The 270,708-nt window shown below is 39.9% G+C and overlaps 5 protein-coding genes and 1 long non-coding RNA gene across 10 annotated transcripts; 3 read left to right on the top strand and 3 right to left on the bottom strand.

The window, feature by feature from the left end:
- Positions 1-10,302: 10,302 nt before the first annotated feature.
- LOC131567871 (uncharacterized) lies at positions 10,303-32,463 on the bottom strand. The gene is made up of 3 exons (XR_009275671.1): positions 32,275-32,463; positions 12,211-12,371; positions 10,303-10,435 (listed from the first exon to the last, which is right to left on the bottom strand). It is a non-coding gene; the product is annotated as an uncharacterized LOC131567871 (long non-coding RNA).
- A 36,530-nt stretch (positions 32,464-68,993) lies between these two features.
- On the top strand, positions 68,994-84,114 carry DAZL (deleted in azoospermia like). Of its 2 annotated transcripts, XM_058813965.1 has the most exons (12): positions 68,994-69,128; positions 71,293-71,467; positions 71,682-71,816; positions 72,141-72,232; positions 73,546-73,597; positions 77,767-77,833; positions 78,162-78,295; positions 79,570-79,650; positions 80,414-80,470; positions 81,533-81,634; positions 82,383-82,481; positions 83,205-84,114. In XM_058813965.1, the coding sequence occupies exons 2-12, from the start codon at positions 71,423-71,425 to the stop codon at positions 83,256-83,258; spliced, it is 918 nt and encodes a 305-aa protein (XP_058669948.1). In that variant the 5' UTR covers positions 68,994-69,128; positions 71,293-71,422; the 3' UTR covers positions 83,259-84,114. The 2 variants fall into 2 exon arrangements, with proteins under 2 accessions (XP_058669948.1, XP_058669955.1); XM_058813972.1 differs by lacking the exon at positions 71,293-71,467.
- A 20,592-nt stretch (positions 84,115-104,706) lies between these two features.
- On the top strand, positions 104,707-200,183 carry RFTN1 (raftlin, lipid raft linker 1). The gene is made up of 10 exons (XM_058807336.1): positions 104,707-104,899; positions 114,954-115,109; positions 144,837-145,023; positions 155,044-155,152; positions 168,474-168,897; positions 173,133-173,336; positions 181,722-181,837; positions 192,379-192,482; positions 193,896-193,977; positions 197,782-200,183. The coding sequence occupies exons 2-10, from the start codon at positions 114,965-114,967 to the stop codon at positions 198,217-198,219; spliced, it is 1,809 nt and encodes a 602-aa protein (XP_058663319.1). The 5' UTR covers positions 104,707-104,899; positions 114,954-114,964; the 3' UTR covers positions 198,220-200,183.
- Positions 200,184-204,773: 4,590 nt separating this feature from the next.
- OXNAD1 (oxidoreductase NAD binding domain containing 1) lies at positions 204,774-224,325 on the bottom strand. 4 transcript variants are annotated; one of them, XM_058801747.1, is made up of 9 exons: positions 224,128-224,325; positions 218,913-219,078; positions 218,590-218,653; positions 215,345-215,451; positions 211,114-211,255; positions 208,333-208,369; positions 208,127-208,227; positions 205,734-205,842; positions 204,774-205,108 (listed from the first exon to the last, which is right to left on the bottom strand). In XM_058801747.1, the coding sequence occupies exons 2-9, from the start codon at positions 219,047-219,049 to the stop codon at positions 204,954-204,956; spliced, it is 852 nt and encodes a 283-aa protein (XP_058657730.1). In that variant the 5' UTR covers positions 219,050-219,078; positions 224,128-224,325; the 3' UTR covers positions 204,774-204,953. The 4 variants fall into 4 exon arrangements, with proteins under 4 accessions (XP_058657730.1, XP_058657738.1, XP_058657711.1 ...); XM_058801755.1 differs by having other exon boundaries at positions 208,127-208,224; XM_058801728.1 differs by having other exon boundaries at positions 208,127-208,369.
- On the top strand, positions 224,124-227,158 carry DPH3 (diphthamide biosynthesis 3). Its single transcript, XM_058801768.1, has 3 exons — positions 224,124-224,334; positions 224,434-224,508; positions 224,941-227,158. Exons 1-3 carry the CDS (start codon positions 224,227-224,229, stop codon positions 225,004-225,006), a joined length of 249 nt encoding a protein of 82 aa, XP_058657751.1. The 5' UTR covers positions 224,124-224,226; the 3' UTR covers positions 225,007-227,158.
- Positions 227,159-237,647: 10,489 nt separating this feature from the next.
- On the bottom strand, positions 237,648-269,456 carry GALNT15 (polypeptide N-acetylgalactosaminyltransferase 15). Its single transcript, XM_058812026.1, has 12 exons — positions 269,425-269,456; positions 267,940-268,485; positions 262,281-262,447; positions 261,363-261,567; positions 253,000-253,167; positions 252,271-252,388; positions 251,315-251,509; positions 246,452-246,583; positions 245,327-245,428; positions 244,422-244,559; positions 243,389-243,493; positions 237,648-238,053 (listed from the first exon to the last, which is right to left on the bottom strand). Exons 1-12 carry the CDS (start codon positions 269,448-269,450, stop codon positions 237,967-237,969), a joined length of 1,989 nt encoding a protein of 662 aa, XP_058668009.1. The 5' UTR covers positions 269,451-269,456; the 3' UTR covers positions 237,648-237,966.
- Positions 269,457-270,708: the final 1,252 nt, after the last annotated feature.

The following is a 270,708-nucleotide window of genomic DNA, read 5'->3' as shown; positions in this document are numbered from 1 at the left end:
AAGGAACGGAGCTTTTGGGGCTGCTCAGCCGGGAAAAACGAGAGGCGTTGATGGCGGTATTTTCTCACCCTGATACAGCGACACCCACAATCGCTGAAGCAACGAAGCGGGAGCGAAAAGAGAACTTGCAGAACAACACGCCCCAAAGCCTCCGGCCCCGGCCCGGGGGAAATCCCGTCCCAAGCACGGCGGGGACCATCCGCCGCAGCCCCTCTCCGGCCACGACCGGCGGCCAGAAGCGGAACACGAGCAGGCTCGCCGCCGCCGCCCCGCGGGGCAGCTCCGGGCGCCCTCGGCAACTTTTCTCCCTTCCCGCTGCCTGCCGACATCTAGCCGCTCCAGAGCGGAGACAGCCCGGCCGGGGCAGCGGCGGCACCCCCAGCCCCGCGGCAGCTTCGCCCGCAGCCGCCCCCCGCCCTCACGCTGCGGCCCCGCTACCCACCTCGGCGGCGAGCGGAGCCCCGGCTGCCGCTGCTGCAGGAGCCGCTTTTCCCCTCTCCCCTCCTCCCCGCTATGGTCGCCGCCTCTGCCCGAAGCCGGATACAGAGAGAAACTGATTCATGTGGCTGCTTCCCTCGCTGCTGCTGCTGCTGCCGCCGCCTTCCCCGGCCCAATGCTCGGCAGCAGCCCCGTGGGGGGAAACGCCGGCAGCGCCGAAGAGAAAGGCAGCCCCGGCCGCCCCCGCGAGGAAACTCTCGGGGGAAGGCTGAGCGAGCGATCGGGCTCGCCCCCCTGGCGCCGCCGCCGCCAGTCACAGGGCCGGCCCCGCGCGGATTGGCGGCCCCGCCGCCAGCACCCCCTCCGGCAGCGCGGGGGCGCTCCGCCCGAGGGCAGACCCGCCCGCCCCTTCCCGCGCCCCGCGCTCACCGGAGCATTCCTCCGCACCTCCCGCCCCGCGCCTCTCGGCCGGGCTCCGGGCCCACACAAAAGAGCCCGTGCCCGGCCCCTCGCTCCCGGCCGCATCATCTGCTCCCCTCCGCCCGGACGGCGGCTCCTCCCGCCCCTACCGTCGGCGCCCCGGGCCCCTTCACCCGCCCGGCCCACCCGAGGGGCTGCGGCCGCCCGGGCGCGCAGGAAGGGCGGGGGGCCGCGGTGGAATGGCTGGAACGGCCCTACTGGGCGCTGACAGCCCAATTAGTCCAATTAGAGCCGTTAATTATTAAAGGAACGAATGTGATGGAGTGCTGGAATATTAAAAGCTTAACGGAAACTGCAACTTGATGGTTGCCTTCAAGCGTGTCCACAATACAGCATGCTCGCCGGCGTGCCCTCGCATACCCCATACACGCTGGTTTAGGTTTGCTATGAGACAAACAGGAGGCACTTGGTGGAAGAGCAGTAATTCAGAGAGCCGCATATTTATTTTTACCTCTTAACACAGCTGCATGTTGCAAGAGCTTGATATTTCACGATTAAGTTGAATAAAGGGAAATGAAATACCATAGTTGAAGCACTTGGCCCTTTGCTTGAAATTCAGAAATTGAGTCAGTTTGGGAGACAATACATTGAGAACATGAGCAAAATTGGAAATCGCAGAAATAAGAGTGCAAAGAGCCGCACAGAGCAAACAGACACCTAAGACGGCCCACACCATCTGACCTTCGGCATTTGGCTGAAGTGCTTAATGCAGGAGCTTGACTCAGATTATAGTCGAAGGAAAGCACTACACTTTTAATTTAGGTTCCCTCAGTTGCCCTCGGGAGATCACTGGCTGTGCCTGGAACCGCTGGCACAGAGATCAGATACCTATCCTAAATAGCTTGAATAAGGCAGCACAAATATCCCCCTTCAGCATACTGGTGCTGAAAACACTGGATTGAAGGGTGCATTTTCAGTCCTGTTCCCCAGCTGCAGGACTTTGCCATATGTGCAGTGGCTCTGCAGTGCCATTGTACCTTTGTGGTGGCCCAATGCTCTGAGCAGTCTCCAAAAGGAAGGCACCTCCACCTTTTTCTTCAGAACACCAAGGGACATCTCACTCCTCCAAAACATAGAACCACAGGGATGATATCTTCTGTGTGTTTTTACTGTTTAGATCACTTGGAGCGTGAGAGCCCTCATTTCAATCTCCTCTTCCTGAAGAGATTGACGTCTGTGTCCCCACGGTCATTAAGCAGCCACCAACTTACAGGCTGGTGGTAGTGAGAATGTTTTCTTCAATATTCTGTCTGCAATCTGGACAATGCTGCTTGTCACTGCAGCAGAAAAGGAACCATAAGGTGTGATGCAGATTGGAGGAAAGTATGAAGATCTCTGGAGAATATTACTTACTCAGTATCATTTCTAGTGGGTCAAGGAAGTTCAGAACCTGACACTGCTACGTGACTCATATATGGTCCCAATTTAATCAAACTATTAACAAAGCTTAAGGTTAAATGAAAACGTGCACATTTGCAGGATTTAGACTGTAAACACTAGGGACATTAATATTAAACTTAAGATCTGAAATAGCCAAAGTTTGTGGTTTTCATTAGCGGTAATACAGTCATTTTACCATTTGCCCTTATGCGAACATCTCCTGCCTGAACATCTTGCCTCACCATTTAACTAGGAAAAGTCAGCCTTGAATATTAAATATTATCCAGTATTGTATCTACAGATATGGACATCACAAACCATCCCTACAGGAGACACTTTGTCATTAGGAGCATCACTGTTTCTTCTGAAGGATGAAATTTATACAAAACAGGTACAAAATGTTATTAGAACAATTTGTCACAGAGCCTTGCCAGTAAACTGGTGAGGAAGATGTGTGCTTTCTGTCGTCTTGCTGCTTAAGATGCACATAGCAGAATACCAGTTTTAAGGCCTTTAGCAGAATTTGATCAGTCCTATATCAGAGAAAAAAGGATTAAAAAAACCCTTTTCAACTCTGCTTATCTGTCCAACCTGTATAGAAACAAGATAACAACACTGAAAAAGAAATCATTTAACTTTAGCCTTGGCAGTTCTGTAATGAATGATATCAAGACCTGCAGACATTGCCAGACTTTTGACTGTGAAGGTGATGATTCAATACAAAGGAAAGAGTAAAACTTCTGAATCTAGTCTTAAGGATGCATGCACACAAATCAATACAATAGTATCTGTATTATGTTTATTCTAAATATTGAAATTGAATTACTGATAAAAACATTGTATCAGACACTAAACTAGAGAGGTTGTTCTAGCAAGATGGAGGTAGAAAATCCTCCAAATCTGAGATTTCTTCTGACGACCATTAGCTGATTTTTCTTGTTGTGCCATTCTGTTTTACAGGACTTCTTTAAATTAGTCCAGTGTTTATTCAGATGCATTTTGAACGCTTAAAGTTTAAAAATACTTCCATATACAAAAGGAGGCATTTCTGATAAACCAAATCCCAGAAATGGTCACCAAGACTGAGCTACTCATAGAGACCTTGTTTATCCCTGTGAGCTCAGGTTTCCAAAGTAGTTCATGTGATACCAATGTGAACTATATACTTTCTTTGCCAGAACTTTTTGAAGATCAAGGGGTGAAGAAACGTTATTCAACAGTGGCCTCAGCAGGCTCTATTTGTTTAATTGTCAAATGAAATAAGGATTATAATGGAATCAAAAGACCCTTTATGACAATATTTAACTCTGAGAAGTTGCTGCCATGTGCACATATTAGTATTTTCATAAAATCCTATTAAATATCAGAGTTCTACAGCTAAGCTAACATTACCCATTGAACTTTTCTAACTCAAATAGTGTGGCATCAGAAACATGCCAAGAAACAGGATATGTTTAAACCCCTAACCAGTGACTAAATCACTAGTGTTTAAAGAAACCAAATACCAGATTATTGCTAATGCACTAAATACTTTTTATTCCAAACATGAAAAATTTTAATTAGCAATTATGTTGTTTAAATGTTGCTTTTCTGACACCTCTGCTTAAAATATGTTTTTTCATTATTGTAAGTATCTCTGCAATTCCAGTGATAATTTAAATTGCTTGACTTGATTGTTCAGGTCACAGTCTAGCACATACTTGTTTGTTGTACTTGTATAATTAAGTATACATGTTTAAGCAGTCCCATTACAGTCAGAATCTGATTCATAATTAATCCAAAGCAAAGTTTATCCATAAATAATGCATTATTGTATAAAACATCTGTAAAGTGCAGGTGTGTTACATGCACATAAAATGTGCCAACAGTACAATGTGTACTAAAGGTGGCAAAAAGAGGTAGAAAAACATAAATTGACAGATTTGTCTACTGCAGAGCATTTATTAACATTGTGTACATGAAAATATTTTTTTTGCAATTTTAGAAAGTTCATTATACTAACAGTGACTATAAGAGTCAGCTGGGAGTTGGGCTTTGCTGATCTTTGTTGGCCCTTTCCAACTTAGGATAGGCTGTGATTCTATAACTCTAAGTATTTGGATTTTTTTTAAATCAAGCAGCTCAACCACTTTAGCCTATTAAATACAGCTTAAGGAATGTTTGCTCTCTATCCTATCTATAATGCCTTTTAGTTTGGCTACCAGCCTATTCAATGTGATGGTTCAGAATTAACAAGAGCTTAACAGTAAATCTACTATTCCCCTATAGACTCTTGAATCCAGGAGGAGTGCTTTTCGAAATCAACATAATTCAACAGTTCTTCTCTAAACTGTCTGTTTTTAAGACTATCACGCTGCAGTGGTTAGTTGGTGGCAGCATAGCTTTAAATCACATTGCCATGAAAATGAGACTCTTTGTATATATGTTTTAAAAAAGGTCAAGGTTTTTAAAAACTGAAAGAGAGTATTCCCTTCCTGACCATCAAAAGAGATGTCTTAGAGGGAAAGTTAAAGAGCAGACAGGAAGGACTTTCTGGATATCAGAGGCCTCCCTTAAAGCCTCAGTTTGCAAACGAGAAATTAAGTATTTTTTAAAAGTCTTGACCTAGGCACTAAATTTGAGTAATTCTTTTGGGAATCCTGGAGTTACCGTAACAGGAAATTACAGCTTATCTTATTCTAATATCATGTTGTTAGTTTGCCATTCCTGAAAAGGCTGAAAATCAAATCTTTGTTTGTCTTTAATATCACCATTTGGAAAACTTATTTTGCAGCAATACTATTTGAGGTATTTTTGGATAAAGTTTCAGTGGAGCAAAATTTGCATTTTCTTCTACTAGGAAAGGCAGGCACCCTGGAAAAGACTTGTGTAGTGCCTATTTCAGCAGAGGCACATGCATTTTATCAGAGAGACCAGGACAACAAACCTGTTCTTGAAGTGTTTCTGGTGCATCATTCAAAAGAACATACACACATAGTTTCCCAACTCCTGGCATTGTACTCTGCTCTCTAAGGAGAAGTTACAGTTACAAAAACCAGACAAAAGCCAGGATTCTGCAGAGGATTGGATTTCATTTTTTGCCTCCTCATGTTTGTAAGTACTGGGTATATACAGAAGTGAGATGTAAGACATTTGACTTGTGAGATGTAAGACATTTCATAAGTCATCTGTTTTTGTCATTTGAAGCATCTGACTCTATTTTTACAGGACCATGCCAATAAAATAGCCCACAAAAATGTTAATAGTGATAAAAAGCTTTCATTAAATTTGCACAAAGAGAAAGACATAAAACTTTTAATTTGTAATTTCAGCATTATATGCTTTGTGAATTCTCATCATAGCAGAATATTAAACGCTTTCACTCCTTTGAGAAAAACTGCATCTTTTCCATCATGGGTGAGTAGGTAAATAAAATCAGTAGGATTTTTTTGACAGCCTGAGTTCCTTCTATAATTGTCTTCATTTTATCATGTCCATGAGGGTAAACACTGGATCTACATGTGCTAAGTAGGAGTTGCAGTGTGTTTTGTCTTCACCTTTGAGGGTTTAATGGGAGAGTTAACACATACACACTTCTGCTGATAAACAATTAACCGTGTGCTGGTGTCAGCTTGTCTTGTTAGAAATATTGCAACACAATACCACAGAAAGAGGAATATATATGTATAAAAGGGGAATTAAGTGCTTTTATTGAATGGCAGTCAAAATTCACATAATTTCCTTTAGTCTAGCAAGTTTTCTGAATTATAAGAAATCACATTTTATTCTTAGTATAGTTGAAAGAGGAGTTGATTAAACTTGTTATACTCCAAGACATAAATGCATTTCTTTTCAGTCATGTGAGAAAAATCACACAACACAAATTATTTGAAGCAGGTTTTAAAAAGGTCTGGTAACACATGGGGAACATAGTTTTCATGCTGTTTGACATGGATACTGGTAGACTGCAAGACAACAGCCAGTGAGATTGTATCCTGTCCTAAAGCTTGTAATGGAGTTCCTTAATCCCATTAATTTTTCTGTTTCTCACATTAGCAATTAACATCAGTTCCTGTCCCTTACAGATGGTAGATTTGGGGATGTTGCACTAACCAGCACAGTTCTTAACAGAAGTCAATTCCACCATTTAATTTTTTATCCAGTATTCCAACTTCTGAATACTGAAGCATAAGTCAACAGTCATATTTGTTTTCTTTATTTTTAGTTCTAAAAAAATTCCAGTATTTATAGATGGTTTCACATGCATATTCAAACCTTTTTTACTAGAAATAGGTTTATGGTTGAAACTTCAGGTCAGAAGACCTTAACAAAATATCTATTGTACAACTCTCACAAACTGACAAGAGTCAGTAGACAGGTAATAGACTTTCTAATTTATTTGAAACATCTATATTTTGCATAAACCAGACATGAAATTCAGGGTCCTGATCACTAATGTAACTTTTCCTATACTCTCTGAATTTTCAGAAAAATATATTTATGTGCAAGACCTCTCTGTTAATATATAGCCTTAATACAGTTAAATATACTCACTTTCTGAGTAAACAGCAGCTGAAGTAAAGGGAAAGTACCACTTTTCTTCTGCCAAAAGCCAGAAGGAAATTCCCAGCTTCTGTTCTGTTCTTTGCTATGGCAACCTACTCCTGAAAGAAGAGTCACCAGGAGTGAGAATCTCTGTTGGGATAACATAAAACTAAGCAGTATTTGAAGATTTGCTGGTTCTCTCACATTTTGACTTCATGTATCAGGAGTCTGTGAAAACAAAGTTGCTGCAGCTGGCACTCCTCTAACTCCTTTTTGTACGGAAAAAGCCCTTCCATCCTTCCTTTTCTCATCCGAGTTCCCCTTTCTGTAGGGATCTATACATTTTTCCTGAATTCATTGTACAAATTGCTTTTTCCTCCTCCATCTAAGATAAGAAGTTGCAATGAACTTCACTCCTCTGAGCATTCCTAAGTCACTGCTCAAGGACAGGAGAAACTCCAGAAAAGTTAGGAAAATAGTAGGCGAAGAGCATGAATGAAGATAATTTATGAAAAGGGACAGCAGAGAAGGACAATAGGACATAATGGTAAAAATATTAACCTTTACTTATAGTAAGTTTCAGGATTACTATTATCATATTCCATAGCACTAATATAGACACAGGAAAAAAAGAAAAGAGTGAACACTGAGTGAAAGAGAAAGTCAAAATTAGAGGGAGACAAAGCCAAGGAACCATGGTAGCAGAAAGAGAGTAAGATCTGTTAGTCATTAGAATTGAAAAACAAATTTAAAGACAGAAGAAGACAGAAGGAAATTAAATAAGATTGATAAGATGGACAAAAAATATATTATTGCAAAGAAAGTCTTAAAATATAATATTAAAATAAAATTCAAATAACTTAGCTGCCAAGGGTTATGACTGTAGAGGGGAAGAAGGAAACTTGACTGATCACATGGAATGATTATGAATGCAAGAGCTCCTCACGTTCAGATGCAATGAGGAAGCAACAGACACAAGCTGAAGAAGGGATTTTCTCTTGCAGATTACATTGCCAACACTGATATGTTCCATATGTCTTTTGTCCAGCAGAAGCAACTGAGGCCTAAATGCATGCTTGACTATTTGACATTGCTCATTTCAGTACTTAATAAACTCACTTTCTGTGGAAAGAGATGCTGCTTTTTTTGCTTTATTTAAAATTCTTTCTTTTTTCCCCTGAAGTTCCTAAGTTCTTCCTAACCAAGAAACAAGACATTAATTCAACTGACGATGAAGAATAAGACCAAATTACTGATTTTAATATTTTTTAATTAATTACATTTGTACTGTGTTACAGAAAAGCCTAAAAGCCCCAGCCAACATGGGCTTGCTGCTTGCTGCTGTTGACACCATATAAATGTATGGATCCAGTTCAGAGCTGGCACGTAGCCATCCAGTTTGGAACACAAACTGTGTGATCTTGCATCTCCTCCCAAAAGACCACACAGGCATTCTCTGGGAAATTTAGAAATCGGGACTTCCAAAATTTCTGGCCATCTTCCTGAGCACTTGGTCATCTTTCACTAGAAAAGTGTTTTCTGCATCCTATGTGTGTAGCTAGAAGGAATTTAGGATAAAGAGCAGTGAAGAGGGCACTGTGTATGCCAAAAGGATTCACCAGTGTATACCCACTGATTTCTACATCTTTATTTTTTCATTTGTTTAAATTATTTTAAGGCACATCATGCACTTAAATCTTATTTGAAGTCTCAACCAAAAGGCACTATAATAAGGGTGCAAAGGGTGATGGTGTCAAAGAAAGGGAAATTATCTCGATTAATCTTTGTTAAGTACAGCATTTTTACATAAGATAGGCAGTGAAATTCAGACATTGAATTAATAGACACTGTCTATTACTTAAGTAATAAGTTACTTCCTATCTTTTAAAGCCTCACAAAGGTTCCCTGGGCATTTAGAAGTGCAGGTGTGTTTAACCCAACTCCTCAAAACTATGTCCAGCTCTTTTTCTCACCAGTTATCTCAGAACTCTCAATTCTGCTGATTTCAGTAATTTCTTCTGACTGAAGAGGCACCACCTAAATTCCTTAAATTTTGTTTGTCTGGGAGAAAAAAACAATTTCTTTGACTTTTTTTTCCTGCTGCCTAGCCTCTTGAATTATTAATAATTCTTTGTTTCATGTTGTTTATCAGCAGGATTTCTGGATTATGACTATGTGCGCACAGACACACACACACACACACACACACATGTACACAACTATTTTCTTTCTTTTCACATTCTGAGTATTCTTGCTTTTCCCAATAAAATACAAAGCTGGGCTCTTGGGAAAAAGAATATAGGTGAAGTTACGTGAAGCAGATTAAATGGATGTTTCCAGTGAGACAAGCTATGTGAAAGGAGCAGATGAAGCTAAAGAACAATGTACTGCACTGTTCCCCAGTACCAAGTATGGAAACCACCTCACAAATACTGGTTGTAAATGTAAACATGAGTTGTCCAAGGAAAATAGAAAAATTGGCCAGAAAAACAGTAGGTACTTTAAATAGGTGCTTTATTTGAATTTCTGAGTTTTGAAATCAACTTAAGATTTTTGATATGTGAATGACTTATAAATCCAGTGGGAGTCTGAAATTTATTCAGTGGAAGAAAAATCTTTACCCTAAGGCATTACAATTGTTTCACTATATGTGAACTAGTTTTCCTGAAATTGTCTAGTATATTTTTAAATTTAGATAGCGCTAGTATAAGATATACAGATATACTCCATAGTAATTCTTCCTTTTCCTTGTAGCTGAAGACTGACCTTTCAGTTCCCTAGCACAAATTTTCTTGAAATACCTGACAGGCAAAGCAAAGCATCAATCTTGGATTGTACATTTTGAAACAACAGTTTGACCATTACAAATCCACCAAGTATTAAAACATTCCACTCTACATACAGAGCTGCTTTCCTTTCAAATGCAGACTATAATTAGCTAAAGGCTCCCCTCTGCTCTCCTGAGTATAAAGAGTCATGCTAGTTGTGTGTAGAAGTACATATAGTCAGGCATAGATGGTATACTCATTTCTTGGTTCTCACACTGGCAAAAAGCTATTATTACACAAACAAGACAGTTATCCCCAGAGAGGCAAAAAGTGCTGGGCAGCAGCTTGACGTTACATATTTTACATCTTGTAAGCAGCGATTTAATTAAAACTGCCAAGATAATCTGAATATCTGTATAAGATATTCAGAAGAATATCTTATAATAATAAGAAGAATTACATACAGCACATTTTATTTTTTCTTGTACAAAGGCAGTAGTTGAGAAATTTGCCACACTCTCAATTATTTATGTGAGCATGAAGTTAGGTTGGCCACACCAACTGAGAGTATGACCTGCAAAACCACAGCTACATTAGCTACCCTGAGGGAATTCTATTTCATTCACAGTGACATGCTTGGGCTTACCTTATATTCACTTTCATCAAGGAAGAGGCAATCACTGATATTTAGATTTTTTAATTTTTTAATGGGGTTGAGAGAAATCCTCTACAATGAACCTTCATGGACAGCAGTCCATGAATTTCGGACTCTCCAGGGAGATGAGAATCCAGACGGAGAGTACTCCTTCCTCAGGCAAGCTGGTTTTGAAGCTCCACTGCTGGAACTGCAGAATCAGTAATGCACAAGTTAGTCCACTACTATTGATGGAAATAATGATGCAAAATTATTTCCAGAGAACCCCATAACTCTGAGTCACTGATAAGGTAGTCACTATCTCTGTCACACTCCCTTTGCTTTTCAGGCCTATTCCATGTTTCAAATACCTGATCATATTTCTTACTATTACTGCCTTTAAATAGCAATAATGCTGTCTGCAATAATGCCAATCATTAATGATAAAGTACATCCCTTAAATAAATGAACAGCTAAGTTATCATGTGATACTGCCCTTTTTTATTTTGCTTCTCCTTTCCAGGCCTCTGCAGGCTACAGCCATTTGCAACAGGTCTTCTCAGGACCTTGTCTTACAAAAGACAAAACGTTCTGGCCCTAATCCAGGAAAGCACTTAGATACATATTGACATTTAAGTAGATGAGTGGCCTTAGTGAGGTCAATTGGACTGCTTACTTGTGTAAAGCTAAACCTGTCCTGAAATATTTTGTTCAATGGACACGCACTATTCAACACTTTAAATGATTGAACCCTTTGCAAGATCATATGCAATTACTATTATTATACAAATATTTTATGTGATAATAATTGCCTTCCAGATTATTTGAAATATGCAATTTTATATTCAGTGAATAATTAATGTCTCAAATTTTAATCCAACCCCATGTAAAAGGTACACAATTACTTCCAGTAAATATAAGGTGTTTCTAATTTGATTTGTTTTCTAGTTGATGTGTTTCCATGCAGTTTTCATCTGTTGAGATTGCAAGGATAGGTCACACTGGGGTCTGAGTGTGACCCCAAACCTGGCCCACAGAGCATGGCTAAGTCTCTGTCACCCCTCATTTGCTCTCTGGCAAACACCTGCAGCAGTGTACTTTGTAAAGCAGGGCAAATGAGCAGACCACAAACTTGCTAGAACTTTTGAAGGAAAAATGACACCAAGATACTTTGGCACTATGTTGCCTCTCTAGTCATAAACTAGTAGTGCAGCATGGAAGCTGAATGTTGCTTTTTGCCCTATAATCCAGCAGGTCCATTTTTTAATGACGTAAGACATAACTCAGACTTTGTTTTTATTCTTCCTCTGTAGAGACTGAATGGCTGTGTGCCCTCATGACATTTCTTAAGTAGTGTCATTAACAGCAATTCACAAAATAGGAGGTTTTGTCATCACTTACAGGTTCTTTCTTGGAGGTACAAAGCATGGAGAAGTAAGAGAATACACCTTTTATGATGTTTCACAGGAAAGGTCAGCTCTGTGTGGCACTTTCAGACCTCTCCCAAATGGGGAGGGGTCTGTAAATGGTTTCTACTGGGACATACTGACACCAAGGCTTTGAGGTCTCAGTGAAACACTCTGCTAGGAGAAAATAATTTTTTTTTAAAAGGAGTATGATCACAGAGTCACAACAACAGGGTTTATCTTGTAGTTTCCTCCAGATATCTGTCAAACAACTTAGATTAATTTTAGAAAAAAATTCCAAGCCTTTCTATTAGAGCTAAATTTCTTCTTGGTTCTGATATGTATGCAATACCCATATAAGTAAACAGGAAATAATAATTGGTGAGATACTAATTAGAATTTTCTACTGCTTGTCTACTTGTATTTTTATGATCTTCAAATTGTTCTAGAAGAGGAAATGTGAAAAACTAACACAACAATATGAAGGGTATCTTCTTCATGCTTTCATCATACTGTCCATGAGCTCTCTGCCTCCAGCAGAATGCCACAGAAGGTTATAATGGAGGAGTTAACCTCTGACCTTAATTTTTCCAGTCGCTGGTAATCAGTGAAGTGATCAATATCCAGAGTGTGCACCTCCTCTTTCTCAGAATTCTGATGTTCACATGAAGTAAAGCACAAGTAAAGCACTACTCCACAGGTAAAGCCAACGAGGTTTACAACGCTTCTGAGTTTAACTGGCTGCCAGAAAAAAAATAAAAATTACATTCAGTTCTATTCAAATGAACACCTTGAAATTTGAAGGCTATCTCCAATCACACTTGGGCTACCCAGCCCTTTTCGCTTCTCAAACCTCTGTTGTAAATCTTGCAGCAGTGAAGGGCCCTGCAGCACTTCCTGCTCTCCCTGCGGCGAGGAAGGGCCACGCAGAGACCGTCTGCCCTGACACTGGTCAGAGGCAGGAAGCCAGGGAGGCATCAAAGAACAGCACAATAACCCACACTCTTGAAACCCACACCAGCACTTTGTCTGAGCTTGGCCAAAGGTTAAACTGGCTCCTGTGAGCTCATCTCTTCTGCCTCGATTTTATGCTGACTTTCTATTGCTTGTTAAACAGGAAGCAATGGCCAGACTGAACTCCAGTGAAGATATTTTCTGGGTGTGTTTTGTGATTATTTGTTGGACTCAGCAAATCTACTGTCTGTTAGTCGTTTGTATTATGATGCCTAGGAGCTCCCTAATTCAGAAACTGTCAGAGCACCCTGGCTTTGAAAATATGTCCATGATCATTCACAGTTCATAACATATCAGTTCAAAACAGTTCTGCATGTTTGTTTTGTTAGAACACTATCAATGTGCTATTCTAAGCAGAACACACCTTCAAAAAGTATTCAAGAATGCATGTGAAGGAAAAAGGAACACTTCTCTTTCTGAAGTACACAAATTGTAAACATGGCTTGAAAAAATAAGCCTGGCCATTAAATTCCAGTGCAAGAAAATGTCCTGCTGGGCTTTTTGATGTCAAAAAAATTTACAAAACCCTATGAGAACCTTGACCCAAACTCCTCTTCAAATCTACCTGGAACAAATACCAGTTTTATAAGTCTTCTACTCAAGTGTGTACAGTTGAGCTTTCTCTTTCTCTTTTCCTATCAGTGTTTCCAAAGTGCCTCCCTCTCACTGGTTACCAGGCAACAGAACAATATTGCTCTGCATGCACAACCAGCAATAAATGACATTATACTGTATTTTTGCAGAGTTTCTCAAAGAAAATAAAGATGTCGTGAAATACTGTCTTGTGAGATAAATAGCTGCTGCCCAGAAGTCATTTAAATGCTTAAAATGCTGGGGTTTTTCTTCATAGGCACAGACTGAAAAAAACCAAACCACTTCTCTAATAGAGGAGCTCCCATCCAAAATGAATTTATAATGCTAAAATAGACCACACTCTGAAAGAAAGCTGCTTCAGTTGACATTTCAAACAATTAACAGCCTTTTAGGTCCTACAGACACTTGCATAAACCTTTATCTTACAATCAAGGCAAGACTAATGAAGCAGCAAGAGACATCAAGTTAAAGTACTTTCAGTGTCCTAAATACTAAAATGCTGCCTGTATGACAAAGCTCTTTTTTCCTGTTTTGTTTGATGTCAATAAAACTCAAGAAAGTTTGGCAATTTTTCCAAAAAATCTTTGGTTTTGATAGCAGTTATTAAACATGGGCCCAGATCAAATCAAACCCCACACTTTCTGTTAACCTAAATAATCACTGAGAGGGAGGGGTGGTTTGCAGCCCTTCATCTGCAATCAAAATGCATTTAAGAAAGGTCTGACTCTAGATCCTGACCAAAAACAATCCTAACTTTAGATTGTTTTATGTAGTTTTGATTCAGTTTCAGATTTCACATTGTAGGTCAAATTCACCTTTATGTAACACTAAGATAAGAAACTGAAGGCTTCTGCAGTTTTTTCACTCCAAAACAAGGTGGAAATCTTTAATTATAAACAAATATCCCATGTAGTCCTACCAGAACATGAAATATTAATCCCTAATTCTTAAATACAAAGGTATGCTCTAGAACCAGAGAATAGCCCCAAAATATATTTGTGTAATACACAAAATATATTTGTGTACTACACAAATATATTTTACAACAATGTCAAGACTGAAATCTCAGAATATTCATCGGCCTATTTCTTTGATTCTGCAGTGGTCAAATTACATTATTTTCTAGGACAGTTTTTATTTAAATTTATATGGAAAACTTTCAATTTGTTACACTTCTGTTAGACTGAGTTTTGTTTGCTTGGCTTAGAAGTTGAATTGTAAGTGATTAATGTTTTTAGACTAGATAAAAATCTGTTCCCAGAATTATTTGACACATGACCTTCAGGACAGACAGAGCACTGGGATATATATGACACCTGAAAAATAGTTCCATTCCCTGCTGTTGTTGATTTAGTAGCAGTATAGAGTTACTTGCTAGATAACAGCAGAAAGATTTGTGGTTTGCTTTCTTGGATCTGAGAAAATGCAGTACAGCAAAATGATGCATTCTCAGCTTGTCTAGATAACATAAATAGCATTGCTCTATGCATACATTTGACTCTTTATTTACTCTGAAAGTCAGCAGAGATGAGCATCAAGTCTGTACTATAAACGCCTCAGTTCTGTTTCTAGCTCCTGCAGGAGGAACCAAATGCAAACATAGGATTAACTTATTTACAGGGTGGCTGGAGCATTAGCTGGCAATTGCCTGTAGTGGGAATATTATGCCTTGGTCAAAAGAAAGACTCCAGTCTGCACTGAAATATAAATAGCCATCACAAGAACTAACACCTCAAGGCATGACCTGGCTCATAGTTTACTGACATTTCTTGTATGCCAGTCCTTCCCCACACAGAGCTTGTTTTAACTGAGCAAAAAATATTATCAGCTTATTTTTACAGTTCATAAAATCCTGTACACTCAAGAGTACTTGGTGAGACTTCTGTAAAGTCCCCAAGCAGTAGGCAACAGCATATTTTCTCTGCAGAAGAAAGCAAACAATTGTATCAGTTGGGATGAGAAGTGAGCGATAACATGACATGTCTAGAGAAATCAGTTAGATCCCTTATGTGTTCGTTCTAACAGTTGACTTTATTAATAGAATTTTTTTGATCAAAATGTTCTAGTCACACAGCAAAAGGGAGATGGTGGCCTCTGCACTCTTCTGAAGCCAAATTAATTTTTCATCTTATTAAAATTATATTTGAGTAGTCCTACTACACAACAGGGAAGAAGAACACTTAAAAGTGAGTATTTTTTATATGTTGTCAATGATGAGAGAATATTTGCATATTGAATCCCTTTCCACATATAAAGGCACACAACTTGCAATCCAATTATTTTAAGCTAAGCTAAATGAAAAACTAGACTGCTATCTCCTAAAAACCAGTCAATAGCCACTGTAGGGATCAATAATCTAAAAAACTATTGATTGCTCATGTAACAACCTGTACTTTCCATTACACACTAAATACTATTGTAGATCAATGTTTGCCAGATGTCCATTTATAAATGAAACATTCTGGCTATGGTGTCTGTCCTTAACCTTGCAAAAAGGGCTGGTCCTTACATTTAATTTTAACATCTCCTGGTGTGCTGCAGTGTTCCACCAACAGCATCTCCCAGAAGCCTCATTATCTTCCTTTTCCAAACTTAGTGAGAGAGTTACTTTCCATGGCTTTTATCACTCTGGTGGTAACATTGTACAAATCAGTCTTCATAATTTTGACAGTAGAGTTATGTATATTTGGAAAAGGGTGAGAGGAAAATGCCTGATCTAGTAATGGGGGGAATTCCTTATCTTTGGAGATAGCTGATTATCCAGACTAACACACGGACAAGCAAGAAAAATTCTCATTTGCACCTGTTTTATTAATAGATCTCCTAAAAACAATCACCCTTTTTTTTTTTTTCCAAACGAAAGGCTGAACAATAGAAAAAAACCAGCTGTTATAATCCCACTGCTACTCCCCCAAACAGCTTTGAGGCACTGAATTTGCTGAAATATTCCCACCTCTTGGTTGTGGGTGGCATGGGCACAGGGCACTGAGAGCTGCAGCACTGACCAAGGCTCCAGTGGTGGGGCAGAGGGGCAGTGGTGGATTTCTGTCCTGAGAAATCACCGGATTTCTCTCCTGAGTCCTGCAATGAGAACTCAGAAAGCACTGGGGCACTTTGCATCTGAAAGAGGAGCTGGATTTTGTGTTGTCAGGGAGGGAGAGAAGGTTTAAATAGGTAATTTTCAGAGACTGTCAAAACTGAAAAGTGTAAACATTGTTAACATCTCTTTAAAATTCTGGCAGGGACTGAAAGCCACCTGGATGTGTGCCATCCCCCAGTTGCAAAACCGTTTAGCAAACCATATGCTGCCCTAGAAGACAGGTCCTAGACAGATCTCTGCTGATGGCTTTGGGAGCAGCAGCCAGTGGCCATTGCCCAATCCATGCAGCACCACTGCATTTCCTCTTTCTGCAACAGTCTTTGCAAGATGGGTACTAGAGACAGCAGGCACTGCTGGGGAAAGTGTGCATGCATTTCTTTTCAGCCTTGTACAGTGCCCCTTTCCATTTGCATTCATGTAGAAAGGATTCAAACATCCTTCTGATTTACCTCTACTAAACAGAGCCTAAACCTCCTTTGGATTTGATTTTGCACTCTATGGTTCTCAATAAAATAGTTCTCCTTTATCAATATCATTCTGCAGTAATTTTATGGGTGTCTGTAGTTCTTCATCAGTGAGAATGGATATAAGTGATTTCAGGCAGACATTTGATTTTTCGCGAGTTTTCTCTCACTTAGAAAAAAAGTCTGATTTAATAACTGCAATGTAGATGTTTTCAACATGCTTTCAATTGCTGATTGCTATGCAATAAGACTCTGAAAATTAAAAAGTCAATTGCTTTCATTTCACTGTCTTGTCTGAGCAGTCCTGGTGAGTTGTCAGCACACCAATGTATCTGAAGTAGAATTTGGCCCAGTGATGCAAGATGTCATTAGCATTTCAAAATAGGCAATGTTTTGCAATGTGACAAATAGCCTGTAACTCACATAAATTACATACACTCGCACAGACCTGTTTGGTCACACAAAAGACTCATTTTTTTCCCTCAGTTCCAAGTGGCTAAATCTGGATGCCTTATCCTCAATCCTGCATGCCTACCATCTCAACATTAATTAATAGTATGCTTCTCAACCCTGTATCTTCTCAGTCTTATAAATTATTCTGACCCTTTCAGCCTGACATTAATTACAGTGCCTCACAATTCACACTGACACACTTTATCTTGGACTCAAACTGTCTCTTAGGGTGATAGCTCCAACCATACATACCAGACCAGTTCATACTGGTCTCTCCCAGCTTTAGTTCCTGTAGCCTATCAGCTTCATCATCCTCTTGTCCACTGCCCATCACTGCTCCTTCTGCACTTAACTGGGTTCTCCACTGTTTTTCAGGCTCTGGGAGAAAACTTCAGACGTCATTCACCCCATCCACAGCCCTGAACACAAGGCAAAAGGACAAACAGGCTGTTTTAGCATTTTAGGGGCATAGAGAAAGCTTAAAAACATTGAGAGCTCTTGTTATAGATTAATGTCTTTTCCAAGTGGATTAATACAGAAGTTGGTTTGAGCACTGTACTCATACAAAGATTGGTAATTTTTTTTGTCTGCTGGCTATAATCTAGATTTCTCTATATTGGGGAAAATGCAAAGTTTCCAAAGGGGACTAATTTAGACATCCTGGGCAGGCTTGCCTAGTCGGTTAAAAGAGCAGCAGTGTGGTCAGCTCCTGTGGGAAATTTCCAGCCCGGTGGCTGTGCAGCATCTGTATTTTGGCACTTTCACCAAAGCTCCCGGGAGCGCACAGCTGCCAGCTGGAGGCTGGCACAGCCCGCGGGGGGATCGCTGCCAGCAAACGCCCTGGAGGCCCCGCTGCTTTCCCAAAGGCTTCTCCCCAGCCCTTGATGCTGGTGCCGAGCAGGGAAGCCGCAGCACCGGAGGCAAAACAGCGGGGAGACGGAGAGAGGTGTCGGGAAGGCTGCAGCAGCAGGAGGGCTGCCGAGCATCGCGCTGCGAGGAAGGAAATGATGAGGTGAAGGCAAGGAAAATACCCAACCTCCTTCTAGCTAAGTACAGTGTCCTTCCTCTGTTCGCCCCATCCCCTTTTTAGGATTTTCAGGAAGAAGCAGACCCCTGCCACCCTCTCAAAACCTCCCTCTTCATGGTGAGCACACTCCCAGCACGCCTGGAACTCTGGCTGTGCATTTCAGGCACAGCCATGGCAAGGCTGTCCCAGCCACAGCCAGACCACTCCAAGGGTAGCAAAGCCTATCCTGCTGTCTCAGGACATGTTTCTGTTCCCTGCAGCTGCAGCAAGAGGTTTGAAGTGGATGTGCTACATCTGTAAGGGAGCCTGGCACCACGCACTGCCACACTGTAGCGAGCAGCAGGACCGGAGGTAGAGAAATGGAGCAATATACTCTATACAAGAGCTGTTTTCCCCTAAATGTCACAACTGCTGGGCTCTTGTGACAAGAAAAGAAGCAGAGAGTGGAACAGCACAGCAGACACAGAAAGAATCCAGGCTTGAGTATAAAAACAAGGGAAGGATTATTTCCAGTCAGGGAGCAAAATCACAGCTTAGCAGAAGGCTCTTGCAAGGGACAGAGTCCCTTTGGGAAGGAAGCCTGCTCAGAATTTTCATTTTAGTCGGGAAATCTAATATGATTTTTACAAACATATATGCCAGATCTTTTCTTACTTTAGCAGGTTATTATTCTCCCTCTCAACTTTAAAATCAGAAACCTAAACTCCAGCAGCGAGTCCCAAACCTTATTAAAAATAACCTATTTAAACTCTTCTTTATTTGATTATAAGACCATGAAAATTTCCAGGTGCATTTTCTGAAATTATGCTGCCAAGAACCTGAGAATCTTTGCTGTCACAGTCAGCTAATGCAGTCACTCAGGACATCTGTATTTCAAGGAAAACTACCAGCATCCCAATTCAAACAAAAATGGCCTGGAGAAGCCTGAGAAAACCAGCAAGAACGTGATGCAGAAGGCTGTAGAAATCATCAACGTGTTTTACTAATTAGATTAGAATTAGCTGAGTTTTAGTAAAGACACATGAACATTTACTGTGTCATGTACTCTGCTGACGTTAACATGATGTTAAATTACAGCTACATGCAAATAAAAGCTTTTTCCATGAGTAATGAAACCAATTTTTTCCTAGTGAACTTTTGAACCTCTATTATTTCAAAACGTGTTAACATTGCTGGTAAAGGAAGAGAGAGAGATTTATGTCTGATGGTTTGGAAATTCTTGCTTTGTGAGGCATTCTGAGGACAAAACAGTCATGAGAAATCTACCCCCTATCTGCCCAAGCAGTTTGTGTTCCAAAGCCAACCAGGAAACCATCCCAGCCAGTATTCAAACAGATGCCAAGAACAAATATAATTTGTTCAAGAAAATATGTTAATAATTCTTTAATCCTCAATGGATGTATCCATATATAAACGGGCCAACAAACTTATGGCTGGAGATGTCACCATTAAAGACTAGGAAAAAATCAAGCTATCAAAAGCTACCCTGATGGTAATCAAGGGACACCTTGGGCTTCTGTAACTTGCTGAAGAATGTCCCTGATATCACTGGATATGATATTAGCCAGTAATGTATAACATATTGAAGTACTAAGCATAGTTTTCCCATTTGTAAAGGGAATAATGAAAGTTACTTTAAATATATTAATGAGAATCTGTTTTTTAACAAATAAGTACTAGTATCAGTTTTCATCTTTGTTACTCTCTTTCTTGTATCCTAGTTCTCACTGATAGCTTTTCATCTTCCATGTTATCTTCTACTGAATATGTTGGTAGAGACTGTCTGGTCTGACCACATGCATGACAGGCCAGAGAGCACAACACAACCCTCTATGCACCAGGCCCATAAAGTCTGCTTGGGTTGGGGCCAGCGAAGATGCCTGGGTTTCACTCTTTAGTTTTACTGCTCTTTCCCTACTCTTTTCTTCTTCTCCAGCAGGCTGAAATAATTCATACCACTGGAGACATGGGAGCCGTGTGACGCATTTCGTCGCCTGTGGGGTCCATCAGCTGAGGGATTGTGTTTGATTCCTTTTTCTTCATTATATAATTTTAAAATATAGTAATAAATTGTAGCATAACTTTGAAATTTACCACAGGCCACAAAGAGATGTAGTTCATTTTCTCAGAGTGGAGTCTCTCTGCACAGATATTTCAACAAAATATTGTACCTCACAAAATCCATAAACTGGGATTTGACTTAATACATTGGGAATATTGTTTAAATAGGGAATTTATCGACCACCTTTCTAAGACACATTATGCAGAGAATTCAAATCCTATTTATTCTAGCTTTGCAAAGAGTTTAGGGACTATCTGATAAAAGATGTAAAGAACTGTATATAGTATTGTATATTGATAATATATTTGTTTTGGGTTATTTTAGATAAATCTTTTTTTGCAGTGGATTCATACTTACAGATTATAGTAAAATTTCTCCTTGCCTCTCTTCTTACTGTCCTTATTTGCCTCTCCGACTCCTTCACTTATTTTTAAATACCTCCCACATTTCCTGGCCCTCATGCTCCCCCTCCCTCCCACTTCCATCTTTTCCACCTTTTTGCAGTATTTTTGTTTTCTTCATTCTTTCTTTGGACAGCCCATCCAGGATCTATGAAATAATTCCTTCTGTATTATTCCCTGCCTTCATACAGTATCTGAAATACCATAAATGTCTGCCTGCGTCTCTGCTCCCTTCTCAGAGCCTCTCCCTGTCCCCTGTGCCTCGGAATGCTTTCTGTACATGCTGCATACCCTGCAATCTTCTGCTATTATCCCTCCCGCTATTCATTCAAGCTCTTGAAGCCCATCCAGTTTCTGCTCTGTACTCTGGCTCTTTTTGCTGCCAGAAAATGGTTTAGTTCTCATATTTCTGGGCAAGGAAACAATCTCCATTTCCTATCTCACTTCCTAGATACTGTTTCACCATCAAATGCCTCTGTCTTTTATATTCAATCCCTCTTTCTCCCCAGTCCTAGCAGATCTTAAATTTCTGGCTTACTTTCTGCCATTTAGAAGTTCAAGTATCAAAGCATTGTTTATCCTCAGTGTGTCTCTGCCTCGTTTATTTGTAACTAATCCAATGTCAAATATAGATAACCAACCTATCCCAAACTCCTCCAGGAGTACACAGTTACTGATAGACAGTTCTTTCTAGAGAAAATATTTACAGGTCCACTTTCATTGTAGAATAAGGAATGACATTTCCTCCTGCCTAGAAATCACTACCTCTCAAAGGTACACTTGAAAATCCTATTCAGTACGGTTTCATGTTCTACAGTGTTTTGAATTTAAGCCACAATAGACATTTTAATTAGTGTGTGGACCAGGTTAAAATCCTAAGAGAACTAGAATATATATTCTCTGAATATCTTGGTTTTCCCCCATTTCCTCATTCATCTGTCAATTTTGTTTCTGTAAATATCAAAGATCTTTTTGGTGGTCAGTTCTGCTTAGAAATTTGTACAAAATTTTGATCATAATTTATTTCCAGTGTTCCAGGTCTCTAAACCCCAAGGTCAAGATTCTCTTTTTTCCTCCTAAGAATGCCCACTTTACAGGTGACATATTTAACCTTTGGCTTAGAGGCTTAATTCTCTGCTAGATCTTTCTGAGATGGCAGAAGTCATATATGGCCTAGCTCTCTGCTGCTTCTTTGAAAGAATTAATTACAGCAGTGCTTGCTTCAATTCTCCAATAAAGTAGTAGGATCCCTAGATATAGAATAAAGTTTCATATTCAAGGAAAAAAAAGAAAAAAAGTGAGCATTTCACTTGGGCTTACAGTTAACTCCTCTAGTCTAGACTTCAAAGTGAGACTGTATTTATGAGATTCAGTAAGTCCTGAGGGCTCTTAGTCTGAAAGTCACTGAAAAAGTCTCTGAAAAGCAAAAAAGTGTGGGATCTTCTCTTCCTCTTGGAACAAAGTTATGATTCATGATCAGCAAGCAGGCTAAAACCAACTTTGAAAAAAAAATCAAAAAGAAAAACAGTGATTATAGAGCCCAGTTATATCATATTAAGGTTCAAGTTGTTAATTCTCAGTCAAAGTAAATTCTGAATTTTTTCCTAACAATTGCTGAAGGAGTCTTATTCAAACTGCCTTCATTTTGGAGAGGTATTAAGCTCAGCTTCTTAGGAATATGTCTGTAAGAGTAACCAGGGAGAAACCCTCTGCTATTTTTCAGTGCTTCTAAATCAGTACTAGGATAGACCCTGAAGATGAAACCTGCCCATCACCTGTACTTGTGACTGCCACAGCTGCTGGTTGCTCAGTCCTGCCCCCTTTAACAAGAAGTTTCTTGTAGGTTACAGAAACTGGAAAACTCTTTAAATAAACCCTGTCAGAGAATTCCTGTCCTTGAGCCCTTTTCTTTTGGTTTGATGTACCAACCACCAGGAGAGGGGAGTAAGAATGTTACTAGATGGTCTCTAGAGCACACAAAATGAAGAAATCCTCCCCATTGATTTGCCACTTACTTGGTCAGGGGGGCCTCTGTTTTATAGCAGAAAGTGGCTGTACAGCATTAAAGAACGTGACCAATTATTTTCATTACTGTCTATATGGCTCATAGCAGGCTGCTGCCAGCTTGTAAATTCTAGATGTGAAACAGTAGTTTTGATTTTATTTTATTAATGGAAGAACAGTCTGCTCTTCTTGGAAATAGTTCCTCCTTCCCTCTCCTCCAAGACATACATAAATGATTTCAGTTCTTTTCAGCACAGGGATTTCAAAGTGCCCTTTCAATTAAAAACTGCTTTTACTAGCTTGCATGGTTCTCTGGTTACGGTTTGATTTTTATAGTTCTAATTTTAGGAATATGGTAATCTAAAACTACAAGGGATGGAATACCACTGGTTCTTCCAGCAGCTGAAGATGAAGCACATTCCAGGGTTAAATGGCTCTTGGTTAATACTTGAACTAATTTCATCTATAATTATTCTCAATGCCTGAGAAATGTCTGCATAAGTGGGAAGATTATGGTTTTGTGGTTGTTTGGCATGTCTGAAATCCTTCTCGTTCTATTGTGTTGCATCTGTGTGTCTGCTAAAAAAGATAAAATATAGCTGAAATTCAAAACATAGCTGAAATTCAAAATATATGGCTGGTGCATACTTTGAGGAGTAAAATTTGTGTGGTGTGATTCAAGAGAAAAAAGGTAGCTGAAATTCTTCCAGATGTGCCATCCTTGAGCACATTGCCATAGATATTCAAGATCAAACATTTCTCAGTTAGCAACAGCTTTAGGATGGATGTACACATACCCTGCCTGCTCCCACACTGAGCACAGGTATTTGGCATTCTGCCTGCTCACTTACACAACCCCAAGAGATTAAAGAGACCCTGGAAGAGAGGAAGGAGAGCAAATGATGAAAGTGCACATGGACGATGCATCTTGAAGGTCGCTGTTTACAGAGTGGGTCCATGCACAGACTGCCATGCTCACTACAAGTTACAGGCATGGGCAAAAGAAGAAAACATTTAATGCTTTTGAAACAGAATGACATGGCTTGTTTGACATGCCAGGTGTGACATGATCTTTTATCCCTAGAAATGAAAAGTCTTTGAAAAAACATAAACAGGTTAATATTCTGGTTTTGATGGAAATCTGCTTTAGCATAGGTAGAAAGTTTCTGGGAGGAAAAAAAACCACATCAGTTTCACTTGTTTTATAAAAAGTCTATACCCAGCTTTCTATTTGCTTTAAAAAAGAACAAAATTACCCAAATAACAACAAAAAAACTGTAAGGAGGAATAAGGCTGAGAAAGAACTAAGCTAAACTCAGGCTGAGGAAGGCAGAATAGAATAATAATTTTTGAAAAGTTTTGAAACTCTTCATGGGACAAATCAAAGCCCATAGCTCCAATTAAACCTCTGAGCAGTGCAAGATAAATTACAACCCCTGCTATCAAATCCCAACCTGATCTACTGCAGAATTTCCCTCAACTCATTTCAGTCAGTATCAATAAGCAAGATAACTGAGTCTATGATCTCTATTTCTCCACCTTCCTACTGTTTGTTTTTTTTATTAGGTAATTTGGGCAAGCTTTTACCTTAAATGCTCCAAGAGAAGAGGGCAAACAATAGTTCAGGAATGTTTTCTGGGCATATATATACACACACACATATATACTGAGCAGACATAGAGGGTGGATGACCCTGAAACTGTGCCAGAAGGGATGAGATGAGGTAGGTGTGACAGGTAAAACTGGAGCCTACCTGGCTGCCTATGAACAAGGTCTGCTGTCCCTGTTTTAAAGATGAATATATATCCTTACCTAGGTGAGAGGAGGAAGATCAAAACAAGACTCCCCAAAACCTGATTCAGAAATTTAATGAAAACTTTCCCCCTCTAGGGCAGTCAATTGTATTCACTACCAGTTGTATTCTATTTTTTAATTGTTTTTTTATTGTTTTTACATCATATTACATAGTACTGTAGGCATTAACAGAGATCATAAGACAGCCTAACTTTATGCTAGAGACTGTACAAATTCATCTAAGGAAATGCTTTTTGCTTCAAAGAACTTGAATCTACTGTTGGTTATAAATAATACTATAAAGAAAAAAAGGTGAGGAAGAAAAAATAATGAACAGAAGTATAACAATCACACAGCAAATGAGCAGTGAGGTCTGACTTTGATGTTGCTTATGCTGGAATGAATCTGGAGAGGGCTGACTTCAGCCAGAAGCCCTAAACTAGTTTAGGAAAAGACACAAATGTATTTTTCATCATAAACAGAGAAAAAGAGAAGTTTAAAAATAACACAGCATTGAGAAATAAGATGTTGCCACTTGTTCAGGAAGCGTTTGACAGCAGATAACTGTCACACCAATGCCCTTTCTCTGAAGTGAACCTGGATGAGCCCAGGAGGGACTTCATATAAGCAAAACCATTGGAAAACCAATAATTTGGTGGAAAAGCAGCATGTTGAGAGTGCTTCAGGCAGGGATGAAAAGGGGAAAACAAATATATTAGTACAACAACATACAACAGAAATTATTACAGTGAGCCACTAAAGACAGCTCAGCAGGGTTAGAGTCTTCCCATTTTCCTTCCCACACTTCCTGTATGGTGCTCCTCAGCAAGCATTCCCACAGGTCTGCCTGCTGCTGGAGAGACCTGAAAGATGCTGGAAGGACACACAGGAGGGTAAGCCAAGCAAGGGCCTCACAGCCCCTCCTCCCTGGCAGCCACTGCTCAGTCAGCAGCTCTTGTCCACAAGGACCTTCCCAGGAGAGGACAGAAAAACACAATTTCTTGTAGGCGTCCCCTACAGCCAGGAGCTGGGATTGTCAGTGTGAGTGACTGACTGCAGGAAAAGCTCTTCTCTGGACTAGGTTGTTATTTCTTAGGGTCCTACAGAGAACCACACAAGCCACAAAAATATCTTTCAGCTGCTACAGGGAAAGAAGTTACTTGGTGGACTAAGTAAAGACCACATAGAAATGCAAGGCACCTCTTTCTGTCTGAGTTTCCCTTTTGGGGTTTGGTTTGCTTCACTTTTAATGTGATGACAATATCATAGGAGAAACATAGAGAGTCTTTACACAACAACCATCCAAGTGCAGACCTGATCAGCAAGATAAAGCTGAAATAATGGACTGTATGAAAAAAGTTTTTAAGAGGAATGATATTTCCACCCCCATATTGCCCAGAGATAAAATGAATACACAGCAAAATGAAAGTGAAAGGCTTTAGGACAGGTACAAAGGGTAATTCTAAAATTTAATCATCCCTCTTGAAACAGAGGAATATTAATTCCCATTTTTGTATGCTGCTTAAGTGAGAATCAACAAATTAGGCATATTGTTTCTGTCATTTTAATTTTTTGTGCTGCAGCTAGAAGAAGAAATCAATAGACACTAAAAAGGTACATCTCCAGAGAAGGCTAATCAACCTATTATTGATTTCCCTACAGTTGTTTTTTGAACAGAAAATATCAAGAGAGTTTTCAATACTCTGATATCTTGATTGAACACAAAGCCTTGGCAACATGTAGAAGAGCCATCACAGTGGCAGAAAGACAACAGGAAACAGATTTCACTGAGCAGAGGTCACAGCTAGAATACAATACTTCACTGCTAAGGACTCTCTAGGCATTTCGAAAAAATGTAGAATTTGCATTATATTTGCATTTTATTTTTCCTTTAAACATAACCAAAACAATATGCAAATTTACTTTGGAATACATAAATGCATATTTACATGTTTGCTTTCAGTAATATAAATGCTTGAACAAAGTTAGATATTCAGTCACATCAACTTTTTGCATCTAAATCTTTCTAGTAGGAAACTATTCATCAGTGTCTACATCCAGAGTGGACAAGCCCTGAAAAGGTGCAAGTAATGCAAGAGCCCCCTCACACTCTACAAGTCCCAGGACAATGTGTTACCTATCACATAACATTCCTTAGTTTTTCTGCAGGGCAATGATTTCATCTGCAGTGCATCTGCTCTCTGTCTGCTGCAATAGCTCACCTCATTCACTCAGAGGATATTTTCTAACACAGAGCTGGTCTCACGTCTCAGTTTAAGAACAAATAGCCCTTTTCAAAACAAACATCTGGCCAAACTCTTATCATAATTGCAAATGTTATCCCGTAATTTAAAGGAAATATCTTTACTGAAAAAGGTTGTTCCTATTCATATGCCAAGAAGGTTTTTGGTTATTTTCCTGCTACTGAAATAAATTCACATTTTGTACTCACTTATATTTCAATTAAAGAATTATTGGAACATGTAAAATTGCTTCCTAAATTAAATAGGGTTTTTTTGCCAGCAGTGTAACCTAACAGATTAAAAGCTTTAAAAACCTCAGGTCAAACTTGATTTTCTGACGCACTCAAGTTTATTGCTCAGGGAGGAACATATCTTAATACAGCATTTGAGTTTCCTTTTTCTCTACAGATCAGAACAGTAAGCTGGCTTACAGAATTAATCCTCAGAATCAGATAATTCAAGTCACTGCTTATTGATTTAATAGATGAGGGTTTTATTTGATTTTGGAAATGTTATTTGTAATTGCTAATCATATTTTTATCTGCATCCATTAGTATTTTTATAGTGCAAAAGACATTGCATGGAAGTCATCTTTAACACAATAAAGAACTGCATCATCTACCGCCTATACCTCTAATCTCTCATCATGCACAGCACTGAAATTCCAAGTAATCCAGTATTTCCAACTGCATTCATGAACTGAAATGGTAAAAATTCTTTCATGGCATATTAAGTGTAGCAGCCTAGTTATCTGGAGGAAAGCCTGTTTTAAAAACCATTGAAAGTTGGAAATTGGTACCTATTCTCAGCCTGCAGACAGGTGTCAATCTTCCACAAACATTCATGTACATCTACAGTGGAAGAGAGTGGATGCAGGAATGTGACCTTCCACTGCTGTGCAGGCTGTCACCGCAGCAAAGTTGTTCCCTCTCTCTCAACAGATATCTCCTACTGTGCAAAACACAAGTTAATGAGATATTCCCCAAAGCTGTTATTTTAAGGTCTGTTCATTTTATGAAGCTTTCTGATACACATTAACAAATAAATTTTAAAATAAGCAGGGTTTTCAAAATCATTTAAATTACATAGGGTGTATAAGACTCTAAATCCAATTTTGCCTAGACTTTTCTTCATACAGAATCAGTTATGATGCTTTAAAGAAAGAGCAAATGAAAGAAATCTGTTCTTTCATAGTTTAAGTTCCAGTCCTCCATGTGAAATTCAGAATAAAATGTGCTCCCAAGGGGCTCACAGAAAAGGAGTTTATAGCAAACCCCAGGGGTTTATAGGAAAACCCCTTTGGGAGGCAATTACTTATAACTTCCTTTCCCTAACAAAGCCATGCTAGCCGACAACATAAACATAATTCAGAATTTCACATCCTGGTGGATATATTAGCTGATGGTATTTGAGTTGCTTTGAAATGCTGCCTGAGTATACAGATGCTGCCTTGAAGCATCAACACCAGCTTTGTCAGGTGGCAATAATTCCACTGCTGCTGCATTCAAGAGTAGTTATCTTGCTGTTAAGGCTGCTCCATTCTGTGCTCGATGCCTGAGATTTCCTCATTCAAAATACTTGAATCAAAGCCCTTATCTCCCTCCTTCCTCGTATTCAAATAAAGCACTATTCCTGCACAATCTGCATGCTTCTGATGTAAAAAGAAAAAATAATCATGACTAATTGACTAATTCTTATGGTAGTACAGCTTTTTCAAACATAATTTTCTACAGTAGTTAGGGACAGTATCATTTTCACAAGGAAATGGGATGCTCCAAGAGCTAAATCTAGTGGTTGGCTCCATTTACCCATGTAATCACTTTAGTGGTTTGCTTCATCTTTCTGTGATTCACCTGCATTTCTGACATCAGTTTCAAAGAATATGATTGTATTTGCCTTATGAATCCAAAGGTTGAATGAATTTGAAGTACAGAAAATGCTGGTTTCACATGTTCTTTTCTTTAACTTGGCAACCCTAAATATGATTCAGAGTTTAAGTTTACAAATCATTAATAGTTTGCTTCTTATTTTGACAATCCCAGTAATCTGTAAGATTGACAGTCAGGGTATTCAACATTTGTACAGCTCAGTTGTACACCTCTGCAAGCTACCTAAATTCATGTCCAATAAAGTGTAGCCTGTGGCAAACCAGAATGTGCTTAATTTGCAGCCAGAATTTCCTCAAAGAGTTATCAGCAATCTAAGCTGTAAATACACATTATAATTTCAGCAGAAAGCATTGTTATTCATGTAGTACTGGAAACTCAAAGAACCACCTGCCCAAATAAGTTGGCAAGCAGAGGACTAGGGAAAAGCGGACCTTGTAGCCAAAAAAGTGCTTATTGCCTTGATCTGGATCTGTTTATTGCCTGGCCATGGACCATTTATCTGGGCCACAATCCTGATCCTGTGGGTTGAGGCTGTCCCTGTGTCCCAGCAAAGATATGGCTGGTGATGGGGACTGCAGGCTGACTGCAGCCTGTACTGCTGGCTCCACAAGGAGACCAGGGCGTCACTCCTGGTGCTTCAATCCCCAAGGAACAGCCTCCCCAACAGGTGTGAAGAGTGACTGACAGGTTTGAAATGGAGAAGAGAAAATGGAAAAGAAGGTCCTGGCCCTGATGTAACCCAGACTGTGCTGACAGGATGCAAAGAACAGAAGAATCCAGATGCAGAAGAAGAGGGGCTGATCAAATCTCACTTACCCACAGTTTTCTAATCTGGAGTAGGCAGAGGTTAATTTGATGTACCATTGAGCTGCTGACAATCAGTTTGCAATTCAGGTGACACAGTAGATCACTCCATCCCTGTTTTTGCTTTCAAGTGGTGCAGCAAGGTGGAACTGCTATTCATCCTTATGGAGGAGTACCTATATCAAGCTTCACAAGAGATTCCCTTGCCGTCTTCCTTTTAAAAACCAGCTGGTGGGTGGACTGAAAATCTTCCTTTAATTTTCTAGACAGACTGCTGAACAGCAGCAGCAGATTGTTTTTGCAGCCTGTCTTAACAAATCCATACCTGTTTTGCTTTAGGAGCCCAGCAATTTCCCTGCTACCAGCTTGGACTCATTTGCTTGTCCCTGCTTCATGTATTTACTTGCCTGTATTTTAATGTACCACCTTATGAATCTCTGTCTTTTTCCTTTCAAAATGCAGATAAAATTGCAGCCTGACTCTTTCATTGTCAAGTTGGAGCTGGGTAACAGTCTTCTAGTCATTCTACGATAATATCTTTAGGACTTCTCAAATAATTTAATCAAACTCCATATTTCATCTATGTCCAGCCAGGTTTACTTGGTTGGTTTTTCTTTGCAGGTTAATATATGCATAAAGCAGTTTATTGCATTGATATGCAGTGCTGAAGACAGCATGTTTGCCACCACTGAAATTCATTCTGGAGGTGCAATCTGCTTGTAAATGTTTACTTGTGGATGAAAATACTCCTTAAGGTATCCTTAGGGAGGTTTTTGGCAATAACTTTTTGACATGAGCAGCTTATGACCAGCTCTGCCCAATGCTAACATCTCATACAGAAAAACCAAAGGCCTTTTCTGCCTACAGATGTCTGCCAAAGCCTGTGACCCTGCTGTGCCTACAGGCTTCCACTTTTTAGTATCGACTACTACGATTCACAAGTGCTGCACTCCAGATTTCACACTTCTGGGAGATAAGGTAAACACACGCCCTCTTCACCTTTGCCTAGTCTCACCTTCAAAAATAAGGCTCAAATTTCTCCCATTTACCCTCTGCCGATCCTGACTTTTCTTTCCAAGATAAGGCGGCTGTTGCAGCTGCAGCAGCACTGGTGCACTCGACTCCTACTATAATTAACAAAGCACTTTCTATTTGCTTGGAGAAGGGCAGTCTGCTCGGGTTATGCTGCCCTGCTCTCAAGAGTTCTGGGAAGGGTTATTCTCTGCTGGATCATCCAGACTGTGCATGGTTTGCAACTGCCTACAAGATTCATTTTCTTGTCTGATGGAAATGTCTCTCTCTGTGGCATCCCAGTCGCAATCTGGGCTTTTTAATAGGATCTCTGTCCCCCTCCCTAGCTGCAAAATGGGTCTTCTGCCTTAGATCAGTCACAAGAATTGTTCTCTCTCATACTGATTTATATCCATTCATTAGTATTATTTCTTAATATATGTTGTTTTTCTGTCTCAGAGTTCAATTAAAACCATGGAATAAATAGAAATATATTTCACTCAGTGTGTGGTTTTTTTAATTGATTTTTGCCTTTTTTTTCTGAAACAAATTATTAAAACGACTCTTTCAAGGAACACCATCTGCGGAAATACTACTGCTTTCAGTAAAAGACAAGCAGCAGGATGCAAGGCTTGGCAGCCTGATAATTGACTGTGTTACTTAGATGTAGTCAAATATTTTCTTGCCCAAAGCAGAAGGTGTTCTATAGAGCAATAGAGCTGATTTTGGACACGCAACTTTAGCTTTTGGGTGTAGCATACTTGACAAAAATCAAGATCACCTCTGAGTATATATATTGGCTGATATTATTTTGTACAAAAAAAACTCAACAAACATCCCAGAAATTCTGTAGTGAAAATCTAGTTAGTCGTACATCACATTCAAAATTTTACTATGAGAATTACACAAGCGTCATGTCTTTACTCTAGGTTACTTACCACTCCTTTTGAATGCCTTTTCTGCTATTCTCCCATTTTCTTTTGTCTTTAACCATATTTTACTGCCAAATCATGAACATTTAGTCTGTGTAAGTGCATAATAAGGACACTAAGTATAATTAAAATCCTTCTAAGCAAAATTATTATTAGTCAATTAATAGAAACATACAAAAAATTGTTCCTTTATTTTAATCTGTTGACAGTGCAACTGCTGCTTCCAGTGGTCTTTCTGTATGCATTGACTCCTCTAGTCAGCAGTATTACATCAATAAATGCATATACCTGTCATGCCCAGATTGAATAACAAAACTAAACACCTGATTATTATCCAAAACCTTCTATCTCACTTAATCTAAATTTTAGTTTTCAACAGTTTGAACTTCAGATAGCTACAGTTAAAGCAAGAGACTTTTGAAATTATAGGAAATATTAAATATTGAATACTTAGGGAAAAGAATATGTTATTTCTATGTTGCAACAACTCCCCCAAATCAAGGTATAATTTGTTCAGTAAGTTGTAAATGCTTTTAGAGGGAGTATACGAAATAGTTAAAGTAGATAGTACACTGCAAGATAAAACCATCTGATTTTACTTTGTCTAGTAATTAGCATAATGAAGACAGAAACTCAGCTGGGATTTCCATTTACTGCCATCAGAGAAATCATCATATAAATAACTGAAACAATGTTGTTTTTAAAAGATACATAAAACAATGGTTGAAAATACTGAAAAATAACTTGCAATATGAAAAAAAACCATTACTATACAATAGTGAAATACAAGAAAGAACAGACATTGCTTTCAATAAAAAGAGGAATGGGAAGTATATAGTTTCCAGAATTTACCATGTCAGGTTTACTTGCTTTCATTCCAGTTAACTCTTCTCACAAAGATTTTCCGATTAAAAAAATCTTCATAAATAGCACAACAAATTGTATATAAAATTAAAACAGAAACTATGGTTTATGTTTTGAGGCAAAAAAAAGAAAAAGCAGTAGCCCCCAGAATGCTCTTCAGTACTTCAAAAAGCACTGGTATGTGGTCAGCGCAGTGTCTGCTCTTCAGCGTTGATCATCTATTCACGTTGAAAACAAGGATTACTTTTTTCAGACTTTTAAGCACATGGAAACACCACCTGGAGTAAAACAGAATTTATGAGCAAAGCTTACGAAACCTTTGAAGTCTTTGGGCTCTCTCTTGTATTTGAAAATATTGGTGCTATGCATGCATTGCAAGTGTGTTGCCAGCTGTCAGAGACACCCGATACGCGGCATGCTGCGATCTGCGCACTTTGTACACGTGGCCTGAGAGAGGGGTGAAGGAAAGCAGGGCAGAAACACAATGAGACACGATCAGGTTTTAAGCTCTTGGCTCAGGGCAACGTGTTTACACACCAAAACTACACAATATTATGTCAGGAAATTATGAGTAGCTTGAGCTACCTCTGGTCCTCACCTTCTAAGGGTTTATTCCCTCACAGAACAGCAGGATAAGCTGCAGCAGTCAGTCTGTCTGTAAAGGGTGCATGTGAGGGACTGATAACATAGCTCCACTGGAAAAGAAATTGCAACCCAACCACCTCACATTCTTCTCATGTTGATAGAACTACATGTTGATCAAGCCTCAACAGGGGCAGCAATTTGCCAGGGCTGAGTGTGTCCCTGTGGATATCAGAGAAAGGAAAAAAAAACTCATGGGAGAAAGGACTGAAAATATATCAAAAAGCATCAAAACTGACAAAAGTCTTAATAGCTAAGCCAGTAGTTTAAATGAAGGCAGATAATAGTTGAGAAATGAAACATGAAGTGTTTTTTAATTCAGGAAGTGCTCAAAACTGATTGGGGAATTGGAGTGTGTATTTTTTATGGTTTAGTGACTGAAAATGATGATATAAATGAAACCACTGAGCAAGAAAGTTCATTTCAGGCTAATGCACAGAGCTAGAAAAACTCAGGGTTCTATTATCTTATAAAAGTAATAATGGCATTCATCTCCACCTGATGTAGCATGCTTTTCTGGTTAAACAGCCTTACAGTTTATGAGCATAGCCATAGTTTTTCAATAGGGGAGGCATTATTCACAAATTTAAACATAATTGAATAAAATCATTTTGCCAAAGCCTTACTTTTCAAAGCTTACAAGAAGAAGAATGTCATTAATTAGAAACAGAGAACTGTCCATGCTGCCTCCAGAGATCAATGTTTGTCACTCAAGGTATGTCCCTGTCACACTTCTGTTCACTCACCAGGGAGAAGGAATTATAGACAGGAAAACGCAATTACCTTTTTTAAAAGAACTCTTTGTTCACTGCTAACCACAACTAAGTGAAAGATAGAGTGTAAAACTTCATTTTTGCTGATCCAAACAGCATTATAAAAAGGCAGCCGGAGAGAAGGTCGGGGCAAGATCTGTCTTCACCTGCACAGCCCTCATTGCCCTGTGCATGTCTCAGCTCACTGTGACAGCATAACTGCAAAAATCCCTTTCCTTCTCTGACTACATTGTGGCCACATCAATCTCCAAATGCCTTTAAAGCAGACCATTCACGTCAGTAGAAATGCTTGGTTGTCACCGAAGGAAATTTGTCTCAAAGGCAACATGCACTCCTCCAAGAGTGTGGTGCCCGGGCAGCCTCCCAGCCACCCACATACAGGCTCCAAGAAACAGAGGTGGCTGTGCTCATGCACACAGATCCCATTTCAGGCGTCCCCTGTTGTCCTTGCCATCCTAAAACATTTTTTTAACCCCTGTCTTTTTCCATTCCAAGTGACCAAAAAAAAAAAAAGTGAAGACAGTGTTGTTGTAACATGATGCTGAGGGCATGTGCTGCGCGCCGTGAGGGCACGTAGGGGTTCAGATGGGACAGCAATGGAGGGCTGAGGAGAGGGCAAAGAGCCAAATTTAGTGCAGTCTCTACTGCCACCTAGGACAGCAACTGAGGTGGAGCCTCCAGGCACACCCCAGTTTTCCCCCACAGGGAACCAACAACTCCTTTCGTCCAAAAGAGAAGCTGGGTAGGAAGCAACGTGTGAGCGCTGTGCACAAGGGACAGAGAGCCAGGAATAAAGCAGAAAACTACAGCAGATACACCCTACTGTAGCCCCCCACAAATCCACAGTGCAGGGACAAGCTTGGTATCATCCCATCCCATCTGTCATCTAGCAGAAATAGACAGTAAACTAATGGAAAATGTAGTTGGAAAAACTCAAATCAAAGCGAAATAAATACGGCAAAGGCAGAATTAATTACTCATGCAAAATTATATATTCATTGTAACCGTATCTGGTTTGACATTATTGAGCTCCTTCTAAGGGTAATGTGGAGTGATGGGCACTGGATAACACTTTGTGACAGAATGAAGATAAACACCCACCACTGAAGCAGTCCTGGAAGACAAATACCTAACTATGTAGGTTTGCATCTGTCTTCTATAAAATATTATTAGCTATGTATGACACTAAATAAGCTAAGAATCCCACCACAGTCTAAGAAAACTTCTAATCTATCACTATCTAAAACAAGGACATGCTGTTTTTCTCTGAAAATTCCCTCTGCTGATATGCTAATCATATTATTGCTGATACAGAGAGGTGAGAGGGTGGAGTAACCTAATACAGTGAGAGAAGCATGAACCAGGGAGTATAAAACAAGGCACAGACATGCATTCTCATGAACCTTGCTTCACATTCAATATAACTGCTCCATTTTACTGACAGCTTAAATCACAATGACAATGAAACTGAGGATTCCTATTGACTTTAATATAACTATCCAGCACTTTCTTAATTTCTTCCAGCAGCTTGAATATACTCAGAGTAATGAATAAAAATGCGTGTTACACATTGCAGATAAGGGGTTTTTTTTAAAAAATAAGGCTTTTTTCCAACCTTCAAACAAATTTTCAATTAGGTTGGATTGGAAGAGGTCAGAAAAGACAAACATTTTGTAATATCTTTTAAATATCTAATCCTTTTCCAAAACAATTCAAAGAATTGTTCAGAAGATATCTGCTTGTGTGTCTTCTAGTCTTCACTTGAGCAGTAATAGCCTCTTATCAAGGATGGAATGCAACAAGATGTCCCCTATTGCCAAGATATTCCTTCCCTACAGCATTGCATAAAGCATAAAGTTCAGGAGAAAAATATTTCGGTAGTAAACTAGTTCTCTTTCAAATGAAAATGTGTTACAACTCCATTTTTTACATAATGACCCTTCTCTCCAGGAACGTTCAATGATGAACTCGCAGCTTGTTGCACATCAAGGGTTCTCATACACCCCTGCTTCTGTCCAAGCATCTGCACCTGGTACCACATTTACTCCAAAAATCTCCCCCCACTAGCTTGCTTTTGGTGAAAGCAGCCCATTCTGTTTTTCCTGGTGTGGCTTTAGCTAGATTGGCTGATAACCAGATGGTCTTTGTCTTGCAAACAGCGGGCCATCAATTCGGGAGCTACAGACTCTAGGCTAGGTATGGCGGTGATTGCTAAGCATCCTGAAAGTCTTACTAGGATATGAGCCAGCTTTATCTGCATGTGTGAAACCACAGACGATCACTCATTGCTGGATAAGAGAATTCAGCCTTTTGTAAATCTCTTCTCCAAAAACATCAGATTTAGGAGTGCGAGTCCAATGTTAAAAAAAAAAAAAATCCCAAACCAAGAACCCTGTGTCTTTAAAGCTACTCCCTGTATAATGTCAGGCTCCAAGTGCACATCCACACTGCAATCTCTTTCCCATTCATCCCCTACCCAGGAGTTTGACTACCACTCTTCGATGTCAGCTTCCATACAGTGGAGTTGTGTAACTTTGAATCAGACTGCTTCTAAAAGTATAGTGTGAGAAAGAGCTGTAAGATATGTTATCTGGGGCCTCTGCCCTTGACTCAGAGGCTGCATTTGAGCTCAGGGCCCTGCTATCAGTCCTTTCCTGTGCTGCATTATGAATATGGCTGTGCCTGGCTATTTTCTTTGCTAATCCTGTGATTGCTTTCTGATTTGAATTTGCGGCTTGGCCTCAGACCTGTCTCGTCATTACGACTGCCTCTGTGTAATTTGGTACTTTGTCATTCAACAAGCAGTGGAATCAGTGAATCCTGGTCTATTATGGATCCCCATTTGCTACAATTACTCTTCTCCACCTAGTCCATCTTTCACTCACAAAGCAGCAGAGCTGCCCTTGCTGTGTCTACACGAAGTCACTTGTAGTAAAAGTCTGAGCTCCCAACACACATTACTTCCCCATCCCCACCATGCCTCCAAATCTCTGATGGTGTGCAATTTTCTGAGCTTCTTTCTCTGCTGAAATGAGTAAATGGAAAGTCGTGACCAAAGCAGATGGACCTGTGATAGAGGCCGTTTAAACTCTGGATATTTACTGAAGAAATCCATTATTAGAAGAATATAACTTGTCAGTGGTAAATGAGCACCAAATCTATAGGGTAGACTGTCAGCTTCTCAAGTAAGAACCTAGATGGCATCAGCTGGTACCAACTCATGCTTGTTTTGTCAAGCAAAAAAAAACTATTGGAGCAGTTGGAACATCCAGCCCTCACTACTGATGGAGAATTTATAATCAGTGTTATGAAAACTCACTGGTGTTCATCATTAGCAAAGTATATTGATTTTGTCTCTAATTCCTCCAGAATGATACATTTATGAGTTATTTGTTTGTCTTACAGGAAACTTCAGTCCAGCTCAAAGCATAGCAGAGATAAATTAAATTTGTTATGATTATTGTCTGTTTTGCTGTCAGGATGCCATGTAATTTCTGCTCAAAAAACACAGACTAAACAAGCACCTTTATATTACTCTTCTGAAACAGCAACAAAGACTTACCCAACTTGTTCGAATGCTTCTGTAGTAGAAGACAGTACCTCTGTGTGTTCAGAGTATTCAGGGAAGATAAAAATTAGCAAAACAAGAAGTCAAACATCACATTTTTGATCTCTTGATTTGTATTCTATGACATATATAAAGAAAATAGTACTACTTCACATTTCTTAACTGTACAATAACAGGCAAAGGAACATGATCCAATGGAATCTGAATTTATGGCCGAAAGATGGGGTGTCACTTTTAGTGACAAGTCAGTATTTCCTCTCATGGATGAAACACTTTTTCCTTGGCTTCTATAACTCTTCTTGAAGAACCCATAATGATTGACCACAAGTATTTGGGTAAATGTGACTACTATCTCCTGCTATTTCTACCTCATTCAGAAAAGGTAAAGTAGCACATAATTTTAAACTCTGGTCACTTATAGCTATGATTTTCATCAATGCAAAATGAAGCTGCACTATGTTTGTTCAGGACATTTTAGATTTCATGCTTTCAACAGTTTTACTGATGGAACATAGTTTGGAATGTTTTCATATTATGATGGAAGAATTAAGGAAGACTGAAATACTTGTAATGAGCTTAGTGATGAGGCTTGCATAATTATAGCAGTCTATGCTGAACCTGGTCCAGTTCTAGTGGAGAAAGTATGCTCCCCTGAAAGGACAATTTTATCTGAAGCGGCATTTGAAAAAGTGAAATTTCAATTCTACTAAGCTGATATATTGCAATGTCCTGTAAATGTTCTCCTTGTTTCACAACTCATCAGCTAACACTGGATTTCAGGCTGCTTACTAAAACCATTAATCATTACTTCATTTAAAAATATTCAAATGTATGGCATATACTTTAAACACCAAAGTGATCCAATGAGCAGTATTTCAGGGCTGTAAGGGCTTTGTTAATTTTGAAAAACACAATGCAAATCAAGATTTTAAAACAACTTTCCACCTTGAACACTTCCATTAAGCCTGTGTAGACATGGTTGTCTTGCAATCATCACAACTTTATTTAGCGTCTCTAGATCTAAGTAAGGACAACATTTTCTTTATTCCTTGTAAAAAATTGTGAAAATACCGACTAAAAAGATATTATTTGTTTGATAGAAACGTTTCAGAACAGATCTTTAAGTGCTGACAGCGCCTCATTCCTACAGGCGTTGACAGCTGACTGAGAGTATATTGCCTGGTTATCACATGAAGTCAAATTCTAACTCTGAATAATGCTTTACACAGCTGTAACTGCTCTCTGAACTACCTCACATAATTGATTAAACCTGAATCACTGTTATGGGAGTGTTTTACAATGTGGAAGCATTTCTGCTTGTTCAGTGTAGCCAACAAACTTACCCCCTGCAGGAGTGAGCATACAGGTCAGGGATGCCAGCAGCATGAGTCAAAAATCACATTTGCAAAGAGGCAGCCCCGCACAGGATTTGTTTCCTCAGTTGATTTATGAGATTCAGTCTCGATAAAGTGACAACCTCCAAAAAGATTGATTTGAATAGAATGCAGACTCCAGCACACATCTCCAACATCAAATCTATAAACTCACAGCCACTTTCTGAACGCAGCAGAAGTAAAACCAGCATCACTCGTTCATAGCACGCCGTACTCAGTCCAGGACAAGTAACTTCCCACTTCTGCTCTTCATGCAGCCTTAATGAAAGTGTCCAAAGAGCTTTAGGAGGGTGTGAGCGAGGGCTGCTCCAGGCGAACAGCGCAGGCCGCCTGGGCTTCCACAGCCTCGCTGCGCTGGAACCTTTCCGCGCACTGGGACCCTGCCGCCCTCCGGCTGTTCCCAGTGCCCGCCGCCAGCCAAGGTCTTGTGTTTTTCTGTCTCAGGCTATCTGAAGGGCACCCTCTTCTGTCCAGCACCCAAACTGCAGCAGCCCAGTGATTTCCCCAGCTGTTTCTTGGTTCTACGAAGGAAAATTGCAGTGCTGAGGTTTTTCTGTAAGATTAGGAAATGCCATGACCCAGCCTGCTCCGTTATGGATGGAAGACTGTTCTGCATATGTTAATGAAGACAACGGATGTAAAGGAAAATGAAAATATTACAGGAAAAGCAGGAAAATTTACAAAGGGTAGGATTGATGGATAGAACTAATTTTCCAGTGGAAATACAGACAGCTGAATTATAAGGACTATAATGAATGTTATTTGAATTCTCTGATGAGCTATCCTTGTGGACTAAATGCAAGAAGTTTACTGGGGTTTGGGTGGAGCAGGAGGAGGGGTGTGTTTCAAACTCCAAGCTTTCAATAGAGAAGTCCAGGACCAGGAATTGCCAGGTCTACTTCCATACCAGGTTATTTTGGTTAGCTTTGTCAACATTTCGGAGAGGAATTGTCTGTCCCAGTTCACACCCATTCCCGCAGGTATGTATTTATTTAATTGAAACAAACAAAATGTTTAATTTAAGTTACTTTATTTTCAGGTGATTTTTAAGTGGCTATCCTAAGGAAATAAGGCTTTTGTGGCCACCCTGTATCTCCACTGACTCCTGATAATGATGGAAACCATTGGTCCATTTCAGACCAATCTGGCAGATGGACAGAGATCTCAGACATAGTAAATTCTGGCAAATTTTCTGATAATCAGCAGCTGGATAGAAGAGCCTAATAAAAAGGGGCACCTTAATTAGTGCCCCCACTCAACATGAGTCTGAGTCCAGAGACTGGTTAGATCACAATCAGCCAAGCCATGTGTCATCCCACATCCCCAGGGACTGCAAAGGAAGAGGAGAGAGAATAGAGGGGAGGGGAGAGGAGATGAGGAGGAGGAGGAGGTGGTGCATGACCAAACGGATGTGAAATACAAATCACCAGGAAAGGAGATTCCATTTGGTCAGCTAACAGATGAACTTATTTTCTCACTCCCTTATGCCTCATAGTGGTTTAGAGTAATGTTGTTTGGATTGACTTTGGCAGCAGGTAACTAGAAGATCAAACTGCTGTCTGTCCATCTGTTGTGTTAATTACTGTAATTTCTTCCCCTATGTGTTGTTTATGTCATGTTTAGATGTTATTTAGAGATTTTTTTATCAATAAACATGGCAATAACTACCAGGGCATATAGATCTTTGACAATGTGAAGGGGGGAAATAAAGCTAAAATGATGTGTTTGGCAATGCTTAGTGATTTAAGAGATGGCTCTTCTAAACATAGGGGTTTTAGGAATTGCTTGAGTGCTGTATAACACCTGCTAGGAGAAAAAATATTTGGTTTTTATCAGCTTTGGTATTTTTCAGCTTTTAGGAGAGAATAAACCTAGAGAGCATTAGTTAAATATTTTTCACTGGTCAGGTTCTGCCAGTTTCAAATTTTTTCTTGGAAAACAAGGTGACCTTTAACTTCATGTTACATATAGTGCACCAAGGCAGGCATGGTCATAGAAAAAAAATTTTACAGACTTTACAATTTCAAGATTTCATAATGTACTTCCAGATAATAAGAAACAAGCTGCCTGTATTAAAAGAGATGCACTGACATGCAAATGCATAACCAAGCACTGACCTGATTGAATTTTTATCATACTTCATTGCTACATCCTTTGTTATTTTAGATCAGATCTAAAATATCATACTTCTTTCATGGGGTAGGAAACAGGCTATATCTCTTTTGATCCTGCAGTTTTTCATTTCATTACAGACACCTAATCATATGGCTAAATTCAGATTTCTTGGGACGATAAAAAAAGTTCCCTATGTTTTCCACAATTACAGGAATTGTTTTCTTCAGAGTTAGTAGTTAAAAATAGTTTTTCTTCAGACTAGTAGTTGAAAATAAATATTTTTAAATAGTTTCAGAACCAGTAACTCTACCTTTAAGGTTATAAAGAAAATTTGTACAATGAGGAAATGTTCTTTCTAAATTTAAAGACGGGAATTGGTAAAAATGTGTCTTACAGCTAAAGAAGTAGCAAAGATAAAATCTCCTCGCTGCCAGAGCTTATACACACCTACCAGCCTTGGCTGAATGTAAATGATGCACTAAACTGTGCGTTTAGCACCTGAGGGGTGCTAAACAAGGTGAATAAATAAGGTGAATGTTCCTCTCTTTGTGCTGCTGCATACACGGGGTACTGAACCCAGAAACACACCAGGAGACAGACTTGGAAAATTTGGCTGCCGTTTATGAACAGAATAATAAAATGGAATGAAATGTTGCAGTGCAAATGCTGTCATGCTGCTGGGAAGCAACAAGAAGAATCTTCACAAGGAGCTGGAAATAAAAAAAAAAAAAAAAAAGTCACAGGAAACTGTTAGCCACTCAAACTATGAGACAAGATGTGCATAGCTGTGAAAAAGGCAAATATCACAAAGAATGTAAAGGAGAAGTGTTTCTGGTAAATACCTGAATACTGCCATTTTAAAAATTATTAATTCTTATTTAAAATGCTGTGTTCCTTCTGTGCACTCTTCAGGAGAGATTAATTCACATTGGACCACAACTATTTGGATGACAAAAGAGAGCACAGAGCCTCCCTTTGAAATGTAACTGAAAGAGTGCTGTTTACCTTAGTCTGCAAAAATAAGGGAAAATGACGATACAAAAACCAGCTGGTAAATGACGTTTTGGAGAAAGAGACCAAACCTAAAGGACAGTTGTTTTTATGTGAAATCTAAGATGGTATAAATGGATTATGAGCACATTTAACCTAGCAGTCAGAAAAATACTTTTAATCTTTGGAGGCTCTGAACAGCTTTTCATTGGGAGTAATGGCAACAAAAAACTCAATAATTTCAAGATAAGACAAATAAATCTGCAAATCACAAGATAATATATGTGGTGTGACCTGCATTAGGCTTAGACTAATGTCAGGTACATATTGTGTGGGAAATCACTCTATGAAAAGCCAGTGTCTGCAAAGGAGGAGTCCTGCAACTTTATTCAAATAAAGGGAGAGTGTCCACTGGGGCATACCCCCATGGGGATTCTTTGGTTTTGGAGGTTTTGGAGGACCCAGTAGCTTCATTTTATCCTGAACTCCTGCTCACATGTTGCACTTTACTTTCCCTATTGGCTGAGGTACTAGAAAGGTAAAACTTTTCCGAACCACCTGCCATATATTGCCCCCTTGAAGATGTCATTTTCCTCTGAAATTTGGAAATTCAGACTATGTGGGTCCTGCAATAGACTTTGTGCTGACCCATTTGACTATTACCCTAAAGTTCAGGAGTCAAACTAGTTGGGCTCTGTAACAAACTTGTGTGGCTTGAGGTTCATAGAGGCAATTAACATCCATTTCTCCTAAAGACCTTTACTCATTAAATTGTTTGTAAAGACATTAGCACCCATCTTGCCTATCAATATCAGCATCCTCAGAAAACCAGAAGCTGTGACTGGTACAAGAGTGCTGTAAAAAGCTCTGAAACATATTTTGGAAACCCAGATATCACCACAACATTTCAATTATTATACTGCTGCTAATTCTAGTCGAAATCTTTGGGCAAGTCAGTCTTATGTCACAGTGATGTATTTACTTCCAAACTGAAAGACTGAGTTACATACCAGTTACCTTTCTGTTAAGAAAAAGTTCCTATTTTCTTAACACTCCTCCTGTCTTGCATTTTTTAAATTTTCATTTACTTAGATTCTAGATGTGCCATCTTCAGTTTTAAGTATTCTTGTGAAAGGGCAGTGTTTCTCTGTGATCTTATTTTACCTCTAGAATTTTTTTACTTCAGAAATTTTCAGAATAATTCCTCAAAGCTTTTCGTAATTGTCACTATCAGTGTGGTTTAGTGGAGCCATATAGTCTCTTCTGTGTAAAATTATGGACTATATTTGTGAAGAATTATAAAGCAGAGATTCAAAGGTTTTTCCTTTAGTGCCACTGCTCTAATTGCTCCAAGGACAACTTTATAATATCTGCAGTCCCAGTAGGCAATAGCACAGAAAGAAAAGCCATAGCAGCTTTGTTTTTCAAAACCTGCCATGTACTGTAAGCAGTGATGACTTCAGATACAGAATATCAAAAGACACACACAGTGTGTTTCCCTTCATTAAACAAGCATTTGGTTTTAAAGAATGTATTGGCTGCCAACTACAAATATACTGTTTTCTAGATCAAAGAGTCCCTGTGAGCTACAAAATCATTGAGGGTGGTTGTCTTCACAGTACTGGACACACATATTCTTTCAGGATACTTTAAACAGATGCAGCCAAATGTATAACCAGGCAGCAGAAGCAGACCAGCTTGGTAAGACAAATTAAGCTATCTGAGCTCCATGCTGCTGCCACTGAGATATTTGCAATACCTGTGCATATACACCTACATATAAGTAGGTGATTTATGAAACCACTGCACTGCAGCGTGCAGCACAAATATATCTGCAGATTTGGAACAAGAAAAGGGAGTAGATGGTGATGCTGAAAATGACTCATTGGATTTCAGACAAGCAGCTGGGATGCTGACTTAGCACAACAGTTGAAGAACAGAATGGAAGTTATCCACCCTGCACCATCCCTGCAGGAGGACAGGCAGTGTGGCCTGGGACTCAGGAAGAAAAACATAAGGAAAATCCGGGAAGGCAAGACAAAAGTGCTGAGGTCTCTGTTACCCTGTGGTTATCAACTCTCTTTGAAACAAGGCTAGAAATGGCCAGTTTAGTGGATGACCAGGAGTGCCAACAAGGACATTGAGTTCAGGATTGTCAGCTGCACTTGGCAGAAGTTTCAACAATTAGCATAGAATTTACCACTTTGCTGATGGCCTCTGTAGATGTCAGCAATGACATTTCTTTTTATTCAATATGAATGGATAAAACCACAGACAATGGAACATTTAGAAAAAGTAAAATGCCTTCAATACAAAAAAAAAGGTATTGTACAATGTTTAAAATGCCAGGATAAGGAGCGTCTATGATGTCTTATTTCCACTTGTTGTGTGTATCCTTTTAATTGTTAATTTGTGTATCAGTCAACATCATGGCTGGTTGTTCTTTGACACTTGGCATCTGGAAGGTTTCTACTTGCAAACCTGAGGTGACCCAGCTGAGGTTTCTGAAAGGTGTAAGATTGTGTTCATAGTTAAATTACAAACTGATCCTCAAAAGCAAACTGACAAATTGATGTACACTCAGTAAAAACAGAGGGCTGAATAAACAACCAAAATATTAAAAATTATATCATATTGCACACACATAAGATGGCTAAAGGCAATTGCTCTGTTGCAAGATAAGCAAAGCTTCGTGTAATTTTTTTGTGCACAACTTTGCATTGCTTGTAATGTTCTTTCAACAATATTTGCAAGCTTTATAAGCTTAAGACAATGAAAAGTACTAAAGAATCACAAAATAATGTTATAATATTAGGCTGAAGTACACAGCAACAGAATTCAATCTCTTTCAGGACACACCCATTAGGATGAGAAACAGATTATAGAATTTTAGGTTATCCAGTTATGGCAAGTGCTATAGTTATACAAATTACATTTCCTTGAAGAAAGCAGATATCAATCTTTGATTGCCCAAGCAAAAGAGAGCAACAAGTCAGTTGGGATATAGAACAACTATCTATTTGTGGTATCACTAACATTAGGAATTTTCAGTACTATAGGAGATTGGTAAGGATTATTTACAGTTTCAGGTGTGCTGCAGTTTGGCTATATTGTCTGATATTGCCGTCTTTAGGCCAGATGCTACAGATTTATTCTCATACTGTATTTTAAAATTTTTATGCTTTGACAGCCATAGCTGGAACTCTGAACTGATGCTGAGATTTTGATCTATTTTTTGCAAAAGACCATAGTTTTACTGTATATTTGTACGATGAAACAGTGGTGCTTTCCTGATACTACAGGAATATAAGCAAACTAGTAGATACCACCAGAAAAGGCAAAAACCAGTAAATCTCTATTAATCTTAATCACTTACTAAACCTTAATGAATTTATTCTGTTGGATTTTCTAAGGATTACAGAAATAGGTTTTTTTTTCAAGGAATTAAAAAATTATCAATTATTGGGACTAGTAATTTTCAATGGAATTCTATTGGTATAAATTAGATGATTATCAGACCAATAGATGAACATTTATCCTTGGTTTACTAGCATAAATACTTACAGTATTTTAATTAGAAATTATATCTATATTTTACAAGTGAAGGGAGAAAGAGCAAGCAATTTGCCCCAGCAATCAAACAAATTCTACATCAGAAGCTCAGCTGCTGCAAAGAATATGCAAAATGCAAGCATGGAGATATATATATATATATATGAACATTCTGCTCTACGTAGGAGCATATTATCTATATTCATTCAGAGCATTTGAATAATTTTTAATCTTAGTTTGAATCCTTGCAGTAAATCATTGCTGAAATATGAATTAAATTTCTGTTTTAATTTATGTCAAAGAAATTGCTTGAAAGGGGACTCACTGTTTTTCAGATTATAATTATACATACACCATGCTTAAAACTTTGGTTTGTGAAGATTTTTTTTGCTTCTTTTTTTGCTTTGAAACAAATTTTTAAGCAAACCACATGGGAGTTGGTGTCAAGAGTGAAGAGAAGAGTTTTGGTTTTGAATACATGAGCCAATTAAGAAATACATATAATTCTTTCAAATGAAGTGACTTGCTAACATCCATAAATTTAAGGAAGTCAAAACATGAGTGTCAGTATGAATAGCCAGGAAAGATATTGGAAGGGCTGAAAGAACTAAGGAGCAAATTAAAATTAGCACAGATGTGGAAAGCTAAGAGGAGTTGGCTGGATCAAGTCAAGAGAAATAAAACTGGGGATCAAAAGGTATAATAAAAGCCATTTAGAAAAATAAGTAATAGCCATTGTGATAATGTGATAAAGGTCCCAGGAAAGAAAGCAATTAAATTCTGCATTTTCTTATGTACTTTTTAATGGCACCCAAGAGGCAAAACATAATTCCATGTTAATAGAGAATATATTTTGGATTTGTCAAAATAAATCATTGTCAAAATGATTTATGAGACAAAGATCAGATATTAAGGGTGAATAAATAGTAAAGCAAGGTCTTATGGCATTGGAGGTAGAAAGGGATATGTGGAGCTGCACAAGAAAATATTGCAGTGATGAATGAATGCAGATACATTCTGGTCTATTTTAGTATGCATTCAGTTCTATGATAAATATGAGCTTCAAAATGCAGCAAATTGCACACATAAAGGATAAGCAAAGAAGCATCACCATATGAAGATTTTACATTTATCTGAAGAAGTGAACCTGCAAATTCAACATTAAAATTCTATGTATTTCACTAATATATCTCCATCAGCTATAGAAAAAAACATTTATTATGCTGCACATTAAAATGCATACTTTAATGCTATTTTTATATCATATATAAACTAACTTCATTCTACTGCTTCCTCATTTTATGATATCCCAGTTAACAGACAAATCCTTCAGAACGTGGACATGCCCAACTGTCGGCAGTTATTTAGGAAATGGAAAATACCAAATAGCCACATTTTCCAAATACTTAATTATTTTAAGCACCTCTTTTTTAGGTGGAGAGATTTGATTTACAGTGTGGTTAACAACATATGCACAAAAGACAGGTGTGCACAGCAGCTAGGAAATGTGACTGTCATGTTTACCTGTAGCCTGGGCTTTGAATTACCCATAGCAGTGCAGTTGCAGCAGCACAGACTTTTCCCTCATGGAGCAGAAGACATCTATTGCCCTGGTTTAACCCCATCCTGTCCCTAAGTACCTTGCAGTTGGTTGCTCACTTCCTGCTTCCCTCCCCTGGTGTGACAGAGTGGAGAATCAGAAGAAAAAGACAAAAACTGTGGGTTGAGATAAGAACAATTTAATAATTGAAATTAAATATAACGAGGAGGATGGTGATGAGGATGATGATGATACTGATTAAAAGATAAATGAAAAAAAGAGAGGAACAAAACACAAGACAGAAAAGTGATGCACAGTTCAATTGCTCACCACCTGTTGACTGATGCCCAGCCTGTCCCTGAGTAGTGATCAGCCTCTCACAGCCAGCTCCCCCCCAGTTTATGTACTGGCCATGATGTTCTGTGGTATAGAATGTCCCTTTGGCCAGCTTGGATCAGCTGTTGTGACTGTGCTGCCTTCCAGCTTCTTGTGCACCTCCAGGCCAGCAGGGCACAAGACATTGGAGAGCCCTTTGTCTTGGACTAAGCACTGCTTAACAACAACTTAACACTATCAGTTGTTAACATCATTATTATCATCCTAAATCCAAAATACAGCTCTGTACTGGAGAGCAATGGGCGACTAATCTAGGATGCTGACATCTGCTGCACTCACAAGTTTCTATGATCTCTAGACATGCCTTCAGAAAAAAACCAAGGGTCTCTAAGGGACCTCTCTTAGAGGAGAAGACCTGAAAAGACCAAGAAGAACTTGTGAGTGGCATGAGTGAGAATGATAAAAGGCTAATTTTCAGTTCATGTTCTAAATGCTCCACTTATTCTAACCTCTGATGTTACCCATCAGACTTAACACAACTTTTACATTTACAGTTTGCTTTTCAGGTGTGTAAATTCTGCTTGGAGCAAAGCTTGTAACATTAAAGCTCTACTAAGTGATCCCTTAAGGACAACTTTGAAAAGAAGAGTCTGTAAAGAAGCAGAAAGGATAAATTTACTCTGAGCTAAAAATACAAACTCACTATGTAGGCTGGTGTACAATGTTAACTTCAAGTGGTAGAAGAGGGAAAATAAAATCTCCAGGACAACTGTTTTATGGACTGGGACTTCTATTCAGAAGAACACAGAGTAAAACAGTTTTAAGCCTTGAAGAATTGTCTACCTTTGAATTTCTAAGTAGAAAACCTTACAAAGACATAGAAAAGCCTCCAATAGTAGGAGGATGAAGTAGTGTAGACACCTCCCTAATCAAAACTTTATATCGGTTAAACTGTTCACAATTAACAATAATTTAAAAAAAAATCTTCGGCACATGTTAAAAGAGGGCAGGTATTCTAATGGAATTAATAGTTTGCTTATAGTCAACACTACATATGACAAAAAAATCTATAACCAACCTTATTCCATGATACATCAGCTACAAAGGTGGACATACCCTCTTATTTTTAGGAGACCTATTATCAAATTAAACAAAAACCTTTTTTAAAGAAGTTTGGCAAAGAAAATAGAGAGAAATAACTAAGTATTTAATCTTTCCAAATATAGTACAGCATGAAGACTCATTATGAAAAGGACACAATTAGTTCCTTTCTTTAAATTTGAATATAAAGAAAGGTATTATATTTGGAAAGGAACAGTATAAATTTCAGGGAAAAAAAAGACAAGTGATTCAAGTGGATGCTATGTAAAAGAAGCAAGGACAGTAATGTCATCCAGGAGATGAAAACATTACTAGACATGTCCCAACAAAATTACTGATAAGATGAATATTCTTATGAGGTAATAAGTTCACTCAGGATTCCTTGTTCACAGAAGTACAAAAAATTGCTTTTCTTTTTGTTACATGGGTCTTGCTATTTTACACTCTTTGGCTCTGCAGTGTCCTATTCTCTCAACCAGTGTTTAGATGAAGTTTACTTCTATTTCCAATGTATTCACATAAACACAGACTCACAGAATGGTTGAAGTTGGAGAGTATGGCTGGAGGTCACCTGGTCAGTCCTCCATGCTCAAACAGGGCCACCTAGAAGAAGTCACCCTGGGCCATGTCCAGATGGTTTTTGAATATGTATCTCCAAGAATGAAGACTCCACAATTTCTCAGGGCAACCTGTGGCAGCACTCAGTCACCCACACTGTAAAAAGTGTTTCCTGATATTCAGAAAGAAAAGACTTTTCTCCCCAAGCAGAAGCAGGAATAACAGGAATAACTGACCATAACCATAGGTCAAAAGGGACACGGTTGGTCTCAGCAAGCGTAGAGATGTATCATATTATAGCGAGCGGCCAGCAGGAGAAAATAAGGTACAGAGGTTCCTGGGTGATTGCAAGAGTGCTGAGGGTGTAGTTACCACTGAGAAGGACAATGGAGAGGAGGATTATTGCTAGGGTGACCTCATAGGAGATTGTTTGAGCTACTGCCTGTAGTGCCCCAATCAGGGCGTATTTTGAATTAGAAGCTCAGCCTGATCATAGGATGGAGTATACTGCCAAGCTTGACATGCCTAATAGGAAGAGCAGGCCTAGGTTAAGGTCTGCTAAGGAAAATGGAAGGGGCAAAGGAGTTCAGACTGAGATTGCTAGACATAAGGCTAGTATTGGGGTTGCAATAAATAAGATTGGGGAGGATGTTGATGGTCGAATAGGTTCTTTGATAAATAGTTTTACTCCATCTGCAAGAGGCTGCAGGAGTCCGAATGGGCCAACAATGTTTAGGCCCTTTCAGCCTTGTATATAGCTTAGGATTTTGCACTCTACTAGTGTGAGGAAGGCTACTGCGATTAAGATCAGAAGGGCATAGCAGAGGGCTATGATGAGGTTGATTAAGAGAGGGTAGTTATTCATGGGAGATTATTTGAGTTAAGCCAGGGAGAGGATTTGAACCTCTGAGTTAGAGGACTTAAACCTTTTGCATTTTCCAAGCTCTGCCACGCTAGCTGGTCCTTTTTGGGCACGTGGTGTGGTGTGATAGCCTGCTGTACTGCTGATGGGGAAGGATGTAGAGCTGGGAAGGAGGGAGAGGGGGGCAAGGTGTTTTTAAAATTTATTTTACTCCTTATTCTCCTGCTCTGATTTTGTTAGTAATAAGTTAAATTAACATCCCTAAGTTGAATCTGTTTTGCCAGTGATGATACTTACTGAGTGATCTCTCCCCATCCATAACTCATGAACTTTTATTATATTTTCTGTTCCATGTCCACTTGTGGAGGAGAGTGATAGAGAGGCTTTGGTGGGTGCCTGACATCCAGCCAGCATCAATCCACTATGGGGGTGCCTGGAGTTGTTTCTCTCCAGGTGCAGAACTTTGCAGTTCCCCTCACTGTGCTTCATGAGGCTTCTATCAATTTCTTCAATCATATAAATCCATTTCTTCAATCATATAAATCACCACATTAGAATTCCTTGATAGCTGTAATCTACCAGATGCTGTTGAACAGCTGAGTGCACAGCTAATCTCAGAAGTTGACTACACCTTCTAAAGCATTTGAAAAAATAAAGAATGGTTGGTTATAAAAATGCAACAAATGACACAATCATAAAAAATGCTTAGCATAATTCTTCTTCGAATCCATGCAAACCAGAATTAATCCTCAAAAACTAACCATGAATCATTGTTTCTTAAATAGATGAAATTTAGGGCTCAGAAAACATGGCTAGGGCAAAAAGGCAATCATACTGAAACTATAAAGAAAGAATCTGCTAAATTTCAGCCCTACATTTATTTACCAAGACCCAATTACTCCTTCATGCTGATAACAATAATAACATTCATGCACAGCTAATATTTACCATAAATGTAATAATAAAATACAAGATAAAACAAAACTGAAAAGTCGGTGTTATATTTTGACAAACATTTCAGGCTAAACCCTAGTCTAGTGAATTCATTATTAAAACTTAACACAGACTTCTACTAAATCAGGACTTCTGGTTTCATGCACCTGCAATGGACAAATGGGGTCTTAAATCATGCAATCGTGGTGAAAATTGTAAAGTTATAAAAGTACAATATGCAAAGTGCATTTGGCAAACAGAAGATAAAACTTTCAGCTATTTCACAGACATGTAGGGGTAGATGAGGCCTTGGGAAACTACCCAGACTGAACCTGTCCATTAGTTCTGTACCTCTTACATTTGTCTACCTGTTTTAGAGTAATGCAAAATGCAAACATGGCATTCCAGCTGAGATCTCACCACTTTTGAGCATACCAGAATAATTTGTTTCATTATCCTGTTCCTGACTGTCGGTTTCTCGGCTGTTTTAATGACCTGGAAAGGCCCGGGGTGGCCTTGGGACAGCCCGCGCTCCAAAGGACGAGAAGAGGCTTCAGGTTTTTTCTTGGTCTTCAGTGTTTATTAGATTTTTATCTAAAAGATTTTCTCTCGGCCCGACAGAGGTCTGCACAGCAGCCAGCCATGAGCACACTGCGAGCCCCCGGGGCGGTCACATATCTTTATACTCAAAACTACGTATACAATATTTACCTATTTCCCCCAATACCTTTTACCCTTATTGACCAGTGCACATTTAGTAATAACCAATCCCAAAGTACCAACATCACCAGAGAAGATGGAGGCTAAGAAGAAGAAGAAGGACAGGACACGCCCCAATTCCTCCATCTTACTTCTTTAGACCCCCCTGTAAATCTTAAACCCTGTGTTTCACACTCTAATTAACTTATCCCTTCACCATTTACCCCAGTGAAATCCTCCCATCCTCATACAGGTGTCGTCTCCCGTGTAGGATCAAAGTCCAGCCACCAGACACTTCTGGCAAAGTTCCAGGACCTCCGAGCCCCCCAAGGGTGGTCTCGGTCACTCTGCACATCAGACCTGAGGTGCTGAGATCCCACACCTGACGTCCCTGCAAGTATTTCCCAAAACAGCATTGTTTCACTCTTTTGTACCACTACTATATCACTGTCTTATATTTACCTTGCTATCCAGCATAAGGTCTGCTGTATAACTGACATATGGTCATTCCTTGTTTTGTTTCTGTGTATCTGAGCTCTGATTTCTTAAGCCTTGATTTTCCAGATCTATTATGTGAATTTATCCTGGTGATTGTAGACCATGATTCCAATTTGTTAAGATAGTCCTGTCCTTCACAGTACTTGCCCTCTCTCTCAGATTCGTCTTATCCATAAATTTTGTAAGCACATTCTTCTCTCCACTATCCAAATGTTTAATTATAATATGAAATAGAAATGACCTTAGGACAGACTCTGCTGGAACCTAACTTAAAATTCCCTCTCAGTCTGAAGCAAAACACTGGTTACTGAACTTTAAGAGCCATTTTTTGCTCTGTCTCTACACTCTACTCCACTGTTTGCTTGCAGTATAGAACAATGTCAAATCCATTTCTAGGAGCAAGGTTGCCAACAACCCCTTTGGCCATGAAGCCAATTATTTCTTTACAGTGCAGCTCTTGATGCCTCTTTTAGTCTCTTCTAATGAAAGTACCCTGGAGGTTCAGAGGCTGAGAGCAGAAGGCAGTGCTGGATCTCTGACTCCTCCTACCCATCACTGAGGCTCTCAGCACTGTTTTCTCCTCCCAGACAGTAGTAAAGTGTGCCTAGAGAGCTTGGAGGAGAAACCCTGCTCTATACTCTACACTTCTGCCTCTTCCCTGTCCCATCACCCAGATCTGCAGCATGGAAGATGTCCAGAGAAGAGAGAAGGCATTGCAGATGGAGGACATTGCAAACAAAAGCTGCCTGGAAGGGTTGGGAACTAATCTAGGAAAATTGGATTATATTCTCCAATTTTGACCATCTCCCACTCTAAATTTCCTTTAATCTGTTCTGCTTCCCATTGGGATAAATTTTAAAATAGAGAAAAAAAAAAAGAAAACAGCTAGAGCAGCTTTTAAAATTTGTTGTAAAAACCCATATGTGCATATCAAAATGACATTGTTTAGTCCCTAAAATGCAATATAAATTTTTTACAAATATATCAATAATACATTGCAGGAAATGTTAATAGTTTAATGTCAATCTCAATAGTAAGAATAATCAAATGAGTCAATTATGCCTATTATCTATTTTTCTTCCTTTCAGATGAACACAAAGTGAGGAAAAAGTAGCAGAGATGAGAAAAAGTAATAGCCTACAGCATCCAGGTTTGAACATGACATTTTTGTCAAGATGGTGAAAGTCCTGGTTTTACTTTCCTTCTCCTTTTCTTCCTTGCTGCTAAATTATATGGTGGATTTGGGGCATTTGGGCATTTACAAAAGTTGGATATTTAAAGGCATTCCAGGGGAAAAAAAAGGGTTTTTTCCAGGATTGGGGCTGGTAAGAAGCTGTGAGATTTCATGAAGTAGCAGAGCTAAAAGGGGTGAGATCTGCATAACAACTGCTATATAAACACTGACATCAGCTAGCGCTCTCAGAGCTGAGCGTTAAAAATAATTTCGGCCCATTGACACAAACAATACTTTTTAAACAAAGATTTTGACATCTGAATTACTGCTTTAAAGGTGATCTGCAACCAACACAATAGTAGAATTTCTTTTTAAAAAATCCCTAAAGGCACGCACACTACAAAATTATAAAACACATATTTTGGGGGAATGGAATGTTTACTTTTAAAACAACACTTGCCCTCTTAAGAATAATACAAAAGAACAGAAAGAAGTCTATAATCTTTTCCTTCAGGGATTTCTTAGACATTGTTTTACTCAGGGCCAAGTAAAAAGCATTCTGTATATTCCTGGCCCCTATGAAAAAAAGTATGTTGTGTAATTCCTAAGCTCCAAAGGATTTCTCCAAGACAGCAGACAAAGAACATGTGTTTCACCCATCTTTTCCTTTTGATGTACAGAAGAAAATATTCAAAACCCAAATCCACCAAAGCTGTTGGTATAAATTTGTTATATGAGTTATAATCCCTTGTGAATTCCCTTCAGTTATAAGACTTGAAGTTTACACTTATATGTATGTATATGGTATGAATTTGTGTAAATTTTTCTTTTTTAAAACAAATGTTTAAATATAACAGATGTTCACTTTGTTTGCCTCTATAGTGCTGGGTAAAAACACTAAAGTTGTTCCAATATATGGTCATAATATTTTCCCTTTTTTTTTGGCAGACATCAGATGTCTTGAACTTCATTCAAACTCAAATGAGCAGTGCTGTAGTGACAGTGAAGGTCTGATCTCATCTTCTGTCTAAAGTGATGTAAATTAGATGTCCAGCACAGAAGTTGACCCATCTTGTGTTACTGTCCTCTTCCCCCTGGGCTTAACAACCCTTGTTGTTCAGCCCAGGAAAGGATCCCGCATCATTCTGCTGGATTTAGTAATTAGGAGGTCAAGAAATGCCTTTCTGTGTCCAGCCAATGGTTCATGTTATCCCCAAACTGACAATTGCAGTAGCGGATGCTGCAGAGTGAGAACGGTCTCTGTTCAGAATGAATGGTGACACAAATTTTAACAACAGAGTATAAGATCTAGGACAATGCCAGATACACATTTCTTTTTAAAATGATCAATTTTATGATACTTTTTAGAAAAGAAAACCATTTTAACATTCTCTCATGATTCTCAGCAGAAATAGCCTGTTGACTGTAAAAGTAGACAAGATAAAGATCTCGCTCCTGTTTGCTCCACTGCTCTACATTACTCTGCATTTTTTGCTTTCTGGTAATGTGTCCCTAATTCTGTGACCTTTCCTGTTGAAAGTGCTTGGACACACATTAACCATTATAACATCATTCAGCTCTTCTAATTTGAAAGATGCAATTTCAGATGTGGACCAGTATTCATTTCCTGAGCACAATCTCTTGGTTTCAAATACCTCTGTGGGCATCCTGTTGGTTTTCATCATTTGATCTTTCTTATTCATTTTGCTAACTAATGCAACTAAATAATATATACAAATATCAGCTATAATAACTGTGGGGGAAAAAAACAAGCAGGAAATAAAATTAATTATTACAGAATCTCACTGGTATGACAAATGTTCATGTTTAATCTTCAATTCTATTGCTAAATACCTTTTATCTGTACCACTTTTTCTTTCAATGTTAATACCTGAAATTGCTTATTCCTAATCCTTAATCCAGCTTGAAAATTATTTAATAATGACTATAGTTTATTACACCATTATGAAATCACAAAGCTTTGCTTATATTTTTATTACTAATTTTGGCCCCTTCCATGTGTTCTTGACAACTATACAGTTGCATTCACTACTTCAATGACAAACTCTCTGCCCCACCAGAAAACTGAATCGGACAGTTGATTTTAGAAAAACTTTACTTTTTCCCAATCCCCACCATAAGTAATCAAAGATTATTTGCTGCTTCAGGCATAGTCATTCACACAGACTGCCAGCTTTCATTCATATCACTTCAGCTTTGCTAAAGATTGTGGTTTTTAGATCTTTTTCTGCCAGCACTTAAACGATAGGGATGCTCAGAAACATTCTGTATCAGTGGAGTTTGAGTGGGTGGATTGCCTTCATCAACAAAGTACTTTGTTATGGGCAAACAACACTAAATTTTGGCATTAATAGCCACAACATTATTAGCACAATCACAGAGATAAGGAATTAATTTCTACAAGAGCCTTCAACAGTGAAAACAGATTGATGGTTTACTACATTAAGTTCTATGCCTACTGCTTGCTCCATTTCTTAGATACTTGTCTAACTTTGGAAGCCCACAAGCAGTTCAGCCAACCACTGTGCATCATGGTAGTAATTTGTTAGAGCTTTTAAAGATGTAAGGGACAGCTGCATTTGCATCTTTTGCAAGGGAAGTTGCAAAAGGATGATTGCAGAGCTTGTATTTCACAAAGTCACTAAAACATAAAGTCATTAATTTTGTGGACAGTGGCAGCATTTGCAAATATACTGTCTTGGTTTAAGACAATTATATGGGTGGACAGTCCAAAATTAGTTAGCTCCCATTTTAATCACTCCCTTTTCACCAATAAGGAGAATGCCGGAAGATATAGGTGAAAAAATATCAGTTTACTAAAAGCAAACCAGCAACAATTAACGCAACATCAACAAGCACTAAATACAATGTAGCTGAATCCCATGGACTGCCGGGAAGAAATTAAAACAGGAAGGAGGAGAAGCCCCTCCTCAGTATGGTGGCCTCCATAGCTGACCACAGATCAGAAGATGAAGATAATATGGCAGAGAAGCCTCACATAGCTGAACCTTTGCCCTGGAACAAAACACAGGAAGTTAGGAGCTTACAAAGCAGTTCTGGGAGCAGGTGAGGGGTGCCAGCTCCATCTGGGGTAGCTCTGAACCTGCAGTCAGTCCCTTTGCTTTTTTTGGGCCAGCTGGACCTAGTTGGTGTTGGTGCTGCAGTTCTGGGTTGCTTCTGCATTGCAGCAGAAAGAAAAATGGATTTGCTGGGCACTGAAACTCACAGGCCTGGCCCTGACAGCTCTGGATCCAGAGATGAGGGTTGCCCCCTGCAACTCTGGCCAAAAAGTTTTTGCCAAATTTGCTCCAAAACAGTTTAGGATTGTGGAATGCCGTTTCTTGGAGATCTGTGCCAGGCAACTTCTCATGGAGAAAAAGAAAAGGCATCTGCCTCTCTTTGCCCTCGCCCCAGGCAATTCTCTTGGCAGCGCAGTGAGAAATAAGAACTCCATGTTTCTGTTGCCTGTCTCTTACCTGGGCCAAACTCCTTCACAAACCTGGGAAAAACACCCTGATTCTGCTCCAGGTTCCCAGGTCTTAAAGTGAGAATTTTAAGTAGGTTGGCATAGAAAAAATATGGAATACAATATGCTTGATTTTGGTTACTCAGAACATACACAGATATTTCTACACTGGAAAATGATGATCTCTAGGAAAAAGGGCTGGGAAGGTTCTTTACAAGGAAGCTGAGAGAAGTAGAGAAACTGGCTTGAAGTTGCCCACCTGAGAATCTGAATAACTGAAATATGATAGCTATTTCTTTTGAAAATAAATGATGAAGCATCACTGGCTTGGACTATTACAACAGTCTGAGAGAGACTTTAAAGAATTTGTGCACATAACATTACATTTTAATCTCTTTGAGAGCTGAGGGGAAGCAAAATACAGAAAAATAAAATTAAATCTTGCAATGATTTGTCAATGTGTTCAGGATTACAAATTTGTGTCTGCTCTATATGCTTTCACAGGTTTGCAAAGATACCACCTTAAATATTGTAGCATTGAAAATATGCTACTTTGTAACTGGAAAATTTGGTTTGTATTTGATTAATGTTTTAATATTTTCTGTGATGACACTTTGACATTTACTTTGCGTACTGCTTAGCTCTTGATCTGCAAGGCATTTTGTAAAGAGCTTTCTATGGGAACTTTTAAAAATCAGGTATGTCAAATGTCACAGTGCCTCAGCAGGAAGTGGAATCAGTCTCACTGCCACAAGAGTTGGAGTCAGTGAAGTAAACTATTAATTTGTTGATATTGTGAAAAGTTCAAACTGGGCCTCTAACAGTCCTTATTTTTGCCATGCCGGAATCATATTCAAAGGAATAATTGACTCACATCCATGCAACATAATCATGTCAACTTGAGCCTGACAAAAGCAACTCAGCTGTAGGTGTAAGTATGCAAATTGATTAATCACAATTAAGTCAAATGCAATTAAAAAAATATTTACCAATTATGGAGTCTCCTGAAAGGTTGATAGGTTGAGGACTTTCAGTACTAGGAAGTCAATTGAAGACAAGATTGTAAGGCTGAGTGCTTATTTCAAGTCCATGATTTATTAAGCCTTTGGAATCCAGACAGTCTTTTTTTTCCTGAGAAGAGCTCTTGCCTTTTAACAAGTTCTTGTATCAAAAGCCTTATTGATCTCTAAGTCATCAGCTTACCAGAAGTGACAGTTTATGACAAAGATATGGGCAGCTCCTCAATTAACAAGAAATTGGAATCACAATTAGATTATTATTTTTCTTGTAAAAGCATTTCATACTCTTACTATTAATCTGCCACGAGGCACTGGCTGAAATCACAGCATAATTGCTTAGTTCAGAACTCCTTTGATGTCTTGCAAAAGCCTAAAAATATTATTATTGAAATATTTCATCACCAGAACTTTTAAAATATTTTCATAATTCCCAAGTTGATAAGGTCATTGCAATGTAAAGACATTGACAACAATATGAATAAAAATCTCCTATATAGACAAAGTCCCACATAAAACTATCCAGTGACTTCTAGTCATTTTTATTTTATGAGACAGAACAAAGAAGACAAATTAGCTGAATCACACTTTGATTGCAAATGAAAACACCACTTAACACTCTAACAATTGAAAGAGCACAAATATTGAGTACGTGGTAGAACAGATTAAGAGTCTTCATCTCTCCCATGAGGTACACATGAGCTAGAAAAAAATAAATGTTTCTATTATTATACTGCACAATACTTCTCTCCCCAACTCTTCATGTTCATGCATTTTGTTAAAAAAATTGATGAAACACAAAAAGGGGGATTTGTTTATTCAATGTTCTTCTGTTTTGATTCCTGTAGTATCGCATGGTGAAACACAGACGGACACAGATCTCTTTCTCAGCTACACTATTACTGGTCAAAGCAATGTACTTTCACTGAAGTTGGTGAAATTATAATGGTTTAAGTGTTGAACTACTGACAGGAGTAACTCCAGTACCCAGTTGCCTAACTTCTAACTTGGGTAATTCTCGCATTCAATTAAGGGAAAGAACAGCCCAGCTAAAGTGTAGAAAATCAGGCCCATAGTCATGATGCCAGAGAAAAGGTTGACATTCATATTTTGTGCCATGAAATAACCTTATATGAAGGATAAATGCTTTAATACCATGATGGGCCATAATTGGTCTCTTACACTAACGTAAGAGACAGCTGCAACACCTTAGAAGGTGTCAAAGACTCATGAAATGTCCCACGATCCACTGTTTCATCAGCTAGGGGAGGTACAGGAGGTGTTTCCACCTAGCTCAGCATAACACAAATCCCAGGGACCAGATGTTTCCTGGATTCTTTCCCCCACTACTCAAGGGATACCATCAGCAACCACCACTTCAACAAGACTCCAACCACTGAGAAGGCCAGAAAAAAGAGAACAAATGGCATGTCATTGAAATCTCTGTAGTGTTGATATTTTTTCTACTTAATCTGTTTGTCTGTCATTCTCTTCCTCTCCCCCTCCCTCTCTCTACCTCACATTTACTGTTAAATAACACTCTATACTATTGACTTCAGTATATTGTGTCATTTGTGCCTTTACTACAAAAGAGGCATCTCTCTAGTAATTGTAATAATCAGATCTTAGCATTATTTTCACTCACACACAGTCTATTCCTGTGTTCTTAGCAGGCACTACGTTGTAAACAATCCCTGAGCTTGTCTTGCATATGTTAATGGAGCTACTTTAAAATTAGAACTTGACCATCAATTTTCTTCTTGAATACTTTCTGAGAATAGCATCTGATTTGAGAGCTCTCATTTGTCACAGATTTGATTTGCAGTTAGAAAAGTAGCTCATATACAGTGTCACAGGAGTGAATTTAAGTCAGTTGGAAATGTGTGGAAAGACAGCTTCAATATATTTGGAAAAGCTGACAAAAACTACATCTAACAAATAAACCATGTCTGTAGACACAAAGAGAAAACCACTGTCACGTTTTTTTAATCTTCCTTAATTATGAAGAACAAAAAGCAGGCATGGCATCTGTGCAAGAGAGAATTGTTGTAGTTCAACTCAGATTTATAAGTAAAGTTTCAGTTTCACAGAACCCACCAGGGAAAATACTCAACAAAGTTGAACATGAAATTGGGACAAAAATCTACTTCCCCTTATTTGAGGAAAGCTGTGATTATTCAGGTAATATCAGAGAGTCACAGCATTGTTATATTGGAAGGGAATTTTGGAGATCATCAAACCTTAGTCAAGGCAGAGTCAGCTAGAGCAGGAAAGCATCCAGATGAGATTTGAATATCTCCAGAGAAGGAGGCTCCACAACCTCTCTGGGCAGTGTGTTCCAGTGCTCTGCCACCCTCAAAGCAAAGACATTTTTCCTCATGTTGAGGTGGAACTGTTTCTGTTTAGGCCCATATCCACATCAGAACTTTTAGCAGTGCATATATTTGAGCAAGCCTCCATTTAAAGAAAAAAACCTGGAAGTGTTAAAGAAAATTTTGTAATTAGCACCATTTTTCTGGTGTTTCAACAGGTGTTGAAATAGATAAACCATCTATGTTGCTGATTTGCATATTTCAGAATCAAATAAAGTGAAATAGTATGGGTTTCATTCAACTGCAAGAGTTGTTCCAAATACAACATGGCATTTGTATTTTCTTCACAGTGTTAAATTAACTTCACAGTGTTAAATAAAGAGCTATCCTGTAATATAAGAATTCTACCACTCCGGTAATTTGGCATAGCAGCACTCCTTATGACAACGCAGGACACTAACACTTTCTTTCTGGACACCACCTGCATAAACAACACTGACAGACTAACCATATCTAGGGGTTGTCAAAACATTGAGACAGCAAGTTTTAGTAATCTAGAATTGGCATCATAATTAAGATGGGCTCAAGTTCTACTGAAGACATAAAATTCACTTTTTTCATAAAGTGAAATATGAAAAATTTGAAATTAAATATGAGTTACTTTGCTCATAAAGTGAGCAAAGCAGAAATTAGATTCCCTGCCAGTTTTCAACTTGTTAGCCAATTAGACTGGAGCTCTGAAAAATCATTCTTCCTCCACTTAGATGATGCAGGTTAAAACATACTTTTAATTTAATGAAGATGAAGAAATTTACTCAGCCTAATGGTTTAAATATGAACTACTCTAGACAGAAAATTAATTCAAAGTGGAATTACTATTCTATTTACAGTTAATCAGTATTAGAGTATCAGTCAATGAAATCGAAGCACTCCCAGCGTAGACACACTGGGTTTGTACCACTCCAATAAAAACTATCATTCCCAGAAGGAATGAAGGAATGTAACAATAAGAACAGCTTTTTTTTTTTTTTTTTTTTTTTTTTTAATGAGAGGAACAGATGTTATGACAGATATCTCCAGAGTAGACACCTGTTATAAAAATGAGGTGCTTCAGCTCAATCATTTAAAAACAGTAGTAAAACATCTAGCAGTTTAAAATCAGCTCAATATATCTGAATGAGAACACAAATAAAAATTTATTGTGTTTCTGTAAATCACAAATAGAGGAAAGTCTTTGACTAAAGAACTATGGGTAGGTTAAATTCTTGTAGTTCTACTTTAATTAAAGCCAAAGAAACTTCATTTTTCCATGGACTACATACCTTGCAAGGGTCAACAATACTTAATGCTGAGCATCTGCCAGCTATTCCTTTGCTTTCCATTTGACATTAAAATCAAGTGCAACTGTTTATTACAGACAGCTCTAGAACATTCATCATCACAGTAAGTATAGAAACTACATGTCGATACTAATTTCTGCCACAGAAACTTTCAACATACAAAAAGGACATAATTCACTGTGCAAACATTATTCTCTAAAGCTAATTTCATCTCACTAGGTTTTTGTATGGATATTTGCAGATTCTCTTGCTCTACTGTAGAGTGCATAATCTAGATATTAAGTAGACACACTAAGGCAATGCAGAAAAGTAAGTAACAGATGCAGATTTTATCACAAGTGGTACATTTATTGTTATTCAAGTTGAGTCATGTGAACCTATATTTCTTGTTTTAACTTTCCATTATTAGCCATTTAAGTCCCCAAAATATAAAGTACATGCACAGTAAAAGCTTGACACACACCCAGAAATCTATGCCAAAGTATTTTTATTGTCATACTTGTAATATCAATTATTTTTTGATGCTTTATTTAGAACACTTGGTTTTCACAGAAAACTTTTCTAATTTTTGGTTGCTAAAAAAAGCTTAAAAATGCAGATCCAAAGCACTGGAAGACAAGAAAGCAGACTACACCAGCTAGAAATGTGTATCTTTCTCAAGTGTCCAATTTTTAAGCCATACAATGATTTTTTTGACCTAAACTATGATTTTGGAATGCTTGAGATGAAAACATTATAAAAAATGTGACATAGGATCACTACTACGACATCAGGAATTGCTTCTAACGCCCAGTCACAGGCAAGAATCAACTCTCTGGATGACAAGAAGTCAGTATGCAGCAGTAAATGCATGTGACATCTCCCAGGGTACTTACTGCAAGTCCCATAGTAGGGCAGAAGTTACCAAGCTAACTGTAAGCAGCTTGGTTTGGAACTAGAGGCAATTTAGCTTCAGCAAGAATAACTATTTAGATGTATGGAAACCATATGCATGCAGAAATGTTTACTGGGGCTGTCAGAGCCATGACTGATGGAATGGGAGAGTCCCCACTTCTACAGGCTCATGTATAATCTTGCCAAACAGTGGGAAATACCAGAGAGCTGTGAGCATTGCCAAATCACTAAACTTTCCCCTTGAATTTTATAGAGTTTGGCCTCTTTTTAACAGTCTCCTTTGAACTTAAATCATTGTCCTTAACTTCACCATTTCTCTCTTCCAAGTGCAGCAGTAATGATTTAAAGCTCTGCATCAACTCGGTTAGACCATTTCTCCTGCAAATAAGGTGATTCAAACTAACTCAGCCATCTCTGTACAGCTGTGTTATGTAGGGGTGCAGAATGAAACAAAATTGGATCCATGATTCAAGGATCATTCAACAGGGTCTTTAGCTATGGTCTTTAGAACTGTTACAGGTTTCCATAAAATACATAGAAAAATAATTAAAATTGACAGGAGAGATTCTACTGTAAGTGAATGAAAAGGAGCAAGAAAAAGCTAACCTCCCAAAATCTTGCTTCCACTTAATATTCTGTTACTTCCTTTCCCATCTTCCTTTAACCAAGATTGAAAAACTACCTCATTAATAAGCAAATTTAAGCATGTCAGCCCTGTTTTCAAAGAAATAAACAGAACATTTGTGAGGATGGACAACAGCATGTGTGGGCATCCTTGTTACAGAGGTAAGAGGTGGAGTTTAGCTTTAGGGGTGACGGACAATCATGTATTCCATATCTTCTCTACATCAACCCACGCAAGTTAGTTTAGTGTCTCTTTAAGGTCCGGAGTTAGGATCAGAACTCCTGTGTTTTACCCCAGCTCATGGCAGGGCAGGCCAATCCCTTGACTGCCGCCCCTGCCACTCGGGAGAGGGCGCAGTGCGCTGCTGACCACGGGCGCGCCGTGGAGAGAGCCTGCTGAGCTGCACCAGCGCCCAGGCAGCACCGAGTCCTCTGGGACAAAACCAGTTTTCCCAGGTTTTGCTTTTCTGCTGCTTCCCACAGTTTCGTCAGTTCTCGGGGGAGGGAGTTTGTTTTCTTGGAAGCGAGTTGTTGCCGTGTGGTTTCGTTTGTTCTCTCACTCAGCCGCATGGCCAGAGAGTGGACGGTCCCTCACTGTGTCCGCGTTACCCAGGACAATTCGCAGGATCTCCTGCGGCATCGTGGGTGGGGTTGAACCGTTTGCCTTTGTATTTCTTGGTTATTGCTGTTTTCTCTTAGTAAGAACTGTTATTCTTTCACTTATATCTCTGCGCATTTGTCTCTCCTCATTGGTAGAGGGGAGAGGTTAAAATACGCACTTGCACAAAGACACACGAGCCTAAATTTCTGAAGAATGGCTTTTACATATCAAGCCATGTAAATGTATCCTTCCTCTCACTTCATAAACAATTTGATCCTCCATGAGGGTCAGAACCGTTTCACAGTCCACAGTTGCATGGCAAGGACCCATCAGAAAAGGAAACACAGATCTTTACTATTCCTCCTCTTTGCTTCCTTTGATTCAAACACTTTTGAATACTTGAGAAGTTTTTTTGGCTGCCTTTTCAAATGAGGGACCACCAAATGATACCGTAATGGACGGAACTGCAGTTTTATTTTTATAACCCCTTACCCATTAGCTTTGTGAGAAATACCTCACAATGATAATCTTTATGGAGTCAATACCCTGTGTATTTCTTACATTATTTAAATTTATTACTTTCACTTGGAGGGAAGACTGAGAAGGATTTGGAAAATGACTCTCAAGTCAAGTGCATTGTGGAATGCGGGCGGTTACTCCCAGCTGAGTGAGTACAAACGCTGCGATGGACAAACCGTCCTCCTGAATGCACCAGGGCGGTTGGAGCACTCGTGCTGCACTGAGATGCAAATGCAGCAGTTAGCGCTGATGTGAGGCACTGATAGCTGGGGACTCGTACTGAGCAGTTCCTCGGAGGAACAAAGACGGCAAACATCCACTGCTGGTTTTCTTTCTTCATGCTGCCAGCACATAGTATGGATCAAGCAATACCAAGATAGAGAAGAAGGTGGTGACTTTTAGCCATATATGAAAAAAGTCCTAATAAGACAAGGATTTGTTCAAGGTTCAAAAAACAAGCAGACATCTGCAGACTATATGTTTTCTTTTTAGGGTTTCCCCATTTTATACAGTAGTGTTAGGAGTCTGGATATAGGATTGTAGGTCATTATTTCAATGTTAAATGCCTATGTGATTTTTTATCTGTGGTCAGGAATAATCTTAAAAATATCAGACCATTTAAAACATATACTGTAAATATAATTTTGATTTAGGACTTTGTCTCTCAGTTCTATCCTTTTCAGAGAAAAATTTTTATAAAAATGGAAAATGAGAAAAACCAGATACTTGGGGTATATTTAATCAAATATAAAATGGAGACTGTGAAAAGTTGTTGCTTTTTCAGAAGAGAACAACTGAGTGAAAGATGGGCTAAATCAGGGGCAAAGCAGAGAGCTTAGAGTCTTCTCTAAGCCATGTTTCTGTAGAGGCTGGCAACCCGCTCAAGAGTATACAGAAAAGCAATAAAGGATCCTGCTTTTACTCCTTTTTTCTATAGCAGATGGAAGGATAATTGTCAGAAATAGGTTAGAAATCTCACAAAACTGTTGTAAAATAGTTGATAATTGTTAAGCATGTACTGTTAGTTTGGTTATTATACTGCAAAGGGGGTTAAAAGGGTAGTTATAAGAAATACGGTACTCCACGTACCGTATTACACCGAAGTAAAGTGCATCACGCCCCCGCCCCGCTCCAAGCAAAACGAGCCAGCCTGGACAGAACTGTAATGGGCCAATCAAGCGCCTTAAACCTTCACGTAAATGAAGAATCCCAACAGAAACCAATCCAAAGGGACATAAAACAGGATAAAAAGGGGCATCTGACCCAGTGAATCCGTGCGGCTCCACCTGGGACATCGGGGACATCGCTGCTGGGACAACCCAGCGCCGGCGCTGCAGCATTCTCGACGGGACCGCTCCTGCTCGGCCCGCGGGCCCCCTTGCTTTAAGCCTTTATTTTTTTTATAATAAAAGCTGAAATCACTTAGTACCGGGCGTGTGCTCCCGTTTTTAACCACAACGCTCCGCAAGGAAGTGACCAATAACAGACAGTATTTGTTCTATTTGTTCTGCCTTCTACATTCTGTTTTTTCAACACAAGACACTAAGGTGAAACACCCGGAAGGAAGGGACAGGGACGTGGCTCCTGTCACTGCAAGTAATTTGAACTTGTAGCATGGTGAGGGAAGAAAAGTTTTCAGGGTCTCTAAGGTTAGAGAAAAGGTAGAAGAATTGCTAACAAATTAATTGTAAAGCAGGCAGATATTAAAACTCCCAGTACAGTGAAAAATCTCTTTTCAGAAACCAGAGATGCATACAGTTTGTTGTAATTCAGAGCAGTCCTGGAAGCATAGGATAGCAAGGAGAAATTGTTCATAAACATATTCTACTTTTGTTCTTAGTGTTGAACGAATGACATGGCTCTAGTTATAATGAGAAAAGCTTAAGCAACCAAGTACTTTTTCCATACAGTACCTTTTTGTCCTCTGTCCCTCAGTGTTAAATGCTCTTGTGCATGTGTTAACCCCAAGTTCAAAAAGAGACCAGAGAACTTTACAGGAAAAAATCACTGTGTATCATTTAATACACTGAGTATCATCAAATACAGTCATGAAAGGGGCTCAGGACGTGCTTTGGAGGCTGGCAAGCACAGGGAAAAGCTAAAAGTAAGAAAAATCACTCTACACCTGCCCTGTCTTCACATCCTTTCTCTAGGCACTCCTGGCTACTCTGAACAAAGACACTGAGCTGGAGGTACTTGTGATCAGAATCATGCACAGCTGTCTTTACACATTCCTATGTATTTGTAGGAGCCATTCTCGTAGAATGTTTGGATGAAGAATGTTACATACCTGTGCAATACACTGAAATTTTTCAGTCATGCCATAGTACAAACTGAAGTGCGGACCAGCTTTGCTATAGTAGTTAAAGTTTTCCAGGTTAAATTTAAAGAACTTGTCTGAATTTAAATGCCTAAAGGCTAATCATAATTATTGATAGTGCTAAACATAGCCTTGACAACCTCATGCAATAATTTCAACAGTGTCCTGACTTAGGTTACAGATAAGTTATGTATGGTTTAGCTCTTAAGTTTTTACTTAGATATGGACTGTATGAGTTAAATTTATTATCAGATGAATTAAAGTGTTCTAAAATAATGTAGCTTCTAGAAAAAATAAGCTCCCAAATTCCACTAGTGAAAATTAAATAATTAATGTTGAAAATAATATTTCAGTTTTCATCCAAATCAAGGGGGGGGGGAGAAGTAATTTTATTGGTAAATTATACATTCAGAAATTAATTTTTTTTTTTTAAAGAGGTTACTTGTATTGCACTACTTCTTAGAGTTGGGGGGAATATAAGGAAAACCATTCAGCAAATATTCACTACATTTTGAAGGATTTTATTGTACTAGTGAAAATATAGATTGTGTTTTGATTATGGATACTCCAGTGGTTTCAGTGCAAATTATAACAGTGTATATTTTTTTAAAAAAAGTTAGATGTTCATCAGAACATTATGATGCATCCTCTTAAAGAGCAGCAAAGGAAACATCCAAAGTTTAACCGGATATAGAATGACCCTTTTAGCTTTAAAGCCTGCTGTGAAATGTATGTGGCACTCTCTTCAGTATGAAGTAGGAAACTCAGATATTCAAATCCTCTTTGGTTACCCAGCATCTTTTTCTTAGGCAAGCTTGCTGTCTAAAAATTGGGACCTTCTCTTGTTCTTAATCTAATAGCTTGAATATCTCCTTCATATTCTCCTTTTTATACTTATGAATCTCTTAAGAGTAGTAAGCTGCTTTAACTTTACAGAAAGAGTCAATATTATTCACAAGAAAAGATCACAAAATTGCAGAAGAGTTACGAGAAATGCTACAAAAATTCAAATGCTATATGATACCCTTGCTATCCAATTTTAGGTCTACTTCTAGGAAGACTAAATCTAACCTGACTTTTAAAGCATGTAGTCCTGTACTTAGGAGTATTAAATTTCAAGATGCAACTTCATCTGTCTGTAATCAGACTGGTAATTTTTCAGGACATTTTTTTGTAGAATTCTCACCCACTGCAGCCTTCAGAACCCAAGCCAGAGGCTCTTCCTGAATTACTCTGATTTACTAAATTAATTGATTTATCAATGTCCTAATTAAAGAGAAAAAATGAAACAAAAAAAAAGGTGTATTAAAGTGGCAAGTACTACATGGTGCAGCAGAATATAAAATCTGTTTCTTCTTCTGCTACTTAGTGCATTTAACAAATAAATCTACTGATCAATAACCATTCTAATAGCAGTATTGATAAAACAAGCTAAGACAATAATTTCCTACTCCATTTCCTCCACTCCTTTTGAAGTTTGTGTACTGGCAGCAGAAAATAAATTACTTTTTCCTTTGTTTTAAGCAACAGATCTCCGGTTTTAGAAGCTAATACCTAGATAAGGAAAATAGGGCACAAGCCTGCCCCAAACCCAGTACAAAAAGCTTGGAACAGCCTCACTTGTTTCCACACTTAAGGTCAAATCTGAATACATTACACCAAAGTAAATACTATGTATTATTTTCCCCTAATTGTTGGGGCCCATTTTCAAAGTCTCAGCCATTTCAAATAAGATCTGATAAAGTATTGTACAGCATACCTTTCACTGAAGTAAGTGTGCATTAGCTGCACGAAAGCCCAGGCATATGCTTACCTTTAGATAATATTACAACCCCACCAGATTTAACAAAATCTCTTCTATAGGTAACATAAACATATCTACGTGATCAGGTCTTTGTTATTGCTATTACCTAAACCAGCTCTGGGTCCCATGTAAACCCAGTGTAGCAGTCTACTGGAAAAGGTAAACACTTGGTCAATGGATTAAAAAATTTAATCATTAGAAGTCATAAAATTTGATTGGAAAAACCATCTTACGTGTTAAAAACACTCCATCAGTTTTACTTTCTACTTCAATTTTTCATCCTTAACAAGGATCACTTGCATGCCTTTGCTATAAGAATAACCAAAACAAACAAAAACCAAAACAAAAACAAATTAAAACCATAAAACAAAACCCTAAAACTCAAACAAACAGAAAAGCAAAAAACCCAAACCATAAATTAAACATCTTATTAACCTAGCCCAGTCAGACGTTAATTTTGGTGAGATGTCCATAAGATTCTACTTTCTAAAATCAGTATCTGTTCTATAAATTTGATTCTAGTGGTAAACAGCCATTTAAAACTAATTTCCAAATCCCATCTTATTCCTGTAGAATCAGGAGGAGTTCCAGAGAGGTTTCCTTCTAGAAAGGCCTTGGCCACTGGTGATCAGACAGAAAGCTGGAATTCAGCCCGGGTGGTCACAGGATGGAGACCGAGCTTTTGCCTCAAAGCGTGTGAAAGCCTCTTCAACAACACACCATTCTCAAAACCTCCACAAGGGAAGCACAAGCTCATCAAAACGGCAGGAACTACTGCTGCTGGGCCATGCACTCAACAGCAACTTCCTGTGCAACAATGCCGCAAATGATAGTCGCAACTTAATTCGCTCCCCCCCGGAAAAAAACCCAGAAAAGCCACGGCATTCTCGATCCTTTTTCTTCTAAAACTCAGTCACGAAGGGACCGGCGCCATGTGGCGGGCGGTGGGGGGGCACGACGAGTGCGAAGAGAGGAGGGAGGGTGTGGCCTCGTCTGTGCCATCCCCCAATGGGGCTATTTAAGGAGAACGGAATTCCCATTGTCCGGCTTTTTTCGGGAATTCAGCTTCGCGAACACGGAATACTGACGGCCTGCGCTTAGTTTTCTCAAAAAAGTTCATACGGGTTTTGCTTGAAAGTCCTTATTTTTTTTTAAGTGGGTGAGCGCAGCCTCGGCTCCAGTGAGTGATGGTGAGTGAACGCCGAAGGGGAGGCACGCTGCGGCGGTGAAATAGGGGGTGTTTGAACGCCCAGCCGACGGGCGGGCTTCTGCTGGGGGATGTAGTGCCTTGAGGGGGGACCCCAGCGGGCAGCGGAGGGGAGAGTGGAGCAGTAACTTCTTCGGGTTATTCTTAGGGTGAGAAACGGGAATGCCCTCAGCTGGAGCACTGTTCGCTTGTAACGCGGTGGCGGGGCTGAACCCCTGATGGCTACTAGCATTATAATTATCTTAAAGGTTTTAGCACCTTACGAGGTGAGCGGTTAAGGTGGAGGGAGTACCGCCATTAAAAGGCCGGGGGCTTCTGCAGGGGAACGTCTGGCTCGTACCTGTCTGCTATACGGGGTGTGTGTGTGGGTGCTTGGCGTCGGAACACGCTTCACACCCTCGAGCGGCCATTTTGTGACGGCGCTAAAGTAGCGCCGTCCCGCAAGGCTGGGCGGGTGCCCCGCTACCTGCCCGTGGCGGTGTACCCGCTGCGCGTAGGCTCCGGCAGGGCCATTTGTCTGGGGCTTGCGAATAGCTTTCAATGTCCTGAGGCGCCAAACCGTCCTGCCCACGCCCCGTCGGCGCTGAGCAGCCGAAGTGTGAGGTAAAATGGCGGCGGCACCACGAGCGGCGCCTCGCCTGCCCGAGGTCCTACGTCCCCCCCTGCTGGAGCAAAGGCCCGGCGTGCCGCGGGCTCCTCGGCCCGCACCGGCATGCTGCTTGCTGTTTGTTCTTTCTATGTGAGAAACGTGCTTTGCGACTGTAGCGCTGACGCTTCAAACACTATACGAGTAAGGTGGTGGGGCTTTTTTTGGTTTTTGGTTTTTTTTTTTATTTTTTTTTTTTTTTTTATTTTTTTATACAGGAGAGGTTGTGCCTAGCGTGCAGTGCTGGGCCGAGGGCTCCGCTTAGTGCCCAGCGGGAAGGCTGCGGCGCCAGCCGCGTTCTTCCCTCAGGCGCCCGCGCTGTCATGGAGACTGCTCAGTGTCCGCACAGCGGGACGGGGTCACGGGGTTTAAATGCTTCAATTAAAAAAAAAAAAACAAAAAAAAACCAACAAAAAACTACTGCTTACTTTTAACTGAGAATGTGCTGAGGATAGGGAGAAGCCTGAAAAATCAGGGGCTTGTGTGGCCAAAAAAAGTGAACGTTTTTCTCTCCTGGATGAGCATAAAATTGAGTTATGTTTGTAACACACGTGGGTGGGTAGGTAGGTATTTCCTCCACGTAGCCCAGCAAACGTCCTTTTCCACCTTTTCTTTTGCCAAAATTCTTAACTAGTCTCCCGACTACTGTTGCACCAGTTTTCCCTCATCAATTTAAACTTTATGAATTTAAACTTGAATAGTTAAGAGCAAACAGATTAATTTGATCTTTTGATGAGAGAAGCAAAAAAACACCTGTTAATTCTGTTAAGCTGAAAAACTGAATAAACCCCAATATTCGTGGCGTCTGGAAGTTTGATATCAGAGCTACTTCATGGGATAGACAAAGTAGACTTCTTTTAGAGTAATTCTAAAGGGGTGAGTCACTTCAGCTGATGCTGTAGTTCCAGTATCATAGGCAGTGTTTCTCACTTCAGAACTTGAGGTGGTTTAGGCTTTGGACACAGATTCAGCAGCAGTGTGAGATCTTTGTGCATCATGTATATAGAACAGTCATTTGTGTAGTGCTATGTTGACAAAATTATTTGGGTTTAGATAAAATAGTAATCTTTTTGCATTGGCAAGCGTTTTCCATCATCGTACTGAGGACTTGAAAAGTGGCCTCGGAGGGAGATTTTCTTTCTTTTTGTTTTAGGAGAATTTTACCACTGTGCGGTTTTGATCTCCTTTTCAAGTCCTAGGAAATGCATGTATTAATAAATCTTATTTCTCATGTTTCCCAGCTTGCTGGAATGCCTAAGTAGTCTGTTTATTCTTTCTTTCTTTCAGGTACATAATGTGTGAGAGTGTTAAATAAGTTATTTTCTTTGAAATTCTGCATCATTAGTGTGAGACACGAGCACTGCACTTCCATGGTGGCCAAGGCTGTGACAGGTGTACCAGCAGCATCTGTGGTTACCAGCAGTGTCTGTGGTTACCAGCTTCCTTCAGCTGGTTCAGGCACTTGCTGGGCTCCTCCCCTGAGAGCCGTTTCCTGTTTTAGGGCTGCCAGAGAACTTGCACAGCAAAGTGAATACCACTTCTAGCTTGGTTCACTGACACATCCAGAAAGAAAGAAGTAGAAGCAGCAGTTAGGTCAGCTTGAGGAGTTGCCATCTCAGATTTCAGTTCAAATGCCCTTTAGCTGGGTATGCAGCCAAACAAAAGCAGAATACCAGGTGGGTGAAAAACTGATTGCTTTGTGTTAATCTTCCTGCCAGATTTTGTAGAGCCAGTTTCATTTGAACTGAGAGGTGTTAGAGCCAATGATGGTCCATTTGTGCAATTGAAATTCCTTGTCACCTGTTATATCTATAGGAAGGTGCAGGCATTCTGGTGTGTTAAAATGTAATCTAATTGACTAAAATAAATATTTGTGTTTAAATTTTTTAGGCAGCACATGTGGAGACCCAACGTTCAAGTGCCACGGAGGGCAGTGCCTATTCAGCAACAGTCAGTCAGGGCTATGTTTTACCAGAAGGAAAAGTCATGCCCAACACAGTCTTTGTTGGTGGAATTGACATAAGGGTATGTGTACACTTTAAATTGTTTAAGATAGGGTATAGGGTACATCAGTGGAGAATAAGTGGAAATTTTGCTCCTGTTTTAGTGTGGATTTTTAAATTTTTTTTGTGGTGGAGTTCTTTTTTTTTTTTCCTTTGTGTGTGCATTTGCCAATCTAGAAGATATTGACATGACATCATGGGAGAATTCTGGAACATGTCTTCCAAAACGAACTTTTAGTTCTTATGGTAGTGGAAAATGGGTTTAAAAAGTGGTACTTGCCTGCTTTCAATCAGTTCTAAGCAGTTGAATGTTTTTGAAGATGTTTAAGACCTTGTTTTCTTTTAGATGAATGAAGCAGAAATTCGGAGTGTCTTTGAACAATATGGTACTGTGAAGGAGGTGAAGGTCATCACTGACAGAACTGGTGTTTCAAAGGGGTGGGTAGAATAAGAGTTGTTGTTTTAAGTTGCTGCTTATGTGGACAGCGTTCTGTAATAGGTGATATGAGCAGATGCTTAGCAACACACTTGACATGCTGAAGCCTTAATACTAACTGCAGTCTGCTGTTATTGTGAGTTAAGACTGAAACCAGTTAATCTTATACTGCCCCAAACTAAATCTGTATAATCTTACAAAGAATAGCATTAATTTTTTTTTACTTCAACCTCTCTGTTCAGGGAAAAGAAGCTCACTGTCACTCAATCATTGAAAACAAAGCCTGACGTGTGATGCTTACGCAGCCAATTCTTATGTAGGACTCTTCCGCTGGCTAGAGTAGCTAAAAATCAGGTGACAGTTCAGGATGATTAAGAGAATTAAATGGCTTATTCAGGGCAGTGACTCTGCCCTCTCCTGACACTTGTGAATAAGTTCTAGAGGCAAACAGCCCGAACTTCTTTGGGTGAAGACTAAGTATATGAACAAAGTTGAAACAAGGAAATTCCCTTTGAATATATTGAGGAGTTCTGGATAACCGTGGTGAAACCCTTAAATAAGAAGATGAAGGACCTTACCCTGCTGAGTTCTGGGGAGGCCATCCCAGTTTTGAGGTTATCCCTCCTGATGAGGAGGGACTTCTCCCTCTTGAAGTTCCTTCCAGTGAGAATTTTTCTTACATTCTATGCTTAGCTCCTACAGTGTCATATCTTTTTCTTCAGCATATATAGCAATGGAAGAGCTGGAAATAAATGCATTTTCTCATATCCCTTCCTAGTCTGTGAAGTGAACCCTGCTGTGCTGTTAGTGTATGTTACAAGTATTGATAATCATTTGACTTATTCCATTAATGGGACACAATTGTTACTATAATGCTCTGAAATTATCTTAATTATGTAGACCAGATAAACTAGGAATGCAGTGAAATAAACTGAAAAACCTCTTCAAGAATTGCTTCCCTCCCACTGACTGGTGTTACTGTTCCTATAATGCCTGCTTCCATCCAGACCTCTGTAGTAAATATAAAATTTAAAGATAAGTCAGATCTTACTTAAAAATTTAACTTTAAGTTGCTAATATTAACAGCAGTCCTCATTCTGAGTAGTTAAAATGGAAAAATAGGCCTTATTTCATGTTATTCTAAAATCTGGCGTTTAGTTTCTTGCATCTGGCCTGAGTCCTAAATTAATGTCCTAGTTGATAATTTTGATGCGCAATATAATGTACCTGGCACGTTGTTAACTGGTCTTGTTTCAAACATTTGGCTTATAATCAAATGATACTGATTACTGAGTAGTCTGTTCTTCCTTTTTAGGTATGGATTTGTGTCTTTCCTGGACAATGTGGATGTTCAAAAGATAGTTGAGGTAAGCTCAGCTTTGTCCAAATGACTAAGAAGTTAGAGGTATGAAGAGGTACAAAGGTTAGAGACAAGTTTGTGGAAGCCAAGTTACGTACCCTGTAGAGAGAGTAAGTTAGGACACACAAAGTCTAGGGCTGCCCAAAAAGTGAACTTTCCTAAAATGTGTGCTGGTGGTAAAATCTTTGTGTATTTGCTTAAATAAGAAGCAAGATTAGTCTTCAGCATATTAGTTTTTAGCCTGGTGTGGTCAAACATCTCATGTAATTTTGTTTGATTGCTCTCATTTATTTAGTGCTTGAAAGCCTTATGGTGTTTTGCTGCTTGCTTTTGGTAGTGGATGATTGTCATAGAACCCTTTTGCTTATGGCAGAAATGTAGACATTTAGTTATTGAGATGTCTTGGATTAAGATAACTAAAGTGGGACACTCTGAAATGAGTCATCTCTCCTTTAGGTTGACCAATCCCTTTCCACGAATAAGTAGAAACAAATATGGATAGATATAAGTGAAAAAATAACAGTTTACTAATAAAGAAGGAAATAGCAACAGGCAAAAAAATAACAGTAATAGTCACTAGTTACAAAGTTGCTGGAATCTCCTGGATTCCCAGGGAACAAAGAGGAACTTGAAATGGTGGGGTGACACCTCCCCAAAATAGTGGCCTCTGCCACTGACCAACCTTGTAGTTCCAAAGACAAGGGGGAAATGGTGACAGCCTCCCCCTTCTTGCCTCTTCATTGCTGAATGCAGCTGGCACTCTTCAGCAGCTGGTACTTGGTCAAGGGCTAGAACTCACAGAGGGATTTGCCTTCCTTGGCAGCAGCTGGCCAGGCAGCTGGGCTGGGGTGGCTGTGCCTTCACTTCTGCAGGGCTGCTCCATGCTGGTGCAGACAGGCAGTGGTGGGATTCACCCTGAGCCTGTCCAGGATGCAAGAGAGAAAAGAGGGGTAAAAAACCTCAGAGCAGAGTCTCTGCCTTGAGCAAATACCATGAGGCAAGAGTGCTGTCTCTGCTTTGACCTTTCAGAAGGCTGGGGCACTTGCCCCATGGTTGTGTTTTCTGACTCCAAGGTCTTCAGAGACAGTAACAATTTTGGGCACAGACAGATAAAATACAATAACATTTTGGGTTACCTAGGGCATAGGAGTAACAGTATCATGGAAGACAGGATTAATTTTTTTATTTATGTCTCAGTAATTGAAATATGTTTCTCTAGCAGTATTTTGTGCATTTGGATGCTGCCTGGGGTGCAAGTATTTTTTAAGCCTCCTAGATTGTGCTGTGGCTGTTCATGTGTGTAGTGGGTCTAAGTACTGGCCAAACACCACTGCATCCACTAGAATCATTTACTCATTTTCTGCTGTGAGATAAGGATTAGGAGGAGAGCAAAGCAGGCTCAAAACTTTAAAGGGTATAAAGAAAACTTTATTAACAGGACTAGAAGAAAAATAATAAGAAATCAGAATAAACCTTCAGAGCACTTCCTACTCTCAAGTCTTCTGTCTTTTCCTACTGACAACTTGAAAAGACAAATGTGGTATTTTCAGTCAGCTTACCACTTTTAAAATAATCTTTTCTTCAGTTCATTTAGGGAGAGGAGCCTCTCCTGCCGTGTAAAGGAGACCAGGCCTGCAGGTGGTCATGTGATCTCTGCTACTTGCCGGCCGCTCTGGCCGCGTGCGTGGCTGCTTGCCGGCCCCTGCTGCAGTCAGTTCCAGCTGCAGGGCTGCCTGTGTCCTTAGCCGTGTGATTTTCCCACAGTGCCAGCGGATAGCTCACAGCTAGAGCGAGGCCAGGCTCGGTGGTGGCAGAATCTCCACCAACCTGGCTGTGAGGCGGAGCAGGGCCTGGCCAGTGTTCAAAGGCTGGAAGCAAGAGCGTTTTTCCTGGGCTTTGTTCATTTTTAAGTGTGGTTTCACAGAGATGTGTTCAGCTTTTTTTAAGTCATTTAATAGGGTGTCAGTATTGAAAAGTAGCCAGCTGGTTGGTTTTGTCAGTCTGAAGAAAGGTCCTGCCAAGGCTGTTATAGGGAATCACTTAGGTAGCTGGTGGATTTCTTCCTTAACTAAAAACCAAATGATGTTAAACCACAACACTGTCACCATATAGTTTTTGTGTAGCAAACACAGGAGATGAAGGGGTAGAACTGTTACAGACCTTCTGATCTTGGGAGTTTGGTATCAGAGAAATTTTAGATTACAGCGCTTAAAACCAGATCAGTTACTTGGTTCTGATAGACTTGGGCAGGTCACAAACCACTGACAAAGCTTTTTATTTTCCCTCTTTCTCCCCAGCCTGAATACAGTAACTGTGAAAATAATGTGTATTGAAATCCTTGCCTCTTTCAAGTATTTGCCTCAGAAAACTGCTGTGTCTCTGGAGGATGAACAGTCTCTCATTTGCTTCTGAAGCTCTTAGATAGGGAAGTAGATCAGAAAGACAAATCCAGATAGATGTGCCAGGCACAAATGTAGTGTTCTGTGATGTGCAGATGTGTTTACTGGCCATCCAGCTCTGTAAGTGGGAAGAGAACATGTTTGAATAAAGTGGAGAGTAATGAAACCCCAGCAGGAGATCCTTGATACTCACCAAAAGATTTTAAAAGCTTACTGTTACTTGATGTGGTATGATGACAAAAATATACAGTGACTGCTGTACTGAGCAACAGACTTCATCTGAGAACACCTTTTCCTTTTAACTATGTATTACATTTATTATGCTGCATCAGTGTGGCATGCTTGCTCTGAGGTAACAATTTCTGTGGAGACCTCTTGAGTAGCATTGACATTTGAGTCATGCAGAGTACTGATTTTCTGTGTGTGCTTCAAAACTGGAGCCTGCAGTGTTCCTCTGTTAATATAGTACTTACTGATCTGAGTTTGTGTACCAGAGGTCTTGGAAGACCCAGAGGCATATTGTGGATTTTCTTTTCAGTGCACATTTCAGGTCTGCAGGCAGTACAAATACTTGCCATCTCAGGAAGAAGCATGTTCAGATAGAGCATGTTGTCTTTTGGAGGGGATTGAAGAAAGGAAGACATTAACATGGGGGTTGTAGAGCTCAAATTATATACAAGGGTTAATGCACTAAATCACTTGAGGCCCTATCTGCACTGAGTGGTCACAGTGTTTTCTGTAAATAAGCATAATAGAGCCTCTCTAACTAAAATTACTCTCAGTGCCTGTGTTCATCTGCCTGTTCGACAAGGCCTTGTAGCCTTGTTCAGCCCTGGCAGTGTTTTTCTTCTGCTTTAGTTATGTAACTGCACTCTGGTCCAGCATGAATCTGTTCGCAGTTCAGATTGGAAAGTTGTCTTTCATTTAGAGAGGAGGCCTGTCTCCTAGGACCTCCCATTGTTGAGGTGGAGAAAGTAGTTGCATGATTTTGGGCACAGCAGGATTCCAGAATTAATTTTAAAATGCTCAAAATCAACCAAGACACTTACATCTGAAAAAAAAAACCCAAACAAGTCCACCTGTCAAACTAGTCAGGTTATTGCACCTTTTTTCACCCCCCATATCTGTTGAATCATCTTCTTGTACTAATAGAAATTAGAATGAGCAAGTTTTTTTGTAATTATGATATTCTTATTTTGCAGGCAATAATACAGTTGCTGTTGCCTGTTCAAAGCACTTCCCTTTAGCAGAAATTGGAGAAAATTGCAAAACCATGTATTTTCTTGTGAAGCAGGCACTGCTGTAGAGTTGCATGTGATAGAGAATCTAGACAGACTGTCTGCATCCAATACTGACTTTAATGCTTGGTACTAGAATTGTGCTAATAGGGCTAAACCAAAAATCTTACACTCAAGACCTGAGACTGTGGTCACTTTGCAGTAGTACTGTCACTGAGACAGGAATAGTTAACACCCGTCTGTGTAAAGCAGCAGGGCTGACGGTCACTGATACATAGTTGCAAATTGGAGCAGTGCATGTTACTATTGGGGCCAGTGATACATAATTTTGGAAGGTTGGTGAGTAGGCTGCTGAGCTGAGGGCACTGCAGGAAATCTGAGGTAAAAGGCATGTGGTGTAGAGAGAGGAGACTGGAGGTTGTTGAGCCTTTATGAGAGTTGCTGTACTGTGATGTAGAAGCAGAGTCCAGTCTCTTTAAAATCATACGAACTTCTCACCTTGCTGATTCCCAGCTTACAGAGAATAACCTGTCTTTCAGTCACAAATCAACTTCCACGGTAAAAAGCTGAAACTGGGGCCAGCAATCAGAAAACAACAAAATTTAAGTAAGTATATCTAAGTAAATTTTTTCATATTGCAGGTATTATAATATAACAGGGTTTTTTTCTTAATTATACATCATTATCGTTGCAAGTACTTTTTATCTGATGCAGTATGTATATTTCAGTTACACCTGGGTTCTGACTTCTGTGACCTCACTTGTATGATGTTGTTTTAATAAGAGTGAGGTTGGTAGCACAATACAATATAGTTAATATTGAGGTAAATTTGTGATTCAGAACCCTTAAGGTTTTTTCCAGCTTGAATTCAGATTCCTTATGAAATAGATGTGGTAATGTCTTTAATACTATTTTTTATCTGTTTTAAAACAAGATTCCTGCGTGCATCCCAGACAAATAGTTCTTGGTCCTCCTCCACCACAGTTCCAGAGTGTGTGGGGTAATCAGAGTATGGAGACATATGTGCAGCCTCCAGCTGTCATGAACCCAGTAACACCCTATGTTCAGGTAGGACTGCTCCTGACACTGGTTTTGAATCATAAATAAATATTTTGGAAGGTGCAAGCACGTACAACTTTTGGATTCCAATCTGATTTTACCTGCCTGTCATCATATAGCTTTCCCCAGTAAGAAGCACCCAACTTCAAACCATTTCAAAGGAATGCCAGCAACCTTGAAAATTTGATTCAGTGACGTTAACTCATTCTAAAACAAAAAGGAGATACCCTTTAAGAATGAGAGCTGTTGAGAGTGGAGGGAAGATTGAGTTATTACTGCCTACCACAGATGCAGTTCACAAATGAAATGTATCCAGATATTTAATGTGTTGCTGTCCTGCTTCAGAATAAACTACGAAATATAAAATGTATTTTTGTAGACTAAGAGTGGGATAAGAAGTTATCTCAGGTACTTTTCTCCTAGCCAAACACATCCTTGGTTTTAATATGCTGTTGTGTTACAAGAGCACTGTGTTCCAGCATCTGCTGTTAATAGCTGTGCCCAGCACAGTATTGCTGATGAGCGTTCCTTCTGAGGTGTGGGTACAGTGCTTCTGGCCTGGATATGAGTCCTGTGCTGTGGGAGTGAACCAGATCAGGCTCTCTTACTGCATTACTGTATGATGGAGCAGTACTGACTACAATCTGACCCTGTTTTGTATATCTTAAGCAAGGAGGAAGAGCAGTCTTGCAGAAATACTTTCTTGCAAGGCAGAGAGCTTGATAATAGTATTCTTGCTGATTCTCTTTAGTTTATTAATTTAAGAGCATTAATTCTCTTAAAGGTTGGAATTTGCCTTTCAGTATTCCCTGAAGAATCTGGGAAAGTTCCATGTTCACAGTGTCAGAATACTTTCAGGAAAGAAATACTAGGAAATGTCTTAATTTGAGCACTTAGCTTCCTTTTCCTCCTAGAAACTGATCCTTCAGATTGTACTCTGTTATTTCGGAGATGTCAGTCTGCTTCAGATCTACCTCTCTAAAGTTTATGGCATGACTTGCACTTCTGAAATTACATAAAAGATCGGTTACAAGCAGAAATGGGATTTTTAGATATATGAGTTGGAATCTCACTTTATAGATGTTATTAGTGCCTGAAGTGCTGAAGCAAGCCCTGTGGGAAGTCTAAAAGTTGCTTTTAAATAGTGAGTCTAGTCTGCACAGGAATTGAAATAACAGTGTGACTTCTAAAAATGTGCTCCTGGCTAATACCTCTACAAATATCATACTTGTATCTTGCTTCAAACTTGCAGGGTTTTCTTTAAAAAAAAGCTTTCTTTCCAGCCTTATCCATACAGTTCATCACCAGCTGTACTGCTAAAGCAGCAAGTTCCCATAGGATATCAACCTGCTTACAACTATCAGGTATGTCAAGTTTTACTAGAAGCAGAAAGGCTGTTGGATACCTGACTAAGCTGGAATGAAGTGTTAACTGGAGTCTGATCTCTGTGCTTCTCATTTTTTGGAATCAGTCTTCCTTCACTTCTTCACAGCTACTAAAGCAAAAACAAAATAGTGATGAAAACTGTTGAGTAAATTAGCATACTCTTTTCTTTTTATAGTTTCATTACTATTTTCTTAAATATACTGGGATAAACAACTTTGAAATTAGAAGAATGTATGTGAATTAGTAGTACTTCTGGGAGGGAGTTTTGCATTTGTACATGCTGTAGTGTAGGATGTTAGGTACCTGGAATCAGTCTTATCAGCTGATACCATGTTAGCTGTGTATGGGGAGGATGTGCTCTTGCACTATGAAAATGTCAGAAGGTGCTAGGCTGATAGTGGGGTTTCAACTCACAAGTGAAGTGCATGGCTAAGTCCTGTTACTGATGCTAAACTGGGAGTAACTGGAAGCAGCTAGAGGCTTGAGATCTGTTTTCAATGTAGGTGTTTGGTTGCTCTTATTTTCTTAATATTTAGGAATATTTTTAATTTTTTCTTTAACTTGGAGTGAGAAGGTGGTTGTTGAATAAAGAAAGGTATCTTGCTGGATGTAAGACTCAATTAATTGTTTTGTGAAAAATCCAGATATAAAATGCTATAACCAGTGGCTCCTACAGAGCAGTTACTTGTCTGTGTTGGACATAAATGAGTAAAAGTGTTTCTTGTCCAATTTTTGTTTAAGGCTCAACCACAGTGGCTTGCTGGGGAGCCAAGAAATTATGTAATACCTCCAACTCCGGTAAGTCTACAAAGTTAGACTTCTGAAATTGTCTTCTTGATTAGCACATTGTTTTTACAGCTTGATACTTCACAAAAAAGTCTGTTGTCTGGATCTGTAATCTGGTCTGCAAATCTGTAATTGCTGATAAGATTGTATGTTGTCGTTCAGAATTTCTACTGATGTAAGTGCTTTTTTGAGTTACCTGGTGGAAGAGATCTGCCTGGTGTTGGCACTAGAACTACATGTTCTAGTTACAGAACTCTGGAATTCTAAGTAAAATAGAGTTGGTTTTTCAGGAAAAGTTAAAGGAAAAGTAAGCTCACCTGATGTACAATTTTTTTTAAGTTAAAAAAGTCTCCATGTTCTTTGCAAATACTGATGAATTTTTTGGCTCCTTCCAATAGACATTAACAATTTTCTCAGGCTACTACAAACTGTAGATGGTGCTGCTGGCCTCTGAAAAAATTCCTTGTGTTCTGTGACTTCATGCGAGTAACGCCTGTGAGAAGGGGGAAAAATATTCTATTTGTTTACAATGTCAGAATTTAAACTTGTCCTCTGGGTATTTTTGTATTTTTAGGTGTATTTATTGACTACAGTTTTGATTAGGTGTTTAAAAGCTGTAGTAAGTAATTTTCTCATGAGTGGTATTCTCTTCCTGAAGGCTGCCAGAAGTCATTGAAATATTGATTACACTATTGGCTTGAAATAGTTGTTTTAATAACATCCGTGAATGTGGATACATTATACAGCCATAATGTATCACTTCACAATTCAATGGTAGCAGGCCAAAATGTTTTTAGAGTAGGTGTGCATGGGGGTTTCACTGTTAAATGTTACAAGTTTGATTGTAGGAGCAGACAAGTGTTCTAGAACTATCTCAGCTAAGCAACTTAAGGTATCATTCTTAACTGTCATAGTAAAACGGGTCATGGCACAGCATTTCCCTACTCATGAAACTTACCAAAACTGCAAAGATGAACTTGGCACATCTTGTGGATAGATGAGGATCAGTGACACCATAAGTGTGCATGTTATTCCAGTGTTACTGAAACATTCTAATACTTTAAAACACTATAGGTGTATACTTCAGTGAACTATCATGGCTCTGAGGATCCAGGATTTATACAGATGGAATGTGCTGTTCCAGAGCCCACGCAGTTGCCTAGCAGCCCACAAAAGGTAAGTGCTTTCTCAAAACTTTAATATTCTTTATCATAATTGCCATTCCCAGAAATTTGCCCATGAGGGTTATATAGCTTTGTCAGGGGCCTTGGACAGATATCCTAGAAGTCAGGGTTATAGTTGCTCCTTTCAGCCTCTTGTTAAGTCCCACGTATCTGATTTCTGTGTACAACTTCAGAAGTCTCAAATTTCCTTGAAACTGTTAGTGCTTGTTTGCAGTGCTGAGGGCTGGATAAAGTGTATGTACTACCTGATTAAGTCTACTGACAAGACTTTGCCTAATCTGTGGAAATTCCAGGGAAAATCAGAGGTACTAAAAAAGCAGATTCAATAGCACTGCCTGCTGTCTTAGGTAGATTTATTTTAAACTTCAAATATCTGAGTTGGTAACTTTCACCCTTTCTTACTCTTTTGTGGAAGGTGGCCCCAATTTAGTGAAAAATTTGCTCTGAATTCAGTTTTCTAAGGGAGAAATTCCATTTCTCTGCTGTCAGCCTCATCCACAAGAGAACTGGCATGTCACTGATTAGAATTGTTATGCTGTAATGCTGAAGGGGGGATAATGACTTAGTAATTTTAGAAGATTGGGAGGGACAAAAAAATTACAAGTATCTCAGGAAACACAAGGCAGTTGAGGAATCCTGATTTCCAAGTAAACCCTGTGACACCCTGGCATTGCTAGCTAGTAATGTCCTAACTAAGAAAATAACCTATTACTATATATGCACCTCTTACTGTATTTCAGAAGTCTGTGGACAGGGGCATGCAAACAGTACTATCCTGTCTGTCTAATCCCGAGAACCAGCTGACAAATGACTTTGTATCACAAGACAGCAATGTAAAGGTATGTAGTCAAAGTAAAAAGATATCCCTGAAACATAGATGCCCTTCAGTGTGTTCGCCTACAGGATACCATAAAAATGAAGCAATTCATATCTGTGGATGCCACTTGAATTTTTTCTTCCTTGTACACACTCTGAGATGTGTGCTTAATGATGGAAAGAAGTGCTGAAATTGGATTCAGTGGGTTTAATCAGGACAGCATAAAAATTGCTGAGCAGTCAACTAATGAACAATTAGAGCATAAGTCTGGCTAGTCATTTCTCAGTGACATGGCTGAAAGCAGTAGATTACTCCCTAGCTTGGACAGAGGATATGTTGACTTTATACCTTGATAGTCTGTACAGTGAAATAGCTACTGTGGATGGTGCCTTGTTATGCTTTGTCTCTGCTTTAACCAATAAATCATAGTCCAGGTTGGTAAGCTGGTTGTTCTTTTTTTGCTCATGTATTCCATCTTTGTAGTTTTGCAATTTCTGATTACATTCCAAGTCATGTGTAATTTCAGGTTATTAATTTCTAAGACCTTGCTTCCTTTTTGTAAAACAACAGATATGTGAACACGACAGGCGTACTCTGAAATGGGACTGGAGAAGCTGTGTTTTGTCAGTTTTGGAGAGGGATGAATAGAGTACAGGGTGCCGGGAGATAGTTTTCATGAGACTTTGGTTCCTTTATTCTGATTAATGGAATTTTTTTTCTTGTCCTCTCTTCTATCCCATCCCAGGAGGGTAAGACATACCACTTCAGAAAAGGAAAGACAGTACACAAAGCCATTTGATCAACAAAGACTTCAAAGTATCTAAATTAATTAACTAGATGGTACTACAGTTCAATTTAGCAACACAGAATGTAACATTCCTCAAAGTTACTTCAGGTTATGTTTGTACTCCTGTTCTACATGTTTTGATACTGTTGTTGTTACTTGAGTAGTTTGAGGTTCGAAGTTGTAAGAGTTGAAAAAACTTCAGTGTTACTGTTTGTGTGCTTCCCCTGATAACTGACTGGAATGTTAGAGAGTTTATATGTTTCCTTTATGTGGATTTTTCTCTGAGCTTTAAGGTACAGTTTGCATATTACACGTTGTTTTTCGTTAACACATGGTTTTTCGTTAACTACCACTTGACTCATTGACCAGTTAACTCCTGCAGTTTAAAAATGGAAGTAATTATTTGCCCAAGAGAATGTATTTTAAGACTGAGCTTTTAAATCAGTGCAAAGGAAGATGAGAGGTGTAACTGAGCTGAAGCCCTGTAAGTCCTGCTTGCCTTTAGACGACATAATCAATGTGATTATGTTCATTGATGGCAGTCTATGTACCTACAGTCTTGAGCATCACTATTATTTTTGGGTAAGTAATGAAGAGAATCCTAAAATTCCTGTCTGTAACTTAAAATGCGAGAATGTTATCTGTATTGGACGCTCAGTCAGCCAATACAAGGTTTTTTACTTGAAAAATCTTAACAATACCTGTATTTTAAACTTCTGAGAAAATACTGCACTTATATAAACCTTTGTTATGTGATGCAAACTGTTAATCAAAGAATATGTGTATGACTGTTTTAATAATCATGTAGATTTTAGGTGTGTATTGTGAAACAGTGAAATAAATTTTTACTTTGCCTTGGTTTCCTAAATTTCTGGTGTGACAAATCTAAATAATAACTTGTTAAAGCTGTTAAAAACTTACTGCTCTGTGTGAAATTTCCAGTTACTATAAATCTATAGTAACAAACCTTCATTTTGTGTAGATACTAGCTGAAGCTTCCAAAGAGTAGAACTGAGAAAAGAGAACAGTCTTTTTATATGTCAGGTCCTAGCTTGCTTTTCTTCTCCTACTCAAACACCTCAATGTCTCCAGACAATAAAAGAAAAATATGCCTCTCTTGTTAAGGATGTATATACAAGGCTGTTTAGGACTGCCTGTTCAGCTTCAAATTTCCAGAAGGTTTAGAGATGCAAATGGCTAGGCAAAGACTTAGCCAGACATACATGTTAGTGAAATATGTAGAAGGGGAGTGGATGTGTGAGGGAATATGGCTACAGCAAATGTCCCAGGACTTCTCAGGAGTGTTGTGGATAAAACTTTATTAAAGGAGGGTGAGGGAGAATGATGATAAAATTTTGAGCTACTTTATGCAGCTTTGTACTGATGTTCTGATAGCATAAATTAACCTGGAAAAAGCAAAGCCCATACCAGTTTCCCTACTCACTGTTTCATGTTACTGAAGATAGTATTAAGTGTTCCCATGATACTGATTTGCCATGTTTTTTTCAGACTGTGCTTTTAAAGATAGTGGCTTGATTTTACTTAACTTCTGTGTTAGCAGCTTTTTTGCAAAGGTTTTTCTAGTATTGAATGAGGATCCTGTCCTTTCCAACTTCCAGTATCTAAACAAGCCTGCCTGTGGTTTCAAAGCTGTGATGTCAGTTTATTGATAAAAGGTAGTTGTTTCTTTGCAAATGCAGATTTCTTTTTGCCTTGATTTATGTTGGCTTGGTTGCCCCAGACCTTACATGAGGCTTTCTGCTGTAGCCCTTAGAAAATGCAAACGGCCCTGTGCGTAGCTGTCTCATTGAAGAGTCTCACCACCAAAAGAGGAGTTTGAACCAGAAGATGCCTACATAGAGTACACATCTTCTGTTTATTTGACTGAGTGTTATGCACAGGACCATCTGGTGAGCAAGTTAATTGTGCAGTGCACTTAAAGTGGTACTAGATTCTTACAGGCCTGCTGAGAGATTCTATCACAAGGGAATTGCCAAGGCCTTATGAATATAATTTATTTTTTCTACCATTAGATCACGTTGTGCTGATTCTGCTGCCTGCTTACCTGTAGAGCAGCCCATGCGTTTTTATTGTTCTTTTGACATACCCTATAACATGTAACATAAAGCATAACACAAAACCAATAAGTACATCTCTTTCCTGTTGCATTCAGAATGTTAATATTGCTGTGATTAAAGGCATTTCCAAAACCAGTGCATGGTTCTCCTTGTATGCTCAAATCAAGTGGACCATGTTAATTGTAAGCTAGCAGGCTTGTCAGTCCTTGTGCATCTGCATTTGCTTGCACACAGTATGTACATTCTGTGAGAAACTCAAAAGCTTTGGATGTACTTTAAATATTAAGACAGCTCTTTGTCAAAAGAAACAATTGCTTAGACAAGATAGAAAAATACAATGCTTACATTTAATTGCTATTCTAGAGCTATGACACTTGGTTTGTTTTACTTCCTGCCTGAAGTACCCCAGTTTGCTGCTTGATGGCCTTTTCATATCTTTTTACACATTTTGCCACCTGACAGAATTATTCTTGGAATCAGACAGCCAGACAGATGGTATTCTTGGATCTCCATTAGAATGATTGTCTGGCACAGATGCTAATTCCCTGTCAAAATGGAAATATTTTTTTCCTTTTAGGTATTTGTGTGCTAAACTATCTTTATCTGAAGGTGATGTGATTCTTTATTGCTATAAAGAAACAAAAGTGTTTTCTATTTTGTATTTCACAGGGTTTTCTTTTGTATGCCTTACTGAGAGAGATTTAAGTCCTCTAACAAATCTACACTCTATATTCCTTCTAGGAATTAGTTTCTAGAATTAGTTTCTAGTATTTTAGAAGAGATAAAAACTTTAGGAGCTTTAATGTCTGCCACTTCTAATATTGCTGGGAAAGTTTAAAAAAAAGTGATTCCAAGCTACTAAAAAAATTGAGGTTTCTTCAGGTAGACTATGCATCTTAAAAATCACTTAACTAGCTTTACAACTCAGATTCTTCCTTTCTGCTTCGTTTCTGCTCTAAAATTTGGGCTGAAGCTTGGGAGACAAATTCATACTGTAAGTTCTTTCAAAGAAAAAGTTCCCAGCTGAGTTTAAAAAGGCCTCTGTATTGTCCCAGTGACTGTTCAAGCTTCAACTTAAGGACTTGTTTGTTTGTGGGGATTTTGTATTATGTGGGGGTTTCTGTTCTGTTTTGGGTATTTGGGCGTTTCTTTTTTCTGAGTAGTGTGAACTTGTGTAGTGAGTGCTCAAGACAAGCATGAAAAGGGTTTCCTACTCCTTCACCTTAAGGTTGGAGACTGTAGAAAGTATAGAAATGAGGGCAGGATTTATATTTTAAAATGTTGCTGTAGAATATTGATGCTGCTAGTCCAAAAGCAATTACTGTATGGATATTTAAAATCAGAAAAACTATCTCAAAATTTCTAAATATGTAGTCAAATAAAGGTCTGTGCTGTACTTAATACGTTGCTGATGCAGTGGGATATTAGAAGTACTGCTTATAAGACAATACTGATGTTTCAGCAGTACTTCTCCTCTTGGGATGTGTGTATCATGCCCTTTAAGCTTCTGTTCAACTTTTCCTCTAAGTAGGTGTCCAAATTTCAGGCTATTGTTTAAACTACTTGGTGTTTATACTAGATGACCTTGAAAGATCCTTTCCAACCCAAACTGCTCTATGATCCTGTCAAGGAGTCTGCTTTCCCCTATCCCATCCAAGATCACTCTGGATTTAATCTTTGTAGGCTGTCTTAAATTTAAAAGAATGTTTTGATGTGTGATGCTCTTTTTGTCTGGAACAAACCTAACCAAATCTCTTTTCCCTAATTATTTTTGCTCCTCTATGAAAGACTCTTCAGTGAACTTCTAAACTTGTTGTAAAGTCTTTCTAGAACAATTTAGGATTAAACTCACCAATTTAAATAGAGGTGGTCTCTTTTCCTGGGAAAGAATTTGTGCTTAGAACTGCAAATTAATTTGTGGATCATTTCACAGGATGGCTTGGGTTGGACAGGACCTCTAAAGGTCATCTAGTGAACCCTCCTGCAATGAGCAGGGATAGATCCAACCTAGGTCAAGTAATTCAGAGCCCTCTCCACTCTCACCATAAATGTTCCCAGGGGTGGGACATCACCACTCCTGGACAACCTGTTCTGGTGTCTCACAGACCTCATGGAAGACAATATCTTCATTCTGTCTGATATAAATCTGCTGTCCTAGTTTAAAGCCATTACTCCTTCTATCACAACTTGCCCTACTAAAATGTCTTAGTCTTTCTTACAGGTTCCCTTTAGTGTTGGAAGGCCCCAATAATGTCTCCCTGGAGCATGCTCTGCCTGTCTTCATAATAGAGCTGCTCCAGCCCTCTGACCATCTTCATGGCCCTTCTCTGGACCTGCTCCAACAGGTCCATGTCTTTCCTGTGGTCAGTACTCCAGGTGGAGTTTCACCAGAGGGACAGAATTACTTCCCTTGGGAGGAAAGGAGACAAACAACCCAGTGTTTTGGCCTGTAGCAGTTCATAGTGTCATGCTGATGAGTTGTGCAGCCATTCAATTCTTAGCATAAGCTGGTTTTATTATTCCTGAGTGTAAGGAAGCAGTTAAATTTTTAAAATGGGTTTTGTGGGTCCTGTATATCACAATAAAATAATGATGCCTTCTAGAAGACCTGTAAAGAGGATCCTACATACATGTGGTAAAGTAACCATGTGGAAATGTGTTCTGAGCACAAACACTTCCATTTCTAGCTTTTACGAGGACAGTGAGGCAGGGAGTAGAATATGAATTGGTCAGAGGCCATACATGAAATCAGAATCATTTAGATGGGAAAGGATGTTTGAGATCATTGAGTTCAGTCTGTTAACACTGCTGAGCTGAACAAGTCTCCCCAAGTGCCACACCTTCTCAGTATCTCTAGGAGTAGTGACTGCACCACTTTTTTGGGCAGCCTGCTCCAACACTTGACAGCTCTTTTTTGTGAAGAAATTTTTACTGAACATTAAAGGTGAACCTCCCTTGGCAAAATCTGAGGCCCATTTCTTGTCCTGTAACCTGTTGCTTGGGAGAAGAGGTGGACCCCCAACCTCCTGTGCTGAGTGACAAGGTCTGCTCCAAGCCCCATCTTCGTCAGATGTTCCTCATCACACTGGTGCTTCAGACTCCTCACCAACTTTGTTGCCCTTCTTTCTCTGGACATGCTCTGGTGTCTCATTTTTCCTCCAGTGAGGGGTCCAAAAGAACACAGTATTCAAGATGTGGCCTTACCAGAGGAGGGAGTTACAATTGCTTCCTGGGAGGAGAGTACAGGGAGACAATTGCTTCCTGGATCTGGCTGTCATATTTTGTGACACAAGACAGGCTGCAGTTTGCCACCTGGGAACACTGCAGGCTCATGTTCAGGCAGTCCTGTCTCACTCAGGGCCTAGCAGCTATTTTGGGACTGCTGTGGACCAGGGAAATCTGACTGCTTAATTAAAGCATTGCAAAGGTCTGTGGTGGGTGTTGATGCAATGTGATTTCATCCCAGTGCCCAGAAAGTCAAAGTGAAGAAATCAAATGCAGTGCAGTACACGGTGGGAATGACTTAAGATTTTCTTAAGAAGAGATTGTGGTTGCTAATGGGACTCAGCTGCAGAGGTTGCAGCTCCCTGTGGTCCCACCTGATGCCCTTAAGCGTAATCCAACTGGCCTGTTGGTGTGTCTTGTTCAGCATGGTGTCCAGCTGTAGGCTCTGTGGCTCTGAACCCAAGGGGCATCTTGGGGTAGAGGTGACCAGCACTGGGGTTGCCCAAGTGCTCCCTTTCTGCCAGCACAGTTTTCCAGACACTCTTCACCAAGCCTGTAGTGTTTCATGCAGTTGTGACTCAAGTGCAGGACCTGGCACTTGGTCTTGAGGCTCATCAATCCAGCCTGTCCAGGTCCCTCTGCAGACCTCCTTCTTGCCCTCCTGCAGATTAACACTCCTGCTCAAATTTGTGTTCCACAACCTGGGGAGTGTGCACTTGATCTTGTCCAAAAGAGTGATAAAGACACTAAACAGAATTGGTCAAATACTGAGCCCTTGGGAGCCCCATTAGTGACCATCCAGATTCAACCTCTGTTTGCCAGTATTCTCTGGGCCTGGTAATCTTGAAGATTTTTACCTAGCAAAGCATCCACTTCTCCAAGCTGTGAGCAGCTGGTTTGCCCAGGAGAATGCAGGGGAGAACTATCAAAAGCTCTGCTAAAGTTTACTGAAGTCAGGGTGCTGAGTACCCCAAGAGCAACTGTTGGAAATCTGAAGGTAGATTCTTAATTTACTGGGGAAAACCAGCTTGTTTTGCAGTGCCTCATGCAACTGAGCAGCTCACATGAGATTTTCAGGTAGGTTTCAAGTCTGCTGCAGGTGATGTTTTCATTACAGCCATCAGAGGGCTCTCACATCCAGGCCTACATAACAGACTCTGGCTGTAGCTATGAAATGCCAAAGAGCAATTGCACTGATGAAGGCATGTGCTCACTGCATATAGATGAAAAGCCTACAGTGTGGATAAGATTTCCCTTAGTGTTGTTTATTAAATTTATTTTGAGCAATTGTGCAGAATTGATATCCCTAAGAATATTGAGGGAGAAGGAGAGGTGTGAAAGGGCACCTCCCAAAGTAGGTATTTTCCTTTCAGTTAAATGTTTCAATTGTGCAGATAAAAATTACCAATACAGCACTAAATGTTAGGAACATTAACTGAGGTTGCTTGCTTGCTACTCCTGATTTTACTAGAGAGAAAACTTGGTACTCCTTACTTTCACTAGAGTAGAGATCTTTATACATAATTAAGCAACCTACTTACTGAATCTCTTCTAAAGAAAAGTGTTGGAATGATGAGTTGTGGCTTAACCCCAGCTAGCAACCAAGTACCACACTGCTGCTTGCTCTCCAGTGGGATCAGGGAGGTAATTATTAGAATGGTAGCTAGAAAAACTGTGGGTTGAGGTAAAGGCCTTTGTAATAGAAAAAGTAGAAGCTTCACACACAGGCAAAGCAGAACAAGGAATTAACTCACTTCTTCACATAAACAGGCAGGTGTTCAGCAATTTCCAGGCCAACGGGGGCCCATCAGTGTATCAGTGACTAGTGAAGACAAATGCCACACTCGAAATGTCCCCCACTTCTCCTTCACCCCACTTAATAAACTCAGCATGAAGTCCTGTGGTCTGAACCATCCCTTTGGTCAGTTGGGATCACATGTTCCCACTGTGTCTCCTTCCAGTTTCCCATGCACACTCAGTCTCTTTGCTAGCATGGCAGTACAGGAAGCAGACAAGGCTTTGGCTCAGTGTAAGCACTGCTCAGCAATAACATCTCTATTACCAGCACACTATTCAGCACAAAACCAAAACATCCTCATGGTAGCCAGTGTGAAGAAAACTAACTGCACACAGATCTTTATTGGTAAGGCACTTCCTGAAAAGGCTGGATTCCATGTGGTTTTGACAGTGAAGTAAGTGTGTGGTCTTTACAGTATTCATAAAACCGAAATTGCCAGTTGTGATTATCTGAGTGTTGCATTGGTTATTCCTGACTTAGGAGAAAGACAGTGAAATTACTTATTTTCTTAGGGCATCTGTGGTAGTTTCATTAATTAAAAGTGCCGTTTTGTTAACAGGTTTTAAATGTAGATTTTTCAAAGTAAGATAAAAATGATCAATAATGGTGAAGTTTCCAAAATGGTATTTTAGTGCTGTTGTTGCCCATTAGTAGGTTGTGAATGTAGGGCTGATGAGCTTTGTTCTGCTGTGGTGTCATGGACTCAGAAAGGTGCCCAGCAAACCTCAGAATGCCAGGCTCTAGAAGATGGGCAGCTTCTGTGCTGTGTGACAGCTCACACCAAAGCCTGCTTTTTGCACTGAGGCAGTACTAAATGTGGCAGCTGGGCTGAAGGAAGCCTGGAAAGGGATTTTTATTTTTACTTCCCATGCTATATGTAACTTGATTGTATCTCTTCAGCTTTTAAAAACAGCCTTTTAGGCAGTTGATTCCATGAAGATATACCTGTAAGACTTCAGGAGCCTTGAGCTCCCGGTGAGTCAGTAGATTGAAGTAAAAATAATCCTGGAACTCACACTTCAGCAAGTCCTTCTGTATCCAGGGAAAGAATATCTTCTATGTTCCTGTGTAAATTCAGGACCACTGCAGAAATATTTCATGTTCATTTCAGTTTCCCTTAGCTTGGTGGGGAATTTAAGCACATCCAGTTCTGAAAGGGCTCTTATTCATGCTTTTTCAAACTCATAAGCAGGCCTTAAAGTCAGGCCGGCACTAACTGCAAGCAAGAACTCTTCCAGGCAAGTGAGGTTTGTTTAAAAAGTGAGCAGTAGACTGTACCCATTCTCTAAAATAAGCTTTAAAACTCTCTTTCAAAGAGCATTCTCAGAGAAATGAGACTGAAATATTTTTTACATTTTAAGCCTTGACTTCAGCCTCTGGTCCTAGACTATTTGATCCATTTTTGAGAAACTATGCCTGAATATAACATAGATCAGTATGGTGACTGAGCTGGGTACAGATGAAGGTGTAGGAATTCTTAGAAGCTGAAGATACATGAGGAGTTCACTGTTTTTATATTATTTCTTGTTCACATTCTGCTTTGTAATACTTCAGTGTGATCTGTCTGGCTTATGTCTGGTTTATAACCATCTCGGTTCTATTTCTGCCTGCTAATCTTCACACTGTGGTGGACCCAGCTGTGCGGTCCATCTCGTACGCAGAATGGTAGCAGTTGCCATGACAGCATATAGCTACCTACTGGTGGCAGAATAATAGCCGTGTGACTTCTTTGGGAAGTGTCACCAATGTCATTTAGTCGTCAGCCAGCAGGTGGGGCATTAAGCTAACAGAAACCTGCCAAATACTGTCATTTATAAAACCTTTCTCTTGGGGAACACTGCAGTTCGTCCTTTTGATAATAAAAGCTGTCCATTGCAAAATGTTACGATTCTTATTATGGGCTAATTCATTTTTTGTTAAAAATATAGCTGTAAGAAATGCCATGAGAAGGCTTTGTAGATTGCCAAAAAACATGTTATGAGTTGTAGTGGATTTGGAAGAATGGTGGGGTTTGTGAGCTGGTTTGACACTAGTTCCAAGTATGTCATCAGGACAGAGCTGGGCATTCCATAGGAAAGTTTGAAAGCCTGATGTGTTCCCTACCTAAAAAAATCCCACAGCTTATTTGTAACTCTTTTCACTTCTGTTTATTGTACAGTGCTTACAAATTAAATCCTTAAATGAACACAACAATATTTCAAAGGATTATAAGTCCAAAAGGGTTTTGGTTTTCCTTTCTGCTTTCAGGTAAGTCTAGTTTATTCTCCAATCTCAAGAATTTGACAAATACAAAACAACAAAAAGAAAAGCCTGTAGAGCTACCCAAACTCAGTATATTTTGAATCTACTTATTTATTCACCTTCATTGTTTCCTTTTTTACAGAGGTAGTGTTGAAATGAGTAAGAACATTGACCACTTCTTTAAACTAGATACTCAATCTCTCTGTTCTTGTGAATGGCACACAGTAATTGCCAGTGGGTGGGAACTCAGATATGTGGTTTACCCTTCCTACCAGGTGCTTGGTGTTACCTGCTGTTTTCAGTGTTTCCTAGAACCAGATCCCTCTAGGTTGGTTGGGAAAAGGGAAGCAGTTATCTGGCAGAAATTGTGGATAACTTAATTTTCAGTTGCTATGTCTGCTTCCCCCAGGGAACTATGCACTCTATGAAATGTTTGCTTTCTTGGATGACATTTTCCAATATAAATGACACTTTATGATTGGGTATTATGAAGCCAACAGTGAACAGAGTAAGAAAAAAAGAGTTAGGGTTCACTTACATATTTGCTTACCTTATTACAGAAACACCACTAAAGAAGAGAAAAAATAATAAAATATTATTCTGCTGAGTTCCTACATTTTAAAGAGACTCCTAAATAGTCTTACTTAAGAGCTACTCTGTGTGTCCAGATCAATGTTTTTCTAGTTCAGTATTGTATGTAGTTTTCATTATTGGAAACCTGTCTGTAAATGGAAGGGTAAAAAGGAAAAAAATAGATCCTTGAGAACATGGCTCAGCTTCTAGTAGCTTGTGTCTGAGGTTTTCATATTGTCTTTTATTCTTCCTTTTGCTATATATTGAAGAGAGTAGCAAGGCAGGCTGTACTAAAGTATTTTGCCACAATGTCATAAAATGCATTTATAAATAAAAAGAATAATATTTGCTGCATGAGTGCAGTGTGTTTTCATCATTGCCTTTAAGACTTCGTAGTGTTTTAACCTAAATAAAAATCCATTAAATTGTAACAAGCCTGTTACTTAAAAAAATTCAAAAGATGAAGCCAACTTCTTTCATAGAACATTAGGATTCTTTAACAGATTTTTTGCCATACTCAGTATTCTGAAAAGGGCTTGAATTCTGTACAGAAAAACCCAATCCTGTGATGGAACTGCCTAAATAAAAGGAAGTCATTAGTAAGAATATGTATTTATACCTGCAGGTCTCCAGAAATATTCTTTCTTTGTTGTGAATATGGTAGTTTCATGTATGTTGTGTTATGGTAGTTGTTGTATGTTTTGTTGTGAATATGGTAGTGCATGCACCCAAAAAAATCCTCTATGCAGAATTAGAAGAAGCTCCTTAGGCCACAGGACAAGTTAAGTCAGAAAGGTTCTGGTATATCTGGTGAAGTATTGCCTGAATAAGGTTTTTGTAACAAATGTAGGGGACATTTGTATCTAATGATGACTCTGATTGTGTCCTGAAGCTTTGAGTTTTGGTGACAGATCCTGTTACAAGCTACCAGAGTGTTCTCAATCCAAGTGGCAGGGGTCTGTGTTTTGGTAGGAGGTATTACCTCAAACCAGCCTGCCTGGCTTTTAATGTGCAGCTTCAGAAACTATGAAATTCATGTTTCTAGTTTGTTCCCTGACATATGTATAAGCTAAGGATGAAACAGAACTATGTTATAGTACTGTTAGTTATTCTGGAAAGAATGCTTTTCAGTTGCAAAGCAGATGTCTCATACTTAATTGGAAACAGAATTCTATCTTAGGTTAAGGACAAGGGCAGTTAAGGGAATTGGTCAGTTAAGTGCCCCTGGCAAAGCTGTGTGGGGGAAAAAGACAGAATCTGTCTTTCCTCATACAACAGCAAGGTTATTTTTACTTTTGTCTGAATTAAGTAACATGGAGAATTAAACTTCCATTTCTTTGACCTGTTAGGAAATTAAAGTTTCCTAACTTGATGTTTTGATATTACATTTAAGAAATTTTATTAACTACTCTTTCAACCTGTTTGCTGCACTTCATACCTAGTGACAAAGAGATGATGGAGCTGGTGGGGAAAATGTGTTTCTCTGACATGCCACTAGTGTTTTCTTACTGTATTTTTTACCTGTCACAACAAGGATATACTTATACTGTATATGCTTATAACAGTAAGGTCAAGGATGAAACTTAATGGTTTTGTTTTTTGCAGTTCCTCAAGTGCACTGCATGGTGAAGTAAGGTTTCTGAAGACTTGCAGCACATTTTTTCATCTTATCATTACAGAAAACTAAAATACTGCAGGCAATACCAATCTTTGCAGTTATGGAAATTTAGTAAACTAAAAGATTTGTTTATTAGTACAAGTGCATAGGTTTGTTTTCTGTCTGTATGTAAATTCTAATGAATACAGAGTCCACATTTGTCTTGTTTGAATGCTACTCACTTTGTTAATTCATCATGTGCTCAAGCAGTTTCTTTTCATCACCATTGGCTTTCTGTCTTTGGTGTCAGAAAGTTCTGCATGCTGAAATCACTTTCTTAATGGAACTGCCTAGAATGACATGATTTTACAGTTTTCAAAATCTGAAAGTAATCCATAGGTACCCTGCTTATGATTTTCTCTTGATAATTGACTCTCTTCGGAGGAGGCTTTTCTCTCTTGCGCTGTCACTTCTAGCTGGATCTAGAATAGAAAGTGCACTTTGGTACTTATTATCCCCACTGTTTCTTAGGAGTCTGGGTTAGATCATGGTCCTTGTTCATATTCTGTCTTGGCAAACCTTATCTAATTAGGTATAATTGATTCAGGTGCACAAAGAGATCTGGAAAGATTTTACTGTGGAGGGTGAAGCACTGTTCAAATAACTTTTGGTCTGAGAAGTTTTAAGAGAAAATAGAGGTAGGGTAGTTGAGGCCACAGTGATACTTTTGGTGTATAAAACAATGCACTCGGAATGCACAGTTCATGTGCAACTTCTGTGAGATCCTAACTTTGCAGAAAGGATTAATTCATTATAACTTACTTTTTTTATTCATTTTTCAGATTGTTTCATTAAGTATTGAATTTCCTAGGACTGTATCTATGTAGAGTTGATTCAGATGGTAATGAAGCAAACTCTTCCCACAAGTTATCACCAATCAGGCTAGAATCAATTGCTCAGAACTATAAGATAGTGACCCACTCTTGTCTTTTGCCTTGTTTAGTCACTGTTTGTGCTACTGGAAGAGCTGGGCTCCTGTAAATACCCATCTACAACTTCCTCAGGAAGGGAATTGGTGATGCAGGCGTTGATCTTTTTTTCTCTGATGACAGTGACAGGACCTGAGGGAATGGCATGAGGCTGAGTCAGGGGAGGTTTAGTTTGGAAAAGGTTCTTCTCTCCAAGGGTGATTAGGCACTGAAACAGGCTTTCCAGAGAAGTCCCCCAGCACCAAGCCTTGTCTGAGTTCAAGAAGTTTGGACAACACCCTCGGGCACATGGTATGATTGTTGGGCCTGTCCTGTGCAGGACCAGGAGTTGGGCTTTGATGACCCTAGTGGGTTTTTCCAACTCAAGATATTCTATGATTCTATGAAATTCAGGGAATACTGATTTTCTGGGGCAGATCTTACCTATCCATTTACTACAAAAGTAATAGACTATTTAACACTTAGTAAAAATTGCATGAATTTTTGCATTATTTAAAGTGCCTGGTTGTCCACGCCTTTTTCATATTAGTGAAATCTCTCAAATGAGAATCTCAGCTGACCTCATTAATACAGTTGGGCACCAGGTATCAGGTAGGTGGAAATTTACAACTTGGGAAATTCTAAGAATTACTTTCCTTTATATGTGATTTAGCTTAATGCAATGGTAGAAGGGGAAAATGCAGTGATTTGTTCATAGTGCTCTGTTAAACTACTAGAATGTTCAGAAACAGAAATATGTATGAGTATGTATCTAACTCCTTATTGATGGTACTAAGTAGTGCTTAATCTGGATATCCATAGAAAAGGAAAGGCACATACTCCAACTCCTTCAGTAGTTTAGTGCTTCTTGTTAGCACAAGTCAGCCTTCTGCACTGGCTTGTAACTAGCTGTCCTTTTATAGAGGGCTTTCACTTCCAGGTTTTTGGAGCATCTATGCAAGATAACCAGCTTGTGTTCTGTAATCTGAACAGGTCATAGCTTTTCTCATGCTTGTTAGAGTAGCTCCTCTGACAAGGAAGATTTGGCCACTGTTCTCATCACATTGAGCAGGGGCAGCTTTAGTGCCAAGTTGATAGAGCAATAAACCTCTCTCTCTCTCTCTCTGGACAACGGTCTTCTATATGCAGTCATTTGGGGGCATATCTCTCCTTTTTCTGAAGGTTCTTCTACAGCCTGGATTTAATCAAAATTATTAATTAGATGAGAATGTGAAATCTGTGTTATCTGCCAGATGTGTACTAAAACATTCAAGAAAGGCAGAATAAATAGAGATGAATCAAATAAATTGTCAGAAATTCTTAAATGTAGCCACAATTTTCCTCTTGCTCCTACAGAGGCATATCTTGTCAGTAATGATCATGTGAAAAATTACATCCACACAATGTTATATAACTATGTACAGTCTTCAGAAATTTATGTCTATAATTGCATTTTAGGTTTCAAGACTATAGAAAGCAGCTTTCAGAGAGCTTCCAAGCAGAAAACTGATTATTAATCAAATCTAGCTTCTGCAGCTCCCTAGTAGTTGCTTTCAAATGAACTACAGAAGCACTTTAATGATAATAATTTTTTTAAAAAATTGGCCTGTGCCATTAAAATGCTGTAGTGGTAGAACTCACGTTCAAGTTACTCTCCTTGGGAAATAAAATGTGAGCTTTTTCCAATAATTGGGCTAAAATTGTGAGCCAGTCTGAGTTGTAGACTGCCTCCTAGCTCTGGAACCTTGGAAAGTCAAAAATAGCTGCTGCTTCTGAGCAAGGGTTAGATTGTGTGCTGCTGCTGGGACAGAAAGGGTTACACCACCACCACCATTAGCAGCTGGGGGCTGGTCTGATTCTCTCTCCACCAGCAGTATAGATCTGACTTCTCCAGAGTTTTCTAATCTGTCCCACTTCTTCAGACTGGGAAGCAGTTTTCCTGGTATTTCTGAGAAGTTATGCCTTAGTTCTGAATAACACCCAATGGCATTACTTCTTTGCCATAAAAAAAAAGAGTTTCTCAAAAACTGAAATTTTACATTTCCACTCAAGCTTATCATCACCTCTGTGTCTGGAGTGCTTCAGTCTGTGGAAGACTCCAACGTTGAAAGCTACAAGACATTCAAGATCTTGCAAGTGCAAGAATCTTAGAAAAACAAACTGGAACCAGACACAGGCCAGACAGTCACAGAGCCTTTCCTGGAGCTACCAGCTGGCAGCTTGCTTGGCACTAAGGAATTGTGCAACACTGAAGGAATGCTTTTCCCTACCAGTCACACCAATTCATACCAACTGAGGAGGAGATGCAAATGAATACAAGGGAATGATATATTTAGCATTGGTAAGACAGAGGTACTTTCTACTACAGGACCCAAATACAAACTAGAAATCAAAAATGTATTTTTTCAGCAAATAGAGAAAAAAGTCTGATCATCGAGTAATTAAGATGTTTCATAGCAGTTTGCCCTAGTGATCTGAAACTAACAGTAACAATAAATGAGGAAAATATGTTAAATGTCTTGTCTACCTCAAGTAGAGCCTAGTTTTTCTGATTTTGCATTTTCTTTCATAATTTGTCTTGTTAATAAAAAATTCATTAGATCTTAAACTTGATTTTGCAAAGTGGTAGACAAATAAAACTAATTTTCTTGACTGATATTTTGGTATCTCTTTCTGATTAACAGAAGTCATTCAGAAGTAACTTAAGTTTTGCTGAATCCTGTTCAATGTGATGATACAGGTGTCTGTTGCTTTTTGGCAGAAGAAACAAATTTTATTCTAAATGAGCTTTAAGTCTTTTTCACACAAGTGTGAAAACTAGAAAAATGGGATGTGGTTACTTTGAGTGCTGGAGTCTAAGTTTGTAGTAAAAATAACAGCAACTGGCATTGTATTGTCATGCCAAAAAACCAAAAAGACTTTACTTAGACCAGTGTGGATCTTTCCTAATTAGTTGTTCAAATAGTGCTTGGAGTAGTGAAGTAAGGAGTTTCCTAGTGGCACAACTAGAAACACCTTGCACAAGACAGAAATGCTGTGCATGTGTTTTCATGCTACTTTTGCCTAGGCCAAAATAAACACAGACATTTGGCCAAGCAGAATTCTTAAATAGCCCACCAGTAGCAATTTACACCTATGCTGAACTTGCCTTACTCAGCTGCACCCAGGACTACAAAGTGCAAATAGAAAACGTGATCACTCCTGCTTGTGGTACAGGAGCTTGTAGAGCTCTGCACTGCTAAATGTGTGGATTTACCAGAGAGATTACACTGACTAGACACAGAAATAAAACATTTTAAAGCTCTTCTTAACTCCCAGGGCAAACTAATATTCCCTAATGGAGTGTCTAGGGGCAACGTCTTCCTGTTGATTAAAGCAATAAGGTCCTTCAGTTGTTTATAGTTAAATGGTTGTTAGAGTAGTATTTTATACTTAATTAAGTAAGTAAATTGCTACTGTTTTGCAGTAGTTTATTGCTCTGCAGGGAGATGTGTGTATGTGTGTACATACAGATGTATATATTTTCACCACAACTCTGGAATCTGTCTAGGATCCTTGTTTGGGATTTTTTAAAGCTGATCAGATTTCTCATGGTAAGACTGTTGCCTGTTTTTGGAGTACCACATGAAATACCTATTACAGATTAAATTCTAAATTGTATCTTGACAGGTCTTTGTCAAAATGGCTCTTAAAGATGCAAATAACCCCAAAATATGTCAAAAGTGCACACTTAAAAAAAAATAATTGAACACTACCAAGCCAGAATTGAATTCTGAAATTCTCACAGTGGTAATCTAAAAATAATAGTTTAGATGTACATCATCTTTTTACATTTTATGCTATGTTGCAGCTTGCATGAATTACATAATTTCAATATTGGGACACCTAAATAGATGATAATAGAGGTATCCCATTCAGGTAATCAATCTGCTGCTTCTCTAATATGCTGTTGTAGTGGGAGGAAAACATGTTAGCATCAAAACTCCTATGGAACCAACTTTCAATTCCAATTTTTTTCTACTGAAAAGCACAGGACTGCCCTAACGGGTCGTGTATATAATGCTGGAGTAGAGGAATTCCAGGTTGAAATGGTGTATCAGTACACCTCAACATGATGGCTGTAAGTTCACAGTCATGTCTGATACATGACCATGAAGTGGGCAGTGGAAAAAATGGTTGGTAGTGCCTAGGTGTGTGCTTTGTGACCTGTTACAAACACTAATTTGAAACACTTTTCATCTGTACAGGACTGCTACTTCATAACAATCTACAGACATCCAGGAATGTTGGTTTTCTGGTTTCCTTTGTGTATCCAAGAAGATTCTGCACCAGCAAAAGTCTTCAATGTTGTTAGACATTCTTTCAGTTCAATCCCCAAGGTGTAGATCTGCAATTTCTACGGTGTTGCCATGGTCTGGTGCTAGGATGTTTCTTCCGGAGCCATCTCTGTCCTGATGTGTTTACAATACAGGGAAAGCTGCACTTTCACTTCTCCCTACACACTTAGCAATCCTTCCCCATATGCTTTAACAGTGGTATTAGAAAAACAACTCAATTACATGGCACCCTGATGTGACTGCATGCTGCTTTCTCACGTGGTTGGAAAGCCAGAGAAACTAATGAGTGGAGGAAAAATGATAGAGGGCAAGGAAAGAGGAAAACCTGTGTGTATAATTAAAAGAAATGGAGAGGATAAAACCAAAACACACAGAAGGAAATAGAAAAAGGAGATGAGTAAAGTTCCCAAACAAAAGGCATTGCTAGTGTTTGTTTCATAGTTTAGTGCTGGTAAACTAACTTGATTTCTTCATTTCCAATGTATTGATGTTAGGCTTTTGGCTACTGACTACTTGCTAATGCTGCTTGTTGTGCTTGAAGAGGACTTGAGGCCACTGAAGAATTATTTTTGTTCCCTGATGGCACTTGAGGGAAAAGTGGGGGGAGTACTTTCAAATAGATGTCATCCATCACAATACCAGCATTTAATAGAGAAATATTCTGCACTTAGGAAGGAATTAATGTGCCGATGTAGTGGTTTCTGTATATATTTTTTCATAATTTAATTTCGTTTATGCACCTACGCAGTAGGGAGAGATTCTCAAGTGGACCAGGTGTAGCAAATGTATTTGTGCCTGCTGTGCACAAGGATTTCAAGTAGTTTCCATACTAGTCAAGGGTGTTTTAGGAGATGCTGAACAGGTTTCTGGCCTAATAAGGGAAAGTACAATGAAGGTGGTGCACAAAGTCCCAGACCTGGTTCATAAGCAGTACATTTGGGATGCATCCATGTTTTTCTGGAGAGACAGGGAAGATGAGGGCAGAGGGTTGCACCCTCTGTAAAATGAGCAGCTGGAGTGTATGGAGCTCTTGGACTGACAATCAGACTGGCTGAGAACGCTAAAGATCAGAGGGTGACAGTGGTGGATTACAGGCCAGCTACTCTTGATGAAAGTTGATTAAAATAGCAGCTCTGTGACATCTATGGGTCACAGACACTGATTCTTGGGGAGGGGTGAAGCTTCCTGCCAGCTGGATGAGTAACGTGGTGGGATGGAAACAATCCAGCAAACTTCAGGAAGCTTTCTTAGTAGATATCCTGGGTGTTGCACTAATGGATGTCCAGTAACAATGAAAAATTGTCTAGGAATGTGAGAATGGCAACTCTGGCTGTAGTCATGGTCATACAATGGAGCTCAAGATCCTGAAGGGAGTTAGTATATCAAGTCTCTGGACTTCAGAGAGCAAACTTTGGCTTATTTATGGAACTGGTAAATGGGAGGCAGTTTTGAAAAGTGAAGGGAGCCTAGGAAGGCAGGCAGATTTTAATGGAGCCTTTTCCTGATGCAAGAGTGACACATCCAAGTAGGAGGAAATGATGTTGATGAATTGGGATACCAGCTACACTAAGTGGGGAACACCTGACTGAACTCCATGGTGAAAATATCATGGTGGAAGCATGAACAGGTTATAGTGAAAGAGTTACAGAAATATCAAAGCATGTAGGGAAGGGTGTAGACATACACAAGGGCTTGTGGAATCTCATGTTGCTCTCAGCAACCTCTGTTAACAGTAAGGGGCTGGACAAGGACCACAAAGAGCTGTTGAGTGTGAGCACAGGTAAGGCTGATGTACTCAGAGCTGCCTGTGCCTCAATGACCTGAACTGTGCACTTGGAGGCAAGATTGGAGCAAGTGAAGAGCTACCAGCAGTGGATGAGCATCAAGAGAGGGATTCTTCTGAGAACTTGACCTGGACAAATCAGGCTGGGCTGGGGTTCTGGGCTGTGTATAATGGTGCTGAGAAAGCTGATGCCTTGAGAGCAGCTGCTCTCTGTGCCATCAAGCCCTACCAAATGTTTGCCATCTTTGATAAAATGTAGGCATTTTCAGGCACAGGGATGGTAGTTGATGCCGTGGCAACTTTACTAAGGTGGTAGGCACTGGCTCCTGTGCTATTTTTGTATGTGCTTAAGACTCTGTAATCTGGTGGGTAAAAAGCTCATTGCATAGCTGGGGTCAGAAAGTTGCAGTTAAATGGGTTGCACTTTGCCTGCAGGACAGAAGCAAGTGGGATCCTCTTGTATTTTAACATGTCTTTCAAGGACCTAGAGGAGATGACAGGATCCACTGTTGCCATGTTTGCACATGGCTGCATACTGAGATGTGATCAAGCAGCTTCAGGGCTGGGCTGCTGTCCAAAAGGAACTGGGCAGGCTCAAGAACAAGCCAGGATGAACTTTTGAAATTTAACAAGGACATTCAGCCTCTGGGAAGGGAGGGTACCTTGCAGAGATTCAGGCTTGGGACTGCCTGTCTGGGTAGCAGCTCTCTTGCAAAGGCTGCAGGCAAGCTAGTAGGCAGCATGACTACAGCCAACAAAGATAACAGCATGCCAGTAGCTTGGAAAAAGTGACAATCCACAGCTATTTGGCACTCACTAGGGCTCTTGTAGACCACATACTGTATCCAGGTATGTCATTCCCCTCTCAGAATCCAGTGCCAAAAAGTTGTTGACGAGCTGGGACAAACTCAGTGGCCAGCCAACAAGGCCAGGGATGGAGTATATGTCCTACAAGGAGAGGCTGAGGGAGCTGAACTCAGTTGACCTGGAGCTGCTTGGAAGGGACAGCAATGGCTCATCTGGTCCAACCTCCCTGATCATGCAGGGTCATCCCAGAGCACATGGCACATGATGGAGTCCAGATGGTTTTTGAAAATCTGCACTGAGGGAGACTCCACAACCTCTGTGAGCAATCCATTCCAGTGTGTGGTCACTTGCACAGTAAGTAAGTTCTTTCTCATATTCAGGTGGAACTTCCTGTGTGACAGCTTCTGTCCATTGCCTCTTGTCCTAGTTGTTGGCATCACAAAGAAGAGCCTGGCTCCATTCTCTTCACACCCACCCTTCAGATATTTTATACACATTAATGAGCTCCCCTCTCAGTTGCCTCTTCTTGAGGCTGAACAGGCCCAGCTCGCTCAGCCTTTTGTTGTAAGAAAGATTCTCCAGACCCTTAACCAACTTTTGAAAAGGAAATCTTGTGAAACAGAAAAGAAAGACTTACAAACACTCTGTAATGGAGATACGATCAAAAGAAATGCAATTGAAAAAATCCCCAAAGAACCAGAAAATTGGGACATTTAGTGACTACAAGAAAATGCACCAGGATTACATGAGGTGCAGTGCAAAGGACCAAAACATGCCAAAACTAACCTCATAGATGTTACAAAAGGAGGGAAAAAATCAGGGATGAAGACAGAACTTTGAGGGGAAGATATGAGTGACATGGCATGGATACTGGAAAAAAAAGAAATCTTTGCCAAAGTGAAAGCCATCAAAAGGCATGGGATGCCATGAACTGCAGGGACATGGACCAAAGCTTGCCCAATTGATCCCCATTGAAATCCTGCGAAACAGAAAAGAAGGACTTACAAACATTCTGGAAAGGAGATATGATCAAATGAAATGCAATTGAAAAAATCCAAAACACCCAGAAAATTGGGATATTTACTGACTACAAGAAAATGGACTGGGATTACATGAGGTGAAGGGCAAAGGACCAAAACATGCCAAAACTAACCTCACAGATGTTGCAAAAGCAGGAGAATACTGAAAAAGCATAGATACTGAAAAAAAGGGTAAATGCCATCAAAAGGCATGGGATGCCATGAAGTACAGGGACACGGACCAAAGCTTGCCAAATTGATCCCCATTGAAATCACAAGATTTTGTTTCCCTTCCCGAAAGGAAATCTGTCTGCTGGACCTGCTCCAGAAGCTCCATGTCTGTCTTGTACTGAGGAGCCCAGAACTGGATGCAGCACTGCAGATGTGGCCTGCCTAGGGCTGAGCAGAGGCAGCATCACCTCCCATGACCTTCTGGCCATGCTTTTCCTGATGCATCCCAGGATTCCCTTGGCCCTCTTGGCTCCACAGACACACTGCTGGCTCATCGACGGCTTGTTGTCCCCCAGGACCCCCACGTCCTCCTCGGCAGGGCTGCTTTCCCTAGGTTGGCTCCTAGCCCCTACTGGTGCGTGGGTTTATTCCTCCCCAGGTGCAGGACCCTGCATTTGCCACTGTTGAATTTGAGATGGTTCTTCTCTGCCCAACTCCCCAACCTATCGATGTCCCTCTGAAAGGCCGCACAATGCTCCGACGTATCAGCGACTGCTCCCAGTTTGTATCATGAGCGATGACGGGGGAGTACAGGGGAGCTGGGCCGGGGCCGGGGCTGAGGGGGGCAGTGCGTGAGGGACTTCCCGCCCCGGCCGGCGGGCGGAGCAATCCGCCTTCGGGCTGTGCCGCCGGAGCGGGCGGGAAGCGCGGCTGCCCGGTCCCTGCGCGCCTCGGGCTGGGCGCGGGGCTCTCGCCGCCGCTCGGAGGAAGAGGAAGTGGCCGCGGCCCCCGGCCGGGCCGAGCGGGAGCGGAGCCACCGCCCCGGGCTGCGCCGCGCAAACTTTGTGCCGGCCGGCGGGGCCGTGTGGCGGCGCGGCGCTGCCCCAGCACCTCCCCGTCGCGGAGGCGAGGGGGGAGCGGCCCCGGAGCGCGGCGGGCGGGCACGGGCGACAGCCGGAGTAGGAGGAGGAAACGCTGTCAGCGGGGCGGGCCGTCTCCGCCCGCCGGGCATCCTTCAGCACCACCGGGCTGCGTTTCGCCCGCTGCCTGCCCCAGGTACTGCCGCGCACCCCACCGGCTCGGCGGGCAAACTTGGTGAGGGGGCGGGAGGGGGCTGCTGCTGGGCAGGGTCTGCTTGCCGGAGCGGGGAAAGCCGTTCCGGGGCTGCGACTCGTCGTGGTCCTCTGGCTCCCGAAGTTCGGAGCGGGGCGCGGGCTGGCCGGCGTGCCCGGGCTCGGAGGGGGCTGCTGGAGCCCGGCGAGGGGGGACACTGCCTGCCGCCCGCTCCCCGGCCGGGTTCCGGGCTGTGCAGCTGCTCCTGAGGGTCCGCTCGCTGCGGTCCTGCCCAGGGGCCGGAGCGGAGCCCGCCGGGAGGGCGGCAGGGCTGGCGGGCGGCGCCGTCCTGTCAGCCCATGGGTGCGGAGACTGCCGGGCTCCGCCGGGCTGCCCGCGGCCGGGGCAAACCGGGGACGACATCGCCGGCAATCCCTTGCAGCCTGTGGGATGGTTATTTGCGTCCAGCTCCCGGCGCGGTGAGGCAGAGCCGGGAGAGGGGGGAGCTCTGAGGGGAGCCGGGTGAGCGCCCGCCTGCCCGCCCAGCCTGGCGCCGCTCCTCACATGCCGGGCACCTGGAGGCGGCGGTGCCGTGCCATCGTGTGGCTGGCTGGGGTCTGGGATTTTACAGTCGCTGTTTTCCAATTTTATTGCCTTTTCAAGTTCTTGATGTTGTTTCAGCACGGTTTTCTTACAGTGTAAAGAGGCAGTGGTTCAGCGTTTTTATGTCTGAGTGTGAAATATATCTCTCTTCTCTCTGGTTTGTCTAAATTCTTGTTAAAACAGCCTCTTCTTACAGCCCGTGTATTTCTAGAAAAGGGGAATTTAGTTGAATGGACTTTACAGTTCTTCTTTGATACTTTCGGCTTAGTCAAATAATTAATGGGAGACATTTGTTCTCCATTACGCCTGAGCGTGCTTCCCTCCGGAGCGCTCCCGGCTCGGAGCGGAGAGCGAGCTGAGCCAGGGGCTGCTGAGTGCCAGGACTATACCTGAAAGAATATAACTATACCTGAAAGAGTGTTTTCAGCCAAAGTTTGGAAGCTGTGGTCTGATTGTATACTGCTTCAATTTTAATTCCCTTTAAAAAAATTTATTTATTTATTTATTTTGTAGGAGAATAACCTTATCAAGATGTAGCTGGCCTCTAGCTTACAAGGGGAGATCTTTTTATACATCTGCTTTTATATTTTATTTTTAATAAATCCAATCTATTTCAGGTTCTGGTATTGAATAACAAGTTAGTGGCAGTAACCCTTGTTTTCACAATGCTAGTGGTCACATATGTGTATTTAATTTCTGTTTTTTCTAGGGAAAAAGTAAAGTCTCAGAATGAAGGGTTATTTTAGGAATCTAGCTTAACCTCAAGTAAGTTACATTAGACAAGGGGCTTTCCACCTCTTGAATGCTGGCATTCCCCGGTCTGAGAATGAAGCATGAAATGAGTATATACAACTGTGATTAAATACCCTAAGGGAGTTCTGAGCTGTGGTACTGGGAAACACAAATACCATATTGGGTATAATGAACTGGCCTCAGCCTCTGTGGTGGAAAATCTGGGGTCACAGACTTGTGAAGAATTAAAATCAAAGTTGATGAAGTCTCTATTTGAAGTAAGTAAAAAATATTCACATAACTACTATTCCATCCCTATCTTCATGTGAGATCCCAGAGCTTCACACCTTGCACTAGTGATCTACTTTACTTTTTGCCTTCATCAGGTGGCTGGGGTTGTACTCATAGGCAAACTAGCAAAAGGCAGTAAACACAGGACTGTCAAGTCTGTAGTTTTGTGTTTTACTATGGTTTTACTCACTGTCGTCAAGCAGCTGTGCATACATTGTAATATGCATCTGTTTCTTATGCCTGTTCGCTGTGGGGTTAACTTTAAAAGAAAGTTGGATTCATATCTAATTCCTGTGGATACTTTTGTCAGGTTTTTTAATCTGATTTCTTTTTATGTTCTTGATAGCAGTACTCTTTCTTAGCATCCGGTAGTCTCCTCCTGCCGCATGGAGGCAACTTGCTTGAACATTTGCACATGGTATTTTGGCATAAATTTACCTGTGCATTGTTCATTGACATTAACACTTTGTTATCTTGACCAGAAATACGCTGCCTAAAAGTATTTTATAGAAAGATGTGGTATTATCTGAATCTTTTGCTTTACTGGAAGATGGTGTTGTGGTACCAGCAAGTGTTAAATATCTTGGATGAATGCTACAGGGTGGTGTGGGAGGCGTGGGAAGCAGGGGTCTCCCACCAACCTGCTGTTCCTCACATTGCCCCCGCTGCTAGCACAACGCTTGCCTTATTCCTGCACCACTTCTCTCTGATCCTGCTTGCTCCTCTTCCTCCCACCCTGTTGCTCACATACACACACACCCACACAGCCCAGCTCTGTTTCCCTCGAGGGGTTTCAGTGTGGCTGGTGGCAGGGAGCACACAGAGGTGGCCTGGTGACTTGCAGGCCCAGGGACAGCACAGGGCACAGTAAGCGTGTCATGTGGGGCAGCAGAATCGAGCCCCAGCTGTGATGTGAACTCTGCAATGAGAACAATAGCACCTAATAAGAGTTTGTTGAAATCATGTTATCATGCTGGCGTGTTATTTGACATGCTGCATGCTAGTGCTGGGCTTTCTTTGTAACTTGTGTTTACAAGACCTGTCAGGGTAGTGTGTTCTAACTTTACTGAATCCGTATCATAGTTATCCATGTATTACTTTGCTTTCTTCCTGAAGCTTAGAAACTCTGGAAACTAGACCAGCAATTGTCTTAATTGGCCAAATTCTGTTTTTCTCTGGTTTTTCTGTGTAGTCAGTACATTTTCTTGTCTCCCTGGGAGACAGTACCAAATCTGATGAAATAGTTCGGTTTTTAATTCTAGCAATTGGGGCTGCAATTCATCATGACAGGTCTTCCAGAGGTCTTGGTATGAATCCAGATTAGTCCTGATTTGTGTTCTGCTTCTGTTGAGTTGTGGTATCTTTGGCTTCCACGGCTTGCCTTGGCTTCTGGCATGTTTCATTTTATGCTGGTGTTTCTTGATCCGAGACTGTTCCTCTGCTGAACTTTGTTCCTGTCTCTTAAGCTCTCTGCTTATTCTACATTTCCTTCTTTATTAGGTAATTCATCTCACTGTGTCTGGAAACCTTCTTATGAATTCTCTTGTCACTCCTTGGGTTCCTAGTTCTGTCGATACTCATATTGTAGTTTAAACATGTTCCAGACCTCCCCTGTACATCCTCCAGTTGCTCATTCCTGTTCATCTTACTAATGAATTCCTTAGTTTTTGAGATTTACTTTTTGAAATTGAAAACCTTAACTGCAGATTTACTTGGGTTGCTCTGCAGTTTAATTTAAATCAAATCAATCATAAAGGATAAATCTGGGATTATTCTTTCACCAACCTTCTTAGAAGCTGAGATTTAGTTATCAGCCTCAAGTCTAAAATCCTGACAGCACTGGTCAAATTCATAGATATGTGGTGAAAAAAAAATTGGTCAGCTGTAACATCTGACAATAGATGGGACTGATTTATGGTAATTGTTCCTTGTATCTTTTTCACAAGTTTTTCAGAATGTTTCAAATTGTTTGGTAAGCATTAGTTACTTAAGCACAGATCCCTCCATACAAATAAAAATTATTGCATTATTTATTGAATATATGCTTACATATCTTCCTGCATGGTAATACTAGTGAAAAAATAAACGACTGAGTGGGTATCTGTGAGTAAGGAATTTCCTTCTTAGGTGGTGTAATCTCACAAAAACCTGTGCAGGGTGGGAAAAATGAGAAGTCAGAAGCATGGCTCTTTTCTGGGGACTGACAAAGGATCATCCTGGCATCCTATTCTGCTTTCTTTGTTTACCTGTACACCCAGTTTGCCAGGTCTGCTGTTTTTAATTCTCTGCTTTGGTTATGCTGGTTTTTTGCCTTGTTATTCTTCCTCTGCTTCATTGCTTTAACTATGCTAGGAAAGGGACTCGACTGTAATTTGCAAGCACTCTCAGGGTTTGTTTGGAGCTGAGTGGGGGACTGAACACTCTGGTGTTTCCTAGACTGAGAAGGATGCAAGAATGAAGTGACCACATGCCAGCAAGTGAACTGAGCATGAAGTGCTTATTATTTTGAAAATGGAAAGGTCAGGATTGCAGGAGTGAGGGTTTAAGAAAATAAGCATGTCTCATTACTGCACAACAAATGTGAAGTCCTGCAATTATTTGTAAATGCCTTCCAGCATCCCTGTGAGGTACCTAAGTATTACCCATGGAAGGAAGAATGAAGATGAAAGGTCTTAACCAAAATCAAGAGAGAAAACCTGTTAATACATTGCAGTTATCTTGTTTTCCAGCTGCTGCATTCATCAGTAAGAATACTATATTCTATATTTTGTGCAAAGAACATTAGCAGTAACCTAGGATATGTATTTTAAAAAATAAATTAATTCATGATAAAGCTTGCAAAATACATTCACTAGTCTTGGCCCATAAATGCTTTAAATATGTTAATGCAAGCAAGCTTGCTCTCACTAATTTTGCTTAAAAACAAGCTGACAAGCATTAATTTTCCATACAGCATGTTTTCCTTGGATGCCATTGTAAGTAATAAAATTATCTTGTTCCTATTTCAGTTGGTAGTGTATTTCACTTACATGTTTGCTAGAATGTTCAGTCTAATGCTGTATACTTAGCAGTTGACTCTAAGATTATAAGTATTTAAAATGATTGTTTTGGAATTATTTTCAAATCATCCATCTTAGTAGTCATTGACATTATGCATTGATTAGTTGAAATAAACTATTTAGCCAATATGTACTTAGTTGATAAGCATCCCTTAAATTACTTATTCTGGTAATCTATTCAAGCTTCCATTAGCCATGTGGTTCTGTTACATTTCAGTGCAATTTTCATTATTATTCCTTGGAGATAAATTGTTAAGGATTTTCATGAAAGGATGGATCAATAAATCAGAAGATTAGCCTCATTTATTCCCCAGTATACCCCCCAAGTGAAAATCAGATAGAAGGCAAGGGTTTTTTTGTTTTCCCCTCTTTTCTTTGTGCTCTTTTTCTTCTGAAAGGGAATCCTGGGCTCTGAATCACTGTTAACAAGAAAATAAGTTGTTAGCTACATGGTATTATTTTATCCTTTCTCTTTGCTAATTCTGAAGTTGTTGTATTTCATCTATTTTGAACACACACTAGCAACCCAAGAAAGCAAATTCAGGCTGCAAGAGGGTATTTTAGCAAAGCTGAGGTTCAGAAATCATCAGTTGAGAACCTGACACATCTCTAAAAGAGCTGTAAAAATTCCTATGATACATTCAAGATACGTTCCTTGTCATGGATCACAGAGGTGATTAAAAGTGGAAATACTGCTGGCTTTTTTTTTTTTTCTCTTGCTGACTACAATTTGTTGTATTTTTTTTTTTATTTGGTTTTTTTCCATGGCAAAGGATGGTACTGGTTTCAATAAAACTTATACTGAGGAGCATTCAGGGTCAGGTCATTTGACATGCTGGGATGGGTTTCACCAGGTACAGCACCTGCACCTTCAGATGCTCCCCAGAGCTCCTCTGCTCCTAAAATACACAATGCAGGACCCTACTGGGGAGGAGGAGGTGGCAGCAAGAGGTTTGTTCTGCAGCTTGTGAGTTGGGAGTTTGTTTGGGATGTTCAAATCCTGGGTTAGATTTTGCATTGTTTGCAGAAGCAAGCTGCTCCTTTCCTAACCAGTGAAGGCCTTTGCTGGCCTTCACAAGAGGAACTAAGGAATTAATTGACTACAGGCTTAGCTGTTGTTCTGCAACTGAGCATATCTTCTATTCTTGATGCTTTGCAGAGTTAAAGTGAAGATGCAGACTAAAAAAGCCCAATCTGTTGTGAGATTTGGGTTTCAGTTCTGGTTTTATCATCATGTGGCTGAACACATGAACAGTTTGAGATCAACAAGATCATAGAGCACATGTAAGATTAATTTGCAATCTAAGTGAGTTTGTGGACAGAATTAGTTTTTCTGGCATATGTAATTGTAAAAGCCCATAGCTAAATCATAATTTTAGGGGTTAATGTTCTTCATTAAATGTTACTTTTCCAAGGTTTTTTTTCTAAGTATAGAACTTCTGAGTTGATAATTAATTTCTGCATTAATGAAAAAGAAAATGTTTATCTTAGAACCTACTGCAGAGCAAAAAGAATTTGAATATTTGGCAGTGTCTTTGAAGGATTGTTTTTCAACTTGCTAAAAAGTGAATATTAGTGATAATATTTTGGTTTAATATGAATAAAAGTGGAATTCACATGCAGGTATAGAAAGACAGGATAAGTGTATGTAGTACAGTAACCTTAAGTGTGTCTTATAGCAAACTAATACACCTGATAATGTGCATGGGAGTGAGTTTAGATTACTTGGAATGCATGCAGCAGTGATGAACATTTCTTACAGCACTCTTTGATAACTGCAATGTAGAAAATGAAGAAGGTGAATAATGTCCTGTTGACAAGTAGATTTGTAAGTGAAAAGCAAGGAGATACTTTCAGATGATGGTGGAAAGACTAAACAGCACTAACTTTGCTGTGAATGAAAGGAAGAAGGTAATAACTGTTAAAAACTGATGTTAAAAGCCATTGAAAGGTTATAAAGCAAGCTGTCCCAGAAGGACATTTGTGGGATAACTTTGAGCAGAATTTGGTGATTGAGTGTTGACTTGTCATGCACATATCATCAGTATATTTGAGAAAACTTTTAAGAATTCCTACCTCTGTGGGATTATTTTCATACTTAAAGTCCTCTATTAAAATAGGAACTTAATTTTTGAAGATTTGTTTTCTACTGGTGTAGCACTTGTATTCTAATTACTGTGGAAAAGATTTTGATGTTGTGAAACCTAATTTTTGTCCTCTGATCCCTCATTTTTTTCAGGTGAAAGCATCCTTTTTCATCATCCTTTTCCATATGCCTGCTTTAAGTAACACAACTGCCTATACTTAGCGAAATGTGAGGAAGCCTTTATCCTCAAGGATACTGTTTGATGTTTTAGCTAAACAGCACAAAGGTGAAAATCAGTCTTCTAGGAAGCAGTGACTCAGGGAATTAGTAAAAAAAAGTGTGTTTTCAGTCCATTCCCAGGTGGGCAGGTAGCTCATGCTGAATGACTTGTGGCTGTCTGTTTGCAGGGGTCATTGCTCACATGGGTAGTGAGGGTGGAGGAGTTTTTCTCCAAAGGGCTGAGAAAATGTTTGCTGGAGAGGCACAGGAGAGTGTCTCTGGCTGCTGCTGGAAGTGCAGGCTTTTATTTTTTAGTACTTTCACCCCAGTTTGGGAAAGAATGCAAAACACTGTGTGATGTGAAATGCAGAGTCCCCAAGGCCTCCTTCTGCAGCCATCACTGTCTAAGAGTCCTGTGGATTTCAGACTATTTGTTATTTGTACAACTAAAGGTTGCAGGCACTGCAGCAGAATGACCTCTGAAATGAAATTTTTTTCCTTACAAAACCCTGTGTACTTATGATGTGTAAGAATTACTGGGCAATCGCTGAAACAAGAAATTGAGTACACTTGCTAACACTTATTACTATTTTAATTCATCCTTAGCACAAGTATGCTGCTAGATGTGTTCCATTATAGCTCATGGAAAAATACCTGGTGTCTTGTTAGGCTCATTAATATGCAACACATGTTTATGTATTAAAATAAACAACATTTTAGACTGAAGCAAATAAACTGCACAGGCAAAAGAAGAAACTGCTGTGTAAATGAAAGAATAATCTTTTAATGGTAATAGTTGTCATTACAAAAAAAAAAGGTGGAAAGTATCACTTTGGGAGCATAAAAAGATCATGAGGATTTTTAACTTTAAATTCCAAATTAAAAAAATTGAGTCTGCAAACCTCGATTTCATTGATAGCAATTGTTAAAGTAGTTTTTACCTTTCCTTCAAAATAATCAGGGAAAGTTGTTTTCTGCTGGATGAATCCACCAAATATTGAGACTTCAGGAATACAAATATCATCACATCAGCCTGTTTTCTCAATGCTAGAGGTCTTTGTAGCAAATGTTTTTTCTGCTTCCTGGTTCTGTGTGATCAAATATTTACTGTGTTACTTTTTTCAAGTTTGATGTGTTGTTCAGTCCTATTTTGATGTATTTATTAGAGACTTTGCAGGAAGGTGTAGGTGTGCATTTATGGACTTTGCACATGATAAGAAGTGGGTGGTATTGCTGAGCCCTGAAAAACTTTCAGCTCTGTCTTCCAGGGGTGCTGGAGAATGGGGTGAGGCTATTACTGAGCACTAGAAGCACAAAGGAATAGAAAAAAGTTATGAGAGATGAGCTGGAAACTTCTCAGTTAGTTATGTTGGATAAAAATAAGGAGAAACAGATTCTTTGTCTGCTAGGAAGTTGACAGTAAACTGTGAATGTGATGATTCAGCTGTGAATGATGATTTTAGGTGCAGTAGGTGTATTATTTGCACTAGAGACAGGGAAGCATGAATGTTATTTTCATCAGCCTTGTTAAGATCTCATTTTGAGCATATGGCCACCTGTGTTCATGTAGAGAAATGAGAAGTGATGCAAATGAGAGTGAGTGGGGTGATGAAGGGACCACAGATCCTGTCTAGGAAATGGCAGAAAAGGCAGAATGCATTTATCATAGCAAAATACAGCAAGAGATTTGGGAACTATTAATAAGAATGATTTTGCAAGGAAGTATGAGGAAGGAACAAAATTTATAAAAGTTAAACCACAGTATAAATAAAAATGTAGGTAATTTTCTGCAAGTGGTTTCCAAATACCTTGGGGCTGTATATTTGCCTAACTTTGTAAACTCTTGGGGGATGGAGCTGTGGCATAAGCTGACGAGCAGCTCTTTGGAGACGGTGAACCTGAGCAAGGTTTTCATTCTCTGCTTTAGGTTTCTGAATGTCAAGGTAAAGGCAGCTCTGATCTGTGCCTGAGCTCTCTCAGGTGCTCACTGCTGTGTACCACAGCTGGCAGGGGGCTGTGGCACTGACCTTCCTGGTGCTCCATGCAGTGTGTTCACACTCCATGGATCCCATGCCTTGGAGCATCTGGGGGGGCCTGTGGGAGCCACTTTCTGTTACTGGGGGCTTATTCTGCATTTCCCTCCCTGTTCTCAGAGCATGACTTTATCTGTGTAGGCGGTGGCAGGATGTTAGGTGGGTTGTGATGAAAAACCTCAGGTGCCTACCTGACGTATCTTCACACTTTTGATTTTTGTACTTGATGCTGGTTGAAATAATTTGTCTGAGCCCCACCAGTGTTGTTGAGAGGAATTTGAGGGTTTGGATCACCTGAATGTTTTCAGCAAGTAATTCTTCCATTCTTTCATACCCAGATGAGCTATAATGTGCAGGATATTGAGAAACATTTAATGTGTAGCAGGAATGGTTGTCAGGAATAATCCTTTAACATGTTGTGGGCTGGCAGCTTATTAAAGAGAACTAGATTTATCTAATGCAGTTCTGTGGCCAGGTGCCTCTTCTGTTTTGAAGGTAGGCTTGTAAAGTGCCATTATCTCCTAAAAAAATGAGGTGGGAGGAAGTGAGGTTATTCTGTAAATGCAGGTAGTTCTCTGCAGAGAGAACTCGCTTTTTACATTAAATTACAAGGCTAGATAGTAATTTGAATATTACAGGGATCTGTGTAAAAGTTAATACTAGATGCTCTCTTAGTAACTGCATGTATAGAAGTTGTTACTAGGTTGACAGCCTTAATATTAGCAAGTTATTTTGCATTTTCAGCTACTTTTTATAATGGAATGTGTGTCTTCCAGAATGTACCATTGAATACATTTGAAAGTTGCAAAATACATACATTAAACTGTCAATTTTCCAATAAAATAATAGTATGCCTGAGGGTAGATATGAGTAGTATATTCTTCAGTCTGAGTGTTTATTTGATTACATGATTTTATGTAGTTTGTAGGCAGCTTGCATTTAAAAATTAAAAATACTAGTGTGGGACATGAAACCAGAAGGAAAAACCTCAAAGTTAATCATGCTTATGCATTTTCCCTACCTCTTTGTATCAGGAACTGCTGAAATGGGTTGTGGATTGAACAAATTAGAGAAGCATGATGAAAAACGACCTGGTAATATCTATTCAACTTTGAAGAGGCCCCAGGTAGAAACCAAAATAGATGTTTGCTATGAATATCGATTCTTGGACTTCACAACACTAAATGATAGTAAGTACATAATATTTTTCTTTAGATTTTTTTTCTCTATTCAAGTAGGTATGTTAATTGGTCCGTAATGTTTTTTAAATAGTTGTTAAGTTCTTACAGTGTCTTCAATTTCTTTACGTAAATGCCTTTTCTTCAGTCATAATGCTTCCATGCAGAGATCTTAGTGAGAATTCTGTGTGAATTTTTAGCCTTATAGCTAGTTACAGGTTTTCAGATTTTAGGTTCTTTTACCCTTCCCCCATTATTTGGTTTGTTTTCTTTGATTTTTTTTTTTGTTTGTGTTTTTACTCTGATGTGGACATTTTATTTCTTTGATTTGCATTTTATCCAATTTTCATATGGTAAGCAGTTCAGGTCTGCAAGGTTATATGCTTTATTGCTCATTTTCCTTGCTCCCCTTGTGCCCTCTGGGCTCTGTGAGAGGTATTTTGAGAGGCTGTAGTTAGTGTCTTCAGTTTTGATAGCTTGCCATAAATAACTCTGGTTTGGTTATAGATACTTACAGGTGCACCCATGTAGGTGGAAACAGGATAGTGGGAGACACTGAAGACCTAAAATATCAGCAAAGGGGTGAAGATTCAATCTCATGCGTTTTTTACGTTTGTTTTTTTCTTCAGTTGAAGTAGTCTGGTTTTAATTCTTGTGGCAATCCACAGATATTCTGGGTTTTTCCTTGCTGATTGACGTCAGGCATCTCTGACAGTGTTGCTCACACCATTGCCTGTGCCCTCTTTCACTTCAGAATTAGCTGTTCTACAAGCAATTACTCCTCACACCATTTGGGAATCTGAAGCTTGAGCAGAAGTTTGGGACCTGCTTCTTGCTATATATAAAACACCACAGTACCAAAATCTGCTAGAGCTGGCTGGCAGGACGCCCGGTAGAGCCTCTGTGCCCTGCAGTGTGCTGCAACTTCTCTTGTTTTGCAAGTCAGGTCAAAGGAGAAGCTGGAGCCTCAAGTCTCTCGTGGTGTGAGACAGAGCTGCTGGTTGTCACTTGATGAGACACCTCGTGCAGCTCAGTGTGTCAGCCCAGAGCAGTGGGAATTGGCTGGGTCTTAAAACTGCTGCAAGCAAACTTGGGTTTGAAGAAGGTGGAGGTTTAGCACAGGTGATTGGACAGGACTGTGCTCTTGCAGGCAGTTGTGAGAGTCGAGAAGTTTTGTCTTTGCAGACTTTGAGTGCCTGTCTTCTGTATTTGTGTTCTCTTATGTTTTTTGATACACTAATTGGGATGCACTGCTGTTATTGAGAGCACCAAGCAAATGGGAGAGGAATTTTTTTCATGTTTATGTATTGCAGTTGTTTCGACATTTATGTGTTTTTATTTCAAAGTGAACTGTTTATGTCCTTTGATAGTTTGACAGCTTTTACTGAGATGTATTGCAAGTTGTGTCATTAGCAAAAATGAATTAATATTGAGGACACACTTCTCTGGGCTTTTCTGGAATGTTCATCACTGTTCTGTCTGAGTGCCTCTCAAGCTTTAGCATGTGCATTATCCTGTTCTCTCATGAAGTCTCATCTTTGACACTGTGGAGGAAGAATCAGTACTTGTGGTAGCAATGTGGCTTGCTTCAGGCACAGAGGATGTCTGGTAAAAAGAGAAAAAGTTAAACCCAGGCTTTCTAAGTCTGATTAAATACATAGGTTCATTGTAAAGCATACTTGTATATGTTTTTCTTACTCATCATAGATTGTTACAATACATTTTAGGAGGCATGGCTTTAAGGAGACTGTTAGTAGAAGCACTTCTATCAGATTCTTGGGCTTGCCAAATAGCATAAGCTCTTCAGCTCTGCTGAGTTCTGCTTTGACATGTTGTATCCCCATCACTCCAGTCTCTGAAGATGTCAGCAGATAGGCAGATGTGGGGGGATAGAGTATTGTTCCTGCTCTTTTTCCTTAGTTACCACTTATGACTGTGTGCTCTCAGGATTGGCAGTTCCCTCCCTGTTCTAGTCATTGGCTGTGTGAAGGCTCGTGTTGCACTACGTGGTGTTATGACATTCCAGCCTTTTTGCATCATCACTGGTTCATTTATGTTTTTGCTGAGAAATAACCTCTGCAGATAAACAGAGTTAACAGTGAGTGTTTCACCTCTATCTGTGTGGATTTGGAGACTTCTAAGAATGAAATGCTCCTAGAGGTGTAAAAAAAACCATTTGGATTGTGAAGTCTATCTTCCGTGAATCTACTTTAGCCCTTCCAGTGTGTGTATGTATCATGACATCATTTTTTCCACAGGTTTTCTCCTTCACTGGGTTTTTAGAATAAGCCATGTTAAATTATGAGTGGTTACAGAGTATTTTATTATATTCTTGTGCTAGGCCTTGTTTACAAAGCTAGTGAGCCTGGAAGTGCAGACAGGTACTCATTTTTCTCTGGAGCTTTTCTATTGCAATGATTGCTCTGATAACTATATCTCTCACAATTATTTAATCTTAATGGTGAGAAGGAGGTGATTATCTGCATGTTGCAGGTGGGAGCTAATTCACAGGTTGCTGCCAGAAGTTTTCCAAGTTCTTAGCATTTCTTCCTGTGTTCCAAAAGCAGCTCTTGTTGACTTGAGACATAAAGGTGGATACTGGTCATATTTGCAGTTTAGAACTGCGTGTATTTGCAATTTTGATACCCAGATAATGAGAGATGAGTTCCAGAATGTGGCTTATGTTTAAAGTTCTCTTTGGCTGACTGGTTTTCTTGGTAAGTTTTTGCAGCTGTATGTGGGGAAATCCTGCTCTCCTCTCTCTTGCCTCCCATCAGCTCTGTGAATTGATTTAACTCGTGTATCTGGCAGGGTATGTGGTTATTTTGTTTGGTTATCCTCTGCTGTATCAGTGTCTTGTGGAAGGGTCTGAAGAATGCTGGAGTTGGTTGAAATGAAGAGAGCATATTGTCAGGAAGAGAAATAGAACCTTCTTTAAATCAGCTCACACTCTTATGAACTCAGAGAATCACTGAGTGAGCTTGGAAGGGACCACAATGGGTCATCTGGTCCAACCTCCCTGATCATGCAGGGTCATCCCAGAGCACATGGCACATGATGGAGTCCAGATGGTTTTTGAAAATCTGCACTGAGGGAGACTCCACAACCTCTGTGAGCAATCCATTCCAGTGTGTGGTCACTTGCACAGTAAGTAAGTTCTTTCTCATATTCAGGTGGAACTTCCTGTTGTGACAGCTTCTGTCCATTGCCTCTTGTCCTAGTTGTTGGCATCACAAAGAAGAGCCTGGCTCCATTCTCTTCACACCCACCTTTCAGATATTTTATACACATTAATGAGCTCCCCTCTCAGTTGCCTCTTCTTGAGGCTGAACAGGCCCAGCTTGCTCAGCCTTTTGTTGTAAGAAAGATTCCCCAGACCCTTGACCAACTTTGTAGCTGTGTGCTGGACCTGCTCCAGACACTCCATGTCTGTCTTGTACTGAGGAGCCCAGAACTGGATGCAGCACTGCAGATGTGGCCTCTCCAGAGCTGAGCAGAGGCAGCATCACCTCCCTTGACCTTCTGGCAATGCTCATTCCCTTAGCATCACTCTCTTGAAAACAGGGATAAAACTGTCCTGAAAATCATTTTTCTGGAACGTTAGCTAGAAACTTAACTTTGCTTGCTGGCTGTCTTTGGTTACTGTTTATCTTCTGACATGCACAGCTAAAAGAATGTAAGAAAATATGCTCCTTTATTAAATTTTTTTATTATTTTCTGAACTTTTGCCTTGCTTGGCACTGATGCAGATGTATGTCCAGTGGAAAACAATGTTTGATCACTTACTTGAGTGCTGTGTAAATAATGCATAGATGCAAAAGACAGATTTAAGGCTGCAGGTGTAAGCTTCATTTTTATGTTGCCCAGTGTTAGAAACTGATTTACTTGAAAGTGAAGTGTTTATGGAAAGACTATCCAAGCTTTCAAGGAAAGCAGACTATGAAGAGCCCATCAGTTTCCATTGTGTGCCACAACCCTGATAATCTGCATGGTTCTCCAGAATTAAAGTGGTTGGATTTGCCACTGTCCTTTACTTTTTGAAAAAAGCATGTAAATTGCTATCAGCAAAGGGTTATCTAGTGTAGACTGGCACTTGAAGAGTAAGGGGTACTTTGCTAAGACATTTCAGGCTTGAGGTGGGCATGCTTGGCTTGTTACAAATCTGCTTATGAGCCTGATCTTGTTTCTGTTAAGGTGGCCTCTTCCAAGAAATCCTTGTCTGTCTTCCATGTTGTCCCTTGACAGTGTCATTCTATGTTCTATCCTTAGTCATCTGTACTGTCCAAAGCTTATGGGCTGCTTTTCTTCCTCAGGTGAAACCACATCTGTTTTCACCTAAATTAAATTGATAAAATCATCACACATTTTTACTTGTGAAGAAGACATTCCTATATTTGTGAATTGGGTGGTTCATTGCTGGTTCAGCAAAATGTCAGAAGTGCAGAGGAAGTTGTCTTCTCACTGCCCTAGAGACAATACTAGTGTTTAGTTGCAATGATTGAATTTTATAACAATAAAAAACCCGAGGAATATAAAAGAGTTGCAGCAAACCTTTTGCCACAAAGCTGGAAGAGACAAATTAGGGTCGACTCTATAATACTTCAGGCCTTTACTATAAAAAAAACCTGAAACAACAAAAGATTGTGTCCCCTGCCCAAAAGTCAAAAATTATTTCTATTTTCCATCCTTTGCCTTATAAAAAAATGGGATGAAGAATGGTCATCTTATGTCTCTGCTATCTCCAAGTTTTATTGGAAATAGAGGCAATTGGTGAGCAAATCTCAAGGGGATATGTGCTGGCAGATGGAATAGTCTTAAGCAACCACGTTTTCAACAGAGCCTCTATGGGGTAAGCTGGTTTGTTTTGTTTTGGTATTTTGTTGGAAAGAGAAATATTTCAATAATCTGCATTCCTTCCTTGCTCTTATCTGATCTACTTATTTTGGAAAACTGTCCTTGCTTAGACAGATCATACAGAAACTAAGCTAACTTATTCATCCTCTGTTTCTTCTCTTTCACGTCTTTGGTTATGATGACCTGAGAAAAACAGGAATCTGATAGTAATTTCACTCCTTACTTCTCAGAATAGGGTGGAATTTTTTGAAGTTTAGGGGAATTTTTTGGACTGACTTGATTGGGGGTTTTTTTCTGTTTTGCTTTACATTCCTGTAGTATTTCATTGGCCTGATGAGTTACGATAGGTTTTGGCCTTGAATAAAGTTGGCATGAAGCATCTGCTAGCCATGTGATGAGAATGGAATGGGGTATAAATTTTTTTTAAATGGGGAAAGGCTATACTCTGAACAAGCTATTTGTGCTGTAAAACCACTAAAATCCAGATGTTTTGATGGAATGAAAAATACCAATACTTCACATGTCCCAAAGAAGTTTTTAAGTTATGATGTGAATACGTGAACATATGGTTTTTATCCTGATTGTCAAGAATTTGTCTCTTTAGTAAAAAAAAAACCCAAAAACTAAAAAACCCCCAGAAAACAACATGAAGCAGATTATTTAAAAGTAAGGTTATTAATTACATTCTAACATTCCCACCATCTTTTTTGCTTGAATGTTGTCATTGTTGTAGTCTAAGGACATGTATTTTTACCAGGACAGTACTCCTAGTTTAATAAATTTGCTACATACATGAAACCTTCTTATTTGAGGCATTTTAGGGTGTCTATATATATATATGTCTTTATATGTATATATATATATATATATATATATAAAATTTGAAAGTGTATATATTTTTCAAGTTCTGACAAGCATATGGATACTTTACCATCATGTTTTGGAGACAGTTATACTGCTTAAAAACCACTTACTACCATATTATTAAAACTGCTATGGCTGGGCTTTTGATTTTTATTGATTTTTTTCCTAATACAAGACACAAATCATGTGCTAGTGGGCCTTTATAGGAGGCATTATTATATTAAAATCAATAGTTAAGAGTATATCCATACTGAAGTCTTTTATTTGAGATTAAATTTCAGTTTTGGCTTAAATTAATAGAAGCCCTCTCAGTTTTGTCCTTGGAGAAGGAAAGAAGTCTGATTCAGAATTTGAAGTGTCATGCACTGGAAATTGTGCAAGTAGAGGACAGAGAAGCATTTTTCCTGTAAAAAGTGTATGCATTTTTGGTAAGGAAGTTCTTTTTGCTGTAGAACATAGTACTTGTTGATTTCAATGCTTACCTTCTCTTCCTATCAGTAATTTTTACATTAAGCAGGTATTTGTGCCTGACTTCTGCTTTCTGTTTCACTTCACCATTCAGCTGGGAAAAAAAACCTAAAACCGGGTGACTGAAAAAAGAACAAAAACCTGCAACTCTGCATTTACAGGTGTGATTTGATTTAAGACTAGTAAAAGCAAATATTTCCCCATTGGCAAAGTTATTTAATTTTGTTTTCATTTCTGTAAGCAGAAGAACATAAATTAAATTAGCTTTTGAGTTTTGTATTTCAAGTTGACCAGGTCTGTTACCACCATTTAGTCCTCAAGAGTGATGAAATAAAATTAGCACGGCAAAACATTGTTAGGTTATTTATGAGATGTGATAACTTGAACCAGACTGTGTATAGATTGCCTATAACTGACTAAAACAATCCTTCAGAGCAGATTAATGTCTAGCAGGTTCAGAGCAGAAAGATGATGAGCAGGAGAGGCCAATGGATTATTGCTTTGTAGCCCAGATTCTGCTAATGCTTCCCCTTTTTTAAAGCTTTGTCCATGTGCATATCTCATTCAGTTTAGTTTGGTTATATGTGTGTGATCTAAAGAAGCAGCATAAGGGTTTTGCTGGATCGGAGCTTCTGTCCTTTCTGTTAATGCAAATATGAAGAAATGAATTTTTTTGGCTTGGTTTTCTGTTTCAAGTGAATTCCAGTCTGTGGCAATACAGAATCACAGAATATTCTGAGTTGGAGGGGACCCCCAAGGATCATTGAGTCCAACTCTTTAAATAAATGGCCCATGCAGGGATCAAATCCACAGCTTTGGCTTGCTCCAGCCAACTGAGATAATTTCCAGTAACCCTTCAGGACTTGCCACTTTTAAGTCACAGCAAAATGAAATGTTCCTGCTGTAGCAGTTTATAAAACTCACTTGTGTGTCTTGGGAAATTTGCAATTTGACATAAAAGGAGCATTCCATATGTTGGGAGTTTAATAAATGCCATAAATTACATCATAAATGTAATTGCTGGAAAGAGTCATTAGATTTGAACTTTACTGTTTTTAAATAAGGATGCACAACTGTGAGATGTATTTTAGTTTCTAAGTGGAAGCTCTGCTTTCCATAATTATTGGTTTTATCTAGATCCTTGTTATGATAGACTGCATGCACTCACTTTTTCTTCTATGTGTATATATATATATATATATATGTATGTTCTGTATCAGTATATCAGTGAGGTGTGCAGTACACAGACATATGTATATCATTGAGAGGAGTAATTCCTGGGGATATGAGTCTTCAATCACTTAAGTTTTGCTTTATTTCTACACTTAATTATACCAGAACGGAAAGTGCAAAGAGCTTTAGCTGAAGTCCTGTGATGACTATGACAGAACTGGGAATAAAACATGTCCTTCAAAGCAAGAAGCTGGTCAGTAGTATGAATTAACTATTCTAGCCCAAAGGTTAACAACCACATACCGGCGGAAAAGCTGTACCATTCACATAATTTCAAAAATGAAAAAGCATAAAGTTTGCTGGCATTTCTTGTCCCCTCAAGATCCAGCTGTACTGTGACATCACTATTTTGTGTTGGAATAATACATTATAGACTAGATGAAACCTTAGATAGAATATGGTATGTATGTTAGAACATCTCAAATATGTTAAAGAGTGTAAGTATGATGTGTTTTGAAACTCTGTTTTCAACTTGTGCTTGGAAACAGTTTTGGTTTAGATGCTTTTATGGAATCCCAAGTACACCTAGTGATGTCATAGCCACGCTTTCTGTGTGGACTCTGCTTGTGTATTTAGACAATGGGTGTGTGCAAACCAGAAATGGACTAGGGAGGAAAGGAATATCTGCAGGATGTTCTGTTTATACATATACTTTGTCAAAAAATGTGTGTCACAATAGTCATGTGGCTACTAACTTTCTAGTCTGCACCCATTCTTAGAATGAAGATTGGATTCTATAATACTCCATTCTTACCATTCAGTCATTCATTTTATCTACTCTGACCTCAGGGTTCTTCTTAGTGTAGTTAGTGAGCTCTTCCAAGAGGTACATTTCGTCATCACATTTACATGAATGCTGTAATTCACTCACATCATGGAAAAGTACAGATACTGTCTAAAAAGAGTTCTCAACTTCTAAGAAACCTTTTCTTTCTCTCAGCAACTCAGGAACTGCACGTGATCTTTCTGAGTGGCTGTGTCTTTTCTTTGGCCTCTGGCCTTGCACATTTTTCCAATCTTCATGTGGTTTTCATCCTCCTGATGCTGTTCAAGAGCCAGGGAGCCAGATTTGGCAGTCTGCAAGGCTGGCAGACAGGCATTTCTCATGGAATGGTGAAATTATTAAAGCCACAGGTTTTTTTTCTGTTTTCTCAGAATCAAAACTTGCCCTGTGTTTAACTGGAGCAGGAGATCGCACAGTAACTTCAAATAGTAAAAGTCTCATGGTTTTATTATGAGAGAGAAGTGATTAGGAGTCATCGCTGTGGTAATCTGCTGAGTCTTTTAAGAACTTGTTGCTACAAATTCATTGACATTATCCAGATAAAAGATAATATATATAATATACAAAATCTATGCAGTACTGTAATGGACTTCTTAACATATTTACAAAATAAATTGTTGTTTGGCTAAGATCTCCTACAAACTAAAGTTTAGAATTGGTTCATCCTGAGTGGAGTATAGCCCCTTTGAGAAAAAAGGAACTTTGAGTGTCAACTGCTCTTGACCTTGAGATAGTGAAAGCACCAAACATGTACATTGATTGTGCAGGATTTTTTAAAATGTTTGCATTCATATTCCTCAAGTTCCAATGTGAAGAAGAAAAAGTCTCTGTTCTGATGGAAATGGTGTCAACATTCAGCTGTTTCACACAGCCTATAACAGTGTCTTGGTGGGTCATGTCCAAGGGTCCACAGGGCTGAGGACAGGCTGGTGTCAGGCTGTGCATTGTGTGTAGCCAGCAGTGTAGGGCAAGAGGAGCAGACAGCCAGCTTGTGGCAGTTGCTTCTGGGGAGTTTACACTCCCCATTAAATGTGTTTGAGGGTTTTACTTTGGACAAGTCACGTGTTCTGCCGTACACTGGACATCCCAGTGCATGTGTTTCAGAGCAGTCTGCAGGAAAGGTATCTGCAAAATGCTCCTGTCTGGCTTTGAGCCCTTCTGGGGGCTACTCCAGGAAATGCTGGTTTGTCCCAGCACTTGTCTCACACTTATGACTGTACTTGTCATTGCTCTGCCCAAGTGACACTTGTAAAGAGATTTCACATTCAGAAGCATGTCTGATTTCTGTTCTACGTCTGTTCTGGGTTTTTTCTGTTAATGCATTTTCATACATGCTACCAGTGCAGCTACTGCTTGATGACTTCCCTTGACTTCTTTTTGCCACTGGCAGCTGTGGCAACTACTCTGTGAGCACACTCCAGATGGGCTGGCTGCCTCCTGCTTCCTCCCTAGTGTTATCTGAGGATGAAGACATGGACAGTGTTTTAACCTTACAAGTTTTTGCTCTTCTGTGTGCTCTGCCCTACACCCACTGGGGAAGGTACCACGGGTGTGGGACACAAAGTTGGATGGGTAGGGTTAGTGCTTGCCTCTCCGCACTGCGGATGGTGTGGTAGGTCAGACTTTGTTGTTGTGCAAGCTACTGCTGTGACTTTGCCATCGTTGGATGAAATTCTGGGAGTCCAAACCTATGTTCACAGGTGGCTGTTGCCCTGTGTTGTCCCATGATTGTAGTACCTGTTGGTCAGTGGTTAGGCAGTTTGGGGAGGGAGGACAGCTTTGCAGTGTCATCCTGCAAACACTGTTCCAAACACTGCTCTTGCAGAGAGGCTCAGCAGAGCTCAGTGTCTAGAAGAGAGGAGAATCCAGTCTTTTCCTGGTGGCATTTAGCTGTTTATCTCTTTTATATGGGCATAGTTACTTTGTCTCTTGCCTGACTTTGAATGCCTGTTTTGACTTTTTCTCCTTGTTGGCAGGTACCTTTGGCTGCTGATTCAGTGGCCCTCAGGAATCATTACAGGCTTGGGACTGAGTTTATGCTGAGGAAAAACATGGCTGAAAAGTAGCAGCAGCACACCATGTGGGAAAAGGGAGGGGTAAGAGTGAAACTTGTGCCCTTCTCTTATGAGAAGTGATAAAGGAGGGAGAACTGACAAAAGTAATGGTGAGAAAGTCTGTCCTTCTGCTCCCCTAGCTTGTAGAGAGGAGATAAAGGAGAAGGAAGGGGAGTAGTACATTCTGATCAGGTCCTGCAGTATGGAGATCATCTCCCCCCTATTCTCAACAAGCAAACATGTATTTCTCCCTGGGAAGCATCTGTTCCTTCCCTGCTTTTCTTTCAGCTTACAGAGGAAATGGCCTGCCAGTCCTCTTCCTAGGCTTTTGGCTGAAGCATCCCGTTCAGAGGACCGTGCCCTGTCAGCTGCTTGATAGGCTGTCAACACTCAGCTGACATGTCAGCTCGTATGAAGCTCCAAAGGGTCTTCACAGCCAGAATCCTTCAATCCTAGAAACTGCCTCCACACTCTTTCCCACAAAACCCCCCCCCCAAAAAAAAACCCCAAAAAACCCCCCCAAAAAAAAAACCCAAAAAAACCCAGCAGTCAAGATATCTGTCAGCCTTGTGATGAGCTATAACATCCCTAGCCCAGGCTCTGTGCCATAGCATTCCTGCTGCTGTGCCCCAGACAACACAGACACTTTGGGATTCTCCACTGAAGAAGTGGAGTGGAAGGCACAGCTGCAGCTAAACAGCAGTGGGGCAGAGAAAGGGTTCAAGTAACATATTGGCTAACTTTATTGTCAGACAAGATGAATGTGGCCCAAAGTTACAAGCAAAGTGGTAAGAAAAACCTGGAGGGAAAGTGGGATCTGGAACTCCAGGAGCAGGGACAAAGGCAAGGAAAAAGGATGATGGGCTGCTGATATGGCCTGCACCAGAAACATTCCCCCAGGGACCAGCATGACCAGAGAATTAACTGGAACAAAATTTAACTCAGCTTTGGTGCCTAGCATTGCACCTCCAGTCATGGAGAGAATGTGAGAGGTATGCACCCTGTCTGTGGGCTGCGTGTTGAAATTGGGGGAATAAAAGCAAATCTTCCAACATCCTTCCACTGAATAGCAACAATTCAATAGCATTGAATTGTTGAAATGGGGAATAAAGCAAATCTTCCAATATACTTCCACTGAATGTACCACCTCCCTGGTACAAAATGAGGCCTCCATGCTCTGGCTGTCTGTGCAGCAGATCACACACAGAGCTGAGAAGAGTTCCAGGAGCAGGAACACGTTGGTGCTGCTGTTCCCCTAAGGGGGTATGGGACCAGTTGGCTTTTCATGAGTGCAGTAGGAAAGGGCACTGCCCTGAGGCCTCTGCCACCTATGTCTTCCAAAAAGGTAGAGCCACCCTGGGCTGGACCAGTTGTGGGTTGTGGACATGGAGATCCCTCCAAACATTGTGTGTAATGCCATTGCTCTGTTCTCCTGTGTTTGGACGGGGAAGGGATTTCACAGCAGCACCTCACTGTGTCTGGAAGCCTAAGAGGGAGGTGTTAGCTTGACACTTACTATGCCCTGCTCCCTTGATATGAGCACTCATGCATGGTGGAGAGAGGAGAAAGGGTCTTCAGAAAGGAGTGGGCATGAGGAGAAAATAGAGCAGATGAAATAGGGCAAGAATATCAAGGGAGAAGAGTAGTTGAACACAAACTAAAAGAATTTGAGGGGTCGTGAGTGACTGTAGAAATGGAGGAGGACGGATAGCATTTGACATGTTGAGCAGGAAGAGAAGACACGGCCTTGCATGAGCTTTCAGTATTCTGGGAGCTTTCCAGTGCCAGAGGGATGCCTTTTTGTTGTGTTGTATCAATGAAGCCCGGCAGGGACTGCGGCTGTCACTCTGACAAGATTTGCTATCAAGTTCTGCTTAAATAAAACCCATCCTATCATGCATGGGCAGGCACATGGTCTTTTACTGAAGAAGACAACTTACATTTCTGGATTCAGATCCCTTTGGGTCTTTCATGATAACTTCTTTTTTATTTTTTTCCTTCTTTTGAATCTCAGTGACAGGAAAAACGTCCTCTGAGTGTGTTAAGACTTATTTCATTACTGAACAGGGGAAAGCTTACTTTAAACCTTAAAATGCTGTCATTTCTAGAAAAAATCAACAGTCAATTTAAATTTTGTTTGGAGAATAACCTGAGAACATTTACATAGTTTTAATCTATCATGGAAACTGCACAATTTCTCACTTTCTTTGCCCTGTTCTGTAAATGCGTAGAATTGTTGCTTTAGCAACAAGCATAATTGTGACTGCAGTTTTAATTAAGGTTGTGAATATTGTACTCAGCAAAATAATGTAGTTTGCAAACCTTAATTATTGTCTCAATCTCAACTGTTCTCCAGGTTAGTGTTCTCACAGCATTTGCATGGGTTTTGTGTGCGAAAGCCTCACCTGCATTTTCTTTACCTTGACTTGGTATATAGAGAGGCATTGATCCTATGCCTGTGAAGGTGCTTTATCTGCTTCAGGCCTTTTGTACTGTTTTGTTTTCCAGTGCCTGTGTGTGTGTGCACTGGTGACAGCCCAGTAAGTCTGTAGAAGATGTAAATATACTGCCAAGCAAACATCTCACACTGGGCCTGGTATAAAACACCTTTTTGCCATAGGTGTCAGTTCAGTGCTGTATTCTGGATGCCTGCTGGTTCATGGCTAGTTTTTTTTGTCAGAACTCTTCAGTGTAGTCACTTGGTGAAATACCATTTGATCATTACTGTCTTGCAGCCATAACATATTACAAAGCTGATAAAGATTGATCCAGGCCTCCAGATTGTGGCCTTCTCTTTAAGCGATGAGGCAGCCTGAAAATATGTTCATTGCTTCTGTAGAGGACAAGAACTTATTAGCATTTGCCAAACTCTGTGCTAGTCTTGCTTCCAGTTCCCCAGCTAGCTCCTTTGGCACTTGTTCAACTATCTTGGCAAAACCCTGGCACGTGTTGCATATTTTTGTCCCATGTTTTAAACAGTCTCAGTGACTTGGTTTTATCATACTGCAGTCATACAAGTGTGTAATTTCCTGGACTGAGAAGTGACACAATTACTACATGAAATTGCAGCCTGCTTTCTGTAAAACAACTTGCACACCCAGCATACTCTTGGTTTGTGTACAGTAATGGTTTTACAAATTACTTGATATTTGTGACACACTATACTGTGTGATAATCTTAGGAAAAGCAGGGGAGTTTCCAAGATATGAGGTGGCGTGTGAGAAGTTTTGGCTGAGTCTGATGCTTGCTCAGCAGCTGCTGTAGTGAAGTGGTGTGGCTCTTCCTGATACGTGGTAACCCATGGACTGTGATAAGGTCTTGCACAGGAACTGCAAGCTTAAGGCTTCCCAGCCAACTGGTTTTTGCAAAACCTGCTTATTTCATATAAATGAAGCTTCTTTAGTTGAACTGTGCAGAACTTGCAGCTTCTGTCTCCCCACCAAATAATCATCCTCTCAACTTGAGACTTGCAGTGATTAGCTACAGATTCTTCTTGTAAGAAACAGTCCTTTCAAGGGAAAGAGAATCTCATTAAGCCTTTGCTGTGAGCTGCAGCTCTTGATCAGCCCACGAAAGACAAGCTTGACAGTCATCAGGTGAGTTAAGAACTGCAAAAATATTATCTGTCTCTGTTAAACAGTCATCAGTTGAAAGAGTTCATCTCAGTCTGAGAATACAGAGACTTTTGTGTACGATGTGGCACATAAAAAATTAAAGACATCAAGGATGTGAGAAGTCCTAAAGGTGCCACACGTTTCCAAATGAATTGATAAAAGGCCTTAAATCTGAAAGAGAATGAGGTATGAGGTTTACAAATAAACAGGTGGAATTTTTGAGAAAGTGAGAGATAAGCCAGGACATGGTTACTCGTGAAGTATAAATAAACAGCAGTCTACTGCTGTAGTTCCTCATTTGCTAAGCCCTTTGTGGTGTTCTTCTATTTGAACAATTGTTTCCTGAATTTCTTAATAACAACTGGTAAAAGAATTGACAAATAGTCCAAAATTGCATGGGTTAATTCACAAGCAGTTATTGTACAGATTACTAGTAAGCAAAAAAAAATTAGCATCTACTTCTGTCTCAAATCACAGAACAAAAGAACAAAAAGAGAGTGACAGAATAAATGGTCTTTTGTTAAGTTATTGTTTCATAAAGTTTGGAACTGTGTCAGAATTGCCTTTTTTTTGTTTTGTTTTGGTTTTGTTGTTTATTTACTTAGGAATGCTCAGCTCAGATGCAGCATCTGTCTTTCTTTGCAGTCCATCTACCCTATTTTTCCAGCTGGGTTGAATGCCTTGATGAAGCCTTTCAAGTAATCAAATAGATAAAATTGGACATATTTTGTGGGATTATTTTCATTGTTCTTCACCACATGTTCAATGAATACAACACGTTTTAATTGTAACATTTCGTTGTTAAGCTGCACTCTTGCACTACTTGTTGTCGTTGTTTGTTTAGTTTGTTTTTTTTTATTATAGTAAATTTTTGTGAAAAATTGGTCTTCTCATCAACAGATACTTTCAGAGTACCCTTCCAGAAACATTGGTGGAAGCTCAGACTACTTTATCACTGATATTTCATTATTAGCCAGTAGCAGGTCTGACCTTTTTTGACATAAGAGAAGTTAGAAATTCTATTTTGCAGAATCCACTTAGGACTGGGGAGAAGTGAAAGCGACTTTGACATGGGCTGTCATATGATTAGAAGTTAGAGCCACGTGCAGCTGCCTGTGGCCTCTCTTTGGGTTGCTTTATCAGGAGCAGCAAGAAGACAATATTAGCCAGGGCACAGAGGCACTGTGCTTTACACTTTTCCCCAGGTTTGCTTCTGAGGTATTGTCTGTGCAAGGAGGAGCTGACAGGAATAACAGCCTGCAGTTCTGTTGTATGGAAACTGTGAATATGCATTGTCACACTGCACTGTGCCACCTGTAAAGGTTATTTTCTATTCCTTGTCAATAGAATGGTGAAAGTGACCTGCTCATTTGCCTCTGTATTCTATTATTTAATCAGTAAGAATGTGCAGTTAAGAAACTAATTTTTGATGTTACTAACCCAAAAGAGATCCTATCCAAGGGGTAAGGGAAGTCTTAGATCTTAAGACTGTGTAATGCTTTTTAATTACCACCTTCATACCATGAAAGTATTCTGTCCCTGTTGGACAGGACATCTGTTACATCTTTATTGCATATACTTACTACTTTGATATTAGATTATATTTACCTCATTAATTTGTTCCTTAGCAGCTTTGAAGATAAGGTTTCTCTGCATCTTTCCTTTTAATTTCCAATAAATATTGTAGTTGCAGCACTTTTTCTGACAGAACGACTCTGAGAAATAAGGGTAAAACAATGCCTTCTCATAAACTTTTGGAGAAATATTCTGGTACTGTTTGCAAACAAAATTGCAAGAACAACCATTTTATTGCAAACTTAAAAAAATAAACTGAAAAAAATATAATTTGCTATGCCTGTTCCATTGTAATGATGCTTGAATTTGTGGCCATTTTCCCATGACCCTTATTAAGCAATGGATTTCCTTGCTATCAGTATCACTGTGTGGAAATTCTTCACTTGAAAACAGAAACTGGCCACATTTTTCTGAAACGAGGGAGTAGGAGTTCAAATTCTGCAGTGTGACAGGAAAATTTGCTCTAAGTAAAAAAAGCAGGATTTTGCCAAGAAAAGCTTTTTTCTTTAGTAAATCCATCACCCATGCTCTAGCAGACTTGCCTAAAAAAACAAAACAGTACTTTTGGGAAGTGCTTTGTTAACTTTTAACAGCCTTTTCCACTACTCTTTGGCTTTCTATCAAGCATTCTTGCCAAGTTGAAGTGATGTGGTGTGTTTGGCAGTGACATACTGCTTTTAGGTGCCAGTGGTGAACTATTGCTTGCTAGTAGTTTTCAATATTCTGTGAAAGCCTTATCACTGTTAAATACACTGTTAGAGGTGTTACAGAAGGCAATATCCCATAATACCTTTTGCAGGATTTTCTTTTGAGGTCTTTATTTTTGAAGGAATTTTTTTTTTTCAGAGGGTTTGTAGGTGGTAGTGTGATGAATTTTCTGTTTTGTTTCTGAACCGGTTTCCTAGGGAAACGAGAGTTAAAAAAGGCTCACAGTCTGTCTGTCTCATTCCTCCAAATAATTATAACCACACAATTTCAAAGCAATTTGTGAAAAATTTAGGCTGCTCCTAGAGCTGTGGAAACTGGCAGTTGGGCAGAAGACTGAGACCTCTATTAATAATCAGGGAAAGGCAAGGAGAACCAAGATGTGCACTGGCAGCTCACTGGCCAGTGAGCTCATGCATTGCTCCAGTGTAGCCACATAATTGGTGTTTCTCATCAGTTTGAGGAATCCAAGAGGTGGGAAGAAAAAAAAAAAAACAAAGGAACATTTGAGGCTGTGGCAGCAAGGTTGAAGAACAAAAGCTTCCTTAGCAGGAATCACTCTCCATTACTTAATGGAGAAAAACTTGAGTATTTGAGAGAATTTGTATAATAGCACAGGTAGCAAAAAGTCAGGGAGAAATATTTTATCTTGTACTGATCTTAATCAGATCTTTGATCACCCTTGTGTACTTACAGAGTCAGCAAATCCACAAACGTATGGACAGGAAAGTAGGTCCTCTTTGGAACCTCTCACCTCATTTAACACTTGCCTAATTCGTTGCAAAATAATCCATCCATTTGGTGGTTCTAATTTTATATATTCTGGAATTAGTTTATCTGGTCACTCTAAAAATCATCAATGGGGTGATACATGACTCTTCCACATGCCAAATTAATCAGGAACCATTGGGAATTTGCTTGATAGAGATTACTGCTACCCTGTATTTTTGAATTTCCCCTGCAAACCTTTGCCTGTTAAGTCTGCCGTGGGTTTCCTGTGATGACTTTGAATAACAAGGATTCAGACCTGCAAATTTTGCTGCAAATACCAGAACAGCTTCAGTTCCAGCTGGATGGCTCCCTTTGGTGCTGTGGGGTAGCTGAAATGTCCCAGTAGAGCTCACCAGTGGCACTGAGGGCAAGTCTCATGAGGGTGACATGAGGTCTGCTGGGACAGTAAAATATTGACCTTGCTTTTGTAGACACAGACTCTTCAGATACCCTGACAAAGGTATTCTTACAATTAACAGTGCTGTGAATATATTCTCATTATCAATACTCAAAAAAAAAAATTAAAGTGTGGTGCAGGAGAGCTGAGAGGAATAGTAAATACTGTAGAATATTTTCCATTTGGTTTTTCATTGATATTTTCCATTTGTTTTTTCATTGCAGTTCCCCAAGCAGGCCTACCAATTGGAAAGTAAGCCAGATCTAATTTGCTTGTGTTCCTTTTTAAAATTTGGTGTTTTCCTGGAAATTTTCATGGAGTTAAATAGCTCAGTTTTGACTCTGTTTATAATCTAACAGGCTGTTGTGTTCTGAGTCTTGTGTCCACAGAAGTGTTCATCTTAAAATTACTGTGGGATAATGTGTTTATAAAAAATCCAAATGCATTATAAGCTCTTTCCTCTGAAATTAATTTACCTGCCCCTGAATATCTCCTGTTTATACTGAATTAATACTTATTTAATCATGTAACATCCTCTTACCCAACTTTCTTTTCAAAAATGACTAAACCTGGGGCCAAAATATAATTGAGAGTATATCTTCAAGTAACACAACTAACACTGCTTGTCTGGTTATACAACCTGTGTTACATTTCTGGCTACTTTAATATTTATTTAGTTTTGTCAGTAAAGCTGAAAACAATTTAACAGACATCTGTGAAAAATCACAGCATTTTCTAAATAGGGGATTTTGATTTAATAGAGACCAAAAGAATAGTGAGAAGTTACACTATATATTATCTTCCAAATGAAAAACATGTATCATTTGGAAGTATCTTCTCTTTATCTAAAATATATAATATTTCAAGCTAGAAAAAAGATAGAAAGATGAAGGTCACTAGGATACTTAATCTAATTTAAAATATTAAGTGCTTTATATCTTTGACTGCCTTTTGAAGAAAAGAAATATCATTGATACAGTCAAGAAATGAGAACATCTGAAACACGGTAATATATGAACTTTAGAGACAGGATTAGGAAAAATCCCTTTCTAGATTTTAAAAAAACCAAGCCAACTTGGCACACAGTATCATTCTAAATAAGATTTTATAAGAAAGTCTAAACCATCTCTTGGAACAGAGGGGGAGAATGCATGTGAAGCACTGGCGATGTAAAATGACAAGAAACGGAAAGCAGCAGGTAATATTTGAATAAAGCCTTCAAGCATTTCTAAAGCTGTCTGTCCTTTTCCATATATATAATGCAAAGTGTTATGTATAAAATACATACAGGCATGACCTGCCAAGAGGATTTTGGTTTCCCTGGAGACTATCAGTTCTCAGTTGCAGGGGTTGGCTTGGGGAATAAGAGCTATCTTGATAGATCCTAACCTTTCTTCCTGAGGTTATTGGATAGGTTCATAAATTTAAGTCTTCGTGTGGAAGACTGAATTTATAAAATTCAAATTTTTAAAATGTTCTCTCTAGATTCCAGCTTTTTCTCCTGGCATATATTTATTGTATGAAGCAATTACCTTGTTTTTCGGGGAAAAAAAAGAAAACCTTGATGGTAATACTTTGGTGTGCCAAGTCATTGATTTTAATCACAGTTATCAGTGTGTTGTGAAGAACGTGCATGAGATCATAGCAAGTGTATTCAGCCACAGTTACTACTTAGTTGACTTACTTCTCCTCCCTTTTCCTCAAATGTTTGAAATCCTCTTGTCATTTTTCAGTTTGGAAACTAGGCTTCAGTCAGATTTGTAGTTTATAACTACCTTGTGAGTATGGAAAGAAATCCCATATAATGAATGCAAACTACTTCTCTACAATCTCTGCTTGGTTAAAACGGAAAACAGTAATCTCAAGGTTGTTCTCAGTTGGTTTGGATGGAAATTCATAGATGGGTGTATGTACCTTCCTGCTTTTGACCTCCTTAAAGAATCAGCATATGCAGCATTTTATTGACAATAGGATATAGTGATTTGGAAAGCTAAGAAATGCTAAAAATTCCATTTCAGAGGAGATTTTTCTCATCCAGCAAAGTATACCATAAAATGAATAAATTCTGCATAATTTGAAACTTAATAAAGTAGACAATTTTGCACTCATCTGAGGGTATTACCTATGCTTTTTACAGGGTTTTTTTTTCTTACTTCAATGCTATTTTCTTACTGCTTGCTTTTTGTAAAATTTGCAAAGGAACCAGTGCTACTTTATTATATTCTGCAGTTCTAAAATCTGAAAAGAAAATTTGCCAGAAATATGGAAAGAACATTGAGGTGAAGCATAAAACAGAGAGGAGAAGGAAAGGAAAAGGAGGGGTTATGGCTGGGGAAAAAGACAGAATTTTAAAGAGTATGGGAGAGAATGAAGGTTAGGTAGACTGCAGAGTTTGCTGTGAAACTTGCCAGTATTCATTATTGTTGCTGCTAAGAAAAATTACAGGCACATTTGTTAGAGAGGGGTCAAAGCAAAAAGGATGCATCAGCCCTCCAGCTTTTACAATGCCACCAACTTGTAAGATATCAGAAGATCTCTTCAGTGAGTTGCACTATTTTTTGCTCATTGGGTAGCTCCCCTTACTCTCCTTTTTAAAGTATTTGATAACTGGCTGCTTGCTGTGAGAGACATGACTTGCTGCACTGCTGGTGGAAGTGATGGGAAGTCCTGTTTCACTGCTGCTTAAGCTGTTAAAGAGAACAGCAGTCAGCATTAGACTTTGGCAGCTGAAGTATTGCCATCAACAGATTCATTTTGTGTCTGAACCAGATTTAGGAGAGGGAACCAGTACTTTGGGGGCTGTGGGGGGGATGGGAATACATGTGTATCAGCATGCTGGTCCCTCCTGTACTTCAGAATTAAACCTTTCTCTCCTCTGTAGTTCAATGTAATACTCATCTTTAGGAACTTATGCAGTCTCTAACATATGGATAAAATGTAACTTTGAACACTTTCTGTGTTTTGTTGGACATAATTGGCATTTCCTTGGTTTTGTGATATGTAAATTACCTGTCTTTGTTGTCTCTGTGTTTGGTCTGGATCAATTTAGGAAGTAGAACCAAGGTGGAGGGAATGGCAAATAGAAAAGATAGCATTTTGAAGAGCTATTCAAGTGCAGAAGGGATAGGATTTCCTAGGTTTATTTCTGTGCTAGTTTAAAGGAGATGTCCCTCCCCTTTTCCACTGTTTTTAATTTTTCTTTTTGCACAGTCATTAACCCTTTTAACCTCTAGTAGGTGGTCTTCTGTTTGCTCATTTTGTATAATTCTGCCCACAGGCTAATGGGTATAAGCTGTGAGTTGTTTAAGAAGTGCTTGTTGATTTTTTTTAGGTTGCTAAACTTCTGTTTAGTCATTGTTTTTAACTTAGTGGAGGAGATAGCCTGGGTATTTCCTTTTTTTTCTGAAACACCAGAAGTTAAGCCATCCCATGCATAACCACATCATTGTGGCAAATATACCCTGTTCTTAGGATACTTATCTTATACTTGAAAGACACAGAAATGAAACTTTGGCTGGGCAACAAGCAAGGTAACTCACAGATGCAATGAGATTGGACAACACATTTGATCAGATAAGTTTATGTAGTCTCATTGCATCTGTGAGTTATCTTAGTACTTTGTCAGTTTGGCTAATGCATGTATCTGCTTTTTGCTAAAGGGAAGAAAACAGTGTTGGTGTATATCTGTGTGTACCTTCATACATGTATATGTACATTTCTATGTATTTACATGCTTTCTAAAGGTGTATATGCAGTTTCACAGTCTTTCTGTGGATTTTGTCCCCTCTACCACTTTAAGATAAAGTGCTTTGCTTTTGAATATCTTTAACTTCCATTATTACATTTTCATTAAAAGTAAATACTAGGAGCTTATTGAACAGACACCTTCATTTATGAAGCACTGACTGCTCTTGCATATCCATCCTTACTTTCTTTTATGGGGACATTTATTGTATTTGTCTTCAAGATTGAAAGAAAAAACACTGAGAATGTAATTTAGAATAACTGAAAAATCCATGAGTTCTATTAACATCCAGTATCTTGCCTCTGTTAACAGTCTGAGGAGTAATGCACCAATACTATCTTCTCTTTGAAATTAAGGAACCTATATATGCACCTCATGGAAGCTCAAGCTCTGCTCAAAAGGAAGGGAGACAGTAGTACAGCTTGTATAGTTGTTGCTCCAAAAGCTTGAGCTATTAGCTCATTGAATTCTAGAATTAGTGCCTTTCAGGTAATTCAAACCATGTTATAGTGTCACAAGCACCATTATATTTTCTGCTAGGTTAGCTTTACTGCTTTAACATCTGTTGGGTAGGTTTTAGTTCAGAAACAATTATTGGGAACTCATCACAAAACTTGCTAGAAATGTATTTACTGTTTCATGTTCTTTAAGTTACATTACTGGTAGGTTTGTCTTTATTTTCATTAGAAGTACTTTGATAGCTTTGTGTTGGTAGCAAGAAATTATTTGTGCGTTGAATGAGGAAAGAATAATTATAGTTAAGTGAGAGTAGCATGGTTGCATTGTTCTGGCCTACAAATAATTTGTGCTGCATGAAAGAGTTCCTTAGTGTTTGTAACAAAGAATGAAAAATTTACCATAAATGGCTTAATATTTTTTTGTGTGTGTGAGAGTGACACTGAATGGAAATAACCTTCTCTCAGGATGAGTCTGTAAGTGTTTTGAGAATATTCAAGTACCAGTTTGCTGTCTTCCCTCCAGAGTAACAAATTGGCCTTAGGAAGCCTGAATAGTTGGAAAGGATCATGATCTGGATTCCTTCAGCTGTTCCAAATTAACTGCTGAATAAGTCAGTGAAAAGTGCCTTAAAAACTTTCTTATTTATAGTACAGAGAGGGGATATTTTCCAGTCTGTTCTGCATTATAAGAAAAAAGCCAACACTTCACAATAGGTTGTTACCCTGCACCTTCCTTCGCTTAGATTGTGATGATCCCCAGCTCTCTGAGGGGGGCTATGGTACCATTCAGCCCTCAGGGCCTGCACAGAGCAACCCAAGGACTCTGGCAAACCAAAGGTGGCCTACAGGATGGTCCTTCATTTAGCAGTCAGTGCTCAGCTCACCCAAACCAGCTGCTCCTAGACACACTGGTTTGTTTGTGTATCCTGGTTGTTGTGACTGTTCACCTTCTGTCAATGCAGTTCTACCTTCCATCAGGAAATCGCAATTCCAGTAATACAGGTAATTCCAAAATTTCAAGTGGAGTGGAAATTCATAGAAACACTGAAAATGATGTGCTTATTTAACCACTTTGATCTTGTAAAACACGAATACATTACATTGATTTCTGAACATTATCCAAATTAAAACCTTTGCTGCAGTTGATGTGTTCTTACCAAATGTTTCAAGGTAGGTGAAACTGCATCTTCTCAGGGTAAACTTTTTAGTTAAATTTCTTTGACTGGTCCTAATACAGTGTTTTGCTCTTCTAGAAGTTAGTCTACTGTTGATTTGATTTCTTTAAATTAGATTAAAGTTGCTGGAAAGAAATTGATATTGAATTAAAGGAACAGCAGTCCTCATACTAAATAGAGGAAGCGTGCTTGCCTTGCAATTCTACAGATGACCAGGACTGTTATAAACAGTCATAAATGTGCTCACAAAGTGCCCTGTGTGAAAACATGGAAGATTTTCTGGACTTGAGTGCTCTCCTACGTGCTCTGTGTAATGCAGGAAAGAGATTTGGGTGCTTTGGAAGGGCAGGAGCACAAAAATGGTGCTGAGTAGGGAGGTGCATGGAGGTAGGGAGTGACAAAGTATGTAGTGTGCCTGAATGTTTGCTTCTTTATAGCTCACAGGCTCAGTCCTGCTCAGAGGCAACCATGTGGCTTTGAGCCCTCAGTGGGGAGGGAGAGCTGCACTGAGGTCACCCCTGTGGCCCTTCTGTCAGGAACTTTCCTCTTCTGAGGAGGGCTCCATGGACCCTGGGCTCCCCTAGGGAGGAGACAGGAGGACATAATTCTTTCTGTGAGTGACTTGAAGTGTCTGTAGTTTGGTGGAACGACCTGCGAGATTTGTGATGCTGGACAGAGGAGGTACAGGAGGAGCATGAGTAGGTCCATAGTTCACTGGCTATGGGTGCCTCGAGCAGGGATTGCTCACAGGAATGGCCACGGATTGGGAAACAGTCTCATCCTGCACTTTGTAAAAGAAAACAGTTGAACTTGTATTTCTTGAAGGGTCTGAGCCTGATAACACATGTTAGGCCTGGTCTTATGACATGGAGTGCAAGTTTGTGGATGACAGCAGGCTGAGTGGTGCAGGTGACACACCAGAGGGATGTGGTGCCATGCAGAGGGACCCTGCACAAGCTAAAGGAGTTGGCGCGTGTGAACGTCATGAGGTTAAAGGAGCCAAATGCCAAGTCCCACACTTGGGTCAGTGCCACCCCGAGTACCAGCCCGAGCTGGGGATGCAGGGATGGAGAGCAGCCTGCTGAGAAAGGCCTGGGGATGCTGGGGATGAAGAACTGGAGATAACCAAGCAGTGTGTGTTCAAAGCATCCAAAGCAGAGTGGCCAGCAGGTCAAGGGAAGGGATTCTGCTCTTCTCCTGTACTCTGGTGAGACCCAAGCTGCAGTGCTACATCCAGCTCTGGGGCCCCAGCAGGGAAGGACATGGACCTGTTGAAGCAGGTCCAGATGAGGTTCACAAAGCTGCTCACAGGGCTGGAGTACCTCTCCTGTGATGAAAGACTGAGACAGTTGAGCTTGTTCAGCCTGGAGAAGAGAAGGCCCCAGAGTGACTTTATTGTGGTCTTTCAGTACTTAAAGGAGGCTTGCAAGAAAGATGGAGACAAACATTTTGGTAGGGTGTGTTGCAGTAGGAGGAGGAGTGATAGTTTTAAGCTAAAAAGATAGATTTAGATTGTACTTTAGGAAGACATTTTTTTACAATGGGGATGGTGAAGCACTGGAACAGGTTTCCCAGAGAGGTGGTGGATGCCCCAATCCTGGAAACATTCGGGATCAGGTTGAATGGGACTCTGAGCAACCTGATCTGTTAGAAGAGGTCCATGGGCCTTGCTGTGGGAATTGGAGTAGATGATCTTTAAAGAGCCTTCAACCCAAACCATTCTGTGATTTGATGAAATAGGAGTAATATGGATGCAGCTACCAGGTAACTGAGTTGCTACATCACTTAATAGTGTGAGTCTCTTGAGTTTGCCAATCTGCCTTTGTTTCAGACCCCATGATGTGTCACACCTTGAGCAAAGTGTTTTCTTCTGTACCTGGTGTGGACAGAGAATGTGTGCAATCTATGTAGACCCAGATTTGATCTTTGATTGTTTTAATGCAAAGGCAGAGGGACTAGAACTAGCTGATCTTTCAAGTCCCTTCCAACCCAAACTATTTTGTGATTCTATGAAAAAGGCTTATTTAATGTTCCATAATAAATTGAGGAACATTTAAAATGCAGATGAACATGAAAACTTTAAAAGGTAACAAGGAGTAGTTAAAAGGAGTCTCCATTATTTTTGTGGAACATTTTCACCTGTAATGTGGACTGTTATTAAGGGCTCCATCCACCTTTAGCAGCTGTGACTGAAATAAGAGCATAAAGGCTTAATCAGAAAAACATGTTGAAAAATGAAGACCAAAAAATTCCAACACTTAATTGTTGGGGTAAGCAAACCAAGCTAATGTTACAGGGTAGTAGATAGACAGGATAATAGAAATTTAAAGTAGAACTGTATGCTTTCTCTTTTAAATAAAGTATTAAGGATAAGAGACCAAGACCCAAATTTGACCTCAGATCTGACCATTTCAGTAAAGAGAAATTAAATAAATGCCATGTTGGCATTTAATGTTTCAGCTTTTCTGGGGCATAGCTATCATTCACATAATAGGAGATAAAAAAATAATAAAGTTCATTTTATCTTTGTCTTAAATGTGTCAGGAAGAGGAAGCTGCTGTTTATCAAATAGAATAGAGTTGAAATCACATAATTCTGTTGAGTACATATAAAGATGTCTTGTATTTTATGATGGGTATCATTAAGCATGGGCTAATAGGTAAATCCAGGGATTATTTTATAAGGCATACTATACTTTTCTTTCTTACAGTGTTGGTTTACCGCATCTCAAAGGTACCCAAATCTATTGCTATTAAAACAACCACAAAAATCAGGCTACTTTTTATAGACTGTAGCTGTAACTCCCTTAGTATTTGATCAGGAGGTGTCTCCCTCATTAGTGTGGACTATAGCACAGTTGTCAGAGGTCACATGAGATGCTTCAGTTTAAATCCAGTCAATGGCTGTTTGTTCTTGGTGGTAGAAGCCCTGGATGATCCACTGGGAGGGAAAGAGGAGCTCCTTAACACAGGCAGAAGCCCTCTTCAAAATCTGTCTTCCCAGTCTTGTTTCTCAGCCTGCTCTTAGTCCCTCGGGATCCTGGTAGTAGTCTGTGCTTCCTTTCTCGTTTTCCCATAAATTGCTTTTTGGAGCTACAGAAATGACCACTTTCAAATACACATGAAAACCTGTAGATTTTTATGGAAATTTGCTCCTCTTAGTGATTTCTCTGTGGTAAGTTGAGGGTAAGTGAGAATATTTGGTCAAGTTTTTCCATTAGCAGCAAAGAATGCACAAGTCCCTAGACCTAGGAAAGTCACCTTACAGATATCAGTTGTATAACACAAACTTTCTTTCTTTTTAAAGAGTCTGTAAAGTTGCAGTCTTCTGTATGTATCAGGCAACAATCTAATTTATCTGGTGATCCAGTCCAAAGGCAGCTAGCACTACTATCTCCACCTTCAGCCTTAACCAAAATGAAGAATGTGTCTTCATTCATTTACATTTAAGTTTCTTACACACTCATCTAAATGATAAAGAAAGGAATCTTCTGAGGCCACATTGAGAAATACAACAATAAATGTGCAAATATGGACCAGAACCTAAAGCTTAGAGCCACTGCAGTTCAAAAGCAAAAAAGAGGCTGATAAAAGAAGTCAGCATTATCTTTTGGCAAAATAAAGGCTTATAAGCACTGGTGTTATACAAGTTTTTATTTAGTTTTTCATTTGCTCTTTTACCTTAAACTAGTCCCGCTTGTACACAATTCTGGGCTTCCTTTTACTTCTAAAATGATATAGTTAGAATTCTCTTTAACAACTAAACCAAGCATTTTAATATATTTTACTGGAAATTAGGTAAGACTTTCTGAAAATGTTAGCATTTTTCTAAGGTAAAGTAAGGAAAGACTAGATTGACAACTGATTTGATAAATTAGATGTTTCCAAGTAGGCCAAACTTACAGGTATGCACTGTAGAGGAATTAGCTGAAGAAATAATTGAAATTTTATAGTTTAAGATTGAAGACTGTTGAAGAATGAATACAACTCTGTAGCAAAATGTCATGTCCTTTTTTAACCTACATTGAAAGAGTTTTGTGAGATTGTTAGCTCAACTTAATGCCCAGAAAGATACTGGAAAAAATGTGTTATGAAATACCCAGAGGATGATGTGTAGCAGGGATTTCTGGGGAGGAATCTGCACAACTCAAACCAGTTGGAGAGTAACAAGAGTGCACAGCACAAGTCTATAGGTCCAGAAAACTCATAGACCTTGTGGGCATCAGTTGTGTAATAGGAACTTGTCTTTCTGCTGTGAAGGATCTCTAGTCTGAGGAGAATTTAGCAGTAGTTCAGTGTCAAACCAAAAAGATGTATTAGCTGTAAGGCTTAAAATTGTTCTGGTCACAGTCTGTTAAAATTCATGGTTTCCATTAACTATTGCAGCAATGACTGCTGAGTATGTTCGTTACAGTTTGCCAGTCTGAGAAGTGCTGTTCATTCTGTGAAAGTCAGAACCCAGAATGGCCCTTGAGAACTGAAAGGAAAAATCCTAAAATTCACAAAGAACAGGAAAATTTGCCTCTGTTAGTTATGGGGAGAAGAATTTCCTTTGTTTTTTTTCCCCTGGGATGATGTAAACTGACATAGGATGTAGTAAGTGTTAAGAGTTTTCCATTCTACAGAGCAGTGGTGAGGCTTGTGCTGGATCACTGTGGGCAAAATTAGGTACTATACTTGAAGAAAAATGTGGACAGTTGAAGAGAATCGGGAGAGAACATCAAAAGTTACTTAGAAATAAAGAATACAGGAGAACAGGAGCATTGAAAGGACTGAGTTTATACAGTATAAAGAAAGTAAGATTCAAGCATGAATGGTGTTAGGAGTTATGAAATGCTGTTGCAGAAAAGGAATACTCTTGTGGGGAAGTAGCAATCATGAATTTAAGAGAGGGAAATTTAGGCCACGTGCTAGGAAAGGGTTTTAAGTAGGAAGAATAGAGAAGTGCTGAAAAATGGCTTCAGGGGCTTGTGGAATTTCCATTACTAAAGGTTTTTAAAAATAGATGAGAAAAACGGAGAAACAACTAAACTAGAACTGATCCTGCCTCTAGGTAGCAGGATGAACTAGCTGGATGATCCCACCCATTTCTATTTTCTATTAAGTTTCTTTTTTAATCAAGTTACATCCCAAGGCTCAAATTACATGCATTTCCACACTTTTTCCTCATGTTTAGCTTTTAGGAGGAAGCAGCCAGTCTCCCATGTTAATGACTAGACTTTTTACTAATCTTACTCAAGCTATCCTCAGAAGAATCCTGATGCTACATACATACTCCAGGCGAGCATCAGTTTTCATAGGGGATGGTTAAAAATGGGAGCACTCTGAGCAGAATTAACAGTACTGAGTAGTGTTTAGTCATTCCATTGTATCCAAGTAAACCCCTCATTTAGAAATTAATTACTTGCAGTGTAGTCAAAAATATTTGGAGTCTCTGAGTACAAGAGGAAAAATGGAATTCTCTAAAATCTGGGTTTCCCTATTTTTATCCCCAGTAGGCTCCAGTAAGTAACTGTTTGGTTTATTATTTATTATGCATTATTCATTGTGCCGTCTCTTTTTATGACTCTGAAGTGATTTGTATGCTGTTGTAGAAGGTAGAGCCCTGTTGTCTGTCAATGTGCATGTTGCTTGGATCTCATTTTATTTGTAAAAATAATAAAAAATTCTACATCTTAAACTCCTGGTCAAAAAGTTCCATTATTCCCTTCTGGAACGTGGTCTTACATGAGGAAAAAAACATACTAAGCAGATCTATTCTATTATTATTTAAATTATTCCTTGGTATTATTTGGTTTGAATATTTATTAGTTTTTTGATAACCCCTTAAATTATTCATAAAGGGTAGCCATAGAGTTTGATGGAAAAAGCAGTATACAATGAAACCTTATTTTGCATTGCCCACTTATTTCATACAAACTATTCTCCAGTGCTTTTTTTTTAGCAAAGGCTTGCAAGGTGCTGGCAGCATTTGTTGTGTTTCTTTCCGCATCCCCTCCCTCCTGGTTTCTTTAGTGGGAGGGAAGAACACCCAGGACCTCACCACCCTGTATGCCCTGGTGTGGTTTTGCTGACATAATAAATATCCTCCAAGCGAGATGGAAATGAAGAGGCAAAGGTCAGGAAAGAGAGATGTTGTTTCCCATAAAATATGAAAAGTGTATGAGGAATTACTGATGCAGAGAAGAAAGGAATAAAAGATTGTTTTAGGTGATTTATGGGATTTTCTTTTGAATCCCACAAGACTCCAAAGAAATAAGGGCAATTGCTATACTGACTGAAATATCCTTGTGTATGTCAAGTGTCTGACAGGAGTCAGCAACAAACACTTGACAGGATGGCATAAAACCTTGCAGTAAGCAGATTGGGGAAGGATTATTTTCATATACTATGTCTCATCCTCACCTCTAATATGTATAGGTTTGCTTAAACCCTGAGGTATAAGATTTAGTGTTTATTCTAAAAGGTTTCTCATTGCTATAGGTATGCATCACTCAATGTTCCTATTATCAATATACCTACAAAATTATCTTCAGACATTTTGGCAGATACTTGGTCTCATCAGCACCTTGCATCAGAGATCTCTTAGTCTGATTTTGTGTAGATTGATACTTCTTTTTATAGCTTTTGAATTTGACATATTCTGCCTTCATTGACTTTTTTCTCTTGTTTTGTTTTTTTGACTCATGGCTTACTCTTCTTTACTTGCATTACTATGACAACTACTAAAACCTAGAATATCTTTTGACCAACTGCCTTGTTTTTATTAAATTCTTCGACTAATCTCTGCCAGGCTGTGTAGTGGATTTGGCATTTTAATGTATCTGATTTCTTGTTTAATTGCACAAGTCTCTTGTGTAATACAAGTCCTTCGCCAAGACAGCCTGCTTAAAATATGAAATACAAAATGGGTCTCAGGAAAGGTCAGTTTTGGTGTTAATATTGTAGATCAGTGTGAAGCTTACTTCACTCTGAAGAGTCTGGATTTTAAAATACATGATAGTCTAGTGTCAGATTATTGACCAATTTCTTTTTGTTTCCAGCTGAGCTGCCAGGATCATCTGCAATCAAGCTCTCCTCCTTGTATGATCTTCCAGCTCAGCTGGAAGAATTGTACCAGCAGGGCTTTGTCTTGGCTGCTGTCCACCCTTTTGTGCAACCAACTGATGAAAAAGAGAAAACTCCCCAGGAACAAATCTTCAGGGCCGTGCTTATCAAGAAAGCAGAAAGGTAAAGCACTTCCAGTGAACTGGGATAAAAATAGATGATGTGATTTCCTGCTGAGTTTTGACCTACATCAGGAAATTATAGCAGAGTTTACTGTGCAAGACTTGATTTTTTTTTTTTTGTGGGCTTGAATAGGCTTAACATGTTCTTCATGTTTACAATTTGTCTGCAGTTTGGCAGGCGACTTGGAGAATAACAAGTTGAAATATGCTCTGTATTTTGGGATGTGTTGTCATGAGAGGCAAACAAACAAGCCCTATGCATGACAGTTTGTGAGGATGGTCTTGTTGGTACCCTTTAAAAATTTATTAGATTAAATTATGACAGGAGAATTGTTTGCTTAGAAAAGGCATATTTTGTGTTTTAATGGTTACAGTTAACACAATTAATTTGAGAACTGTAGTACTAACGCATACTTCTTAAATTTATGTGTAGACTTTAGGCCCTGCTTTCCTCTAAACAGTACAAGTTTTAGTCAGTGCAAACTCCATAAATAAAAATATTGCTTTCCTGCTTTGTGCACTTATTAAAATGCATTAAGAATATCTTACATAAAATCTGAAGATAGATAAAGAAACAGGAATTCTGATCTTTTATGATTTAATTTGATTTCTAAAAAAAATCTATAGGATGTGCTGTTAAATAGCCCAGAAGAAAATTGAAATGTGGATATTTGTACACATATGATTTTTAGTTAATGATTTAAAACCTAATTTAATATTATCTGACCATCCCCAATTCTGCAGCTACCTGTATTGTTGCAGCCATTCTCTCCAGTTTCCTACACCACCTGTATTCCCCAGTCCAGCCCTTCTTACCATGACCAATTCTGAAGGCTGGCAGATAATTAAACCTCCATCTGGCAATCCTGGTCCCTCTCTTTGTGCTGATGCTTGAAGAAAAGGATGTAGCTGGTTTATACGGTGGGCTTGAGTGATGGTGGGCTGAGATTGCTTGGTTTTGAGGCCTTGTCTTCCCTGCCTACACATGCTGCAAGCAATGAAAACATTTACATGCATGAGTTTGTAACGCTAAATAAGTGCTTAAGGCCTTCTGTTGGTTAGGGGTCTTGAGGGTTCAACATCTTCTAGGTCTGAGCTCTGAAGGCCTGTCAGGGAAGAGCCCATTCCTTCTCACTGATGTGGTCCTCAAGCCAGAGTGCTCAGTGTCACTGCTCTCACACTGTGTCCAGTAGTTCACTTCTGTGCAGAGGGATCGTGGAGGAGTACAAAATATTAATTGCCTGCTCACTCACTTGGGTGCCAGTGTCACAGGCTTTAGACAGCTGTAAATGACTGTACAAAACTGAAGACAGGAGAGAGTCCTGAACCAATTATATTTCCTTTTACAGTCACAGTCCATTTCTCTGCATTTTCTTATCTGTCATTTTTGACTGCCTAGGGAAGCGGAAGGGACGTGGTGAAGCAGGAAAAAAACAGGTACCAAAAGGGAAATTACATCAGTTTGATGTTTCATGTAGCTTAGATGTTCCTGAGTTTGGCTGAGAGTATGGAAGCAGCTTCTCCCATAGTGTGTGAGTGCAACAAATATTTGCATTGCCAAGTGTGATGAAGAGAGTGGGTGTTGCACAGATTTCAGATAACTATGGCCTGCATAGAGACCACCTGTATCTGAACTGCAAGTTCATGTCATTCCACAAACAGCTGGGGACTGAAAATATCTAACAGAATGAAGAAGAAAGACCTACTGTAATTGTTTTAATTAACCTTTCTCATCACACTGCTGATAATGATGAAATTATATTTTTCCCCCTGAGGACTGTCAGGTGTCTTGTCATCTCAAGGCAGTCTTTGTATATCACAGTTAAATCATGGGTAGAAATTAGATCTGCTTAGGCTAAGATCAGATGAATGTTTATTTCTGTCATAAGATTTTAGGAGTAAAAGTAGTCCAGCCACAGTTGTAGGATCACTGGTGACATCACTTATGCTGTGGAGTACAAATCCATCCCTTTGGTGGTATGGTGTTTATGGGGAGCCTAGAGTCATAAAAAACTCTGTACCTTGGTGTGGAGCCCATCCTTGGGAGGCCTGGGCACTTCCTGCAGAACACCTGAGGCTGCAGCTCTTTTCTCACTGCAGGTGTTTTACCCCAGGTGGCTCCAACACTCTGCACTTCATCTGTCCATTGTCTGGCAGATACAGAGTGTGTTTTCCACCTTCCTTTTTTTGTTCTCTGAATGGAACAGAAATAAAATTGTTGCATTAGTGCCTACAGTAATTAATGCCAATTCCATCTATACAGAGACTGAATGCTTGAATTAGTCTTTAGTCGGCGTTGCACCTGTGTCAGTTTTATGGTTTAAAATTAATACTGTTGATTTGTGCTTTGAGGACTTAGTTTTATAGCTCTGCCCCCCCAAAGGTTGGAAGAGGCTGTGCCAGCTGCAGCAGCTGAGGGATATCAGGAACACCATGCTGCTGCTGTCAGTGAGATTTGCAGTGCCTGAATTTGTTCAACAATAAAATGGAAAAGGTAGTGCTGAGGCACGTTGTGCATTAGAATTCATGGAAGTCACCTGTTAGTGTTATTTTTATCCTATTTTGCCATTGTCGTGTAGCTTCACAATATTCCTAGTGAATTTGCAATGGCATTGTACATTAAGGTGACTTTTAAAGTCACTTTGATAGCTTTCTGTTTAATCTGGTTTTGCTGGCTTTGTTATCTTGGCTATGTAATCATTTGTGGTAAATACGGAAATAGGAGTCATTCCTGCTGTAGGACGTTTGAAGACACATCCCTATCATGTATGGAAGGTGTACATGTTGAAAATCAAGGATTGTCCACTGAAAGTGTTAGGGAAACTGTGGAATTAAGGGACAGCTTTTTAAAAAATCAACAATGTAATTGTTTGCATTGCAGAAGGCATCACGTTCAATTAAAGTAAGTGAAATAAATGTAGGGGTGTTTAACTCTTTAGAGGCACTGGGCATGAAGGTAGCCTAACAAGTTATTAAAAAACTCTGCCACTGCTCTCATTAAATTTAATATAATAAATTTAAATATTTCTGTAGCATCTGATGGCATGGTGTACACTAAGCAGTTGATTGGAAAGTGGTTTGAAAGTCACATAGAATATAGTCAGATAAAAGAATAATACATTCAATGCTCATGAATACTTTATTTCCCCCTCTAAATTTCAGTGGACTTAACTCAAAGGCAGTTGTCTGTTCTATTGTCTGTGCTGAGTTCTGAGGTATGTGGGTTTCTTGAGGAAGAAATCTTGAAGAATCTTGTATCAGTTGTGTGAAGAAAACTCTGAGTCCTGGTTTTTGCAGATTTTTTTTTTTTTCTGAATTTAGGGAAAGCCCCAAGAGTGAAGCGTAGGTGTGGCCTGCTGTTCACACTCCTGCTTGAGAAGAGTAGATTCACACTGATTTACACTTAGAATCTCAGGAAAGGGAATAAAAGCTGGTACCTGAAAAGTGTGAACGTGTGACAGTGGCACTCTGCTGATGGAAGGAGTGGGGGGAGGTCCGTGTGTTTGGGAGGTCCTGGCTAACCAAGATGAGGAGAATAACACATTCTTACATTCCCCCAGGAGCAGAAATCAGTAGTTCTTTGTGTCTGCAATAACCTTTTTCTTCTTGACCTTTTATTTCCACACTCACTGGCTATTTTTTTTTTAACAATCTTTGTGCAGGCATCTTGGGTGCATTCTTATTTTGGACAGCTTGTGGCTGTTGCAGGTTATCTGTTTCCTGTAGAGAAATTGCTAAGTCAGCCCCTAAACAAAATTACAACAAAACCATAGCACAAAGCAGCTTTAACTTGTTCCCAGCAATCTGTAGTGTGATACCCCTGTCTGGTATCTTAAAGTTTCAAAATTCAGTGTCAGTTAAAATGTTTTGATGTCCCTTTCTAAGTGTTCAGCACTGGAAAGCAACCTCCATTCTCTTTTACCAGGAAAGGTACAGGATCTGGGGCTCACAAACTGTCTGCACATGTTTGCAGATGCTTTATTGCACCATGATAGAGAAGCAGGGGATATAAATGGTATTCCAAAGAATTTCTCTCCATTGTTCCAACTGTGTCTTAGGATGTACCATCTACAGGTTTTGCCTTCAGTCAGTAAAGCAACCAACAGGGAAGCATTGCACTGCAGAAGTAGACTAAGTAGTTTAATTTAATCATAATTTTTTTAGAGTTTCTGAATGTTCTAAATTTCTGTTTTGACCTCAAACAGCTTTGCAGCTGTTTTCCCTTTCTGCAAAATAATGAGGTGTCGAGTGTTGTAGAGATTCATTTGATGAGATGATTCTAATTCTATTTCTATAATTCCTGTATCTGTTAGTCCTGACAAATTCAAACTATCATCAGTTGGATAACAACAACTCTATTTATCTGCGAAGGAATATGACAGACTGAGTTCAAAAGTTTAATAGTAAACAAAGATTTTTACAGTTTCCTGATTTTGCTGGTATTTCTCTTTGGTGTTTTCACTTTGGTGAAAGTGGGTACTTTGCATAGATAAAATATATTTTTATTTTGAATATAAATGCATCTCTGTGTGTATGTGTCTATTTGGTTTTCATGTAGGATTTAAGCTTGAAGATGAGAAATGTCTGAATTTGCCTTCATGAGCATTAGGGATCATACAGGTTTGTGTGCAAATGTAGTCTGTGTTGTTGCTCTCAGCAGGCTGATTTCAACTTAATGAAAAGATAATATTTATTCCATGCCCAAGAGTCAACAGTTATCTTCTTTTAGCTCAAAGGACAATGGTTTGAGTTTTGAAGGCTTGTTATCTGTTACAAGTTCAAAGAAATACTTATTTCCTCACAATAACTTCTAACAATGACTCAAAATAAATGTCCTTTCATCTGTATTCTGAAAATTATAAACACTGCACATTAAAGATGCCTGTGTACCAATACATGCCCAAACTTTTCTGAAGAAACTTTATATACTGTCATTAAAAAAAGTTTATAAATTTTACTAACAAATAATATTTATTCCAGTGATAAGATTTCCTATAATAAAGAAAACGTTTAGGTAATAACATTAAAAAAGTGTCACATGGGTTAGACTTGGCTCTTAGCATGCAATATACCTGCTTCTATTTTTATAAAAAATGGTGTGTGGTTTTTGGCTGGGCATCATAAAACCTATGGATTTTTAGTTGTTGAGTTCTTGGTTTTCAGATACTCTAATTTTGCTGGAAATTTAACCTGAAATTGTAGAGATATCAGCTGCTCATGTTAATCACTTCGGTGTGGTTTTACTGTTCTTGTAATGTGGACCAGTTTGTTATGAATGTACAGTTCTATTTGAGTGGTAGAGCTATTCCTGTGTAGTGGAAAATCTCAAAACTCTGCTCACATTCTTAGCATCATCTTAATGAAATAGTAATTTTAGAGCATCTCTGCAGTTTTGCAAGTGTGTTTTGGCATGCTGAGCTCATGGGCATTGGGAACTTCAGGAAGATTAGGACCAAATGTTGGCTTCTTCAGTTCCTTCTTGTATCTGAAAAGGGCTGGAAATCCAGTCTGTAAGGGACACCAAGTTGTCAGCTTTAATAGTTACTGCATGAGTTACTGGTTCTCCACAGCTGGTTATGGTTTTTCTACCATGAAATGGTGCTTAACAGCAAACAGCTGTGCAGGAAATGACAACCTAGTGAAACAACCATTGTAACATATTTTTGGCCAGTGAATTTCCAATTATAAGTTAAAATCTTATTTATTCAATGTACAATCTTCTTGTTTAGTGGCACTAGAAGCCCTGTTCAGGATTCAGGATTACACTTTTTGGAAGTCTGTGGTCCTCAGCCCTTTCCATATTGGTAAAATTTAAGGGTACCCTCTACCCCCACACCACCAGGCCTGTGAATGCTGACCCTCTGCTCAGCATCAGGTAGACTGAAATTCCACCTCAACTCTTTGCCATCCTATGATTAAGGTTGTCCATGGTGAGCTCTGAGTTTACCTTCAGTGGCAGAAGAGCCCTTCTCCAGGAAAATTGTTAATGATAAACAAACAATATATAACAAAAACAAATTAAACCCAGGGTCCTTCCTCACTGCAGGGAAAGTGCTGGTGTTGTTCACACTGTCCCTTGTGTTCCCTCTCAGGCATCCCAAACGTGTAACAGTGAGTACAGGGTGTTGTAGTGAGTCTGGACGTAGCAGCTTCTCCAGTTCATCCTGCCTTCCAGGAAGGGCACAGCATTTGTGTATCCAGGTGTGCTGCTCTCAGAGCTGGACCTTTTTTAATTAACCCAGCCATTTTTTAAATCAGAGGAATAAAGGTAATACAAAACACCCAAATGTTTGTAGGATTGAAGGGAGGAAGATTCAGTTTTCCAACTTAGGAGGAGGAAAAGAAAATGAAGAACTTGATGACTGTGCATCCAGAAGAAAAGGAAGATCTTCAGAACTGCTGGAGCTTACATATTTTTTTGACTAAACTGATCTCAGCATTTCTCTTTTCTCCTTTTTGTTGAGAAATATTTTATGATGGGAAAGTGAAAATCAGCTTTACATAAACCATTGCTTTAATTTTAAAGTATTTTATATGTTGGACTCCCAGTAACATCCTGTGCTATAAAACTGGTAAGAGACTCCTGGGTATGGATTATTGGGTTATTTCTCACAATTGACATCAGTCTTTTTTCAGAAGAGAGCAGAAGAATGCAAGTGCACAGAACTGTGCTCTTTGGACTTTTTCTCTGGCTTCTGGGATCTTGATAGATTTTATGGGGGTCCTGCTTCATAGTTTCTAATGAAAGTGGTCCTAAAATAGTCCCATTAAATTAATAAAACTAAGATGATATTAATTTCTGTTAATACAGAATTTAGCTGTATCTATAATTATCACTTTCTCTATGGCTGTACTAATAATATTTGAAGAGTTTAATGAGAGACTTTTATGATATTTATGACTACTTTTTGATACACATATGAAATGCACTGTTTATTGCATAGAGACTGGAAACAATTCCTTGCCCACGTAGCTTTACTCAGAAAATTATTTTTGTGACATCCACAGGTATTTATTATTTTCACATGAAAAGGTATGGCTCTTGTTCTGTTTGTTTTTGACAGAATAGCAGGCTTTTAAATCTTTCCTAAAAAGGTAAAAACTACCAGTATAAACAAAGACTTGCTTTTAACAAATACAGACATAATTTACTTGAGAGCATGGAAAAATACTTCTTGGAAATAGAGAGTCTTTCTATTGGAAGATATTAACTAAGGATTTTATAGCCTTTAGTAGGATCTGTTAAGTGTGTTCTGTAAAATAATGTTCATAACAGAGTGCAATCATATTTGATGCCATTTCTTTCATGAGCCCCAGTGCAGAGGTAGCCTCTAAACTGCTACAGAAGGAGTAAATTGTCTCCAATTAAATATTTTCAAGCAGCAAGTGTATTTTAAAGTTAAGTGCTTTTTAAAGGAGTTAAACAGGACATTTTAAGCAGCTGCAGTAATAAGCACTATATTTTTATGCATATAATCTGTATCTCAGATAACTCTTACTCCTTTCAGAGAGGTTGGAAGCAAGTCCTCAAAAAATTGCACAAAATCAGAGCTCAGAGAGCTGTTCAGGGGGAGGAAAGGAATTAGGAGAGAGTGGTTCAAGGCCAGCTTCTCTCTTCCTTATACCTGTCTATAAACTTTATCAATACAGGTTGAAAAGGATTTTCTTTTTCAGGTAGCCAGGGGATTTAGACTTTAAAATGCAGTCTGTCTCATTCTTTCAGAGGAATTAGAATAGTGAATTTTCATGTGGGTCACAGCAGTGCCAGAGTTATGAACAGCCTTTGCCAAATGGGTGGGCACATAAAATAGCATGACACATACTTAATTTCCTGGATTTGATATCTTGACTTTGAATTTGAGCTGCAGCATTTTACAGTCTCAGGGAGGGGAGTGGCTTCCTCAGTTGGGCTGGAAGGGAGCTTCTATCCAAGAAGGGAAATAGTGGAAGTATTTGTTCCTTGCATTTATAGTGTTATGCAGTTGTCCCCTTAAGATGGAATTGGTTGTCTAAAAAGGGCTTGGTTCCTTGCTGCCTGTTGGTACCACACCTCTGGTTTGTAGTTATACAACAGCCAAAGCACTGGAGAGTTGCATTTGCTCCACTTGATGTTGTATGGACTTGACTTTACAGTGTTGAGTGGCAGCATTGATAGTTAATTGATTGCTTGAGCATTAGAGTGCCCTAGTTCATATTATTTCTGTCTAGAATGTGGCTAGATAACATCAGGGCTACTTTTCCTGTTTGTCATATTCAGACTAAAAAAAAAAAAAAGTAGGTCTGGTTGTAAGTACAGTAGCAGGGAGGATTTCTAAAGTTTATTTTTATGTTCTCAAGTTCATCAGTGGCAGAAAATCTGCACAGGATGGATTTTCTTATCTAGGACTTTAGAACAGCAAAAATGATTCTCTGCAGTACACATGTTGTGCCTCTCAAAATGATTTTTTATTTTCTTGACAAAGTTGTTCTTGCTCTTAAGTTAATTTATGTGTGCCTGTTGCAGAGGAGTTGTTCTGGAATACTGTTAGCCCCCCAGTAATGACCTGTGTAAATTCTATAAAGATGTTTGGAGAGTTTTCATGAACACTTTAACTTCTATTTTAACACTTTGTTAAAATTTTTGTCCAGAATGAAGTAGAGAATGGAAGCACAGGTTGTAAGAAGAACCTAGAAAAGAGGGAAAAAACAATTATAGAGAAAGGTCTTAAGTGTTACCAAACAATGCACAGTCTGCTACCACCTGTTCAGGTATAAGTGAGATAAGAGCAACGAGGTGAGAGTGTGGCCTGTGTGAAAGTGGGAGGATCAGATGTAGCAGATGTCTGCAGCATTGCCTAGGAAACACTGGCAGTTTGCAGTCAGCAGCCCACGCACCGCACGGCTCCGGGGAACTGCAAGTGTCTCGGGAAAGCCCCTGGGACCATCTGCAGCTGAAGCTTTGTGTCACACAGTCCCGGTCCCCAGAACAGGCCTTTTGCACAGGCTGGCTTTTGCAAGCATGGCAAGCCTGCCCAGCCCCTGTTTTGCTGCTTCCTCAGCACTCCCAGTTCAAACTTCAGTACCTTTCTTTCTGTCCTCTAGGTAGCCAGGCATCAAACAACTGCTGGAACTTGATCTTTTGATTCTCTGGGAAATGTTAGTTAACTGCTTTGTTACTGATCCCAAGAATGACAAGCTTGCTTTTATTTTTAATATTCTTCCATGTGTTCTTCTGAAAAACTGAGAAAGCAAATGATTGTCTAGACATCCTCTATTGGTCAGGTGTATCAGTTTCCTTTCATGGGAGGCAGGAGGAGATGAAAACTGCCTTCAGTAGCAGTGTCTGCAGACTGTTCCTGAAGATCATTCAGTATAACTTCCAAATATTCCCTTGGCGTATTTTGACCAATACCTTATTTCCACAGTGCTCATTTGTTCAGCAAATGCATATGGCAGATGGCATTTGCTTTGAATTATTTTAGGAGTTAGTCTCTTCTGCAAGAGAAGGGGACTTCAGGCACAGCTTTACATTTCTTGAAAACAGAACATAAGCTAAGACTGAAGGTTAAACTATTTTGATTAGCCCCTGATTTTAGATGTTCTCTTGGAATAGTTCTAGATAAAGAGAAGGGGTTTCTTTTAATTGCTGTCTGAAATGCATCTTATGGGGTGCAGACCATCTGTCGGACCATAGCATTGGAACCTTCTTTTTGTGTATCCTGAGCTTTATCACCCGTGCATCTCCTTGGTGTTGGCCATAGATGCCAGGCTGCCAAAATGTTTCTTGGACAGAAAAAGAAATCTGGAAATCCCTGAAGCATCCCACCATTGGTGGTCATTGGTGTGATCTGCTCCCCTAGCATGTGGGTCACATACTGTAGCTGCCACTTGTCATGACTGTACTGACCTCAGTGGGAGGAATGTATTGGAACCGAAGCTTTGTCTGAAGTTTGGCTCTGCAGGAGGAATACATATAAATGGGATGTCTGGGTATCCAGTGTAACAACAGAAATTGATTCTTCTTTTCTGTCTGCCTCTTTAGGTCTTCAAAAGGTGACGTCAATAGTGAAGGATATGTGTTGGAGGTAGAATGCTGCTCCTCTTTAAACCACCTTTCACAGAAAAAGGAGATGCCTGATTTTATTAAGAAAGTGAGTAAAAAGAAAAGGGGGGAACCCCCCAGAACACAGTATGCTTTTATTTGCACTATAATTACTGTTCCTAGTTCTGTCAGTTTGGCAGTAGGAATATGCATCACTTGGACCACCTGGAATACTGGACTAGAATTTGTTGTTTTGTAATTTAAAGTATCTCAACAGCAGTTATACTTCTTGAGAGAAACAAGTTTGATCCTATTATTATTAAAAACTTATTTGTAGTGTCACAGGAAAATGACCTCCCACAGATGATATCAATGCAGAAGATGGTCCTACAATGTGCATTTTATGTTGAAACAATATATATAGTTTCTGGTTTTAGTATCCAGATATCCAGTTGGATAGTGCTTTACCTAAAAGGCCTTTTATCCCCCAGATTATTTAATTTTGTTTCAGTATCACATGGTGTTTCATAGAGCTGGTATTGGTAACCCTGATACTTTTGTGAACCAGAATACTGTTGCTTTCAATTAAGTATTAAATATATATTAGGGAATTTGAAGAGAACCCTGCGATTCTTTATCTATGGCCTTCTTTTTAAAATTATTTTTGACACTATAATATTCTGCCAGACTGGAAATTAGCAGGTTATGTCCATTTTAGTGAAAACAGATTCACATTGTGCTTGTTTTAAATTCTGCAGCATCTGTTGTGTCCTGTTGCATGTTATATAAACTAGCACTGAGTAGTGTATTTATTTAGCCACAGGGTGTGAGTAGGCACGCTTCCCTAGCTTTAGTCCATTTGCAGTGATAATAGTTAATAAAATTTTTAGAATAAACTACAGCACAGGCGTTATGAGCTTGATGGGGACTCAGCTTGACAGACTACACTGATCTTCAGTCTTCTATTTTTACTCTGAATTTTAAGAACTGGATTAAAATAATGTAGCTGTAACTATTTGATGCTGAAATATATATAGATTTTGGTATCAGAACAAACTGAAGTTTTCTGAACACATACAGCATTCAAAAATGTGAGCCCAAATTTTGTTTCAGGTCGAACTGTGTCATTACACTACTATTCTGATGTTATCTTGGATTATTTCAATATATTCATACTTAGGAAAAACTGGTGTAGTTATTGTGTACCAGTTTCAACATGTTTGATTTTGTTCTTCACTTCTTTGAGTCAGAGTAGAATAATAGGCATAACTGTCACAACTGGTAGCAAAATTGTGCATCATTGAAACAGAAAATGTCTTTGCATTTGTAACTTCAGAAAGAGTATGGATAACATGAAAACAAAATGACAATCCAGGAGTCATCTCATTTCCATAAATATCCAATTCTGAGACTCTTTAGAATGCTTTTCTAGACATGGAAATGTTGCTGTTGATAGAAGCCATTTGATTGTGGGGTTATGAAGATCCCTTTTTGAAAGATAATAATTTAAATTTTAATAGCTAGAATGTATATTTACAGTTTCTCTGTAGGTTGAGTATGTCGCTCAGCCTTAGATGTTATTTGATGTAGAGAAATTTGAAGTTCTTTGAAGCTGTTGCTGTCAAGTGCATGCTGTGTCACTGTATCTGATTATGCACATTGTGAAAGTCTCAACACTTTCATGTAAATCTAACTCAGGAAACAAGACTTGTTTGGGAGTAGGAATTAATTGTCATATTAACTAATTTGTCTGAGCAACAAAAATATCCATTGCTTTTAAGGGCATATAAACCAGATATAAATCGTGTTTACAAACAAAATAAATGGAAAAATAAAGGATATTCTTCAAACAAAGTAGTAATAAAAAGCTGTTAGAGAAGGCATTTCCTTTCTTTAAAAAATGAACAGCCTTATAATTCTTCTCAAACTGTGGAATACAATTGAAGTTAATAGAATGTTTTAATTGAATAGGGAAATCCTTTATTTTTTCAGAAGCTGTTCATTACAGAGCCTTTTAGCAGTTTTAGTATCTTAGTGTATTGCCAGTTACTGTATTTAAAAAACTGCTAACCAAATAGAATAGCTATATTTTCAAAATAGAATAAGTCAAAATTTTCTCCCTGAGCTTACTAAAAATTTCCTATACACCAAGAAAATTAATTTTATTCATTTTATTGTGCGCTGCTGAGCAAATATGACTTACCTTGAGTTTGAACATGGATGCAATTTTAATATGTTTTCTGGATTGACTTTTTGTTGCATTGAAATTGTACTTAATATTGAATATTAACTGCTTCCTTCTGCAAACACAACACAATTTTACAATAGGTAATATGTGCTTTTCTTCTATAGCTCTATATAATGTGTAACAAGGAGGTTGTTTTACCTGCAGAATGCTTCTTGCTCACCAAAACAAAGTGTTTCAGTAGAATGTTGACTATAAAACATTTAGGAAATGCCAAAGAAGACTCTCTGGTCAAACCTTTGTTCTGTGGCTGAGCTCTTTCTGTGCTGCTGGGCATCATTGCAGTTCTCCATTGTCTCTGCTGCTTTTCTGCCATGGTTTCTGGCTATGGCAAGACGGGGAACATTTAAATATTGGGGACATGATGTTGCATAAAATCTACTTTTCCTATACTTTAAAATCACCACAGTGTGCTTGTTCTTTGATACTTAGATGTGGATCTAGAGTGACTTAACCTGTCCTAAAGAGCTCAAACAGTCCCATGGTGTCTTTGATGCATAATTTGTGGGCAGTGAAGGAAGTAACTAAACTGTTGTGCACATATTGTACTGCTGTATTGGTATTAACACTGCTGTCTTTTGCTCTCAGACTGAACAGACATTAAAGATTTGCTCACCTGCTTTATAATAAGCAGAGCTAACTTTTGAACTTTGATCACCGGGACTCAGATCATTCTGAAATTGTTGAAAGTAGAGATGTTACTTCTAAGATACCATATTTTGTAATATTTAGACTTATGTCTCATGTCAAATAGGGTAGCTTTTAATTACTTCCTTAAGTTGCTTTTTGTTTCTGTGTATCCTGTTATCATGTTTTCATCTGAGAGTGTTCTCTGGAGTCCATGGAGACAAGTAAGAGAAGGAGGAGCTAGGCTGACATCCCAAGTAAAGATTTATTTTGGACACACAATCATATGTGAATGCCAGATATATTTCTCATGACCTCTTTTCTGTATCAATCTGATACATGTCTAGAATCTACAATCTGGTACATGTCTAGAACTATCAGGCAGAAGGTTTTACTCTTATGTTCACATTTTTGCCATGTTGGTGACAGGTTAAGAAATGGAGGATTCTTTCTGTACCACGTCTCCCCAGTTTTAACTTCTTAAAATTTAGGAAGCACATTTTTGGATCCTTGGCTATCTCCTTAATAATGCACCATCAAAGGGAATTCTTGTATGGTGTCTTTTTTTTCAGTGTGACACCATTGCAGGATTCACGTTTCTTGTCCCTGTGGAAGTAGGAAGCATGTTAAGCACAGAAGAGCGTGGTTTAAAAATTATGCAGCTTAACTGAAATCCAAATGCAGGCATCTTTTGTGGTTTTGGCTAGACATGGATCTCTCCCTGCTGGTCTGTTCTTAATGGCTTCAGAAATGAGTCTAATTTCTTTCAGCAAACCTAAGGCAGTACAGATGAGTAATTGGTTCTGCATTTTCAGAAGTGGACTGGTTCCACTTGTAACAGGACTGCCATTATGAAACACCTTTGTGATGCTTATTGTGCCATGAAATCTGCTGGATGACACAGTGTGTGTCAAATCTGCTCTTTGCTGTTCCCTCTCTTGTGTCTTGGTCAAGTTCAGTGAGTAAAAATCATTACCACTGGCTCCAAAGCTGCCAGTAACGTGTCACTGCCTTAATTGATCCTCAGAACAACTTCTGTAGTCCAAAGCACCCCACAAATAATCTTGACTCTTGCAGATACAGTGACTTTGCTGGTAAGTTTCTTGACATTTATTTTATTGCCAAATAATAGCATTGCTGGGCCATGGAAGCGATGGTACCTCTCAGATGTAAGTGAATGGGACCCCAAGGAGGAATCTGCCAAGAGAATACATTGCAGGGATGCTGCCACTACTTGATCTAGTGTGACCCCCAGTTCTCTCTGTTACAAAGGCAAGTTGAGCAGAGAATTGCACTATTTTGAAAGAAAGGCTGTACAATACTAACACTTGTGTGAAGAACTCTCATCCTGCATTGCTGAAAGGATCTACTGTATTTGAGCCCTCTAGACAGTTTTATGGAAAAGTAAATGTTACCAGGAGTAAAACTGGCATGAGTTATGCCATGAAAATGTTTCAAGTGTTAGTTTATGCTCTGGAAATTAATATGCATTGCTGAACTGTAGTTGAATTCAGTGTGCTTCTGAGAGGCGAAACATTTCTTGGAGCATTTTGATCCCCGTGCTGTTACCTGCCCTCCCTTCATTGGGGGAGCCTCAGGCAGGAGACTGGATGGATAAGGAACTGCTACACCCCCTGAAAAACTACAGGTCACTCTCACTGCATGTTTCTCTGCTTTGGCGATTTAATTAAAATATTGAGATCCTTCTTTTCCGCTCTTTTGATTTTTTTCCCCTTCCATTGATCCATAGCTGTTTTGGAGTTTTCAGAATTACTGCTGTCTTAGCTCATGTGCATTGTTTTCTGGAGAGGCATCAGTGTTACAGTTCTAATTGGTGAAGAATTTTTGTGTTAGTGTTGCTCTTAAGACACAGGTTCATTCTCCAGCTTCTTTTAAGTTGCAAGATCGAAGCAGGCTTGAACTATTTAGGAGGACCTTGATTCTCCTCTAAAATAACAGCTAAATACCTAGGGAAATTTAAGAGTTTTTAAAATCTTTTCCATTAATGCTTCTAGTCAGAGGAGTGATTCACTTATTTTCTACATATCACATCAGAATGAAAATTTGTTTTGTGTGATCAAAACAAGGGGCTTCTCATATCTGTATTTTGCATGAAAGCAATATGAAATGATTCTGAACTCTCAGCTTCTGAGTTTTTCAACTCTCTTCAGCATCTAATTAGGAAATGGCAAGAGGATATGGAAGATAAACATATCAATGTCTCCCTAATATTATATGATTATTTTTTAAGTTAACAGCATGACAAAGAAATGAGAAGACAAAACTCTGCAATTTCCTAGAAAATAACTAATGTAAACATTATTGATATTATAATTTTTTTACTGATAATAATAAGAATAATAAAAATGCTGGGATTCATATAGCTGTTCCAACATTTGTCGTATTCTTGTCTCTTTCATTACTTATTCTTCTTGTCTTAATCTTTAAATTTAGATTTATTTTTTGGAAAGAACAAAGAGATGCAGCTCATGGGTTCTTAGGAACACTGGTGTGTTTGTGGATTTCTTGACTCAGATGCTGAAGTCTTACAGGGCTCTCTTCTGTGAAGTCTGTGTTTGCTTTGTTGGTACCAGGGGACCTTAAATGGTTGTTGTAATCCTAAGCATTATTCTTTATTTTACACGTTTTAGCTGGTCTGTTCAGAAGTTTCCTGCAGGGTGTACAGTCAGAGCAGGTGGCAGTAAAAGAGAAAATGGGAAAAAATTAAGTGCTTAATACTGCTCAGAGGTTTGTTCTTCAAATAAATAAGCAGTTCAGATTTATCTTTGGGGCTAAAAAATGGCCCTTCTAGAGTCTTGTTTTTTACCTCGGATTATTTACCTAGATGTGATTACAATCTCATCTAAAATAATTTCTGTCCTTAAAACAAACCCAAAAAATCCCACCACAAAACCTTCACTCTCCAGGGTATTTGCAAGAGAACAATACAATATTATTTCTGTAGTGCATTGTAATGAAAACCATTTCTGAGCACTTAGCTGACTGCTTTGTTTTCTGCATGTTTTCAGTGCAAACAGAGCCCCTATTTTTTTAAAGTATTTGGATTTTAACTGTAGATATGGTCATGAAGTGGAACTTGAAACTCAACATCAATAGTTCAGCTGTTTGTAATCTGCTGTGATAATATTTATTAAAGTGCATTTTGTTAACATTTTCTTAGTGTATATATAACAAGAGATGGTAAAAAATAGCATATACTCTATTTTAAACAGCCTGGTGTGAAGGGAAACATCTGTTCCTGCTTAAGCTTCTTTCAACTTGTGTTCTTTTGACTAAGCCCTGGAAGAGTGGTGTTGATATATATCTTCCATGGACATTGCAAAACTATTTTCAGGACTCTCCCAGGAGCCTGGTAGTGCTTTTATAATCCTTTGCCCCCATCAGCTTTCAAGTCATCCCCTTGCCCAAGATAAAAATAGATTATAAAGTATGTAGTTGATATTTTTAATGATCCTACTTCTGTCTGGTGGGAAAAAATAACTTTTAAAATAACAATAATATGATAATGTTTTATACTGTGCTAAAATAAATTACCAGCAAATTGTTCAAATTGTAATTTTGGCTACGAGTAACAGATGGCTTGATGAAACAATGTGATTTTAAAGAAACACTCTTCAGTTGATATAAAAATAAAAGTAGTATTCCCTGCAAAGTAAATGTAAAGCCTGTAAGTTTGAGACTGAATTCCTACTTTTTAAAATACTGCTGAACCTTTTTTTTGGTTTGTTTTCACTGCCTAGAACAGAGATGGACTAAAATCACTCATATTGAATCACATTATCGACAGTTACTAAAATGGTTTTTAGCTACAACAATCAACTACACACCTCTCTAAATCTATATTTTCCTCTTGCTTATGTTCACTAGTTAGTGTAGGAGTTACTCACTAAAGATTGCTGCACAGAACATGGTCTGCATTTGGAAAATGCCAGGTCTCTACAGCAAGAGATTGGGACGGAATTTCTACAGACTTATTTTTAAAGTGAATATCAAATATTTAGTTTGAATGAGCATAGCTGGCTGCTCTCTAGCAGTTGTTCCCAATACAAATTATTCACAAATTATGTGAATAATTTCAAGGTTTTTTTTCAGAGTTAGAGGAAATGTGGGAGTATGCAGATATATTATGTGGCTTTTGGACAAATACCACACTCACTGAATCTTTGTAGCGTGTGGCCAGCAATGTTCACTCTTTGCCTTCAGTGAAGGAACAGGTGCTAAAAGTGGGGATTGAGAAGAATCAACACATCCAGGACCACAGAGGATGAGAGTGGTTTCAAGACCTGTCATCTAATGAAATATGTTGAAAGGAGCAAGTGTACTCGCACCGTGCTGCACTGCATGTGTGGCGTGGTTATATTGTTCAATGCTGTTCTGCATTGTTCTCAGGAGTGAATACAATGTGAGCCAGTTATCAGTTATACAATTATCAGTTGTTAATCTCACCCCTTTCTTGCCTCAAGTAGCAGGAGATGTGTAGCTTGCTGTAATTTAGTATCTCCTGCAGCACTGCCTTAAGATCCCACCTTCTGTTTCTTTCAGCACAGCAGTAAGTTGCAGTAGCTCCTCGCTTCAGTACATTTCTTCTCCCTGTGCTGTTTGTGGCCTTCCGTTCCCTTCTGCAGAGGCTGCTACCAAGGAACATGTTGTAAAACTGCAAAGCTTGCTTTCTTGTCCAGTGCCTTGTTCTCTGTCTTGTTCTAGGTCTTGTGCCTCTGCCACAATTGCAGTGAGATCTTAAAATGGCAGATCAATGGTTTGGGATTATGGCAGCATTTTCCAAGGCATCCCTCCAGTGTTTTAGCCCTCATGGCCTATTTTGATGTAATTGACCGTGAAAATACTTGATAATTCGAAAACTTGAATGTAGACTGGGATTTCACTCTCGAAAAGCTACATTTATATTTGCTTCTATGTATATGAATGTGAACTATCTATCTCAAAACCAAAATTTGGTGAACGTCTAAACTGGAAAAGGTTAAAAATGCATGGGAAGTACAGGCTTAAACAAAGGAGCATTCTAGTCAGAAAGGTTGCATGGTTTGGAAATGTGCAAGCAGTGAAGCAGTCCTGAGTAATAGGGTAGAAAAACTATGAGCAGTTGATACTTTGCTATTTGATTAGCAGAATTTTTTTTTTTTGTAATGTGTTACTAGAGATACAAAAGCACCAAAGTTTCAAAAGTTCTGAGTCATATAGAAAGAGCTAAATCCTCCTTTAAAGCCTTAGCTAAGCTTAGTTGGTTTTAAAATAAGCAGTAAACTCTTGATGGCTGTTCCTGTCTTCTAAGGCAGGAGCATGTGAGACCTATGGAAAATGTAAGGGGCAGACTAAAAGCCTGTCTTAATTTTAAACATCTGTTTCCATAAATGAGCAAACTGGAAGGGGGATGTGCAGTGTTTAGGATGAAACATATTTTACTGAATATTAATGAAGAAGGACAGATTTGGAAGGCTGTAGTCTTGAGCATACTTTCCCAGTTCCATCTCCTGGCATGCAGTACATAGCATTGTCCTCAAACCACAAGATCGTGGTTTTTTGCATGAAGATCTCTGCTGCTGTCTGTTTCCAAAGAAGATTTGCTTGAGTCCTAAGCAGAAGGTAGAGAAATGAACTGATCTGGTTTCGGGTGCATATTATGACACCTAATGCCTTTAACATTGTTCTTTTAAAAACAACAACTAAACAGACAAGACCTTTCTTTTACTGACTAAGACAGTTCACACTTGGTTTAAATAGACAGCTCTGAGCAAAATTAACCAGCTATTGTTTCCAAGGCCATATGTTTGGCCATCAGTAGGATTAAGTAGCAGTCTTTCCCAAAGTTCACAGCAGAGCTAACTAAATGAATCTGACCATCAGAAAATCAGTTCCTCGCTCCTGGAAAATGACCTTTCTCTAATAGCATTTTTGATGTGTGTTCTTCATAAATTGTTTCTGGGTTTCTATGAAATTCTTTCAGTACCTTGTTATATAATAAACCATCTAGCAAACCTACTAATGAAATGTTCAATGCCTAAGTCTTGAACGTGTTTTTTTCCAGGTCTTCAGAAAGTGTAAGCCTTGAGACCATTTTGGACTGCTGTAAACTCAAATGCCTTGATGACATTAGTAAAACTGCTTTTTCTCTGAACACATCTCAAAAATATCCAGCTCCTGGATATTTTCCCTTAAAGAGTTAAAGGAAATTCCTAACACTTACTAAATAATTTGTTTGAAATTCTTGTCTGGGAGAGATCCTCATTATTAAATTGCTGTGTGTTGTTTCACATTTTTATTGATTTTGGTGGAATACTACCCTGAGCTTGCTGGAAGTGTTTGATTTTCTGTGTGCTGTCCCACAGGGATGTTATCAGCATCTCCTTGTAAGCAATTGCTGAAGCTGACAAAAGTGTATGATTCTGTTCAGCATGGGATCTATATCCTTGAGTTTCCATATTTATAAGAGTACCATCATGCTCACTGTCAATAGGAGATTATTATGGAGCTGACAATGGAGCAAGAAACACAGAAGCATTTTATGGGCTGTACAATGGAATTGACAAGTGTTTTTACTCAGAATAGATTTGAAAAGAGAACCTGTATGTGACTGTTCAAAATAGCTTTTGAACGTGGGTTCTCACATGACTCTGAGAGCTACAGAGTAAAACAGGTACTTTCCAAAAAAGAGGATTTTATCATTCAGCCATGTTGTTGCCAGGTGTAGTTTTACAGATCTTTAATTTAGACTGTCATCCATTTTCTAATTAGGGTAGGGAACCTTCAAGAGAACCAGAAATATTTAAAAAGATGGGACATAAATTGCTACATCAACATAATGTTTAGTGACACTGCTTTGTGCTGCTGATGGCTCCTTTTCTTCCAAATGCAGTATAAAAATAGCGGTCAGGCACTTCTGAAATAAACAATAACAGTTCCCAAATGTTAAGAATGTTAACACAAGTGCCCCAGCTAAAATTCAATTAAGGTAGTGACATCAGGGTTGGACACGGTGCTTGTTCCTATTCCTTCTAAAGTTCGTGGGAAATTTGATATTTATTTCTCAGACAGCGAAGGCTAAATCTGTCATTTTTTTCCCCTTGGGGAAAATGCCAGGTTTCTAATCAAGCAAATTATAGGGATGACATTAAATTGTTAAACTGCCTTGGCCCTCTGTACACATGAAATTTCACCCCTTCTTTAAGCAGATTCTATTTTTAAAGGGCCATAAATCCAATTTGTTGCAAGCCAGTTGCAAATGAATTTGGATGTACCCTCTTGGGGGTTTATCCAGATTGAAATAAATGAGTTAAGTTCTGCTTCTGTGGTTGAACAATAACGTCCTTTGTGATGGAGATCTGGTCTTGTGTTTGTGGTTAATATCATCCAAGCAGCGCTTTATGAGGCAATGAAAATGTTTCTGTTCCCATCTGGGGAAAGAAGCAAAGAATTATTTTTTTAAAAAATTTGTTGGAATTTCCCTTTTCAAAATTTCCCAGGATGTAAAGGGCAAGTATATAGTATATTCGAGGTATAAAAATTGTCATAAAATAGTTGACGTTAGTGTTGATTTCCTAGCATAAGGGCATTTTAAATCTAGATTTTTGATCTGAAAAGTGGTAGAGATGTAGTTGTTTTTATGTTTTTTCCTTTCATTTAGTCATACAATACAGCGTAATGCAGACCTTTGTTAGTGCTCTACACTAGCACATAAAGACAAGTAATTAAGTTATTTATCTGATCTGGAATATGTCTTGGGTGACCCTGTCCAACTACCATCACGATCATCCCATTCAGCTTTACCCCTTCTTTCTCCCATTCTTTGCCTTCTTTCTGATTCCCAGCGCTGCATCTGCTGAGATGTTTTCCCCGAAGGCTGTGACAGACATAACTGTCTGTGTGCTCCAGCACAGGATGCTGCAAGGGGGCCCAACACCTGCAGGTGGCTTACAGAAACAATCCTTCTGTCCAGTGTATCTCCTGGGCACAGCCTCTCCAGTTACTGAGGTGTGGATTTGGTTTTGTGGGGCTCTTTTGTTTGTTTCTTTGGTCAGTTGGATAGTTTTTCTTTTTTCTTTTCTTTTTTTTTTTTTTTTAAGTTCATATATTCAATCTTTGAAATACAGGAAACAAAAAATGTGATTCTATTGGATGGCATGATTCAGTTTGGATGTGAAGGCAACTAAAATTTCTTAATATTTAAGCTCTCAGCAGGATTTTGAAAAACAAATTGCCTGTGTAGTTTGAATGTGTTCAGCCTTTACACTTTCTGATGAAAGCTAGCTTCTTCATGGTTTTGTGAGGAGTTGAAAGGAGAGGCTGTGTCTGCTGATACATCACTTTCCTGTTCTGCAGTTTGCATCACACTTTTGATGTAGCATTTCCTGCTACATTTGCTTTCTTGAGAATAATGAGATGCTTGGTTCTGCCATATGTCATTGGGAAATTTTGAAAGATATATTTAAATAAGATTTTGTGTTCTGTATTGTACAGTATTACAGTATTAACAGTAATTAATTACAGTAGTAACTTTGTTGGGAAAGGGCCTTGAAGATACAAAATCTTTTTTCCAACTTCCCTGTAAAGCTGTTTGACCAATACAGGTAAGACTGCAATTTGGTTTTCAGTTTCTCATGTTTATATTTTGAGAACAAGAGCCTCAAAAGAAACACCTCAGCTTCAGGTACTCCTTTGAACAATAAAAATTTTTTTGAGTAAGCTGTAAAAACATTGCTACAGTATCTGTGAAAGCTGTTCCTTCTCCTCCCTATCACAGCGTGGGAGTCTGATGTAGATTGACAAGCAGACTTTTGACCAGGAGCAGTAATATTACCACATATGTACTGTCCTCAAACTCTCTAACAGTTGCATACTAGTTAGATTTCTATAATTAGCTGCCCTGCAACCTACTAAACAAATGTAGTGTTGTGTCTGTACATGAGTGATAAGAGATTAAATGAATGTGTAACTCTATCACTAACTATATAAAAAAGTATTAATCAAGTTACAATGGAGAGTCTGGACCATTGAGCACATTATAGATGCATCTGTCACTGATACTCAGTTAAACCTTCCTGAGCAAAGTAAAAGCTAACTTTCTTTGTAGACAGATACCCTTTTGGCCAGGATACTGCTCATGGTATTTTTATTGTCCTGTTTAGAAATGAGCTTTACTTAAGTCAGCATCCCATGTTTCCCAGGCTAAACACCTGTGAAGACCATTGCCTTGTTTCCTGGAGGCCTCTGTTTAAATTCCTGTGATCATGAAATGAGGAGTTAATTTAACATGGAAAATGTAATATTGGTTTGAAAGAGGAAGTTCTTGTTGATTAGGCATCCTCTGCAGGTTTGTGTGTTCAGAGCAGCAACATGTTACCAGGAAATAAATGATTCATTAAAAAAAAAAAAAAAAGATGCAGAACTGAGCTTCCTCTTAAATTTGAAAAAGATACAAATTTCTTCCTTTTCACTTGCTACTGAAAAAAGTCCCACTGAACTGTTTTTCCTCAGTTCATGCTAACTTGAGCATAGGCAAAAAATTTAGACACTTTACCTCTTTGGAATTGTGTTATGCAGACGAAATTATTTCTCCATTCTCGAGGCATTTATTTCTGAAAGATTGATGTGTATTTAGACTTTACATTATGTGAAGAGTATACATTAAATGGAAGCCTTTTCATTTTGGTGAATGATTTTGATAAATGAAGCAGTAGACACTCATATGTTTTCACAGAAATCTGTCTCGCACTCACACTTCTCCTGGGTTTGAGGAGTGTGAGGCTGATGACTCCATAGTGCAGAATCTGCCTGAAAGAGATTTCTATTTCTGCTTCATCTCAAACCTTTGTTAGCTAATGCTGCCTTTAGCTGATTGTCCTTACTACTAGTCCAATGCTTTTTTTCCTTAGGATCTTTTGTGATCTGATTCCTTAATTTCCCCTCTTTACCTGAAGTTTAAAGGATTAATGATAGAGCCTTTTATTTTCCTTTTTTTTCTTCTTAGCTCATGTCACAATGCCTTTTTCTATTCTGAGTTCTGCATCTTCCCCAAAGTGCTGTATTAAAATAGCTTTGCTTTTATGCGCTCGTTATGTGAAAGTTTGCCATTTGTGTCTCAATCCAAAATAGGACAAACAACAACTGTTGTTATAGAATTAATAAGCTTTTCCTTGCATAAATGTCATAATCACACACCTAATACAGCAGAAGATATAATAATTTCTCTGATTTCTTATGATCAATACAAAAATATTTTTGTAAGAAATACCACTTCTAGTATTTTATTATAAATTAGATTTGTCTCTTGTGAAGAAATATGTGGGTATTTTCTCTTTTTTCTTCCCCCCTCCCTTCACATTATATCAGATGGTTTGAGCAACTTTTCATCCTGCTTCTTTAAAATGTACCTTTTTATGTAAATGCAACATGACAATTTCTAGTGGTAGTGGACAAAAGTAGCAAAATGACATGCTGGTTGCCTTAAAGGGTGTTATTTTCTGTGTTTCTATTTAGCTAAGACAGCTTGACGGTTAAAAATCTAATCTTCTTCAACTTGTAGATTCAAGATGCTGCAAGTCAAGGCTTGAAATTTGTTGGAATTATACCTCAGTACCATTCCCAAAAGAACTGCCTTGTCAGCGCCTCCCTGACACCTGCCAGTAACAACTCTGTGCAATCAAGAGATAATAAAAATGTTTCAAATTACCCCGACGATCATGCTTCACCGGATGGCGAGAAAATAGACAGCACTGATGGATGCAGTACTCCAACTCAGAGTGAGCAAAGTGCTGACCAGTGTGCCACATCCAGAGAGGGCTGCAGAGGTGAAGGACAGGCTACTGAAGAGCTGAATTCCAAATCTGTGAAGGGAAGTGAAGAGCAGTCTCAGCATGAGAACCTGAGTGTGAGAGAAGCAGCAGACAAGACGAATGGACTTGCAGAGAATGAAACACCAGCACGATGTTTAAAACCACTTACTGGCAGTAAGTACTGCAGTGACCTCTTGTACATAAAAGCCAAGTTAAAATTGCCTCAATTACGTTCCCAGCTCCTTTGGGGGGTGGGGATGCAGGGGGGACATTGCCACTGAGGTAGTGAAGAAAAGATGCCCCAAATGAGCCACTTAACCTGATTTCAGCATGGTTACTCAGTTCATAACAACTGAGTGGGAGTCAGATGGCAAAGGAAGAGGTGATATAGGCAGGTGCAGCTTTGTTGTGGCCCATATGTATGCCTGATTGTGAAGACTTATTTTTGTCTTCTGTTCAGCTGAATTGGTTCATTTTTGTATTTGTTGCCATACCCTGAGAGCTCTTGATCTTTGTCTCCTTTTTGTGTGTTTGAATAAAAAGCCCTGTTAATCTGCCTGACAAGCTTTTGCAGCCATAGAAGGAATAATTCACAAAGACATCACAGTTAGTCCCTTTGTAGCAGGTGAACAGATAGCTGGAATTAAACCACCTCAGGAGCAGCATGAATACATGTGATCTGGCCTCTGAAGTCTCCTAGTATCCTACATTCAGTGTGGGGGTCAGTGCTTGAGTCAGAATTGTAATAACTGGAAAACAACAGTTATTTTTGTTAATGACTCATCTTCACTAATTCATAATAAAATTTTTGTAATGAGGCTCATCATAATTTGGCTTCCAGTTACCCTTTTTTAAAATTCTATTTTATTTTACCCATATACTAGTTTTATTTCTTTCATTTCCTTCACAAGTTTTTCCTCAGGTGGGATTTCCACTTTTTAAATATTATTTTATGCCATCAAAGACCACAAGTCTCAGCTGATATCTAAAATACACTCCTTAAGGTGTTGCTCAAAGGTTACTTATGTTGCAGGAACTGTAGTTCAAAATTGGATGTAGACCAGAGCAATTTAGAAAACTGAAAGGAAAAATATTCTTGCTCCATTTCCAATTTAAGCCTCAAAATACTTTTCTATGTTTGTTTAAATCCAAGAAAACCATGTTTACACTCATTTCTCTTACTGCTTTCCTTAATTTCTTTACAGGCTACAAATCTATGCAAGGGGGATGTAAGTGGAATTTCTAAAGCTGGGTCTGTCCTTGACTTTTATTTATCCCTATTCTCTGGACTTTTCATAGATTCAGTCAAACAATCCTACCCCTTTGGGAATTGCCTGTGTAGGACCAGAATGACTTTGCATTGTACTCCTTGGATTATTGTCTAGTTTCCGTTGCAGTTTGTTGTAGTTAGCTTTTGGATCCAGTTTGGATCACACTCTAGTAACTTCCAACATAATTTCTTCAGTTTTTGTTGGGCAAGGGGGCACCCAGATAGGGTCAAAGCTTAGCTGTTGTTTGAGCAATCTCTTCTCTTCTACAGCCTTAGAGGTGGGTTGTCCCAACACTTTATTTTACACATAAAACCTCTCTTAGTTTTATAGTTAAAAATTAGTTATCTGCAAGTCTAGGCAGATCAGTTCTCTTTTTTATATGCTATCTTTGAGAGAGTTAACTTAGCAAGTTTAATCATCTCTTTGGTGCTATTCCTCCTCATTGAACACTGAAATTCTTTTGCTACAAGTAATCATGTTCTTAATATTTCTGCATAATGTGAAGCTGATCACCTCCAGTCTTCCCAACTTTTGTCTGTAACACCCCAAGATTGCTGCTGTTTTGCCAGAAAAGAGGGTTTATGTCAAAAATGTATTTTAGCTTCCTCAGTTGTCTTTCTTTGACTGCTTTCTAGCTTTATTTTTCATGCATTTTTTTTATTGCTGTTATGCAAATACTTTCCAAGACTGAAGGTCTGAGAAGGCAGTTTTATGTGATAGCTCATCTAAAGTAGAATTTTTCCAAATCCTGTACAACACTGCTGATTTCTTTATTACTCCTGAATGAATTTTTGTTATTACAGCACTCCCTTTTCCTCCCATGGAAAATGTATTTCAGTTTTTTGGCACCAGTTCTCCATCCTTCCTTGGGAGTGTGAAGATTGAAAGCATCAGGTGATTTTTTTTTTTCCCTACGTATTCCATGGGAAGTTACCACTTTTGAATTGCTTCTCCCCTACAAAAAACTTCAGGAAAAAAAAATTTCTTACTATTTGTGGGATCTTAAATATGTTCTTTATTTTAGGTTTTATACTGTTCAAGTGTTACTTTTATGCTTCTTCACTTGATTCCTGAATGTTTTGTAGTGCTCATTTGCTTCCCCCGTTTTTAAAAGGATTTTCAAAACAATGTTGAATAATATTTGCCTGATAACAAGGCACAGATATTCCAATAGTGTGTCCAAAAGTGTTGTGTTACTTAGAACCAAACTGAAGAGTGTCTTTGGCCATGCTTGAGGATTTGGGGTCACTGGTGAAAACTGTTGTCAGTAGTGATTTGGGTTAGACAATACCCTAGACCAGGTTGTCCAGGGGTGGGGCAGTCATAACTTCCCTGAGCAATCTGTTCCAAGGCCTCACCACCCTTACCATGAAGAATTTCTCCCTAATATCTAATTTAACCCTGCCTTCTTTCAGTCTGTAGCCATCACCCCGTGTCCTATCACTACGTGCCTGGTACAAAGTCTCTCTTCAGCTCTTTTGTAGGCTCCCTTCAGGTCTTGGAATGTTGCCCTGAGATCTTTCCAGACTGAACAGCCCAAATATTCTCAGCCTTTCCTCATAGGAAAGGTGCCTCATTCCTCTAATCTTCTTCATGGCCTCCTCTGGACCCATTGCAAATGTTCTTCCTGTGCTGGGAGCCCAGGGCTGGATGAGTGCTCCAGGTGGGGTCTCACCAGAGCAGAGCAGAGCAGAGCAGAGGGGCAGAATCCCCTCCCTGGCCCTGCTGGCCACTCTGCTCTGGATGCAGCCCAGGGTAGGGTTGGATTTCAGGGCTGTGAGCACACATTGCTGGGTCATGTCCAGTTTCTCATATCAGTGTCTCAGTATGCACCAGAAAGATCTCATTTTCCAACAAAAGACTCTTCTGGGGGTCAGAATCAAAATGATGAGAGAAGCATTCTGTGTGTGCTTTTCTGAGGTAGGACTATCATAATTTCATTCTTTCTAAACAAGTGGTGAACAGCAAGAGGATTCACATTAATGTTTGTTCCTTTCTATTCTATTTAAAATATAGTTAATGTCTGAGATCATTAGGTCTCTTTTCATGTTGGTTATGAGCTTCCAGCTCTTCTCTTCCAGTGCTACCAGCCTGTTTTTGAGCATCTCCCTTCTGATATCTTTTTCAATTTACACACTGCTTCTTGCTCAGTGATGTTTGTTAGAGAGCAATCTTAACATTTCTCTTGACATCACTTTCTTTACTTTTGCTTGAGGTTAGAACCTAATAGCTTGGAAACAAGAGGAGCTTATTGAATGAAGGGATTTCATGTAATGCCTTTACCTTTCATATTAATATATTTGGAGAGAATGTTTGGCATTTGGAAGTCAGTAAAAATTCTACCATTTATTTCCATGTCCATTAATAAGTAAAATAATGTCCAAAATTTTTTGTTGGTTATTTTAATTATGGTTACACCCTTCTGAGAAGGATATCTGCTTTTAAAGTTGATTGCAGTTTAGGACTGTGAAAGCTCAGCTTTGCTGCCAGCAATGACTTTTTTCCTGTAAAAAACTGCTCCTAAAATATACTGGAGGAGACATGGAAAAGAGTCTAGAAGATGTGCTAATTTTTAAGACCCTTCACAATTCCATTTTTAAAATTCATTTGCTGTTGTGGTAATGTCTCACCTTGACTCAGATCCAGAGTAAATCAACAAAGCAGCTACCAGAGTCTCTACATGAATGATTCATTGCATTTTCTTGAGATGAGACTGCCATTGGCTTTTTCCATGCTTTTGTGTTATCAAAACTGAGTTATTTAATACTTTAATGGCTGTGATCTACAGAATGCAGTTCCTTCTAAATTTGCAGTAAGATTCCATGTTTGAACTGATGATTCCCATGGAGGAATGTTGCATCAGTATTAGGTATTACTGTCTTTAAATGTTTTACTATCAACAGTGAATCCATTGTGAGTAAGAAATACTGTAAAAGCAAGCAAAATACTGTATTGGGTCTTGAGAAAGTCCTGCTGTGTTGGACTGCAGAAGTGTGTTGAGGAGATAACCACATCTCAAAGAATTGTTTGCTGTTGCATAATGTGATTAGGCAACAGCAAACAGTGGGTTCTGCATTGTTTTGGGTGAAATTTTATTATATGGTTGTTGCATGATTCCATTTTTTTACTCTTTGGTAGAAGCAGAGATCTTTGCTCTCTTCAACAAGCCCCAAACTCCACAAAAATGCAGCCAGTATTACACAGTGACTATCCCTATGAGGATCTCCAGGAATGGGCAGACTGTCAACAGCTTGGAAGCAAACTGGCTGGAGCACATGACAGATCACTTCAGGAAAGGAGGCTCACTGGTCAACGCCATCTTCAGCCTTGGAATGGTAAATGGTATGGAAATTACAGAAAGCATTATGCTGTGATTATTTTCCTTTCTCCTCTAATGGAGGTCATTATCTTTGAAGAGAAGTTATTTGGGAGCTGCTTTAATATAGACTTGGGGTAGATTTGTATTAGATCAACCTTTTTGTGAAATGGAATGAAAGTACAGAAAATATTTTGGTATTTGAATAAGGAAAACAGATTATGTATTGTATTTTTATAAACATACTAGACATGATTTTGTAATTGCAGAAATATACAGAGTTAGTAAACAGTACCAAGTAGAAAGAATTAAACTAATAAGATTGCAAAACAGATGACCTAAATAGAAGGGTGACTTTGCTGTCCAGCCAGACACTGCATGTGGCTCTGATTGCAGGCCGGTACAGCCACTTGAGTGTTATCTGGCCAACAAGAAATCAGTTAATTCCTGTTCTCACAGAGACCCTTTCTGCCTGGATGGCACACTGTATTACAAAATTGTCTTGTGTGTTTTTTCATCTTACCTGTGAGTGATGGATAAAGGTCTGTTTTAATTTAAGAAGATTAAAAATCCTAGATTTTTGCATGTTGTGGAAGAGTGGCAGGGGGTCCAGCTTAGTACTGTTGCCAGTCTGTACCACACTCGTGGCCATCATGGCTTTGAAGGCAAGCCTGTTGTACAGAGAAAAACTTGAGTGCATAGATTCATAACCAAGAAGCCATGAGAGCAATTCAAGGGAAGTACTTGGACATAAAAATGATGATGTTACAGCTGGATTAATTTTATTGGAAAATTATGTGACTGTTATACTTCATGGTTAAAGTGCTTATGGCTGAATCATTCGCCTAATTTTGGTTAGTTTTGCATTTTTCAAAAGGACTGTGGTAACCCAGAGATTGCACATTCCTACTAAGATTAGTTGATTTGTACATCACAATTATAGGGGAGCTGCTTCCAGAGCATCTTCTTACTGTTGGTCTGAATTCCAGAACCCAGGATAAAAAACAGGAATATGACTCAGTTCTGGTAAAAGTCAATCAGGAAATTAACAGGCAATCCTAATTTTTCATTTTACAATCAAGTAGCAAAAAAAGGGAAGGTCTAAAGTTCAGCTGGTGGAATGCTTTCACACAGCTTCCTGGAAAGCCTTGTAATTGCTAGTTAACTCGCTTAAAAACAAATGGTCATTTACTTTATGTATATAAATTGCACAGAGGCAAAGCTAATTGGCTCTATCAGGCTCAGTTATCAGACTCAGTGGGTTTTTTTAATAAAATCTCCTTGTCAGTTCACTCTAAAATGTTTTAAACACAGCATTTTCCGTTATTTAAACTTTTAGAGTTCATTTACATAGCAGAGCCCTGTGGGAGGTTCATGTACTTGGATACCAGAGTGAGGAGGGCTGGATAACTGCCTGTGGACATAGATATAGTAGGCTTGAGTACTGGCAATAAAGTTTCAATGCAGTCAGGACAACAAATTATGTAAAAGTGGACAGATTCAGGATTAAGTTAGATTAGTGATTGAAGAAGAACAATTAATAAACATTTTTATTAGCATTTTAGGGTTACAGGAGGAACAAGTTTTGAAATCAAAAAGCTGAAACAAGGTTTCTGAAAGGGTATTATGCTGTTATAAGAACATTTTTCTAAGTTGCTATTAATTGCAGTTAAATGTTTTATCATTTAAATCCTAAGTTTTTTCTATACTGCAGAGAAATGGAACAGCTTTGTCGCTCATATGCCAGTCAGTATCAAACAACACAGGGCAGGCACAAGAGGAGAAGTAGGGGTCTGAGGGCTTCTCAGCTCCTCACTTTTTTCTAGACTTCTGTGGCAGCCTGTCCAGCTCTTCATATCTAGTCTTATTCACTGATTAATCCTCTTCCAAATTAAGGTAGTATCAGAAGAGTTTCTTTAATTGGCTATATCACATTTCTTTGTTCTGGGGGCTGATTTTCTTTTTGGCTTAAAGTATGAATTCATTATTTTGCTTATTAGACTTAAAAGCAGGGTTATTATCTTCTTCTTTTCCCCCTTGTCCTTGGAATACCCAATGAAGTGAAGATTTCCAGATTGTCAGTAGTCATAAATCTGTTTCTTCCTTCTGCTAACAGTTTAATAATTAGTCTTTAAAGGAGTTTTAAAGTTCATGGGTAACAATTGTTTCTTTTTGCTTGTTGTACCATATAATTATAAACAGAAATATAGCACAATTGCTGATCACAATAAATAAGCCATGCAGAGTTACACCATATATTAAATGTATTCAGATTTTGCTGGTAAGTTGGAAACAGTAGCCTGCTTGGTCCTTGACTGTTCTCATGTTGGCAGATAATAGTTTTTTATTTAAATTTGCACCTCAGTTACTTGCTGGCGTTTTTCCTGCAGCTCATGTAATTGATAATTCTGCCTGTAGTCCCAGGTGTAAACTGATCCTGCCTAGTGATCTAGAGTGACCGTAGGAATTCACCCTTGCCCTCTTGTAGTGAGAATGGAGTCTGTAGCAGCAAGGTACAGATTAATACCAAATGGAAAGGAAGTAACAGGTGGGTCGTCTTCTTTCCTGTAACAGCCAGTCTCCAGTCAGCGCTGTGAGAAGGCAGGAAGAGTCAAACCTCTTCAAGGTTATATTTTGATGTCTTAACAGAGTAATCACAAGCCTGCTCATCTTCAGTTGTTTTGAACTGCAGCTCTTTAAGTGCCTAGCGTTTTTGTATTTGTTGTACCATTCTGTCTGTGAATTTTCTGCCTTTCAAACCTAGAAAAAGGCAGCCAAAAAACCAGCCAGAAAACACTGACAGTACTTAAACACAAAGCAAATGAAACAAAATGTGACTTTCTTGGAAGAAGAAAGTAGTCAGGTTTTTAAGAGGGTCCGATTGATTGTCTCTGTCATCTGTCTCCGACAGAGATGAGCCGCAATGCCTTTGACCGATTATTGTCACCTTAGCCACAGAAGTACTGGGATTTTTATCATCCATATGGAATTATTTTCTCTGTATGTGCTGAAGGTGAAAAGATTCAGAAGGGGGGAGGAATGCAAATACGCAGCAAAGGCAGACATTCAGGTCACGTGCCCCATAAAGCCACAGAGAGCTAGTTTTCCTCATTGAGAGCAACAGCAGCCTAAAGGTTAGTTTTCCTCGATAAGGAGAATTTGTAGTTCAAAGACAACAGGAGGAAAATTGTCGCCTGCCAAGACAGCTGTCATAGTAAAGTAAGTAATCTTTTCCCATATACCTCCTGTAAATCAGAAGCAAGAACATCAAAATACATTTTTGTCAATCGAGCTACATCAAATATTTATACAACCCAGTGAAAATAGCTTTTTGTGCTCAGTAGGAAACCTTAATAAAAGATGCAGTGGTAATGGAATGTTTTCAGAGGAAGGACATTGATTGTAACCTCTACTTTTGTAGCCTTTTCTTTAAGAATGAGTGAAAAGATTGGGAAATTCAGGAGTAGAAATTGGGAAGTGATACTACAAATAGCAAAGTCAAAATGTTTTGTTTTATTGGCATTTCTTACTGCACTATTGCAAATGGATGAATATTTGGAATTTCTAACAAACTTTTTAACTTAGGCTATGTTCCAGGAGCTGAATCTTGAAACAGGAGATTAACAAAGGAGACTACAACTGCATCAGAATTAGGAAATATTTTATATAGCAAGCTGTAAAAACTAGAAAGACCTGCTTACCATGTAAAACTTTAGATGAGTTATCTTTGTAGGCAGGCTAGGTAACATCCAGCTGAATAAATGTATCTGTAAAGTCTGCCCTGCAGGAATCTGTGTATCAGTTGTCACCCTGAAGTGCCAATGTAATCAATGGAAATCTAGGCTTGGACTGATATAGTCAGTAGGATTTGTGTTGTGGTCCACCTCATCCTACATGAGGATATGCAAAAAAGATCAGATACATCTAGATAAGACTGAGATACTTGGTGCTTCCTTTGCCTTAGTCTTCACAGACACAGGCAAGGTTTACACCTGTCTGTAAAACAAAGGCCAAAAGGACAAACTAGGGACCTACAGGATGATCAGCCTCAATTTGTTTCTGGATGGATCACTGAGTAGGTCCTCTTGGAACTCGTGGACACATGAAGGAGAGGACAGTGACTAGGGACATTCAGCATGGATTTAAAAAGAGTTGAGCATACTTGAAACTGATTGTTCTCTATGATAAAATAACAATTTGTAGGTGAAGAGAAAGCAGTAGATGTCATTTTGGGTGAATTCATCAAGGGAGTTTGGCAGTGGCTCCCACAGTATTTTCTATCCAAGCTCGGACCATGCAGCCTAGGTGGGTAAAAATCTGGTTACATGGCTAGACTCAGAGGGGTGTGGTTAATAGGTCACAGTTTACCTGGAGTGAAAAGTGGAGTACCACAGAGATCTCTCCTGGGGCTTGCTGTGTTTAACAATTTTATCAGTGATGCACAGGAGGCAACGAGGCTTGCTTTTGTCAAAATTGTGGATGATCCCATACTCAGGAGACAGCTGATATGCCTCAGAACTGGACTGCTGTCCCAAAGAACCTGGGCAGGCTGGAAAGACCTGACAGCAGGAGCTGTTTGAAATTCCATGAGGACAGATGTCCTGATTCTGGGAAGGGAGAGGCTTTTTCACTAATCCAGGCTGGGGGCAGCTTGGCTGGGTAGCAGCTCTGTTGAAAGGTCCAGGGGAATTTTAGTAGGCAGCAAGCTGAAGATGAACCAGCAGCTGAGAGAGTTAGTTCAGCCTGGAGAAAGGACAGCTTTGGGGGACCTACCAGTGCCTGGCAGTGCCTGTGAGAAGACAATCAAAAAGGTGGATCCAGGCCCTTGATTGTGGCTGTGTGGTAGGAGGATTGGAAAAAATGTACATTAATTGAAATGAGAGGTCCTTTTTGGATATAAAATACCTCTTTCTCATAATGAAAACAGTCACTCTCTGGAAGAGGCTGCTCAGGAAGTTGTGCCATCTCCATTCTTGGAGATTTTGAAGATGCAGCTGGATAGAGCCATGAGCGGTATTGTCTGCAGTTGTATTGAACCTGCTTTGAGCATGCGGTTGGACTGGAGGCCTCCTGGAGGTCTCCATCCAGCTGAATTATTCTATGAGTCTATGAACCTGTTGGATCAGGTGCATCTCATCTAGTGGGCAAGCTCTGGAACATGTGATTGTCAGCTTAAGTTGCCCTTAGATCTAGAGCCCTGTGTGATAAAGGTACTGCAGACTCAGTGCATCTAGCTGTTTCTTTGCCCTTCCACACCTCTGTGTAAGAGATTTTCTGAAATGCCTGCTGTTCCTGACAGCATAGCATGGGTTTTAAGTGCCTTTTCTTCAAAACATGACCCTGCTAGCTTTCTCTCTGCTTTCTCCCCATTATTCTCAGCATCCCAAATGCTTCACATGCAAAGGAATTAATGATCCAATTATTCTTTCCTGTGCCTCCCTTTTTCTCTGGAAGTGTAGTACATGAGGTAAAATTTGTGAGATGTGAGAATTGGCAGGTGTACATTCATGACGTGAATGTTTAAAAGACTGTGGCACAACTGGTAGAGAGAGGAGATTGGTTCTGGTTGGGAGGGAAATCTCAGTGATTGTCATCAACCAGTTTCTGTAGAGTTTTTCACCAGCATCACTCTGTTGAACAGACACTCTTCTTTGCATTTGCAGCTGTCTTTCCATCATCATTTTCCCCTTCCATTTTTCTCATTTTCCATGGGTTTCTTTACTAGCAAAAAACCCCATTAAAAATCAATGGCTTGTGTGATTGATGGATGCAGCCTTCAGAAGCAGTCATTGTACTTCCAACAAGGAAGCAACATCTTAGAATCATTTAGGCTGGAAAGGACCTTTAGGATCATGAGTTGGACCATAAATTCAGCACTGCCAAGTGATGTTTCTGCTGCCTGTAGGGTCTCCTGAGCTCAGCTATTGGTTTGTAAAACATTGCATATGTGCCATCATACTCACATATGTGGAAGCTGTGAATTGCATGAGTGGAATGTTCAGCAGAGTGAAACATAAAGGATGATTTATGAGTGAGTGTAAACACACGCCTGCTGATTGTGTTGTGATCGCCTATTAATTAGCTGGCAAACACGGGGCGGGGGAGAGCTCAAGCTGCAGTTGTGCCAACAGTGTGACACTGAATTTCATTAAGGGAATTCACAATGCAGGAGCAGTGCACTGGTGCTGTATAAAGCTGCCCTGGCGAGATCCGAATGTCTGTGTCTAGTCGGGATCTGCTTTCAGTCTTAGGTGCTCTCCTGTCATCCCTGCTTTGGAAAATTAAAGGACTGTTTGTACATTAGCATCCTGAAATAGATTTGGATATGGGTCTGGGTGTTGGAGTGTGATATTTCACAGAAATTGAGTTGGTTCCCCCTTTGTAGTGTCAGGTCTAACAAAGTGCTGCTTTTGAATGAAATCCAGTAATTAAATATTGGACCCTTTGATATGTGGCAAGCTTGCTGTCCTTGTGTTTTCAAACCTGTAACCCAGCTACTTAGTGATCTAGCCTGTTATTCCCCAACAAAAATGTCTGTTCTTCTCACTTGGATGAGAAATCTGTCTGGATGACAGGAGTTACTGCTTTGTAGTCCAGCTCATCCACCTTGGAGCAATGTGTAATCCTAGCTTGCTGTAGTGCTGAGGAGTCTTCAGCTCTCTTTATTTTAAATAGAGTTGCAGGAAACCTGCCTGTGAAAACAGTGTGAAAGTAGACAGAGTATTTTTCTTTCAGTCTCCCAACAGAATCTCAAGGATAATCCCTAGTAAGTGCTTTACAGGTTTTTTCCTTCACAAGTGAACCAAAAAAAAAAACCAACAAACTGCTTAGTTTAGTGACAAGTATTTGCATCTCCTGACTTGCAACTTAATGACTCGACTGTAGCAGCAGCAGAAGAGGATAAGGGACTGTGCAAATAGAAACAGAGGGGTTGTGCATTGACACCTGCAGCAGCAGTCTTGCTGCAGTGTGTGTGTAGACATAAGCCTCCAGATGTAGGAGTCTGGTCTGTTGTGGGCTTTGCCTGCAACAAATTTGTTATTTCCAGATAATAAATTGAATTTAGATCATATAATGACATTGTAAGATGTTGACTGAGATTGTGTCTGCAAGAGGTAAGAAGCCTCTTAATCCTCCTCACTGCTTCCTTTGTGAAAATTGTTTTTGAGTTTGATATATGTTTTCTCTTGGAGGCAGCAATTCCTTCCTGCTGGCATTTCTTGACCTCATAACATCCAGCAGGAAAGCAGGATGACCCTGATGAAACACCTAAGCAGGCTTATCCAGAAAACTCCCCTGTCATTCAAGAATCTGTCAGTTTGGCATGTGTGACTGCATTTCAAAAACATGTATTATAACAGTTCAAGGAATATAGTGTTGCTGGAAATGTAAGGAAACTATTATGCAAAATACAACATTTGGGGAGGGGATAAGCAAGGTCTTTATAATCAGTCATACAGGGTAGATATATTGTTCATATTAGAAAGGCTGAAAAAGACGCTTTTTGACAATGTGAGAAGAGTTTTCTCTGTTTGTAAAGATCACAGTCCTGCTTATTTGCAGTTTCCCTAAACATAATTCTGTTGTTCCATCAATCAGCTTATTTTAACAAAGAAAGATAAGGTTGGGGGTTTTTTTCAGTTGTTCTGTTTCTGTTCTGTCATGGAGCTGACAAAACCTGAGTTCTGGTGTATGGGAGCGATTGCTGGTTATGGAGTGTGTCGCTGAGTTAAAGGAGAAAGTGCTGCTCAAGTAACTTTAAGAGGATGTGTTGTCTGAAAAAAGGCTGAACGTGTAGGGAATGCAAATGAGAACAGAGAGGCACTAAACCAGATGGTCAAAATGCCTTCATAAATTGATTAAATAGTTATGAATGTATCTTTTCTTTCACACTGTTCAGATATGCCAGATCATCCTTAGTCCATGTAGATCACTGTATCTGCAGTGGCTGATCCATATGCAGGGTTCTGTCTCGTGTGAATGAATGAATATAGTCACAAGTATTAATATCATAACTATCATAGAAATAAATCAGTATACATTCAGCACCCCTTGAAAATAACACGTTGACATAATAAATGGTCATTAGTGTGTTTACAGCTTCAAGTAGGTGAGCAGTACTGCTGAACTGAGGACTGAATCACTTTTGCCTGCTCAGAATGGGAGAGCTATGGTTTCTGGTGGCGAAGGAATAACAGACTGGACAGCAATGTGTGCCGTTAGGGAGTAGGATTGCTCTTAAAACTGCTAGAGATACAAGTCTCATTCACTTAATAGAGCTAGATTATCAGAGAATGTCTATGAACTTTATAGTAACATCCTTGGAAGAATATGTTGTTAATAAATTCAAATGCCTCACTACACATGGAGTGTCTTCTATAAAGCTTACAGGCAGCCCTGTGTTTTCACAGATTCTTTCCATGGGACAATGGATGGAGTGTTTCTCTTCGAAGATTTTGCTGTGGAAGACAGTAAAACCACGCGGGGCTATGATGCAATTGTGGTAGAGCAGTGGACTGTCTTGAAGGTATGTGTTTTTCTTCTTTGACTTTTTTTGTATATCAAAACACTCCAAGACTGTGAGGCAGACTCTCATGTACTGCCCTGGGCTGCACCAGTACCAGCCAGGCAGCCAAAGTGAAGGGATGCAATGTTAACAGTGATGCCAGTTCACCACACTGGGTTTGTACAACACACTTCTAATCTCAACCTCGTGCTTTTTTTGGAGGGTAGGAAATGTGAGTGACAGTGAGCAATGAAACTCGGGGCTATCTGTCTCCAAATTACAGATATCTGCTGGATTAACTGAACAGAGGATCTCCATTGGTTGTCAGGGCAACATGATCACACAAGTCATTGTAGCATCGCAGTTCTAAAGAAGGCAGCCCTTTAGGTAGGCAGGCTTAGCTGCAGCAGGAAAGCATCAAGAACTGCCTTGCCTCTGTTTGTCCTCCTTCATATGCTGAAAAAACTGCATATTCTGGGTAGGCCCCTCTAGACAAACCATAACTTGGCCTTCTGCAGATCCAGGTGCCCACACAGATCAGTAGAAGCACTGCTTAGGCCAGCTTGGTCAGTACCAGTCTTCCACAGCAAATTTATACACACAGTACTTCTGTGTTTGAAAAGCTGGGCTTAAATTCTTTGTGACTTGAAACAAAAAGAACGTGGGAGGTTGAGGGGAGAAGTAGCTGCATTACTTTTAGGAGGTTTTTTTTTGGTTCTGTCTGTTGTTTGCTAGAAATAGATGCTGTGTATCTGTAAAGGCAATACCTGATCACTTCACTTGGAATGTATTGTAAAGGGTGTAAAATCCTTAGACAGATAATCCCTTATTTTGGCACACACATACCAGAAGAACAGATTAAGGGAAAATGGGACAGATGTTAGAGTAAGTGTGTAAAATTCCAGGAGACTAAGATTAAGAGCTTTGTTAGTAGATGATGGTTTTCTAGTGCAGCAAGAAATGGCCAAATAGTAACGACTACAAACAACTTGCAGAGTTGCAGAGTTAACAAGCTGTGTTAATAGCAGCTTTTCTTGTTGCTGATGTGTGTCTGAAAAATGATTCCTTTATTGCATTACATGCTATTCCATTTATGACAGACATGACTGTAAATTCTTGTTCATTTTTAGGGTCAAATTGCATTGCTGCCACTCAGGAACGAGGTTTTGGGGTAATGACAGATGGTTTCATGAGTGCATTAGGTCAGGGCTGATCAAGAAGGCAAATGTTAAGAAGCATTAATGTTAACCATGTGTTTAAAACTGTTAGGAAATGAATAGAGTTTGAAACAGCAAGTATATACTACTTCATACTACTGTGTAGGCTGTGTTTGACAGCACCTTATTTCAGAAGGCTGTGTTAGCTCAGTAATTGTTCAGAGAAGAGAGTGGGCATGGTCAGTGACAAAAACAGCTTCCATATTAGGAAGACTTTACATGTGTGTCCTTTCAGCCTGGAAAAGAGAAGAGTTGCAGGGAATGGAATGGGTAGAGAGGTCCTAAAACATGGGAAAGAGGCGAATAGAGATTGTTTGCCGTCTCTTCTAGTATAAGAACTAAGTGCCAAATGGTGCTAAGCAAACAAAAGAGAGGGATTTCAGATAATTATTTATGCAGCAGATCTGTGGAACTCCTTTCTGGACAAGGTTGTGAGTCCAGGAAGTTTAGAGGATCTTGTGTACATACAAGCATTTTAATTCAGTTCAGGAGTGCCTTTTTGAAGTGAGCCCACTGATCCATCCTTCATATGCCTCACTTCCCCTCACAGAATGGTCCCACAGTGCACAAACTGGATTTCTTTTGGTAGAAACAAAACCACACATGCTAAGTACACAAAATATTTGGGGCATGCTTGACTTAATACATATTACTTTTCCTTAACCATCACCTAGAGCCATGTTGGAAATAGCTTTCTGAGTTATAAATGGATTCCTGGCCAGAGCCAGTTTGGCTCTCAAACAACCAATCCAAGGTTCTCCATCTCAATAGGATATCATAACAAAGTTTGGCATAATGTGTGGGCACAAGACAGCTTCTGTCAAGCTACATGACAGGGATAATGGGGATCCTGTGTTGGCAGAGTGCTGACCAGAACACCAGGACTCAGCAGAAGAGTATTTTCTAGCAGCACCCTTTGAAGTGTTACAGGCCTTGGTGGAGTATCATTTGCTTTCAATTCTAGCAATTCCGTGCTGGAGAGCACAGCTGGTCAACAGATTAAGGATTGAACCTCCCAATGCCATCTGGTGTGTCAGGAGATGCTGAACTGCTACACGCCATGTCTTTGTGAGGGCTAATGCCGAGAATCTCCTGTTCCACACATAATATTTGGGATGTGCAATTTCAGAAACTGACTGATAGCATATACAGAGCTAGTCAGTGTGGTCAGATTATTCTCTGCTGTAATTAAAAATTTGGATACTGGGTTTTCCCTGGCAGTTTTGCTCTTCTGAAATCAAGTGTGGCTGTTCTGTGGGCATTATGAAAATGTTCCCCACCACCTGAAAGAGGAAGAGTATGGGGAAGAAGAACCTTTCTGAAGGAAGAATATTGAGACATTAGGGAAGTCTTGCAAAGGTCTTACCTATTTGGAGAAAGAGCAGAGCTGGCCACTTTGGTTTTTTCCTCCTGCATTTTTACTAACTGGCAGGCTATATCTTGCCTCATGCTTTCTGAGACATAATAGGTGTAGGTAGGTAAAGTCGTGAAATCAATGAAAGGACTGGAAGCTGGGGGATCTGTAGGCACATGCACAGTGTTGTACTCAGAAGACCAAGTGTTAAACCTTGTTGGAATTCACCTTTATTTACCATCAACATGGAATAATGCAGTGGCAGAGGAAGGGACTGTAAAATGGGGAAGGAGACAGAGTTTAGTGGTGACAGAAGATGTCCAAGAGCCAGTAAAGGCTTCTTTCTGTTAGGAGTTTTACAAAGTATAGTTGTTACAGACATAGTTATGGAACAGGTGGAATGACTCATTGTGTAGAAGATTGGGGGGGGTTTTGATGTGCATTCAGCTCTCATCTACATTAACATTTTCCATTTGTTATTTCCATTTCTGCCAAGGCAGTGGTAGAAACCCTGATGGGTAGCATGGCATAAATGAATATAACGGACCTTAAAAATTTGTATCGGATTTGGTTATCTGGGTGAGCTTTGGAGTTATTCAGATGTGGTCTGAACTGAATGTAAATTTATTGTGCTGTACTAATTAAGAAGAAGAAGAAACAAACAAAAGAATCCCAGCCACAACAGAAGAAAGCTTTTTTAGAAAGGGAGACATGCAGAATGTATCGATGCCCTTTGGAAAGAAGACCTCTCTAAATGAAAAGGTAAAGGGTTGCTGTTTAACCATTACCACAAAAGAGAGGGGTTGGCACACCTCTTAGCAGGGAAAGTGCTGCCTTTTTAATTGCTAAGGCTAATAGAGAAAACAAGCTGAACAGTGTGATGCACTCAGTGTGTGTGTAAAATGTCAGTTTGTAGAGGATGTAAAGCTCGCAGCTGTCACAGTATGTGGTCCCGCCAAGCAGCAGACAGGATGTAATAGCTCCCAGTAATTTAACTCTTTCTTCTCCAAAGTAGAGCTGTGGTGTCCTCTGCAAATGACCACAGGACTTGTTGTGACAAAATACTGCACTCATCCTTATCACTTTAACTCTAAAAATGTCAGGACATATTATTTCCACTGCAGTCTCTGAGATCTGACCCTAAAACTTGTTTGATGGTTTTAATTCTGCTTGTGTAGGCAAATGTGGGTAGACAGTTCTGATTAATCAGAGCCTGCATGATTTCCATCTCCCCCTCTCTAAATTTGTCACTTTCCCTTCCCCATTACCCAAGACAAAATAGCTAATATGTCTTTAAAATAGAATGCTAAAACATTTATTTTAGATTGCTGCATTGTTATGCCTCTGAAGCTGTGTTCATTTTGAAAATATTGTCCTTAATTTACACCCATTTTCTCATTGAAAATCTTGAGCTGCTGATTCATCATTTTGTGCTTGCTGCTACGCCATACCTTTGGTGTACTGACATGAATTAAAATCTCAAATACATTGTGGTGTTGCCATATACTGTGGTGTTGCCATTTCCCTGGCAGACTTGAATGGGGTCAGTCTCCACCGTAGACATGGTAAACCTTTTAAAGTGCGACATAACAAAAGATTTAAAAAATTATCTCTGCTGAGCCTAGGTTGCAAGTTGCTTTAATGTAAGCCTTGAAACAAATTCTCTGGAAATAAGGATTTGATTTGTCTGTAAATCTGATTTAGGTCATATGTCAGTTAAGCCATGTTCTGCTGTCTCTGGCCACGAGAGAAATGCATGACCAGGTCAGCCAAGGAGCTGATGGCAATGGGCATGAAAAGCCCAGGGGAGTCATGTGTGTGACCCTCTTTAGCACTCAAAGGACAGATGTGCTGCCTGGGCAAAAGATTTCAGCAGTGTCTGTTGCTGAATTCTTGTTGCTTTTTAAGAAGAGCTGAACAAAAACCTTTAGGAGCCTCTTATCTTCCAATAATTTGTTTTTATTAATTCTTGTTTCTTTCCTTTATATAACGTATGAAAGGCACATATATACATATATATTTTTCTGCTGAACTCAGTAGACATAGGTTTAAAATTGATTAAAATCCACATGATTAAGATCCATAGGGTAATATTTTCATTGGTTTTGATGATTAATGTAGTAACAGAATTTAACAATATGAACTTGGAACGTCCCTGATTATTTCTTGTGGCTCTGGTAGCATTGAACATCTAACAAGGTGAATGCTTCTTCCATGTGAGTAAGGGCACTTGAAGTAAAGAAACTGAAAATTCAGCACAGTATGGATTAAAAAATCCTTCCCAGCTGTCATGGTGTTCTAAGAATTAGTTGCCTGCTCACCCATAAACCTTCAAGAGAAAAGCGAACATCCCAGATCTAAACTTCCCAGTTAAGAACAAGCTGAGAAAAAGTATTTCAGTCCTCTTTTATGCTTGCTATAAAACCATGCAGGGCACATGTTCCTTTTGCTCAGCAGCTGTCTCCAGCCAGGCAGCAGTGCCCTGGGTGGTGCCTCTGTGTGAGCATGTTGAGGGGTGTGGGTGCAGGACCCCAGGGGCCACACACAGAGCCGCCCGTGGGCGAGGGCAGCGCAGCGCCCGCCTTCCTGCTGTGGCAGCCGCTGGCAGTGGAGGGTCCAGGCTCCAGCTGCAGTGCTTGCATGGAAATAGATCATTACTTGCATAACTGGGGAGTGCTCCACAAAGCCTTCTGGTAAAAGCCACATGTTGTTTGGGAATAAATTATAACCGAAGGGGATTGTGTTGGGGAGGCTGCCTGGGGATGATTAAGCTGAGTGTGTAGGGCACACTGGAGTGTGTAAGTTCTCAGGTAGTGGTTTTCTGTGTTGTATTTTCCCCCCAGAGAATTGATGGGCAAGCAGTAAAATCAGTGTTCACCTTAAGGTACGCTTCAAGTGTTGCAGGAATTGTGAAAATAAAGTTGCCAGAATTATTGAAGGAACTGTGCTGATGGAATTGCTAGATCACATTTATTTCTTGTATTTCTGGGACAGTTACGTGGAGTTGTTTCATCATTTGTACATTGTCTGTGAGGTGGTGAGTTCAGTACATCTCATAGGATGTTTCCTGTGTGGAGAACCCTCTGTGTCAACACTTTCATGTTGTCCAGCTTTTGCTACTTCTATAAATGCAAAATTGTGCTGCTTTGCAAATGTACTTCTGTGTTACAGGTGTAGGCAGTATCAGGAGCACTCTGATATTTCTGTTAGTTTATATACAAGCTAGAAAATAGGATTGGCATCCACTGAGAGAAGCAGGCATTGTGGGCACAGAAAGGTTTTTTGGTTGTTGTTTTAATTTTACACTAGATGTGGAGCCAGCTGTGAATGGTACTCAGCAGCCTGTGTGTGTACTGAAACTGTGATTGGATTTTCTGAATTGCAGAAACACTCTCTTAACACAATGCTGCCTCATATAGTGTTACAGCCTTACTATATTCTCCAAAATATTCACATTGCAGGAATTGACATATATATTAGTAATTGTAAATAACTCTAAATTACATATGCCCAGAATATTGAGGGAAAAGCCTGCCTGTGGGTTTATTTATTACTCCTTTTTTTTCTATTACCTTTCCATTGAGGTCCCCATTTGGCAGCTGCTCTTTGTTGGTCAGTGACCCACCTGCTTCCCAAAGCTCCTGGTCGTTTCCAAGGATGCAGGAGCCATCCCACAGCCCCCTGCTCCACAGCTAATGGATTTGTAGCAAGTGTCTGCCAGCAACGTGCTGTGGTGTGTTACATGAATGGAGATTCAGGAGCAGCTCAATACTAGAGGAACAAAGTCCAACTTTTTTATTGCTGAAGCATTTGTGAAACTTCCCTTTTGCTTCCAATAAATGTTTTTAATGGTTCAATACTGTTACACTGTCAGCAGAAATTATCTCTTGGAAGAAGTCTGAAAAGGAAAAAGACAAATAATTCACAAATTTAGAGCTTGAATTTAGTCCCCACGTCAGCTGTGTTACTGCAAACATAAAACAATTGCAGCACACTTTTACTGGGTCATTCTTGCACAGTCCAGGTATTCAGTTTCTCTTACTGCATTTTCTTTCTTTTCCACTAAGGTGCAAGTCCTGCTTTTGCCACTTCCCTTTCCTCCCTTCAGTGCCCAGGGACAGAAAAGCTCTGGCTTTGGCAGAGCTGGGGACTGGTAGCCAGCCTTGGCTGGAGGTGTGTGGTGCTGCCCTCATGGCATCCCTCTGGTTTTTGTAAGGAGCTGGGTTTGAATGCAGTGCCCATTTTCTGCAACAAACAGTAGGTTACACTTTCAAAGCAACTTGTTTTTTTTTACTTCCCATCCTCTTTGCCATCTGTCAGTAAATTTTGGTACGCAGTCTGTTAGGATTTGCTGATAAAGGTTTTATTAAGATTTATTTAATGGGATTTTCAATCTACCACTCTTTAATCCATGCTGGAAAAAAATATTAAATAGTGACAATCCATAGCTGCCTTGTAACTAAATCACGTTCACTTAGCCCAGGAATAGCCCAGGAAAGAATGATTTCTGAAGAACTTCTGTCTCACAAGAGCTTAGTAGTTGTCTTGTTTATTATCTTGCTGTGGTTAAAATTGCCACAGTAGGGGGGGAAAAGAAAAGAAAAATTGTTAATGCAGTTGTTTGTGTGGCTTGCCCTAGATATTATTCTTATCATTTTTTCATCTTTTTTTTTCCCCTCCTAATGAGCAGAAGCAACTGTGAAAGGAAAAAATGCTGGAAACAAACAATACAACTACAAATAAAAAGAATTCTTTTCATGTGATGCAAGTCAAGGGAAAATCCTAGCTCAATATGCTCTGGCTTCTTGACACTCAAGGTGTGATCAGAGATTACTTATCATCCACAGGAGAGTGGGAAGCAAGTTAATTAAAATTTTCCACCCTTTCAGTGAACGAAATGTCTCCCAGTTTGAGATGCATTGTTCGAACACTTCTTTTTCAGGAGAGCTCTGGCATGGTTTTTTCTACTTCTACTGGTGTTCAAATCCAGTATTTGCTAGTTAGAAAAGAGCATTGCACTTTTATTTGAGGGAATGGTGTGCTTGAAATTTCATTTCTATTGTCTCTAATAATAGTAGATAAAATAATTACTGCATTAAATGTAAAACGAATACAAGATTACTCTTTTCCTCTGCACCCATCCCCCAGTATGTTGTTTGTTTAGAAGCATTTTTGCTTTAGAAAGCATTTAATATGACACCAATTAAAGGTCTGTATAACTGTGACTCCTGCTGGCACACAAATTCCAGTGTGGGATAGAGTTACAGCCGATGATTCAGGAGGGGGAGGGAGAAATAATTTCATGTGGTCTTAAAAAAACCTTCAATTATCTGTATTTGCAAGTCAGGAGTTTGAAGCCCATGTGGATTAACCTGTTTATTTTGGAGTGACTCCTTCCTCTTGTCTGTCATCTTCAAATTCAGCCAATTATTTGGAATAGTCTGTTCCCTAAGGAGCTGGAGATGAGGTGCAGTGTCTGACTCCAGTGAAGCATCATGGAGTTGGAGGGAGCTTCTTAAAGGGCCTGAGGAGCTCAGAGGAGGGAACACCTCTGCATCATGTACACACCTCCTGTCTCCAGACAGCCCAGCAGGCACACTGGGGTGTTGGGTACCAGCACATGGGAAAAATGAGAGGTCATCTTTTGGTAACAACTCTGTAGAGCTCTTTAAATAGGTTGGTTTTTCTGATTTTTTTTTAAGCTGCCAGATTTAAAAAAAAAAAAGAAAAAAAGTTTTTTAGGCCTAATTGACTTAAATTTATTTTCTGGTAACTTTACCCTTTTGAATGTGCTTACCTGCTTGTTTCCTTTCTGCACCACTGGGTTGGGAAACACACCATCATCTGCTGCAGATGGTGCTTAATCCTGACAAGTCAGACAGGTCCAAAGCCAGCCCTGTCTCGCTGCTCGGAGCCTGCAGGGACAGAGGGCTGTGGCAGGAGTGATGGCATGTCCCTGAAACAATTTGGCTTCTACAGCAGCCAAATGAGCTCTGCATGGTATTGATGTCCTTCCTCATTGCCATAATCTCCCTCTGATTTCTGACATTTGTTGCACATCCTGATGCAAGAAGAAGGTTCTTCCTGCTAATCACCCACCTCAGGCCATGAATTCAAAATAGAAATCCTCTCTACAACACAAGATATTCCTCAGGGCACAGGCAAGCTCTGCTGTGCCAGTCTTTCCTGATCTGCTTCCCTCCTCTAAATGAGTGAGCTCCTTCTGGTTTTTCCTCTGCAAACACTGTTTGATGGAGGGAATGTTTTAGACAGGTCCTTTTATGTGGCACCTCATGAAGAGCTTGTGATGGTGGAAGCTCTGACCTTACTCTTAATCATCGTCTTGCATATTTTCATCTTTATTTTTTGCAGGCATTGTTGACCAGTCTCATAAATCTCAGGCATTTCAGCTTAAAGGCATCTAGATATGTTATGATTTTTTTATTACCCTTGGACACTCTATTTTAAAAACTGGAAAGAGTTCACAAATATCCCTCTTCCAGAGGGAAATGGGAGTCAAAGGAGACTGAATCTACCCCAATCCCAGCTGCAGGATGAGTCTTGATGGCTCCAGTGGACACTAATTAAGGGCTGTGTGGTATTGCCCCTCTCACAGAGTCACAAATTCCGGTTGTACTGGGTGATGTTTTAATGTAGAACTACCTCACTAAGCCCCCACAAGCCTCTGTACAAAGTAACATTAGCAGTGGTCTCTTGCAGGCACTTTCTGGGGTAGAGATTTAAAGCATTTTCCTTTTAAGCAGGACTGATACAGCTTCTTCAGCTATTTGCACTTGTAGTCATGATCAGGTTTTTAATAGGTACAGTCAGGCAGCCGTTCAGTTATAAAGATATAAGTGACCTAAATTACATTTGTTAGAAGAAAGGAATAGCTGAGATTGGAATTCACTAAAATACCTTGAAATAACTACAGAAGGATTTGGATTAGTTCTGATCAAATGACTGTTTCATTACTGTGGAATAAATGGATTTTTTGGAGCTGCAAAACTATTGTGCCTTCCCCAGTGTAGTGAATTGGCAGTTAAAACTCCTTTCCTGCACGTGAAACCAGTGTAAGTGCCTGAGCTTTTTGGCAAATGTAATTGTTATTCCAATCAGATTTAGTTATATTTGTAGAGACTAGTAGTTACCATTTGTCTGCTTTGTGTTTATTAAAATTAAAAACCAGTAAATATGCTGTAGCATCTATTCATTAAATTACTGGCAGTCTTGGCAATTAGACACCTCACTGGAATAATCTTTGTTGAAACCACCAGTGGTTCTTTCTGTGTGGATTTCAAGGTCTGCCATTTAGTTGAAATGGAAAGAACAAGGCTCTGCTGGGTAAATGTGCAGCAGGAGCCAGACTCCTGCACTGAAAGGCAAAGCTTTTGGTCTCGCCCACAGATTTCCTGATTCAAAATAAGAAGGCAGCAATGCTTATTTGTGAGCGATAAAAGGCACAGAGTTGTACTTAGATTTTTTGTTGCTGTTGTTGGCTATTTTCCTTTTGATCCATCATGGTAAAGTAACACAACTGATTTCAGTGCAGATATTCAGGATTAACTGAAGGTTAGACAAGTGCAGAATCCAAGCAAAGCAATGCTGTCATTTTTTAACTACTTGAACATAATTTTTTCTCAGGAGGAGCTAATTGATAACATACAATGAATTTATCCTGTTCGGATCTGGAACGATCTAAAGCTAGATGGATGAGTCAGGCAGTGTAAGAACAGGATCACAGATGTTTACCATTTTAAACAAACTCCTTTAACAGTTTGGGATGTATGGGCGGTCAATCATTTGTCTCATGTTTTTGAACATTTTCCTTCCTGCCTAGCTGAATATAAAACACGACCCACTTTGGTGCAAAACCCCATTTTCCCTCTGAGAAAACACACACATGTATTTTTTCTTGGGTTTATTTTTTGGAGTTAAGCTGAATGTGGCACTCCAAGTGCTGATGCCAACTGTTGCTTTTCCTTCCCCAGGGAGTTGAAGTGCAGACAGATTACGTTCCGCTGCTGAATTCCCTTGCCATGTACGGCTGGCAGCTGACGTGTGTGCTTCCCACTCCCATTGTGAAGACAAACAGGTAGGGAGGGGTGGGTGCTGCCTTTTGGCCAGGGAAGGTGCTGTACAAGCACCACAGTCTGCACAAGCAATTCCCTGTGCAGTCAGTGTGGGTTTCCTTGCAAAGGCTGCTGCAGCTGTTCTCGGGGTTTTCCACGCCTTACAAGGCACATGTGGCAGGAAGCACATGTCTGGTGGGCAACAAGACTGCAAGGTGGCAATGTGCTTTCTGCATGAATTTTCTGGGTGTTGTTTCTGCAGCTCTCTAAACTCTGTGACTGTAAAATCCCTGCTCTGGATCTTCCAGTAAGGTCCTTTAGAGCAAAGACAAAATGTGTGATAATGCTTGGAGTGAGATGTTGTCTAGCTGAAGAAAAGTAATTTTATTCTTAATAGATGTCTGTCTAATGCTGCTGGTACAGTCTAGCTGAGCAGAACCCTGGGAGATTAGTGTGTCACTGCTTGAGTAGCCTTGTGTGCACATACAATAATTCTGTGGTCTACTTTGCTATTATTTATATTCTGAGTTTTTAAATATAAATGCAAATCACTTAAAAATAATCTTCATAATTGGTGAAAAACAATCATACCACTTGTTAATCATGAAGATAGTGCTTTCTGAATTTTCACTGGTCAGGAATATATTTACTTGTATATAGACACCAATATAATCAGTTGTGATTTTCTTATCTTAATTAATATGCCCAGCTCTTTACAAGATTTGGATGAAGACTACTCACTCCTACACATATAAACCTAAAAAGTAAAAGGCCATCTGTGTTGAGGGAGAAACTGTATTTAAGTTTTACATAAATATTCATTCATAAGAATGAATAGAAAATCAGTTATGATTTGTAATCCCTGACTCTTAAAAGATAGATATATAAAAGATATGTGTGTGTATATATATATATATATATATATATATATATATATATAATAAAAATTTCTTTCAGCTTTCTGTATCCCACTAATACCTTGAGTAACAGAGGAGTCAGTGCAGAAGGGCACCCACCTGGTGGTTGTTCCTCCTGCCATGCTGCAGACCTACAGGGAGCACCCAGCCCCATTCCAGATCAGTGCCCCTGGAGGGAGGGAAGGAACACTCTGGTGTTGCTGGGGCACTGGGACTCTTGGGTTTCTTCCTTTTTGTCCCAAACAATTTATTCTGTGTTTGCACACTAATGCTAAAACATTCCATTCCACAAAACTGTGTCATAGGCTGACAGGCTCTATCAGTCTGAACATTCCCCTCTCCCTGCCCCCCAAAATACCAGGCTGCTCAGAGACACCAGGGACAGGCAATGTGAGGATCATTCTTCATTTTGTTCTTCTTTGACCTGCAGAAATAAGTGACTGAGATGGATTTTCGCTTTGAATGATGCTGGATGTGAATTTAATTCATTCTCAGGAGTGTGCATTTTTTTCTTTTCAGGGAGGGGAATTTATCTACAAAGCAAATTGTATTTCTTCAGAGACCTTCTTTGCCCCAGAAAGCAAAGAAGAAAGAATCTAAGGTAAATAACCTTGAGTTTCTGGTTTCTTTGGGTTTTGCTGGTGGTATTTTTATATTGAAATTGATTTCCCATAGAAACAAAATGGCCTATTCAATGTTTCTGTGATACAGTAGGAAGACAGAAGGAATGGAGCTGTTCAAATGAAAGAAACAAAAAATGCTCAAATGATGTCAAAGCTTCTAGATTTCATTCTCTGATGAACTCACAGTAGTTTAAGAAATGCAGATTTTTCTTCATGTAAACCAGCCATAATCCTCCATTTAGACATAAAATTCTGTCATGTTCAGGGCATGTAAGGTGGAACCAACACCATTTTCTCTCGCCTATTTCCCGTATTTTCTGTTTAAACTGCCTTCTTATATCTCTATTTCTCACTGTTTTGGTAGAACCTGGCACAATGTAGGCCTGATCTGGGCAGGTGTGTCTGATGTGTGAATATTAATAGATTCTGCTGTAATTTAACCAAGAAAAGCCTCTAGAATCCAGCTAAATTATCCAAAGGCATAGCTGACAACTAGTGATGTATGGATGTGGATGCATGTATGTATTCCCACTTCCATTTTTAAACACACAGTTGTGGGAACCCCTGCCCAAACCTGTCATGCCATACAGCTGGAGAGAGAAATACAGGAACTGTAAACAGAAAGTGATGGCCTTCCTACAGTGGTCAAACTTGCCTTGCCCTTTCAGTATGCAAGGGATCAGAAAAGCCAGATGAAGTACGGAAAAGACCTCTGGAACCACGTGTCAATGAGGTTGTGACTAATGCAGCCTTGTTTTTGTTCTGGCTCTGTGGGCTTTGGTGAGTGCTGCCAGCCCAATGTCACCTGCAGGAGTGGGTGCTTGAGGCCATGCAGAGCTGAGCTGCAGCAGGAGATCAGAAATGCTGAGCAGAGCTGAGCACCAGGAGCATTTACCCAACAGTTTAGATAATTGCAGGTAGTGGTCATCTATGGAGCCCTCGCTGTTTTGGAGCCTGGTTCTGTGAAAGTTGTCTTTGTGATATAGTGCAGACCAGGGGAGTGCTTGAACTGACTGAAGCAGGAGAGAACTGCTGGGAGTGTGACTGATTTAGGATTTACCCTCTCTCATTAGCAAAGCTGGAGCCCAGAATACTGCGTGAACTTGTTACAAAGCCCACTTTCCTTGTTTTCTCTCTTTGTTTTCAGGGGATTAAAGGGATCTTGGGATGAGTGTTAGAGTGCCTGTATTTAGTCATTCTTTTCCTACCACTGTGTTGTTTTAGTGGAAGGGATGAGAACCCATATGTGGTTGTTCATCCTCAAATAGAGAAAGAAGTATGATGCTGATTTCTTGTATTATAATAACACACACATACCATCCAGATGACTTGAAACTTTGTTTAAGTTTTTTTCATTCCGGGTTATAAAAGCTTATTTAACAATGTCTGGTTGACAAAACAAAGGAATCACTTGTTGGCAGTGTTAAATATACAGGCATATTTGAGGGCAAGAATCACAACAGCACATTTTCATACCAAAGGTCAGGGAAGGATGACATACCTTGATTATAGTTCTGTAAAGGGATGTAGGACTGGTTCAACATCCTTAAGTGGTTGTTGTGTCACATCAAAGATGTCAACCCAAGCATTTGAGTAAAAGTTTTTGAATATTCACATACAACATCCAAGGCTCTCAGGGATTTTTTTAAACTTAAGCTATGGCATGTCTAAAATGTTTATAGATAGCCCTCAGAGGAGGGGAAATAGGATGATAACATTAAAAGGATATTGCATTGGTGGAAAATGTTCTGTCCTATCTTTGCACATCAATTAACTGCTGTTCAAGGTAGTCAGACAAACAGAGAAGAAAATATGCAAGGAGTAGTACAACTTCTCTCTTCAGTGATAAGTATTCCTATTACTGTAATATTCAATCAGGGATGAAGTAACTGTGTTCATTCACTTCATACAAAACTGATGCTTATTTCAGCAGAAACTGGCTGAATGCATTTTTGTGAAATAACGGTGTAAGTACCTGACTTGAGTACACGTACACACACTCACAAAGCCTCCTACAGCTGGATCTTTATCACATTTAGAGCCCTGATCTTACCTTCTGTCAGTGAGAGCTTTGAGTTAAGTGGAGTAGTGGGTGCCCAGCCACTTCTGCAAATCAAAGAGGAAAAAACTCAGGTGTCTGAATTTTAAACAGCTGAGCTCTAGAACTGAGATGTTATCGTTCCTCTTTCTCTAAACTGCAGTGCCATTGAAGTGAAAGATAACTTCCTCTATTTCTTCACAAAGAACAGTTTTGTGAAGGCCAGTTTCTTTCCTTTTTTTTCCCCCTTCTCCTTTTGCATTAAGTTCTGGCTACCAGGAGGAAAGAACATAGTTCCAGCTTTGTAATCTAATAATAAGTTTTGAATGGCTTTTTGATTAAGGAATAAATAGCTAGATCAAAAATTTATGAATACAAAATCTTTTGGCCAACTTCAGCACAGACCCAGTTTCACTGGAGAAAATGGCTTTTTTTGAACATGGCTGGGTTTGCTGAATGTCCTGATGAGATTATTTATGCCATCCAAATATTGCCTCCTAACCCATTCCTGAGCTTCCATCAGCAACTGACACTGCTGAAAAAATGGCTGTGCACATTCAGAGGTACTAAGCAAGCTTGTGTAGGATGGCTTAGCCGTGGCTTGGAACCATGGAGCAAGTCCAGAAGAGGCCTCAAAGTTGGTAAGGGGACTGGAGCACTTCTCCTCTGAAGACAAGCTAAGAAAGTTGGGGCTGTGCAGCTTGGAGAAGAGAAGGTTGCATGGAGACCTCACAGCAGCCTTCCAGTATGTGAAGGGGCCTGCAGGGAAGTTGCAAAGGGACTCTTTGCCAGGAAGTGTAGTGATGGGACAAGGGGTAATGGCTTCAAACTGAAAGAGAAGAGGGCAGGTTTAGATTAGATGGTAGAAGGAAATTCCTTACTGTGAGGGTGGAGAGACACTGGCACAGGTTGCCCAGAGAAGTTGTGGGTGCCCCACCCCCTGACAGTGTTGAAGGTCAGTTGGATGGAACTTGGAGCAACATGGACTTGTAGGAGGAGTCTCTGCCCATGGCAGGGTAGTTGGAACTAGATTACCTTTAAGGTCCTTCCAGTCCAAACCATTCTATGATTCTATGACTCTGTTGTCTGGCTTTCCTTGGGGAAAGCTTGATTTATTTTTTGACAAATGAGGCAGATACAATAGTGACATATTTGTCAGCCTTTATACCTGTCAAGTTAGTATTTCAAGGTACTGCTACTTCCCGTTTTGTTTTTTAATAGTAGTTAAAGCAGTTCTGAAATGGTGGCTGTGGCAAGTCCTGTGGAAGTGCTGCAAGTAGCAGCCTCACGCTTTCTCATCAAATGGCATTCCTACAGATGGTTCAGAATGTTTTACTGTTTGGGTATGGTCGTGGGTGTGGTGTTAGTTCTGCTGTTAACCTGGTGAAAAACACTGGAATAATGCCATGGGATTGCTTCTTCTGTCTGCACTTAGGCAGCTTTGCAGATCCTTCCCTTCCACACAGTGTAGAGAGGAACCCACCAGGCACCACAGCAATAGCAGAAGCAGAAAGCATCGAGCTCTTCTTCCTCTCTGTAACAGAGATATCTGTGTTGGCAGAAATCATCTTAGACCATCTGATTTGGTCAGGCTACTTCTTTTAATCTTGGATCTTTCTGGTCAAATTCAAATTTAGTTTTTGAATTAAAGCTAACTCATCAAAACTCATGTCTACTCAGGAAAGTAAATGTCCACGTGAGACTGCCTCTAATGGTCTTTAACATTTGGATCCCTTCTTTGTAGTTTCACTGGAGGTTCTCCAAAGAAGACATGCACAACAGAAAAATGAAGAATTCCACAAAGGCTAAATTAAGCACTAGGGAGAAGCAAAGGGCACAGGAGAAGCAGGAATTTGAAGTCACAGAGAACACGAGAAACTTAGAAGCACAAATCTCAAGAGCGGCCAAGCCTGATCCGGAGCAGCAGCCGGATGATGTCATAGACTTGGGAGAGGAGGTAGCCGGGACCAACGACAGCGGTGCCCCCCAGGACAGGGGGTCAGCAGAGACGTGTCCTGCCAGCTGTGACACAGGTGACAGTGCTGGGCAGGCCTGCCCCAGCCCCAGCGTGCCCGGCTGCCCCACGGGGGAGGCCGCGGAGGGCGGGGGCTGCGCACCAGAACCGGACGGCTGCGGTGGCACTGACGGGGCAGCGCTGGACGTGGACTGCTCCTGTGAATAAGACCGACTCTCAGGAACCCTGTGAGAGGCTGATACTTTGCCAAGACAAAAAAACAGATTTTGATAATCCCCACCGCTAACTCCGTTGCTCTACTCAGCATTTCTTTTGCATTTCTTTGACTTACTTTGCTCCTTAGCACTCTGGTATCTTAATGTTTTAAGTATCTACAGGGCCCAGATTTTTCAACCCACAGAAATTGCAAAATTCCTTTCACTGTACATAGTGGGAAAGGCTCTCCTGGAGCTACACTTTAAATTAAAAAGTAGGGAGGGACAGAAATCATACCTTTTTCCATGAGCAACCTTAGCAAGCTAGCTTTGAGCCTAGGTCAGGGCAAGTTTTCAGTTTGGTCAGATTTTACTGTGTAGTACTTTCTTGTCCATGTAGCTTTTCTGGAGAAGTTATTGTGCCAGATGTTATTTTGTCACTAGGCTTGTAGTGTCATAAAAATGATATTTGGACTTCAAGAGGTTGAAACTGAGGTTGGAAAGCTTAGATAAGATAGCTGTTATCTATATCTTTCTCCAGGAGCACACTCACTGATGATGCTCTCTTCTGAATTGTATTAACCCTTACAGATATTTAAGCAGTAAGTAAATCGTGTACCTGTTCAGGCACAGTGGGTAAGCAAACTCCACGGTGAATCTGTGAGGTGGATGATTGCAGTACAAAATGCAATTTCCCATTCGGTCTTTACCAATCAATAGTTCATCAGTAGCTGTGGGGGCTTCAGAAGACAGAAACGCAGGAAACGAAAAGGCAGGTAAAAAGTACTTCTGTCAGTGGTTATCCCCACTAAAATGGGAATTAGATGTTACCTCCTGACCTTCTCCAGGTGGTTTAGCACCACTTCCTCATTGTTATGAAATACCTTGTGGTAAAGATCTGAAATTTTACACAGTGGTCTGTGGCCAACAAATGTCAGTAAACGACCTTCCAAAATGACCTTAACAGACTGTTTTCTTGGTACAAGTAATCATATTCTGGGACTGATACCTAAGGGAATTCTGTAAAATTACCAATATTTTCATGTTTGAAGCTACATAAAAATATTTACAAGTGAATGTACATGTAATATAATTTCTGTGCCAATGTTCTCCAAGTACTTTGGTATTTTTACAAATGTAGGAAGGAGTGGTTTCTCTCTTCTTAACCACCTTCATCCTTATTTAGAAGTGGTCAAGTGATCTGGTAACAAGATGAGAAAAACATTGTAAATTCCCCTGCTTTTCTTGTTTTAAAGCAAGAGGTAGAGCTCTGTGATTTGCTGTTTTTTCCCTTGACTGATTTGTGCTTGATAATTTTCCTTAGTCTTCAAATCAAAATGCTGTAAAAAGGACTATGTTCTGTATCAGACATGTACCTAGAGTGGTTCAAAAGCATCTTTCATGCCTAAAAATTACTCAGTTGGCAGAACATTGCAGAGAAGGGAAAAATTACATCACTTAAATATTCATTTAATTGGGATGAAAGCACTCAAGTTTAAACCATTTGATTTCACACACACAAAGCACAGTGGCATAGTTTTGTCATTGATTAAAGAATGGTTTATTTTGAATCAGTGGTTTAACCATAGGACTGTAAGTAACTTCAGTTTCTGATACTATTTTTCAATTGTTTCATTTGGTATTTTAAGATTATACTGGGGTTCCAATATCCTCAAAAATAGGTTGCTGCAGTTGTTCTGCTTAAATACAAGGTCTCTGCTCTGTACAATTTTAAGTTCCTGTTTGCAGATTTTTTTAGCATAAGATCCTTTTACTGATGGTTTCTATCCCAAGGACCAGCTTTGTATTAATCTTGTTTAAAAACTCACAATATTTAATGAACGTTTTGCTAGTAGAAAGTGTTGTAGTAGAAAGACCTCTCCAAATACTTTTTAATAGAAAACGTTTTTTGGATTGCAGTTTGACCTTGTTTAACTGAATCCCAACTGCTTACAAAACTAAAGAGAAATAAAGGTCATGAGGAGATTCCTTATTTGTGGTGTTTGCACAAATGCCAGTTATTCATCCCCAAAAGGAGGAACTCAGTTCTCGAAGTGGTGATGAGGGGAAGCTCCCTACTACTGAATTAGCAGTAGTTCCTGGTGCTGCAGAACTGGCTACTTGGTTTTCCTTTCCCAACACAGCATGGAAGGGCCTGTGGGGAAGTTGCACTTGTTTAAGTGAAGGCTTGATTTAAAACTGTTCCTGTAAAAGCTGGGTTACGGTTGGGAGGAGTTGAAGAGAACTTGTATGTTTTTTCAGTTTCAAAAGGGCAGCTGCTTTGGGGTTTAAAATCTCATAATCAGTTCCAAGTTGTGATGTTGAATTACTCTAAGCTGGTTCAGCTGTCTGAAGTTGTGTGCATGCCCCTGTCCCAAGGAGAGTGAGAGAGCCTGAATCATCTCTCAGAGAGATGATCCAGATGTGATGAGGCCTGGGGAAGGCAGGTCTGTGGTGCAGCAGCAAGGCTCCACAGCTGTTATCTGCTTTTTATCTCAGCTGCCTTTGCCATTTTGGGCCTGAAAAAGCAGGACCACCAAAGTGGCCGGGGAAGTGAAAGACAGCGGTCAGCAAGTGGTCATCTGAACAAGCCACCAGCTGCTAGGCTGGAGAAGTTCAAAGGAGAAAATCCAGCTCAGGCATTGGAATGGGCTGCCCAGGGCGGTGGTGGTGAGGCAGATGGTGTCCCTGGAGGCATCACATCTCTGGATGAGGCAAATGAGGAATGTCAAAGGGTGGATGAATTAAATGAAAGATGGAAAAGGATTTTTAAATTGTAACAAACAGTGGGGAGCAGGGGCAGAGGAGTACAACTATGATGGGCAGGGTGTCCAAACTCTCGAAGCATCATAATGAAAAGTTATGTTAGGAGGGGTGAAGTGCACAAACCATGGGACTGGTACTTCAGCTTGCATTATGTCTTTGATTATTGGATCTGTGCACTTGAAAACAGTATATATGAAATAGCCCAAAGTAGCTTTAATATATGTATGGAAATGAAGCTAAGTATAAAACAATATACCCATTTCTGCCTAATCTGACTCCTCTGTCAGCCTCGATTTCTGAGGTGAGCAGAGGAAGGAAGGGGCTCTGCATTTGCATACCCTACTTTTTCCTTGTAGTTGCTGTGATTCTACATTTGCCTCAGGGAGCCAATTATAGGGCAGAAATGAAGCATGATCAGCCTTTCATGCAGGAATTTCATCCTCCCAGAACTGAAGAGTATAAGAAGAGCAGATACTAATTTCTTGCTGATGAATGTTTCTCAAAAGTATGAGAAATGCCACTGAAGAACACGCCTATGAATTGTAGTTGCAGACACAATTCATATGTGTCTGAGGCTGTTAGTGAAGATGGGCCCTTGGCTTTAAAAGGTGATCCCTGCCAAAGCCTCCATCCTCAGGAAAGTGCCTGTGGTGCTGGATGTGGCAGCTGACTCTAATCAGTACCTTACCTATACACTGAAGGGGGAAAAAAGGCTTTTCCATTTTAAGTGCTTTCTGTTACTCACAAAAGCACCCTACTAACTAAAATGATCTAATGATAACTGAAAAGCCACTCTTTTTCCAGCTAATTGATGCAAGTACTATAGGAATATTTGATACTCGTTGTACCAGATGAGCTCATGGCAAACTGGTATAATACATGTCACAGGAAGAAGAGAAAGTCTGATAAGGCTGCAACATCAGGTAACTCACACACCATGTTCTCAAGTTTAAATATAAATGTATACATTTATATTGGAGAGATGGACACATCTCTCAGTCCTCATTCTTTATTGCAAAAAAAAAAAAAAATTCAGTCTATTTTTTCTCCTTCTACTTTTTCTCCATCAGCTCTTTAGCTGATGGCACAAGTGTAAGAGGAATAAACATTTTCTACAATGACAAGATTCACCAAAGTGATGAGAATATTTCTCCAACTCAGTAGCAGCTGAACAGCAGGGGCTGCTCTCTGTTCCCACCAGTGCAGGCCAGTGTCACATTTATTGAATTATTTGTAGACCATGTGTTTATATGGGTTAATGTTTCTGGGATGTTATTTATATCTTCAATTACAGCAGAGTCAGATCCAATAACAGATTTTAAGGTGAAACTGACATCTCCCTAAAAGACCAGGAAACTCTCTGGAAAGAGAATTCCAAAAGATTCTGAAGTGTCAACAGGAAAAGGCTGTGGAGGAAGTGGACATCAAGAATTTTCATAATTTCTTGGCTTAGAAATTTATTGCAAGGTAAGAAAGGACTTCTTGCTCACAGTACCAGAGGCTACCACTATTTGGGGGGGCAGGGGGTATGAAATAATTGTTCTTGTCCATGTTTGGGGGCAGTGTTTGTGTGTGTTTCATCCTGCTCTCCAAGTGGGTGAGCCCACACAATTAGAGAGATGTGTCCTTGCCCCACAGCACTCAGGCTGAGTGTAACAGGGCATGACAGAAGGAGGTTAGAGGGAAAAGAACATGATGACAGAAGCAAAGGGTTTCAAAATGCCTTTTGTTAAATGGATATTTTGGTGCAGGTCTGAGGAAGGTTTGTGAAAGAGATGTAATTTGGGCTGCAGAAAGCCTCTGCATTAAGGGAAGAAAAGGGTATACCAGTTTATAATTCATGAAATTATTTAAGAGTTATAAGAAAAACAACATTTAAAGGCTTCTCAGAATCTTTTTATCATGACACTGTTAAAACACAGACGAGCCTAGTGTGTGGCTATTTTAGGGCACCAGTACTTCCTGATAGCAATGGACTACACGTTCCTAGGAAAGCCCTGCTTCTTTCAAGCATCAAGCTCTGACATGTCAGCTGTGATCTCTGTGAACACAAAACCCCCTGGGTGTTACTTTTTGTGACAAGCACGCTGTCCTATTTACATTCTAGAGTGAACAAACAAGGAAGCATTCATTGAAATAGGGGTACTCAGAAGGAATCTTCCTCTCATTTGAGGAGGAGGGATTGAATGAGACATCCCCTCTGGGCCTGCAGTGGCTGCACAGGGGGGCAGCAATGGCAGCAGGCAGTGGCACTGCACGGAACAGAAGCAGAGGCCTAAGTGTAGGCAGCAGAAGGCACAAACTTGGGGGCAAAGCCTCGGCACAGTACTGTCCCCAAAAGGCAACTTTTAAAGGTCCATCAATCAGATCCACCCCTCCTGATGGAAAATTGAGCCTGTCTTTAAGTTCTGTGTGTGCTGAGTAGCAGAAGGTATGGCCTGTTCCCTTCAATACCCAGGAAGCACTGGCATTATTTCATTTGTTTATCAGCTCCTGCCACAGTCCCAGGAGCAGCTTTGTGCTGCACTCAAAGCAAGGCCTGGCCTTTCCCAGCAGGTCTGCCTCTCTGCACTCTGAGAATGAGGTGCACATCATTACTTGTGGCAGTCAGCAGCCCCCAGGCTGTACAGTGCACCAGACTGAGAAAAAGAGGGTGGAACTGGAGTATGCTGCAGCTGAAATGACTTCTTGGGAGAGAGCTACAGCTGGGCTTGAGGCCTCCTTAGGCAGCCACAGGGACATTATGCTTGAAAAACCAAGTGCTTCCCACCAAGGCAAGTGCAACAGGCTGGGGATTGGCTGGTGGTTCAGTGTCTCTGCAGCCCCTATTAAGGCAGAGCTGGGAGACTCTGATGGCAAGGAACGTGCTGCATTACCTAGTTTGCTATGTCTGAAATGTAACTGAAGGAAAGGAGCCACTAACAAAGGAAGGCCTTATCCATTTAACATTTTTACTAAGTCAATATGAATTTAGTATTTTTGATATTGTTCCTGATTGAGGTCTTCAAGTGTACAGAAGAAATCTCTGCTACTTAAGGACTTGAACTGTCTATGCAGATAATTTAAAAACTCATTATAGACTTTGTTGGTCTCCTAATTTCTATGATGAGTTTTTCTACAAGTTGGACAAAGAAGGGTCATTCAGGAAGGGCTCAGGTATTGGCCAGTACACCTAGAGGTACACTCATGCCTTGCATGACCAACCTCTCCAAAGACCTTTCTCCAGGCAGTATGTGCTGGAATCCCCTCCAGCTCTGTACTTCATGCAGCAGGACTGTGGAGATTTCCCAGCTCAGCTGTTGCTGGCCAGTGCTGCTTTTGAGGACACAACCCATGCAAGCACAATCTTGGCAGAACAACCTCAGCACAGGATACAGGTTCAGGGGAGGAATTCCTCTGAATGCTGCACTCAACAGTTTCATCTCAGGGCTAAACAGGATTATGAGAAAGATATTTTCTCAACACAACTAACTTGTTTACATAAACCACATAAAAGGTGGGTTTTTTCTTTTGAGAAGAAGTGGCAAGAGAAGGAAGTCACAACACAGCAGCACTTCTATAAAAATAGTAAATACATTATATAGAACTGGGGGGGAAGTGTGTTGACTCAGATTCAGAGGTTGTGGCCTGAATTATCCTTACAAACATACCTGGTATTGCTGCACAACTAATTCTCTACAAGTGTTGAATCAGGCACTGAAAAAGTCTTTTAAAAGCTGACTAACAGGACAAGTATATAAAGTGAAAACATGCTGCTACCCATAAGAAAAGGCAAACCATCAAAAAACCAGAACAGTTAATGTGTTTAATATAAAATCACTTTTCTTTCCCCAAAGCAGCAGCACTGTATTACAGGTGTATTACAGATAATCATTGAGGACATCTTCATTAAAATCTTCAAAATAATTCATAGTCCATCTCTGTACATTTTATCAAAATGCACTGGAAAAAATACTATGATTTTCTCTTCAGCAGGTGTCACTACCACCATTTCTCAAAGAAAACACAGTTTCTAGGAACACCAATGTTAGTGAGTAGCTTGGATATAGATTCTATCATTGGAGGGGGACCACAGATGTACCATGAAGTATCATTAGATACGTGTTTCTCTAGATCCTTTTCAGATATTCTTCCCTCTGACAAAGAAAAAAAGTAGGAAATGAGAACAGAAATATTAATTCTGAAGTCACTTTAAAAACAGTGTCTGAAGGTTAGAAGTATTTCAAGCACTCATTTCTTAAAAATGCCTGGCCTATTCCAGGATAATAGGTATTGAGATTTAAGGCTTCCAAAACCATTTTTTTTCTGGGGATTTAGATCAGTGCTTGTACTTGGAATGCAGAGGGTATTAGTCACTGAAGAGAAACATGGCTTACAGACATATAAAATCCCAAATTCACATTAAAAATAGGTATCTCTAACACAAATACAGCAGACATGGAAACATGGTGAAGTATCTCATAAGCAGTCAGCTCATGCTTCATCAATCCCACCTTAAGGAAGGAAAGTAAACAGCATTTGCTTAATAGTTTCTGGAATAAAGTCTGCAGTGGGAAATACCCATGTAAAGTTTAGGATTACCAGAGGAAAAAAACTGCAAAGAGTTTTCTGCAAAGTGGAATAAGTACAGAGAAACTGTTTAACTCACATCTAATTTTGAAGCTTTAAATGTAAAAATGCTGAGTGATTATGCACAGCTTCATCCTGTAGGATGTAATCAAACTGGGGCTTCAGACAGGATCTCTATACAATGCCATTTACCTGTGATGTGTGGCTGCAGTTCTTTACAGATCTGTGAGCGCTGCTGGGTAACGTGGAAACAACACAAGATCTTTCCAGGAAACGCCTTCATCAAACCAAGAATATTTTTCTGTAATGTTAAACACACTTGCTTACACCACAGGCCATTAAATCAAAGCAGATGTATGCACACAGTCCCAGAATGCCAGTGGTTATTACTGAGAGCCAACACTTTGCATTTCAGCAGTGAGAACCTGATGGGTGTGATTCCACAGGCCTGACCTGCACACATACACAGAATTCCCACACTTGGAATGCAAATACCCTGCCAGCTATGTTAGTGCTTCTCTCCTTTTCTAACATAGATTACAATCTGTAAGATTTGGACTCAAGATCCACTTAGGTCATTTCCCAATTTCTTCCCCTTATGAATTCTCAGTATTTCCTCCTTCTACTTCCACAGGGGTTTTCCATTTAAAAAAACCCCTTCAGTATGTCTTTACCATTAGTTAAGAAGTTTTTAAGTCTTGTCTGGTTTATCTGATAAGGTCACTAGACCCTTTAGTGTCTTATGTTCCCAAGTAAAACCAACTACCACGTAATGCTAATGTTATTTTTACCAGAGTAGAAAGTATAAACTAATTTTCAGTTCCTTAAGTCACAGCTGTGGTAAGTTACCACTAAACCCCCAGTGGCTTCAGTTCAAATCAGGAAAAAAAGAATATGTTAGTCAGATGCTGTAGTTAGTTCTGAAATTAAGATTTAGCTACTGTCTAGATTCTGCATTATACAGGATTTTCACTGCTAGAATAGACACTGGAAATTCTTTAAAATATTCTGAAGTAAAAATAATTCCTAGGTAAATTTGCTCATTTTATTAAGTGTTTGCTTGTTAAGTAGTTACTGCACTGAGTCTGCCCTGGGTTGCTTAACAAAAAAACCCAGAAAGATTCTGAGTGTTTACTTTGTAAAAAATCTGTTCCTGAATCCCTAAAAAGACATGGGATGAAGAGCAGCACATATTGCCACTGCTGTACAGTGTTCCACCAGCACCTCCACTACTGACTCGCTGTCTTTGTACCCCAGTGCTGTTGCTTTCATTATTTGCACTAAGGATGTTTCCAGTGCCTCAGCCTGTGACATGAGAGCACAGTGAGGATCAGACCCCACCATGGCATCTCCCTGTGCCCTTGTCAGCCCATACACAGCTGCTCCTTCAGGGACCACATCCTCCAAACCATCAGTGATAACCCAGCAGCTCCTCCTGGAGATTGTACACATCTGTGCTGATGTTTGTCACAACAGCATAAAGGCTGCTAGGGATTCTGTTTCCTCAGTCCTCTGCACAAAAGTGAAGAATTTTGACAGCCACATTCTGGATCTGAGGGACATATGAAGAATGAAAGAGGGATATATTTTAAGCACTGTGCATGACACTGTTTTCTCTTTTGTCCCAAACGCTTCAGTGCAAAAGTTCTGCTGTCGTAAAACTGCTTAAGTGAATGCCAGGAATGTCAGCACTGGCACTGGAAAAACCTGTGCATGCTTAGAACAGACTGGAAGATCAGTAGGTGGCAAAAGGAAGAGCAGATTATTCTGCTTATAGAAACAAACAAATGACTTTTCAAAGAAAAAAGTATATCCATATCTAGAAACATGACAGAAGTACAGAAATAAAACTAGTGATGGATCCTATACACAGTTTCTGGAATCATGACATCTCTTCATCTTACAGTCAAAGCTTTCAATACTTAAAAAACCCATAAATCATTTTGGATGCTTCTTTACAGAAGCTGTGCTAATTTGACCCTAAGATATTGTCAATAAACCTTAATGGCTGAATGTGACATCTGATTGTTAATTGCTGAGTAAATGTTGATGAAGTACTGCAGTAAAACAAGCAGTTTTAAAAGCAGCTATAAATTCATTCATACACTAGTACTTATTAGTAAGTAATATATTATCAATAAAATTCTGCTGTAATTTTAGAAAGTATTCCTTTGGATAGAATTATTCTTTTCTAGTCTTTACATTCAATACAATCTCTACTTAGACTATGTGGTTACAGAATTACAGCACTATGCAGACTATTAGTGTGTATATACATATATATATAACCTTTAGTATACTATGATGCTCTTACAAGATCACAGTAAATTGCAGGGATATAGTAAAATTCAGGGGTAGTTGACTTATCAAAATCAATGGGAGCAGATGTGTCCAGTAACAGCCTTACTTTGTACACTGGCATAAGTAGTTAACAAAACACACACGGGATTTGAGGCAGGAAGTGACTTTTGTCTCTGTTTGTACAGTGTCTTACACACAAGGACTCAAGAATTTGGTAACATTGATGTACACACTAGCAGCTGAATAGCTGAGACCTGTTTTTTTAAAAAGAACTTTTGATTTACCTTAAACAAGAGTTCGCTGGTATTTTTTGCACTGTAGTACAACTTTGCTGTTCCCAATTTGTGTCTATTTCCTTTACCCTCTTGGTATCCATGAAGATCTGCTATATGCAGCAGTATAGAAAACAATGGGTTAATTCCAACACCCCCTGCTATCAGCACTAGGTTTACTGGGGAGTCACCAGGCTGAGGATCAAAGAAGAAATCACCTCCCACTCGCAGAGCCACTTCTGAGTCAAGAGTACACTAGGATGGAAAAGAAGATATTTAATTTCAGAACTAAATGCAGAAGTTGAAATCTTACTCCTTTTGCATCCCAGTCACATGGTTTGCTGGGCTGTGATTTTTATTTTAATTGACCAGTGAAGAAAAAACAGAAGGACTTTAAAATATACACACATTTTCTAACTATCTGAAGTAACCCAGTGTCTCTAGGGATCTAGTTCTACTTTGAAAAGTTTCAGTCTTATGGTAAGGCAGGATGGTAACTCCCCCTTCCTATCCCCATAAGAGGTGAAAGAGGAACAATTCACAGTTTTCCAACAACAATGTGTGGTTATGAAAACTCAAGCTCAACATGTGAAATCACATTTCTACCCAAAAGCAACTTCATGCTAAAAAAGGCCTTCCTGTGAGGTCACTGAAGGTCAGAATAAGTTGCATATACAGAAAGTTTTCCCATTCCCACTCCTTAAAATTAAAAACCATTCAGAAGTAAAGCAAGTATCCACAAGAATACTTCTTGCAGAATCACTTCTGCAGTTGCAACTTCAGGGACTTAGAAGAAGAAAAATCAGGAGAAAATCTCTCTTACTCTTCACTTGTATGTGAGAAATTATTTTCTAAAGAAATGTGTCCAAGCATGTTTTTTTGATACATGGAAAACAAAAGCTGCAACAACAAAAAAATCCACTTGGGTCAGTATCTCCTTGGTAAAGCAGCAGTGCATCCTGTCTGAAGGGTGAAGCTGCAGTACAGAGAGGTCGGGTGAGTTCTTCCACATCACTGCATACTGACAGAACAAATAAGAGCACTTAGGCCATGTACAGGTTTTAAAAAATAAAATGAAAAGGATAGGGAAAGCAAGGAAGGTGGGAATGGAAAAGAGAAAAAGAAGCTATAGGAACTGCTGAAAAATTAGCTTAGAGAATGAAAACACTTCCTCCAAAGAATTCTTCTCACAGCAGGAAACAGTAAACTGAAACAAAGGGAGCTCCATTAACCAAGGCTGCACAGACAGCTAAGGTGCAATGTTTAACAATTCCACCAGGAGCAAGAAGGAGGCCCTTGGATGCAGGTACTGTATAGAACACAGGGGTTCCTAGGATAGCAAGCATGATCATTAAAAACACCCAACAACTTTCTTGCTTCTCTTAATTATTGCAGAACTATTGTCTCTCCAGCATACTGTAGGGCAATGAGCATTCATTAACTGAAACTGATTTCTCTCTCCCTTGTGATGGACACTGCCAGCCTTTCCCACCATGTTTTACTCTGGTCTAGAGAAGCACAAACCCATGTGTGTTCCAGATCCATGTGGCCTAAGGAGGACACAGAATATGGTACCCTTTGAGGAAATAAGCAATTTTACGGAGAAATAATCTCACATCTGCCCCCTTAACCAGCCATAGTTCCTCAAGACTGGACATGGGATTTGGGGAGAATCTCTTAAGCACTCTTCCAGATATTTCCATGCTTTGGCCATGACAATGATAACAATAAGTTAGTATACTAAGAAAAAATAGTAAAATTCTATTTTACTAACACGAGAAAGAGTTGTCCTTTAGCCTAGTTTATAGACACAGCTCAGGCAGAAAAGTGAAGCAATCAATACATCACATGGCTACTTTTTAAAGAAAAGGCTACATCTTCCTCAAGTTATATAAAACACATGGTGCTAAAATTTACTATTTTATATACAGTAATATTAAGAAATAAATACCTCTAAAACCACAAATACAGTGAGTAAATCAGTGCTAACTATTCCCATAACATTTTTAACCTGAGATACCAACTTCCTTTAGGACAATTTTTAAACAATTAAGCACCAGTATTGTCACCATATATACAACATTTCTGAATTCTAGGTTGCTATTTTTCTGCTTGTTTCCTGAAGAAAAGCATGCAGTTTTGTTTAGCTAGAAGAGTCCATGTATACCCTGGAGGTTTCTCCATGGCATCAGGTTTGATGTAGGTTACCCCTTAACTAAAGATTTATCCTATAAATCCCACCAGAAAACTCAACAATAAAAACTGATTTACAACATCAAAAATTCTTAAATAGTTTCCAGAGACTTTGAAAAGAAAAAAAGTTGATAGGACAGATTACTGATGAAACATGTGACTCATCTGACAAACTAAATGTGGTAAATGATAAAACACCACAAGGCCAAGTCTCAGACTTTACTTTTCATACAGCGAAAATCCCAAGCCCTGTGTTATGTATTTATTATAAAAATACTGTGCATTTAAAAGAATACTATATTCTGAAATGTTTTATCATTTCAGAAGAACTGATCTAAGTATCTTCCTTGGCTCCCCTTTAATAATCTCTATCTATCTGTGATTTGTAAACGATCCCCAGTTTATCTTTACAGAAATAATCAGGGATTATGGAAGGTTATCAGAGGTAACTTTATACTGTGTAACACTGCCTGTTCTCAGGGATGTAAGTTAGAACAGAGGTTTTTCAAAAATTCATTAATTCCAAAGGAGTGAGAACCTTTATATACACTAACTACAATATCACTATTAAGTGCACTGTAAGCACCAGTGGTGACAAAAGATCACAATAACCACATTTCCATATAAACATCCAATTTTAGTCCCTTACTGAACAAAAGGTTTTAAGATTTATGTTGTATCAAAAATGCTTAAAGAAGTCAATGTGAATTTTGCAGTTAATAGCACAAAGTGGTCTAAAAACACACACCACCCCCTTTACCTCAAAAAAAGTGAGCAAGCCCAATCTCCCAGTGAATTTCATTTACCTCAGTGTGAATCCAGTGAGCAGGAGGATGAGCAGTGTGCTTTACTGCCAGCTCCAGTATTCCTTCTCGTTCTAACAGGCCAGGGCTTGAACATATTGAGAATCCCCCAACTACAGATACTCCAGGAATAAAGAAATCGACCCTAAAAATAGATCAGACATGGAACTTTAAAAAAGAAGCCACAACACCAAACATGGACAGCAATAGCCAAAATAATGTGGCTGCCTTTGTTTCAATTATCTTTCCTTTACAACATCTTCATTGTTGTAAAGTAACTTTTCCAAAAATGGAGTTAACCTTAAACAACACCATTTCCTTAGAATTATTTTCTTCTAGAACCTTGTCATCATGTTTGCTAAACTAGAAGGTTTCCAAACCATTCTGCTTGTAGCATTAGATGCCATATTTCACAACAGACTAGAATTCTAAGTGTTTAAAATCAATTATTGCATATTAGAACAAAAACATAATTATGGTCTGATAGAGTAGTTTAATTCCCACTCTTTTTGATCCCTTTGATGGGCTCTTCAATTTTCAAGCATAAGACTGGCATTCTAATTTTATGGAAATTACTTTATATTAAACACTTTCTTTTCTTGAGCAGATGAAATACCTGAAATAAAACCGACAGTATGTAAAAAATCTCCCATATAAGAAGTCCACAGCTGGCAGCAGAACTGCAGCTCCCTCTGGTGGCAGATATCGCTTTCTTAGGTTATAGGAAATTGAACTGGCATAAATTCCCAGTTTTTTTCTTTCAGCTTAGAGGCAAACCATGCATGAGTTTGTACAGATAAGAAGGTAACATGTGGCTAAGCTTCTGCAATACCAGCCAGTAGAGAGTATGGAAGGCAAGCCATTACTATATACGAACTATAATTCGGTCTCATAGAAGTAGGGCTTTGATAAGCCTTGATGAGGCTTCCAAAGAATCCAGAAAAAAATTACAAGTTGGTTTATGATCTATCATCTGCACTCCTCTGTGTTCCATAAGTCTTTAAATGCTTCTGCTTTCTACAGCACATAACAAAAGCACTGTATTTCACAATAAACCAAATGCCTATAAGCAGTTGTGCTGGTCCCCTTAGGAAACAGCCACGCTGATAAACAATGCCAGGTACCAGAAACCCGTATTCAATTCTAGCCTGGGTTAGGCTGGCTCAGTATTAGTTAAGTGGGGATGCAACAAGAAATAAACACTGACTGCTACTGCACAGGTATTTTCTTTAAACAGCAAGGCTGTATTTTTCACAGACACCACAAATGCTTGAGGAAAGAGAGAAGCACTTTGAGTAGTTCACCACTTTTTGAAGAAAAAAAAAATAAATCTGTTTACTCCACGAAAAATTCACCCTTTGAAGAAAAAAATCTCTTTCTCTCAAAGAATGCATACAGTGTGATATCATTTTTAACTTGATGCTTACAATATCTTGATGGTGCATAAAGATACCTGACTGCAAAAGAATGGTCTACAACCAAAAAAAATGACAAGCTTATTTCAGTGTCCTCAGTTTGTGCAGCCCCACTACCTGTGGGGCCCAGCTTTATTGACAGTCAGGCTCTGGCAGCTGAGAAAGGTTGACTCTTGAATTGCAGCCTTTATCCTGCCAAAGAACATCTCACGGCGCTGCTGAAGCTCTTTACCTCCCTCTGGTGGAAAATAATCTTCCTACTAAGATCAACTTACTTAAATTAACGAAAAATATGAGAATTTATGCTGTAAAGTAATAATTTATATTCAAGTCAAATGTTCTCCTTGGCATATAAAGGAAACCTTATCCATGCCTGGTGGGGAAACACACAAACATTATTGCAAAACATGTTTTTTACCTTTTTTACCATCAAACATGGTTTTTACCTTTCCCAAATACTAATGCAGATGCATTTTCCCCCAAGTACATAACTATGAGAGATTTCAAGGCACAGTTTACTGTCTTATAGTGGACTAGCTTTGATGGCTCGTCTCAGCCATGTTAGGAAGGGTGAGAGGGCTCCTGAAGAAATGTGACAGCCTAAGAGAAAAGAGCAGCAGAAGGGAAAAAAGTGAAGAAAACCCACCACAAGGAGAGGCACAAATAGATGTAAACTAGAGATCTCAGGGTGCTTTTTTACTTCCCTTCTTTTAAAACCCACCTAAACCATATCTTTAAGAAATGAGTAATAATTACCCATTGCTGGAGTGAGAGATCAGAAATGTGGGATCTCAGCACCTCAGGATGGAGGTGCAGAGAGGCCGAGACCACCCTTGGGGGGCTCGGGAATCCTGGAATGTTGCCAGAAGTGTCTGGTGGCAGGATTTTGATCCTACACAGGAGATGAGACCTGTATGAGGACTGGGAGGATTCCACTGGGTGAATGGTGAAGGGATAAGTTAATTAAAGTGTAAAACACAGGGTTTAGGATTTTGGTACAGGGGGGTCTAAAGAAGTAAGATGGAGGAATTGGGGTGTGTCCTGTCCTTCTTCTTCTTCTTCTTGGCCTCCATCTTCTGTGGTGATGGTGGCACTTGGGGATTGGTCATTACTAAAAGTGCACCGGTTAATAAGGGTAGAAGGTATTGGAGTAAAATGATAAATATTGTACACGTAACTTAGGGTATAAAGATAAGTGACTGCCCCGGGGGTTGCAGAGTGTGCCCATGGCTGACTTGCTGTGCAGACCTCTGTCGGGCTGAAAGAAAATCTTTTAGATAAACAATTAATAAACACCGAGACCGAGACAAGATCAGAAGTCTCTCCTCGTCCTTTGAAGCGTCGGCTCTCCAAGGCCATCCCTGGGAATTCCCTGGGCCTTTCCAGGCCACCTAAACAGCAACACAGAAAACCTTACACAGAAACACTAAAATCACAGAGCTACTTCTTCAAAGTATTTGCAACATGCATATACCTCAATGCATGTTTCAGTAAATCAAAAGGTGTAACAGCAACAAGTCTCTTCATTATTATTTGAAGTCAGATAAAGACCAGTATCTGCCAAAGTGCTTGCAAAACAAATTCACTTCTGCTTCTGAAAAACTCAATAACTAGAACATTTTCAGAAAATGTAAACATTTTAGTGACAATCTTTGACTGTAACATCTTACTATAGCAAATTCTACCAACTTAGCCTTTTCTGCTCAGAAAAATGTGTTGCTCATCAAAAAAATGCAACCTCAGTTTATAGATACAAGTACAGAGAAGTTGGGGTGTACCTTACAATAGCACTAGAACACTTTCAAGGAAAAATAAAAATGAAGAAGAGTAATTATAATTAAAGCTCTCAGTTTCCAGCATGGTAATTTCAAAAACATTTTTGGAGGGTAAATGTACGTTGCAAGTACTGGCAAGAAAGAATTTAATATGAGTCACTGCACATGTGCAAAAACTGTAGCAAATTACTTCACAAACAAATTATTGCTAATCAGCATCTTGTGTTCTGGTTCTAAATTTAAAAGCCAGCATATTAACACTCCATGAGTAACATATGCTGCTAGTACCCCAGCAGCTATACTTGGATTTCAACAAAACCACTTTCAGATGGCCAAAGCCAATAAAAAGTTTAAGAACATTTAAATGTCCATTGCCAAAAGCAACTACTCCTAGTTTTAAATTAATTTCTAAGAGGGAAAAAACAAGTTACTGAGTGAGAGTATTTTTAACAAGGAAGGAAGACAAACATGAAAATCCACTACTTCCCTGGGAAAAAAACAACTGTAAAATTGTTTAAACAAACAGCTAATTGTTTCAAAGGCTTGATCATTCAAGATTTTTATTTTCAAATATGTCTATTTATATTAATATATTCATCTGACTTAACAGGCTTAATTTTCAGAGTGGAAAATTCAAGGGGAAGAAATAAACCAAAATTAAGTAATTTACAAATCAGCAGTCTCAGCTCCACTGTAAAAGTAACTTGTAAATAAAGACAGCCTACAGAATGAAGTGCGGTGAACTTCAAAGTACTCCTGAAGAAACAATGTAATATAATAAACCACAGGAAAACACCAAAACACTATAACTGAACATTTAAAGAATATCCACTTCTGCCCTTTTAATAGTAATATTAGCATTTTTTATAACGACCATTTAAAAATTATGCCAAATATCAGCTCTTTGGAGAGCATCCAATAAGAAAACATAGTAGTATATAAATTAACAACTTTTTTCCAAGGCCCAAGGACCAGAAACCTTTCATCACTTTGTTATAGTGGACTTCTAGTAATTTCCCCCTCAAATACACCAGAAGATCTTACCATTGTCCTGCTTTGAAAGTAAAATCTTTATTTGCAATTGCCAAACGAAGCCTTTTGACCGTCTCTGATTCATTGGTGATCCCACACACTTTTGCTTGTGTAATTACCTAGCAGAAGGAAAAGAAGCCATTGTGATATGTAGATATAATTTGCAGCAAAAGCACTCTAGAAGCCATGTGGGAGACATCCATCACTTCCCATGTTACCCATGGCATTTCATTACCTACAGCACCAATATTTTTCACTGAGGTGATGAAACAAAAATAGATCTATCCCTGGAAGTGTTCAAGGCTAGGTTGGATGGGGCCCTAAGCCACCTGGTTCAGTGAAAGGTGTCCCTGCCCATGACAGGAGGTTGGAACTGCATGATCTTTAAGGTCCCTTCAAGCCTAAACCATTCTATGATTCACTTAAATAGTCATTGAATGGAGAGCAGACTTTTCTAAGACTCTAAACAAACTTACTTTAGCTCAGCTGAAGAGAACATAGCTCTAAGGAGAGGGGATTGCTAGTTATCACTGAGCAGATTCTTCAGACATCTACACAAGACACACACTCCTGCATCCTCCAGCAACAAAGTAAAAAGATCTCTGATATAAAGAAAAAAGACTTGTAAAAAATCAGTTGCAGATGAAGTCCCAGGGACACTTCTGGATCTAGATTAATTTAAGTAATTAAGTGCATTACTGAACGATTATGCATTAATGTTAATGCATCAGTGAAAGAAAACCAACAAGCCTTGTGTTACTGCATTTATCCCCTACATCCATATGAGCACAGGGAAACCAAGACACAAGGTCTCATGGCTGGTTACCAGAGCAGATTTTGTTTGGCAGCCACATGGTAGGGGATGTCAGAGCCATAGTTAATACTACTTTTAGGGAGTTTTAAAAAAGATGAAAAATGAAAAGCCGAGTTTGCAAAAAGAACCATTGGGGATGAGTACCCCACTTAAATTCTTTGATGCCCATCAGTGTAACATAGATTTTCATCCCCTCCCTGCCCCTCCTTTTCAGGATTTTTGGACTATGAATATTAACCTTTTTTCCTCTACAAAGAAAGCAATGCCCTAAGTATTTTCTACACACAGCAATACACAGATTTTACTGTTAAAATGCTGATGTCACTTACCACACAAGGAAATACTCAAAATACCACCACAACTCTACCATTTATCATTTGTCTAAGATCAAACAGATCAAAAAAAATTTCACTTTAAGCAACTATGCTGTAATTTAAAACATATGTCAGGAAATTAATTTATTCTTAAAGCAACATCTGAACATGTTCCCTGTCCCATTAAACAGCAGGACATTTGCTAATTTAAAATGAAGTAGAATGGATTCCTGTTCCACTTTAGCAGACAGTATTAAATGAGGTCAAAGTTAACAAGAGAAATGTCAGATACATGACTTCAGTGGCTGTTCTGATGGAGAGGTGCAAGAAAAGGACATTAAATTTGGACTTCATTCCCTTCTTTACTCTTCAGTGCCCTCTTTAATTCATTATTTGGCTGAGAGCTGCAAGAGTATTTGAAATTTAATTCTTAATTGGTATAAAGTTATTTCAAAAATTAAATTTGAGTCAGGGTGATCAAAGACATTCAGCCAGTATTTGGGTCCATCACAAGGGTGTCCAACTGGTCAGAGCAAGGCTGCAGTGAGAGGAGGGCACAGGACTCTGGATTTTGCAGCTGTATTTCAAGAAAGCATTAGTCACTTTTCCTTGCCATTATCACTCTTCAACAGGCAATGGTCTGTAGCATTCACAGTAATGCAACACAGATTTATGATTCTTTCATCTTTTACAGGACTGAAATGGCCAAATAAGGCAATATTGGCTGAGGGAAGCCAACTGCTGATTATATGGAATTTAAAACCAAGCAGAGGATTTAAAACAAACTGATTTCAAAGTGGTCAGAAACAAAGCAACAAAGAATAAATCAAGCATTAAAAAAAGAAACAGCATAATCCTCTGATATGCAGAGAATGTGCAGTAGCAGGAACTGAGTCTTGCTCTTTCACCTATCTCATACAGCTTCCTTCTCTTTCTTGTGCCTTACAGTTCTCTGCACCAACCCTGAGCTTCCAACACCTCACAAGGATCCATTTTCCATGTATTTTTCAGGTACTGACATTGAGCAGAGAAAGGAAGCAAGCCAAACAATCAATATAAAAAAACCCCATGGCTGCACCACTCAGAAGTGCCATCATTTTTTTCATATCAGAAGCAAAAGAGAAAATGCATTGGTCTGTGCCTGTCTCTACATCCATTTTTTTGGGGTAAACAGGATCCACCAGAGCAGCTGATGTCCACAAGCAGCACTGATCTGTACTCAGGGAAGAGCTGGCATTAGTGGGAATAGCTGAGGCACAGCTCTGGTGACAGGCAGAACCAGGCTGCACTTGTCTCATCCATCTACAGCCCAGGTCAGACAGGGCTGAATCTTCTCTCTTGGGGGTTTCCTACATATCCCCTGCACCCAGCTTCCTCTTGGGAAAAATGTGATTTATTCTCCACTACAGTTAGGGAAAAACAGCAGAGAAGGATTTCATGTACACACACTGACAGATGTGTGGTGAGTTTCCATCTGTGGGCATCCACTTCAGCTTATTACAGAAAGGAAATATCTGTGTGAAGTACAAGAGTCTGTTCCCCCCTGAACATTATGAAAAAGAATACTTGCTGCTCAAAACTGAGATCCAGAATAAGCCCTTCTGGATTTGATGGAGAACAATGCTTTATCTTCCTTGTATTTATGAATTAAACTAGATAAAACTGAAGATCTTTTATCATCTCTCCCTTCAAAATGTCTACTTTTTGCCTTTACTCCTATGTTATAAAAGGACATTTTCCACATTTTAAAATCTCAAGCCTGAACAAGAATTTGAAGAAGTCAGTTAAAAATCTGAGAAGTCAGTTTAGAAATGAGGGATATCCATGTGCTTTCATAACTTATTATAATCCATAGTTGGCCAGAAATATATTAAGTTTCTTGTCCAACATAAAGTAAGCAGCATAACATCACTGAAAAACTTAAAAACTCATTACATTTCACCCACTGAGCACTAAATATGCTAATTTTATACCAGTAACAAATATAAAAAAATGAGGAGAAAAAGAAGAAAACCAGACTCCAGCAGAAGGCAAAATGGAGCCTAAAAATCGAATATTATTATCCAATATAATTATCCTTGTAGCATAAAAATTAAAATTACTTGCATCCTAAAGAACAGAACACTAACCTCCTGTCGAAAATTATTTGCTGTCCTCTCTAGATGATCCATTTTCCTTTTTGATTTGATTGTGCTGCAAGAAAAAGCAAACAAAGATAATTGTAATTTTGACAGCTGTGCTACTGGCCCTTACTGATATGAATTTCTATTAACATAACAATTTACCAGTGTAATCCAGACTACAGATGACACAAATCTAAATAAGAATTAAATACAAATATATAATTGGGAGTTAGATTAAGCATTTATAGGTCTGTAGTAATTTGTCAGTTTGATTTTGAGAGTGTTACCATGGCACTCTTAAAAAAACCCCAAGGAAGTGGATAACCTACCCGTTGCCTGTGCAGTAACAAAAAGCAGAGTGCCTCAACACCCCCAATGGAGAATGAGAGGGAAAAATCCTGCTCTGAGCACCTCTCAGTAATTGAGGAACAGTGCAACCCACATAAATAGTAGCACGAGCCATCATGATCAGGCAGTCTTCAGAATCACTGGTTCCTGAAAAAAAATCGTAAATATTTGTTAAATGAAGCATTCAGTGTTTGAAATGGCTTATTTCCAGCTTTTATTTCCCTTAAATCAGAAAAGCCAAAGCCCAGCTGGAGCTAAAACTAGCAACAAAGTATAATGAGAGGGAATTTTAAAAGTATGAAAGTTCATAAACAAGTGAAAATGTGCATCCGTCGTGAGGTTCTGGTTAATGGATTCCTTGGGGCAGAGCAGAGTGAAATGACACTGAATGACTGATGTGTATATATATATATATGTATAATGCAAGTTTGTTTTAGAACAATTTGGTTGTAGTGAAAATGAGGTACAGAGCCCTTTTAATTATTATCTATAGAAATGAAAAAATATAAAAGTATAAAAGAATCACTTAAGAAAATACATAAGAAAGGAAGAGAAAGGAAGGATAAGAGAAGACAGTGGAAAGATATCACCAACCATGGATCCAGTGACAAGAATTGACTGTTGCAATTTCACTTAGTCAAAATGATGGCTGGACATTTGATCCATAAGGGTGAGGGAAGACCACAAAACATAGATTTCAATGGGTTCAGTCTGTTCAGGTTCAGGTGGGAACACCCAGGCACCTCCCTGGGGGAGTTTTACCCTGTCTGTTCCAACACTGGGGATCATGGGTCTGGTGGAAGGCCCCAGAAATGGGTCTGGGGGCACTTTGGGGTCTTTGATGGGTCATGTCACCCTCTAAGCCATGCCAGCTGTACCTGAGCCAGGTCTGCCCCCAGGAAGGGATGAACACCCTCAGGCCCAGCTCGGAACACGAGTGTGTCCTGATCCCTTCCCTGGGAGGGGAGAGTTACAGCTGGCCCAGCTGTGTGAGGGGGGACTCTGGCAGGATAATCAGCATTATCCCACCTCAGCAGCACCTGCTTCTCACTGGCCTTTTCCCTCACCTGGCTCAAACCCAGCTGGTTGCTAAACCAAGGTCAGTTTGTTGTGATCATCCTCTGCTGGTGGTGCTCACCCTCCCTGCACCTGGGCTGTTCTTATGCAGATCAGAGCATTCCCACCACACACCCAAACCTCTCCTCCTTCAGTCCAGGGGTGCAAACCTGGCCTCAGCACAGCCCTGTAGCTTTTCCAAATGGGCAATTGCTTGAGCATCAATGTCTCAGTCTCTCACAAGGGGAGGACCTTGTCAGAGATGACATGGAAAAGGCTGAAGTACTCAACATTCCCTTTGCCTCAGTCTTTACAGACAAAGCCTGCACCCAGACCCCTGCTTGTACCAGTGGTGGTTGGGAAGGAGAGGGATAAGCAGGAGCAGGGCCAGCACCTGCTGAGAGGTGCTGGATGCACTCAGATGCACAGAGCCAGATGGGTTACACTCAAGGTTGCTAAGAGACACAGCTGACATGCTTGTCAGGCAAGTGTCTATTACCCCTGAAAAACACTTATCACACACTCTCCAAGTGACTGGGAAAAGACTTACATGTGCTTATTTTTTAAGAGAAGCAAAAGCAATGCTTACATCCAGTCAGCACTATCCCAGTAACTGGAAAAATGCTCAGAGCTTGCCCCTAAGCTGGGTGAAAGCTAAGAAAGCAATCAGGAAGATGTGACTCAGATTTACCAGGGGCAGGTTATCTTTGATAAACCTGAACAGCTATGGTGATGAAAGGTCTGGTCACACAGCTAAGGGGACAGGAGCACACCTTGAGTGTCCTGTGGCTCCTGGCACCAGCCCCTGCAGCACACACACATCAGTAAGCCAAGACCAGATGGGTGGTTGGAGGGGCTTAAAACTTGTCTGGCAGACAGAAGTGAAGACTTGATGGCTTCAAGTTTGCCTCACTTGTTGGCTAGAACAGTAAGAGTACCCTGGGGCTGACAGAGGTCAATACATTTATCACTAACTTGGATGATGAGACAGAAGGTGTCCTGCTCATGGCATGGCCACTGGAACTGGATGATATTTGAGGTCTCCCTCTGGGCCATTCTATGATCAGCAAACTTGTGGATGATACTAGATTAGAATAGTAGAGCTCCCCTTCAAAGGGGAACTGAGAAACTGCAGGGTTGGAAAGCAGAAATGTCATGACAGAGGTCAATACCTGGGACTGGCTTAATCCAGTGTGAACAAGTGTCCTGCTCCAAGCACAAATTCTGACTGGATGATGCTCAGAAGTGCCTTCCTGCCAGCATATCTGTGATTTGAAATGTTCAAACAATACTCATGTAGGAAAGATCAAACACTGACTTTCCCTTTCTACTGGTAAAGAAAAGGTCCTGGGTGGAGAATTTTATAAACTTTAATTAAGCCTGTTTGTTCACAGGCTTATTTAAAATTACATTAATCCCTCACACTTCCATGTACCCCACATAATACATCTCTAAAGAGTGAAGAAAGTGGAGGACACTCACATGCATGCAGTAGAAACACAGTGTGAAGCTTCAAAACCACACATTCAAACAGCTATGACAGAGAAAGCTGAACTGACATGCACAACATTCAAGGTTAGTCAGAACTACCCTTCAAGTGTAGGAATAGGTTCATAGAGAGCCAAGAGATATTTCTCATTCCTTGTAAATCTGCCTTTATTTTTCCTAATATGGATTAGCATAACTATCATATATCAATCACCTATCAAATGATATTTATTCCCATGATGCAGTCCACTGCTTCTTTAAATCATTAATATTTTACTTTCATTTAAATATCTTTCTGTGCATTCTTTTAGCGCCTGCAACTTATTTTCAAAATGTTTTTCATTTCTAATCCCTTGAAATGGCACTGATCCAGCTTGTTGATAACTAATCAGGCCAATACTCTCCAGGATTTCACTAACAGCTGCACTGGCTGGTCACTTAGTAATCTGTCCTGTTTGTAGTCTTGTATGAATGAAGGCAGAGTTTCCACAAATTAGGCTGCTCAGAAATGGAATACATCTACAGTCACTACTCAAAATGCCCATTTTCAAGCATAAGAAATACTTCTTGCAGCTTTTAACTGTCCGTAATTTTTAATAGTTTTACAGCATTTAATTCCACAGCAGCTTGCAACTTTTAAAAATGAAATTACTGAAAAGTCTTCTACCCCCAGGGAGCAAAATTACTTTAACTTTTTTTCCACGGCATCACAGAGTACTTAAAGTGTACTTAAGTGTTTAAGCAAAACATCAACATACTTTGTTTAAGCAAAAACACTTTCTACATCAAATGTGTAGACACTATTGATAACAAAATTATTAACAATCTCAAAATATTTTAGGAAAATACAAAATACACATCTAATGAAGTCCCATTCCTCTGCCTTGGCATATTATCTGTTAACCCAGAGTGCTCAAAAATCAGTTTCTCAAATTCATGAGATCACTTTATGATCTGGACTCTTTCACATAGCACATCATGGGTATAGACACCTACATCTCCAACCAACCTGAAGTTCAATATCAATACATAATATTGGAAACAAAAGAAATGTCAGCCTAATTTTATAGTCACAGCTGAAAGACCCTATTGATACAACTGCTTGAAGGCTGAGTCTCCATCCCAAATTAGAAATAACTCTTGAACCATAGTTCAAGAAACTTGCTCCATTTTTACTATCATCACTTTCCAATCATGAAAAACACAATAAAAATAATTTGCAATTTTTACTCTGCAACCAATAAATTCCTAATTGTCTTTTAATGAGTCCTGGTTCTCCTCTACCACATACAAGCGTGACTCATGCCATTACAAATTGTGAACAGCTTTTCCCCCATCTGTCACCTCTGTGATTTTTTCACTCATCCAGCTCTTTGGCAATTCCCTGCCCTCCATGAAAGCGCTGTGCTTCAGCTTCCCAGGCTCCTGTCAGGTGGGATGTTCTCCCTTTATTCTCACCTTACCCAAGCCAGTACAGGAGCAGCCACTCCAAACACCCTCTTTTTTCACAGCGGTTTGAAGAGACCACAGTGGGTCATATAGTCTCATCTCCCTGCTCAAGCAGAGCCAATTGAGAGCACAGGGCACAAGACGACATCCAGATAGTTCTGGAATATCTCCAGTGAGAGAGCCTCCAGTACTTCTGGGCAATCTGTTCCAGTGCCTGGTCACTCACACAGTAAAGAAGTTCTTCTTCACATTCAGGTGGAGCTTCAGTTTCTGTCCACTGCCTCTTGTCCTAGTGGTTGGCATCCCCAAGAAGAGCCTGACTCCATCCTCTTGGCACCCACCCTTTACATATTTTTATAAACCTCCTTTGCTCCACGGAATGAAACCAGCGCTAGGTTTCACGACTTCTTCCTCTCCTCACTTAAAACCAAAGAGCCATTTATTCTCCATCCCCTCTGATCCACTGGCCCTGGGTTAGTATCTGTTGAGATATATGTCTGCGTCTCTTCTGTCCCACAATCCCACGACACTGTCTGAAGGGAGAACTACTTTTAGTTCACTCACATCACACTTAAATGCAAATTACGAGGTAGGTTAATGCAAGAGAGTGCAGAGGCGGGCAGCAAGGGTACTGAAGCAAGCAGCACAGGAAGCCTTTTTGCAAAAGCTATCTCCCAGTAAAACACTCCTTTAGACAAACAGACCTTCCTGCAAAAGCAATGAAAGAAACCAAGGTTTTCCCCCTTTTCCAGGGACTGAGGGGAACACGGTGAGCGTCGGGAGGAGGCGGGTGAGGTAGGGAAGAGGCGGCGGCAGCCTGTGCCCAGCTGGGGCGGGGCGGCACTGAGGCGGCCAAGGGGCACGGGAAGCACACGGCTAAGGGACAGGGCAGGGACAAGGAGCAGGGCAGGGACAAGGACAAGCTCGCAGCAGTGCCCGGCCGTTCCCCCACAGCCCCTGGGATCGCCGGGCAAGACGCCAGGGCTGGAAGCGGCAGCGCCATCGGCCGCAGAGGGCGGCCCGGCCACCGCTTTCGAGCGGCGTGCGGCGCTCCCGCCGTGAGGGAAGGGCGAGCCGGGAAGACGCGAACGCGCTGCCCCTCAGCCCGCCGCCCCTCACCCTCCTGTCCCTCCACTCCCTCCTCCTCCCCAGCCGGCCCTCCCTGGCATCCGGGATCCCCGGCCCGCTCCCCACCACCCCTACCCGCCGCCGCATCCCGTCACGGGCAGCGCCGCCCTCGTGCCCCGTCAGGCGCCGCCTCTTCCCGTCCGCCCCGGCCCGGCTCCGCCGCTCCTCGGCGGCATGGCCGTGTTCCACGACGAAGTGGAGATTGAGGACTTCGAGTACGATGAGGAGACCGGGACCTACAGCTACCCGTGCCCCTGCGGGGACCGATTCCTCATCACGCGGGTGAGGGGCGGCCGGGCGGGGCTGGGGGGAAGAACGGGGTGGTGCGGCCCAGGGCCGGGCAGGCGGCGGGGCCTGACCGCTCTCCCGGCGCTTTTGCAGGAGGACCTGGAGAACGGGGAGGACGTGGCCACCTGCCCCAGCTGCTCCCTGATCCTGCGCGTCATTTACGACCAGGTGGGTGCGGAGGGAGGGCGGTCGGACGCGGTTCCAGCCGGGTCGCTCCGAGGCCCGGTTCGCCGCCCCGTGCGGGAAGCGCCGGGCAGCGTTTAGAAATGCCTGGTTTGGAGCTACATCTGCTGCCTGGTCTCTCGATTTTCTGATCTCCTGCTGTCGTGTTTGGGCTTATAAAGACGCGTCTACCTGTGTGGGCTTGGGGTAGGATACAGAGGGGATGAAATCACTGATGTGAAGATCTCCTGTGGCTGACTCCAGCAGCCCTGGCAGCTTTTCTCACCTCCTAACCACGTTACGGCTTTCGTGTTTTGGGAGACAAATTCATGCTATAATCACTCTGTTTTCCAGCCTGGGTGTATGTCGTGGTGTTTGTGAGGTAGAAAAGATCCAAAACCAATGTAAATCGCCTAAATCCCTGCTTGCTGTCTTTAGGAGCAGTTCATGCGGGATGAAGTCGTGGCAGAACCTTTGCCAAACAAGGAATTGGTCAAGTGCTGATGAATGCATCGTGGACTGTGCTGCTTTGGGATGAGAAAGTATGGGCATGGTGGCTGCAGAAAGACTTGTGGTTCTCCTTCTGGAAGTGTGTGTTGCTGTGGGATACAAGTGCAATAATTGTCTGTCTTCTTAACAAGAGTGAGAGTTTGCTGGGACATTAAACACATGAATGCATTTTGTTCCAAAGGGTTATACTTTAAAAAAATATATAAGTTTCTTTATGTATTCCAGAAGACTTGAGGATTATGATCCTGGTTTACAGCAAGTCAGTATACAGAAGAAGAGTGTGGAGTTGGGAAATTAAAACATTTAGTCTAGCAATGGCTTCTTAGCCTGTGGAGAAAAGCAGCCTTTATGTGGGTATGTGCAAGTGTGAAATGGCACAGAGAGCTGAAATGCTGGGAGGCAAGGTTTAGGAGTCCATAGGACACAATGCCACACAGAGTTAACACAGTGCAGTTTCTCCCAGCATGTGGGCTCAGGTACTTCTAGACCATACTGATTATGGGGAGGAAACAAGAGACCCAGAGCCAACATTTACCCAGTGTTGGCAAATTGTCTTTACTCCTGTAAACACAGGGAAGGTGCAGTTGTCTATCTGCAGTGGGGGCAACACTTGAATTGGGGCAGATTTGTTTCTTAAATTGCTTCTAAAGTTGCTTTGAAAGAACATTGTTGGTAGTTGTTACCAAATGGATCTGACATAACAGTGATGCAGTTTTGAGGGGGTTGTGTGTAATGAAGTCAACTTTTTTTTTACCCCTGCACAGCTGCTGACGTGCAGGGCTGGAACTTGAAGTGGTTTGTATTTTATCCCTATGTTCTCAACAACTTTGTGATTTGACTGTTGCAGTAGATACAAAATGGGCTGCAGTTCTTTGTGCCATTTGTAGTAAATTTCTCAGCCCTTCTTTATTAGGTTTTGTCACTTCCTGGATAGGAGATGGATACATTTCACTTAATTAATAAAGGCATTTTTTAGGGTAGAAAAGAGTCGTGAGAACATACTCCACATTGATTCCAAGACTGCCTCTTGAATTACAAGCCACTGCACTTGAATATTTACCTAAAATTGTCGTCATTCCTGTGTTTTAATAGGATTGCCATCTGTGAAGTTAAATTTGGGCGAAAGTACCTGTGAAGAGTGTATGTGGCTGTTTTGCTCCAGGCACTAAAGATAAGCAAATTTTATTGGATTCTTGCATTTAATTATTTTTGTTCTTACTGCATTCTGTGAATGTTGAAGATGAAGTTACTTTAAGAAAAGGAGAGGAAAAAACCTCTACATCTAGTTGGAAGTTTTGAATGCAGTAAGCACAACCCAGAGTGTTTCCATGCCTAAACCAGGAGGTGGCACTCGTGTTCCTTTGACATTTGTGCTTAAAAAAATAAATGTTGTGGTACTTTGGTTAGCTATGCCTTATCAAATATTTATTTTGACTATTTAAATAAAGATGTTTAAGATTCCATAAGTGGTTATAATGGGCCATTACTTACTCTGTTTCTGCACCAGCCATAATGGTTTCCAGAGGTCTTGAGTTGCTGCTGCTGGGGTGATGATAGTGGAGGTTTTTCAAGTTGGTTAATAAAAGTCATTTCAATCTATCGGTAGATGCTGTAAAGCAAACTTACAGGAACCCTACCTAAGCCTCTGTTCAGATTTCTACTGCATAAATACCTTCATGATTTTTCCACAAATATTCTACATAAAAGGAGTTGTAGCAATTTTCAAATGCCACACCAGGGAATGTATGCTCTGATCTAAGGCATCAAAGTAAGTTGCCTTCTTAAGTGTATCATCTCTAAAAGTACATAGATTTTGAAGAAATCATTAACCAGATTTTGTTATATAATGAAGGTCAGGCCCTTTCTGACTTAGGAAACGTGTGTAAAGGATTATTTGTACTCTATATGGTTACATTCCAGCATGGTTGTAAAAAGAGTTTATCAATTGAATTTTACTTGGCAGGTGCCAAGTAAACATGGCATGTAACAAGTTTTTAATTAATTCTTACTAGTGTTTTCCACTCATCTGAAATACAGGTAATGGCTTTTTAAAGGTAATTTTAGCAGAATTAATTTGTTCATTACATCAGTTGGGACTGTCAGGGCTTGAAGTTTCTTGCCTGGTATGAGTAGGGTCCAAGTTGTGGAATGCAATTTACATGCACATTAAAATTACTTGATCACGTAGTGTATGTGTCAAAGCTTTAACAAAGTGTGTTTGCATACCTATGTTGTTTATACTGTGTATGTATCCAAATGAGGTTTGCTCTTCTGGAGGGTTCTTTGCAGCATAAAAACAGAAAGATGTTGTGGCTAGACTGTTAGAAGGATGTGCCACATTTGCCCACTTAAATTACTTCCAACTCTTGTCTCATTGCATGATCTTGAGACAGTGGTTGACATCCCCTCCAAAAAGGAGGCAAGACAAGGATGGGTGTCATGCTTCTCTCTTTTTGTTGCCCCTTGAGAATCTGAGAGAGACATTTAAAAACTGTTGAGCTATTCTGTTGTTTTCCCTTCTGCTCTGTGGAGAATTCTGCAGCAAGAATTCATCCTTCATGAAAGTTCAGCAATGCTAAAGCCAAAGGATTGCCCACTTTTGTCTTTTGTTAACTTGTAAGAAGCTTTCGATTCCAGTGATTGCAGTCATCTTTTTAAAATATTCTTTGATAGTGTGTCATTCCAGAACAGGAGTCAGGGCAGTCTGAGTAAGCCATCAGAAATGTCCCTTGTCAGGAATTCAGTCACAAGTTTCCTCACAGCACCGCAGGCTCTGGCCCCTCACACATTACTTGTGTATTACATGCTCTTACAAACCAGTAGCTCACTTTTTTTCCTCAAGAGGCAATTGTGTAGGACACAAAGAAGTCTTGTTTGCTGCTTGTATCTGACAGGCAGATTGATTGATTATGTGTTTGATTAGGTCCGTGGGTCTGCACTGAGGAGGCCAGTGTGGTGAAAACAGCATCACATGAATGTTAATGGAATAATTCATACTTGGTAGAGACTAGAGAGGGTGAAACAATTTATGGGCAGTTTCAGATACTCAAGCTGTGAAATTTCTCAAACTGTTGAACACCTCTGAACTCCTGTGTAACAATGAGAACAAGCAATGCACTGTTGCCACAATTTTATGGGAAGAAATGGAAGATAATTTGCTCTTCATTAAACTAAAGAGGCTTAGCCTCCCTGATCTGTCAGATTCTTGTTTGCATTTCAAAGAAACTCTCTGAGAAGGTCATGTACTTTTGGCTCATTGTGCTTGTATATCAGTGGTGTACATGATTAGTTTTGAATAGTTGCTCCAGAAGTCTGTGACACAGAGCCTCCAAGAGCTGAGGTCATTAGGCCACTAATTTTGCTGTTGCACTTGTTTCATTGTCCATATATCTGGGAAGTCCTAGTGTCCCACAGGACCCTTTCTAAGCACCTTGACATATCTTCTCTCCATCACAGTTTTTAATTATGATTCTCAGCACCTGCCAAAAAAAACCCCAGGTGTTCCTTGCAGAGGGACAGAATTAAAGATCATTACATAGATTACCAAGTCTTTCTACCAAGAAGCAGATACTGATTAATTTCAAATAAACTGGCACAAATTTCATGTAAGTTAGTTACTGACAACTATGTATTGTCACGAAGACAAGCAGTTTCTGCATGTTCCATCTCCATCTCTTCTATTCCAATTTAACACTCAGATCGTGCTAACTGTAGGGATAGGCATTTGTTACACTGAAAACTTCTTGAAATGTTTTTGAAATAGGGTTTATCAAGGTATTTGTTCTTTAAACTTGCCATGAATTTTCTCCTAGCAGTTCCATGTGGATTGCTTTGATTCTACTTCATGGTAACTTAAAATGCTAATTTCTTAATGTCTCTCCGTGGCATGGAGGAAACTGGGAGGATCCTGTGGAGATGCTGGGCTCATCAGCCCTGGAACTGGTCAGCCCTGTTGAGTGACAGAGGCAGCAACTGACAGAAGCTGTGCCAAGAGGGAGAGCAGCTGTCACAGTGTCGCCTGTGCTCAGGGAGGAAGTGGGTCAAAAGTGACCAACCAAAAGGGCTGACCAACCTTCCCACCTCAAGTGACCCATCATCACTCCTTCCCACCCCTTGCTGTCACCATTTGGAGCTGTTTGCACACCAGGTCACCTCAAATTCTTGGCAGCTCCCCATTCCAGCACAGGTTTCCTGTCATGTGGAAAGTCACTGCTGTGCCATTGACCCTGTCAGTGAGTGCAGCCAGCCAAGAGAAGCTCGCTCTGAAGGCACAGTGGTGTGCAAAGGTCACAGCAGAGCTGCCCCATCCAGGGGTGGTCATTTTTTATTTCTATGTCAAAACAGAGATCTTTATCTTGTTGTTTGAATGCTGAAGCTGTTGCTTTAGGGAAAGATCCAGCTATTAAGACTGAGGGTAAAATCAACAGGAGCTGGCAGTAAGTCACTTCTGTGACTTATTCAGGCCCTTTCCGGCTCCCTGGCAAATGGTTTTATTTTGGTCTCAGTTGTCCTTCTGGAGAAGTCAGAGGACAACTTTTTGTTACATTCAGTACTTCAAGTAAAAGATTTCCATCCACGGGAGCACTAAATAGCTGCACCACTTCTTAGCACGTTCTTTATATATGTAGTCCTGTGGTGTTTACACAAAATATAAATTCCTGGTATACTTTTAGTAACAATGACTATTTCACACAGCCTAGAAAAAAACTACTATTTTCAAGGGAGGGGTTTTTTTCTTTTCCAAATAACTTGAAAAAGATATTGTTTAACAGTTTTTATTTCTGCATGTCTTTTAGTAGGTCTGTTGATCCTTTTCATGAAAATTGTGTACCTATGCAATGCAATACCATCTTAAGGTATTTGGTTTTAGACAATAGCAAGACTGCAGCCTAAATTTATCATTTTTATCACTATAATGGATTAGAACTGATTTTGTAGCCTGTGATGTGTTTTAAGGTTATTGTTAATTTAATTACAAAAAAAATAGTGGATAAAATATGAGCCCCTACTTATCCTACTTTTTCACTTATTAGGGTAGAAGACATTTGACTTTTATATTATGCAGAGGCTTCTGTGGCCCCCAGTGCACTGCACAGGTGTTCCCACATTGATGGATTCTGGCATACATCCCTTACTAGAACCAGATTTTGAATTTAGATATGTAAACAGTCCAGAGGTAGAAATCCAGGCAAAACACCTGTCAGTCTCACAGTCCCTTTTTTGCAGAACTTGTAAGAGGGTCATTTCAGAGCCAGTAAGGAAAGCTCCTGTCCTGGAGGCTGAGCTGAGCTGTGGGAGCAAAATATGTCAGTGCATCAGAGCAGGACTGACTGTCCCAGGGCAGACCAAGGGGCTTCTTGGTCCCATCCCATCCCCAGCACTGCCCAGCAGCTGCTGAAGAGTCCATGGCCAGGGCAAACATTTGGGGATACTTCCCTACAACCCTCCCACGCAACCTGAAAGTCACAGACTTCTTGAGACTGATGCATTGTTGTTAAATATCATGAACAATATATATTTTCCGATGAATTTGTCTAATCTCTTTTTGAATCCACATCACAAAATCCACTGCATCCCATGGAAAGGAATTGCCCAAGTTAAGTGTGCCTTATGAAGAGACATGTCACTCTGTTTCTATTGAACCCATTGCACTGGGGTTCATTTAAAGACATCTTTTGGATAGGAGGAGACAGTTTTCTGCTTTCAGCTCTCTAGCCTACTGAGGACTGTTAAGATTTTTTTTCTTCTTTTTCTGCACCATTTTTGAAAGGGAAATAAGAATTGTGCACAGTTCTAGACATGGATGCATTATGCATACATTTGCATAGTGATATTTGTTCTCTATTCTGCTCTCTATTTTCCAAAAATTCCTAACATGATGTTGTTTTTTGACATTTGGTGAGCACTGGCTGACATTATCTTAGAACTTACATTTAGTTAAGGAAATAAGTTTTTAGAGTGTATGCCTTAGAATAACCTTGTCTTTATCCTCCTGTCTCTTCCTTGTGCCCTGGGTGGTTTTTAGAAGATGAGGTGATCCAAGGTACTGTGGATTCAGGTAGTTTCCTGCTAGTCCCTCCCACAACCTCCTATCAGCAGCTGATGAACGTGTGCAAGCTCTATGCACTTTGGTAGGACTGTCCAAGACTGGTTTATGTCCACTCCTCCTATCATTTAGCTGGCTTTATTTGTTTAATTTTGTAATGTGTTTCTTCCCTTGCATGTTCATTTTATTTAGCCCTATTGCACTTCTTACATGACTTCATCTCTTCCTTCAAAGCTGCATCTGTATTTCCTCTGTCTTTTCTTGTCTCTGTGTGCCTCTCGTATTTCCTTGTCTTTGCTACAGTGGCTTTTCTGAGGGATATCTGAGTTTTCTGGGCAGTGAAGCCTTTTATTTGAGTTAATGCAGTTTTTCAATGTGAGATTTCTTTTTGTTTTGAATACACTATTTACTTTCCTAAAAGAAGTGGGGATACTGCCCAAGATGCACATATAAAATAGTTTGCTTTTTGAAAGGGCAAAAAATATTTTCTTTAATTCAAATCTACTATTTCCTTGTAACTTTATTTCCTAGTATTGGCCCTAAGGGGGGAAGTCTTAGCCTGAATAAATGTTGAATGCTAAATGTGATAGACTAAAGGATTCGCGCTTTTCCTTGTGACGAAGGAGTTAACTATAACTCACAGTCTCTCTCCTCTTGCAGAACTACTCAAGATGAAGCTATTTCTTGGAAGAATACCCTTAGGAAGTTAGTGACCTAGAATGAGCTTGGCATAGAATTGCCTTTTAGCCTTAACTGTGATATTTGCTGCTGCAGTCTCCTAGACAAATGGGTTTTGACAGGCTTTGCAAACAGCCTGAGGTCAGAGCCTGTGAGCTTTCCTTGGGCAAGTAAAAGCTGCGGAGTTGGGAACTTAATACATTTCTTGAGACAAACATCAAAATTCCCAAAGCTGGGGATGGTGCACCGTGGGACAGTGCCAGGCAAATGCAGACAGCACTGTGAAAAGGACATGGCAAGCAGAGAAACACAGTCCCTGCCAGGGATGGTTCATAAAGTTCAAGCTCTGCTTTGAACTGGAATGAAGGTCATCTTTTTAATATCCCTTGACACAAGGCCCAGAAGAGAGCAGGTGATGGCACACCAAACTGGCACCATGCCTTGGGCATCAAAATATGCTTCTGTGGCCCCTACATCTTCACCACAAACTGCTTAGCAACCTAGAGGTGGGATTTTGCTGTGGGAGCAAGGGAGAGCAGCAGAGAGACCTGATAACTAAGCTTTTCCTATGTGGGTTTCCTCTGTGCACACTGAACTGAGAGTAGTGGGGCAGCCTGAGGGGGATGCAGTGCTTCAGGATCCACTTCCTTCTACTTACAAGAGGAAGGATTTTCTTCCCACCCCAGCTGTTTGTTCAGGCACCAAGCTCAGAATTTGTTTCTTGCAAGTATCCTGTAGTTAGGACTGCTCGGTTATCTCGGGTGCATACACAGGAGGGGGATGATGTATAAAAGATGCATACTGGAAGAATGTAGTCTGCCCCCTAAAAAACACTCATTCTTGCAAATCCTTACATCTTTTTTTTCCCCCTTGATATTTTTTTCAAGCTTAGGATTTTTGTAACTGAAGGAGAATTCAAATAAATCAGCAACCAGAGTAAATGCCAAACAGCCACAGTTAAACTTTCTCAGTGTTTTAAACTAATGGACCCGCTTTTCAAGATATTGTGCCTAACAGGATTTGATTGTGCTTTCTCAGACAGAGGATTTCTGTCAGTACCTCTGCCAAATGCACGGTCTCGCAGAGGGAGGATTTGATAGAGATCCAGGTTAAGTCAGCCTCTTCATTCAGAGACAGCAACTGCCAGCCCCACACAGGCTGCAGCAGGGCCACCCAAATGTCAAGTTTCCACTGAGGAAGGCCAAGTTCCCCATATTCTTTTTAATTTTTGCAGCCGTAGCAGGGCTGTGTCCTTGGGTTCTTTCCATGCCAAATAAAGCGTCTGCACATTTTGTCTAGTTCATTTTTGTACGCCTGAGGCCTTTATAGCAGAGGCACCTGCAAAAATAGAAGTCTGAAGAAACAGATCTATTTCTGACAGGTTAACCAACCTGAGGAGTAAGAAATTATTGTGCTAGATCTGTAAATACATTTGCAGCTTGCCTTGCAAGGGCAGCTTGTGAAAATTAAGCTGGCTGGGAATATCCTGAGCCCTAGGCATAGAGCACCCTCTGAGACACAGCTAATATAAAAGGCTCCGAGGCAGATCCTGCCATCCAGCACAGCTCTGTAAATCTGGAGTAACACAGGCTGCTTCAGGGATGTTACTTCAGATCCACTTCACCCTACAGAAGAGCAGAATTCAAATGAATTACCCATGAAAAGAGAATAAAGAACATGTGCAGTAAATAATACATTTCTGGGTTTTCTGCCCTTCCATGACTCTCTCTCATAAATGTTTCAGCCTCACTTTGAATGCTGCTTCACTGTGTCAGCCAAAAAAACCAGACTGAGCAAGTGCATTTCAGTGTCATCCACATCTGAGGCGGTTAATGGCTCAGGGAGAGGCAGAAACACAGACAAAACCAGGATTTCTAGGAGCATGACATTGTCTTCACCAGAGCCATAATGCCTCAAGACACATTCTATGACAGCTCTTGGTCAGATACAGTTCCCATTTTGTTTATTTTTTAACTCTTGTAGAACTGAAAAATAGGTAGGAGAGAGGGGAAGCAATTTTTTATTAATAAAATCAGTTTGGTCCCAGAGTGTCAATTGAAGCATTTCAGCATTTATGAAATTATTAATTTTATTCTGAAGAAGTCAGTATGAAGTCTCACAGTATTTCTCATCCTACACTATCCTGCCACCTGGGGTGGCCCTTGACACCAACCTTCAGTAGTTTTGGTTCCTCCAAATTTTTCAGGGGATGTTATCCAGTGCATAATGAATCTTATTCTGTCTTTTATTTTTTACATTACAGTTTAATTCTTTCTACTAATTTTATTTCAGTAGCTTTACAATCTCTATTACAATACCCTTCAGACTTAAGATACCTGATTAGAATTAGCCTCTGTCACCATAAGGTGACCTTGCTCCGTAAGGTCAGGCTGTGATCCCCACAACTGGATGCCCCTGAACACTCCCCAGCTTTATTACACATGTTCTTGATGCTCCTGAGCAGTTGCCCAACACTAACTTGGGAGCAAAACACCTTGGTGAGATTTGACGAGCTATATCCACACCTGGAGCTACATCCATACCTGAAATATCCTTTCAGCTACCTGAAATATCCTTTACAGAAAATCTCAAACTGCTCAGTTTTATTAGTCTGCTTTCTTACTGAGGTGACTGTCTTATTTTAAATGTTTTTTATCAATTTGAAATACTGTTTAGTTTTGCTCAGTCTTGCACTTTCCAAGTCTTTACCGTGCAGATTCTTTCCCCCATTCTCCTCCAGATGTAGCATATTGTAATTCATTGCTCATGACTGCCAAGAAATGACATTTCCAAGACTGTCCATGGTAAATGAGATGAGCCTTTTAAATAGGGCAGGGACAAAACCTCAGTCACAGATTTGTGCATCTCTCTGATATGTCCAGCCAGAAAAAGAGAGATCTTGGTCTCGGTAGAACAAATGGCCACCTGCACATTCTCACTGTCTGAGAAATACCTCCTCCATCTTGTCAGTTCTGCTGGTACTTGCTCTCCTGTGTTCTCCATTAGGACTGTCTTTTTATTGCCAGAACCAAGAAAAAAAAGAATATGGCCGTCCTGTGTTCTTGATAGCTGTAGACTTTTTCCATATGTAGGGAGTTTACTAATTTTGCTATTTATTTCACAGGTTTGTTTCAAACATTTTTAATAATAGAGTTGCACTGATGAGACCTAGTATAGGAGCAGGTATAAATTGTTCTTGCCCTTTTTGCAGCTTAATATTCTTTTCTGTTTAGAGTGACAAATCCTAGATCCACAAAAGTGAGGGGTTTTAATAGAACTGGCGCAGCTGCAACGATCTGGCAAAGGGATGCAGACAAAACCCAACATTTTTTTGTTGTCAAGAGTCAAAATGGGAGTTACCTGGAGGGACAGATTTTCCTGGTGTGATGTACATTTCTAGTGTTTATCAGTCTTCCTACTGAGAAGCAGAAAATTTGTGGTTTTACCTGTCATCAAGAGTCACCTTGAAACCCCATAATGAAATATCAATAATTGAGAGTAGCTGTTTGCAAAAAAGATTAGTGACAGGCATGAAATAAGTTACCAGTAGCTTTGAATGTATTTTATGTCTTGGACATTTTCCTAGCAGACTTCAGTCTTTCATTGAGTTAGGCAGTAGGAGCACTGGATTTGGACACTTATGCACAGAAGAATAGTAGGATTTTTTTGGGGTGCTGGAGGGGAGAAAGTGGAGCTTTTTATTAAAAATCAGTGTACCATGATGTTCCTAGGTTAGCACAAAAGCATAATTCCCTTCACAAGTGGAGAAGTCTGCTTCAGTTTATTCTTTTTGCAGTATGCAGTATATAAAGAGAAAGAAGATGAGATAATTCTTCCTGGAGAAAATCCAGAATTTTAATTAAATGGCATTTTCACATTTATTTCTTACTGGCTGGAGTTCATGCCGATACTGGCCATACTTGCTTTCATGTTAAGAGCTTTGCAGATGACCTTCTCTACAAATGCCTTTTTTTCTGCCATTAGAGGTCCTAAAACCAATAAAGAATGGAGACAAAACATACCTATTAATTTTGGACTAGAGCATTTTCACAAGCTGGACCTCAGTGTCTGGTCCCTGAAACCCAGTGTGCGGGACAGCATGTGTTACTGTTAATGTTAGGCAGACATTTCTCTACCTTGGCATGTTGTCTTTAAATCCAGTGTACTCAAAAATCACCAAGTTTCTCAAATTCATGAGGTCACTTTATGATCTGTAGTCTTTCAGATAGTACATCATGTTTATGTACTTCTGCATCTCCTTTTTTTTAGACTTCTTGCTATTTGATTCATGTTTTCATGCTTTTCACTTTAACACAGTTTCTAATTCAAAGTAAAAATGAGGGGTATTTGAAAATGGACATTCTTATGTAAGCTGTTTCTGCCAATAGCTGTAACTTTATTTAAATCAACACAACATCGACATGAACCACATGAAATCTGACACTGTTACAGAGGCCTAGGTCTGAGAATAAAGGCTTAGGTTTTTTAAAAATTACATCACAAACTTTAAAACCCTTTCTGTAATTAATTGCTACTAAACACAGCAACATTTGCTGATAAATGAAGTGGCCTAACTTTGAACTCCAATCAGAGAGTGTCAATTGTTTGTTTTATGTACCTAGTTAAATTTTGCTGCACAGGTAGACAGTCATTTATTTAATGAGACATCCTCATTCTCATTTTCACTGCTACCACTTTAGGAAGCAAATATGAAAATGTAAAAAAGCCTTTCCCTGTCAGGCATGTCATCAGAAACCAGTACTTGCAACATAAACCTAAGGCTTCTGTTATTGTAGTAGCCCAGCTGGGTTGTTCTGCAGTCCTCCAGTGCCATAAAAAGAAATGGATGGAGGTACTTGGGAACTGAAATTAAATTCTCCTCTTCCCATTTGCCTCTATATTCTTTCTCCCTGTTAAAAATCAAATACTGATTTTCCTAATTTTGCTGAATCTGCAGTTTTTGCTGGCATGTAATTGTTGCAGACATGTTCACAAGATCTAGCAGTAAAAATCCAGGAAAACAATTTTTCATCAAAATTTGCCCACATATTGAAAGTAAGACAGCCCAGAGGAAAAGGTTGTTTCTTATGATGGGTGACAAGGAAGCAGAGCCCAGCACCTTGCCATGGGCAGCCTGGCCTGCAGACCTCCCTCATCACTGCCTGTGTGAGCATCCCAGCTCTGTTCCAGAGAGCACAGGAAATGGTGGGTCTGAAAGCAAATTCAGAAACCTTGGAAACTCCTCAAAATGAAATCACCACTGTCTGCCAAGTCTGAGCATCATGTTACATCTAATCTTGAATGAAACTGCCAAAATTGTATATTTTATAGAAAAGACGGACATCTTCTTGCAATAAGCAAATTATGGTCTCATTGTTCTTATTTTGCTTATCAAGTTCTTTTCTAGTGTCAAGACCTATTTTGTTTCACCCTTTCCTCTTGTTGCTGATTTAAGAGTTGTTCTTGGCAGTGGAGAATCTTAAGAGTTCTGTCATGGGCTGCACACAGAAGGTTGTTCCAGCAGCAGGAGCTGGGCCCAAACCACACAACTCAAAGTTATTTCCTTAGCGTCAGCACCGGGCTCTGCCCCTGGGCTGGTGCGTGTGCGAATGTGTGCAGACACCACAGACTGCCCGCGGGTTGCTGCACCAGGAAATTCATGTTTCCTTTGCTTCTGCAAGCCAAGGAATCAGCAGCAAACTGCCCTGAAGAAGTGGCTCTCACCACCATCCAGGAGCTTGCTGTGGCAGCCAGGGATCCATCAGCTGGACTGCATGGGCTCAGGGAGCATCAGACCAAGTGGTCTTCCAGGCTCTATGACTGATTGTAAGTGAAGGCAGCTCTTGGCACCACAGATTATCAGTTTTTGTTAAGTATGACACATACACAAACTAGGTAAGACAAGGGTTTACAAGACAACACGTCCAATATGAAATTTACTGCAAGGCTTACTTTTTAATTGACATGATGAATTCTGTGAGTCTGCCCGCTTGAAGTATTTTGATTATTAAACACTGTTTACTGCTTGGCTCTGGATTTCCAAGCAGGCAAAGTGTGTGCTAATAAGAGGGAAAGCAAAAGAAGATGACACTAATGCAATGACCTGTTGTCTCTGCAGAACATGTTTGCATCCAACATTTTGAATTGGCTATAGCTTTTGACCACTTTTAGTTTGTTCAGTAATCCCAAACTAGATGTATAAAGGATGATACATCTCCCAAGCAGCCTCCCTAGGGCTTGTACTCAGGTATAAATGTCTGATGTTGTCCATCTTGAACTCTTGATACATCAAAGCAGCAGTTGATTTTCTTTTGGAGCTGCAATTAAATTTTTTGTGTAATTATTATTACAGTAAGTGATAAAAAAGAGACTGTAAAAAAACTCAGTTTTCACCTAATAGCATAATAACAAGTGAATAAAAAATACCATGAAAAATACAATACTGAGGGATGTAATCCTTTATGGCTCATTTATGCCTATAACAATGTAAGCGACATTATTAAATTATTTGTTAGCAGTCTGTAAGACTGAGGGACTAATAAATGCAGAGCAATCTTTTGAGTAATTGCACAAAATAGATTAGATATTTTAAAATATATTTAGTATTTTTATAATATGCAAATTTTCAAAAAGTTAATTACTTTTACCTTTTTCTGAGTTTGCAATACAAAATTACGATTGGTGTAAATAAATATCACAATAGTATTACCAAAGGTGATGGACTCTAAGAAAGGTCATTGTGCAGCCACTTAGAAACTGAGTAATGCATTCAGCCCTCAGGCTGGTCTGTCTGTAACTTAGATTCAAGCTAAGAAGAACCTTGCAAACAATCCTGGCACCTGTGTCTGTTCTGTGTAGTGAAAATTCTGCTGCAGCCTTCCAGCCTACTCAGCGGAAAGATATAGAAGATTTATTATTAATATTAGAGTTAACATCTTCAAAATATTATAGAGACACTTCTGAAAATTTAAATTCTTATTCCTTTGGGACTAGATCATCTTTTAACACAGCATCCTACACAATGGGGTCTCTCAGTCTGTGAACAAAGAAGCTGTCTTGGAAAAGTCTGCTGTTGGATTTAACTCATTTGAGGAAACTGCAGATGGTAGCAAGTTTGTTCTTGGCTGTCATCTCTGTGCCTAAAGCCAGATCTTGGGGGAATCTTGGAAGAGCTGGACACTGGGGTTGGGCTCCTGGAAGGGATTTTAGCCTGGGTACCCTTTGGGATTATTTTCCTTCCACTTAACTCCAGTTTAAAATTGATACATGACATCTAAATTAATTATCAAGAAACCCTCTTTAATCAGTAGAGAAAGCAAGCATTTCTAGATAGTGATTTACCCATATTGGTTAAATACTTGCCATTGATTACCTCTGGAAATGTACTCTGCTCACCAGCAGAAGAAACTTAGACAACTGCCTTAGTTGTGACTACTGTTCAGGTGGCCCCAGTTAACAGAGGTGGATCCTCTTCCATGTGTCTAAAGCATAATCATCCCCAAGACTGATAGCTAATGAAAAAAATTAAGTTAAAAATGAGCAGCTATAAAGATAGCAAAACCACTATGGCTTCTCTCTCAAGTAATGCAGCCAGATTGTTTTTCCAAAACATCCTTCCAAAGCACCTGGTGAATAAGCAGCTGTGAGCTGCCCGAAGGGTGTGCTGGAGTTCACGCGTTCCAGGGACTGTGTTTGGAGTCCTTATTCAGACCTTTCCAAAGAAATCAATGGAAATTACGGCAAAGGTCTGCAGATTCAAACCCCCCTCTAAGATGCTGACAGGGGCAAGTCCTCCTGTACATTTCTGTAAGACTGTCAGGTGATGGCTGAATGAGGGTATCGCCACTGGATGCTTTCTGACTGGGTTTTTTGCAGACCAGCTGTGCTGCAGCATGAGGAAAAGAAGGCATTAACAAATCATAACACAATGAAGGAAATAAAAATATGTTTCTCTGTGCATTGATACACTTTATTCAGGGCAGACACGTGCAGTTTGCATAGCTTAAAAACATGAGCTTAAAAACATGTTACCTATTTGCAAAACACTCCTTTTTTACTCTCTTCCAATATGTTTGCAGTTTGACTCAAACTGCTTGAGATAAAATGAGATAGAAAGTCAGAGTCTGAAAACTCTCACTCACATGTCACCTTCCAGCTGTTATGGAAACCTAGGCTGTTACTGTTCTTTTCTAGGATGCCTGAACGTAGCTCCATTTTTTCCTGGGGATATCAGAAATGGAAGCTTTTGCATTTCAATCAGCAGTATTACAGCTCAATGAATGTCTTCAAGGCAGCACCTGGAAGCACTTACACGTGGACTGAGAGATACCCTCAACATTTCTGTGCTACAGGATTTAGCATGAAGGTTGATAAACCTTCTGTCCCCGTTCAGACTTCAGGTTAACACATGGAGAGGAATGCTGCCATTGTTTCTCTGTGCCAGTGATGGCACCTCACTAACAGGACAAAGCCCAGCCTGCAGCCAACACCAACTGCATCAACTGAGACTTGCTTTAAAAGTACTCTGAATAGCATTTCAAGGCTTTATTTTCTTCCATTTTCCATGAGCTGGGAGAGGAATAAACTAGGTTGTTTAGTAAGTGCTGTCAACCAAAAGGTGACCAGTTCCTGAATCTGACCTTTTAGCTCAGCTTCATGGGTGGGTTTGGCTCAAAGCACTGTGCCTGGATTGTGAAATTCAAAGAAACAGGTGGAGTTACATTATAAGGTATTTATTTGTGTTATGCTGGAATTCCTTTGCTCTTGCCTGAGGCTTTGGAAGCTTTCAAAGTTTAAACTGCTTCATTCTTGCATGAAACATTTTGTCCTTACATTTTTCTCCTGTCACAGGAATTAGTGGAACCTGAAATGTTGACCATGTCTAAATAGATAACTGAAAGTAATTCTATGTTTTGTGGCACTCAAAGCGTCATTGTGTGCTAGTTTTGCATGAAAGATGGGTAAAAATGAGGAAAACATACCAGCATGCTTAGCCACCACTCTTTGTTGAGCCCAGTCCCATGAGGAGAGTTTATCTGATGGATGTAACTACAGGGGCAAAGTCTGAATGACCACCATGAGGAAACAATATTGGTAAAACCAACCAATCCAGTTAAAATCCATATAGGAAGGAAAGTAGGAACAACAGGGATAGATGCTTTCCCTTTGTGTTTTTTTTTTTTAATTTGTGTGTACTAAGTTATGTTTATATTAGAGGGAAGTGTGCTCCACAATCCACGTTCCCTTCTGGCTCATGCTCTGGAATTCAGTTCCCTTGGAAACCAAACACACATTTACTCTGTTACTAAGTGAAACAAGTGCATTAACAATTATTTCCTAAATGGTACTGCAACGTAGGTTTTAATTTTATCTTTTGAAGAGGTATTAGGTAACATATTTTTATATGGTACATATATCTACAGCAAACCTTCTTTTCTAGGTTTTTAACACTATGTTAAAAAGTAGTATAAATGAAGATGTCCATGTCTCTGAAATTCCAAACATTTCCTCTCTAAACCAAAAATATTTTCATTCTTCTTTGAGATAAATATAATTGTGGTCAATTACCATATTTGTATACACATTTTTTAACATTTACCTAAATTCTGAAGGAATTATATTCCCAGTTTAGTGTCCAAAATATAATAAATAATACATAATTTAAAAACCTGGCATAGTCATAATTTAAAATAAAGGCATCACATGTCATTAAAACAGCATTTATGCAATTTAAAAAATTCTCTTTTCTCACCCTAGATTTGGGCAATGGTCAGGTATCACTTGTGTTCTGGAAGAGGTTGCTATCATCATCTTAGCTGAAAATTAAAGCATTCTCCAGAATGTCACAGGAAATTTTAAATGACACAGCAGAAATAGTAATAGATTCTGATGCTATCAAAGAAAGCATAAGTGGTAATCAAGATGATTGGAGTGATGCCTGAAACCACAGCGTGGAATCTTTAGCACTCAAAGTAGACAGAGAATTAGACACTGGGAGATGTTTTGGACAACACAACAGAGAATACTCTTCATGTCCTCTGTTGTAACCAATTTTATATGCTTGATACCAACTTATTATGATTTACTGAGAGCAGGTAACTGGAAGGCTCTAAGCAGAATAATCTGTTACTCCTTCCTTTCTCTGAAGTTTAAACAATGTGCTGTGCATTTAAAAAAACCCCACAATTTTCTGTCTCTTGAAAATAATGCAAAACCTAAGTGAGTTTCATTAAAGATGCCCTTCCCCTTTAATATGTACATATGATTATTATTGATCTATATAAATTAGATGTGGTGTTGATGTGGGAAGACTCCCAAATCTCTGTTCTTCTTTCTTAGCAGGCTCTTGGGAAGTGTCATCATTGACTTTATCTTCAAAAAGGGAAGTACCCTAATGAGATACTGAAGTGGACCATTCTTGTTATCTAACCTCATCTCTCATTCACTCCTTTGAATGACAGCAGGTCAGCAGCAATGCAGGCTCTACAGAAGAAGCTTCTTTAGAAAATTTGGTCTTTTCAGGAACATCTTGAAGACCCATGACAGCAAGAATCTATACAATCTTTTTGGCTAAAACTGACAGCTTGAAAGACTTAACTCAGGCTGCAAACAAATGGAAGCAAACCAGTATTTTCTTCCTAGGTAGCCACTGTTGAAACTGGCCGTTTCCCTTCACTTGCTGTTTTCAGCCAGCACTTCTGTTACTGCAATAATAATAGTAATAATAATAATAATAATAATAATAATAATAATAATAATAATAATAGTAAGCTCATCCCATGGCTTTACAAGAGCAAATGATGCCACCGATTCTTTCTATTCCCAAATAAGCAGAGAAGTTGTTACCCTCCTTAGTACCACAAAAGTTTCCTGAGGAGTTGTCTTTAAATATAATTAAAACAACAACAAAAAAATTGTTAATATTTCAGTCTCATTCTCCCATCCAAATTAGACTGTGGATAAGGATTTAAGGAAGGGTGTGCCAAACACTGAGGACTGTTAGTAGTCCAAGTCAATTAGAGCAATTAGTGCCTAATTAAGTGTTAATTTATGCTCTGTGCTCTGTGCTCTACTCACAGAGAGTAGAAATTTGGCTCTGGTTAATTGGAAAACAAAATTTTTGCCATTACATGTGGAAACATCTATTAATTTCATACATACAAAACCTACTTTGTTTTATATGAGTCGAGGGCACTGTAAAACAAGGCTAAACTCTTGTCCTGGTTTAGCTGGTTTCCTCTTACAGTTTCAAAAATCTCACTTTTTTTTCTGTATCCTGAGAAGTCACAGCATATACTGAAGACAAGCTGTCTGGCAGCCAATTTTCCATGTTTCCATCAAAGGGCAAACTTAAGTGTCTTCTGCAATAGCAGAGTTGAGAATTTATTGATTCTCACAATCTCTCTGTTCCCTGCTTCACAGAATAAATAGAGGTTTTAGCTAGAGCTGGGTTAACCAGGAGCCAGGCTTTTAAACAAGAGAAATTCCTGACTTCCCTGCATACTACAGCAAACACAAACAGCTTTCTTGTCCTTGCAGGAAATGCATCTTAAATCCCAAGCAGAAGTAATGTTAAACTTTGGAGACTTGACCTCTGCAGAGACCTGCCAGTCACCTCTGATGCAGCCCACGGGAACGCTCAAATTGCCACACCTGATTTGTGTTCTTGTTACATGCAGACAGAAACAAGTCCTTCTCATCTTCACTCTTTGCTGCCTCTATGCATTTGCCAGAAGGGATATGGACAATCATTCCATTCTACAAGATGAGAGAAAAAGGGAAAGAAAGAACAAATTAAAAGTAAGAAATTTCCAGTAAAAGCTAGGCCATGTTTCAGAAAATTTATATACAGTATATCACCAGTAATAACTGGTTGTTCAGGTTTTTTTTTAAGCAATGCTCCAAACACAAGGACTGGATTTAGCTGTGTGCCCAGAGCATGGTGAATATTCATAGTTCCTTTTGAAGCTAACACAAGTGGTAGGTGCTGAGTTCTCTTCCACCACTGTTTCTTTCCTATGGCTACAGGTTGTCATCAGCACCACCTCAGTACCACAGGCCACAACATTTCATAAGGACCAGTGCTTGCCTAAGGAATCAAACCAAATTACAGTAGGGCTGTTCCAGAGGATTGCTGGATCCCTACAACTACAGTAACTGCATTTTCCCAGGCTGTCCCAGAGCATGACATTTTTCAGTCTTGTTGAGGAGTTCCTGCTCTGCTGAGTAAGGTTCACTGAAAAACAGTGAATTCCTCTAATAGGAAGTTTGTTCTTCTCTTACAATGCAGGAGAAAATTTAATGTTTCCCACTGTAAGCTCCACAAAGGCCTCTCATTTGGGAGCGGTCAGGATTTCCAAACCCTCCCTCAATCTGAAAGAAATGGGAAACAATTTGCCCTGCTCTTATTTTCACAACCACTGATTCAGATTCTATTCCAACAGGTAAAACAAAGACACAGGATTTTAGGTAGGATTTCTGTCATTGTATTTCTAAACCAAATGTTCTTTACATAGACAGTGTTAGTGGGCTTGAGACATCCTATTTTTTTCTGAGTTAAAAATTACAGAAGTGAAATTTGCCCTTCAGGTACCTCATGCCTTCCTCACACACAAATCTTGAAATCACCCAGTGATCCCACAGTCACCATCAGCTGCCTTTCCCCCATGGCAGAGCCACCACTGACCTCCTGGACATCCCAGTGCTGGCTGCTGTTGTTTGTCTCCTTTGTACAGTTTTGAGGGATAACCTTCCCGTGTCTGACATCAAAGCAAAGCCGTGGAGCAGAACCAAGCAAGATTTCCTTCATGTTATATTCAAAGTGCTGGGAAAGGAAGGGTTTGTTTGAACAATGATGGATGGACATCCCAGTTCATTTTTAAAGGCTAATTCTAAAGACAATTTCCTGTACATGTTTGTTAAGATACAATCCAAACATGAGTTAGAGACCCAACAGCCTTGACCCTTCAAGCAGTTCCCCCTGCTAGCTAATTCTGGCATAACTATTTACCCAAGGAAAGGCTTTGTGAACTATGATTATGTGTGACATAAACCCACCCTGTCATAAAATTCTCCAGTTTCATAAATATTTGAATAGAAGGGTGTTTCTGACAGTGTCTTCACATGCTGCAGTTTGAAATGTGCTTGCAGCTCACCCTGAGCTAGACCGATACCATCTAGGGAGAGTAAATGAATTCTCTCCTGCCTTAGACTGCAGTTTAGGCATTAATCTTCAGATTTAGTCGGTAATGGGGTATCCCCTCCTCCTTCTCTATAACTTGGAACTGTTAAGTATTTTTTACTCACAAGCTTTCTGCTCCCTAGACACTACCAAATACACTAAACAAATAAGTGCTTAATTTTGTCTTCTGGAGCAAAGTGTGGGTATCTGCCTCAGTGACACATGGGGACATTGGCATTTTTTGAGTGGCACTTAGCTGTGGAAGAGTGGGCATTGTTGCTTTAGCACATGCAAATTTTGAACATGCCAGTATTTCCACTAGTGTCAACCCAGCCCCTTACGTGTTGGGGTGCCTGTTTTCAGCATGGCTCCCTAGGTCTGACACAGTGCCTAAACACTCAAAGTATTACCTGGGTGGGACTGTCACTGCAAGGGGAGAGCTCAATAGACCCTTCTGCAGTAGCTCTTCCAGGCCTGTAATCTGCACAGAAGCCAACACCAGTATTGTAAAGCTGTAAGTAAAGATTTATACTGAAATAAATCACAACTGGATACAAACAAAATATCCTTCACCTAACATTTTGTGATTGTTTCCCTTTATGATATGTGATTTTGTTCATAAATCAGGCAGTATTTTTCTTTCAGACTTGGTCTTGCATATTGATCTTGCAAACTAATGTGATATTAAATGCAGTGTTTCACCCAGGGTCAGTTACCTAGTGAGTTTTGTTTAAATTAGAGAGATCCACTTTTGGGTTTAACTATTATGATAATTAAAAGAAAGGTATCTAAATGTTTATGCCAGTGAAAAATTGCACTTCAACAGGACACTGTAGTCAGAAAAAACACAAGATATTCCAGAAGAAACGTCACAATTCCTGTGATCCAAACTCAGTTCTTACACTTTTCTCAAGCTTTATTTTTTGAAAATAAAGAGCACATAAAATAGTAAAAGGACACAGTAAAATCTGGCTAAAGATAGCTGAGTGTGAATTAATTAGTAGACCTTGCCTTGCTGGGGGAAACTCCCTTCCAGTAAGGCTGCTGGGAATAAACTCATATTCAATGAATTACAATTATCAACTATGTGTTTAAAAAAAAAAAAACCCAGACATTCCATGTCCTGTACACAGCCAGGGAACTCCTATTGCTATCACTTCTCTCCTTCAGGAAGTGCAGGACTGAAGAAATCCTTTTTTTCTCTTTGTGCACATGGGTCAGCACAGAGATATCTTGGCTGCTGTCACTTCTGCCATCTGCACGAGGCAACACAGTTCTTTTGCCTAACTAATGGCACCTGAAGAACCTCAGGTTAGGATCCTCTGAGCTGTGACACTGAATGAGTCAGACACTCTGGGTTCAGTTCCTGGCTGGTTTTCTACATTTCTGTGAGAATTTGGAACAGCTCTTTGTCTTTTTCTTTCTCCTCCTGGTTGCATTGCCTGTTTGGACCAGGTACTCAGGGCATGGAAGTGACACTGGAGTCTTTGAACAATGCAAAAATAGATCATTCTTTATAGTGTGTTTTCTCTTACCTTGCCAGAGAATCTTGGTGTGTCTCCAGATTGGGAGAGTTCAGGGTACACATTTGATAGAAACCACTGGAAATTTCTACAGCCCAGTCTCTTCTGTAGCTGAAGACGCTCGCTGCAGTCTGGCTTCTCTGCCTTTATGGAGAAAGGGAGAAGGGCAGCAAGGATGTTGGTGTATTTGTGTTAGAGATGCTAGGAGTTGAAATGACTACACAGGAATTTTTTCTACCACCTTTTCTGTCCTGAATGTTATAGATATTTAAATCTATCTCTTATGACATATGCAAAGGAGGAGATCCAGCTATAGCCTTCCTCAAACTTTGCGCTAGAACAGCCACAGTCTGGCATTGAGACAGAAGTGTTTCAGAAGTGGCATACATTGTGAAAATAAGTATGTGCTCTAAAAATTATTATTATTATTATTATACTGCAAGATAAGTCAGTCTTTGTCATATTTTTATTTTAAAAAATCAGGATCAAGTTTGATAGTTGTTGCACTGAAATTCAGTGGGATTGTATTAGATTGCCATTTAATACAGAATTTTTATCATTGATAAAAACTCAATTTCCTGGCCTTTAACAGCCCAAATTACCCAGTTACTGTCAGTCCTCTATGATCAGAGGGAATAAGTGATGACAGAATTTAACCCAAAATATAGTCTATCACCTATTATCTGTCTATTATCTGACAGTTACTAAATCTAATGAACAAAGGTGCTCTGCAGCTATAATACATTAAACCTTTCCTATGATTTCTCCATTTTCTTGAATTATAAAGACACAATATCAGCTCTCAACTTTCCTGGTAGCAACTCTGTTATGAAAAAAGACAAATGCCTTCAACCCTTGGTGCAGCTACAGGCATCTGTACTGCAAAGGCTGACAGGCTGAATATTTGAGGGTATTTAGCACTAAAGATGACTAAAGGGATTCTCAAAACCTCTAAGCACTTATGTGTCTAATTCTGCAGTTTCAAAACCACACAAAACGCTTTTCTAAATCTCTCAGTGCCCAAATATTAAAAACATCTAACAACCCTTAAAAGTTTCTCTCCTCTTTCTTGCCAGCAGTAGATCTCCCCTCTTCATGTTTCTACTTTTTAAAAAATGCAGTTTGGGATGGGATTCCAGGAAACTGGTCTGGATTTCTTTATCAAAAATTAAAATTGGCAATGTAAGCAGAGAATTGCCCGTAAATAACTTTCCCAGACCAGCTATTTCTCTGTATCCATAAAAAAGAAAGAAAAGGATTTTGCATAATGGAAAATGAAGGGCCTTGGTGATCCAAGGTGAAGTGTCAGTCTCTTAAGGCAAGGATCAATCATTCCATATGGCACTGTTTGCCAGCCTTTGTAAACTCCACAGGCAAAGCTCAACAGTTGCAGTATCTTAAAGAGAACCTCATACTTCAGTGTCAGTCTTAGATTCAATAAGCATAACAACAAAGCTTAGCAATTCTGCACCACACAAACCTGTCCTCTAGAGGTTTTCTTGGAAAAGGGAGAGAGAGAAGTAAAATGCTTCCCCTAAAAAGAGATGTTTCTCATGAGACCCTGCCCTGGCCGAGGAAGGCAGTGGCAGTAAATCTCATTTTATCATACTAGTTACAGTCTGCATTTGATGCTGAATAAATGGGGTAAATAAGGTAAAGAAAGTCATTGTCCCTGTAAACCAATCTGAAAGGAAACTGTGCTTGTAGATTCAATATGCAAACCACACAAGAAAAGGAGCCAAAAAGCTGGTGGCTGAAGTAGCACAGAGCTGGGAAGAGCCTAATTCATCTGTTTAAGGCTCACACCACAGGCATTCTGTGCAAGATGTGATTCAGACCATAAACCAAGAAGAGTTGTAAAGCCAGCTAAATGGGGGTCACTGGTTGTTTTCTGCAGTGAGCAATGGTGGCGGTGAAGACTCACGGAGAATTCTCTAGTGGCCCATAGGTGGCTCTGCTCACCCTCTCAGCGCAATAAATCCCCTCAGGGCCCTTTGCCGCTGAGCGGCAATAACGTCCTCGCTTGCCTGAGCCTTTTGAATAACATCCCGCTGCACTGACAGCCTGAAAACATCGGCTGTGAAAGAAAGGAACACACAAAAAGGGCCATTTATGTTACGGTATGCTGCACCCAGAGATCATGAAATTGATCATTTGAGGGAGCATCATACTCAGAAGTAGTAAAAGTGTTGTGGCTAGAATAAACTCAAGCAAAAGGTCATGCTGCTTACAGCTAGCAAGCTGTATCATTGGTGACTAGTTTTTAGTAGAGAAAATTGCTTCTGAGCTGACAAGAAAAGCCTTCAGGGAATTATTAAATGATTTAAAAACCTCACTGCCCATTTTAAAAGGCTTGGTCTAGTGACTATAAACCTTTGTGAATCAATTGACAAGATCCTGGCCAGTGAAGTTCAAACCTGCAACACAGGCAGTGAGGGAGGACCTTTTAAAAATGTGAAAATCAGAGTAGAAAAGGAAACATAATAGTTCCAGACTCTGCAATTAGTAGGCTAACTGGAGAGGCAGATCCACTGGTGGAACATAAGGAGGTCAGGCTAGACAGCAAGAGAGAAGTCACACTGATGTACAGTCCTGTTCTCTCCCCACTATAATGCAGCTCCTGCTGGATCTGGTTTTCTTGGGTGATGGCCAGCCCTGGATGAATGAGGCATGCAGGACAGGTATTACTGGTGCTCACCAGTGCAGGTGAGCTCATTAAAGCCTTCAGGATTGGTGGCAGCCTGGGCTGTAGCGACCAAGCCCTTGAGTTTGTGATCTCAGGGACTGCCAGCCTGGTGAGGAGCAGAGTCAAGACCCTGAACTTTGCAAGAGCAAAATTGCAGCTGTTTAAGGAGCTGGTGAAAGAGATCCCCTAGGAAACTGTCCTTAAGGACAGAGGTGCTGACCAGAGCTGGCAGTTCTTTAAAGCCACTTTTCCTACAGTGCAAGAGCTCTCTATCCTAGAGTGCAGGGAATTGAGCAAGGCAGGCCAGAAACTAACATGGCTGAGCAAGGATCTGCTCCTCAAAGAGAGGAGTAAGAAAGAAATGCACAGACAGTGTAAGCGGGGACAGGTGACCTGAGGGAGGTACTGGGATATGGTTTGAATGTGTCAGGGTGGGGTCAGGAAAGCCAAGGCAAAGCTGGAACAGGACTTGGCAAGGGACACAAAGAATCACAAGAAGGGATTCATTCTATAAATACATAGGTCAGAAAAGATGCCCCCCCCTCCGCACCAATAACCAAGAAAAGTGAACTGGTGGTGACTGATATGGAGAAGGCTGAGTTGTATTCCTCAGTCTTTGCTGGCAGTCAGGCTCTCTATTCTCTCAAGACCCTGATCCTCTGAGTGAGTGGGGAAGGGGAAGGAAGTCCCTTGCCCTATAAGGGAAGAGCAAGTGGGGGATCACTTGATGGAACTGAATAGAAGTGAGGGCTTCAGGGAGAATTTAAAGCAGCCTCCCAGTACCTAAAGGGGACTTACAGAAAGGAGCAGTAGTTTTAAACTCAAAGAGAGCAGGTCTAGATTAGTTATTGGGAAGAAATCCTTTACTCGGAGGGTGGTGAGGCATTGGCACAGGTTGCCCAGAGAAGCTGTAGATGCCCCATCCCTGGAAAGGGACGAGGCATCATCCCTGAGGCCTCATCCCTGCTCAAGGCCATGCTGGACGGGGCCCTGAGCAGCCTGATCTAGTGAATGGCATCCTTGCACACTGCAGGAGAGTTGGAATGAGAGGATCTTTAAGGTCCTTTCCAACCCAAACCATTCTCTGATTCTATGAAACACCAGAGCAAATATGAATGGGAAACTGCACAGCACCTACCTGTGCTCTGCCTAAATGCTTTCAGTTAATTTTTTTCTCCTTAAAAGCCTGGCATTGTTAAATGAACAGGAAGATAAATGATACATTTTCATTCAAAACTGCTTACAAGTTTGTCCACAGCCTTGCAGAAAGAATATGATTACAAGAAAAGGTACTGGAGCCAGAGAATTCCTGGGAACTGCAGCAACATTAACATTATTAACGACATTAACTCCACCAACAACATTCCCCACAGCTGCAAGACTCCCAGTAAGCAAACATCCATTTGTTTGTAATACAAGGGATATACAGTTCCTTGACCACCCCTGATCCGCCATGGAGACTGTACAGGTGTGGCCATTCTGTAGTTATTGGATGGTGTGTAACCTGCAGATGGTTCAACTGTAGGTGCCTGCCAGGGCTACACCACACATCTGCCTGCAAGCCTGTCCTAGCTTACAGACTAAGGGGAATTCAAATTCCTGGAGGAATGTCTAGTCAGATGTCCACACCATGCTTCTAATGAAAAGGTAACTTGTAAATAGTGGCATGTTGAGATCTGACTTTCTCGGTTCAGTTGCTTCTGGATATGTCAGTTCAGGAAAAAAAACCATATCTTTTCTGTCACTAGACCACTCAGATATGTTCCCTTCCAGGAGAGACTATAATTTGCCACTTGCCTGTGACTAACACTGAATATCCTCATGAACCCTATGAGGAAAACCAGAAACTGAGAGTGAACCCTCTAGGACAGTCCTTTGAGCACACAATGCTGCAGGTTTCCACTTCAGATACATCACAACCTCCATCAGTGACAAAACAAACCACAGCTTGTTGGGGAGTCATTTGGAGAAGAGATTATACTCCAGAAGATTGGATAACTTCAGCACAAAGCTGAGCTTAGGTACAAATTTCTCTCTCTCCTTCTTGATCTGACAGCTCTTTCAGTGGAAGGTTTAATAAAAAGATTATCCCCTGCATCTGACTGCATACGGACACCACCACTCCTATTCCTCTCCCTTCACCTATCTCTACACAAACCTCAGATACAAACCACTAGAGATGTTTTTACCTTGCTGATTAAGAAAGCCACTGTGTCATGCCTGTAGAAGTTCTCTTTAAAGGAGCCCAGCCAGGTCTCTGCTATCCGGATTTTGTTCCTCACAATGGCCTCTTCATAGGAGAAAGCGCGGGGGAAGTGATTTCGATAGACGTGCCCAACTCGGGAGCATGGGATGATTTCTACAGAGCCACCACAGAGCCAGGTCTGAAACACAGGTGAAAGCACAAATAGAGATTACCTTATTTAGATTACTTCTATCTGAAAGGGAGAAGCTCCTTTACTCTAGGCTCTGCTTCAGGAAATCCTGGAAACAGCAGGAGCATTATTATATGCTTCTTCATACATTGCTCCCCACAGACACAGAGAAGATTCTGGGCATTCAGACCTCTGATTTGACCCAGTATGGCTATTAATATGCTTTTATGTTTTTCTGTGCACAAACAGTGCAGAGTAGTGGAGAGATCTGGGTGCACAGCTTCCCTTGTCTGGGACAATAAAAACACTCTACCCCTTTGTGCCTGCAATTTTCATTGGTTTTCAATATCAGCTACTCTTCATATTCAGCAAAAATCAATGCAAAGGATTTAATATAAACAATTTGCTATTAAAACTACAGGCTGGCAAAAAAATAAAGCTACTCTCCCTTTGGTGCATGCTAACATGCCAGAATAGAAGAGACAGCTTTCAGAGGGTGCCAATAGCAGTGACTCAGGCCTCAGGCAGATAGTGATAGCCAGCAAAACTTCCTTCTTCTGACATAATGCTCCTAACTCACAGCAGCTGCATGTTCTTGTATAGTCCTGACAGGCTGTGGAGCGTGGGAATTGAATTCTTCAGAGGAGGTTGTAGTCTCCATAACCCAACATGTTCTGCACTGTTTTTGCAAATATCTTCTTCCTTTTTCATTCAGGTTCCTTAAAATTGCAATAGTTACCACATCTTGATGTTTTAATTAAGGTCCTTACCCTAATGGATAGTTCCAGGTTTTCTGCTCCCCACATGGTCATGTCAGAATCATAAGCTCCAGTATTTTGGAAGTAATGTCGATCCATGGCCACCACTGCACCAGCTACTGCAGGACTCCTGTGTAGAAAACAGTTTGGAAGTGAACACCTTGTTTATGGATAAGGAATTACACAGAGGGTGAAAATTCCACCATTTCCATAGAGAGAGTATTACAAAATGATTCAATACTGTTCCATATAAGCTTGAATGAACTGATTATCTAACCAAAATAAAGGACAACTGGAGTGTAATTCTAGGATTTGTTTGGGGAAGGGAGCTAAGAGGTGAATTATCAAATAAGACTCAGAACAGTGGGGAACATTGCACACATGTACATTCAGAACAAGAGATAAACAGATCATGAGTAAGACATCTTTTTTAACTCTGTATGACATGTCTTTTGCTTTCCCTACAAATCTCCACACCTTGTCTAGTCAGGCTGTTCTCTAGTTGTGTCGATGTGTGGAAAATATTTGTCACATTGAAAGTGTGGCTGCAGTCTAGTTAGAATGATTACAAAAGGCCAAAAAACCAGCACAAACAAAAAACCTATCCCTTAAGAGTTATTAATTGAGCAAGTGCAAGTAACCACACCTTTCTCTTGTTAGCTGGAAAATGACCCAAGATGACCCAAACTGTGCAGTTTTGCTGCTGAGCTGAGCAAGGCACATTGTCTGATGGACTGTTACCTGATAGGGCTGATGGGAGACTGTCGTACCTTCTCTTCATGCTCTGGCACTGGTTCCCAATGAAAATCTAATTTCCAATCGAAAACACCTCGATGCAAGCCCACAGAGTGATAGTACTGAAAGGTCTTCCAGTCTATGACATCTATGACAGGGGAGACGACACTGTTTCTGAAAAAAACAATACCACTTATGTCCCAAACCAATGCATAAATGAAGTCTATTCCTCTCAGTAAACATTAGCTCTCCTCTTTGACACTGTCAAGCACAACCACTCCTCTAAATGCTGAGTGCCCTTAGTTTCCCTGCTGACAGAAGCTCATGCTGGGATTCTCATGCTCGTTGCATGGGAATACTGAGCTTGCAGTGAGGAATCTAAAGATCAATAATTTACTGATACCCTGTACCTTGCATTGTCATTTAACACTATCTAGGATTTTGTTAGGAGTTAGCTATCAGAATTCTTACAAAGCTGTTTCACACAGAGGCCCCAGCCTCTGATACTACAGGCTCTGCATGGATGCAAAGTTTATAGAAGAAGATGGTTTTGGCCTCTCACCCTTTACCATCCTCTGATTTTCCTGTAAATACTGCACACACTTCATGAGTTTGTTACATCAGGACAATAAAGAGTGCACTTATCCTTAGTTTGTTCTGCTGGTTGTTTTGAAAAAATATTTATTACTGAGTTCATAAGCCAGTGCCTGTTTGTATTTTACCACAATCTTAGAATGCTCTTGCAAATGCACTGTCCCAGGGTGGAACCTACTTTTAAGAGCAAGAACAGAACCATTACACTCTAAGTGACAATCCTTGATTTATTTCTAACTTAAGTTAAATTTGGATTAGTCTGAGAAGAGGTACTAGACATTTTCCTATGGCAAAGAAATCACAGTATTTCACAGTGTACTTGCACATCCTCTTGGAATGAACTGGTAGTTCAGAACAGCCTTCAGTGTTCCTTGTTTTCAGGTCAATGACATTTGGAAATTTTCAGAGTATGAATGAAATGGTATTAGGGACTGCAGGGAAAAAGTATTGAAGAATAACATTCTCCAGTTCTTCTCTGTTATGCTAAAAGGATAGTCTCTGGTCTCAGTGCAAAGACTGGTCTATAGACAGAAGTTCTTCTGGAGAAAAATCAGTAATATTTAAGAGGGATTAAGGTACACTGGAAAAAAATTATTATCAGACTAGGAATATCTATGTAGGAAATTATTCCCTAGGAAAAAAATTCCTGTTAAAACAGAGAGAAAAACATGAAATGGTCAGTTTGGGGGCAAAATGTAGATGTTTTTATCTCCTCTTTTAAGATGTATATGTTGGTCAGAAATCACAAGGAGAGAAATTTGATTGAAACATAAGAGTGTCAGGGAATAAAGGAAATCTCAGAAGTCTCCTGTGCAGTGAGAGATTTGTATTTTTCCATGGCAGAGGCCAGAACCAGCTAAGGAAGATGGTAGCTCTGGGTTATGATAATGTAATCCTGAAATATCTTCTCTGCCTCTACAATCACTAGAATAATGTTTTTTTCAGTATCAGAGTAGGGGGAAATGCCCAACTTTATTTCTTTACAGTTGACATTTCCTGTAGAGGATTTTAGAAGCCCACAGAGTAAGACTAATGCTTGCTAGTTGAGACTACAAAGATGAACCATGCAGAGGATTGCTTTAATATGACCCAGGTTTTTTTCCTAGTAAGAGCAGACTGTCCCATAATGAGCTTAAGCCAGGAAGATTTAAAATAAAAAAGTGATTTTATTTCTCTGCTCAGGTATAAAATCATCCTTTAACATGCAATAATAAGCACTCTTAGAAACAAGCATCTGGTTTACAAATAGGTGAGAAAATTTTATGGTCATATGCAGCATTTGTAGGCATTTACATCAAGGCAGTGAGTTCCTGTCATCCTTCCCCAGGACTCAAGAAGAAATGGAAAGAAGTGATAGTAAAAATAAAACCAATAAAGCTGATATCCTTCCCTGATTCTCCTAATGATGTCCCTGTGATACAGTTTTGTACCCATGACAGGAGAAACCACCCAGGACTCAAGCCAGCAGGGCCCTTTCTACTGGAAGCTTTACCCACTAACAGCATGCAAAGCAAACTGCCTGCTTCTAAAAGTTCCTAAAGGTAGTGTCCCACTGGACTCACACAAACAGGCATTTATTTTCTTTGATATGCTGAGGGAAATCCATCTGACAAGTTAAATGGATTTTAAATGACTAAATGTCAAAAATGAAAAGTCACTGTAACAGTAATTTCTACAGCCTGCTGCATTCTCCAGTGTAGGAGAATCTCTGACAACTGCCTGGTTGGGAGTGCAGATGCAGCTGCACAGTTCCCACCTCAGTTTGCTGCTGCTTGCTAAAACCCACACATCTATTGCTACTGGTTTATCCATTCTCATTCAGACAGGACTGAGGAATGAATGACCCCAGGGTAGTTTATTTTATGATTTCAGATTCAAGAGGGAAATATCAGGAGGGCGTATTTGAGTAGAAGCCAGAGGCAATGTAGACTAAACTACTCAGAAGACCTTGACCATGCAGACTAGACCACATGAACTGATCCTGGATAGTTCAGATACAGACAGACACACACAGATATATTCTGGATCAGATGATCCAAACATTTCAGACTATTCTACATTTTCATATCATTGTAGCTATTTAAAACTTGTCTTTTTATTTTTTTTTAATCCACCTTAAATGTGTTTCCACTATAAAGCTCCAAGCTCCAGTGGTACTTCTGGCATGAGTGCAATTGCTCACAAAAGTAGGCACCACAGTAGTAGTTCTAGTTATTGGGCATTGATTCTTCAAGATTTCAATTCAAGAAATATACCAGTAAGGTCATAATGGATTCTGATAGTTTTGAGACCAAGCAATTATCCAAACTATCTGCAAATTATGACATGGAAAATTACAGTGTTTAAATTGAAAATAACTCACAGGAATAGGCCATGTTCTATCCTGGCTAAAATCAACCATAAACCAGAACAAAATAAAATCTGATCTCCTTTCCCACAAAATGATACAGTAAAAAGTGATAACTGTGTTTTAGAGCTACTACTTCTGTAGCTTTTTCAGAATGCCAAGATTAACAATTTTCAAGAGTATGTTTGTAAGAGCAATGCTAGACCTTCAACTGGTGTAAGTGTCATATGGTCATGATGTAGCTTTGCTGAAACCAACAGAGACACACCTTCTTAAAACTAAATATTGGATGTCTTTCTGATCTGAAATAGAAGAATCTAATAACTTTATCTTGTGTGAAAATTGGTCAATATTCAATTTTAATCCTAATGAAGCAGCGCTTTACCCATTTTTTGTTGGTATGATTTTTAAAAAGTAGCTGTTTTCTGCATATTCAAAGATGGTTTGACATTTGTGTAGTTCTAAATGCAAATTTGCAGTAGATGGTAATTGGAAGATGTTCTTAGCTATTCTTGTTTTTAACTGGGTAACTGGCAGACAGCAGCTTCTCAGCACTTTGAAATGAAACACACACTACCACTAATTTTACTCTGTGGAATCTGAGGGAAGGGAAAAACAGGAAATTCAAATACAACTAGCAGCAAGGCTTTGAACTGTTTGACTAATCTGTGAATATTTCAAATGCTTGGAACTCACACAAATTACAAAAGGTCAGAATTCCATGAAAAAGAGCAACCCAAACAAGAACAATTTCCTGGTTTGGGATTTCTTTACCAAATACAATTGCAAATGAAATGCCTTCCCATGACCCTTTACAGTCATCATGGACATTATGTTCTTTTCTAATTTTAAACTAAGTAACATGGGGAGAGGAAGATTTAATTAATGTGTCAGTTTTGAAGTATTGGATACACTTTTTTTGAAAGTGCTTTTGTATTGATTTATACTTTGTTTTGCTGGGAAGGGAATAGATTTTAATCTGTTTAAATCCTCCTTTGTATAAGGAGAAAGAGAAACCCTCAAAACCAAACATAAAAATGATGTATAATTCTCAACCTATTTCAGGGTGTATCACAGCTTGCAAAAATTAGATAGTTAAGAAATCCAGGCAGTCCCAGTTCTCTGTTTCTGTGCCCAGTCAAAACTACAGTGAGTAACTGAGGACCCAAGCTGGTTCCACAAAATGCTGCATTTCCACTGAGAGCACCTTGCTGGCTAACTGAAGTCTTGGAAATACAGAGCACTTGAAATTAGATAGGGTTAATAAGAAGATAAAATGCAGTGATAAGGAATGTTATAAAGGATTACTTAAATACTGCCTTCCAGACCAACTCCAGACTAACTTAGGGCATAGGAGTCTACTCGAATAGGTGGAGTATTCATATGCTAAGCACTGAGCAAATCTCTGCAAAGCAGAGTGCTAAGGGAATGTTTTATTAAAAATAATTTTTGAACCTGCCTTTTTTTGCTAAAATATTAAAACTTGTATGTAGAGTAACAAAATCTGTAGAGGTAACTAACACCTTTTAACACTGGACAGTCAGAGCACTGAGCCATGAATTTTGCATAAATCTTTATTGCTCCTGTGTTTAGCAGTAATATTTGCCTTTGTAGACTCATGCCTTTATTTTCTTTACCTCAACTTCTTTAAAATAGGTCACCTTCTGATCCTGATCAACTGTGAAAGATTGTAAAGAGACAGCTTATCTTTCCATAACCTACCACGTAAATGCAGAACATTTACTGAATTTGAAATGAGTGTTATTGACAAATGGGGGATGTAAAAGAATCAAGCAAACACAGAAATCCCAGGAAGAAGGCTGTTACATGTGAAGTGTATGGAAGGCTTTCAAAACTGGGAAAGCAGCATGGAATTGCATGCTCAGATGCTGGGTTTGTGTGGGCTCAGAATGGATAACATCCTGCTTCTCCAAGCCTGTGAGAAGCTAGAAAACAGATGGCTCATGTATTTGGTAGCTCAAAAAGTTGGGATATGGGCCACTGAAAAGTGGGGAATCAGACTAAAAGAGATGAAGAAGCTGTTCAGCTTCCGTGCAAAATATTTCCCTTCTCTCTTGTGTATTACCATAAAATCAGAACCACACTGAAAATTTCTGGACAGCAGAACTCTTTCTATTCCTGTATCTACAAGCAGAAGCTTCCATTTGCTCCTGATGGGAACACACAGATGATGAAACACCTTTCCACTGCTATGCTAATTTCTTATTCTGTTTATCAGCATTTTCATTAAAGATAAGTGACCTACAATCACATTGCTAAGTAGAGGCACTTTGAATTTTAGAAACCAAATAAGCTCTTTCAAATAATGTAACAGATTTCTGTTTCCTAATCTAATATTTGAGCTGTGGTATAGGCAGCACAGAGAGAAACAGCCCTTGCAATAAGGAGCAAGGCGAGGTCCCAAGGCCCAGCTACCTCTTTGCAAACCACCCCTCTGTCCATAGCTATGGTGCCCAGGCCTCTTTTACAGGTGGAATTCCTTGTCAAGGATATCATCAAGGTTCATTTTGCTTTCATGAAGTATTTTAAGGAAATATGTTTTGGATATTTTTTTATCATCCTGTTTCAGCACGGTGACCACTGGTTTTAGATCAAAGGAACAACATTTCTAAGGCTTCATGGCACAGCTCATTATATGCCCCTCTGCCTTTCCCTGCCTTTGGACAGAATACAAAATAGCAGCTCTGCAGTCTCCTGGAGAGGCAAACCCTTCCGAAGATGACTGTAATAATGGCACAGCTGCATTGTTATGCACCATGCTACTCACCTGGAATTAGCCTGCAACACAAACAGTTGTCAAATGAAATGATCTGTGGGGCATCTCATGTGGTTCTCTAATATTGTCCAGGTACCTACAGTATTCATCCTTGAATAATCAAAATGTCAAGGAATGCTTTAGAAACCACTGAACCATTCTCTAGGCAATATACTAAGCTGATGCACAGCTTCTCAGTCAATTTATTAGCCATGGTTCACAGAACTAGTCCCAGTCAAGGTGTTTAAAAGATTTTGGAATTACTTAATTTTTTTTTCAGAAAAATAAATTAGATGGGGTTAGTGAATAAAGCCATCAGGCAGGGAAATGAAATGTCATTACCTAGAACAAGTCAAATATCTGTCAAGTATTTCTGTATAAATATTTTTATACCTGTAAAACTGGGATAATTTTTTTTTATATTTATCCTACAGTCTACTAAAACTGAGTATCTCTCTTGTTGTGAGTGTGTTCAACTCACAGTGACATCTCAGTCTGGGCAAGGATCTCTCAGCATCACTCTAAGGCAGATCACAATAATATTGGCATACTTGGATCAGGAGTTTAAAAAATTAGGCTAAATCACTATTTTTAAAGTTAAAACCACTCTATAGCTCCCTTAAGCTTCTGCAAAGGTTTGAGCTTTGAAAGGCTGCATTGGTCCTTGCCAGCAAACAACTCACTCCAGGTGATTGTTTTGCCATGCTGTCCCTCCAGCAAAAGTGCATGAGTTACAGTTTGATCAGTACATTAGGAAGAGGAAAGATGGATATTTCACCAGTCACTCTCAACTTCCTGTGCTTTCCTCACTTGGGCAGTCTCAGGCAGTGCACATGATTCAATTTAACAGCTCCTCAAGTGCTAAATGAAGCCAAGTTGACTATGATAGTGCCTTACATTCCCATGGTGATCTCCATGCAAGCATTACAAGCACTTTATGAAAAGTCATGAATTAACTTCCTTATCAGGTCAGTGTAATTGTCACCATTCTTCAGCTGGAGAAAGAGGGACAGTAAGGGAAGGTGACTGCCAGGTGCATTGGACCTTATCCTCCCTCCTCAATGGAGGATGTCACAGGCTCTCCTCACTAGCAGTGACAAAGCTTCCAGGGTCAGACACAGAGACTGATACAGCACACAAAAAGGGATGGCTTAACCCATACTATTATCCAATCCGTTTTCCATCTTTGCTTCATTAATCCCATTAGATCTTAGTTAATTCACTGTTAAATTCTGCTCTCCTGGGGTAATGAATGAGCATATGGGCTCTATAATGAAGAGAATTCCCTTCTCACCCCCTGGTGACAGTGCTACAGAATCTCTGAACAATAGCAGACTTGGCTTTGCATTCCCTCAGGAAGAATAATTTTTGTCAGTGAATTTTTGACATTGTGGGGGTGTAGGGTCCTAACTTCTCTCTCTTGCTGTTGTAATTCTCCCTTCACTATAGCTCTTCTCTGAGACTTTTTGTAACTCTTTTAAATTCAGCAATTTCAACACCCTTGAATAAGGACTGGCCAATTGATACACACAGTAGTTTTCCTTGAACATCAAAAATAGACTATACTTCAAGGCAGAAGAATCATGAAGTATATTCATAGTAAACCATCTAATTTGTCAGCAAACAAAAAATAATCTGCTTTTCCAAGGAGGACCTTTTTGAAAAGAATATTCCCAACATTCTAAGGCAGCATTACTCTTGCTTTCAGTATTCATAATGTTTTCATTCAAATGATGTAATAATTTCTAGAAGCTCACATTAATTCTCTTGTAAGCAAACATAATTAGCCATAAAAGCACCTTCTTCCAGTGCCTGGGAACAGCCTTTGAAGGTGTTTAGCATGACTATTTAACAGTCTAGTAAGAGTTTAAAGATATTTTTTTTTTACCCTCTCTAGCAATTATTTTTTTCCCAAGTGACAAGTTAATGTACAATTTTTTCTTTCAAAAAGTCCCTTTAATAAAAGATTTACTGACATGTAAGCCTAGAAACATTTGCAGTGGTTTCAATGTCTTCAAAGGACTGCATAGATGAGATTAGATGTACATTAGAAAACAGGCCCAAGAACCACCCTAAACATCAAATACTCAGAAATATTAATCTCTACCTTACTCTGTTACTTTGGGGTCAGTGAAAGTACCTGTGATTAGCTAAACCTGCCTAGATTGCCCTGGAAGTCTGGGCTTTTTCTGTGGAAGAGAAATGGCAGCCAAAATGTGACATGGTACACAGCCAAACTGGCTCAGGAGGACAAAGCACTTTATTCTTGCCTCCATTACTGAGACAGCTAAAAAGTAAAAACAATGGAGTCCTGCAGTAATTTTCTCTGGTGGATGTCTGCTGATTTACAAACAGGTTGAGACTGAAATATTTTTAATTCAGACCAACAGGAAGCCTTCTAAAGCTTCTAAGCTCTAACAGGATACAAATTCTGAAATTTTCACAGGGTGTAAAAGTGAGGGTAATCAGCCATGAGATTCTGCTACCCATCCTGCTTCCCACATATCAGAGTGATGCATATGCTGATAAGGTAGAAAATAAAAGGGATGTGACCAAAAGCAAGACGGTAACCAAGGGAGGATTACAAAAACTACCCAACACTTTCCAAGCAGGTCCCTTTCAGCAGAAATCAGCACACCCAGGGATATTTACCGGCTGCTGGAGAGCCTGGCCAGCAGGGGCTCCAGCCAGCCCTTCTGACACTCGCAGTGGGAATCCATGAAGATGAGCACGTCCCCGGCAGCGCGCGCAGCTCCCAGCATCCGACCGCGGATGACTCCAAGCCTCTTGTTGCTCCGGATGAGCTTCACACCGTCCAGCTTAGAGATGTATTCACTCAGAGCTGACTTCAGGGGCCCTGGCAGAAACACAACAGCCACTGAAATGTTTTAGCTTTGATTCGAGCTGTTAGAGAAAAGAAACAGGTAGTAGGAGATGCTACCTCTTGCTGGGAAAATGTTTCAGGGGCATTTGTTTTAAATGGCCAAGTAGGCCACATTTCAAATATTTCTGCAGCAGCATAATGTCAAAGGGAAGTAGAGACTAATGGAAACTGAGATTCACAAGTTATGAGGCTATTCCTGTGGGAATCTTAATAGCCTCCTTTCCTGTTTTCAGCAAAAGGTGGATGCTCTCATCATCTCATAAAATACACAGATGAGAGTGAGATACTACAGGTGTTTGGCTTTCCCAAGCACTTTGGATTACTTCAGCAATGTGGACTTTTCCACTCTATGCTTCAGCCAAAATCCAAGTCTGGAAATTGTGACAGCAGACCTGGTCCAGTGGGAATCCTAAGATTTACATGCTGTGATCTTATTTTAAAGTAAGAAAGTTCAGAGTGGTTGTAAAGGACGTGGGGGAAAAACAGAAACATATCTAAAAGTTGAAAGGCTATGCCGAATTCTAGGGATGGATAGTGAAACCTGGTAGCCAGCTCTGGGCTGTGCTTAGCTCGCTTCCTAGGAGTCATCTTTGCCTTCTCCTCTCCTCACACATTTATTGGAGGAGGAGAGTTTCTTTCCTGAAGTTTTGGAAAAAAGAACTCACATAGAGAGAAATGGGAGCTACCTTGCTGGCTGAGATCGTCGACTAGGATGATATCCTTGAGGAAGGCCTTTGGGGCTGTATCCATAATGCTGTGCACAGTTCTCAGCAGAGTAGACCAGGCTTCATCATGGAAACAGATGATGACACTAGCAGTAGGCAGACTGGAGTCATATTTTTGCTGTAGGCACCTGCATGAGTGAAATGAGGAAGACACTGGAACCACTGGAACAAATGGCTAATTATTTTTCTCAGAGCAAAGTTGCAAGCAGCACCTAAACCTTCAGGGGTGGAGAGCAGTTTAGGATCTCAACTCACTTCTAAAAAAAGAAAGTATTAAGGTATATCCAAAACTGGAATATGAAGGGAAAATATGGAAATAGCAGTATCAAATTATAATAGAAAAAGAGGAAAGTGTTCCTGTGTTCTGGGATAGTTTTTTTTTTTCCTGCTGTCTACCTCAAAAACCAGAGCTCAAACAGAAACAGTCCAGAATGTAAAGAAAAAGTGAAGATAATTAGAGCAGAGTGATGGATAAAGCAGGCCAGCTTCCACTAATTTCCACATTTTCCCAAGTAAGAAAGGAGCAAGCAACTGCAGTACCATTAAGACTAACAAATGAAATAACTCATCTGCACAAGAGATCAGTATACCTGTGGATTACCTGTACAAGATCCTAGTGAATGAAGCCAACATCTCAGTCCTTTGTGGCAATGACATGGATCCTTACATGGGCCATGATTACAAATATATAGATACATTTAAGAAAGAAAATGTATTTTCATTATAAGGTTTGTACAGGTTGCTTTTCCAATGAAAATGAATCACTGCTGAATGAGTCTCCCAGCTGGGAGCCAGTGTGCAATCAAACCAGCAGAGCAGTCTGGAAGCAGGTGGCATGGTGCAAAGTGGACAATCCAGTTTTGGGGGTTTGTTCCCTCATTGTTTTTCATTGTCTTGGGCTTGGGGAACACTGCCTGCAGGGAGAGTCTGCCATCCTGTCTTTGTTTCAGGAGGCCATGTGGCACTGGGTAAGGAGAGGGCCCACCATCTTGTCTTGGTCTGTCTCAGGAATAACTGCAGCGCACTGCCAAGCCACACGAACATCCCCCTGCCATCTGTCTTTGTCTCTGGAATAACCACTGTCATTGCCAAGACACAGGAACATCCCCCCAGCATCTTGTCTTTGTCTCAGTGGCCAGGCAGAGCTAAGTCAAGGTGGTGAATGCCTTCTGTGTGTAAAGCACCTTCTCTTTCTGTACACTTTTGTTATTAGCATTGCTGCTGTCACTGTGTGTTTCTTTACTCCATTGCTGCTGGCTTTCAGTAAATTGTTATCTCAACCCACAGTTAATCCTTTGTCCCTCCCTCACAGGGAACAGGGGAAGTTTAATTCCCAGCTGGTGTTAAACCACCACAATAACTCAAACATTTAAAGATGACAAACACTTCCCATTCATCCTCACAGAAACTGTATATGAAAACCATCTATTCTGGTGTGAGGGTGCACATTTCCCAGAAAATGCCTTCAAATGCCCATTGTAGATATGCAAAGACTATGTCTATCGTTTGCTGACATTAGAAAGCACATTTAAAAAATCTTTTTATTTTGCAAATAACAGTCACTCAGTGTCCTAACTCATTTAATCTCCAGCAGCAAGAATTTCTTCAAGGAATTACACAATTGGCTGAATGTAGCCCATTGTTACTTCAGCATTTTTGTATTGCCAAGCAAATAATTATACAGATTTTACAGTGGTTGTTAAACAATTGGCTACTCAGCAGAAATTCATGTAAGGGATATAATTTTAGTATTTCTGTTTATTAGTGTTTTACTTAGTGCTTCCGTTCATGGACTGAGGTTCTATGCTGCTAGACACTGTCCAGACACAAAGCTGCTAATCACTTAAGAGATTCCATAGTCTGAATGATTTAATACACATAAATGATTACTATAGATGCACTTTTATAGTATATTATAGAATAATATGTATATTGTAGAATAATATGTATTCTATAGAATACATATTTGAAATGGGGACAATCTTAATAATTTATTGTATTTTTCAATAGTTCACTTTTTTTTGCATAGAAAGGAAAAATTTCTTGATTATTTTTACACTGTGATTAATCTATATTGTCCTTGGTTTACTAATTTTGTGTAATCAACAATACTGTTACCTCATAATTTCATATAAGGTGATTGTTTCCATTTTCAGCAGGATCAAGGAAAGAATATTCTCATGACTTGGGAGTGAGTATTTTCAAGCAACAGACTAGAGAAATAATTAAGAAAAGTGAAGATCTAATGCAGTCCTTTTAGTACCAGGCAGCTTCTAACCAGAAACATTCTATAGCTATTAGCAGCTAGTTGCTAGTTCTGTGGTTATAGCAAGAAAATAAAGCTGTTGTGAATCTTAATTGGAAAAGAATTGAAAATAACAGTACTTGAACACATAACCTTGGTGGCGAGTGCTTAGTTGCCATGGAGATTGGCAAAGACTTGCAATATAGATATCTAATCTTCACAAAAATGCACAAGGGTACTGGTACACAAAAATACCTTCCCTGTAATTTGGAGCAGTTTCATAGCCTGCCTATCATAAATTGGCATTTTGAAAAGTCAGGGCTGTGACTGATATGAGACATAGTGATTTAATCTAATTTGTGAAAAACAAGGAATTGTCACATGCAGCAATGAACAGAGAGCAATTCTGACAAGGCAAAGGCAGAGCTGACAGGGACTCCCACTCACCTTCAGGAAAATATTTAATTGAGATTCAGCTCCAAACAGCACTCTAGAGGAAGCTATACTTTAGTAATGAAACTTGAAACTTTTGTAGATACCTTGTGAGTTTCTTTTGCCATTTGGCACTCAAACCCAAGAGAGGAAAACAGACCTTTCTTTTGGGCAGAGCCCCCAGGATAAAAGTCACAATGGCAGGCTTGATTCAGGCATCCCAGGAGAGTGTCAGCCCCAGCTGGAGCAACTGATGGCAGCAGAAAGCACTTTGAGGGATGAAGATACCTCAGAGCATGGGCTGCTTCTAATGTGAAGTATTTGCCATCCCATTTCAAGTGACCTGAGGGAGACTGGGTCCATGGAGGTAACTCACTGAAACATCTCTAACTGGTTGGCTTCCCTCTAATTAAATAATAATAGGCATTGTGGTGAACAACATGATGTAAACCGAATAGAGACACAGACAATCTGATTCTGGTTTGCTCTCTTTTTATACTGCTGTAAAACTGGACTGACACAGTTGTGAGCCAGGCCCCCAGAGCAAACTACGCCTAAAAATCATCATTGTGGTTTGTGTGCTGTGCCATAAAGGACAGGTCTGGCTTAGACATATTCTGCTCCAGGTTTATGATCTGGATTTAAATGAGCCTCAGATGCTGACATTGGGGGTTTCTGGACTCTGTAAGCTGTGGTGTTGAGAACTCTTTAGGCTGTAACTAGTGTTTTGTGAGACAGCAAAATCCATCCAGGAGCTCTGAGACCATGGCTTAAATGTTACCAAGATCAGAATTAACTAAAGCTGTATCTTGTTGGATGGCCCTTCAGCTGCCAATGTAAAATTGTTTTTTGGCTTTCCACCAAAAACAGTAAACCAGGGTTGTCATTCCTCCTTTGAACATTACATAGATTGAAGAGTTAGCAGTGAAGCATGCCAAAAAATAACTGAAATAATATCAGCATGCCATTATTTAATGGAGTTAATCAAATTAACACTGAATCTAGTCAATAAGTACAGAAAACACTCTTTCATTTCTCTTTCTTTGAGACTGTACCCTTAAATTAGAGCTGCCGGCTGTCTTTGAACATGTGAAAATGAGCACTAGAAAAAAATGTATTCTGGGTCTGATATTAAATGTTTTCCAGTATGTCTTTCCACAGTGTCCTGGGAGAAAACTTCAATTGTTTTTGTTACAGGAGACAAGACACCACTCACATTCCTTGTGCTCCCTCTGGGAAGGGAAGCATATCACAGAATCAATTAGGTTGGAAAAGACCTCTGAGATCATCAAGTCCAGTCTTTGGACTTGATCATCACCTTCTCAAAGAGGCCACAGCGCTATGTGCCATGTCCAGTCTTTCCTTAAACACTTCCAGTTTCAGTGACTCCACACCTCCCTGGACATTTAATTCCAATGTTTAATTGCCCTTTGAAGAAATTCCCCCTAATGTCCAACCTGAACTTTCCCTGGGGCAGCTTGATAGTAGATACAACTCAGATCCTTTTTAAGAAGTGTGATGAGCTGGGCTGCTGGGACAACTGGCTCTCGAGTCTCCAGACTTCAAATGTAACACCTGGGGCTTCAAATGCAACATTTTTTCGAGGTGGCCTTACAGCGTGGCGGCTGTGGTGTTGGCAGAGCTTGTCTGACACAACAATCTCCACTTTCCTTCCTCCCAGCAGTTTCCTTTCAATACTTGCCACAGAATCACAGGATATTCTGAGTTGGAAGGACCCACAAAGATCATTGAGTCCAACTCCTGGCCCTGCCCAGGACACCCTAAGGGTCACACCATTTGCCTGAGAGCATTGTCCAAATTCTCCTTGAACTGTCAGGCTTAGCACCGTGACCACTTCCCTGGGCAGCTGTTCCAGTGTCCAACCACTCTCTGGGTGAAGAATCATTTTCAGCCTAATATTTAGCCTAAGCCTCCCCTGACACAATTTCAGGTGATTCCCTCGGGTCCTGGCACTGGTCATCACAGAGAAGAGATCAGTGCCTGCTCCTCCTCCTGCCCTTGTGAGGAACATGTAGGCAGCAATGAGGTCTCCCCTCAGTCTCCTCTTCTCCAGGCTGAGCAAACCAAGAGACCTCAGCCGCTCTTCACATGGCTTCTCCTCCAGACCCACTGCCACCTTTGTTATCCTCCTCTACAGTTTTATCTTTCTTATATTGTGGTGCTCAAAAGTGCACATGATATTTGTTTAAAGTGAGGCCACACCAGTGCAGAGTCGGCTCCACTTTTGTGAGTAACCATCGGGTCACTTTGGTTCTGGAAGAGCCGAAAGCCCCAACTCTTCACCCATTCATCACTTTGTAAGCCCAGTGACCCCATAGCTCCGGCAAGTGGGCTGAGACGGGGCCTGGCCGAGGACGAAACCCGTCTCTCCTGCTCTCCAGTTCGGCGCGGCTTCCCTCCCCCTCTGCAGCCCAGCAGCCGGACAGACAGACGGACGGACAGAGAAGGGCGGGGCCGGGGCGCTCCCTGCTCTGCCGCCCCCGGCACCTGCCGTGACGCGGCGCCGGTAGGGGGCGCTGCCGCCCGCGCGGCCTCAGGGCGCGGCGGAGCCGGCGCGGAGCCGGGCCGGGCCGAGCCGGGGGTGCGGGGCCGCCGCGGCAGCGCTCACACCGCCCCCACAGGCTCTTCGCTCCGCGCCTCCGCTCCGCTCACCCAGCGGGCCCAGCTGCCCCTCCCGCACCGTGCCCCCCTCCACCTTTGCCGCCCGCCGGCTCTGAGGGCTTGAACCACCTCCCGAAGGAGGCTGGGAGCGTCCCTGGTCTGAGGAGCGGAGCGCCCAACCCGGAGCGGGAGTTCATAGGAAAGACGCGAGCTCTAGAGGAGGAGAGGTGCGGGGTTTGCAGGAGCGGAGGTGCGGGGGGACGCGGCGGCGGGGAAGGAGGCAGGTTTTCCCCCAGAAGTGAAATAGGGTGTTTTACTTACAACGGGTGTCGTACCTCAGGCAGGTCCCGGCGCAGCGCGATCCGCTCGCTGAGCACCTCGTTAAAGCCGTGCGTTTCCAGGCCGAGCGGCCGCTCCCCCGCCGCAGCCCCTTGCCCGTCCTGCAGGGGTAGGGACAGCGGCTGGGACTCGGGGCCCCCCTCTGCCTTCCCCTCCGGCCGCCTGCCCTGCTGCTTCACCACGCGATAGCCCTTCCTGGCCCGGCTGTGGTTCCTTTTGCCGGTGGGCGACACGACGGCCATGATCAACTCATCCTCCCGCAGGGAGATGAAAGGCGATAGACCATCCAGAGGGTAATACTGCTGGCTCTCCTCCTGGGTTTCCAGCATCTCTTGGGTCTCCACAAAGTCCAGCTGATACCCTTCCCGGGGGTTGAACTCCACAGGCTGGAAAGTCCCTTCCTTGCTCTGGTTGCTGGGTGGTGGATTCAGCGTTGTAACCATCAGTAGTAAAAACCCCAGCATCAGAAACAACAAGAGAAACTGCAGCTTACGTGATCCATATCTGCACTTCTTCCTCAAGAACATACTGTTGGTGACAAAATTATACAGATGGTCATGTTAAATATCACTTGAATCTTCCTCAGATTTCAGTCCTCGGGTTGCACAAAAGCCCTGGTTTTCACTATCTGCCAAGAGGATTGTTTTGTTCCCTTCACATTTCACTGAAGCCATTTCATTCTCTCCTCTCTATTTACAGAAAAAAATTATAACATTCCTATTAATATTGTACTTACTGTAGTAAAATGTAGCATGGATCCAGTGAGATAAAGTAGATCCTTTATTATGCGGAGTCCCGGCTTAGTTAGGAAAGTGCATGCTTTGCTGATTGAAAAAGTAGCTAAAGCTTTGATTTTTTTTTTCCCTTTTAAAATTCTAAGTTGAAAGAAATCCCATTTCTAATAGTTTCTTTCATGGGTAGATCCTGCTTCTTCAAAGTTTCCAATTGCTGCCTGGATTGAAGCACTGTATCTCAGAAAGCAGATCTGACAGCTCTCCCCCGTTCAGAGGCTTCAAGTTAACTGTGATCAACAGATGAGAAGTAGTCGGTCCCTGACTTTGTTTCACACATAACTACGGCACTCAGTCAGGAAGCACTTTGCCAGACATAATACAGAGCAATGTGTGCGTCTTTCTCTCGGTCCTAATGCCCTCACTGTGCTTGTCCTATCAAATCATAACTTTGCAAAAGCTGTAAGAGGTGACATACAAGAAGCAGAATGTTGTATTAGAAAAGAAATCAAGGCACACCACAGACTGCTATACGTTGGAATAGCTGTAATAAGCTGAGAATGCACAGAGCAAGAATCAAACATTTTATAAAGTGCATAAAAGATGGAGAGCACATGTTTTATTTAAGGTTAGATTTATTCATATGATAATGTGTTAGCTGGACTATATTTCATATCAAATAAATATTTACAGCTGCAGGGATTTTAACATTGACATAAGGGTGCCAAATTATCACCTGGCAAGCTGAAGTTGTCTCCTCATCCATAAATTTGGTATTGCAGGGCAAGCAGCACTTCAAGTTTTCATTAGTCCAGGAATAACATATATAAAAGCCTTGGCTGGAACAACAACCACTGACACTGAGAGAAAACAACAACTTCTGTGATTAAAAGGAGAGCTCAGTCTCTGAGGTCTGTTTGCTCATACTGCTGGCATGGGTGCTACTGGGCATGGACAGTGGCATTTTTTGCTGCAAATTGAGTGCTTGTCCAATGGGAGCAGGGGTGAGACAATCCACGTGCTTCAGCATCACATGCTTCTTGGTCTGGCAGGCAGAGACCAGGGATGGATGCAACTCAGGTGTTGCCACCCCTTTTGATGCTGGGGGCATGGGATGTGGTATTTTTCATATCATGCAATATTTGATGAGCAGAAAGCTCCTGCTCCAGGAGGCATGTGATTACTGGAGAACTTCCCCATTCACAGATTTTAAAAAAGCCCTACATTTCTAGACATTATAGCTAAAAGAATAGCCTGAAGACAGGCATGCAGTATACTCTAAAGAAAGCCAAGGTTATATTATTTTTTACCTTCTTTGCTATTCCCTCTAAGATGTCCTGTAAGTTCAAACTATGGTTCCTGGCATACAGTTTCCAAAAAATTAAACATGAGAGGACACCTACTTTCTAATTAAAATGCATCACAACTTTCAAATGCAAGGATGGTGTAGAGCACCATAAGATTGCTGGAGGCATGTAGTGTCTCACTTCTGTGTGCACTTCTCTAAGCAGTTTATACAGAATGCCTTGAGGGAGTGTGACTGGTCTGCTGTGTCTTGGCACCTTCCCTGCATCAGCTGTTCTTTGAAATATACAGAACTGCTTTAATTATATCTTGGAAAGAAGGAAGATTGAGCCAGTATTTTGATACTTCACCATTGTATGTATCTCCCTTTTTTAGCTTAAATTCACACAAAAGTTACATCCCAAACTCACCTTCAGCCCTGAGAATATTACTTTTTATCCTGCTTTTCATAGGGAAAAAGAAGTATTGATGGTTTCAATTCAATAGGGAAGCAGCACACATTTGCATTAAAAAATCAGAGCTAGAAAGCACTCATTTAAATAACAATGTTTCAGCCATAGAAAGACAAAATGAAATGGAAATGAAGAGATCTGTCCGAGATGTTCTCCAAAAAGATGGCCCAGTGACGTCAAAAGGTTCAGTTCCACAAAGTCCCATTATCAGGCATATGGAATAAAATTAAATTAAATTAAAAGGAGAAACTTAAGAGTGGGTG

Source organism: Ammospiza caudacuta, chromosome 1 (assembly GCF_027887145.1).
Source record: "Ammospiza caudacuta isolate bAmmCau1 chromosome 1, bAmmCau1.pri, whole genome shotgun sequence".
Lineage (NCBI taxonomy): Eukaryota > Metazoa > Chordata > Aves > Passeriformes > Passerellidae > Ammospiza > Ammospiza caudacuta.
The sequence above is the reverse complement of the archived record's forward strand: the minus strand, read 5'-3'. Positions and strand labels throughout refer to the sequence as shown.

Coding starts and splice junctions, on each gene's coding strand:
- RFTN1 (XM_058807336.1), top strand. CDS start 114,965: ATGGGTTGTGGATTGAACAAATTAGAGAAGCATGATGAAAAACGACCT. Junction 115,110..144,836: donor CTTCACAACACTAAATGATA/GTAAGTACATAA, acceptor TTTTGTTTCCAG/CTGAGCTGCCAGGATCATCT. Junction 168,898..173,132: donor TTTAAAACCACTTACTGGCA/GTAAGTACTGCA, acceptor ACTCTTTGGTAG/AAGCAGAGATCTTTGCTCTC.
- DPH3 (XM_058801768.1), top strand. CDS start 224,227: ATGGCCGTGTTCCACGACGAAGTGGAGATTGAGGACTTCGAGTACGAT. Junction 224,335..224,433: donor ACCGATTCCTCATCACGCGG/GTGAGGGGCGGC, acceptor GCGCTTTTGCAG/GAGGACCTGGAGAACGGGGA. Junction 224,509..224,940: donor TGCGCGTCATTTACGACCAG/GTGGGTGCGGAG, acceptor TGCTGTCTTTAG/GAGCAGTTCATGCGGGATGA.
- OXNAD1 (XM_058801728.1), bottom strand. CDS start 219,049: ATGATGGCTCGTGCTACTATTTATGTGGGTTGCACTGTTCCTCAATTA. Junction 211,256..215,344: donor ACTTTCAAAGCAGGACAATG/GTAAGATCTTCT, acceptor ATCTATTTTTAG/GGTCGATTTCTTTATTCCTG. Junction 205,109..205,733: donor ACTGCAGCCACACATCACAG/GTAAATGGCATT, acceptor TTTCTTTGTCAG/AGGGAAGAATATCTGAAAAG.
- GALNT15 (XM_058812026.1), bottom strand. CDS start 269,450: ATGAGGAGACAACTTCAGCTTGCCAG. Junction 253,168..261,362: donor GCCAGGCTCTCCAGCAGCCG/GTAAATATCCCT, acceptor TGTTTTTTTCAG/AAACAGTGTCGTCTCCCCTG. Junction 246,584..251,314: donor TGGCTTTCTTAATCAGCAAG/GTAAAAACATCT, acceptor TTCTCCATAAAG/GCAGAGAAGCCAGACTGCAG.
- DAZL (XM_058813965.1), top strand. CDS start 71,423: ATGCCCTTTAGCTGGGTATGCAGCCAAACAAAAGCAGAATACCAG. Junction 71,817..72,140: donor TTGGTGGAATTGACATAAGG/GTATGTGTACAC, acceptor GTTTTCTTTTAG/ATGAATGAAGCAGAAATTCG. Junction 79,651..80,413: donor AACCTGCTTACAACTATCAG/GTATGTCAAGTT, acceptor TTTTTGTTTAAG/GCTCAACCACAGTGGCTTGC.